This window comes from Paroedura picta, chromosome 3, assembly GCF_049243985.1.
Source record: "Paroedura picta isolate Pp20150507F chromosome 3, Ppicta_v3.0, whole genome shotgun sequence".
NCBI classification, from domain to species: Eukaryota; Metazoa; Chordata; class Lepidosauria; order Squamata; family Gekkonidae; genus Paroedura; species Paroedura picta.
In genome coordinates, this window is record NC_135371.1 from 175,459,536 (window position 1) to 175,734,984 (window position 275,449).

General features: G+C 54.5%; 10 protein-coding genes and 1 long non-coding RNA gene across 24 annotated transcripts in view; 6 read left to right on the forward strand and 5 right to left on the reverse strand.

Annotated features, from left to right (window-relative positions):
- The first annotated feature begins 49,667 nt into the window (after nt 1-49,667).
- On the forward strand, nt 49,668-75,629 carry NANOS3 (nanos C2HC-type zinc finger 3). 2 transcript variants are annotated; one of them, XR_013229687.1, is made up of 4 exons: nt 49,668-49,932; nt 67,526-72,924; nt 73,018-73,080; nt 75,424-75,629. XR_013229687.1 is itself a non-coding variant. In XM_077329807.1 (3 exons), the coding sequence occupies exons 2-3, from the start codon at nt 72,520-72,522 to the stop codon at nt 73,021-73,023; spliced, it is 411 nt and encodes a 136-aa protein (XP_077185922.1). In that variant the 5' UTR covers nt 49,668-49,932; nt 67,526-72,519; the 3' UTR covers nt 73,024-74,807. The 2 variants fall into 2 exon arrangements, 1 of the variants encoding a protein (XP_077185922.1); XM_077329807.1 differs by lacking the exon at nt 75,424-75,629 and having other exon boundaries at nt 73,018-74,807.
- A 133-nt stretch (nt 75,630-75,762) lies between these two features.
- Nucleotides 75,763-87,589, reverse strand: BRME1 (break repair meiotic recombinase recruitment factor 1). Its single transcript, XM_077329806.1, has 7 exons — nt 87,468-87,589; nt 85,762-85,860; nt 82,575-82,725; nt 81,110-81,855; nt 79,824-79,900; nt 78,303-78,395; nt 75,763-76,931 (listed from the first exon to the last, which is right to left on the reverse strand). Exons 3-7 carry the CDS (start codon nt 82,618-82,620, stop codon nt 76,607-76,609), a joined length of 1,287 nt encoding a protein of 428 aa, XP_077185921.1. The 5' UTR covers nt 82,621-82,725; nt 85,762-85,860; nt 87,468-87,589; the 3' UTR covers nt 75,763-76,606.
- Nucleotides 87,590-95,311: 7,722 nt separating this feature from the next.
- CC2D1A (coiled-coil and C2 domain containing 1A) lies at nt 95,312-133,623 on the forward strand. Of its 2 annotated transcripts, XM_077329808.1 has the most exons (30): nt 95,312-95,444; nt 97,541-97,605; nt 98,835-98,967; nt 100,212-100,321; nt 101,398-101,466; nt 102,681-102,818; nt 103,805-104,171; nt 105,112-105,236; nt 106,086-106,158; nt 106,557-106,664; nt 106,822-106,952; nt 107,062-107,134; nt 108,877-108,995; nt 110,737-110,875; nt 111,430-111,602; nt 113,175-113,297; nt 114,134-114,192; nt 115,838-115,954; nt 116,469-116,542; nt 117,657-117,715; nt 117,949-118,000; nt 118,547-118,646; nt 119,309-119,399; nt 120,834-120,965; nt 122,532-122,587; nt 127,324-127,390; nt 129,036-129,162; nt 129,687-129,763; nt 130,115-130,162; nt 131,341-133,623. In XM_077329808.1, exons 2-30 carry the CDS (start codon nt 97,552-97,554, stop codon nt 131,359-131,361), a joined length of 3,015 nt encoding a protein of 1,004 aa, XP_077185923.1. In that variant the 5' UTR covers nt 95,312-95,444; nt 97,541-97,551; the 3' UTR covers nt 131,362-133,623. The 2 variants fall into 2 exon arrangements, 1 of the variants encoding a protein (XP_077185923.1); XR_013229688.1 differs by lacking the exons at nt 129,036-129,162; nt 129,687-129,763; nt 130,115-130,162; nt 131,341-133,623 and adding an exon at nt 123,673-123,799 and having other exon boundaries at nt 95,317-95,444.
- On the reverse strand, nt 133,466-150,276 carry PODNL1 (podocan like 1). Of its 3 annotated transcripts, XM_077329811.1 has the most exons (13): nt 150,212-150,276; nt 149,393-149,538; nt 147,353-147,512; nt 142,093-142,341; nt 141,270-141,363; nt 140,515-140,579; nt 139,972-140,081; nt 139,125-139,281; nt 138,515-138,630; nt 137,296-137,953; nt 136,737-136,885; nt 135,623-135,791; nt 133,466-135,288 (listed from the first exon to the last, which is right to left on the reverse strand). In XM_077329811.1, the coding sequence occupies exons 4-12, from the start codon at nt 142,246-142,248 to the stop codon at nt 135,641-135,643; spliced, it is 1,656 nt and encodes a 551-aa protein (XP_077185926.1). In that variant the 5' UTR covers nt 142,249-142,341; nt 147,353-147,512; nt 149,393-149,538; nt 150,212-150,276; the 3' UTR covers nt 133,466-135,288; nt 135,623-135,640. The 3 variants fall into 3 exon arrangements, with proteins under 3 accessions (XP_077185926.1, XP_077185924.1, XP_077185925.1); XM_077329809.1 differs by lacking the exons at nt 147,353-147,512; nt 149,393-149,538; nt 150,212-150,276 and adding an exon at nt 145,921-146,224 and having other exon boundaries at nt 142,093-142,360; XM_077329810.1 differs by lacking the exons at nt 147,353-147,512; nt 149,393-149,538; nt 150,212-150,276 and adding an exon at nt 145,921-146,052.
- A 2,026-nt stretch (nt 150,277-152,302) lies between these two features.
- DCAF15 (DDB1 and CUL4 associated factor 15) lies at nt 152,303-177,165 on the forward strand. Its single transcript, XM_077329813.1, has 13 exons — nt 152,303-152,499; nt 160,531-160,628; nt 161,225-161,360; nt 163,295-163,401; nt 165,458-165,594; nt 166,595-166,765; nt 167,969-168,541; nt 171,666-171,757; nt 172,976-173,104; nt 174,373-174,458; nt 174,861-174,965; nt 175,398-175,513; nt 176,508-177,165. Exons 1-13 carry the CDS (start codon nt 152,377-152,379, stop codon nt 176,561-176,563), a joined length of 1,929 nt encoding a protein of 642 aa, XP_077185928.1. The 5' UTR covers nt 152,303-152,376; the 3' UTR covers nt 176,564-177,165.
- An 804-nt stretch (nt 177,166-177,969) lies between these two features.
- Nucleotides 177,970-226,129, reverse strand: RFX1 (regulatory factor X1). Of its 5 annotated transcripts, none has more exons than XM_077329816.1 (22): nt 225,904-226,129; nt 216,447-216,774; nt 206,613-206,722; nt 205,649-205,732; nt 204,512-204,604; nt 203,539-203,634; nt 202,367-202,462; nt 200,222-200,590; nt 196,169-196,263; nt 194,091-194,451; nt 192,499-192,680; nt 191,734-191,853; nt 191,422-191,537; nt 189,997-190,115; nt 189,022-189,131; nt 188,780-188,931; nt 187,475-187,572; nt 186,794-186,943; nt 185,844-186,052; nt 184,023-184,176; nt 181,739-181,784; nt 177,970-181,149 (listed from the first exon to the last, which is right to left on the reverse strand). In XM_077329816.1, the coding sequence occupies exons 2-22, from the start codon at nt 216,724-216,726 to the stop codon at nt 180,980-180,982; spliced, it is 3,210 nt and encodes a 1,069-aa protein (XP_077185931.1). In that variant the 5' UTR covers nt 216,727-216,774; nt 225,904-226,129; the 3' UTR covers nt 177,970-180,979. The 5 variants fall into 5 exon arrangements, with proteins under 5 accessions (XP_077185931.1, XP_077185929.1, XP_077185930.1 ...); XM_077329814.1 differs by lacking the exon at nt 225,904-226,129 and adding an exon at nt 225,364-225,645; XM_077329815.1 differs by lacking the exon at nt 225,904-226,129 and having other exon boundaries at nt 200,258-200,590.
- Nucleotides 226,130-238,443: 12,314 nt separating this feature from the next.
- On the forward strand, nt 238,444-241,913 carry RLN3 (relaxin 3). Its single transcript, XM_077329827.1, has 2 exons — nt 238,444-238,715; nt 241,666-241,913. Exons 1-2 carry the CDS (start codon nt 238,544-238,546, stop codon nt 241,911-241,913), a joined length of 420 nt encoding a protein of 139 aa, XP_077185942.1. The 5' UTR covers nt 238,444-238,543.
- Nucleotides 241,813-246,657, reverse strand: LOC143833709 (uncharacterized). 2 transcript variants are annotated; one of them, XR_013229690.1, is made up of 3 exons: nt 244,345-245,944; nt 243,440-243,878; nt 241,813-241,945 (listed from the first exon to the last, which is right to left on the reverse strand). It is a non-coding gene; the product is annotated as an uncharacterized LOC143833709 (long non-coding RNA). The 2 variants fall into 2 exon arrangements; XR_013229689.1 differs by lacking the exon at nt 241,813-241,945 and adding an exon at nt 246,586-246,657 and having other exon boundaries at nt 243,739-243,878; nt 244,345-246,136.
- Nucleotides 246,244-269,027, forward strand: IL27RA (interleukin 27 receptor subunit alpha). Of its 3 annotated transcripts, none has more exons than XM_077329823.1 (15): nt 246,244-246,384; nt 251,098-251,258; nt 255,128-255,251; nt 256,229-256,395; nt 256,937-257,091; nt 257,694-257,847; nt 259,144-259,223; nt 260,373-260,571; nt 261,497-261,715; nt 261,849-261,950; nt 263,249-263,413; nt 263,799-263,933; nt 264,905-264,995; nt 265,186-265,300; nt 267,268-269,027. In XM_077329823.1, the coding sequence occupies exons 2-15, from the start codon at nt 251,192-251,194 to the stop codon at nt 267,430-267,432; spliced, it is 1,938 nt and encodes a 645-aa protein (XP_077185938.1). In that variant the 5' UTR covers nt 246,244-246,384; nt 251,098-251,191; the 3' UTR covers nt 267,433-269,027. The 3 variants fall into 3 exon arrangements, with proteins under 3 accessions (XP_077185938.1, XP_077185937.1, XP_077185939.1); XM_077329822.1 differs by lacking the exon at nt 246,244-246,384 and adding an exon at nt 246,777-246,999; XM_077329824.1 differs by lacking the exon at nt 246,244-246,384 and adding an exon at nt 246,780-246,999 and having other exon boundaries at nt 261,524-261,715.
- Nucleotides 269,028-270,892: 1,865 nt separating this feature from the next.
- Nucleotides 270,893-275,449, reverse strand: part of PALM3 (paralemmin 3) — a 20,457-nt gene continuing 15,900 nt past the window's right edge. The window contains exons 8-9 of the mRNA XM_077324312.1: nt 275,253-275,336; nt 270,893-273,916 (exon numbers count right to left, since the gene is read on the reverse strand). Of these exons, the coding sequence (XP_077180427.1) occupies nt 272,106-273,916; nt 275,253-275,336 (1,895 nt within the window). The 3' untranslated portion in view covers nt 270,893-272,105. The remainder of the gene's footprint in view (nt 273,917-275,252; nt 275,337-275,449) is intronic.
- MISP3 (MISP family member 3) overlaps nt 274,737-275,449 on the forward strand; it is a 38,546-nt gene continuing 37,833 nt past the window's right edge. The window contains exon 1 of one of the 3 annotated variants that reach the window (XM_077329819.1): nt 274,737-274,888. The gene's annotated coding sequence lies outside the window, so the exon portion shown is untranslated. The remainder of the gene's footprint in view (nt 274,889-275,449) is intronic. The other 2 variants (XM_077329821.1, XM_077329820.1) reach the window with 2 other exon arrangements.

Genomic DNA, 275,449 nt, shown 5'->3' on the forward strand with positions numbered 1-275,449 from the left:
CCTCCCAAGTAGCCCTTTCCTCCAGGGGAACTGATCTCTGCAATCTGGAGAGGAGCTGGAATTCCAGGGGATCCCCAGGCCCCACCTGGAGGCTGGCATCCCTGACCCTCAGTGTGGTCTAAGGGCACAGAGTCCCCCCTCCCAAGCTGCCCTTTCCTCCAGGGGAACTGATCTCTGCAGTCTGGAGAGGAGCTGGAATTCCAGGGGATCCCCAGGCCCCACCTGGAGGCTGGCATCCCTGACCCCCGAGGGGTCCAAGGCCACAGACTCCCCCTCGGAGAATCCCTCTTTGAGCATCCCTGCTTGTGGCGCAAAACACACTTCTGTAATTTTACTCTGGATCTTGAAAGGCACCAACCGTTCTTCCTCCGGAGGGGGTGAGCCTGCCCCTCGTTTGTGGACCCTCCTCCTTGAAAAAGGACTTTCAGAGGCTTTTGAAGGCTGAAATGACCCTTGTTGCCTCCCGAAACACAAAGGGGGCAAAGAGACACCGAGGAAGGGCCTTCCCCGTCCCCCGCCCTGCCTCTTTACGGGGCCCCTCCTGTTTTATGGGCCGCAGCTTGGAGATGGCTCTCCGTCCCCTTCCTGAGAACGGGCCGCCCATAAAGGCCCTCCGGCTGCCCCCGAGACGGGCCGATTGTCCCCTTGTCCTCTCTTCCGGCTCGTGAACCACCTTTTCCCAGCCCCCGGGGGTCCCAGGGGCCTTGTTCCCACTTTACTAGCCACCCAGAAAAATGGTGTCCTTATTAAAGACCCAAATTACGAGCTTCTCAACAAAACAGACAAAGGCGGCTGCAGACGCCCGAGGGCCAGATGGCTCCGGTTTTAAGGGCCGCTCTGCTTTCTGGGCTCCTGAGCACCGTCAAACAGCGGTGGTCCGCCCCACCAGAACCCCCTCCCCTTTCTCTGAATCCCAAGCCTGTCTTTCTGTGACAGATCTCAACGGAGGTCCGGGTGGGCACCGGGACAGGGGCAGGGACCTGCATTCAGAAACAAGGGACCCTGGCAGAGGGGGCTGGCCGTGACCCTGGATCTCTTCCCCCCGGGCATTCTGGGCATTAGCAGAAGGTTGCCAACCTCCAGGGGGGGCCTGGAGACCTCACAGAATCACAGACGGACCATGGAAGATCTGTAGTGGGCATGACTGGAACTTCCTGATGTCCCCTTCAAATTGTCTCCTCCTGGGTCCTCATTGGCTCGTATGGAGACATCCTGCTCCCCTGAGCACACTTCCTCCCTGCTCACCTCCGGAACAGGCAGAACGAAGATGGAACAAAAGCTGGACAGTTGGGACTCTCTCACTTCTCTCTTATTTACAAAGATCATTTCTCTTTGTAATAAGATGACTTTATTCTTCTCAGCAGCCTGGTATTTCGCCCCTCTTTGCTTATTTAAACTCTGCCAATGCAGACTACGTCATTCATTCATTCATTCATTCATTCATTCATTCATTCATTCATTCATTCATTCATTCCACAGCTTTCTAAGCCTCATTCTCCCTAATGCTAATGTACAGGGTTGCCAACCTCCAGGTGGGTCCTGGAGATCTCTTGGGATTCCAGTTGCTCTCCAAAGAGATTAGTTCCCCTGGAGGACATGGCTCCTTTGGAGGGGGGGGGGCTCTGTGGCCTTGGACCCCACTGAGGTCGCTCCCCTCCCAGAGCCCTGCCCTCACAAGGCTCCCCCCCCCCAATTTCCCAAATCAGACCTGAAAACATTCAATGGTTTCCAAGCAAATTTCACTGCCTGCACAGGAGCTGGAAGGAGACGAGCTTTTGGGAATCACAGCTCACTTCTTTGGGTACCAAAGAGCCAGAGTCCAAAAAATTCATGGCAGAAGAAGAACTTCTGGGAGTCCCTTTTAAGAACACCGGGCAGGAGACAAAAAGCAAAGGGATCATTGTCCGTCCCCCCCCCCCCCGTTCCCTCAAGGGGGGAAGGATCCTGACCCCAAACAAGAGCCAAACTGCACCTCCTCCCCCAAACGTTTTCGTCTGCCTCGCTCACATGATAATCCTCAGCGCATAAAACGCCGCCCGATTCATAGTTCTGAATAATAGGCGGGTGCCAAATTTTAAAACGGCACGAGGGCACCCACCCAACTCTCCAAATCTTGCCGCCTTGCCACGCCCTCGGGTTTTCTGGCACTGGCTCGAGAGTTTTACGGTGTGCGGATGGAAAGTTTTGCCTGGCGTGAACTCCTCACGGATGAATCATGGACTTCCAGCGGGCGTGAGAGCATGGTGGGCGTGAGGAGCTCGGGCGGGGAGAGAAGTGGCCGCTGCTGATTGCTCTGCCCCCCCCCCCAGCCCCCTTCCCCACTCTGGTGCCCCCCAACCGTACACACAGAAAGCCTGATTGTGGGGAAAGTTGACAGGCCCAATAAGGCCTGTCAACTCTGCTCTATTGCTGCAAATTTGGGAACGAGGCACTGGGACGATTCTCACATCACTGTTCTAAACCGGGTGTCATTCGTTATCGGCTTGCTTTCGAGTAAAGGCAGACACGGATGGGGATTTCAGAGAGCGAGTTTCCTTCTGTTCATGGGCCTTCTCCGAATGGGCCTTCTCAGAATGAGACAGTGCTGTTTCCCTCCCACCGCCCTTTCTTGCCGAGTGGTCAACCTCAGAATTTGTTTCGGTTTTTGCTAGCGTTCTAAGTTGAGCGCTTTAGCGTTAAAGCAGCATAGCCTTTCAGCGCTATAGCAGCACCGCTGAGCGGTCAACCCCATCGAGCGCTCAACTTGAACATGAAAAAATAAAGACGGTCCGTGGAAGATCCAGCGGGGAAGAAAGGGGCAGGGGAATGCGGCATTGTGGGAATTGTTTTGGGCATTTTAACCAGCGATGCAGGAGAGCAACGAAAGGGGTAGAAAGCAGAAGGAAGCTGTTTTCCTCAAAAGCACTTTGCTCCCCCCCCCCCCCCCGGTGCGAGTGGGTTGGTAAGAAGGGGAAAATAAATTCCGCTAGCAGCCGATCAAGAAAACGAATCTGTCTGGAATTGCGGGAAAAACCCCTGAGCAAGCAGTTACTAAAACAACACAAAGGCGGTTTGAGAATGGCCACTGTCTTGGAAGGAGCTGAGGCACGGCCGCACGGTCCAGATGCGGTGCCCAAACCCAACCCCTGCAAGGGATTCTGGGGCACACCGCTTGGTTCCCAAGCCCCAACCGCCTGGTGTGGCAGAAATGCCGGAGGGTGGCATCCGCCACGCATTCCCTCTTGCGCCTCTCTTCCTGATGCTGCCCGAGCCAGAAACATTCCTTGTTGGCTTAACCAACGCCCTCCTGGATCCGTGTGGGAACATGGGGTGCTTTATGAATGTTCTGGATCCAAGATTTCATTCAGCGATTTTTTTTTTGTTTCCAATTCGGTTTTTGAAAGCAGCCGTTTGATTTCCAAGAACGTGCCTCGGTCTCCCACGCTGGCCGAACGCAGCGGGCGCGATCTCTGCCAAAGGCAGCCAGTCCCATAGCCCCGGGACGGGGGGGGGGGCGGGGGGGATAAACGCCATCGCTGGGCACAACTAGTTCAAGGGATCCTGCCATAATTGAGAGGTTTCTTAAACGCATGCATTGCTGCGCTTTAAGAGACACAAGAGGAGCACGGCTGGCTCAAGCCAAACATCTGTCCAGCGCAGTATCTGGTTTCCAACCATGCTGCCTACAGATCCTTCACCAGTTGTTCTTCCCTGAGTCCAAGGTACACTGCCCCTGAACCTGGAGGCTCCTTTTGGCAATCTTGGCTATTGACAGAGATTTCCTCCATAATTTGTCGTTTATTTTTGGTAGACTGATCCTCCTTGGATCTATCCAATCGCCCCTTAAAGCTCTATTCCTGTGGCCATCACTGCCTCCTCTGGCAGCAAATTCCATGTTTCCATCGCTTTCTGGTCACCCAGCAAGTTTCCACGGAAGAGTAGGGATTCGAATCTAGGCCTCCTAGATGCAGGTTCTATGAATTTAGGCAGATGGTGGGCAGGTGGGCAGAAGGTACTGTGTCCGAGCTTGACTTTGAGTTGGGGGCATCATCTGGGCATGGAATTGGGGTCACTGTGGGTGAGCAGGTAGTTGTATATTTCTTGCATTCTGCAGGGGGTTGGACTAGATGACCCTGCAGGCCCCGCCCAGCTCCAGGATTCTATGATTCTGTTCGGTGGTTCTTCTAGGATCGTCATCCGACACCTTAGCCATGACACAACACTGCCTCTCAGGAAACCCTGCGTTTCGGGTAACCCTGGAATTTGTCTTCTTCTCGAGGGTGGGGGGAGAGGAAAGGATTCACACGTCAGCATTGGCCTCCATTCTGCTCTCTCCAGGAAATCAAGTCTGCGGGAGGCTTGATATCTATGGGGAAAGCCCCCCTCCCACCCGACCAATGTCAACAGAAGTCTACGGGCTCAGGGCCGCCCCCTCCTTCCGTTAGCGGAAAATGTGACCGCCTTGCTTCGAGAAGCCGGATCGCAGCCAGCCAACTGCGGTGGAGGAATTTACCAGGAGCTGCAATAAATCAGGGCAGAACATTAAAACGGGAATTAAATGCGCCTTTCGGCCTCCCTGATTTACGATCCGAGACAGAGAGCCAAATAAGTACATCTGACAGATCCGCAAGGAAGACGGCGGGGAGCGGAGGGCGGGCGGGATCAGGGCGACGGATGCGGGAGACTGTTCCCGGCTGCTCACCCGAGGGCTTGCTAAGGTGCCCCTTTGGCATCCTGGCCGCAGGAGGGGAATGATGAGAATCCATCCTCCAAAGCAGGGGTCGTCAACCTGTGGTCCTCCAGATGTCCATGGACTACAATCCCCATGAGCCCCTGCCAGCGAACGCTGGCAGGGGCTCATGGGGATTGTAGCCCATGGACATCTGGAGGACCACAGGTTGACTACCCCTGCTGAAAAGCATCTCTTTTCTCCAGAGGAACTAATCTGTTTGGCGGCCGTTCAGGGCTTCTATTTGGGAATGGAGCCAGGAAGAATGTCTATCTGTGGGGTGGGGGGTGGAATGTGGGCTAACCAGGCCCCTCCCTGGCCACCAGCTGTGGTTGGTGGGGGGGGCTAGGAACCTCTGGGAGATTTGTGGCTGGGCTCTGGGGAGGACAGAAACCTCAGTGGAATCCAGCGTCCCTCCCCAAGGATTCCACTCCTCCCAGGGGAACTGATCTTTGTCATATGGAGAGGCTGGGATTCCGGGGGATCCCCAGGCCCCACCAGAGTCCCCCTCCCAAGCAGCCCAAGCACCCAGCAGGGCCCTCCTGAGGTCCTTATCAGGGGAAGGCTCAACGTCCGTGCCCTGTTGTTGGCCCTCCTCTGGTCGACCACTGCGTGAGACAGGATGCTGAACTAAACGCACCGTTGGCCTGATCCAACAGGACTCTTCCTCGGTTCTGTTCCTGGAGAGCTCAAAAGCTTGCACACAGATTTATGCTTTTCGACTGATCTCTCTTCATAAAACAGATCCCCCTGGCTTTTGTTTTGGGGTTCTGCTTTGACTACCGAGGCATCGGCCTCCAGCCTCTACTGCCTGATGAGTTTCTGGGTTGCCGCAAGGTCGTCTCAGTGGTTAGCGTGAAACGTCTTCTGCAGAGCTTGGTCTGCAGCGGAACGGCTTGAGTCACGCCCAGGTGCACCTCAGAGACCCACAGGATGCTTGGCGCAGGCACCTTTGAGAGTCAAATCTCATTTTGGTGGCTGATGAAGGGCACTTTGACTCCCCCCCCCCAAATCTTGATTCCACAAGAGCCAGCCAAGGAAGAGTGCCGAAACCATGTCACATCTGGCATGTATGCATCAGTAGACAATTTAGGCAAGGAAAGGGGAGGGCGCAGCTGCCTACTAGTTCTGGCCCAAAATGGTATTTGAGCTTCAAGTGCTACGAGGGTCCTGGACTCAAACTTGGCTGTTCTGCTGCAGACCGACCCGGCTTCCCTGTGATGCAGGGGTCCCCATGATGCTTGCCAGCACCTTCTCCAGTGCCCTCCCATTGTGGCTGTGCAAATTTCATAGAATCATAGAGTTGGAAGGGGCCATACAGGCCATCTAGTCCAACCCCTGCTCAACGCAGGATTAGCCCTAAGCATCCTAAAGCATCCAAGAAAAGTGTGTATCCAACCTTTGCTTGAAGACTGCCAGTGAGGCGGCGCTCACCACCTCCTTAGGCAGCCTATTCCACTGCTGAACTACTCTGACTGTGAAAAACGTTTTCCTGATCTCTAGCCTATATCGTTGTACTTGAAGTTTAAACCCATTACTGCGTGTCCTCTCCTCTGCAGCCAGCAGAAACAGCATCCTGCCCTCCTCCAAGTGACAACCTTTCAAATACTTAAAGAGGGCTATCATGTCCCCTCTCAACCTCCTTTTCTCCAGGCTGAACATTCCCAAGTCCCTCAACCTACCTTCATAGGGCTTGGTCCCTTGGCCCCAGATCATCTTCGTCGCTCTCCTCTGTACCCTTTCAATTTTAGCTACGTCCTTCTTGAAATTTTTTCACGTTGCTTTGACAGCAGTTTCCACCATCGCACAAGAGGTGGTTGGTGTGTTCACATCTGTGGAGTTACATACCTTCAGTCCACTTTCAGTGCAGATGGATTTGACTGCATGAAACGGCCAATCCCACTTACTACCAGCCTCGGAAGAGGATCGAAATGGCATTTATTTTATGCACGTGTGAAAGCGTCCTGTGTTACCGACGTTCGGCTGTTGTAGCCATTGTCTTGTGGCTGGCTCCGCCTCCTGTGGCAGCCATTTTGCAGCAGCCATTTTGTTGCAGTGGCAGAGTTTTAAATGTACCAGCAGGCTCAGGATAAAGGTGAGGACCCCTGCTCTGAAACTCGTCCCAGGACAAAGGATTTTCTTTTCAGAAGGTGCTTTTCAGAAGGAGTAGGAGGCCTGCTTAAAGCGCCCATCCAATTTTAAGAATTTGGCAGGCCGGGGAAACTCAGGGAGGCCAGCGCTATGCCCAGTGGCAAGGAAGGAAAGCAACTGGCCGTCTCTCCTGAAGCATCCATTTTGTGATTAGCTCCGCCTCCTGAAGCATCCATTTTGTGATTGGCTCCGCCTCCTGGGGCTGCCCTTTTGTGGCTGCATCCAACATCCTGCATCAGAATTCTGAAGGTGCTCACAGTCTCAAAATATTTGGGCATCCCCTAGTCTGCACACTAAAATTAAATCCTATTTATGTGTGTTACCCTCTTGGCCTCCTGGGAATTGTAGTTTGGAGAACTTCGCTCACTGTTTCTTTCAGACGCCCCTGGAGGGAGGGGCGGGGATGGAGAATGCTTTTTTCAAAGCATCACTTAAAATGTTTTCTGGGCAGACTCAATCCTCATCACCTTTATTTTTATAGCCTGCCCTTCCCGGTTGGCTCAGGGCGGGTGGCTCCATAATAAAACAAGATTCACGAGATTTACAACATCAGCGGCAAGAAGCCGAGAAACTAGACAGCTTGGAAGGAGAAGATACAGATTTGGAGAAGAGTGGGATGATTGAAAAAGAGGGCAGAATTGATGGGAATGTCCAAAAATCGTTAGTTTAATTGGAAATTAGCTGTAGCATTTGGAAACTAATAGAAAATCTTCTTTAAGCCTTCTGCTTGATTTGAATAAAAATGAAATGATGACCCACAGATTTGAGGAAGGAGGGAAAAATTGCAAGAATAGGAAAAAATGTGATTTTAAAGGTCTTATGTCTTAACATATTGTAATGAATATTTATTTGATTCATAACCGTGATCGATAAGCTCGGGAGTCCTTTTTAAAATTTCTGTCTTTTTTATGTATTATTATTTCTTTCTTCAATTTATTACCCGCCGTTCCCAAATGGCTCATGGTGGGTTACAGTCTGTATAAAGCCCCCAATAAAACTTCCCTTAAAACCGCAGACATAGTTCACAATCAAAAATAAAAAGGTGAAATAAAACATGGCGGAAAAAAACAAATTCTGTACTGACTCAAACCCCTTTCCCCCCAATATAACTTCCTAGATCCAGTTTGGTGTAGTGGTTAGGAGTGCGGACTTCTAATCTGGCATGCCAGGTTCGATTCTGCACTCCCCGACATGCAACCATCTGGGTGACCTTGGGCTTGCCACAGCACTGATAAAGCTGTTCTGACCGAGCAGGAATCTCAGGGCTCCCTCAGCCTCACCCACCTCACAGAGTGTCTGTTGTGGGGAGAGGAAAGGGAAGGTGACTTTAAGCCACTTTGAGACTTCTTAGAATCCTAGAATCATAGAGTTGGAAGGGGCCATACAGGCCATCCAGTCCAACCCCCTGCTCAACGCAGGATCAGCCCAAAGCATCCTAAAGCTTCTTCTAGTAGAGAAAAGCAGCATAGAAGAACCAACTCTTCTTCTTCTTCTTCTTCTTCTTCTTCTTCTAGAGGGAGGAGGGAACAGGGGGCAGGCGGAACCCATGGCCACCATACACATAGCTGTATCCTGAAGGGGGGCTATACAGATCTTCCTTAGCGCATCGGCCTCAACCATAGACCTGGCGGAAGAGCTCCATCCTGCAGGCCCCACGGACGCCGGAAGCGGTCCTTACCTTTTCTTTGATTGCACTTTAAAATTTTTTTGAGAAAAACCACTTTGTGAGAACCGCAAAGGTTCTGCTTGCCGCGGAGCAACGTCAAGCCCAGGGAGTGACACAGGCCCCGTGGCACATGTGGGATGGGGTGCCATCACCCCAAAAGGCCTGTTCCCACCCCTCTAGAAGCTGGGCAAAGCACCCGTCGCTGGCAGGAGTGGCTGCATCTCACTGGGACGTGCTGCTGCTGCTGCTGCAGGTTGCCAACGCTTGGGGATCTCGGGCGATGAAAGGAAATTGCGTCACTGCTGGGTTATTGCTGCCACTCTCCTCACCTGTGGGGATCAAAGGCCTCCTCTCCGCAGACGGTGCTTCAGAGCAGGATGTGCATCCTCCGTCCTCGGTTCGAGGCGAAGGCCAGTGGGCCTGGCGCTGTGAGAAGGATCCAGCAGCAGACACCTCGGGGGGAAAGGACCCCAAAGAACCCACCCTGTGGATTTGCCGCCCAAGGGCAGATCTGGGGGAGCCCGGTGCGTCCTGCCCTGGCATGTCGCTGCGTTTAAGAGGCAAGCGGGCTTTCGGCCAAGCGCGAAGCAGCCCTGTCAGTTTCCACCCTTTAATTACAGGCGGGTGAAAGATCGAAAGCTTGCCGTCTCTGGGACAGAATCCGACGGGTTTGTGCAGGCAGCGGGGAGGGGGGCACCGGGGGGCCTCTGTTGCCCAACTGAAAGAGAGAGCAGGTCAGGGAACGCGATGTTCCTGGGGGCCTCCTCCTATGCCAAGCCAAAAGGGCAACTAGGGACAAGGGATGGGGGGGGGGCTTCCTTGCAGGGTGGTGTCCTCAGGGGGAGATGGGGGAGTCAGCCTTCCTGGAAGCCGCCTCCTCTTCCGATGGATCCAGTGTCAGCAGGTGGCAACACACCTTGATGCAGGTGGCTGGGGAAGGACGTGGGAGCTCAAGTAGCTGCCTGGTACCGAATCTTACCGCTGCATCACACTGCCTGCTCATGTTTAGTTCACAATCCACAAGTACCCCAAGGTCTCGTTCACACACAGTGCTACCTAGAAGCGTATCCCCCATCCAGTAGGCATGCTTTTCATTTTTCTGACCCAGATGCAGAACTTTACACTTATCTTTATTAAATTGCATCTTGTTCTCATTTGCCCATTTTTCCACTGTGTTCAGATCTCGTTGAACTCTGTCTCTATCTTCCGGAGTATTTGCCAGTCCTCCCAATTTGGTGTCATCTGCAAACTTGATGAGTAGTCCCTCCACCCCCTCATCTAGATCATTAATAAATATGTTAAAAAGTACCGGGCCGAGCACCGAGCCCTGAAGTACCCCGCTACTCACCTCCCTCCAGTCTGATGAAACACCATTGACAACAACTCTTTGAGTGCGGTTCTCTAACCAATTCCCTATCCACCTGACTATCTGAAAATCCAGATTGCAGTCCATCAACTTATCCATCAGAACATCATGGGGAACCTTGTCAAAAGCTTTACTAAAATCAAGGGCAGTATGGTCTATTCAGATGGACAGCGGCTCTCTGGGGTCTCAGGCCAAGGCCTTTCCCATCCCCTCCTGCCTGGTCCTTCTAACTGGAGATGCCGGGGATTGAACCTGGGACCTCCTGCCTGCCAAGCAGAGGCTCTGCCACTGAGCCAGCGTCTCAGGCCAAGGTCTTTCCCATCCCCTCCTGCCTGGTCCTTCTAACTGGAGATGCCGGGGATTGAACCTGGGACCTCCTGCCTGCCAAGCAGAGGCTCTGCCCCTGAGCCAGGGTCTCAGGCCAAGGTCTTTCCCATCCCCTCCTGCCTGGTCCTTCTAACTGGAAATGCTGGGGATTGAACCTGGGACCTTCTGCCTGCCAAGCAGAGGCTCTGCCACTGAGCCAGGGTCTCAGGCCAAGGTCTTTCCCATCCCCTCCTGCCTGGTCCGGGCAGTGATATCAGGGCTCTCTCAGCCTCACCCACCCCACAGGGTGTCTGTTGTGGGGAGAGGAATGGGAAGGCGACTGTAAGCCGCTTTGAGCCTCCTTCGGGTAGGGAAAAGCGGCATATAAGAACCAACTCTTCTTCTTCTTCTTCTTCTTCTGCCTGCCAAGCAGAGGCTCTGCCACTGAGCCGGGGTCTCAGGCCATGGTCTTTCCCATCCCCTCCTGCCTGGTCCTTCTAACTGGAGATGCTGGGGATTGAACCTGGGACCTTCTGCCTGCCAAGCAGAGGCTCTGCCACTGAGCCAAGGTCTCAGGCCAAGGTCTTCCCCATCCCCTCCTGCCTGGTCCTTCTAGCTGGAGATGCCGGGGATTGAACCTGGGACCTTCTGCCTGCCAAGCAGAGGCTCTGCCACTGAGCCAGGGTCTCAGGCCAAGGTCTTTCCCATCCCCTCCTGCCTGGTCCTTCTAACTGGAGATGCCGGGGATTGAACTTGGGACCTTCTTCCTGCCAAGCAGAGGCTCTGCCACTGAGCCAGGGTCTCAGGCCAAGGTCTTTCCCATCCCCTCCTGCCTGGTCTTTCTAACTGGAGATGCCGGGGATTGAACCTTCTGCCTGCCAAGCACAGGCTCTGCCACTGAGCCAGACTGGAATCCCCACTCATGGGACGAGCTGCATGTCACACTGTCCCCCACGAGGGCTGTCAATCAAACATAATCCTGGGAGATTCCCGCCTTTTTATTGCTGCTGGCGCCTGAGCATCTGCTGGCAGATCCAGAAAGAGACGGGGTGGGCGGGCAGGCTGGCTATTCACAGTGCTGAGCCCCAGAGCCAGAGGACCTGGGTATCGAGGCTTCCCCCCCCCATTTATTTTATTATCCAAAACATTTCCCTGCTGCCTTTCCACCCAACGCAGTGTCTCTAAAGTGGCAGACGTGAAAACAGGAAAAGTTCAGACATTCTAACCACAGCCTTTACATACATGTTTGTGTGTGTGTGTGTGTGTGTATACAGGCACACACATGAGTAGTTAGCATGCGGAATTCACTGCTCCAAGAAGTGGGCAGCTACGAGCAGAGAGAGCACCAAGAGGGGGCTGGATCAACCCCTGGAGCAGAGGTCCACCTGTGGCTGTGAGCTACAAGGTATGGAGAAAACACTGTCTGGGTCAGGGAGTCTTCTGGGTGCTTGGGGGGCCTCAGTGGGAGGGCTTCTGGGGTTCTGGCTCGGCTGGGGGACCTCCTGATGGTCCCTGGGTTTTGGCCCCTGTGGGACACAGAGTGTTGGGCCTGATCCAACTTGGCTCCTCTTATGTTCTTAGTGACTCTTAGCCCCAAGGTATAGATGGAACACTCTGTCTGTGGCAGTGATGCTCTGTCTTCTGAGTGCCTGGGGGCCACAGTGGGAGGGCTTCTGGATTTCCCCCTGCAACCCCCCACCCCACCCCGATCTCCAGGAATTTTGCAGGACCAAGCTGGCAACTAGGAATAAGGCCAGACTCCAGGCAGCATCTGGAAATATCCTAGCATCACAACAGGGTCACCGACTCCCGGTCGAGGAATTCCTAGAGATATGGGGGAACGGAGCCTGGGGCAGGGTACCATCCCATGCCACCCACTTCCCGGGTCTTCCCTTTTCCTCCACCAGGCCTGATCTCTGCATCCCGTTGTGGTTTCCGGAGGTCTCCAGGTTTCCACCTGGAGGTTGGCAACCCGATCTCCAGACAGCAGGGCTGGGTCCTCCTGAAGAAAATGGCCCCTATAGCCTATACACACCCCCTTGAGGTCGATTCCCTTCCGCAAACCTCACCCTTCTGAGGTTCTAATTCTCTGTCTCCAGGAATTTCCCATCCCCTGCCAGATCTCGCCCTGGAGAGCAGAAGCCACCCTGACCACGGCTCTCAGGCCAAGGAATTAGCCCAGGGGTAGTCAAACGGTGGCCCTCCAGATGTCCATGGACTACAATTCCCATGAGCCCCCGCCAGCGAATGCTGGCGGGGGCTCATGGGAATTGTAGTCCATGGACATCTGGAGGGCCACCGTTTGACTGCTCCTGGATTAGCCTAATTCCGGCAGGCAGGCAGCCTTATACGGTCATAGGAGGTGCTAATGCATGGAGCCTGGAATGAGACCCCTCCCTTCCTCCAAGCAAGGGGGAGCCCCCCCTCCTGCCCCCTTCCTTGCTGGCTTCCTGGAAAGAGGAGCAGCCCCTCCCCTCCAACACCCCCACCCCCACCCCCCCAGCATGTGTTTGCAGTTGCCCAGCGACTGTCGTGTTTGCAAACCCTCCAGAAAGGGCTGCCGCGCGGGGGTGACTCACCATGGCCTGACTCACCCGAAAGGGAACCGTCTCGCCTGGCCGGCGGCCAAGGGCTGGGCCCGGGCCAGGCCCAAGGCTGCAGCCTTTCCCGCGCACGGCTCTCCGACAGCTGCAAAGGCGCGCGGGCGAGAACACTGTTCCAGGGCGCTCAGCGTACTTCCCCCTTCCCTGTCCAGGTGGTTTCTAATGCATACAACACTCCAGGTCCTTCGTGCCTGACCTAGAGCAGGAAGAATTATCTGAATTAGACACCTCCCCACCCCCCATTTATCTAGCAATTCCCAAAATATCAGTCAGCAGAGGAGTGTGCCCGTGGTGTCTCTGCATGAGTCACTGCTTGGTCCTTGCATTGCAGCGCATGGTGTCCCTTCATTTATGTATTTGTGGAGACCTTTCTCAGTATGCTTTAGTGGCCCTCCAGATGTCCATGGACTACAATTCCCAGCGATTGCTGGCAGGGGCTCATGGGAATTGTAGCCCATGGACATCTGGAGGGCCGTAGCTTGACTACCCCTGCCTTAGAGGGTCCTGTGTATTTGGGACCAAGGACGGAATTTGTACCCAGACACAAATAAACCGGTCTTTCTGTTACCGGTCCCTAATCCGTTGATGAGTTCTCATGGGCCATGGTTTGCCCTGGCTGCAAGGAAAACCGGAGCCCGACTTAGCCCATCAGAGAGTTAATATGTTGAATCTTTTAATGCTTCGTTTTTACAGGGATCAAAATTATTTCCACACTTTGGTATACACTTCTCAGACATTGATTTTGACTCTCTCTATTGCATATAGTAATTGCAATCGCCTTTGACTCTAAACAGCATGGCTGACATCTTCTTTCTCGCTTAACCAACCTGCGCGTCCGATATGAATTCCCTCACGGCCATCCGATGCGAGAGAAACGTTCCTACCGAGCGTCCTTTGCTAGCTAGAGACCAGATAAAGGTTCCCCTTTGTAGCTGTCGGAGGTGCTACTGAACTTGAATGGAGCCATCCTCCCGCAGGAGGAAAGACCCAGGGTCCAGGAGAACCTGAAAGATGAACCAAATTTGTGGCCGGCGAGGAGCTTTCGGGAGCCCCTGCACATTTCGTCAGGTACCGAAATAAGTATCTGGAGAAGGTACCTGAAGAAGAGAGCTGGAACTCCCGAAAGCTCCTCCCCGGCCCCATCTTTTGTGGGCCTTTCAGGTGCTCCTGGACGCTGGCTCTTTGGGACCTGGAGAAGGGAACCGTGACTCCTGGAAGCTCCTCCCCGGCCACAAATCGCGTGAATCTTTGAGGTCCTAGAATCATAGCGTGGGAAGGGGCCATGAAGGTCATCTAGTCCAACCCCCTGCTCAACGCAGGATTAGCCCTAAGCATCCTCAAGCACCCAAGAAAAGTGTGTATCCAACCTTTGCTTGAAGACTTCCAGTGAGGGGGAGCTTACCACCTCCTTAGGCAGCCTATTCCACTGCTGAACTACTCTGACTGTGAAAATTTTTTCCCCTGATATCTAGCCTATATCGTTGTACTTGAAGTTTAAACCCATTACTGCGTGTCCTCTCCTCTGCAGCCAGCAGAAACAGCATCCTGCCCTCCTCCAAGTGACAACCTTTCAAATACTTAAAGAGGGCTATCCTCTGGGACTCTGGCTCTTTTCTACTGCAAAAGACAGGCAGCTGCGCATCTTAGTTTTGCAAGAGAGACCCAAGTGGAAGAGCAGTAATTTTCTTCCTGCTTCCTTGACCAGATTCCGCCCCCCAATAATCCAACTCAATTTTGCATAATTTTGCCCTGCAATATACCATTATATTGGCACCAGGCCCAAATGTGTTCACACCTCTCCCTTATCTGCTAAACTAGTTACGACATCCCCATCGGATCCATGTTTATGGTTTGATTTATGTTCATTGTTTCTGGGGACAGTCTCTCTTCCTCGGAACTCCTGGAGGGGTCAAAGAGCAGGACGGGACTGGAATGTTCTGCCGAATAACCAGCAACATTCATTCATTCATTCATTCATTCATTCATTCATTCATTCATTCATTCATTCATTCATTCATTCATTCATTCATTCATTCATTTATTGTTTAGACTTATTGCCTGCCAGTCCCTTAACTGGCTCGTGGCGGGTTACAATTGTCTGTGTTAAAAGCCCCATTAAAACAATTCCGGACATCCATCCATATACAATAAGAGACTCCTAAAAGCGTCTTTAAGAACATGGTGATCTACAATCCACTAACAACCCCCCCCCTGCTCCCTCCCTCCCCCCCTCCCTCCCAGAGATCCACCCATGCGTTCTGCTCTGAACCTGTTTGCATCGTTATATTGTGTTACCTCTGTTATAATTTAATGTTCATGTTATTGATATTAGTGAATGTTATTGATGTTGTTATTGATCACTGTTATTGATCACTGGCCGTCTTCAAGCAAAGGTTGGATACACACATTTCTTGGATGCTTTAGGATGCTTTGGGCTGATCCTGCGTTGAGCAGGTGGTTGGACTAGATGGCCTGGATGGCCCCTTCCAACTCTATGGTTCTATGATTCTATGATTCTGTGATTCTGTGATTCTATGTTAGTGTAAATCTGAGTTCCATGTTCTGTTTTCTGCGCTTTTATGTAAACCCCCCTGAGCCTCAAGGGAGAACAGTAAACAAACAAACAAACTAATAAACAAACAAGAGCGGCGCTAACAAATCATTCTCCCAATGGCAAAAGGTTCTCTTCCACAGACTTTTCAAGGAAAGTGGGAGCTCTCCTCCACTGGACAACTGCATTCTCCATCCCTTGAAGACTGGCTTAGCGGAAGTGAGTTATAAGATTCTGCAAGGAAATCCGGGATTGCTACGCAGAGGCAGGTCACGGCAAGCCACCTCTCTTGGCCTTGGCTCTGACCCGGGTGGCCCAGGCTGTCCCGATCATACCACATTTCAGAAACTCAGTAAGGTCGGCCCTGGTTAGTCCTTGGACCAGAGACCACCGAGGAAGAACAGGGTTGCCACGAAGAGGCAGGCCATGGCGATCCACCTCTGTATGGTCCTTGCCTTGAACAGCCTTCAAGGTAGCTATGAGTGACACCAGCACCTCCCACCACCATGGAGCCCTGCAACTTGGCTGACCGGAGGAGGGGTCCACGCAGCATCTCACCAGCCTCTTCTGAGACGTCAGGATGGGACATCCCAGGAGATGTGGATGAAAAGCATGGGCAGGGCACATTTTAGGGAGCAAAAGGACCTCAGCGGGGTATAATGCCACTGAGGACACCCTCCGAAGCTGTTGTTTTCTCCAGGGAATTGCTCTCTGTCACCCACAACAGAACCCCTGTGAGGTGGGTGAGGCTGAGAGAGCCCTGAGATTACTGAAGAAGAAGAAGAAGAAGAAGAAGAAGAAGAAGAAGAAGAAGAAGAAGAAGAAGAAGAAGAAGAAGAAGAAGAAGAAGAAGAAGAAGAAGAAGAAGAAGAAGGAGAAGGAGAAGGAGAAGGAGAAGGAGAAGAAGAAGAAGAGTTGGTTCTTAGATGCCGCTTTTCTCTACTGGGACTAGATGGCCTCTTCAGCCCCTTCCCACTCTGGGATTCTAGGAGTCTAGTTCAGCAGTGGAAGGGGCTGCCTAAGGAAGTGGGGAGCTCCCCCTCACTGGCCGTCTTCAGGCAGCGGCTGGACAGATCCTTCTCCTGGATGCTTGAGGCTGATCCTGCACTGAGCAGGGGGTGGGACTGGATGGCCTGTAGAGGCCCTTCCAAATCCTTGGTTCTATGATTTTCCTCTCCCAAAACAGACACCCAGTGAGGCAGGTGGGGCTGAGAGAGCTCTGAGAGAATGGGGACTGGCCCAAGGTCTCCCAGCTGGCTGCATGTGGAGGAAGAGTGCAGAATCAAATCTAGTTCTCCAGACGAGAGGACCCTGATCGTCATACAATCCCATGCTGGCTTGCCCATCATGCAAGATTACGGCTGTTCTATTCTGCCCACTCAGTAGGGGGGGGGGGGTTCAGAGGGAACATTGGTGCCAGGCTTCTGCCTCTTCTGCCAGGGCATGCGTGCACATTCGATCCCCCATGCCCACACGGTCATCGCCACAGCCTGCTTGGGTTGCAGCAAGGGCTGGCGCTGGCTCCGCCTGAGAAGGCGCTGTGCAAGGGGGGTGGGCGGCAGAAGGATTGCCTGGCGATGAGTCAGACGCCAGCAATGTGCCCATGAGTCACTGCCCGGGAGGGTGGGGTCGGGGCGACAGGGTTCCCGCTCGGCGCGCACAAAAGCTCTTTGACAGAGCCTCCCTGCCGCTCCAGGGTCAGTCTGGCTTTGTCATGGGATCCCCTTTCCCGATTCTCGCTGGGGGAAGTTTCCAAGCAGACAGAATCCTGCTGGAAGAGGAAACATTAACTCCCCCCCCTTGCCTTGGGCCCAACTCTGCACACTGCACGGCACTGCATGCGTCGCATCCCGAAACTGCTCTGCAGCAACGGCCGACTCTTAGATACGGCCCCTCAGATTGGGTCCCAGGAAGCGGGGGGAACCCACAGTCCGTGCCCTCGAGTGGGTCCCTTGGCACGTGATGTTTGGAACGGTTGCTAGCAAATAAAAAGGGCAGGAGAGGATATCAGGAGCGACCTTTTCACAAGGGCTTGATTATTTTCGGGCAGCAGATTTGGACCAAAGGTTGTCAACGTCTGGGGAGTGGGGGGGGGGAAGGGGATGGGGAGGAGGGGGGGGAGGGAGGCTGCCTGCTCTTCAGTGCAGCTTCCTATTCAAGAATCTGCACCCAAAAATGTTCAGAGAAAGACGGGCATAATTCCCCACTAAGGGATGTCAACCTCTAGTTTCCGCCTGGAGATCGCCTACTTTTACAACCGACCGCTAGATCAGGGGTAGTCGACCTGTGGTCCTCCAGATGTTCATGGACTACAATTCCCATGAGCCCCTGCCAGCGTTTGCTGGCAGGGGTTCGTGGGAATTGTAGTCCATGAACATCTGGAGGACCACAGGTTGACTACCCCTGACCTAAATGACAACTGATTTTATTGGAGCAAATGGTTGCTTTTTGGGCGGGGGAGCTCCATGGCATTGCAGGGTCAGAAACCCACCAGACTATTCTTCAATCTCCAGGTCCTGTATGACTCTACCCCCCTCCTCTCTCCCAATTGACAGAGAGAGCTCAGCAAATTGAGTATTTTGCATTCTGTTTTAATGGTTGGAATTTATTTGACTTAAATACTTATTTTTGAGATCTTTTGAGACACAGAGTCCTATCTTAGACTATATCAATCAGTAAAATGAGAAGGAAAGGAATAACTTAGTTATAAAATGTGAATTGTAATACTCAGGGTCTTTTCTTCTCTCTCCTTTCTTCTTCAAAGCTGTCTGCCAGGAAAAGATTTCGTCCACCCCCCTTTGTCTTGTATCATAAACAGTCGCTTCATGTTTTTAAGAAATAGCAGTTCTGTAATATGCAGTGTATTACTTTTAAAGAAAAGTTACTTTTTAAAAATTCTTGTTTTTATATGCAGCCCATTCCATGGCTGAACCAGACTAACAGAATCCCAGAATGAGAAGGGGCCATGCAGGCCATCTAGTCCCACCCCCTACTCAGTGCAGGATCAGCCTCCAGCATCCAGGAGAAGGATCTGTCCAGCCGCTGCTTGAAGACCCCCAGTGAGGGGGAGCTCCCCACCTCCTTAGGCAGCCGATTCCACTATGACTGTGAAATAATCCCCCCCCCCTTATCTTCATACAATGTTCTCCACGTAGTTCAACCCATTACTGTGAGTCCTGTCATCTGCTGCCAACAGGAACCTTTCTGGAGATGAGTTCTAATTCTCAGAGATCCCCAGGCCCCACCTGGAAGTTGGCAACCCCAGCAGAAGACATGGGTGAGGGCAACCATGCTGCTGCAGATCATGCCCCTCAGTTTTCAATGGTCCTTGGGCCTCATTGTAATTAAGGGAGATATCCAGAGCCCACCTGGAGGTTGGCAACTCAGTCTCCTCCCCCTCTAATAACACTAGAGGGAAGGCTTTTCTGTCCCACACCTCTAGGGGTAGTCCTGGAGGGAAAGGGCCCCTGGGAAAGATGCGAGGTGCCGAGTTCTGGCCCCTAGTGGCGCAGAAGTCGCAGGATCCGGGCGCGGGATCGAATGCCGGTTCTCTTCCCCTGCTGCTCCCCCTGTTGGACAACCCTGGGAAAAATGAATGCTCAGAGGACTCTGCTTCAAGGGTTAATAACCAAAAAGGGAAACCAGCACCCAACCTGACCGGAGAAGTTAGGAACCTACAGAGGGAGCTGCTATTTTGCATAGTGAGGAAAAGAAGTTCCTGGACTTTTGCTCCTTTGAGCACACCAATCTCTGTCTCTCCCTACAACTCCCAGAGTCCCCTGGAGCAAGAAAAGACCTAATAATTAAGCCAGGGGTAGTCAAACTGCGGCCCTCCAGATGTCCATGGACTACAATTCCCAGGAGCCCCTGCCATGCTGTAGTCCATGGACATTGTAGTCCATGGACATCTGGAGGGCCGCAGTTTGACTACCCCTGAATTAAACTTTCCTGCAAGGAAGGCATGCCATAACTTAACATAAAAACAGAGTTGTAATTGAACGCTGTCTAGAAAATGTGCCTTGCTGCATATAATAGTTAGAGTTTTGGGCAAGAGGGCCAGGTTTGAATGCCCACTCCTCCGTTGGCTGCATGGCTCTGCACCTAGCCTACTCCACAGGGTTATCGCGAGGAGAAAATAGAGGTAGAATTAGAACTCAGTTCCAAGCAACACAGATCAGTTCACCTGGAGGCTGGCATCCTCGAGCCCCAGCGGGGTCCACGGCCATGCCGGTCGCACCTGGAGGTTGGCTTCCCCACGTCAGAGAGACAGTCTGGTTTTCTGTGCCGGCCTCCCCATGCCACAGGCCTTGCTTTCCAGCTGCTGCCCTCCCCTGCCTGGTGGCACAGCCTGGGCTCGGCGCTGGCGTTACCCCGCTGCCTCTTTGGCGCCCGGCTTCCCAGGCATAATTGGATTGCTGGAGCGGGAAAGCGCCCAGCCTTAGCTGGCAGGCCTGGGGAAGACAGAGGGCAGGAAACTCCCAGGGAAGGTGAGTCAGAAGGAAAGGACTCGTGTCCGACGGATGGAGGCTTGCAGAGGGAACAGCGGGAAGGCATGCCCAGACGCAGAAGGGAGCCCAAGGGACACTGCGGGCAAAGATGGAAAGGAGGCTTGCCGTCTTGGTGATGTCACGTCCCTGGAGATCCCCTGGGATGCCAACGGGTCCTTGTTTCTCCTGGAGAAGAGGTCTGCTTGGAGGCACCTTCCTTCCCCGATTAAAGGTCATTCTGGTGGGGTCATTTTCACAGGACACGCTCCCATCGAGTCCAGCTGACTGGTGCAAAGGAGAATTCAAGATGGCGGCACTTGGAACCAAGGAACAGACAGCAAGTTTATTTCTGCAACAGTTATAGAAATCTAAATAAATAAATAAATATCAATCCACTCCTGGACTACCATTACCATGAACCTCTGCCAGCACGTCCATGGACTACAATTACCACGGGCCCCTGCCAGCATGTCCATGGACTACGATTACCATGACCCCTGCCAGCATGTCCATGGACTGTATGGTGGCAGGGGCTCATGGTAATTGTAGTCCATGGATATCTGCTGAGCCACAGTTTGGCCACCCCTGCCTTAGAAGCTGTTTGGAAGCTTTTTAAAGCCACGCTACTTGAAGCCCAAATCAAACACATTCCACCGATTAGGAACAGCCCTGCCACATCTAAAAGAAGCCCTGTGCGGTTTAACAACACAAGTCAAGGAGGCTGTAAAAAGTAAAGAGGCTTCTTGTAAAAAGTGGAAGGTCCACCCCAATGAATTGAGCAAGAGGAAACACAGGCTTTAAGTCCATAATTAGGCATGCAAAAACAGATTCTGAGAAATCCATGCCTAAAAGCATGAAGACAAACAATAAACCTTAAAAAAAAATTTCCAGAGCAGGAAACCAGCAAAGAACTAGGGAGCCTATGGAGGACAAAGGAATGAAGGGATTGCTAAAGGAAGATGGGGAGATGGCAGAGAAGCCTTTTATGTTCACTGAGGGAAGTGTGGGGCGCGTTCCCATGCCACAGCCCCTGTTTTGAGAGAGGGAATCTAGAAAACTGAGCAAGATTGAGGTATCCAGAAGTTTTAGTAACTGCTAAGCCTCCAGCTCAGGTTCGCATGGCTTACACCCGAGAGTTCTTGGGAAACTCAAAAGTGAGATAGGTTACATACAGCTAACAAGGCCTGGTGAGATAGGACTGTACCATGCCGCCTTCCCACCAAAGCTAATTAGGAACTCCTTCCACCTCTCTCCCCCCCCCCCCCGCAATTAGCAATATGGGTTTTCTAATGACGACAGTGATTGTCAAAGGATCTTGTCATCGACACTTTGGAAAGGAAGATGTGTGGGGCGGGGGGGGTGAAAGAGGGGGGTCAGTCCATGGTGGTGAGTCATGAGAGGAAATCCTGCCAGCCATATCCTGCCGTCGCGCGTCAGAACTTCCATCAGAACCGCCAGGGTCCGGCAGGCTGGCTGAGGCTTCAGAGCACCCGGGGGAAGAGACAAACCGTTGCAAGGAAGGCTGGCAGAAGTGGGAGAAGCTCTCAGCCTCAGCCAAAAAGCCAGCATGGCGATTCAGCGCCTTCATTTCCTTTCCCCCGTGACGCATCACTTCCTCCCAACCACAGGAGAAAAGTCTGGTTTTAAAAAATGTGCTCAACTCAGAAGATGCCAGATTGTAGGCCTTGGAGTGTCTCAGGCGTGGATGTGAAGTGACGGGAAGAACTTCAGCCGCACGTATTAGTTGACAACATTTGGCTGGGGAATTCTTGGAGGTTTGGGGGCAGAGTCTGGGAGAGGCTAGCCGAGCTAAGTGGTGGCAAAGACATTTAGCCAATAAATAAAATAAGTTGAAACCCTATATACAGTTTAGCTTTCTAACTGGGACTCCAGGCGGATGACACAGACCAAGTCAAGACAACTGACCGAAGAAAGAATACGGCAGCCTCTAGAGCAACCCAGGTGTCTAAAGGCAGAACCAAAGCAAAAGTGTAAAAGCTCACACAACACATTAAATGATGGGGGATCCCCAGGCCCCCCCTGGAGGCTGGCATCCCTGACCCTCAGTGGGGTCCAAGGCCACAGAGTCCCCCCTCCCAAGCAGCCCTTTCTCCAGGGGAACTGATCTCTGCAGTCTGGAGAGGAGCTGGAATTCCGGGGGATCCCCAGGCCCCACCTGGAGGCTGGCATCCCTGACCCTCAGTGGGGTCCAGGGCCACAGAGTCCCCCCTCCCAAGCAGCCCGTTCCTCCAGGGGAACTGATCTCTGCAGTCTGGAGAGGAGCTGGAATTCCGGGGGGTCCCCAGGCCCCACCTGGAGGCTGGCATCCCTGACCCTCAGTGGGGCCCCAGAGTCCCCCTCCCAAACTCCCCTCTGGAGTTCTAGCCCCGCTGGTGCAGCCCCTGATAGCCTCTGTGTTTTGGCCACTGTGTGATACAGAGTGTTGGACTGGAGGGGTCAGCGACGAGGATGATCTGGGGCCAAGGGACCAAGCCCTGTGAAGACAGGTTGAGGGACTTGGGAATGTTCAGCCTGGAGAAAAGGAGGTTGAGTGGGGACATGATAGCCCTCTTTAAGTATTTGAAAGGTTGTCACTTGGAGGAGGGCAGGATGCTGTTCCCATTGGCTGCAGAGGAGAGGACATGCAGTAATGGGTTTAAACTTCAAGTACAACGATATAGGCTAGATATCAGGAAAAAAAATTTCACAGTCAGATTAGTTCAGCAGTGGAATAGGCTGCCTAAGGAGGTGGTGAGCTCCCCCTCACTGGCAGTCTTCAAGCAAAGGTTGGATACACACTTTTCTTGGATGCTTTAGGATGTTTTGGGCTGATCCTGCGTTGAGCAGGGGGTTGGACTAGATGGCCTCTATGGCCCCTTCCAACTCTACGATTCTGTGATGCTATGATTGGCCTGATCCAACAAGGCTTCTCTTATGATCTTATGTTTGGGGCTGTGATCCTCTCTCTCCTTGGTGCTTGGGGGGGGGCACACTAGGAGGTCTTCTGGAGTTCTGGCCTCACCGGTGGACCTCCTGGTGGCCCCTGGGCTTTGGCCACTGTGTGACACAGAGTGTTGGACTGGAGGGGCCATTGGCCTGATCCAGCAGGGCTTCCCTGGTGTTCTTAAATCCTCAAAGAGTAGACTGGCTCTGGGCCCAAGATGCTTCCCCCACAAACGCAAACACAAACACACGCAAAAGGTTAGTTTTGATGGGGTTTCTTTAATCTTTGGCGTTCTGTTGTTGTTGTTCTTTTGCGCCAGCAAATAATGGAATAATAAGAGGGCAGGACGGAGCGAATCTTTTCATCCCTGGCCTTGGAACACTTTGAAACCCAGAGAGTGCTGGTGGTGGGATTCATTAGCATCACAGGGGGAACACAGCCTTTGATCCTAATTAATCACATCAACAAAGACTTTTTAAACTGCAAAAGGGGGTGGGGGGGCGCTCTTAACTTTTTATAATGCCTGGAACTGAGAGAGGCATGCAGAGGTGGGGGGTAGAGGCTGGGGGTGGCAGAGTTTAAATTTGCAAAGAGGAGCCCAGCAGCAGACTGCACAAAAGGAATAAAATAGTCTTATTTGGAAGAGAGAAACATCTTTGTGTGGAAAGAGGTGGGAGAGAGGCCTAACTACCTGTTCTACCTGTTGTCTGCAGTCAATATTCTGTTCCGGAGGCAAGCAGGGAGGAAGCGGGCTCAAAGGAGAAGGAGGCAACTTGTGTTTATGGTGTGGATTTGTTGCTTGAAGTCTCAAAAAGTGGAATTCATGGTGTTTAACAAGGTAGACATTTCCGCTACAAGCCTTCCTCAGTATAAATACATTCACCAGACTCACCAAAATTCACTCTAAAGTTCACACAGGCTGCAAAGAACATAAGGCAGGAAAAATCAAATGTGAAGCAGACTTAGCTCCCCCAAATTCCAACAACAGGCAAATTACAATAGCAGGCCTGAATGGATGAGGTTCGATATGTCGAGGGGAAGTCAGCGTGAAGAAATCGGCATTGGTGATGAGACAGAAAACCGCCATCTGGATTCAGCCCAGGAGGATGCATCCTCTGGAGCTTCATTGCCAGTTGCCACTCAGCAGTCGCTCTTGCGAATCTCCCTTTGGAATTCCTTTGCAGCAGAATGTCCCAGAAGGTCAAAAATGTTCCCTCGTTGCTTTCTTAATTTTATGGTTTCTCAAGTCAGACATGTCCATTTATTCTTTGTCATAAGGACTGGCTTGCTGTTTTCATTCAGCATCTAAAATCATTCCACTCTCCACTCACTGCCCTGAGCGGGCCTCGCCTGGGAGGGCAGAATAAAATTAGAGTAAAGAAATAAAGACAGAAGGGCAGACGGACTCACATCCTAAGTGTCTCTGAAGAAGGGAGCCTCCCACCCATTTTGTAAGTGCTTCAGGTGCTTCTGGACTCTGGCTCTGGCTCTGGTAGAACCAACAAACAAGTCCGAAAGCAAACCCTGCGCATTAGCCCTCACATGTGCTAAATGAGGCTGTTTCAATCCACTTCAGAGACCTTTTGCAAGCAGAGTTTGCCATTTTACACAATAAAATCCAGATGCTAAGCACACTGAAAGGCGAAAACACGGTCAGAACGACCCAATATATGGTCCGAATTGCCGATTATGGGATCCTAGCTTCTGCAAGCGATAAACAGCAGTACAGAACAAAGTCCCGAATCACTGATTCCAGTAACTTGTGCACCATTTAATACACTGCAACGCCACTGCCTGTGCAAAAATGCCCTCTTGAAGCTTTCAGTGTTGATGAATACCTGAGGATGCGTGCTTATTCTTGAAAGATTCTACCCAGAACGAAATTCTGTTGGTCCTCAAGGTTGGTCTGCGACTTCAGACCAACAAGGCCACCCACCTGAATCTATTCTGAAGATGTGTGCATGGACGCATGAATCAGTTTTGCACAGTTGGTGTATCAATGTACCTTTTATAAATTAAGCTATCCTTTTTATGTTGGTTCTAAAGCTCTCTGCTTTACTCTGCTCTGGTTCGGCCTCACTTGGAGTCCTGTGTTCAGTTTTGGGCACCCCAGTTGAAGAGGGATGTAGACAAACTGGAGCGTGTCCAGAGGAGGGCAACAAAGAGGGTGAGGGTTTTTGAGACCAAGATGTATGAGGAAAGGTTGGGGGAGCTTGGTCTGTGTAGCCTGGAGAGGAGACGACTGAGAGGGGATCTGAGAACCATCTTCAAGTATTTCAAAGTAGAGGATAGAGCAGAGTTGTTCTCTCTTGCCCCGGAGGGACAGACCAGAATGAATGGGATGAAATTAATTCAAAATAAATTCCATCTAATCATCCGGAAGAAATTCCTGACAGTCAGAGCGGTTCCTCAGTGGAAGAGGCTTCCTCGGGAGGTGGTGGGTTCTCCATCTTTGGAGATTTTTAGACAGAGGCTGGAGAGCCATCTGACCGAGATACGGATTCTGTGGAGGTTCAAGGGGGTGGCAGGTGACAGTGGATGAGCGATAGGGTTGTGAGTGTCCTGCACAGTGCAGGGGGTTGGACTAGATGACCCAGGAGGTCCCTTCCATGAGTCTATGCTGCCTTGATCCTGCTGATTGTGCCAACTAGGCCTCACACCTGCCACATGCCTGGATCCGGCCTCCCACGACTATGCCACAAGGGAACATTTCCCAAGTGGTCCCTGCCCGCCCCTCCTCCTCCCCACCCCACCCATAGTAATCCCTCCTCGTAAATACCTAAATGAGGGCGGGGAGGCACCATGGACATCTTCATCACATTTCTAAGTGTGCTGACTACTTCTGGCTCGGCAGCAACAATGCCACGTTGTGCGCTGGAGCATGTACCCCTGACGACGGGATGCCTGCCTTGGGAACTGCCCGAGGCCGGGTCATAAAACTGCAGCCTGTCCCGCCCTCCATTGTCTTGTGGGGTAGAGAAGCTCGGCGGCCTGGCCTGTCACTGCTGCTGGTGCCTCTCCTTTGTGAAGCAGCAGATAATGCAAATTCTTCCCTCTCAGCCATCCACGGGGATCTAATAAAACTGGCTCTGGGCTATAAAGTGGGCCAGGACCAGGAAGGGGCAGCAGTGCTTCAGACCCGTCCCCTTGGGAGAGAGATGATTGCATAAATCCCTTTGGTTCCCCCTCGTATATGTTATTTATGGCCCACCTTTCCGAGGCAGGGGAGAGGAAATTGTTCCGCTGGATACGGAGGTTGCCTCCTGGCTCTGGGATTCAGAGGTTTAGTGCCTCTGAACATGGAGGTTCCTCTCAGCCACCAGGGTTAGTCGGTTTTGGGAACGGAGCCTGGGGAGAGTGGGGTTCCTAGATGGGGATACATTTTGAATCTCCTTGGACCCGCAAGTCCCCATTCAACAAAGAAATATATATTTTATGGGAGAAGGTAGCATAAAAGTGCTGAATTGGGTAGGACTCATCAAAAAAAATTATTTTCCTGGGCTCCAAGATCGCTGCAGCAAAGAAATTGAAAGACGCTTGCTCCTGGGGAGGAAAGCTATGGCAAATCTAGACAGCATCCTAAAAAGCAGAGACATCACCCTGCCAACAAAAGTGCGTCTAGTCAAGGCTATGGTCTTCCCAGTTGCATTGTATGGCTGTGAAAGTTGGACCCTAAGGAAGGCCGAGCGTCAAAGAATTGAGGCTTTCAAACGCTGGTGCTGGAGAAGACTCTTGGGAGTCCCTTGGACTGCAAGGCGAACAAACCAGTCAGTCCTAGAGGAGATCAGCCCTGACTGCTCTTTAGAAGGCCAGATCCTGAAGATGAAACTCAAATACTTTGGCCACCTCATGAGAAGGAAGGACTCCCTTGAGAACAGCCTAATGCTGGGAGCGATCGAGGGCAAAAGAAGAAGGGGACGACAGAGAATGAGGTGGCTGGATGGAGTCACTGAAGCAGTAGGTGCAAACTTAAATGGACTCCGGGGAATGGTAGAGGACAGGAAGGCCTGGAGGATCATTGTCCAGGGGGTTGCGATGGGTCGGACACGACTTCGCACCTAACAACATCAAAAAATTAAACACGGCACCCGGCTTCACCAGACATGAGGTGTTCCTTACTCATGACGAACTCTAATGGCTCTCCCACACCCACTTTTCGAAATCTGAGTTGGCAGATCCTGGCATGTTTTATAGGACTATAAACTTGTTCCCAAGTTCAGTTCATTTTCACTGATCCCCCCCCCCCACACTCTCTCTCTCTCTCTCTCTCTCTCTCTCTCTCTCTCTCTGCATTAATTTTTATTACAGATTTTTTTAAAAGACAAAGATAAAATCTAACAAAACCTAAGACAGAAAAACAGACAAAGCATAAAGAAGAAGTTTCTGTATTTCTCTATGGAAAATACCTGTGAAATTACAAACGTAACACTTTCTCGCAAAGTATACTTTCTACATTTTCTTCCGAGAATTTGTTTGATTTATTTAATTAATACAACACACATTCTCCCTGCGGAGTAGCCATCATCCGGGGGGGGGGGCAGGAATGTTTGGAATTGGGGATGCCAACATACAGGGGAGGCCTGGAGATCTCCTGGAAGTTCACCTGGGAGCATTTGATCTCCGGACTACAGAGGTCAGTTTCCATGGATAACATGGCTGCTTTGGAGGGTGGACTTCAAGGCATTGTACCCCTCTAAGGTCCTTTCCCTCCTGAAAGCCAACCCTAATTCCCCCAAATCCCCAGTAATTCTCCAGCCCAGAGTTGGCAACCCTACTTGGAACTGTTTATCATTTAGATTATCTAATGTACGCTTAAAAGACCCACCACCAACCTCTCTGTTTCAACCCCTCCCTTCCTTTGTCATCTTCCGTTTATATGGAATCTCAGGGTTTCTCCGGGTGTCAGCTGGAGATCTCCTGGGGTTTTCTCCAGAGATCAGTTCCCCTGGAGAAAATGGCCACTTCGGAAGGTGGACTCTGACATTATACCCCAAGGCCCTCCCCTCCCAAAACCCACCTTCCTCAGGCTCCACCCCAAAAACCTCCAGGTGTCTCCCAACCCGGCTTCGATGACCCTGTAGAATCCTCAATTTGATTTCCCCCCAGAGCTTCCCTCATAGAATCCTAGAATTGGAAGGGACCGCCAGGGTCATCTAGTCCAACCCCCTGCAGAATGCAGGAAACTCTCAACTACCTGCCCACTGAAAGTGACCCCCAATTCCAGATGATGTCCCCCCTCTAAAAAAAAAATAAAACCCAGTCTGGCTTGGAAGAAATTTGCCTCCCGATCCTGGTCTAGAGATCTGACTCACAAAAGCTCCTTTTGCAATAAACGCCTGTTGTCCTGGTACCAGCAGGCTGCCCTTTCATTTTCCAGGGACAGACTTTGTCATCCCGCTCCCTTGCGACCGGGGTTGCTCTTAGGGTCGCCAGCCTCCAGGTGGGACAAGAGAAATAGGACAGCTTCAAAGCGGATACAATCTCAGAAAAAGAAACCTTTCCAAAGGCAATCCAATAAACCCAATACTATCAAAAGCAAGAACAGTCTCTCCTTATATGTTCCTTCTGTTCTTATGTATATTTGTTTGGACTTCTACCCGAACGGCATCCTGGATTCTACCCGAACGGCATCCTGGTCACGTCCATTTTCAACGGGGAAACAACATTCCTCAGTGGGAAGTCCTCCAAATTAGTCAATTTTCAAACACAACGGATCTCTAGCCAATCACTTATTTTAAACCCGTAATAATATACAAAACGGCCACCGGCACTGAGAACCGTGGGGAGAAAAGAAAGAACATCTAAGGAGAGACTGTTCTTGTTTTTGATAGTATTCCACTTATTGTATTGCCTCTGGATAGGTTTCTTTCTCTGATATTATATAGGATAAGGCCCTTTCATTGTGCTTTGGCAGCTGGATTTCCCTGTGCAGAACAGAAATATCTACTTCCGAATTGCATTGAAAGTGCATTATCCGTTGTGTGCAGAATAGGGAGACTGGAAATCTTCCGTAAAGACCCCTCCCCTCCGCAAACCCTGCCTTTCACAGGCTCCCCCACAACATCTCCAGACATTTTCCCAGCCCAGAGCTGGCTGTCCTCTCCTTCACAAGTCCAGGACTGCCAACCTCCAGGTGGAAATCCTGCAACTCCTCTCCAGACTGCAGGGATCCGTCCCCCTTGCCTTGGCGAGTGGGGCTCGAGGGCAGTGCACCCCACTGAAGCCCACCCTTCACCAAGCCCTGCCTGCTCCCAAATCTCCAAAATTTCCCAACCTGGACATTCCTGGCTCATCTTGCCCGGGCATGCCGCAGCTGGGCACCGCATCCTGGCCACAAACATTTTACTTTTCGAGGCCTGGCAGCCTCTCCTTGCGGTTAGGCAGGGAGCAAAGCCGCCCTCCGGTATTGGGAACGGAACGCCGTCTGTGCCACAAAGCAGAGCCCCAATTCCGGCTCTCCTCTTCTTTCTCGGTACAGAGGGTCCTCTGCCCACCTGGGAGCAGCTTCCTTCGCCCCAGGGGACACCTGGCTTGAAATGCCTCCTCGTTTTGCAAGGGCCACCTCCCCCTTGGCAGCCGTTCTGTGGCGAGGCCTGCTGGGGGAATTTGCTGCCAGTGATGGCCACAGGCAAGGGGAGAGAGGAATAGAGAAGGGGGGTCTCGCTGGGTTCTAGCCGTGGCGATGCAAGAGAACCTCCACCTTCAGAGGCAGTCAACCTCGGAATCCCAGAGCCAGGAGGCAACATCAAGGGAAAGACTTGGATTCTGTGCTTTGCTGTTGGTCCCCCAGAGCAGGCTTTCTGGTCCAGGGTTTCTTGATGACCCTGGAAGGGTTTCTCGAATGGAAGCTGATGCATTCTTAATACATTTTTTAAAATTTATTTTTCCATTTGTGCACTGCTGCTCCTCCAATGGTCTCGCGGCGGTTCGCAAGAATAAAACATTGTTGCTGTATTCTTTGCTGCAGTCCCCATCTGCAGTGATCTTGGAGCCCAGGAAAATAAAATCTGTCACTACCTCCATTTCTTCCCCATCTATTTGCCAGGAATTGAGAGGGCCGGGTGCCATGATCTTTGTTTTCTTGATGTTGAGTTTCAAGCCAACTTTTGCACTCTCCTCCTTCACCCGCATCAACAGGCTCTTTAGTTCCTCTTCACTTTCTGCCATTAAACATTGAAAGGTTAAGGTAAAGGTATCCCCTGTGCAAGCACCGGGTTATGTCTGACCCTTGGGGTGATGCCCTCTAGCGTTTTCATGGCAGACTCAATACGGGGTGGTTTGCCAGTGCCTTCCCCAGTCATGACCGTTTACCCCCCAGCAAGCTGGGTACTCATTTAACCGACCTCGGAAGGATGGAAGGCTGAGTCAACCTTGAGCCGGCTGCTGGGATCGAACTCCCAGCCTCATGGACAGACACCTTGAGAGAGCATTTCTGCTGCCTTAACACTCTGCGCCACAAGAAGCTCTTGGTGCAAACATTAAAATACAATAAAACCCTATAAAATCCTCCCTTACAACTGGTTAAACATTTCTCAGGTGAGATGACCATATGTGGTCATGTTGACCCCCCTCCCCCTCCCAAGGTGGCCAATGAGGGGCCTGGAGGGGGTGGGAAGGGGAGGGGCCCCAGGTGGGCGTGTCCACAGCTCTGCTTCCCAACCCTGTTCTGCATCATTGCACCACTTTTGGGGTCTCTCAAAGATAGAAGAATGTTCCAGGGGTCTCTCAACAATAAAAAAAGTGGAGAAAGCCTTCTCTGGAGGAGCTGGATGGCCCTTGTGTGAGACAGGACACGCTGGTGTTTTCAATAACATACCAACCCCACAGCCGAATTTTCACTTCCAAGGCTGGGGGCGGGGACCATAAAGTATTCAAGTCTCAGAGATCGGTTTCTCAAGTTTAAGGGCTCACTTTCTTGTTATAAAGCAACTCCTCTTTCCTTTTCACGAGAAGGACATTTCCAGTAACTAGTTAGGTGGTTCTTTCCCTTCCAACGGAGGTGCAATTTTTGAGAATTATATTTATCGCTGGGGGAGGTCGGAGTGCCAGACCTTGAGGGCCCCATTTGGGCAGGAGGGGGGGGCCCAGGCGGGATTCATTAACCGCGCAATTGCTGATTCTGCTCTGACTGGAAAGATGAGGAAGAATTGGGTCTTTTGCAAACAGGCTCAACTGGGGTTGCCATCTTCCAGGGGGCACCTGGAGCTCTCTTGCTATTGCAATTGATTTCCAGGTGACGAAGATCAGTCCCCATGAAGAAAAGGCTGCTTGGGAGGGTGACCTCGATGGCATCACACACAGCAGCCTCCCACCCCAGGCCCCGCCCCCCAAACCCCCAGGGATTTCCCAACTTGGACCTGGCAGCTCTATAACTCAACAAAAAGAACACACCATCAAGGATTCAACAGCTAGGAAGGAAGGAAGGACCAAGCCCTATGAAGATAGGTTGAGGGACTTGGGAATGTTCAGCCTGGAGAAAGGGAGGTTGAGAGGGGACATGATAGCCCTCTTTAAGTATTTGAAAGGTTGTCACTTGGAGGAGGGCAGGATGCTGTTCCCGTTGGCTGCAGAGGAGAGGACATGCAGTAATGGGTTTAAACAACGATATAGGCTAGATATCAGGAAAACAATTTAGTTCAGCAGTGGAATAGGCTGCCTAAGGAGGTGGTGAGCTCCCCCTCACTGTCAGTCTTCAAGCAAAGGTTGGAGACACACTTTTCTTGGATGCTTTAGGATGCTTTGGGCTGATCCTGCGTTGAGCAGGGGGTTGGACTAGATGGCCTGCATGGCCCCTTCCAACTCTGTGATTCTAGGATTTGATGATTCGAAGGAAGGAAGGAAGGAAGGAAGGAAGGAAGGAAGGAAGGAAGGAAGGAAGGAAGGAAGGAAGGAAGGAAGGAAGGAAGGAAGGAAGGGAGCCAGGGCTTCGTACAGGCTGAGACCACAAAAATAAAATAAAATAAAATAGCTTTCAAAGAGCAAAGGATGTGAACAGAAAACGGAGGCTGCATTTTGACAGGGTCTGATCCCTGTACTGTCCTCAAGAACTCTGAAGCATGGTCCAATACACAGAATCCTAGAGTCAGAAGGGACCTCCAGGGTCATCCAGCCCAACCCCCTGCAGAATGCAGGAAACTCACAACAACCTGCCCACCCACAGTGGCCCCAATCCCATGCCCAGGTGGTGGCCCCAGATGATGGTTAGAGGTGATGCATTTGCTCACCTCTACCGATGCACCAAGAAGCTGGTGGAGACAGAGGATCAGTTCTGTGACTCAAGAAGTGGGCAAAGGCCGGGAGGGAGGGACTGGGGGCGTGTGGGGGGGGGGGAGGCACGCATTGCAGCCGGGGTCGAACGAGACGGAGCTATATATATATATCCCGGACTGCAGCCATGTTTCTCGTGGCCCATCTGGACGTCCTGGCTTCTATTCGAGGCCTGCTTGGCAGCGGGCAGTGGAAAACGGAGCAGCAGGCGGGTAACAAAGTCCTTTGCCTATCAAAGGCCCCCATTGTGCCCCGAGAAGGAGCCACCTCGTGGGGGCGGGGGCAGGGGGGGGGATGTGCGCTTTCCCAAGCAGACGACGCTCCTGCCAGTCCTTAATGGCTTTTGCAGCTTAATCCCCTCGGCCAGAGTAAAGTTCAAGGGAAGAAGCCAGCCAAGCACACACACAAACACACACAAACACACACCCCACGTATCTGGGAGGTTTCCCTTCTTGGGACTCCCCCCTCGACCCAAGAGACACGTTAGCCGGCCTTGCCTGCCGCCCCACGGGCATTTGTCCTTCGGGAAAAGCTCTGCAAGGTTTACGTCTGCCCCACGACTCCACACAAAAAGCGTAGCACAAAAGACGGGGAAGATTGAGGTGGGCCGAAGCTGCAGGACAGCGTTGGGGGCCAGCAGCACCCTGAGACCAGCCGGGTTTTCTTCACGGTCTGAGCTTCCGTGGGGAGGTGTTGTTCTTCCGATCCCTGGCATCGTGTCCTTGCCCACCAAAGCTTCGACCTTGAAGAAAACTCGGGTGCCATGGGACCCCAACTCTGTTCTGCAGAGCCAGGAGGTCAGGCTCGGCCCCCTCTTTCGAGAGCACCCCCAATCCACGGAGAGGGACCCACCCAAATCAACGGGGCCTTCGTGAGCGTGGGCATCTTTTCTGCGGTGGGGAGGAGCAATGGCCACGGCACGGACAGGGAGCGGCCGGCCGGTCGAGGTGGGCAATTATCAATTATCAATTATCAATTATCAATTATCAATTATCAATTATCGAGACTGAATTTCTCACCCACCATTCTCGGCAAGCTGGTTCGTGGCGGATTACAGCATAAGAACCCTACAACAAAATCCCATTAAAAACCCCATTAAAACAATATAAAACATTACAAAGAACCCCCTGGCAGAAAAACCCAGTCCTACACCATGCGGTACGCCTGCCATCGGGGCGGCCGGGGGCTACGTCAGTCAACCCACCTTCCCCCATGGTGTCCTAACAGGGGACGAAGCTTCCTAAGGGGGGCCCAACCAGATCTCCCTCCTGGCGGAAGAGCTCTGGCGTTCAGGCCCTGCAGAATGTGGACAGCTCCCGCAGGGCCCACAGCTCTCCAGGAGCTCATTCCAACAGGTGAGGGCTAAGACCGCTTTGGTTTCAGGCGGGGCCTCTGAATCGTAAAGCGTCTCAACTCTGAAAAGGAGGGGTAGAAGTGGTCTGATTCGAGGGCCCCCGATTACAGCTGCAGCCCCAAATCCTCCTCCGCAGCCCGTCCCTTCCCATCCGCACAGCACTTGCTGCCCTCTGTGCCGGCCAGGAGCACCTGGAAGACTCACAAAATCGGGGGCCAGGGAGGAGATTTCGGGAGTCCCAGCTCACTCCTTTGGGTCCCAAAGAGCCCTGGAGCCCCTTCAAGACACACAAATTTGGTGGCCAGGGTGGAGCTTTCGGACGTCCTGCTCACTCCTCCAGATTTGGTTAGTCTTTAAGGTTCTATTGAACTCTGGATTTTTTCTAGAGCTAAAACAGATTGAGGCAGCTTCCCACTTTGATCTCTCTCCGTCGGTGATGCAACCTCCGTGTAAATCTCTGTGGAAAACGCGCCTCTCTACTTCCCTGACGACGAATGACGCATGAATGTGGCCAACCTGAACAGCCCCCTGGCTTCCTCTCCTGGGCTTCCCCCACTCCCTTTTGTTTCCCTGAATTCATGGAGGCTCTTTGTGGACGGAGCCGCCTAGCCAACATACGCCCCACCCAACCAGGGAGGCAGCTTTGGGATGAATCCTGGAGCTCTCCCAGAAGTACCACAAATCTCCAGATCACACAGATCAGTCCCCTGGAGAAAATGGCTGCATGGGAGGTGGGCCCTAGGATGCCAACTTCCAGGTGGGACCTGGGGATCCCTCAGAATTACAGTGCATCTACAGAGATGGGTTCCCCTGGGGGAAAGGGACACTTTGGAAGGTGGACTCTGGGGCATTGTACCCCACTAAGGTACCGGTCTGCCCCGGGCTCATCCCCAGAAGTCCAGAAGCTTCCCAACCTGGAGATGGTAGCCCTCCCGACCCGCCTGCAGTGGCCACGGGTGACCCCCAAGGGTCCAAGGCCACAAAGTCCCTCCTCCAAAGCATCCATTTTCTCTGGGGAGACTGATTCCTGCACTCTGGAGAGGAGCTGTAGTGGCGGGAGAGCACCAGGTGCTACCTGGAGGTTGGCAAGTGTACCCTCCCTTGAGCTTGCCCGCCTTGTCCTTTCCCTCCTCCTGCCAGCCTTGCCCGATACTCTAATCCAGAGGTCTGAGTGAGGCTCCTCTTCTCCTTGGGGAACACGCCCTTCTCCTGCCTTTAGGAACGTTCCCAGTCCAATCTGAACGGAGCCCTTCCTGCACTTCTTCCATGAAGACTAGCTTGACGCTGTTCTCTCCTCCCAGGCAGGCAGAGCCTTGCATGGCCGCCCTCCGTCCGTTGGGGAAAACCCAGGGCTGAGTCACCACCTGAATCGCCATGTCCCGCCTGCTCCGCTTCCCCCAAGAGATCCGTCAGTGCAACAGACGTTTCCTGTTTCCTCGGGAAGAGAATTCGCAGGGGTGTAATGATGCCTTTCACAATATATTCAATAGGACTCTTTGGAACCTTGACACAAAATGGCTGCCGCAGGAGGCGGAGCCAGCCACAAAATGGCTGCAGCAGCTTATCGTCTGGCACACTGCAAAAATCCATTCTGCTGTGGGGGCAGCCCCTGCCCAAGGAATGCTGCCAATCAAAACCTCAATGGCCAATCAGAAGCATTGCTGGGCAAAAGTCCCCTCTGGCCCCACCTACTTTCTTAAAATGCCGGGCAGGTGCCAGGAAAGGGGTTGGCAGGAGCCCTGATGCCCGGGGCAGGAGGGTTGGACTGGGTGGCTTCTGGAGTTCTGGCCCCACTGCAGGACCTCCTGATGGCCTTTGGGCTTTGGCCACTGCATGACACAGAAAGTTGGACTGGCCTGATCCAACATGGCTTCTCTCCTGCTCTTATGTGTGGGGCAGGGATGCTCTGCATTCCTCATGCTTGGGGGAGGACAGTGGGAGGGCTTCTGGAGTTCTCACCTTCATGGTGGACCTCCTGGGCTTTGGCCACCGTGTGACACAGAAGGTTGCACTGGAGGGGCCTTTGGTAGCAATTGAGATCAGGAGCGATTTCCGGAGATTTCCAGGCCCCACCTGGAGACGGTCCCACTACTCTAGGGGTGTCAACTCCTGCTGGGGGGTTTCCTGGAGATTTGGGAGCTCAAACTTGCAGAGGGTGCGGTTTGGGGAGAGGACAGCCTCCCGCCCAGAGCAGCCGTCTCCTCCCGGGGAACTGATCTCTCTCCTCCGGAGGTTAGCAGTCATTTGGGGCCACCCCTGGCAAGCTGTGAAGTCTTTGGGAACGCCCATGCGCCCGAGCTGGGCCGCTCCCCCGCCATCCTTGTTTGCGGAGATCCGCGGCTTCCGCAGAAGCCAGGCCCCAAGAACACGAGCTGCAATGACTCACGGCACGATTGAATTAGAGGTCCCTGCAGCCGACAGCTAATTCAAACCATCCCGGTGCAGGGAGGGGCCTGTCGGCTTCCTTCAACCGCAGTGTGGGGGGGGGGAGAAGTCCGGAGTCTTCTTCCTTCTCCCTCTTCTCCTTTGACATTCATGGCTGTCCTCAAGGGCCCCGAGCCGCAAACAGCCCTCCTTGGGGGGCGGAAAGGGCCAGGGAGTAGCCACTGGTTTCCAGCAACTCCTCAGCGGTGCTGGTGACTCAGATTCTGAGCGCTCGTTGCCATAAACGCGGCCTCCTCGGGTGGCAAGTAAACCTCAGGGCCGTGGGGTTTTCCAGGCAAGAGATGTTCATTGCCCGCCTCATGGGGCTTTCGGTGTTCAGAGGTGGCCCGCCATGGCCTACCTCTGCATAGCCAGAGGGCTCTTGGGTCGGGACCCAGGGACAGAACAGACAGGTATGGGTGGGGCTTCCCCCGCAAATAAATGCCAAAATGCCAGCGGGTTTGTCTATCGGCGCAGGTGCCAGCGGGAGCCTGGCAGCGCCTGCAAAGCCAAAAAAGATTCCAGCAGAGGGTTTCAAGTGCATCTCGTGAAAGGCGATAAGGAAGTCACAAGATCCACGGCGGCTGGCGACAGGCCCGTGGCTGCTCTTGATTAAAACGCTTGTTTCTCCCCTTTCCTCCCTCTTCGAGGCGGGCGGTAAAAACATTTTCAGCGGGAACTGAGAAAATAAAACCACCAAGCCCTACCTCTCCCTCGCTGAAAGGACTTCTGGCATTCAAAGCCCCCCCGAAAGCCCTGGCAAACAAGCAGGCCTCGCAGCACCCCCTGAAGACCTCGGAGGACGCCCCCCTCCTCTTAAGGGAGCCCATTCCACGGATCCGGAGCCACAATGGAAAAGGCCCTGCCTTTGGGTGATGCCAGACGGGCCACCCGGACTGGTGGGAGAGCCAGCAGATGATCGCTGACAATCATAGTTGGCCCATACAGAAGAAGACGGTCTTTCAAATATTCCCCTCTTCACAACCTTGCTTAGTATCCCGTGATACGTATGGAGAGTTTCGGGGTGTTCTTCTCGCCTCTGTATCGAAATAGCTCTGCTTCAAGAGCCATTGGGGTGTAGCGGTGAAAGAACAGCGGATTCTATTCTGGACATCCAGGTTTGATTCCCTGCTCCTCCTCCACATATAGCCAGCTGAGCGACCTTGGGCCAGTCCCAGTTCTCCTACAACTGTTCTCACATAACAGTTCTCTTTGAGCTGCCTCAGCCTCACAGGGCGTCTGTTGTGCAGAGAGGAAGGGGAAGGTGTTTGTAAGCCACTTTGGAACATTCTTGGGTAGTGAAAAGCAGAGTCTAAAATAAAAAGCTTCTATCCCATGCCTATAAAACTCTTCCTTCTGTTGTTTTAGTCTTCCAAACTCTTGTTTTCGAGGGGGACAAATTGCTGTTCTCTGTCCAGCAGGCGGATTTCTGTGCCAGCAATTGGGGAAGGGGTGTCTCTTGAACCCCTTTGGTCCACATCGCCTTGGCTGTTTTCTGAACATTGCAGATGCACTGCGCCTCCCCCCTGCGCACTGCATTCGAGAGCAGCTACAGGGTCAGTCTATCATGTATGCTGTCAAATGTAATAGAGATCATGGGACTGTTGAACTGCAGCCGATAATGAAGCTCTCCAGGCAATGCATCCTCCTGGACTGAATCAAGACCTCGGTTTCCTGTCTCACTAACAATGCTGATTCCTGGGAACAGCACACCTAATCCAGCCACGCCTTTTAGTGTCATTCACCTGCTATTGTAATTCGGCATCTGAAAACCCCTCCACGTGCCAAGATTGGAAGACATTCAGACTTACAGCTTAGTCGTGTCTGTGCCAAGATTGGAAGACATTCGGACTTACAGCTTAGTCGTGTCTGAAGGAGTGAGCTGAGACTCCCGAAAGCTCCTTCCCTGCCACAGATTTTGGTAGTCTATGGCTGGGGAGGAGACTCTTTTGACATGTAATACAGTTACATGTCTAAATGGGATTTAAAGAACTTGAAACTGTAATTGCAAGGCACTCATAACCCGATTTGCCACAAGGCGGCAGCACGTGCTCAGGTAAAATCTTTCTATTAACTGGCTACGGGAAGCGATGTTCTGAAACCTTTGAAGGAAAAGTGCTCTCAGCGGCCTGTGACTGATGTGGAGACAGGAGTCTGGGTGTCCTTTGCCCGGATTCTACATGAACGGGTAGTGCCAAGAAGCAGAAAGCTCTTGGGGTCGTTTTGAGAGGCCCTGTTTTGTGCTTCGGCTCTTCACAAAGCAAAAAACCTGCAGGGATCCTGTTTTATTTATGCATTTATTTCTATCTGGGTCACCTACTGCCCACCTTTCTCACTCGGACATAAGGTAGATTTTGCAGAGCGGATCAATCCAGTCCATAGGGTGGCACAGGAAGGTTGTAGGACCAGCTAGGAATCTAAAAACCAAATGGTGCTAGAGAACCATCCTGACCTTTCGGGGTGTTTTTGGTTTCTTCCTCATGCAGAGCCTCTTTTAAAAGCAAGCCAGCCAGGCTTGTCTTCTCTCTTATCTCCACAATGCACTCTGTACATGCTCTGTGAAATTGTCCCATGTTATCAGCTTTTTGGAATTTTGTAGTAAATATATATTTTACATTTTACGGTGTGATTTCAGTTCCTTTCACCCCAACAAAGCTGCATGGAAAAATAGTAAAGGTAAAGGTATCCCCTGTGCAAGCACCAGGTCATGTCTGACCCTTGGGGTGACGCCCTCCAGCGTTTTCATAGCAGACTCAATACGGGGTAGTTTGCCAGTGCCTTCCCCAGTCATGACCGTTTACCCCCCAGCAAGCTGGGTACTCATTTTACCGACCTCGGAAGGATGGAAGGCTGAGTCAGCCTTGAGCCGGCTGCTGGGATTGAACTCCCAGCCTCATGGGCAGAGCTTCAGACAGCATGTCTGCTGCCTTACCTCTCTGCGCCACAAGGGGCTCATGCAAAAACAGTAAGGGTTGTTCAATTATTTAAGCAATCTTTTCCTTCTGTACCAGTAGTTCCTTCTTTGTGAAAACCAGGCATGGCCAACAAGGCTCTCTCTTCTGCTAGATTTCCCTGGCCCAACCCACAGTTCATGGTTTCTAGCTCATTCCCAAAAGATGCACACGGAAGAAAAAAAGAACAAAGACCCGTCAGCCGACAAAAACCACAGAGGAGAAGCAGACAAAATGGCTGGATGCAAACAGAGAATCTTCTTTATTAGAAACAAAAGCCAAAAGCCAATTGAGAAGTCTCTTCCTCAGTGGCTTGTATTTTACAATGTAGTCTTAATCGACTCCTACGGATATCCAGCTAAAGAATATCTAACAGACATTAGGTTCCAGTTAGGTTGCAGACCCCTTACTAAAAATAATTTGGTCTCTCTTTCAAGGACAAGCCCTGCTGAGCTTCCAACTGTTAGCAACCCCAGCAAGGGGCTCCCCAGGTCAGAGAGAATCAGAGGCAGGTTGGCCATTGCCTTCCTCTGCAGAGTCTTCCTTGGTGCTCTCTCTTTCAGCTACAAGCCCTGCTTAGCTTCCAACTTTTTGCAACTCCAGCAAGGGGCCTTCAAGGAAAGGGGGAAGCAGAGGTGGTCTGCCATTTCCTTCCCCTGCAGATCTGTCCTTGGAGGTCTTCCTTCCAACTTCTGGCTTTGTTTAGCTTCCAACTTCTGGTGACCCCAGTAAGGGACCTTCAAGGCAAGGGGGAAGCAGAGGTGGTCAGCCATTGCCTTCCTCTGCAGAGCCGTCCTTGGTGGTCTCCCATCTGAGTACCCTCCTGGGCTTCTGAGCTCTGTGAAGAGCACACCACCCTCTCCTGCCTTTCTTTAGAGACATCAAGAGAGAGAGATCAAGTGACTGGTGGCAAAATTCCAAAATGAACTCTGGACCACCTTCTTGGCATTTGGGGTCACGAGGTTAGCGGAAACGCACAGGAGGTGATCTTCTTAATCCAGATCGGAACCAGCTCCACTGACGCAATGGTTCCCTGCCATGACCCCCCGAACAACATCACTGCAAATCTCTGCTGAAACCCTCACAAATAATTGACATCTTCTGTTATCACAGTCACAGCAGTGTCGAAACCTATGGCTCCTATTGGTTGCACCAATCTCCCTCCCTGAAATATTCATGAACCCGCTATTGGCCTAAGGGTGGCTGTCGCTTGGAATGTCAATGACTTTTCCAGCAGTGTGAGTTGAAGTGAGAGGTCAGCTCTGGGGGGGGGGGATTCTCTCTGCAGAGAAGAGTAAGGAGACGGAGGATCAGACAGAGAAGTGAAGGGCAGTCCTAGGGGGCAGGGAAGTCCACGGGGAAGAGAGTCCAGAGGCAAGCTGTGAAGGATCAGGAAACAAGTATAAGCAAGTTTCAGGGGGTAGACAAGTAGGCTGTAGGATAACAGCTAGGGCCATTTCGCACGGCTTCAAAATAGCACAATGGTTGCTAATTGAAAACGCTACTAATTTGGAATAACGCACGACGTCGTAGACAATCTGTAACACTCCTGAAACCGACCCGCAAAAAGCGCTTCGTTGTAGCGCTTTCAGGGGAATCCCAAAAAGTGGATTCACCCTCCGGAAAGCGATACACTCCTGCAACCAATCTGCAACACTAGCGAAAAAGACCTGTGCGTTAACATTGTTGTGGTTTCTTCAAAGTCCCTCCTCCTGAGCCTGTCCTCCAAACTTCCGGCGAAGCGATCGCCATTTTTTTTTCTCCGAGCGAGCGGGGATAAACGCACCAGCGAGCCTCTTTCTGTTTAGAGGCTTCCCTGGCTTCAGTCCTTCACCTTTAGTCACTAAGCACAAACCACAGAAAAGCCCGTTTGCTGATGTATTTTCCCATTAATTTTTACACATTAATTCAGCCGAAAATCGGGCCCGTGAGAGGGGGGGGGGATTTTTTTTTTCACTCGGGGGGAGCGTGGCAACGATCATACGATCGAACAACAGCTCAAACACACCAGGCAGCTGTATGGGTCTCTCCGTTGCAACGAATCTACCCAGATTCGTTGCAATGGGTCTGTTTTTTTTTAAAAAAAGCTTTCTTAAAGGGAAAGGGGCTGTTTGGGAGCATGCTAACGGCTGCCCATTGGCTGCTTGACGGCCAGGGGCGGGACGAGCTTGGCAATAGCGCTTCCTTTCTAGCGATTTCTGCCGAGACCGGAAGCCTGTGGGAAACGCTAAAAAACGCAACTGATTCCACTACAAAGCCAGGTGTGCAAAACGACGAATTCCACTATTTTAAATGGCGATTTTTCATTCAGTGACCAATTTGCAATAAAGATCCCCGTGCAAAAAGGCCCCTAGATTCGAACTCACTGGCAGGGGCTGACAAAGTTTTGAGGGCATAAGCTGTCAAAGTGTCCCTTGTCCGAGCCAAATTTGAGCCCAGGAGCACCTCAGAAACCCACAAGATTAGGATGCATAAGCTTTGGAGAGGCAGAGGTGTATGACATGAAGAACCATGAAAGGAAATGATGGTGTATGGGCCTGAGGATTGGGGGAGGGGGATTTGAGCTTATCTGTTCCCATACCTGTCCATCTGTCAGCATGGCCACAGCCTGCCTTAAAAGAGGATCCCCCACCAGCGATATTGGAACCTGAGGTCCGCTGGATATTTTGTAGGGTTTGTATATCAGAATAGTCTGAAAAACCACTGGAACTTCAGACATAAAAGCCATAGAATCATAGAGCTGGAAGGAGCCTCCTGAGTCCTCTAGTCCAGGGGTAGTCAGCCTGTGGTCCTCCAGATGTCCATGGACTACAATTCCCATGAGCCCCTGCCAGCAAACGCTGGCAGGGGCTCATGGGAATTGTAGTCCATGGACAGCTGGAGGACCACAGGTTGACTACCCCTGCGTCTAGTCCAACCCCCTGCACCATGCAGGTCTCTCCCAACCCTCTCGCTCATCCACTCTAACGTGCCACCCCCTTGAGCCTTCACAGAATCGGCCACTGAGGAGAACTTTCTCCTTGAAAACCAGTTGAATGCCGGTTCTTCTCTTGGCATTCTTGTTTTTAAGGGCTCTCTGTTTGCACACAGTCGGTTCGTCAGCTTTCTTTGTCTACGATCTACTTGGGTTTTGAGGTCATCTTTTTGGGGGTCAAATTTGGTGGCAGTGACAATGACCCGGCCTTGAGAAGCCGCTGGGTCCTGCTTGTCCCAGGGCCATGCTAACAACTCCAGCCGCCCCTGTCCACAGCCTCAGGAATGGCCATTTGGGGATGCACCGCACCGTTGCACTGAGTTCGGAAATTGCTGGAGGCTTTTTTTGGGGAGGGGGAGATTTGGGGTAGGTTTGCCAGCTCTGGGGCAGGAAAGGGCTGGAGTTTTGGGGGGCTGGAATGTCAGAAGGGCAGAGTTTAAGTCCACCTTCCACACCAGCCATATCCTCCAGTTGATCTCTGTGACTTGGAGATCAGCCGAAATCCTGGGGGATCCCCAGGTTCCACCTGGAGGTCACGAAAAGCACAAAACGAATGGGGTACGCAGGAAATGGGAAACTCCAGAAGAAAGGGAGCTGTGTAACTGCAGCTGTAAAGATCAAATAATAATGCCTCCAAAATATACAAGGTATAGGGTCTGCCCTCTGCAAAAGGGGACTCTATGGCGTGATGCCCCAATGAAGTCCCCCTCCTTGCTCCAGGTTTTTCCCAGCCCAAAGGTGGCAAGGGGGGAGGGAGGCAGAATAACCTTGCCTGCTTCAGCGTCTGAGTGAGGCCTCTGTTCCTCAGGGACCGTGGCCTGCATGTGCCAGCTCCGCTCGTATACTTGGAGGGCTGCTTGTGCCCCACTTGCTCATTGGAGCATAAAATTCTGCTCTCAGCAGAAATATGTTGACAGCGTGGGATGGGGAGGGGAGGGGAGGCTGCGTCCTCCAGCGGCTGGGGAGGGGGGCAGAGTTGGCGCTCCAAATGGAGTCATTTCCGGCTGGCCATTCCTTGCTCTGGGGGACACACCTGGGATGCAGCCGTGGGGGCCGAAGGGGGCTCGGAAGCCACTTTGCCCAGGAAATTGTTGCTGGGGGGGGGGCAGTGGCTGAGCTTGCTGGGGGCATCTGAAGCCCTGCCCTTTCTCCTTCTGCAGAGCGGAAGGGCTGAGGACAAGATTTCCGCCCCGTGCTCAGGGCGTTGGCGTCGTGGTTCTGGCGTGCCCATATATGTGGTGCCCGTTCTTCATGCCTTCTGGTGGGCCAGGCCTGTCAGTCAACTCCCCAACTTCTCAAAAGGTAAGATGTCCCATTTTAGTCAACGTTTGGGGTTGTTGGGGAGAGGATGAGATAAGAAACATGGTGAAAAATCATGTTTCATTACTCAGCTTGCGTCCAGTGGCAGCTTTAAGGTCAAGGTACTAGGAGCAAAGCCCGTTGCAGCCAGGAATACAGCGGCCGGCCACTAGGACACACACCTGCACTGTGACCTTCCTCCCCCTGCTCCCCACCCAATCTTGAGACCCAGTGTGGTGAAGAGGTTAAAGAGTAACAGACTCAAGAGCTGCGTTTGATGCCTGACTCCACCTCATAGAATCATAGAATCACAGAATCATAGAGTTGGAAGGGGCCACACAGGCCATCTAGTCCAACCCCCTGCTCAACGCAGGATCAACCCAGAGCATCCTAAAGCATCCAAGAAAAGTGTGTATCCAACCTTTGCTTGAAGACTGCCAGTGAGGGGGAGCTCACCACCTCCTTAGGCAGCCTATTCATAGAATCACAGAATCATAGAGTTGGAAGGGGCCACACAGGCCATCTAGTCCAACCCCCTGCTCAACGCAGGATCAGCCCAATGCATCCTAAAGCATACCTCCATATGCAGCCATTCTGGTTTTGAAATGCTGATTACCTCTGCCCCCTATTGCAGTTTGTTTGTGCTTCCTTCCAGCAAAGAGCTGAAACCTGAGACCAAGAAAGGAGGCAGAAGGAGCAGCTGGCTTCCCTCCCTTGCCTGGGGGAGATGGAGGGTGGGAAGAGGCTGAGAATGGAGCAACTTACCAGCAGCAGGGCCTTTCAGAGAGGCCAGCACCTCTTCCACCCACAAGCAGCAGGAAGAGGAAGAAGAGGACAGATAAGCCCCACTGTTGGTCCTCATTGGCAGAGTGTTCTCTCCCTATTGGCTGCACACTCCCAGGTAGAGATTGAGTTGTCTGCATGCAATTTGATCTGATTGGCCCTCATTGAGTGCAATTTGCACTGATTGGCCGTAATTGGCAGAGTGCAATTTGAACTGATTAGCCTGCACTGGCAGAGTGTTCTCTCCCTACTGGCTGCACATTCCCATAGAAGGCCAATCAGGTAGGGATTGAATTGTATGCATGCAATTTGAACTGATTGGCCCTCACTGGCAGAGTGCAATTTGCACTGATTTGCCCTCATTGACAGAGTGCAATTTGAACTGATTAGCTCTAATTGGCAGAGTGCAATTTGCACTGATTTGCCCTCATTGACAGAGTGCAATTTGAACTGATTAGCTCTAATTGGCAGAGTGCAATTTGAACATACTGGCCCTCACTGGCAGTGTGGCATCTCCTATTGGCAGCACATTCCCAGGGAGATCTTATACCTTAGGGGGGGAACTTTGTTGGTCTTAAAGGTGCCCCTGGACTCAAACTTCATTCAAATATTTAAAAATGCAAAACATAATATGGAATAAAGTTTTAAGACTACAGTTTTGTTCAAAGTATATGCTTCATTGTGTATGCACGCTTTTCTTCAGATAGTGAGCTGGAATTCCCTCCACCATTACACATATGTAGGTAGACAGTGGGCCCTAAATTAACATACAGCAGAAGGAATCCTAGAACCATAGAGTTGGAAGGTACATCAGGGTCATCTAGTCCAACCCCTGCAGAATTCAGGAAATTCCCGACTATGAAGATGCTTAAGGGATACCAGGACCAAAGAGAAATGAAACAGATAAAAGAAGCTGAGTTGGTAAGGTGACCATTTGTTTGGGTTAAATTTGGGGAGGAGGAAATAGAGTGTCTAGATAGGAGTTTAATGGGGAGACCATCAGTTTCTGTAAAAAAAAAAACGGGGGGGGGGGGAGAAGCTACGTCAACTGGATGCCAAGATACAGCAAAAGTTCTTCCAGCAAGAATTATCTACAGATCTTTTATTGTTTTTAGAGACTGGCTGATATTTTTTTTGTAAATTTCACTAATTAAATATTTTGCCTGATTTTGCACCATTACTCCCTCGTGACCCTTTTCTTGTTATGAGGGAAGAGGATGGGAGAATCTTTGTGTCCTTTTCACACAGCAGAGTGCATAAAATGTCAGGCAAAGATCAGGGAGACCCACGTTTGAATCCCACCTCTGCCAGGGAAGCCTGGGCCAGTCATGTCCTGTTGGCCTGACCTACCCCACAGGGTTGTTGTGAGGATAAAATGGAAGGTGGATATTCTCATTTCATGTGGGGATTCACAGAATGAACGGCTCTCCTCCCCACTTCCATAAATGAGGGAGCATCAAACATTACATTTCATTTATTATTGGCTTTATATACCGTCTTTTCCCGTGGGCAATACCCCTTGATTAATTGCATTTTGCTTCCAAAGATATAAATTGCATCCTTCCAAAATCCTCAGTACAAGGTGGGCCTTTTGACCTACTAAAAGAAGAACCTTAATCAACAAGAGTTGCTCCTCACAGTTTGGAATACTCCCTTTGTTTCCTGTTCTGATAACTCCCTTCCCCAGTTGGCCTACAGAAACATGTTATAAATTTTCTTAGATTATATTTAATTTTATTCCATTTCAGCACACTGTCTTTTGGCAGCTGCACAATTCACCCTTCTGAGACCTCAGGAGATAAGCAGCAGCATCCTTGGCTTGCATGTGGAGACCACCAAGGAAGGAGACCACCAAGGAAGCCCAGGGTTGCTACGCAGAGGCAGGCAAGGGCCAACCGCCCCCGGATGTCTCTTGTGTTGACCTGGATGGCTCAGGCTAGCCTTGCTTCACCTGATCTCAGAAGCTAAGCAGGGTCATCCCTGGCTAATACTTGGACGGGAGACCACCAAGGAAGGGTAGGGTTGCTACGCAGAGGCAAGAAATGGGAAACCGCCTCTGAAAGACTCTTGCCTTGAATGCCCGAAGTTGGGTGCCAGTTGACCAAGGGGGAAATAAAACCAGCTCTTATTTCACAGCCCCCAGATAAAAATGAGTCTGCCCAAACTGATCAACTGGAGGACTAGTTGCTTAGTCTTCTGATTAATGCTTGTAGTCTTGATTTTAACAGGGTTTGCACAGACGTTGTCTTGGATTTGTGCATCTCTGGGCTGAGCACAGATCTCTTTCTCAATGACAATCCTGGTGTGGCCCCTCAGCCAGCACTCTGCTCTCGTTAGCAATAAATCCCACCAAGCAAGAAGCAGAGGGGGTCTGCCGTTGCCTTCCTCTGCAGAGCCTTCCTTGGTGGTCTCCCTTCCAAGTACTGACACCACTTATCTTCCAATTTATGCTGACCCCATCAGGGGCTCTTGAGGCAAGGGAGAAGCAGAGGGCGTCTATCATGCGAGACCATTGCCTTCCTCTGCAAAGCCATCCTTGGTGGACTCTCTTCCGAGTATTGATCCTGCTTAGCTTCCGATTTATGGCAACCCCAACAATCCCAGCAAGGGGCTTTCCAGGGAAGTGAGAAGCAGAGCTGATTTGCCACCATGTTCCTCTGCAGAGCCTTCCTTGGTGGTCCCCCATCCAAGTACCTGTTTAGCTTCCAACTTCTGGCGACCCCAGCAAGGGGCTTTCAAGGCAAGTTGGAAGTGGAGGTGGTTTGCCCTCACATTCCTCTGCGGAGCTGTCCTTGGTGGTCCCCCGTCCAAGTACTGACCCTGCTTAGCTTCCGAGATCTGATGATGCTACATCCCCTCCCTCCTTTGCCATTAAGGGGTCCAAAAAAAGCCCGTTTGCGTCTCTGAAAATATACCCCTGAACATGCCTGACAGCTGAGGCAAGCGGAATTTTATAATCGTATGTCCCACTGAAAAAGCAGGGGCCCCCTTTGGGATAACAACCCAGAGATAGGGTGTAATAATTATTTACCCTCCCTTTGCTAGCGCTGGAAAGGAATAATTAAGAAACCGCAAATGGAGGACCTGAACGGGAGGAAGAAACTGGAATGTGTTCAGACAGAGACATAAATATGAGGAGACTGAACAGGGTCAGGAGAGCAGGAATACCCAGGCCCCCTGCTTCAAGGCAGAACCTGCCAGCATAGGTTTAAGTAGAGGGATACAGAACATTAAATAGACGTCTGGGAACAAACAGGGCACCCACGGGTGCTGACAGTCACCAGGGCAGGGGTCCCCAACACGGTGCCCGTGAGCCCAGCAAGCCTTCTGAGTAACTATTGCAGATTTGGGTGGCTGTGCAGATTTTTGTCCATGTCGCTTTGGCAGCTGCTCCCCCCACAGCACAAAGATCTGCTGGCCAGCCGTGGCAGCCATTTTGTGGCTGGCTCCTCCCCCTGCCCAGCGCCTCACAGAACTGCCATGTGCTCCATGCACATGCTGGGCTCCACGGCTGGCACAGGGGGCAGTGGAGGACGCTGGCGGGCAGCGCTGTCTCGTGGCAGCGGTGGCAAACTGGGTGTGCTTGACTTCGTCCACCTCATCTGTGATGGTCACAAGGTCCTCATGCTGGGCGTCCTTGTGGTGTGCTGATGTGCCGTGCGGAGGGCTCTGGCCACCAGTGGTTCAGGAGTTGTCAGCGGTGGTCTTGGCGGCAGTGGCTTCATCAAGGGCTGTCTTGAATAATAATAATAATAATAATAATAATAATAATAATAATAATAATAATAATAATAATAATAATCGAATGTGAGGCCCTTCTTTGTGCAGAGACGGCATTGCATGTGCTCCTTGAGCCACACACCAGGCAGCTGCGCACCATCTCCTTGAGGCCGGGGAACTGGGCATGTTGCGCAGTGCATCCGCAAACATCGCAATGGATTCTCCACCTTCTTGCATGTGCTGGTAGAACATGTGGCGACTGGCGATCTCTCCCGGGTGGGGGTTGAAGTGTTCTTGCAGGCAGCAGAAGACCTCATGAAGGTCAGCTGCATCGACATCATCCGGCAGGAAGAGCTCCTGGGCGAGGTGATGACCATGACCTTGAGATAGCCAGAGCTGGTTAACCCATGGAGCAGGGATCCTCAACCTGTGGTCCTCCAGATGTTCATGGACTACAATTCCCATGAGCCCCTGCCAGCGTTTGCTGGCAGGGGCTCATGGGAATTGTAGTCCATGGACATCTGGAGGACCACAGGTTGAGGATCCCTGCCATGGAGCATGTGCTCCTGGCTCTGCTTCCATGGACCCCACACAATGCCTCCCCCCACCCACGGATCAGGACCCTAGTCTCTCTCCTCCCTCCTTTTCTCTCTTTAAGGACACTTTCCACTGGGGGGGGGGCGTCCCTCTGCCCCCAGTCTGGCTGCTCCTGCCGAAATGGTCCTCTGCTGCAGCCCCGCAATGGCTTCCATGGACTCTATCCTTAACGGGAGAGCTTCTCATAGGAGGCCCCTCTGGCCGGGCAGCCGGGGGTCGAGGGACTCTGTTTGGCCCACGGTGGCCGTGGCCGTTCCTGGGGGGGGGGTCGAGCATGGAAGGGAGGAAGGAGTTCCAGGTGGCGTCTCCCTCCGCTGCGCTCCTTTCGGCGATCACTAACCAGGGCGGCCTGCCGAGCACTGCGACCACATCCTCAGCCCCAGTTCTCGGTCTGTGTGGGAGACCGGCACACTGGCCATTCCTTTCAGCACCGTACTCTGACCCCAGCATGGTTGTAAAGGTAAAGGTATCCCCTGTGCCAGCACCGAGTCATGTCTGACCCTTGGGGTGATGTCCTCCAGCGTTTTCATGGCAGACTCAATACGGGGTGGTTTGCCAGTGCCTTCCCCAGTCATTACCGTTTACCCCCCAGCAAGCTGGGTACTCATTTTGCCAACCTCGGAAGGATGGAAGGCTGAGTCAACCTTGAGCCGGCTGCTGGGATCGAACTCCCAGCCTCATGGGCAGAGCTTTCAGACTGCGTGTCTGCTGCCTTACCACTCTGCGCCACAAGAGGCTCTTGTACAAGAGCGTGGTTGTACAAGACCCCAAACTGAGCCAAAGATCGTCCCACCAATGCGCACGGTTGGTGAGTTTCACTCCCAGCTGACCGGATCCGGCAGACGGGATCGAGCCATGCCTTGGCCAATGGCAGTGCAGGCTTCGGATCCTGCCTCAGACCCCAAGCGGGCCCCTCAGCAGATCGACCCTCCTCTCCAAGGGCCCCAATCCGGCACTGACAGGCTGACCCAATTCAAGTGAGGCTTTCCTCACCTCCAGGGCGGGCGAAGGGTGATGAGAAGAGAAAAGGAGCCCTGTTGGGTCAGGCCAGTGGCCCCTCCAGTCCGACGCTCTGGGTCTCGCAGGGGCCGAACCCCAGGGGACACCACGAGGTCCACCAGCGGAGCCAGAACTCCAGAAGCCCCCTCCCCTCCAGCGCCCAGCCCCAGGGCCCGGTCTCCGCCTTGTGGCTCCAGCCCCGTAGGGGCGTCTGATCCAGCTCCCTCTCGACCTGTCCCCGCTGCGGAGGGTCCCGACCGGCCAGCCCCTCGCCCCTCGCCCCGTCTGGGAGAGCCGCCGGCGCGCGAGGGGTTAACGTCTGCCTCCTCCTCCTCCTCCCCCCCCCCCGCTGGCCCTTTGAAGGCGAAGGAAGAAAGGGGAAGCCCGAGCCCTCCCCGGGGCCGGCGGCCAATCAGCGGCGCCCTGGGCGGGCGGGCGGCCAATGGGGCGGGCGGCTCTCCTCCTCCTCCCCCCCCCCGCCGCCTCGCGTGCCAAGCGCCGCATCTGGACGGGCGGCTGGAGCGCCCGGGATGGAGCGAGGCGGGCGCGGCGCCGCTGGGCCTGCGAGGCGGGGCGGCGGCGGGAGCCCCTTCCCACGGCGCGGGGGAGCCGGCCGGACACGCCGCAGCCCCCCAGGAGGATGAGGAGGAGGAGGAGGGGGAGGAAGGCAGGCAGAGACCCCCGAGGGGCGGCAGGGGTGGCGCCACGCCTTCCCCTCCCGAGGAGCCCGGGAGACTTTCTCCCGTCTCGCTCCGCTGCGGCCGGCACACAAAGGAGGCGCGGTGAGTGGGGCGGCCGGAGCGGGCTCCAGGAGGGGCCGCGGTCAGGATCCAGGGGGAGGGCGGGAGGGCAGCCAGACCCCCCCCCCATACTCACGCACACGCAGTCCCCCAGCGTGGCTGCTCTCCCGGCGGGAGCCTGGCGTCTCCGCGCGCGGGGTCCGCCGTGGCTAAGTTGGGGACGCCTGAGATCTGGAAAACTTTCCGGGCGTTAGTTTGAAGGCTCGGAGGGCCAACGCCCCCTCTCCGCGGGCAGCGCTGAGGCCGGATGACAGAGGGACCGCGGTGGGCAAGCAGGGGATCCTTGACAGCTTTGCTCCTGGGGCGGGGGAGATGGAGGGGGGCGCAAATGTCTCCGCCCCCATAGGTCCCTGCTTTGATAGCCTGCTTGGCTCCCCAGCTGGGACCCAAAGCGCCTCCAGCAGGTCATTTCCCCTTAACCGGCTCTCTTGCAACAACAACCCTGGGAGGTGGGCCAGGGGGAGAGTTTGTGAAGGTTCAGACTCACTCCAGGTAGAGCTGGGATTAGAACCTGAGTTTATTTATTTTTGTTTCGAGTTACATACCGCCACTTCTGCACACACGGCTCGGGTTCTAGTTGTGTCAGATCCTAGCCATTCCACGTGGAAGACCCCCGTTCCCTGTGGCCTGCTGTCAGATACGGGGGCATGGGGGCAAAGCTCCCCACTGCACTCCCCTTGGTGCTGGTCCGGGGTCTTCTCCAGCATTTGATGGTCTCCCTGCTGCTTCTAGGTTTGAAGTTGGCCAGCGGGTAACGGCTGCATCCCATTACTTGGCTCCCCGGCTTTTCCCCCTGAAGGCAGACACGGCTCTCTGGTTCTCCCTTTTTACCTGAACAACAACCCTGTGAGATAGAGCAGGCTGAGAGTTTGTGGCTGGCCCTGCTTTCTCTCCCAAATTACTAGAGCAGGGGTAGTCAAGCTGCGGCCCTCCAGATGTCCATTGACTACAATTCCCATGAGCCCCTGCCAGCGAATGCTGGCAGGGGCTCATGGGAATTGTAGTCCATGGACATCTGGAGGGCTGCAGTGTGACTACCCCTGTAAGAGGGATGAAGCTGAAGGGCAGTGGATTCTGGAGGAACAAAAGGAAACACGGGAAGGGTTAAATTCTGGTGTTTGCTGCTATGAGTTCTTGGGACGGCCACTGGCCCAGACAGCTTTAGAAAGGGAATAGACACACATGGAGGAGAGGTCTATCGGTGGCTACTGGCCAGTGTGATTGAAGGGAACCTCCATGTTCAGAGGCAGTCAGCCGCTGAGAGGCCACATCAGGGAAGGCCTCGGCTCTTCTTAGGTTTATGCAGCCATCTAGATGACCTTTGGCTAGTGACAGTTCTCTTATAACTGTTCTCAGAGTCTGGTTCTCTCAGAGTTCTCTCAGCCTCACTTATCACACAGGGTGCCTGTTCTGGGGAGAAGAAGGGAAGGAGATTGTAAGCCACTTTGAAGATCCTTTGGGTAATAAAAAAGTGGGGTATAAAAGCCAGCAGCTTCTTCTTTAATGTGTGGGACGGGAAGGTGGCTTCATGTGTCCATGTGTTTGAACATACTCAAACTGGACCTTCAAGTCTAAAAAAAACGTGTGGCAGATGAGCAGCTTTGGGGAGTCAATTATCTGAGGAAGTGGGCCATAACTCATGAAATCTCTTCATTTACAGCAAACCTTGTTAGTCTTTCAGGTGCTCCTGCCTTGCCCCAAATTCTCTTAGTCTTGAAGTGTGCTGTTCTCAGGTCTCAGCTGGAAAGAAGTACAGATGAGCTGACAGGAAAGAGGGCGAATCAGTATCCAAAGCAGAATGCCAAGGGGAAGGACAGAATGCAAGGTCAGGCAGTCCAGTGAGTCAAGGGTTCATTCAGGCAGGCCAAGGGCATCAGCAGAAGGTAAAGGTCACGGGTTAATATAGGCTTTCAGCAGCCTCTCTGTCCTCATTCTGTGATGACTCACAGGCTTTTGCAGTCAGCAACTCTCTTGCTACCATGGTGTGATGCCTTTTAGATCGGAGTGGTGGCTTAATTGGCTTGGGAGACCCAGGTGAGCTGACCAGACAGGGAGCTGCAGCTGGAGGGGGGCAGAGGAATGAGGAGCTTTTTTCAGCAAGTTGTTTCTCTGCAGCTCCCTCCCCTTCTGCTGGGCAGAGCTCTCCACCTGTTGAGCCTCTGGCTGGGCTAAGCCCTCCTCCAGCTTGGCTGAAGCTGGGATATCCCAGCAAAGCTCTTCCTACAAGGAGTCCTCACAAACAGGACCTGGGCTTAATGCACTAGCCCCTTAAGGAGCCACTAGATTTGTGGGCCATAAGCTTTCAAGAGTCACAGCTTTGATTCTGGAAACCTGCCGTCCCGAAAATCTTGTTGAACTCTGGAGTCGAATCTGGCTCTACTGCAGACCAAACATGGCCACCGTTGGAAACTCTTTTAAAGGGAATAAATTGTGTCCTTTTTATTGTGTGGAATACGTAGCATGTTTTTGGGATGCTCAGTGGTGGCTCCATGCTGTGTTCTGGATCAGCTGGCTCAGAGGCTTGGTGAGGGCAGCATGCCAGGCAGAGGGGCAGTGCTGATCCTTCATATTGGCTCCGTGCCCCCATTAAAGTGTCTTCAGCCCTTGACTCCAACTGCTGTGGGAGGAGAACTCTGCAGAGCTGCACTGATGGGCCTTGGCAGGTTTTGTGCACATCAGCTGACTTTTTAGGGTGGGACTTCCCAACTTCCCCTTTCTGCTGGACTCGAGTTTTGTTCCTGGGGGGTCAGCGAACACTTCGGGACAGACAGCATGGGGGGCAAACTTGTGTTCTGCAGTGGGGGAAGGGCAGTAAACTGTGAGTGAATTCTACCTAGCGTTAGGGATGCCAGCCTCCAGGGGGGGCCTGGGGATCCCCTGGATTTCCAGCTCCTCTCCAGACTGCAGAGATCAGTTCCCCTGGAGGAAAGGGCTGCTTGGGAGGGGGGACTCTGTGGCCTTGGACTCCACTGAGGGTCAGGGATGCCAGCCTCCAGGTGGGGCCTGGGGATCCCCTGGATTTCCAGCTCCTCTCCAGACTGCAGAGATCAGTTCCCCTGGATAAAGGGGCTGCTTGGGAGGGGGGAGTCTGTGGCCTTGGACCCCACTGAGGGTCAGGGATGCCAGCCTCCAGGTGGGGCCTGGGGATCCCCTGGAATTCCAGCTCCTCTCCAGACTGCAGAGATCAGTTCCCCTGGAGGAAAGGGCTGCTTGGAAGGGGGATTCTGTGGCATTGCCCCCCCCCAAGATCCCTGTCCTTCCCAGGCTGCATCCCCATGTCTCCAGGAGTTCCCCAACCTAGATCTGGCCATCCTAGGTGACCAGTGTAACTCCACTCCTAGATCATCAGTGGCTCCTTGCCATGTTCTTCCCATTGGGCCCTGTTCCGTCTCTGGGAGGTGTTTCCCTCTGGGAAGGATCTCCGCGTGGGAAGGAGGACCACGGAGAACAAAGAGGGCCCTTTCTCCAGAGGCAGCTGTTTCCGTCTTCCCCTCGTGGCGTGTGTCTGTCTGCTCTGATTTCCCAAGATGTAAGCAAGGAAGCGGCCGCAGTTCTGCATCTCAGGAAAGTACGGCTGGTCGGACATCTGAGAGCCAGATCTGGCAGAGCTCCAAGATACGCACTTGCTGTTTATGCGCCTCGGACGCATGCCCAGGATGTTGGAGGCAGACCTGGGGGGCTGCTTCCTAGAAAGGCCATTAAGCGCTCAGGCATAAGTCCACTGCAGCCACAAGAGCCGCCGTTGTGTCGTGGTTAGTGCGGCTGCATAGGACCTGGGGCAAGGCAGGTTCGAATCCCTCCTTCTCCCTGAAAACTTGCATGGTGGTCTTGGGCCAATCTTAGAATCTTGGCCTGGCCTACCTCAGAGGGATGTTGTGGTGGGGAAAATTGGAGGCGGGGAGAGTGATGCACCAGGCGTAGGGAGTGGATCTAGTGCTAACAGTCTAACGCCATTGTTCAGTCCCGTAATCATTCTGTCGGCTGGCTCAGCAGAGCCAGTTTGGTGTAGTGGTTAGGAGTGCGGACTTCTAATCTGGCGAGCCGGGTTCGATTCTGCACTCCTCCCCCACAGGCAACCAGCTGGGTGAACTTGGGCTCCCCACAGCACTGATAAAACTGTTCTGACTGAGTAGTGATATCAGGGCTCTCTCAGCCTCACCCACCTCACAGGGTGTCTGTTGTGGGGAGAGGAAAGGGAAGGCGAATGGAAGCCCCTTTGAGCCTCCTTCAGAGTAGGGAAAAGCGGCATATAAGAACCAACTCTTCTTCTTCTTCTTCTTCTTCTTCTTCAGCTGACAAGCAGGGAGGAAGTATGCTTGAAGGAGAAGAAAGTCTCCAATTAGGACAACGGAGAAGAGTATTCAAAAAAATTCCAGGAAGTTCTTATTCTAACGATGCTAAATACACGTACCCTCTGACGTCCCCTGCAGGACATTCCTTTTATGCTGTTAAATCATGCACACGACAGACCTTGCATATTCCGACAGATAAGCGTTGTGCAAAGCTCAGCTCCACCTGGGGTTGCTAAACCTGGGCTGGGATATAACTGGAGATTTAGGGGAGAAGTACACAGGAACCTCAGCAAGGGCATAACGCCACAGAGTCCACCCCCTAAAACAGCCATGATCTCTGGAGAATGGAGAGCAGATGTAATTCTGGGAAAGCACCAGCCCCCAACTGGAGGTCGACAATCCTCGAGCCTCCGTCTGGGCTCCCTTGGGAGGGATCAGGACACAGCGGAAGAGCCTCTGCTGGGCATGCAGAAGGGCCCAGGTGCAGCTCTGGACATCTCCAAAGCACCAAGCAATAGGTGACTGGACAGGCCTGTGCCAGAGGCCCCAGAGAGCTGCTGCCAGTCTGCATAGGTAGCACTGACCTGGATGGACCTAGAAGATAAGGCAGCTTTAAGTGTTGAGAAGACAAGAGAAGCCCTGTTGGATCAGGCCAGTGGCCCCTCCAGCGCAACCCTCTGTGTCCCACAATGGCCAAAATCCAGGGGACATCAGGAGGTCCACCAGCTGGGCCAGAACTCCAGAAACCCTCCTAATGTGGCCCCCCAAGCACTCAGAAGACAGAGCATCCCTGCCCCAGGCACAAGAACAGAAGAGAAGCCATGTTGGATGAGGCCAATGGCCCCTCCAGTCCAGCCTTGTGTCCCACAGTGGCCAAATCCCAGGGGCCATCAGGGGTTCACCAGCAGGGCCAGGACTCCAGGAGACCTCCCACTGTGGCCCCCCCAAGCCCCAAGGCAGAGTGGTCCCTCCTTCTCTTCCTTGGGGCTTACAGTCAACTTTCCTCCAGAGGCTTCTTCACGGCTTGCTTTGCTTGTGCTTTGGATCTTGAGGTGCCTGTCAGCATGTCAGCAAATCTCCCTTGCCAGCTTCCCTAATAATGCATTTGAGAAAGTCCTGACTTCCAAGAGTGCGTCAAGCCAGAGGGAAAGCTCTGCCTTCCCGGCATTCAGCACCCGCTTTCCCTGTTCTGCTCTGGGGCGTGGATCCAGCCGGGCAGGCTTGCATCTGGGTGGCCCGTGGTCCCTGGGTGTGAACCGCAGCAACAAGGCGGCGAGATTCGCCTCCGGGTTTTCCCCGGCATGAGAAGATCCCAACAAGCAAGGCTGCTGCTAGCGCCGTGGGGGTCCGCTTGCATCTGGGTGTGGGAAGGAGGGTCACCCCGGCGCTCGAAAGCACAGCTGCAATGCCCTGAGAAAGGAATGCAGCGCTGCATGCCCCACGAGAATGAATTTTAAAGAGAGAGAGAGAGAGAGAGAGAGCAGTGTGGGCTTACAGGAAACCTACCGCTGTTGTGCTGTCCTGTTGTCTTTTTCCTTTGGGCTGGAAAGTGCAGGTTTTTAGAGCATGAAAATGGACAAAGAAGAGGGACTTTTGTTTGTTTCTTAACTTTGTAGCCCGTTTCTCCCAAAGGGCAAACAGGATGGAGTCGGAGAACTGCCATCTAGATCAGGGGTAGTCAAACTGCGGCCCTCCAGATGTCCGTGGACTACAATTCCCAGGAGCCCCTGCCAGCGAATGCATCTGGAGGGCCGCAGTTTGACTACCCCTGATCTAGAGTAACGTGACTTCAAGGAGGTAAATGCCCTAGAACAGACCACGGGTGGAGTAACAGGATTTAAAATGAATATAAGTCAACAACAATTAAAATCATAACAGAATTCTAAATATGCCAGTACTGAGAACTGGAAGCCGAAAAAGAAACTGGAAGCAAAACAACAACCACAACAAAACAACCCAGGAGGCCAAAGAAGGAGGGAGGAATAGCCAGAGTGGGACAGAGCTTGTAGCTGATACGGCACCCGTATTGATTAACGTAATTTAAAACCAATATTTAAGAATGGCAAATAAAATCAGTATAGACTTCTAAAAAGGTCAATAGTCAAAACCAGAAGCCAGAACAAAACCGGAAGCTTTGCACTACCCAAAGCTGTCCCAAAATGGATCACAAATACTTTTCCCTTCCTCTCCCCACAACAGGCACCCTGTGAGGTAGGTGGGACTGAGAGAACTCAAAGAAAACTGCTGTGAGAGAACTGTGACTAGCCCAAGGTCACCCAGCTGGCTGCAGGTGGAGGAGGAGCAGGGGATCAAATCCAGTTCTCCAGATTAGAAGCCGCTGCTCTTTATCCGCTACACCACGCTGGCTCTCCTAGGGGAGAAATAACCAGAGCTGAAAAGAGTCTGATATAAACATAATCAGGCGAAAACCTGTGGGGAAAGTCCTGTTTTCCACCCCCAGTGGAATCCGGGACACGAGAAAGGGGGGAGGGTCCCAATTAATATCAGTAATCTCAGGGCTCTCTCAGCCTCCCCTCCTTCACAGGGTGTCTGTTGTGGGGAGAGGAAAGGGAAGGTGACTGGAAGCCGCTTTGAGACTCCTTTGGGTAGAGAAAAGCAGCATATTAGAACCAACTCTTCTTCTTCTCCTTCAGTAATCTCAGGGCTCTCTCAGCCTCCCCTCCCTCACAGGGTGTCTGTTGTGGGGAGAGGAAAGGGAAGGTGACTGTAAGCCACTTTGAGACTCCTTCGGGTAGAGAAAAGCGGCATCTAAGAACCAACTCTTCTTCTTCTCCTTCTTCTTCTTCTTCTTCTTCTTGGAACAATCTGTTCAGCTTGGACTGGAGCTGTGAAAAAGGTGGTGTGGTTTCTCATGGCTTGCAGCGTCCCAGTCGCTAGCCAGCAGGGACTTGTCATTTTGAGCACTTGGATGTACTTTTGCCACTGGGGAGAGGGAGAAGGGGGTATTATTTTGGGGAACAATGAAGCAGGCATGGTAGGGAACAGTTTATGCTTCATGGGGCAGGCTGCCTGGGTGGGCAAGGGGGCTTTTCCTCTTGCGTAGTCCCCCGTATGAAGACACGAAAGGACATTTGTTCCTCCCTTCGCTATTGGGAACGTAACTCCCGCAGTGGCACTGAATGTATTTGGCTTGCTTGTACTTGTCTGGCGTAGTCACGAACATCCCGTTCAAATATGAAACATGTTTTGGCAGCCCAGAGCTTAACTGGCGGGGGGGGGGTACTCAACTTCGAGGGGAAAACAGTAAAAACCTAGATCTTGAGGGTCCCCCAGTTTCCTGAACTTGTGTTCCAATGACATTTGGGGAGGCAAGTCGAGGGATCGTGAATCAGGGGTAGTCAAACTGCGGCCCTCCAGATGTCCATGGACTACAATTCCCATGAGCCCCTGCCAGCGAATGCTGGCAGGGGCTCATGGGAATTGTAGTCCATGGACATCTGGAGGGCCGCAGTTTGACTACCCCTGATCAAGATGCTGCACAGGCCTTTCCGTCCCGCGTTCCTCTGCCAGAGACTAGGCTGTGTTTTCTATCTCATGCTTTGTTCACTCAGGGCACCACGGGGAGCCTGCCTGCTCTGTGTGTGTGTCCATTTTGTGTTTGTGTGTGAGTCTGGGAACCATGGCTCTGTGCTCTCCCACACACGCCTTGCCGCGCGAAACACCTTCTGCTCTCCTTTCTCCTTGCATTTCTCCCTCTCCCCCATTATGCCCTCCTGTACCCCCACCCCATTATGCCAGCCTCCCCAGTCTCCTCCCCCTTTCCTCTGGGTTTTACCACCCCCTGGTGGCTGAGGCGTGCATTGCTGCCCTCCACACCCTTCTGAATTCTCACATGAACACAGGAATCCGCCCTATATGGGGTCAGAGACCATTCCCTGAATCCGTCATTGCCTGCTCAGACTGGCAGTGGCTCTCCAGGGTCTCAACAGGGGATCTGGACATGACACTTCTCTGCCTTTTTAGTGACCACCTGATGTTGCTGAGTGAAGTTCAGTGGATGATCTACTAAGACCACCAAGATCCTTTCACCCCACGAAATTAAGGAGCAGTAGGCTTAGGACGGATAAGAGAAAGTTCTTCACCCAAAGAGTCCTTCACACACGGAACTCTCTGCTGCAGGAATGGACAATGATCCTCCAGGCCTTCCTGTCCTCTCCCATTCCCCAGAGTCCATTTAAGTTTGCACCGACTGCTTCAGTGACTCCATCCAGCCACCTGATTCTCTGTCGGCCCCTTCTTCTTTTGCCCTCAATCGCTCCCAGCTTTAGGCTCTTCTCCAGGGAGTCCTTTCTTCTCATGAGGTGGCCAAAGTATTTGAGTTTCATCTTCAGGATCTGGCCTTCTAAGGAGCAGTCAGGGCTGATCTCCTCTAGGACTGACCCGTTTGTTCGCCTTGCAGTGCAAGGGACTCGCAAGAGTCTTCTCCAGCACCAGAGTTCAAAAGCCTCAATTCTTTGACGCTCGGCCTTCCTTATGGTCCAACTTTCGCAGCCATACATTGCAACTGGGAATACCATAGCCTTGACTAAACGCATTTTTGTTGGTAAGGTGATGTCTCTGCTTTTTAGGATGCTGTCTAGATTTGCCATAGCTTTCCTCCCCAGGAGCAAGCGTCTTTTAATTTCTTTGCTGCAGTCCCCATCTACAGTGATCTTGGAGCCCAGGAAAATAAAATCTGTCACTACCTCCATTTCTTCCCCATCTATTTGCCAGGAATCGAGAGGGCCGGATGCCATTGATTCATATATATTACTCATAATTCAGAAACCCTGCAGAGACAAAGTTAAAACTGTGATTGCAGAAGTTTTTGTTCAAGGACATCCTTAAGCCTGTTTATTTCCGGAAGCCCGTCATCTTTTTGGAGGGGGTGGGGATTAGGGGAGACAGTTCTCCTAGACAGTTTACAAAGGGCAATTAGCCCAGCAGTGAAGGATGAGGTCCAGAAGCACCTTCGTCTTCGGGTAGTCCTCCCTTGCAATTTGATCATTAAAGAAAAGGACGGGGATGTCTTGGAGGGCTCAAACAGCCGAGATAAAGATCACATCTATAAAATGCGCAGCTGCAGGTTGTGCAGCCTCGATTTGCCCCGGGGCTGTACGGAGGCCAGCAGAGGCGGCCTAATCCTTGAAGCTGGGCTTGTTTCTGCCATTTGAAACTGGCTCCCAGGAGAAAACGTCATTGGGAGAAAAGGCAGGTCCCTGTGACTTTTTCGTAATAAAGCCGGGAGCCCTCTGATGCCAAGCGACGGTGGAACTGTCAGGTCCTTCCGTCCTCTCTTGCATGTCCCCCCCCCCCCAGGGACATCGTCGCGGTGTGAATCTGTGTTCTATGGACAGCTGGAAATACATTTGGTTGCTTTGAACTGTGGCCGTCTCCTCCCGCTTCCCCCTTGAAGGTCCCCCTCCACAAACACCCCACACACACACACACACACCCTTTCTCCTCGGGGCTCTGCTCCCACAGGAGGGAGAGGCTCTAACAGGAACAGCAGACCTGGCTTTGATCCCGCCGTTCGCACGGCATCTCCACATGGTGGGTTCTCCCTCTTTGGAGATTTCCAAACAGAGGCTGGAGAGCCATCTGACGGAGAGGCTGATTCTGGGAAGGCTCAAGGGGGTGGCAGGTGACAGTGGAGGAGCAAGAGGGTTGTGGGTGTCCTGCACAGTGCAGGGGGTTGGACTAGATGACCCAGGAGGTCCCTTCCAACTCTAGGATTCCATGATGATTGAGGCCTGGAGATTTGTGAAGGAATCACAGCAGTGCCCTTGGCAAAGGGGTGGGCATGAAGACTGTACACACAGAAGGCCCTTGTGGGTGAAAAGAGCCCCTCAAGAGCCTCCCTGGACTTCCTGGGAGGGTCTCCGCTTTCCAAGTATTGACCAGGAACAAACCTGGAAGGGTGGGGATTTGAACCTGGTCTCCCAGACTCCAGCCACTACACTGTGCTGCCTGTGCCGTTTGGAAGTTCAACCCCCCCCCCTAATTTTAAGCACGTTCCTTGCTGGAATCCTAGTTCTCTATGGAGAAACCAACCGTTTTTAAGGGAGGCCGGACAAGCCAGCTTGGCAAACGCCTCTTGGAAGGACAGATCAGGTTTGACACTTCCCCAGGCACACTGCTCTCTTTCGGAACTGCTTACAGGGCCCAGCCAAAAGAGAACTTCATTCTCCAGTGCTAAAAATAGCCAAAAGTGAGGCTAGCGGGAAAGAAGCATCCCCCAGTTCCTCCTTTTAAAATGCAGAGAATAGTATGGTGATGGGCAACCATGTTGGTTTGTGTGTAGCAGTAGGGAAGAGCAAAATTCGTGGCAGGGGGGGAGCTTTCGGGAGTCCCGCTGGTTGCCGGACTGGTCAGGCCACACCTGGAGACCCGTGTGCAGTTCTAGAGGCCGCGCTTTGAAGAGGACGTGGGCGAAAGGGAGAGAGGGCAGAGGAGGACGGCAAGGATGATCCGGGGGTGCCTGGGGACCGAGCCCTACGAAGCAAGGCCGAGGGACCTGGGAATGTCCAGCCTGGAGAGGAGGAGGCTGAGAGGGGACAGGGGGGCTCTCCTGAAGTATCTGAAAGGTTGTCCCTTGGAGGAGGGCAGGGAAAGGTTCCTGCTGGCAGCAGAGGAGACGACCTGCAGGAACGGCTCTAAACTAAGTGGAGAATGATCTTGGCTGATCATGAGAAAATCTGTCATAGTCCAAGAAGTTCAGCGGTGGAATTGGCTGTCTGGGGGGGGGGGAGCTCACCACCACGGGTGGTCTTCAAGCAGCGGCTGGACAGATCCTTCTCCTGGATGCTGGAGGCTGATCCTGTGTTGAGCAGGGGGTGGGACTAGATGGCCTCCATGGCCCCTTCCCACTCTAGGATTCTAGGAGTCTAGTTCAGCAGTGGAAGGGGCTGCCTGAGGAGGTGGGGGGCTCCCCCTCACTGGCCGTCTTCAAACAGTGGCTGGACAGATCCTTCTCCTGGATGCATGAGGCTGGTCCTGCCCTGAGCAGGGGGTGGGACTAGGTGGCCTGCATGGCCCCTTCCCACTCTAGGATTCTAGGAGTCTAGTTCAGCAGTGGAAGGGGCTGCCTAAGGAGGTGGGGAGCTCCCCCTCACTGGCCGTCTTCAAGCAGTGGCTGGACAGATCCTTCTCCAGGATGCTTGAGGCTGATCCTGCCTTGAGCAGGGGGTGGGACTAGATGGCCTTCATGACCCCTTCCCACTCTAGGGTCTTATGAGCCACTGATCACTTCTTCAGTGGTGCTTTGCCATTGTCTACCTCTTCCTTGGTGGTCTCCCATCCCAGATCCTGACCCTTCTGGGCTTAGAACGTCTGGAGGCCCCAGAAATGATTTTCTGAGTGGCAGCGTTTGATCAGATAACATAAACTGGGCTGCTCGGTTTCAGCCCAGGTGGCTTCTTACCAGAGGGAAGGAAAGGAAAAGGTGTTTGGTGTATCACCACTTTCCTTGCTCATCTTGCGGGCTTCCCTGTCTCAGGCATTCACACAGGTTCAACGAGGGGTTGCATAAGGTGTTTTTTTTTAAAAAGTCCTTGACAGCTAATTAGAAACGTTCCAGAAAAATGAGATTTATTGCCCCTTAACAAAGATAAAAATCATAAATTGGGCCTTCTTGCCTTGTGCTCGAGTACAGCTCAAATGCCTTTTGGGGGTTCCTGTTGGATTAACTCCCCAAGACAGGGGTAATCAAACTGCGGCCCTCCAGATGTCCATGGACTACAATTCCCAGGAGCCCCTGCCAGCATTCGCTGGCAGGGGCTCCTGGGAACTGTAGTCCACGGACATCTGGAGGGCCGCAGTTAGACTACTCCTGCCCCAAGAGAAGAGTCCGCAATTGATAATCCCATGTTTAAATCGAAAGGAGCGTAGCTTAAGACGGCGCTGCTATTTTTCTATTTTAAAACGTGTCGACGTTGGTAAAATCTCTCCTTGCAGAGCTGCGGAAACTCCGATGGCCTCCCTGGCCGGGACACAGCCGGCCCCCGCCCCCAAGCCAGGGATTTGGGAGTGGTCTTGGATGCCTCACTTGGATGCACTGGTCAAGGATCTGCGAGGCACAGGTCAAGGAAGCAGCCTGCCAGGCATTTCTCCCTTTTCGCCAGGCATGGCTACTAGCACCCTGTCTGTCCCCCGAACATCTGGCCATGGTGATCAATGCAACAGACTAGACTTCTGTAACTCATTCTACGCGGGTCTGCCCTTGTCTCTGACCTGGAAATTGCAGCTGGGTAACATCAAGTTTAAAGCAGTCGCTACATGGCACATATAAAACTAGAACGTTAATCAAATTATGGGATTTAGATTTGAGTTTTAACCACTACACCAGGGGTAGTCAAACTGCGGCCCTCCAGATGTGCTTGGACTACAATTCCCATGAGCCCCTGCCAGCTGGCAGGGGCTCCTGGGAATTGTAGTCCATGGACATCTGGAGGGCCGCAGTTTGACTACCCCTGCACTACACCATGCTGGCTCACATCTGCCTGCCTGTCTGTCTATCTAATTTCTTATGTCCCCTCATGGCTCAGGGTGGTTTAGAGACCATAGAAATCATAAGATCAGTACAACAGCACCGGCAATAACCGTAATAACAATGACAAAATAATTCTGACTCTTGAAAGCACATCTCCTGACAATCTGCTGGGTCTCCTTGTTCTTACACAGGGTATCTGTTGGGGAGAAAGGCAGGGAAGGCGATTGTATGCTGTTTCGTGACTCCTTCGAGTATAAAAAGCAGCCCCTACTCTACTCTGAGGATCCTGGAGTCCAGGATTTCTAATCAAATCAGTTCTGTTCCATATATTTCCCCCACTGTTCTCCCCATAGGGATCCAAAGCAGCTTACGGCGGTCTCCTCTCCTCCGTTTTCCCTTCACAACAACCCTGCCAGGGAGGTCAGGCTGAAAGGGTGTGGCTGGCCAGAGGTTACCCAGCAAGCTTTGGTGGCAGAGAGGGGATTAGAAGAAGCCCTCCTCTTGGACTGCACGGTCTCTTTGTAAAGTGAAAATGCTGCTTGCCTCTAAATCGCCTTTTGGCTTTTCTTGTATCAGATTATTTCCGCCTTTCCAGGAATTTCCTTCTGGCTGTTTTGCAGCCCTTCCAAGGCGTGCTGGCGCCATCTGCTGGTCAGAAGGCGTCTTTGCACAATAATACGAAATCTGTTACAACAAACGAAAGCAGTAAATGGAAAACATCAGGGGGAACAGAGGGGGCCGTAGCATCGTGACTCTGAAACCTTGTTAAATAATGCTTCCAAAAGTGCAAAGTAGTCATTTATAAAGTGCCAACAAGATAATCATTAGTAATAACCAAACAATGCAACTTGTTGTTGTTGTTAGGTGTGAAGTCGTGTCCGACCCATCGCGACCCCCTGGACAATGATCCTCCAGGCCTTCCTGTCCTCTCCCATTCCCCGGAGTCCATTTAAGTTTGCACCGACTGCTTCAGTGACTCCATCCAGCCACCTCATTCTCTGAAACTGTAGCAGCTTTAAGACCAACAAAGATTTATTCAAGGCGTGAGCTTTCGAGTGCATGCACACTTTGTTGGTCTTAAAGCTGCAATTCGACACAAATTTTGTCATGCTACTTCCGACCAACACGGCGACCCACTTGAATCAACCAAACAATATGATAAATTTGAGTGCGCTAATCCAGTACAAAAAATAATTCAGGCAACAGTTCAACCGGCTAGTTCCAGCGGATGTCCAAACAAGGATCCAGTGGTCCCCCATTTCACAGGGGGGCTTCTACCGTGGACCCAACAGAAGGAATAATATTATCGAGTTCCTCGAGGGAATAAATAACAATTTGACTTAGAAGAATCCTCCGTAGAGGGAATTAATTTGTTATAGAATCATAGAGTTGGAAGGGGCCACACAGGCCATCTAGTCCAACCCCCTGCTAAACGCAGGATCAGCCCTAAGCATCCTAAAGCATCCAAGAAAAGTGTGTATCCAACCTTTGCTTGAAGACTGCCAGTGAGGGGGGGCTCACCACCTCCTTAGGCAGCCTATTCCACTGCTGAACTACTCTGACTGTGAAAATCTTTTTCCTGATATCTAACCTATAGTGTTGTACTTGAAGTTTAAACCCATTACTGCGTGTCCTCTCCTCTGCAGCCAGCAGAAACAGCATCCTGCCCTCCTCCAAGTGACAACCTTTCAAATACTTAAAGAGGGCTATCATGTCCCCTATCATGTTACATCTCAAGCTTCATAGTGTTAATTGTGAGCCTGCTCAATGATCCAGGGAAAGAAGAAATTACACTCCCAACTAACCAGCTGAACTGTTGCCTAAACTATTCCTTGTATTGTTGTATTATTGTACACAAATTTACAGTATTGTCTGGCTATTACTAACGGTTGTCTTGGTACTTTATAAATGACCCTTTTGCACTTTTGGAAGCATTCTTTACTACGGTTTTAAAGTCACAATTACACAAGACAGAGCTCTTCTGCCAGGTTGAGGCCAGCATGCTTATAGCTGGACCCCCCCCTCTTGGGTCACTCTTATGGCGAGTGAATGGTCAACGACCCCTTTTCTGCCCCCTTGGCTGTTAGTGGGTCAGGTTTAGGTTGTGTAGTTTCCACCGCTTATCTTGTGTGTTGGTTTTAGCTAACTGTATTGAGTAATTCTGATGTATGAAGGGTAGCTTTTTAATTGGGGGCTTTATATATGTTGTAACCAGCCACAAGCCTTTTGGGAGTGGTGGGCTAGAAATCAAATAATAGTGATGGTGATGGTGATGGTGATGGTGATGGTAATAATACACAGCCCCCTCTTTTCTCCTGGTACTTTCCGTTCACTTCCCTTTCGCAATTGCTGGCAAGTGGATTTCCCTGTGTGCCTTTGCAAAGGGCTCTGTTCCACTCGCGCTCTCCCGCTGATGAGGTGTGCATGCACATGAAAAGTTATGCCTTGGATAAAATCTTGCTGGTCCTTTGGCTCAAATTTTGTTCACCCGGATCTGTCCCCCTGCCTGGGAGGCTAGGGGCTGGGGGGTCCACCCCACCCTGAAATTCTGCATTGTTTCAGCCGGCACTGAACTGATTGCCCCCCTCCCCGAAAAAGTTCTGTCCCTTCACCCGTCATACATCTTAGCAGTTATTAGTCCGGCCCTCCTGACAGCTAGTCAATTTGTTTTAATAAGATTTATGGCTTGGGGGTGGGAGTCTTTATTCAAGCTCTCATGGTCAATCACTGGGACTCCCTTTTACGCTGAGTGGATGTATTGCTTTAGGGCAGGGGTAGTCAAACTGCGTCCTTCCAGATGTCCGTGGACTACAATTCCCATGAGCCCCTGCCAGCAAATGCTGGCAGGGGCTCATGGGAATTGTAGTCCACGGACATCTGGAGGGACGCAGTTTGACTACCCCTGCTTTTAGGGGAAGAGGCTTTGTTTTTGTGGCCTGTTTGTTTTTGTTTTTGAGACGTTTGCTCTCTCGGAACAAATTTTAGGGATTCAGGCTGCCAGGCAAAGAGTCGGACTTGCAAAATTTATGGCAGGATCTCCCCCACCCCTTCCCCCTCCTCTTCTCCAGCCTCCTTCCATTGCTAACTCAGGGGTTTTTGATTAGTTGTTGTTTCTCTGTGGGGAAAAAATGGTTTCTTCTTCTTCTTTGAGAGCCAGTGTGGTGAAGGAAGGACTCCCTGGAGAAGAGCCTGATGCTGGGAGCGATCGAGGGCAAAAGAAGAAGGGGACGACAGAGAATGAGGTGGCTGGATGGAGTCACTGAAGCAGTCGGTGCAAACTTAAATGGACTCCGGGGAATGGTAGGGGACAGGAAGGCCTGGAGGATCATTGTCCGTGGGGTCGCGATGGGTCGGACACAACTTCGCAATTAACAACAACGTGGTGAGAGGAGAAGAGAAGGGGGGTGAAGAACTGGCTGCCAATGAGGGTCTTGTGAACATGGTTGCCATCCTCCAGGCAGAGTCTGGAGGTCTCCAGGAATTCCAGCTGATCCCCATGGAGAAAAAGACAGGAGTCCAGGAGCACCTTAATGACTAACAACATTTGTGGCAGGGGAGGAGCTTTCCTGAGCTGCCTATAAGAGTTAGAGTTGGTTCTTAGATGCCGCTTTTCCCTACCCGAAGGAGGCTCAAAGCGGCTTCCAATCGCCTTCCCTTTCTTCTCCCCACAACAGACACCCTGTGAGATGGGTGAGGCTGAGAGAGCCCTGATATCGCTGCCCACCTGTTCTTCTGCTGCTCACCTGGTCAGGTATCTTAGGCCAGTTGTGTGACTCTAGAAAGTGCTCCTGGACTCTTGCTCTTTTCTGCCGCTCCAGACAGATAAACGCAGCTGCCCGTCTTGATCCCTGGCCCGTAGAAGAGAGCAGACGTGGCATTATGTCCCTCTGAGGCCCCTCCCCTCCCCCAATTCTCCAGGCACATTGTCACTGTTGGCAACCCTATTTTGTGGCCCTTTAAAGACAGGGAGGGTTCTCTGGCGGACATGACCTGCTGTGAGTTAATGAACTCCAGAAGGGCTTTTAAAGGAGGGCCTGAGCCCCCCCCCCCCAGAGGCTCAAGGCTGCAGGGTCAAAAGGACATGAATTGGGGGACTTGCTGAAGCTCTAATCACCCCAGGAGACAGAAGAGCCCACTGGCTCACTTGTAAATGGGTGTGAAAACCCTAATCCTGGACAATGGGGGGGGGGGAGTGCTAAGGAGAGATCTTTCCCCACTATAGGATCAGAAGGACACAGAGGTCACACCTGCACTGATTTGTTATCCAGAGGTCACACCTGCCTGTAGCTGGGTCAGTGAGTCATGGGGGGGGGCTTTGGGGATTTTCTGGGAATACTTTATTTGGGGGGGGGCATAAATAAGACCTAGTGAACTCCAACCCCACCAGACTTGGAGGTAAGGCAGAGGAGAGTCAGAGGGAGACCCACAGCAACTTTGGGGTCTCTAGCATGGGAAGGGGGCAATTCTACTGGGCCACAAACCTAATGGAACCACTTCATTGGGCAGCTCAGCATCCACGATGGCCCACGGTTTGTGATCCAGGCAGGCCACGAACCCCCAAACCGCATCAGTCCTGTTCGTGGCCATCCAGGTGCCAACAATGTGGCCATCCAGATACCAACAATGTCCAAACTCTGCTTAGCTCCTGAGTTCTGAGGAGGCCAGCCTGGGCCTGTCCTGCTTTTAAATCTTGGTTTCATAGAATCATAGAATTCATATGTTTTCATTCCACTTTAGGCTCTGTAGGGCAGCTGATAAAGAATTTAAATGGATAAACGTTTCTGTTTTGCAGATGGAGGCACCTCCAGCTTCAGCACCCCCCCCCCCGTGCCGTGGGTCCCCCCCCACCCCTTCAAAGGCCACGTGGAACATTCAACGCTGTCGGTGAGTTTTGTGATGTCCTCAAACCATCGGCTGTTGAGTGTACCCCGAGGCTGAGCCCGAGCGACCGGCAGTTCCTTGCCAAAGGGGGACCACCAAGATGGAGGAGCTGATTGGCGGCCCAGAATTCTGGACAGGGAGTCGGGCAGCAGTCTACGCGGATTCCCACCAAGAAGATGGAGCGCCTCCAGGACTTCCACGTCAGCCGAAAGGGCAGCTGTTTTCCAGGCTGGAGGTCCAGCCACAAGGAATGAACTTAGAACGAGGCTTGGGCCTCACCCGCCAAAATCAGAGCAGATAAAAATCAAGGTTCTTTTAAATCCAAATCAGATTCTAAATCGGATTTTGTTTGATCAAAGGCTTCCTAACCCAACATTGTTGTTGTTCGGTGGGAAGCCGTGTCCGACCCACCGCGACCCCCTGGACAATGATCCTCCAGGCCTTCCTGTCCTCTACCATTCCCCGGAGTCCATTTAAGTTTGCACCGACTGCTTCAGTGACTCCATCCAGCCACCTCATTCTCTGTCGTCCCCTTCTTCTTTTGCCCTCGATCGCTCCCAGCATTAGGCTCTTCTCCAGGGAGTCCTTCCTTCCTGCTCATGAGGTGGCCATGAGGTGGCCAAAGTATTTGGGTTTCATCTTCAGGATCTGGCCTTCTAAGGAGCAGTCAGGGCTGGTCTCCTCTAGGACTGACCGGTTTGTTCGCTTTGCAGTCCAAGGGACTCGCAAGAGTCTTCTCCAGCACCAGAGTTCAAAACCCAACATAGTTTCCTATTTAAGGTGAGTTCTAAGATACATTGTAGCCCCGAGGTTTTCTATCCTGCAATATGGATTAATTTTTCAATTTTGCAGTATGAGACTCTTTGCTCTTACCGTGCGTAAAGCATTCTATTCTCCCCCAAATCTCTGTACCCAAAATCTTACCGCAAGCGTTAATTCAATGAATAGGAGATAGCTTGCGGGGGGAAGAGATTTAGGGAATAAGGAGGCGATATTAAGGGCGAAGCATGAGGATGGAGAGTCAAGCGGTACAAATGAAAGAGGAACTTTGGGGACAGAATATCCCAGAAGTCTTGAGAGCTTTGTGAGAATTGCCCAGAATTAAACTTCACTGGCCTTAAAACTGCCCCCAGATTCAAATTTTGTTCTGTGCTATTTGATGTTTTGTTTGGGTCCCATAAAACCATTTGAGTGGTGGTTGTTATTGTTGATTATTTCCCTCCTTCCAATCAAGTACGGCGGAAAAAGTTAAACTAGATTTTAATATTTCAGACCCACACGGTGGGTCGCCGTGTGGGTCTGAAATAGTGCAACAGAAACAGAGCCCAAGAGCACCTTTATGGCCAACTAAGATTTATTCAAGGCGGGACCTTAGAGTGCAGGTGACGGTTTTTGTAAGGAGGATAATAACCAATGTTGCTTGTGAGTTTGTTGTGCAGATCAATTTAGACCAGAGGTAGTCAAACGGCGACCCTCCAGATGTCCATGGACTACAATTCCCATGAGCCCCTGCCAGCAAATGCTGGCAGGGGCTCATGGGAATTGTAGTCCATGGACATCTGGAGGGCCGCAGTTTGATTACCCCTGATTTAGACCTATGAAGGGGGGGGGAGAGAAGGGAAGAGGTCCGAAGCAGGCAGGGAGAGGATCCTGGAGTCCTACAGAGATGTTGAGCAGGGTTAGGGCTGCTGACCCTTCAAGAACAAGGGTCTATGTCTCAAACTTGGCACCCGGCTCCTGGGGTTGTTAGGGCAATTTCTCTTCATTAATTCCTGGCCATCTGTCTAACTGACAAGCCCCACCGTTTCTCTTGTAGCTCTTCTAGGATTCTTCTCCTTGACCCTTTAAAAAAAATGATTGAACTGAAGGCTAATGGATCGGGGGAGTAGGCTTCATTAGGATCTTGAGAATAATTAAGAGCTTTCAAGTCACAACAGAGTTATGGTGACCCTTCGAGGGGTCTTTCAGGGCAAGCGGTAAGAAGAGCCCTGCTGGATCAGACCTGTGAGGTCTGTCTAGTCCAGCATCCTGTCTCACACTGGGGCCAGCCAGTTCTTCTGCAGGGCCAGCCACAGGGCAGGGAGGCCGAGACACTCAGTCCTTTCCACTGGGGGTGATACTTCTGCCCCCAGTCTAGCTGCTCCCACCAAAATTGTACCCTACTAGGGCCCCACAGATTCCTCACCCCTCTTCCACATGCAGCCGGCTGGGTGATCTTGTGCTCATCACAGCCCTGATAGTGCCGTTCTCTCAGAGCAGTCATGTCAGCAGCTATCAGGGCTCACTCAGCCTCGCCTCCCTCACAGGGTGTCTGTTGTGGGGAGAGGAAGGGAAGGTGATTGTAAGTCGCCTTGAGACTATTTCAGGCAGTGAAAAGTGGGGTATAAAAGCTTAAACTTCTTCATCGTGCAATAAAGGGAATGACTGGATAAGAGCCATGGATGGGCCAGTTCCGACCCACAGGCTGTATGTTTGACACACACATTTTCCTGACAGGCCAGACTTTGGCTAAAATGGAGCATCTCAGCTTCTGAAAAGTTGGGGAGTTGACTGCAACTTGTCACACGGGGGGGGGGGGGGGCATGAAGAGCCAGGACCCCACCTGGGCTCTGGCTCCAATCCCATGAGCTCTGGGTGGAAATCCAAGGAGACTTGGAAATCTTGTCCTCGGTTCTTTCACCCTGTGGAAGAAGGAATGGGAGAGCGTCAGATGCTTACGGAAAAGTCAGCCGCTGCCCTACCTCACCACAACCCTGTGAGGTAGGTTAGGCTGAGAGAGAGAATGACCGGCACAAGGTCACCCACTGAACTTCCAGAATTAAAACTTGACTCTCCCAGATCCTAGCCCCAGGCTGTCACCACTTCATCAGGTGCAATTCAGCATGTTTGTGGCACACACGTGGTCTGGCAACTTTGTTTGCTGCTAAGAGTTTGGGAAGGCCCCAGTTTGCTTAGTGTGGACTTCTAATCATAGAATCATAGAGTTGGAAGGGGCCATGCAGGCCATCTAGTCCAACCCCCTGCTCAACGCAGGATCAGCCCAAAGCATCCTAAAGCATCCAAGAAAAGTGTGTCTCCAACCTTTTTTTCCCTGATATATAGCCTATATCGTTGTATTTGTAGTTTAAACCCATTACTGTGTGTCCTCTCCTCTGCAGCCAACGGAAACAGCATCCTGCCCTCCTCCAAGTGACAACCTTTCAAATACTTAAAGAGGGCTATCATGTCCCCTCTCAACCTCCTTTTCTCCAGGCTGAACATTCCCAAGTCCCTCAACCTATCTTCATAATCTGGCGAGCTGGGTTCGATTCTGCACTCCCCACATGCAGCCAGCTGGGTGACCTTGGGCTCGCACTAAAAACTGTTCCAACCGGGCAGGAATCTCGGGGCTCTCTCAGCCTCGCCTCTCTCACAGGGTGTCTGTTGTGGGGAGAGGAAAGTGAAGGTGACTGGAAGCTGCTTTGAGCCTCCTTTGGGAAGAGAAATGCGGCATTTAAGAACCAACTCCTTCAGTAATATCAGGGCTCTCTCAGCCTCCCCTCCCTCACAGGGTGTCTGTTGTGGGGAGAGGGAAGGGAAGGTGATTGGAAGCCCCTTGGAGACTCCTTCGGGTAGAGAAAAGCAGCATATAAGAACCAACTCTTCTTCTTCTCCTTCAGTAATCCCAGGGCTCTCTCAGCCTCTTCTCCCTCACAGGGTGTCTGTTGTGGGGAGAGGAAAGGGAAGGCTAATGGAAACCACTTTGAGACTCCTTCGGGTAGAGAAAAGCGGCATCTAAGAACCAACTCTTCTTCTTCTGCCACAGCTTTCCCCAAACTACACAAAAGTGAATTACTTGAGACAGCTTTTCCAAGCAGGCAATAGAGTTGCCCTGTACTAAGTGACTCACAAGAATTACTCGGGAAAATGTTTAAGGCCGCTGGTCTTTGCTACTGTGTTTCCTGAAACTAGGAACCTACAGCAGATCAAAGTGTGAGTCCGGTTCTATTCTGGCTTTTGTGTGGAGGCACGCTTGTTCCGATAGAGTGACACAGAATTTCCCTGTACCTGTTTCACTGTATCTGACGAATTGTGTGTGTGCAGGAAAGCTTGTGGCCAGAATCAGACTGTGTCGGTCTTTAAAGTGCCCCTGGGCTCAAACTTGGTTCTGCTGCTGCTAACCAGCAGGGGAATCCACCTGAGCCCACCTTTTTGGCATTCTTTGATGTGACACTTTGCTTCCCTTCTGGCGGTCCCTGCCCCCCTCATCCAGTGGCATTGCTTGTTTATTGTCCCATCTTGTCAACCGAATTGACACCCTAATCTGTGTAATCCCTCTTGACTCCCAGGGAGAAAGGTGGTTTAAGAAAGAATGTAAAGAAATATATTGGGGGGGGGGGATTGGACCAAAGTTTCTTATGTCAGGAAGAGTTAAAAAGATTATTTGGGGGGGTGTGGAAACCAAGCAGGGCAGAGCCTTGTGCGCCCCCCCCCCCATGCATTTGGGCTGCAAGTGGCTTTTCCAAAGTTTCAGGCGGTCCGAAGCAGCTCTGTACAAAGATCCGGTTCTTTCCAAAGCTGGGGACAATTCTCCGTTTTCTAGCTTTGTTGCATTAACATTTTGGAAGTGACACTTAGGGGCTTCAGGGGAGCATCGATAAAATTTGGCCCACGGTGGTCTTTTTTTTTTTTTTTTAAGTCCGGCTTTGGCTCTTCCTTCCTCCCTCCCCCGCCCTATCCCAAGGTTGGCTCAACCCTTGCTCTTTTGCAAAGTCTGCCTTCCAGGGGGCTGGGCGGGGGGGGGGGGAGGCGAGAGGAAGGCCCCGACTAGCGAGCCAGACTTTTTGGCTCCAGGCTGCCGCCGAGGGGGGAGGTCCGGGAAACAGAGCGCGCTGCTGGTGCGAGCGGGAGCCGGGAAGTCTGCACATGGCCAGAAACCCGCTGCCCGGCGCGGCGGAGCGCTGCTTCGAGGTGTGGCGGGACTACCTCCAGCTGGCCCGGGTGGTCGCCGAGCTGGCCAAGGCGGAGCCGGAGCCGGAGCCGCCGCCCGATCCCGCCGGGAGCCCCCCGGAGCGGCCCGTCCCGCCCGCGGAGCCCTTGTGCTCCTTCTGCAAGCACAACGGAGAATCGCGCACCGTCTACGCGTCGCACCGGCTCAAGGACGCCGAGGGGCGCGTCCAGTGCCCCGTCCTCCGCCAGTACACCTGCCCGCAGTGCGGGGCCCGCGGCGACGGCGCCCACACGCGCCGCTTCTGCCCGCTCACCAGGCACGGCTACACCTCCGTGTACGCGGGCGGCCACAGGAACTCCGCCGGCAGGAAGAGGAGGAAGGCGAGTGGGGGGGCGGCGGCGGGGGGGGGGGCGGGAGGGGGCGCGGGGACGGATCCGGCTCTCAACGCCTCTCTTTCGCCCTCCCCGACGCAGCTCTAGCCGCACCCAGGAGGAGGAGGAGAAGGAGACTCTTCAGCCGCTTCTGCCGCGCCACAGGTAGGGATGCGTCGAGCGCCTTTCTAGTCCGCCTTGGGCACAGCGCCTCCCGAGGCGGAGGGCGCAGGGAGCCGGTGCCGGGCAGAAACGGGAGGGGCCGGAGCAGGGACTCCCGAAAGCAACTCCCCTGCCTCAGGTGCTCCTGGACTCTGGCTCCTTGGGCCTGAAGAAGGGACCAGGGACTCAGGAGGGCTCCTCCCCTGCCCCAAATTTGGTCAGTCTTCCAGGTGCTCCTGGGCTCTGGCTCTCTGGGACCCAAAGGAGTGAGCCGGGACTCCCGGAATCTCCTCCCTGGCCCCCGATTTTGTCAGTCTTCCAGGTGCTCCTGGGCTCTGGCTCTCTGGGGCCCGAAGGAGTGAGCCGGGACTCCCAGAAGCTCCTCCTTGGCCCCGATTTTGTCAGTCTTCCAGGTGCTCCTGGGCTCTGGCTCTCTGGGACCCCAAGGAGTGAGCCGGGACTCCCGGAATCTCCTCCCTGGCCCCGATTTTGTCAGTCTTCCAGGTGCTCCTGGGCTCTGGCTCTCTGGGACCCAAAGGAGTGAGCCGGGACTCCCAAAAGCTCCTCCTTTGTCAGTCTTTCAGGTGCTCCTGGGCTCTGGCTCTTCCCAATGACTTAAGTGCCCTTCTTCTTTTAAGCTGAGATGGGGAGCTTCAGGCGGGGAGATCCCTAGAGATTTGAGGATGGGTCCTGGAAAGTTTGTTGGGGAAGAGAGTAACTTCCGCAGGATGCGATGCCAGAGCCCACCCTCGGAAGCGGCCGTTTTCTCCAGGGGAACGGGTATCTTTGGTCTGGAGAGAGTTTAATTTCAGGATAGCCCCCCTGGAGGTTGGCATCCCCACACTGCCTTGCCGGAGGGGGGTGCTTGGCGGCTTCCATGCAAAGAAAATGGACTGGGGCAGCTGATGCCAGCATGCCTGATCGGATTTAACTTGCTTTATTTGTTTTCTTGATTAGTCCGCCTTTTTGGCTGAGACTCGAGAGGAATTCCAGGATATGAAATAGAGCGATCAGATCAGAGACAGCCTAAAACTACCAATGAGGACCAGGCGGTATGGAGCGGGCTGCAGGGCTGGGAGCCAAGGAAGCAACAAGCTACAGGATGCTAGGCGTGCTGCAGGCCAGGGGGAGTCAACCTGTGGTCCTCCAGATGTTCATGGACTACAATTCCCATGAGCCCCTGCCTGCATTTGGACCACAGGTTGACTACCCCTGCTTCAGGCGACATGGAATTGGGATTATAGGGCAATGCAGGTGATGCATGCCAAGGAACTGTTCCCAGCAGAGGAAATCCAGGTCTTCTGCAAATTCTATTTTGGAAAAAGATTATAGCCCTTTTAAAAATTGCTCAGTCTAGTTTTGTGTACACAAACTCCTCCCCCTGTTCATCTCATGATTTCTGAATCATGGAATCATAGACTGCTCCTTAGAAGGCCAGATCCTGAAGATGAAGCTCAAATACTTTGGCCACCTCATGAGAAGGAAGGACTCCCTGGAGAAGAGCCTGATGCTGGGGGCGATTGAGGGCAAAAGAAGAAGGGGATGACAGAGAATGAGGTGGCTGGATGGAGTCAATGAAGCAGTCGTGGGCTCTTATATGCTGCTTTTCTCTCCTCGAAGGAGTCTCAAAGCAGCTTACATTCGCCTTCCCTTTCCTCTCCCCACAACAGACACCCTGTGAGGGAGGGGAGGCTGAGAGAGCCCCGATATTACTGAAGAAGAAGAAGAGTTGGTTCTTATATGCCGGTTTTCTCTACCCGAAGGAGTCTCAAAGCGGCTTACAGTCACCTTCCCTTTCCTCTCCCCACAACAGACACTCTGTGAGGGAGGGGAGGCTGAGAGAGCCCTGATTTTACTGATATTAATTGGGACCCTCCCCCCTTTCTTGTGTCCCAGATTCCACTGGGGGTATAAAACAGGACTTTCCCCTGCTTTATCAATGCTGACCCGGCTTACCAGATTAGAAGTCTGCACTCCTACCCACTACACCAAACTGGCTCATATAGTTGGAAGGGACCTCCTGGGTCATCTAGTCCAACCCCCTGCACTATGCAGGACACTCACATCCCAATTGCTCATCCACTGTCCCCTGCCACCCCCTTGAGCCTTCACAGAATCAGCCTCTCTCTCTTCTAGGTGCAAGGAATTTTAATCATTGTGCTCTCCCCCCCAATTTGTACTTGTTTGCATTCTAATGGGCCAAGCCAGCTAGGAATAATAATTTTTGAGAGCAAAACACAATATACCCAGAATTAAGCTTTGTTGAAGGTGCCACCAGACTCCGAGTTTGCTTCAGAACAACAGCTGAATCTAGTTTTAAAATAAATTTGTTTGCTCCCCTTTTAGGCACACACACTGAAGGGATGGAAAGGCTGGGATCGTAACAGCTCAGACCTAACGGGTGGTCTGCCAGAATTGACCCAAAGGCCCCAAAGTGATCCAGAGGAAACGGGGAGCAGAACTGTTCATGTTATTTCTTTGTTAAGCAAATACTAACAGGTTATTTATGGTTTAAGTCTAAACAAAATATGTGGGAGTTTTTTATTGGTGGAAAACATTTCCCAGCTGAATGAAACTGATTTTGAGCTGGGACACATTCACACACAAAAGGTAAACAAGAACTACAAGCTGAGACTTCAGTGCTGCCAAAGTTAAGCACTTTAGGTTTCAGTGGGAGAAATTTAAATATAAGGTAACTCTTATACCACATCAGCATCACAGGGACTCTGCTTGCATTGGGCTCATATAGTTTCCCCTCAAAATAAGTTAATTTTAAAGCAATAAAATAAAACAGACCTAAATCAGTAAATATTATCAGCATTTTGCAGGTATTTTCTAGATGTACAGGACCTTCCAGAATAACACTGGACATTCAATAGGATTTTGGCTTTGGCATTTACATTTCTATATTTTGGACTAATACAGGAAGAATTGCAAATAGTTGCACGACAGTTCTCCACTTTTGGCTGAGGAAATCTGACCATTAATATGGGTAAAGAATACAGAGAACTGTGCATGAAAAGAGAATGATTTTGTGCCAAGACGCTAGACCCAATAATCCATCTGTGAGGACCCTCTACATTGCTGTAGGCCCAACTACATAAATATGGCGAAGAGGCCCACAATAAGGAGAAGCTACAAAGAACAGAACCTGAATGCTAATTAATAGTCCCAACACCACTGCTTTGAAGATTAGGAAAGTGAGACTGAGCAGAGGGCATCTAAACCACACAGAAACAGACTGATCTTTTTCCCTCCAACAGAATTTACCGTAGTTGGGAGAAGGGGGCGGGGGGTAGTCAAACTGCGGCCATGGACATCTGGAGGGCCGCAGTTTGACTACCCCTGATCTAGACCAAGCAGTGTAGAAAATAATACTTGAGAACCCTTGACTTCTAGCACTGCTTCCAGTCGTCAAAAGCAGCCATGGAGTGGCAAGAGAGGGGGGGCAGGTTTAAAAAACCTGAACCGAACCTGTACGTTTACTGACAAATGTTTCCTCGCATGCCTAGTTTCACCTTGCAACAGTTCAAGGGTTCTTCGCGTCTGGGTAAGTCTCATTTTTAAGCGACTGACCTCTGCCATGATGATCTTGAGCATCAGCTACACTGTGTGTTGCGACGGCTTTGCTTGTCTCAGCTGACGAAACGTCACTAGAAGAGAGAAAAGCTTTGCATGTGTCAAAGGGGGCTCTGGCATTTCCAAGCAACACCCTTTTCTTCTTCTTCACTGCACCCCTCATGTTTGTCGTGGTGTTCATACGGTGAGGCAAATGCTGTCCCAGCTGCCTGTATCGCTGAAATTTCAGCCTCTTGAAGGAATCCAGATCCCTGTGGGTACTCATGACCAGCCGGCTAGAAAGAAAGAAAGAGCACGGCCCACCATGGTTACAGGCTGCTAAACTTCTCCCCCAATCCGCTGAAATAAAATTAGGCAGCAGCCGCTCCCTAATTTATTCGCAGGCAAACTTCAGCGTTAACTAAAGCTAGTTCCGAGGAGCAAGCAAAGCAAAGATAAGGAATTTCATTTAATAGGTGCAAGTAGGCAGGGAAAGATGAAAGGTTTCATTTAGCAAATGCTGCAGAGCCTTTAGATATGCAATTGGCCAACATGGTTATAGCTGATATTAGAAATTGTGGCTGAGATTCCAACAGGTTAATAAAACAGGGAGTAATCTTTACCAGGTTGCCTGTGTGTCTTGGGGAAGGAAAAACGTTGAAAGGAAGGGGACTGAAAACAAATCAGCCGGGATCATGATGCCCCTGTATAAAATCCATGGTACGGCCCCATTTGGAACATCGTGGACAGTCCAGGTCACTGCACCTTAAAAAAAGGTGTTCTAGCATTGGAAAAGGGCAACTAAAATAATTAAGGGGGTGGAACACCTTCCCTAGGAAGAAAGGTTTAAAAGGTTAGCCTGGAGAAACCACAGTCGAGGGGTGACATGGTCACAGAATTATAGAATCACAGAGTTGGAAGGGACCTCCTGGGTCATCTAGTCCAACCCCCTGCACTATGCAGGACACTCACAACCCTCTCGCTGATCCACTGTCACCTGCCACCACCTTGATAGAGGTCTACAAAATGATGCATCCTATTTTCACAATGCCAGAAGTCCTGGCATTCCATGAAAATGAGCAGTTGGTTTAGAACACGTAAAAGGAAGTCCTTCTTTACCCAGAAGTTGACATCTGGAATGCAAAGCCACAGGAAACAGTGGTGGTGACGAGAAAATACAGCTTCAAGAGGAGACTGGATAAACCTTTGGAGCAGGGCCCCATCAGTGGCTATTGGATACAAGGGTAGCTGGAAGACATTGTCTGGGGAAGTGGTTATTATTATTCCTATTTATTGAATTTCTATACTGCCCTGAAACCACCTCAGGGCCGTGGGATGCTCTGGTTGCCACATTATCAATTTGGGCTGTGACTCTCAAATGCTCATACTCTGGAAATCGTGTGGGTCTGTAAGATGCTGCAGAACTCACTGTTGGAGAGAGGCCACAGTGGGAGGGCTGAAAACACAGCTACTCCCGTCGTGTTTGTGCTTTCTCGAGCACTTGACAGGACTGTCTAGTGACACTTTGGTTGCGCAGAAGGCTGTGAAGTTGCCTTGGATGCCACGGAAATGGTTGTTACTGTCTCTATAACTATACATTCCCCATTTAGCTTAGGAGGCCACGTGTCGTATGAGGCACTGTAAATGGCATGAAAAGATGTCCTTACTTGAGATTAGACAACTCTTTAATCAGTCCACAAACGACATTTGTTGCATCTTCCTCCTTGGATGGATCACAAATTCTCACTGTCATCTCATCCCTGTTTTAAAAAAAATGAAAGAACTAGAACAGTGGTCCCCAACCTTTGTATCACCGGGGACCAGTCAACGCTTGACAATTTTACTGAGTCCTGGGGGGGGGGGGGAGTAGTCTTTTGCTGAGGGACATCACCGCTGCAGCCTGAGTCCCTGCTCCACTTGCTTTCCTGCCAGTGCGCCTGACTTCCCGCCACCCACTGGGGGGTGCTGCCAGCAGCAGCTGCGCAGTGCCATGCCAAGGGGGAGCCCCAGCCATGGCGACTGCTGGAGAGCACCAAAGGTGAGCTGGGAGCAGAGTGGCAGGGCAGCTCCTGAGGCAGCAGCTGGGGAGGAGGACAAGGAGGAGCCGCAGCCCGGAACCGACTGATCTACGGAACAGTACTGGTCTCCGGACCAGGGGTTGGACACTACTGAACTAGAGTACAGATTTAAAAAAAAAAACTCTTCATACCCCTAAGTGTAAAAAGAGGCCTAAAAATTATGTGTGTAACAGGAGACATTCTTTTTTAAAATCCGGTCCCAATGAAATACAGCAAGGGCAAATAAGGGGGTACTGTACCACCTTGCCATCCTTACAGTGAGCAGAGATACCCGATTCTCCCGCCTGTAGCTGGCGATACCTACTCAGGCAGGTGCAAACTGGAATTCATCTCCTTGGAAGAAACAAGACCTCATACACAAGACCTCTGATCCGAGGTTCACTATCCAACGTTTTCAACTGAAAGGCTCAGGTAATACTCTTGGGATAGCGTGCTTCGCCCGAAACGTAAGGGTACTGTTGCTAATCAGAATAGGCACTACTGGCACAGACGAAGCAATGGTCTGGCTGTGTGTGTTTATGTGTAACTGCCGTCAAGTCACTTCTGACTTTCATTGATCCTATGAATCAATGTTGCCTATGAATCCTATGAATCAGTGAATCAACCAAAATGTTACACTGTTCACAGCCTTCTCAGGTCTTGAAAACACAGGGCCGTGGCTTCCTGTATTCCCTGAGTCCATCCCGTATGGGTGTAAAAGCTGGGCAATAAAGGAAGCCGGCAGGAAGAAAGTTGATTTGTTTTAAATGTGGTGTTGGAAGAGAGTTTTATCAATACTGTGGTGTGCCTGAACTTTCCGTAGAGGTAAAGCTGAGGCTGTCAAAACGCTGGTCACATGAGATGACAAGAATCACAGGAAAGGACAAGAATGTCAGGAAAAGTTCAAGGCAGCAGAAAAAGAGGAGATGAGACCCTTAAATTTAAAAAGAGGCGTCTTATATGTGAAGCTCCCTACCAAGTACGCTTGTTAATGGTGCTCTCTGTTTTACATTTTATCCCTTCTGTTCCCTTCACAAAGGACAGTATCAAGATGAAAATATTAATTTGCTCTGTTCTAAGTACTTAGTTCTTGCACTGATGAAGCAAGATGTTGCCGGGAAAGCCCCTTACCCGGCGTTGTTTGGATGAGCTACATTAGCAACTGGTTTTGTTCCTCTTGAAGTGCAGGGAACATCCAGGGAGGAGGGCTAGAGAGAGAGAAAGAGAGAGAAATATACAAGTACCAGGAAGTGGTTAAAATATAGCAATGGAGCACTTTTTGTTTAGTAGAGTGTAGCTATAGCTGCAATAGGGAATTCCACACTGACGCATCACGCCTGCGTTAACAGAAATGCCAGCATACGAGCCATGATTAAGATACTGTTAGGTGCGAAGTCGTGTCCGACCCCTCACGACCCCATGATTAAGATAGGCAAGAGCAAATCCTCAAAATCTCAGTACTTCCTGTTCAATATTCTTCTCCTAACAACAGTGCAAAGTAACTGGAGGGATGTGATTGTTCAGGATCACCGCGTTGGCATGCAGCAAGAGTGACACCTTCCTAAACTAAATCACTTCAGTGGAATTAGATAGATGTAACTCAGTGATTGAAAGAGCCTTGTGGCGCAGGGTGGTAAGGCAGCCAACATGCGGTCTGAAACTCTGACAATGAGTCTGGGAGTTCGATCCCAGCAGCCGGCTCAAGGTCGATTCAGCCTTCCATCCTTCCGAGGTCGGTAAAATGAGTACCCAGCTTGCTGGGGGGTAAACGGTAATGACTGGGGAAGGCACTGGCAAACCACCCTGTATTGAGTCTGCCATGAAGACGCTGGAGGGCGTCACCCCAAGGGTCAGACATGACCTGGTGCTTGCACAGGGGATACCTTTACTCTGTGATTGAGGGCAAAAGAAGAAGGGGACGACAGAGAATGAGGTGGCTGGATGGAATCACTGAAGCAGTCGGTGCGAGCTTAAATGGACTCCGGGGAATGGTAGAGGACAGGAAGGCCTGGAGGACCATTGTCCATGGGGTCGCCATGGGTCGGACACGACTTCGCACCTAACAACAACAAGAACAACTCTGCTTAGGATGGAGTTGTTAGATAGTGACAACCTCAATTGTTCTGTGGGATAGGAAGCTAGATTTCTGGTGGGAACTGTTTATACGTACACCAGTGTAATGTTATGCGGGGGGCAGGGCATGGACTGAGTCATGCCCTCTCCAGCGCCACCCATTTCTGGCTTCCCTGGTGATATCCCTGTGCCAACATCAGGCTTACACTGATATGGTTTATTTCTGCTGGTTTCTCTCTGAAGTAAGACCAATATCGGCAAGTCCTGCTGGTGTAGAGTTTAGCTGCAGTCCTAAGCAGTTTAGAGGTTGAATCTAGGATTGTGCCCAAAGCCAACTGAATTACCTTGTGTGGTGAGCGGTCAAGGCTGTTGCTTTCAAAGATGTTTTGTAGCTGACTGTCCAGCAGAAAGTCTAGATTCACAGAAAGGAGATCTTTGACAGTAGAACACGTTGGGGTCGCAGTACCATGGCTGCCCAGTGGGCTGGTGCAGGATACCTTGCCCTCTGGAAGGAGAGACTCCTGGGCTTCTGATCCAGGGTTTTCTCTGCAAGATTCACTCCCTGCTACTGCTCCGTCCAGCTGCGAAATAATCTCTGCAGAGGAGATGCAGCCCTCCACACTGACAAAATTGCTTTCCTCACACAGCCCAGTTTTTTCTTTTCCATCCACCTGTTGGTCAACCTCCATCTGCTGGTCAGCACCGCTATTGGACAATGTTCCGCTTACCTCCTGGGGTCTTATGTCACAGGCGTCACATGCTGATTGTTTTATAATAGGTCCTAATTTCTCACATTTGTTGTTTGTCCCATGCTCAGTCGGCAGAGTTGGACCTTCTGGAGCGTCTTCATTTTGATTATTTTTAACGTGGTCAAGAGACTCTGCGGAGAGTTCTCTCTCTTCAAGACCATGGGCATCTTTGTGATCTGATGTACAAAGAAAAAAGGAAACCCGTTTTTTGCTTTTCGTCTTTTGCTTTTCGGGGATGTTTGCGGGCGTATCAGTTGGCTTCTGTGCTTCTTCTATCTGGGAGTCAGTGAATCCTGATATGGTATTACCATTATTCATGTCCTTGTTGTGAATTTTAACATCTAGAAGAAGAAGAGTTGGTTCTTATATGATGCTTTTCTCTACCCGAAGGAGTCTTAAAGCGGCTTAAAATTGCCTTCCCTTCCTCTCCCCACAACAGACACCCTGTGAGGTGGGTGAGGCTGAGAGAGCCCTGAGATTACTGAAGAAGAAGAGGGTTCTTAGATGCCACTTTTCTCTACCCGAAGGAGTCTCAAAGCGGCTTCCAATCACCTTCCCTTTCCTCTCCCCACAACAGACACCCTGTGAGGGAGGTGGGGCTAAGAGGGCCCTGATATTACTGAAGAAGAGTTGGTTCTTAGATGCCACTTTTCTCTACCCGAAGGAGTCTCAAAGCAGCTTACAGTCGCCTTCCCTTTCCTCTCCCCACAACAGACACCCTGTGAGGGAGGTGGGGCTAAGAGGGCCCTGATATTACTGAAGAAGAAGCGTTGTTTCTTTTACGCTACTTTTCTCTACCCAAAGGAGTCTCAAAGTGGCTTCCATTCACCTTCCCTTTCCTCTCCCCACAACAGACGCCCTGTGAGGTGGGTGAGGCTGAGAGAGCCCTGATATTCCTCCTCAGTCAGAACAGCTTTATCAGTGCTGTGGCGAGCCCAAGATCACCCAGCTGGCTGCACGTGGGGGAGTACGGAATCAAACCCGGCTCGCCAGATTAGAAGCTGGCACTCCTAACCGCTACACCAAGCTGGCTCTAGTGTTTTCTCGCAATGAAGAACACCTTGATCTCCAGCATCTTCCTTGTTTGTTGCTGATAAATCCATCATCTCTAGAGACTCTGAAGGAGCTGAAGCATTCTGAAAGGATTTCCCTGCCGTATCGCATGGTGTATTTCTAACCAACTGTTCTGTGTCAGAAGACTCCAACACATCCTGAAGCAAAAAAGGATCATGAATACAAAAGACAGTAGCAGGACAAATATTTAATGTTTTCTTTTTCCACTTAATACAGCAAAATTGCCCAGACCGTCCTGGCCCACTAAAAATATTAAACTGTGGAAGACACATTCAGGAATGCCTTAATTTGATGCAGCCTTTTTGAAAAAATTTGGACTAATGGGCATACATTTGGTCCAAAAGCCATGGCTACTTATCTATCTTTTTTTGCATGAAATGTGAAAATGGATCAAGAAAATCACACATGTTAACATTCTCTTTTGTTTTAAACAAAACTTTACTCAATAACAATTTAATAAAATAAACAGAGCTTGATCTGTTTAGCCTGGAGAGGAGACGACTGAGGGGGGATCTGATAACCATATTCAAGTATTTAAAAGGCTGCCATATTGAGAATGGAGCATAATTGTTCTCTCTTGCCCCAGAGGAAAGGACCAGAACCAATGGGATGAAATTAATTCAAAAGAAATTTTGTCTAAACCTCCAGAAGAAGTTCCTGACAGTCAGAGCAGTTCCTCAGTGGAACAGGCTTCCTCAGGAGGGGGTGGGTTCTCCATCTTTGGAGATTTCTAAACAGAGGCTGATTCTGTGAAGGCTCATGGAGGTGGCAGTTTACAGTGGATGAGCGATTGGGATGTGAGTGTCCTGCATAGTGTAGGGGGTTGGACTAGATTACCCAGGAGGTCCTTTCTAACTATATGATTCTATGAAATCATGAAGATAATAAAAATGTCTTAGGTCTGCAGAATCATCTCCTGACTGATTTGGGATCTAAAGAGCTGCTTTTGAATCTTACTTAGGGACTTGTGTTCTTTTTTCTTTGGAAACTGGGGTTCTCTACTTTATCACAAGCTGCTTTTGAACCCTGTTTCAAGCGCAGTCTACCATGCAGGGCTGCCACTCAAGCAGAACTCGGTCAAGTCACTTTATCTCAGCAGTTTCATAGTTTTTTGCAAGACTGTTGTGCCTCCCACAGTTGCAAAAAGTTCAACACCCAGCTATGCCTTTTTTCAGTTATGGGTAAGAAAAGGATGGATTTCTCCAAGATAAAGACACAAGAGTCCCGTCAAGCTGTAAGACTAAAAGGCCAGCTCCACTATAAGAACTGCTTCTGTTATGCCATGAATACAATCATACAGAATAATTTTGTTAGACATTATTAAGCTAATTGAAATGTATTTATTTATTGCATTTGTATACCGCCCTCCCCTAATTGTGAGCTCGGGAGGGTGCAACACTGCCTAGGAGATTCAGGTGGGTAGCCATGTTGATCTGAAGCAGCAGAACAAAAGTCTGAGTCCAAGGACACCTCTAAGATCAACAGAAGTACTAGCTACAAAGGCCATTCCTAAGAACAGGCCTTGAGAGGGTCCCTTGCCCTGGCCCCAGCCAGGCAGTGTAAGGTGGCTTTGAGCCGCAGCTCGCAGCCGTATCAAGTGAGGCAGGTGGGGGCTGGCCAGTTCATTAGCAGGCCCAGGACAGAGCTCCTTAGCAGGCAGTCAGCAGGCTGGGAGACCCTCATTAGCAGGCCCTCCACCATGACCCTTTGCCCAGGGCCCTCTCCCCTTACCTGTTGTTGGCTCCAAGCACTGAGGTGCATCTGAAAGCAAAGAGGCTAGAGTCCAGGGACAGAGGGCGGGAGCTGCAGGGGAAGGGCTAATCAACACCCTGATTGGCCCTATTCCATCTTGGACAGCTGGACACGTTCCACCCCCCCCCCAGGCTGTTTCACAAATATATAGAGGAACCATGGAATGGATGGATGGATAAGGATGAGCTTTCACGGGTAAGCACACTCCATGTATAATGGTCAGGAGGGAACTGTTGGCTATTCAAGGCCATTTTCCCAGAAGAAAAGGCTCTAGATTCTTAATGCTCATATTTTTGTACACACACCCCCAAACTCTAACGGCAAGTATTCCATATGAACATATTCATTGGCCCTTTTTAAAAGGTCATTCCGTGAATTTAAAAACCAAAACAAAATGGTGCTAAATTAAATACATGTCCTGAGTGACCATGCCTTAAGCAGCTCTGCAAAACTGCTAAAGAGCTTTGGTGACAGAAACTGGAATAGTTTCCCAGGAGAGTTAAGTGTTTACTCAGCCAATGAGGCATATAAGCACAGAAAAGAGAGCACTGAGCTTCATTATCTAAATGGCAAACAGCAACACAAATGTTTGTTTTTAATTGCTAGTACAACATAAAAATACCTTGTGAATTTTCATAGCTCAGAAAGTATTACTCCCATAGCACGCCTGGCCTCAACCTGAGCCAGGGCTTTTTCGGTCCTGGCCCCGACCTGGTGGAATGAGCTCCCGGAAGAGCCGTGGGCCCTGATGGAGCTCTCTCAGTTCTGCAGGGCCTGTAAAACAGAGCTCTTCCACCGGGTCAGGTTGAGGCCGGGGTTTCAAGGACAATCGGAGCCCCTCCTCCGGCCCACACTATACCACTCTGCCATCCTGTACCTGTGATGGTTTGACTGTAAATTGGGGAAGGATTGGGGGTTATGCCACTGTTTTATGGGGTTTTATGAGGCTTTTAAGAGCCTCTTGTGGCGCAGGGTGGTAAGGCAGCAGAAATGCTGTCTGAAGCTGTCTGCCCATGAGGCTGGGAGTTCAATCAGCCTTCCATCCTTCCGAGGTTGGTAAAATGAGTACCCAGCTTGCTGGGGGGTAAACGGTAATGACTGGGGAAGGCACTGGCAAACCACCCCGTATTGAGTCTGCCATGAAAACTTGGCGTCACCCCGAGGGTCAGACCTGACTCGGTGCTTGCACAGGGGATACCTTTACCTTTACCTTTATGAGGCTTTTATGGGTTTAATGGGGTTTTAATTTGCCTTTGTGTAAGCCATCATTAGTGTTCAGAGAGTGGCGGGATAACAAACTAAATAATAAATAAATAAATAAATAAATAAATAAATAAATAAATAAATAAAATCCAATCCTAAGGAGAGACATCTACATCCATCCACATTATATTATACCAACAAGCAAGTCTGTCTCTTACCTGTTTCACATGGATTTCTGGAGTGTCACCATTATTTTCTTCCCTTCTTTCACGAACTTTATCTTTTGTCTTTGCAAACACTGGTACCAACCTCCCTGCCTATAACCAACAATAAGAATTTGACGATCAAATATTTGATATTCTCCATCAACCACTTCCAATAATGAACAGGATTATTGATAAGGTGAATTTATCTGGCTCAATAACAACATTGATCTTCACCTGCTGCTCTAAACTCTGGAGGGTTTGGCCTAGAGATTGACTGAGGCAAATGTTGCTTTGAAAAACAGAACATATGAATACACCTGCTGGATCAAACTGGGGGTCCATCTAATCCAGCCTCCCATCTCACACAAGAGGCAAACCAGTTCCTCTGAAGGGCCAACAACAGAGCACAGAGGCCAAGACCTTCCCCTGAGTTGCCTCCTGGCCCTGGGATTGAGAGGATTAGTAGCTAGTAACCATTAACAAAGAGCCTCTTGTGGTGCAGAGTGGTAAGGCAGCAGACATGCAGTCTGAAGCTCTACCCATGAGGCTGGGAGTTCGATCCCAGCAGCCGGCTCAAGGTTGACTCAGCCTTCTATCCTTCCGAGGTCGGTAAAATGAGTACCCAGCTTGCTTGCTGGGGGGTAAACGGTAATGACTGGGGAAGGCACTGGCAAACCACCCCGTATTGAGTCTGCCATGAAAACGCTAGAGGGTGTCACCCCAAGGGTCAGACATGACCCAGTGCTTGCACAGGGGATACCATTACCTTTAACCATTGACAGACTTACCTTCGGGGAGTCTATCTCCCTTTTAAATCCGTTTTATTCTGGGGCCATCACTACATCCCCGGCAGTTCCACATTGAACAGACAGTTCGGGATTTCAGTGGACGAGCCAGTGCAGTTGGAGGGAGGCTATTTAGGGTGGAAAAACTTCCTCTAGTCGAAGGCCAGATTCAAGATGCCAGCCACTTAAGTCTCAAACAAGCTCAATATTTTACAGTAGACTGAATTTTACAGTCATACCGAATAAGGAAAAAATTCAACAAAACTGCATTAATAGAAGATATCAGCCATACAGATTTTAGCACAAAAGGACTTGCCTTCATAGAACCAAGTGAAAAAGCAGCTGCCTTACAGGAGAAAATCCCTAGTGGATCAGGACAATGAGGCAGGAGGGAGGGGTATTGGGTTGCCATCCTCCAGGTGGGGTCTGGAGAGCTTCTGTAATTGCAACTGTTCTCCAGACCAGAGAAATCAGTTCCCCTGGAGAAAATGGCCACTTTGTAGGAAATGTTTGACCTTATATCCTTCTGAGAGTGCTCCCCTCCCTAGGCTCCACCTGCAAATCTTCAGGAATTTCCCATTTCAGAGTTGGCAACCCCGAGAGCTACAGTCCCTTGGTGGGAATGAGAAGACAACACAGGGCTGCAAGTCACTTCTGTTTGATTTCAACACCACTTCTGCTCCAGCAGTGCAGAAGTAGTCAACCTGCGGTCCTCCAGATGTCCATGGACTACAATTCCCATGAGCCCTTGCCAGCAAATGCTGGAGGACCACAGGCCAACTACCCCTGTCAGGTTTTGAATTTGTTCAAGTGGTATATCCACATTAAAACAGGAAGCTTAACGACGCTCCGAACGATCATTGCCGCCTGTACCTGTCCACGACAAGCCAGGTTAATGTTAAAATTTCATATAAGAGTTTGGAATATGCTTACTGGAGGGGGAGGTGCAAAGCTCTTAGCCCGTCCTTTTCTTTCCGAGGAAACCTTTTTGTTTTCTTCGGCTAAACTGGTAAGAAAAAAAACAAACCAATAATTGTTTTAATCCTGTTCGGAAGCCACAGATTTGCAACTCTGATTCTAGGCTGCTGAGTAAGGATTCACGCCAAGCATTCTTACAGAAAATAAGATCCACCCAATGGAGTGAAGAAACAGTTTAACAAGTTTATTACTCAGAAGCAGCCTAACATATGACAAGACCAGAACAGAAAGCGAAAGAACTCCTTGACCTCATCTTGCTGCAACCTGTTAACAAACATCAACACTATTTCTTCACAGGCTTGTGTGGTAACCTGTATAGCCTCTTAGTCTTAAACTGCAATTCAGCAATAGTCGCTGGTGTTTTGAAAGTAGCATCAAGTCACAACTCATGTACGGTCACCCCTCAAGATTTTCAAGGCAAAAGAGGTTCAGAAGCGGTCTGCCATTGCCGACATCTGCATAGCAACACTGATTGACTTTAGAGTTGCCAGATTTGGGTTGGGAAAAACTTGGAGAATTTGGAGATGAAACCTGCAAAGGGTGGGGTTTGGGGAGGGGACGGGATTTCAGTGGGGTATAATGGCCTACAGTTCACCTTCTAAGCAGCCCTTTTCTCCAGGGGAACTGATTTCTGTTGCTTGAAGATGAACGTAATTCTGGAAGATCCCCAGGCCCCAACTGGAGGCTCACATCTTGCACAAATTGTTGTTAGAATCATAGAATCACAGAATCATAGAGTTGGAAGGGGCCATACAGGCCATCTAGTCCCACCCCCTGCTCAACGCAGGTTCAGCCCTAAGCATCCTAAAGCATCCAAGTTGTTGCTCAGAAAGGTGCCATTGGACACTAACGAGTATAGGGGCTGTTGCTATTATGGCAGCTAGAGGTCAGAGAATTCACACTTAACTGCTCATCCACAGGTGGCAGGCTTGTTGCTGTCACTATTGGTTGTTTACTCTCTTTTTCCCCACTGAAAAGCTCATGGGGATCCTGTGCATTTGGAGGCTGATTAGCAGATGTTGTTGAAAGCTGCTGTAGGCAGGGGGCTACTGACCACTCTTTAGTATTCTGAGACCAAACCACAGTGAAGGAAACAGGTCTTGTCAGGCAGGGGCATTCGGGGGACAAGAAATGTTGAGTTGAAAATTACTCTAGAGGTCAGCCTTTGCAGCAGTTATAGGAGCTGTCCTAGAATCATAGAATCAGAGTTGGAAGGTACCTCCTGGGTCATCTAGTCCAACCCCCTGCACTATGCAGGACACTCCCAACCCTCTCACTCCTCCACTGTCACCTGCCACCCCCTTGAACCTAATCTCTCAATTACCACTTAGAGTGTTTATTTGTTTCAAAATTTTGCCAGCTATAAATGTCAGGCTGATGGGTCGATAGTTCCCCGGATCCCCCTTTTCATCTTTCTTGAAGATGTTATCCAAGAAGTGATTAGAATGTGTAGATGTACACTAGTTACATTAAAACAGGTTTCCTTAAATGTTACATAAAGGTGTGTGTGTGTGTGTGTGTGTGTGTGTGTGTATGTGTGTGTGTGGTGGTGAGTTCCTAGAAGGGGCTAATTAGAGTCAAGATGTATAAGTAACTGAGCAATAAATACAGCTAAGATTGGAATAACACATAGAACATTCAGTATAACATGTAAATAGCAGAAATAGGTATACAGATAATATAGGAATTAACAACAGAGGTGAGAACAAAGTTTGAGTCCGGTGGCACATTTAAGACCAATAAAATTTAATTCTAAGTGAAAACGATGACTTAGCATATATAGTGAGATAAGAAGCCGATATCTCTGTTAAGCCCATGGGGTTCCATTGTCCAGACTGTTATAATAACTTGTCTTACTCCAAAATATTTCATTCACTTTAATACAATTGCTCATGGGTAATCAGAATGTGATTCCCACCCTCCTTCTAATATCAATTCATACTCTTTGACCATGTTTTCCTAATTTCTTATATACTTTGTTACCTTACATCCAGATTTGTAGGCAAGACGTCTGTCCCTGTGATGTCCAGGCTATGTTCTTTACACTCTTGAACTGCTTCAGCCACAGTTGCTTTTGAAATTGTTTTAATAGCGTCAAAAGCCTCTGCTGGTTTTTCTAGATCACAGTCTTTTGTTGCCTGACTCTTTCTCTTATGAGTTTTCTTTGCTTTGGAAATGATGAGCGCCTGGTTTTCTTCTTTTAAGAGGAAAAAATCGTGTATAAACCAATGAAACTAGAGAAGTATTATGTACTTTTTAAAAAATTAGATTTCTTAGACTTTGGGGTTGGAGCTGGGAGTGGGCAGGATTAGGGGTGGGGAGTATAATACTATGGAGTCCAGCCAGGGAAAGAAACTGATCTCTTTGGTCTGGAGATGAGTTACAATTCCAGGAGATCCTAAGGTCCCACCTGAGGACTGGCATCCCTAAGGGTGACCTCCAGGGCTGTGACACAGAGGCAGGCCACCTGTGAACGTCTGTTGTCTTGAAAACCCTATGGGGGGGGGGGGTCACCATAAGCCAGCCTTTCTCAACTGTTCACTATTGAGAAACCTTTGAAAACTTCTTCAGGCTTCAAGAAACCCCAGAAGTGGTGTGATCCTGCAGAATATGGTTGTGAGCATAGTTGTGTACATGCCCATCCGGAGGTCCCACTCTCGCACCCCCTCCAGACCCATCATTGGCTGGGGGGGGGGCGACATGATCATATACAGTCATCTCACCCAATTTAGCAAATTTTAAAGATATATTAAAAATTAATTAACTCCCACCCATTCAGGAAGCCCTTCCAGGGTTTCCGGAAAACCTGGTTGAGAAAGCCAACCGGTTGAGTCATCTTTGACTTAACTGCGCTTTTCACTAACCATAGATAGAATTCTTTTATCCTCAAGAAGAAATAGGCTTATAAGAACATAGTGCCTGCTGAATCAGACCAGTGGTCCACCCCGCAGTCCAGCTTCCTGTTTCAGTTGCCCTGGTGGGCCAAACAATCAGGCACATCGATGCTTAAGATTGGGCTCCCCTCAGGGCCATGGCCAGGACTAGACCAGCCTCGAATCTCCAAGATGATCTACCCCTGTGACACCGGCCCAACTATTCATCTGTCCATCTTGGACCACCCAGCGGGCTCGTGTGGGATGCATCTGTTTACCAAATCATATATCACCATCAATTGTGAATGAGTTTTAGATAGAATATTGTTTTAATTGGGGGTTTAATGCAGGGTGTTAATGTTTATTGTGTTATGGATTGGTATTGTGAAAATGTTAACTGCCACGAGCCAGTTCTCTGAGAGCGGCAGTCACACAATTCCAATTATAAATAAATAAAATAAATAAGTGCTGAGGCCTTCCCTTGGACCTTTTATGCACTGGAGGTTTCATGTTGGGCTGCAGGCTGGAGCTTTAGTCGTGGCAAGTTGCACTACATCTTCCTGCACCCACATGGGGGAGCATTTGGCTCAGTGTGCCTCATCCACCCCTGATTTGTGCTCCTGCATGGGAGCTGGGGCAGTGAAGTTCCCAGTGCATAAACGGTCCAACACTGATATTTAGAGATTTGCTGCCTTTGTATACCAAGGCTCCTCTCAATCACCTTGGCTAGTGTATGCTAACAGAATGAGAAACCTCTCTGAATAGATATAACAATCAGATCAACACAATGAAAACTCTAGAACTGATTGCTAGAGTCTAGTGATGAATCGCGATTCCAGGGGATCCCCAGGGCCGGCCTGGAGGCTGGCATTCTTCACTTTGGCCCAGACACTCCCATTTCCTTAACTGTGTATACTCATACATTCCAACCGGGTGCTGAATTAAATAATTCTGCACGGTAAATTTTAATAGATGAACTTATTCACAGGCATGTGGTGCACCTGATACTCGTGTCTTCTTCCTTTTACTCATATTAGAAGCTTGATAAATCCTAAAAGAAACAGCACTCAAGTTCAGTCGATGCACATACTGTATTAATAAATAAATCACTTTGATATCAGATATCCTAATTATCCGTCCGTCCGTCCATCCATCCATCCATCCATCTTTTATTTATATACCGCCCTCCCTGAAGGCTCAGGGTGGTTTGACAATACAGATAATTCAATATTTATAACAGTGATAATACAATAGTAACATAGTGGAACATAGTAACACAGTGGAACAGTAAACAATGATTAATAAACTTTAAGTCAACTAAAGCAGCGGTCCCCAACCTTTCTGGGGTCAGGGACCGCCTCCAGGGGTGAGGGGAGAGCCGACGGCCCGGGTGCTGCGCAAACGCGCACATGCAGTTGCCGCACATGCGTGTTTTCGCCACCAGGGGGCGCAAGCACACATTCACGGCAACTGTGCGCATGCGTGTTTGCATCGCCGGCATGCCGGCGGCCACACCTGCCTCTTCCCTTCCCTCTCGCAGCGAGAAGCTAGCCAGGCCTGGCAAGTTTCTCATCGTGGGGGGGAGGGGGGGAGGCAGGCGCGGCTGCTGGTGGACCGGTACCGTGGCCTTTGTGGCCCGGTACTGGGCCGCTGACCACGAGTTGATGACCCCCGAACTAAAGCCTACCAATGGCCCTGTGGGTTGGACGGATCGGCGGTGGTCACCATAGGAGGGAGGCTCAGGGGCCAGTGTGAAGTGGTTGGTTCAGGTCGACCTCAACCAGATGCCTTGGTGGAAGAGCTCCCTTTTGCAGGCCCTGCGGAACTGTTCAAGTTCTGTCCAGGCCCTGATCTCCTCTGGGAGCTCCTTCCACCAGGTGGGGGCCAGGATGGAGAAAGCTCTGGCCCTGGTTTTGGTCAAGTGAGCTTCCCATGGGTAGTCACCAGGTAGTTGGAGGTCGTGGAGTGCAGGACTCTTTGAGGAGTGTAGGCAGAGAGATATACCGAGCCCAGACCGCATATGGCCTTAAAGGTGATAACCAGAACCTTAAGCCTGATCCATAATTCAATCAGAAGCCAGTGCAGCTACTGGAAGATGGGACGAATGTGGGACCTCCGTGGTGTTGCTGTGAGGACCCTGGCAGCCGCGTTCTGGACTAGTTGCAGTTTCTGGATCAAGGTTAAGAGCTACGTAGAGCGAGTTGTAGAAGTCCAGCTTAGAGGTGACTGTCACATGGATCATTGTGGCTAGGTGTTCTGCCGAGTAGGGCGCTAGTAGCTTGGCCACTAGTGGGAGGTGGGGAGGGGAGGGCTGCCCAATCTAGGTTGGGGAACTCCTCGAAATTGGGGGATGAAGCCTGAGAAGGACAAAGACCTTAGTGGGACACCATGTCATTGAGTTCACCCTCCAAATCACCCAATTGTCCTGGGGGCACCCCACATTGGTCAGCTGGTACAAGAACCAGACTTTGGACTAGGAAACAGCACATGTCCTCTCGAAAGGGGGAGTCCACTGAATGTGGTGGTATATGACAAGAGGCGATCCAAACCTTATTTGGGGACTCAGAGCTCTTTTAAATATTGGTTGAATTATTTCCCAAATAAGACCAAATAAGGAACCCACTCAGTCTCCCAAAAAGATGACACATTTCCCAATGGACTACTTAAAACCAGTGATCACTATGATAATTCTCATTTGAAATACTCCTCTTATTTAAGCTGTGATAATTGCTACTAACTAGGAATATTTTTAACTGTCCTGCTCAAAAAGAAGAAATTTTAATAAGTTTTTTGAAAAGAGTCCAAAAGAGGACAGACACCCAAAAAAGAGATATGTCCTCTATGAAAGGCTGTCTGGTAACCTTAATATAGAAGGTGAGCTCCCCCTCACTGGAAGTCTTCAAGCAAAGGTTGGATACACACTTTTCTTGGATGCTTTAGGATGCTTTGGGCTGATCCTGCGTTGAGCAGGGGGTTGGACTAGATGCCTGTATGGCCCCTTCCCACTCTATGATTCTATGATTCTAAGGAGGTAGTGGAATCTACTACTATTACTACTACAGAGGGTGCCTACTGTACACTTCGGGCTACACACTGCTCTACAAACTCTAAAGAGATATCATGTCCTCTATAAAAGGGTATATGGTAACCTTAATATAGAAGGAGGTAGTGGAATCTTCTTCTTCTACTACTACTACTACTACTGCTGCTACTACTACTACAACTACAGAGGGTGCCAACTGTACACTTTGGGCTACACACTGTTCTACAATCTCTAAAGATCATGTCCTCTATAAAGGGTATCTGGTAACCTAATATAGGCGGTAGTGGAATCTACTACTACCACTACTACAGAGGGTGCCTACTGTACACTTTGGGCTACACACTGCCCTACAAACTCTTTGGGCTTTCACTGTAACCCCTTCAAAAATAATAATATGCCATGAGAAAATGTTGAAACAGAACTCAGCAAAACACTACCATGTTACCCTGGCTTAAGCAGAGACTTAGCATCTCAGATAACTGTCCTGGGCCTATATTATTTTTATCAGATTACACCCTGGTGCAAACCCCAGTTCATTTTCCTTTAGAACTAAGGGCTTCTCTTGTCTGCACCTCTGACCACCCTCAGCATCCAGAGTCACTCCTGATTGTGTTGATTGACCAGAGGGCTCCCACCTCACTCCCCTTTCTCCTTGAATGTTTATACAGGAAACGCTCATGGCGTAATTCACACCACGACCTCTCCCTTCTCCCCATAGGATCTCCCAGCATGGTTTCCCTTCAGATCTATCTGAAGAGGTGGCCTATTACTCAGAAAAGATCATCATACGAGAATAAATGTTATTGGCTTTTTAAGGCGCCCGGGGACTTTTGCTTTATTTTCACACGAACAAGCTGAGGTGATTCTGTCCACCTGTTTCGTGTACTAAGAGGAACAGCCTGAAGCGACAAAAGGCGACCGCTTCCCGCCAAACATTTTCTCGCCCATTCCTAGCCCCCCTAAGCCCGCCCTTTTATACAATCGCTTCACCCAATACGCTAGCGCCTTTTAGCCAATCAAACGCTCCCGCTCCTTTGTCACGCCCACCTCCCTCGCGCCAGTCGAAGCCCCGCCCACTCAGCGGCCGGAAGCCGCGCCCTGTCCCAACTAGCTTTACGCCCCTCCCTGTTCCAAGCCGCTCCTCAAGAACGTAGAGATAGGCAAAACACAAAACACTCCACATTTCCGGTATTCTTTATTTACTTCGTTACTAGGAGTTCTTCCTCGCCCGGGACTTCATGTGGGTACTGCCAGACGAATGCACACGCACACAAAAGCAATGCAAGAAATAAACATAAACACCCTTGATTACAAAATTACAGAATGCACTAGAAACTTGCATAACGATACGATAAAGTAAAATAGCAAATAATGCAACAAATCTGCATTATAGGGCTATTTTCCTGGCCTTTCTCATTTGGGACTCAAGGCGGATTTAGGAGCAGATGGTGAAAATGTTCGGTCGATTCGTAAGCTGCAGATTGCCAATTGGGATCAATGCAGGTGGGTTTGAAGATGCAGAATAAAGTCTGAGTGCGGGGCACCTTGAAGATCAACGAAGCATAGTTGGCCCTCAAGATGACTCTGGACGCAAACGCTGCTCAGTTACACGGAGTAAAACTTGGTCGGTCTGCAGGTGCTGCAACCCCGGGACTTGCAGGGGTGGCCAACCTGTGGCGCTCCAGATGGCCATGGACTACAATTCCCATGAGCCCTTGCCAGTTGCCCACCCCTGCGTCTATTGCATGCCCACCAAAGCTGATAACCGGAGCAACTCCCCCGGCACTCAGACTCTGTTCTGCGGCCGCCCGCTTGCTCAGCCCCTTTCCTTGCCGCCAAAAGAGAACCAGGAGTGTTGAGTTGCGGGCCAAAGAGCCCTCCCTCTCGCACCCCCTCCCGGCTCTCCTCTCCCTGCCGCAAAGCGAAGGCAAGATTTCGCGAGGTTTGCGACAGCGCCCGGCCTTCGGAGCCGTAAAGCAGCGCGGTTGTTGACGGCCGCCGGAGGAGAAGCAGGAAGTGAGTGGGGGAGGGAGGCCCCCCCTTTCCCCCCCTTGGGTTGCCTGGCCGGGTGGTTGGGGGCGGGGGTTAGACCGAGGATCCGAGAGTCCCGAGTTCGAATCCCGCACTCCGCCGTCGGAGCTGGCTGGGGGACCCTGGGCCAGCCACCCTCGCCCAGCCTGGCCTACCCCACAGGGGTGTTTGGATCCCCACTCTTCCAGGGATACGTGCTGGATGCCTTTGGCCATTCCCCTGCCCTTAGCCTGACCTACCTCGCAGGGGTGTTTGAGGAAGCAGAAGAACTGGGGGAAGGGGAGGTTGTATTCAAGGGGGTGCCAGGTTACACTTTCAGTGATAGAGCTGTGAGTGTCCTGAATGGTACAGGGGGTTGGAATAGATGACCCAGGAGGGCCCTTCCAATTCTATGATTCTGCCCCGCTTTTCAGCACCCAAAGGAGTCCCAGTGTGGCTTGCAAACTCCTTTCCCTTTTTCTCCCCTCAACAGACATCCTGTGAGGGAGGTGGGTCTGAGTGAGCTCAAAGAGAACTGCTCTGTGAGAAAAGCTCTAAGAGAACTGTTCTGCATGAAATGAAGATTCAAGTGGGTTGCCATGTTGGTCTGAAGAGGCACAACAAAAATAGAGTCCAAGAGCACCTTTAGGACCAACAAAGATTTATTCAAGGCGGGAGCTTTTGAGTGTAGGCACTCTTCCTCCTGCCTTGAATAATTCTTTGTTGGTCTTAAAGGTGCTCTTGGACTCTATCTTTGTTGTGCCCTAAGAGAGGTGGGACTAGCCCAAGGTCACTCAGCTGGCTGCATGTGGAGGAGGGGTGGGGAATCAAGCCCAGCTCTCCAGATGTGAGTCTGCTGTTCTTAGCCACCTGTATTCTGAAAAGTTGAATGCCACTCATACTATGGAAACAAGCTCTCTCCGCCAGATGTATTGCATAGGGTTAGGGGTGTTTGAATCCCCACTCTTCCAGGGATACCTGCTGCATGCTTTTGGCCAGTCCTCTAGTCTCAGCCTGGCCTACCTCGCAGGGGTGTTGGGAGGAGCGGATAATGATAAAATATGCAGTTGGTCCCCATTGTGGAGAAATGTGAATGGATTAATAACAAATTGATGAGTTTCCCTTCTCTGAGGCCCTCATCTGAATCGGGTCCCCACGTGTGTGAAAATCAAGTTATGTTTCAGAAGTCTTTGGGGCCTGAGAAAATAAGAATCCTGGAGCCTTGAACTGGGCAAACAAATGACCCACCCTCTGAGTACTGACCGGCTGTGCAGTTAGTCGCTGGAGCAGTGACCGGTCTCAGGGATTCTCTGGTTTGATTCCTGCTGTTCCACAGAAGCCTGCTGAGTGATCTTGAGCAACTCACACGCTCTTAGACCTAGCCTTCCTCGTAGGGTTGTTGTGAGGACAGAATGGAGGAAAGGCGAACAACGTGAGCTACTTTCGGTCCCCATTGGAGAGAAAGATGAGGTATAAGCGAACCAAAAGAGCCTCTTGTGGCGCAGAGTGGTAAGGCAGCAGACATGCAGTCTGAAAGCTCTGCCCATGAGGCTGGGAGTTCGATCCCAGCAGCCGGCTCAAGGTCGACTCAAGGTTGACTTCCATCCTTCCGAGGTTGGTAAAATGAGTACCCAGCTTGACTGGGGAAGGCCCTGGCAAACCACCCCGTATTGAGTCTGCCATGAAAACGCTAGAGGGCGTCACCCCAAGGGTCAGACATGACTCAGTGCTTGCACAGGGGATACCTTTACCTTAAGCAAACCAAGTACGTCCCTCTGATTCCAGTTGGGGCTACCCTCCCAAGGTTTGCTGTTACCAAAACTCCCTCATAGATGTGCGAAGGTGTGCAATTCCACGGCCTTAGCCTCTGAGGAAGCTTGTTCAGGACTCTGTGGCAGGGGCAGGAAGGGGGTGTCCAAGAACCTTAGCCCTGGCTTTCAGCTTGTTGGGCATTCACCGTTTTGTCTCCTCCCCTGGGCAAAGGCGAAGGGAGGATCAGGAGATAATGCCCATAACTGGGGCAAGCGCTGCCTGATCCCATTAAAGCGCCCAGCTCCATCTGGCCTGCTCCTCTAACCCTGTTTTGTGCTGTTTGGGAGCAGAGTGAAGCGCGATGAACAGGAACAGGAAGCCGCCGGGAGGCAGAGGCCTCGCCCCACCTCGGCAGGTGAGTCGCCCTCCTGCGTTCCTGCCCTCTGTCGTTCCTCTAAACAGACTTGTAGGTGTTGCATTGCGAAATGCGGCACTGGCTCCTCTGCCTTGTGTCCCTGTGCTGCATGGAACGGAGCCTCTTCCTTCTGGCTCAGCTGACACCTGCAGCTTGTGGAACCCTCTATCCCAGGGAGCTGGCCAGCACTTGTAACAAGAACTGGTATAATGAAGCTTAAGGTTTTGGTAACCACCTCTAAGGCCACACGCGGTTGGGGCCTGGTGTACTTGAGAGACCGCCTCCCTGCCTATACCCCCCAAAGAGACTTGTGCTCCACCACCTCCAACAGGCTGCGGATCCCTGGCCCCAAAGAAGCACGGCGGACCTCAACAAGAGCCTTCTTGGTCCTGGCCCCCACCTGGTGGATCGAGCTCCCTGAAGAGATCAGAGCCCTGCCCGAACTTCCACGGTTCCGCAGGGCCTGCAAAAGGGAGCTCTTCCACCAGGCATTCGCTCGAGGCCGACCGACTGAGAACATCTGCTGGGCCCCCCCCCTCAGACGCCCTTCCATGACTGAACAAATTTGATCTCCCCAATGTTGTTGTTATTTATGTTGTGTCATAAATTGCTACTTGGTTGTTATGATGTTGTATTGAAACTTGTATGTTATAGATTAAATTATTATAATATTCCACGTAAAATTTCATAGTGTTCCATTTAAACCGCCCAGAGCTGTAAGGAATGGGTGGTATAAAAATCCAAATAAACAAACAAACAATCCGAACTGCAGCTGAGCAAATGCTGATGTTCTCTTTACCTGGTTAAAGAATTCAGTTAGCTTTTGAGGTCTGCTATATTGTTTCTCGTTGTCCGTAAGAAGTCGGAGCCGGTATTCAGGTTCGCAGAGGACCAATACTTGGCTCGTGACAAGAATTAGCCAGTTTGCAATGAGTTCGGCATCACAGAGTATGACCTGGAAAGCAAGAATCGGCATCATGACCAGTGTGGCGGAGTGGTTGAGAGCATTGGACTCTTATCTGGGTTCGAATCCCAGCTCGTGTCAAGGAAGCTTGCTGGCCGACCTTGGGCTGGCCACGCCCTCCCAGCCTAACCTACCTCGCTGGGTTGTTGTGAGGATAAAGTGGGAGAAGGGAGAAGGATATCAGCTGCATCAGAGGTGGGGTGAAAATGACTGGAATAATTGGATGCTGCAGTACTTGATGGCGCTTATCTCTGACTTCCTGCAGACGGGCTTCCTGATGGATTTGTCTCCAGAAGGCCTAATGGCTGAGGACGGGGCAGATGATGCAGACCTGGAGGCCGAATTCCTGGCGATCGTCGGAGGCCAGCCGGATCCCAAGCAGAAATCGAATGGGAAAAGTAAGTTCTCGTGTAGCTCTCCGTGGTGGTTGTCATCGTGTAAGCCTTCGAGAGGTGGGCCGGCAGCGCTGAGTGCAGCTCAAAATTCCCGCTTTGGATTCTCCTTGGACCCTCCCCCCGGCCCAGTCAATTGTCTGCAGAAGGGAAGGAGATTGACAGTCACTTTTGCTCCCTCCCTTCCTCATCTCTACATTTCCTCCTTCTCTGAGAAAAGCCCAGGGGTATCATAGAATCATAGAATCATAGAATCATAGAGTTGGAAGGGGCCATACAGGCCATCTAGTCCAACCCCCTGCTCAACGCAGGATTAGCCCTAAGCATCCTAAAGCATCCAAGAAAAGTGTGTATCCAACCTTTGCTTGAAGACTTCCAGTGAGGGGGCACTCACCACCTCCTTAGGCAGCCTATTCCACTGCTGAACGACTCTGACTGAGAAAAACTTTTTCCTGATATCTAGCCTATATCGTTGTACTTGAAGTTTAAACCCATTACTGCGTGTCCTCTCCTCTGCAGCCAACAGAAACAGCATCCTGCCCTCCTCCAAGTGACAACCTTTCAAATACTTAAAGAGGGCTATCATGTCCCCTCTCAACCTCCTTTTCTCCAGGCTGAACAGTCCCAAGTCCCTCAACCTATCTTCATAGGGCTTGGTCCCTTGGCCCCAGATCATCTTCGTCGCTCTCCTCTGTACCCTTTCAATTTTATCGATGTCCTTCTTGAAGTGAGGCCTCCAGAACTGCACACAGTACTCCAGGTGTGGTCTGACCAGTGCCGTATACAATGGGACTATGACATCTTGTGATTTTGATGTGATGCCTCTGTTGATACAGCCCAAAATGGCATTTGCCTTTTTTACCGCTGCATCACACTGCCTGCTCATGTTTAGTTTACAATCCACAAGTACCCCAAGGTCTCGTTCACACACAGTGCTACCTAGAAGCGTATCCCCCTGTCAAACTGCGGCCCTCCAGAGGTCCATGGACTACAATTCCCATGAGCCCCTGCCAGCTGGGAGTCTCAACTCCCTTCTTCAGCGTCCCCCCAAAAGCTCCTCTCTGCCAATATTTTTGTTGGTCTTTCAGGTGCTCCTGGACTCTGCCTCTTTGGGACCTGAGGGAGGGAGCTCTTCCAGCTTGTGGTTTCTACTGCCAGTTTCTCTTCTTCAGTTGAATCACCCTTGGGACTGGTCTCGAGGCTGCATTTGTGCTGCCCAACAATGAACTCTTCCTTTCTTGCCCTCGTAGCTCCTTTGCCAATGGAGGCGATTGAAAGGATGGCCGCTCTGTGCATGAAGGACCTCGACGAAGAGGACGCGGGGGGAGAAGACGACCTGGAAGACGATGATGAGCTGCTGGTAAGCTCCGGGGGCAGTGCGGCCCTCGCTCTCCTCAGGGCCCGTGGTGTGTGCAGAGAACTCGAGGGATGCAGCCCCTCCCGGCCAGCAATGCATGCTCTTGGTGTTCTCCTGGGACCTGGAGCTGCGGAGGGCTGATGCTTGTGTGGGGGGCTGTGTGAGGGAGCATCCAATTAATGTGGCCGGGCTGGAGAGGCAGAGGCAGAGGAAGAGGAGCGAGGCAGGGAGACTGTAAGGAGGTGGGGAGCACCCCCTCACTGGCGGTCTTCAAGCAGCGGCTGGACAGATCCTTCTCCTGGATGCTGGAGGCTGATCCTGCACTGAGCAGGGGGTGGGACTAGATGGCCTTTGTGGCCCCTTCCCACTCTAGGATTCTAGGAGTCTAGTCCAGCAGGGGAATGGGCTGCCTCAGGAGGTGGGGAACTCCCCCTCACTGGTGGTCTTCAGGCAGCGGCTGAACAGAAACTTCTCCTGGATGCTGGAGGCTGATCCTGCATTGAGCAGGGGGTGGGACTAGATGGCCTGCATGGCCCCTTCCCACTCTGGGATTCTAGGAGTCTAGTTCAGCCGTGGGATGGGCTGCCTAAGAAGGTGGTGAGCTCCCCCTCACTGGCCGTCTTCAAGCAGTGGCTGGACAGGTCCTTCTCCTGGATGCTGGAGGCTGATCCTGCACTGAGCAGGGGGTGGGACTAGATGGCCTTTGTGGCCCCTTCCCACTCTAGGATTCTAGGATTCAGTTCCTGGCATGGTTGAAGGCCACTGTGGCGAGACTCGCATTAGGTCCCAGCCACCATCATCGCCACAGACAAGGAGTTAGGTAGCTGTGTTGTCTACGTGTGCACGGAATGCATTTTTATTGGGGGGATTTAAACCCCATCGTGTATTATTTAAAAGATGTCACATTTTTCTGTCAACGGGTCCCCCAAGTCTGTAGACGAATCTCCTTTGCCCCCATCTGCGGATTTACCTACCTGCAGATGGGGGCCACATATGGCTAATAGTATGTAGACATTCTGGGAGGTAACTCTCAATCTTGAACACTTTAAAAAGCTTCCCCCCCCCTCCCTCTTGCGTAGGCAGAACTCAGTGAAGTACTTGAAGAAGACAGTGACTCCCCGGAAGCTGTGACTCCTGCTGCTCCTAAGGTGCGAACATCTTTTCCGGCTTCCTTTCTGCCGTGTTCTTGGCAGCCGCTCTTTGTCTGAAACTGGAAAATGGGTCCTTTGGGGGGCCGCGGCAGGGCAAGCAGCTTGGTGGGGGAGGGATCTACACAACAGCCTTGCAGGGTAGACCTGTAAAATAGACAAATGGGTCAGGATTTTTCTTGGATGGCTTAGGATGCTTTAGGCAGCATTGAGCGGGGGGTTGGACTAGATGGCCTGTATGGCCCCTTCTAACTCTATTATTCTATGATTCTAGGATCGCAGAATAGCTTGTATGGTGCAGCAGTTGTGCATTTGGACAGTCCTTACCCAAATCCTGTCCCAGTCAAGAACCTATTAGATCTGGGGTGGCCGAACTGTGTCTCTCCAGATGTCTGTGGGCCCCTGCCTGATGGCAATTGTAGTCCACGGACACCTGGAGAGCCATCGTTTGGACAGCAGTCTTTAAGCCCCCTGCAATATGGGGATAATAATGTGACCCATAGAGCCTCTTGTGGCGCAGAGTGGTAAGGCAGCCGTCTGAAAGCTTTGCCCATGAGGCTGGGAGTTCAATCCCAGCAGCCGGCTCAAGGTTGACTCAGCCTTCCATCCTTCCGAGGTCGGTAAAATGAGTACCCAGCTTGCTGGGGGGTAAACGGTAATGACTGGGGAAGGCACTGGCAAACCACCCCGTATTGAGTCTGCCAAGAAAACGCTGGAGGGCGTCACCCCAAGGGTCAGATATGACTCGGTGCTTGCACAGGGGATACCTTTACCTTTACCTTTAATGTGACCCATATTGGGGTCAGCCTTGGTTAGAACTTTGCTGAGAGACCACCCAAAAAACTGGGGGCTGGTCCCCAGAGGCAGGCAATGGCAAGCCACCTCTGTTCGACTCCTTGCTTTCATCTGGACGGCCCTGGCTAGCCCAATTCTTGTGAGATTTCAGAAACCACCGATGGTCAATTTTGGTTAGTACTTGGATGGGCTTCTGCGCAGGGTTGCTGCGCAGAGGCAGGAAAGGGCAGGCTGCCTCTCTGGGCCTCTAGCCTTGAAAACCCTAACAACTCATTCGCTTATTGTTCAGTTAGAGCTGCCAAACGCCGCTGTAAATGAGTCGTAAATGAGTTCTGTAAATGAGTCGTATCGAAACAGGCGGGGAATTGTGTTTGATTGTTCCCCCTTTGAGAGGAAGGCTCTGTTTTGGGTTCTGCTAGACAAACGACTCCCCGGCTGATTCTGGTAGGACTGAAGCCCTTTTGCTGGAAAGACTGGACATGTACAAGGCGTCCGTCGCTAATGCAAAACAAACCGGGGAGAGCTCCAAGGTGCGCCGGTATGAGAGGGGCCTCAAGGTAAGACATGAAGCCTTCGCCAGAGTTTTGTAACTCGACGGCCGTGGCTTCTTCCACTGTTCAATTAACGGTGACTCAGAGTGGGATTTGGAAAAGGGGTTCTTTTGAAAAGGGCTACGAAAGGGCAGGTTTAATGGTTAGAGCAGGAGACCACAGCCCTTTTCAGTCTGTGGGCGCCTTGGGAATGCTGACAGAGGGGTGGAGTCAGCCACAAAATGGCCACTGCAGGAGGCGGAGTAAGCCACAAAATGGCCACCTCAGGAGGTGGAGTCAGCCACAAAATGGCCACTGCAGGAGGTGGAGTCAGCCACAAAATGGCCACTGCAGGAGGTGGAGTCAGCCACAAAATGGCCACCTCAGGAGGTGGAGTCAGCCACAAAATGGCCACCTCAGGAGGCGGAGTAAGCCACAAAATGGCCATTGCAGGAGGTGGAGTCAGCCACAAAATGGCCACTGCAGGAGGTGGAGTCAGCCACAAAATGGCCACCTCAGGAGGTGGAGTCAGCCACAAAATGGCCACTGCAGGAGGTGGAGTCAGTTTCAAAATGGCCACTGCAGGAGGTGGAGTCAGCCACAAAATGGCCACTGCAGGAGGTGGAGTCAGCCACAAAACGGCCACCGCAGGAGGTGGAGTCAGTTTCAAAATGGCCACCGCAGGAGGTGGAGTCAGCCACAAAATGGCCACCGCAGGAGGTGGAGCCAGCTTCAAAAGAGATCCTGCAGGAGATGAATAATTTAAAAAAAATATCTACATTGAGAAAGAGAATGAATAAAACCAACATGGTGGAGGTAGCTGTTGCTGAAATACCTGTACTTTAATCTGCATAGCCAACCAGAAGCCCTGCTGGGAAAGAACCCCACCTGGCTCCCCCTATTTTCTAAAAACCAGTCGGGGAGCACCAGAAAAGGTGCTAGCAGGCCCCATAGTGCTCTCAGGCGACAGAAACATGCTGCTGCCCTAGATCAACATTGTCTTTATTTCCCAGACCCTGGAAAACTTGCTGATCTCCGCTAGGAAGGGCAAAAAGATTGACGAGGACGAGATCCCTCCCCCGGTGGCCACGGGAAAGAGCCCCCCCTCCCAGCTGGCTTCCCCCTCGGAGCCAGTTCCGGCCTCCCTGCCCCCCACGCCGAGGGAGAGCGCTGCCTCGCCCAGCCACCGTCCTCCGGACTCTGCTCCAGCTGACCTTAAGCTGCCGTCTCCAAAAGCATCCCTGGTGTCCGATCCGCCCCCCCAGCTGCCGCCAGCCGTTCTTCCAAAGCCAAAGATTTCTCCAGCCCCTCCTGCGCCTCTGAGGTCCCCAGAGACACCCCCGGGAAGACCTGGCCCCTTGGCCCCCTCTCCAACTTCGGGTGAGTACTGGGCAAGAAATCGCCTGCATACGAAGGCCTGCACATGAGGACTGGGTGGTCCATAGAATAAAATGAAGCCCTACGTGGCTTGGGACTGAGAGGTCTTCTCCCATAGGTTCTGGCCATGGGAGTAAGATTGCAAGGAAAGGCCCTCCTGTCTGTCCTGTCAATCAAACTGTCAGAAGAGCCCTGCTGGGCCAGCCCAGGGAGGGTCCATCTAGTCTAGCCCCCTGTTCTTCTGGAGGGTCAACAACAGGGCATGGAGGCCGAGGCCTTCCCCTGTTGTTGCCTCTTGACTCTGGGATTCAGAGACTTCGTGCCTCTGAAAGTGGAGGTCCCCCTTAGACATCATGGAGAAGAAGAAGAAGAAGAGTTGGTCCTTATATGCCGCTTTTCTCTACCCGAAGGAGGCTCAAAGTGGCTTACAGTCGCCTTCCCTTTCCTCTCCCCACAACAGACACCCTGTGGGGTGGGTGAGGCTGAGGGAGCCCTGATATCACTGCTCAGTCAGAACAGTTTTATCAGTGCCGTGGCGAGCCCAAGGTCACCCAGCTGGCTGCATGTGGGGGAGCGCAGAATCGAACCCGGCATGCCAGATTAGAAGTCCGCACTCCTAACCACGACACCAAACTGGCTAGTAGTTACTGATGGACCTCTCCTCCGTTAATCTTATCTAGTTCCCCTTTAAAGCTGTTTATCCCTGTGGACCTCACAAAATCCTACAGCAGTGAATTCCACTTTTTCATCACTCTCTGCGTAAAGTGGTATTTCCCTTTGTCTCTCCTGAACCTCCTGCCCATCGGCTTCTCCGGATGCCTTCGATTTCTAGTCTTTTGGGGAGAGGGAGAAAAAGTTCTCTTGGTCCACCCTCTCCCCGCCAGGCATAATTTGACAAACCTCTTCCATCTCCCCCCTGAGTTGTCTCTGTGCTTGTCCTCAGGTTCTCAGGCCTCTCCTAACCAGGTGCTCCTGCAGGGCCGACAACGTGAGTACAAGCTGGCAGCCTTGCGCGCGAAACAGGAAGGCAGCATGGAACTGGCTACCAAGTATTTCCGCATAGCCAAGGTGAGTGGCCTGTGCAGCACGGCCGGCTACGACTCAGCTGCCACTCTTGGATCCCAAAGGGAGACGCTCTTTCCTGCCTGGCCCTTTAAACTGTCATGGAGCCTCACTCTGGAAACAGAAGCCAGCATTTTCACTGAGTTTCGACCGTCTTGGAGGTCCATCACCAGGTTCCCCGCATGAAACTGTTCTGTCACTATTAGAAAGGAGCCGAGGATCCAGTAGCATCTTAAAGTTAAAAAAAAAATGTGGCAGGGGCTGAGCTTCCGGGATTCACTGCTGGCTTCTTCGGATATTACAAACAAAAAAAAAAATAGAGTCCAAGAGCACCTTTAAGCCCAACAAAGATTTGTTCAAGGCGTGAGTTTTCGAGTACATGCTGTGCAAATCTAACCCTTTTGCCTCTTCTTTGGCATCTCCCAAGAGCCTCTTGTGGTGCAGAGTGGTAAGGCAGCCATCTGAAAGCTTTGCCCATGAGGCTGGGAGTTCAATCCCAGCAGCCGGCTCAAGGTTGACTCAGCCTTCCATCCTTCCGAGGTGGGTAAAATGAGGACCCAGCTTGCTGCTGGGGGGTAAACGGTAATGACTGGGGAAGGCACTGGCAAACCACCCCGTATTGAGTCTGCCACGGAAACGCTGGAGGGCGTCACCCCAAGGGTCAGACATGACTCGGTGCTTGCACAGGGGATACCTTTACCTTCACATTTGGCATCTCCCAGTCAAGGTGTCGGGATAGGTTTGCAGAGTTGTCTTTCTTTGCCCTCTGCAGTTGGTTTGTGAAGCTTCGCCAAAATCCCATTCCACCTTTTGGTGCCCAGAGCAACCCACTGACCTCCCCTAAACCTCTTTCAGAGCTTGGACCCGCTGCTGGAATCCTTGAGGAAAGGAGAGCCAGTGGATCTCAGCCGGCTGCCTCCCCCTCCAGGTGAGAGCCCTCCAGGTGTCGCGGCGTACCCAGGAGCTCTTTGAGGGCACTTTGCCAGCCGATGAGACGGCTCCTGAGCTCCACTCAAGAAGCCCTTGTGAGGGAACGTAGTGCGAAGGGCTGGTATCGTCCCGTATTTCACTGCCGAACTCCCCCATCACGGTACACCCGTCTGCTTTGTATCGTAGAGCAGGGAGAAATTTGTTGACTAATACGGAGTAACCAAAGAGCACAAATGTTGCTTTAATTCCTGCAAGCTAGGCATCTCAGAACGCTGGCATGGCTGGCATGGGGGTTGTTTCACCTGGCAGTGGGTAGAGGGGGTAGAGTGGGGGGCATTCGAGGGGCTTCCGAAAGAGCCTCTTGTCACATTTCAACCACCTGGCTGTCCTCCACAGATCAGCTGCCCAAAGAAGTGCTGATCTCAAGCGTGCCACGGTGCCCGGTCGCGACAACCACCCCCGTCACGCAGGCCGTGTCCCCTTCGGGACTCTCCGGAGCAGGAGGTACGAACCCCACCGAGCTCTCTGGCCTCCACTGCTCCATTCGGGCCCTTTGGAGTGGGCCCGGCCGCCTGCTAGCCGTGGCCCCCTGGCTTCCAGGTTCCCCCTTGCTCAGCGCGAGGCCTGAACGGCACAGAACAATTGGCCCCCTCGTTTCCAGATATGCCCCCGCCCCCTCGAGACATGCTGGAAGCTCTGCAGCAGAGGATGGAGAGGTACAAGACAGCCGCCGCCCAGGCCAAGGGCAAAGGGGACGACAGGAAGGCCAGGATGCACGAACGGATCGTGAAGGTGAGGCGAGTCGACCTGCTTAACATTCACTTGGAACTTTGTGCTTCGGTATCCCTGGGCCCCAGTTCCCGAGGAAAGCGTCCTCCGTTCACAGCCTTTTCTCTTTCAGCAATACCAAGAGGCCATCAAAGCTCACAAAGCGGGGAAAGCGGTGGAGTTCGCTGACTTACCTGTTCCGCCAGGTATTTCATTCCCAAGCCTGTTTTGCTGGGACGGGGAGGGGGGGGGGTTGAGGCTCCTCAACGTGCTTCCAGACCCCATCAGGAGAAGTGGGAGAGGCTGGCTACTTCTGCGTATAGGGGCTTCCCAACTGTAGCTCTCCAGATATCCATGGACTACAATTCTCATGAGCCCCTGCCGGCTGGCAGGGGCTCATGGGAATTGTAGTCCATGGGTATCTGGAGAGCTACGGTTGGGCCACCCCCCCCCAGTGCAGAGAACTGGGTCTAAAGCTGCTGTAGAACCTGAGACGACTTTGCACTGGAAAGGCCAGATGTGACAGAGGCCTAAAGGGCTGTCTCTAAACCAGACTAGAACTCGGGTTGCCAATCTCCAGGTGGGCACAAGCAGTGGGGGGAAAAACTGTGCAGCAAAATAAATCTTACAGTTGACAGATAAATTCCTATATTCCAACTAGGGAGGGACATTAAAAATTCAAACAGAGCAAAAGCTCTCATGGAAACAGAATATGACCTCTGCCCTTGTGCCTTGTTTGGACTTTTTTGGTCACCTGCCATGTTTAACACAAAAGCTGGAAGAAATTTTACAACGAAACCAGAGAGAACCTGAGAGAGAACCTTTAATATCATCACCAAAATAATGTTAAGAGACACCGAAGACAAGAACGTTGTGTTGAACATAGGAATTCTTCTGTTAACCATAGGTTTTATGGAGCTACACGGGTTTCCCCCCTCCCTGGTGCATTTCCACTTTGTTATCTCAACCTCTGGGTGGGACCTGGAGATATCCTAAAATGATACATGATCTTTTATTTTATTTATTTTATTTATTTTGAGATTTCTATACCGCCACTTTCAGGTGGACTCACGGCAGTTTACAGTAAAATGATAAAGACACAGTTAAACCCCTAAAAACACCCCTTAATACAATTAAGAATTAACAAGACGGCATTGATAGGAATTCCAAAATCCCACGCACCCACCCCTGATCAGCACATGGGTCAAAGCTCTTTCCCTGGGAGCGAGGCACGCACATTAAGTAACTCTGGAACTATACGCCTGGCCGAAGAACTCCATCTTGCAGGCCCTGCAGAAAGCTGACCACTGTGACAGGGCCCTCAGCTCTTCCAGGGGCTCATTCCACCAGGTTGGGCCCAGGGCCGAGAAAGCCCTGGTCCTGGTTGAGGCCAGGTGAGATGTCCCAGGGGCTTGGGACAACCAACAGATTCATACCTGCAGAGTGAAGAGTCCTGCGGGGGGCATAGACAGAGAATTGGTCCCGCAGATAAGCCGTGTAGAGCCTTAAAGCAGGGGCAGTCAACCTGGGGTCCTCCAGATGTCCATGGACTACAATTCCCACGAGCCCCTGCCAGCAAACGCTGGCAGGGGCTCGTGGGAATTGTAGTCCATGGACATCTGGAGGACCCCAGGTTGACTACCCCTGCCTTAAAGGTTAGAACCAATACCTCCAAAAAGATCAGTTCCCCAGAAGGAAACGGCTGCTTTGGAGGGGGGACTCTATGGGGTCACCCCCTGCTGATGCTGCTCCTCCCGCAAGGTCCAGCTTCCCCACCTTCCACCCTCCCAAATGTCCAGTCATCTCCCCACCTGGAGTTGGCAACTGTAACTCTAGCCCCGGTCTGCATTAGCCGCTCTAGGCCGGGCCAGGGGTCTCGGGGCCTTTGTGGCCAGTGCCGTCCTCTGAGGACGCCGTTCCCTTTTTCAGACTCCGCTTCCTTTGGCAGGTTTCCCTCCCATCCAAGGAATGGAAGCTGCGTCCGGAGACCAGAGCTTTGTGGGGATCCTCGAAACAGCCATGAAACTCGCCAGCGCAGAGGAGGAGGATGCCGAAGAGCCGGAAAAGGTGGGGCTCATGATGACGTGTGGAGTGTACAGGCTAGATTTCTCAAGGCTAGAGTAGTTCAGCTGTGGAAGGGGCTGCCTCAGGAGGTGGGGAGCTCCCCCTCACTGGCCGTCTTCAAGCAGCGGCTGGACAGATCCTTCTCCTGGATGCCTGAGGCTGATCCTGCACTGAGAAGGGGGTGGGACTAGATGGCCTCCATGATCCCTTCCCACTCTGGGATTCTAGGAGTCTAGTTCAGCAGGGGAAGGGGCTACCTGAGGAGGGGGGGAGCTCCCCCTCACTGGCCGTCTTCAAGCAGCGGCTGGACAGATCCTTCTCCTGGATGCTTGAGGCTGATCCTGCATTTATTGAGCAGGGGGTGGGACTAGATGGCCTGCATGGCCCCTTCCCACTCTAGGATTCTAGGAGTCTAGTTCAGCAGTGGGAGGGGCTGCCTAAGGAGGTGGGGAGCTCCCCCTCACTGGGGGTCTTCAAGCAGAGGCTGGACAGATCCTTCTCCTGGATGCCTGAGGCTGATCCTGCCCTGAGCAGGGGGTGGGACTAGATGGCCTTCATGGCCCCTTCCCACTCTAGGATTCTAGGAGTGTAGTTCAGCAGTGGAAGGGGCTGCCTGAGGAGGTGGGGAGCTCCCCCTCACTGGTGGTCTTCAATCAGTGGCTGGACAGATCCTTCTCCTGGATGCCTGAGGCTGACCCTGCACTGAGCAGGGGTGGGACTAGATGGCCTTCATGGACCCTTCCCACTCTAGGATTCTAGGAGTGTAGTTCAGCAGTGGAAGGGGCTGCCTGAGGAGGTGGGGAGCTCCCCCTCACTGGTGGTCTTCAGGCAGCAGCTGGACAGATCCTTCTCCTGGACGCTTGAGCGTGGGGTGGGGCTAGATGGCCTGCATGGTCTGGTCTGTGATTCTGTAGGATCCCACGGGTTCTGGGAGAAGCTTAAAATATAAACTGGAAGCAGCCAGGAACTGTGGATCCTCCTTCAGACTGATTAGGTCTCTTCCTTCTACTTGTGAGCAAGATTTAAGAAGGGTTTCTAATGCCAAAAATTAGGTATCTCAGTGGCTTGGGCTCTTGAAGCAGGTTTCAAACAATTTCTCGTTGCTCCTGGGGATAAAAACTGGAGTCATGCATGTTGGCCCGGATTACGTGCTGGTCGGGATTTGTGCTTGCCCCACTGAGCCCTCCTGGTAGGGTGGCAATTTCCTGGAGATTTTGGGGGTGGAGCTTGGAGGAGGGCGGGGTTTGTGGAGGGGAGGCATCCTGGTGGGTCATAATGCCGTGCAGTCCCCCTCTACTCCAAAGCTGCCAAGTTCTCCAGGGGAACCGATTTCTGTAGTTTTGAGGTCAGTTCTGTTTCCAGGAGTTTTCCAGGTCCCACCTGGAGGCTGGCAACCCTGTCTCCCAGAGCAGGCTCTGCTGGTTCTGCCGTTGTGGGTCCTGCAGAGGAGGGACCCGAACTAGGCCATGCGGTCGGGATCCCGTTTGGCCATTTGAAACTCCTCTGGCGCTGAGTGTTCCTCCCCCACAGGGCAGCCTACTTGTTTCCTGGCCCAGATTCTTGCCTCCTAGTTGGGATCTTTCCCCGCAGGGCCTTGTGTGCCTCCCTTAGCTTGTGCCCGGTGCCCTTGGGATCGCCAACAACAGGGCTTGGCTTTCTCCGTCCGTGACTGTTTTGTGCAGCGTGCTTTGCAGGGCTGGCGTCACAAGGCGTCTTTACAGGCCTTTCTCCTCTCTGTCGGCAGCCGGATAACAGCCCTGCGTTGCCCAAGTCGGTGGCCTCATCGCAGACGAAGCTGCCTGCCCAGCCGGGCTCACGGGCTCCAGCTGCAACACCAAAGGCAGCTGGATCGGCAAAAACGACCCCCAAGATGGTCCCAAAAGGTACTCCGACTTCGGTTTGGCGACTGCGATCACAGACGGGTTTTGTGCCTGTTTATCTGTACCCGGCTTTTTTCCCATCTGGGGACCCAAAGCAGCTTACATCGTCCTCTTCCCTCGAGAGCCGGCGGGGTGTCCTAGAATCAGAATCCTAGAGTGGGAAGGGTCCTCAAGGGTCATCTAGTCCAACCCCCTGCAGAATGCAGGAAACTCACAACTACCCACCCAGAATCCCTGGCCAGTCTGGCCTGTAAGAAACTTGCGATCTGCATTTCCCTGGCAGCTAAGGGCAGTGGCCTCTGATCTGGAGCATGAAGTCCATTTCCCCATTCCTCCTCCACAACCAGTCATCTGGGTGACCTTGGGCCAGTCACGGTCCTTTTAGAGCTGTTTATGAACAGCAGTTCTCCTAGAGCTCTCTCAGCCCCGCCTGCCTCCCAGGGTATCTGTTGTGGGGAGAGGAAGATGAAGGCGTTGTGAGCCGCTTTGGAACTCCTCTGGGGAGGGAAAAATGGGGCGTAAAAAACTAGCTTCTTCTCCTTCTCCCTTCCCCACAGCTCAGCAGCAGCTGGCCTTCCTGGAAAGCCGCAAGAAGCAACTGATGCAGGCAGCTCTCCGCTCCAAGCAGCAGAACGACATCGAGGGGGCCAAGGTGTTCCTGCGCCAGGCCAAGGGCCTGGACCCCATGATCGAGGCCTCACAGAACGGACTCCCGGTCGATATCACGAAGGTGAGCAATTGTCTTCCCAGCTCAGAAAAGTTTAGGCTCTCCAGTTTGGAAAAGAGGCAACTGGGGTTATATGACTGTATGTCTGTGGTGTTGTTATGGATTTCGTTCCAACTTCGGAGGAAAGCTTGTCCCCCTGGAACCCTTGGCTGTAGTGTAGAAGGTCTTTGCAGCTTTCATTTAGCACCGATGCTGGTTATCCTCTGGCAGTACTTGAAATAAGGCCAGTTCCTGCGTGCGGAAGACGGCTCTAGGCCCATTTGTAGGTCTGCCTGGGTCAGAGCGGAAGCACCGTCTGTGGGAAACACACTGGGAGAATGTTTTTCCACAATCTGAGGTTGTGACTTTCCGAAGTGCAGCACTGCCCTGGCTGGTGTCATAAAATCGTAGAATCATAGTTGAAGGCTCCTCGAGGCTCACCTGCTCTACCCTTCACAATGAAGAAGAAGAAGAAGAGTTGGTTCTTATATGCCGCTTTTCCCTACCCGAAGGAGGCTCAAAGCGGCTTACAGTCGCCTTCCCTTTCCTCTCCCCACAACAGACAACCTGTGGGGTAGGTGAGGCTGAGAGAGCCCTGATATCACTGCCCGGTCAGAACAGCTTTATCAGTGCCGTGGCGAGCCCAAGGTCACCCAGCTGGTTGCATGTGGGGGAGCGCAGAATTGAACCCGGCATGCCAGATTAGAAGTCCGCACTCCTAACCACTACACCAAACTGGCTCTCCAGACAATGACCAGACTCTGATGATAACGAGAGAAATAATTTTTGACCTACAAAAACAGAAGCACATTTTACACAACATATTCATGTAGAAGACTCTTGCGAGTCCCTTGGACTGCAAGGCGAACAAACCGGTCAGTCCTGGAGGAGATCAGCCCTGCCTGCTCCTTAGAAGGCCGGATCCTGAAGATGAAACTCAAATACTTTGGCCCCCTCATGAGAAGGAAGGAAGGACTCCCTGGAGAAGAGCCTGGTGCTGGGAGCGATTTAGGGCAAAAGAAGAAGGGGACGACAGAGAACGAGGTGGCTGGATGGAGTCACTGAAGCAGTCGGTGCAAACTTAAATGGACTCCGGGGAATGGGAGAGGACAGGAAGGCCTGGAGGATCATTGTCCAGGGGGTCGCGGTGGGTCAGACACGACTTCGCACCTAACAACAACAACAACAACAATTCATGTAGGTACATTGAACGTCTTGTGAACAGATTACCTTCAAAGAGGTTCTCTTTTTGTCGCTTCAAGCCCAGGAAAGGGAGAGCAGAAGAGAAGCCCTAAATAAGAAAGGCAATTCCTGGCCAAAGAGGCCCAACATCGAACTCCTGAGAGGGTGGGGCGAGGGAGAGCGTTCCCTTAAGCGTTTCCCTCCCGGTCCTTCTCACACATGGAGTCACACCATCCAGCGTTGTGCTAGAAATGAGTCTGCCGGGACATTAGAGACCACAAAGTTGCAGGAATACAATCTGTCGAGAACCAAACTTCCCTTGGTCAGCTTCCCTGAAATCCTTGTTGGTCTCTAAAGCGTGGCTGGATTCGAATCTACCACAGACCACGGTGGCTCGTTTCCTTCTTCCTCCAGGTGCCTCAGGCCCCCATGAACAAGGAGGACTTCACACTCGCACCGCGCCGCGGAGCCGGGATCTCTCCGGAGACGGCCGCCCAGTACACGGAGGTGGTGAAACTAATGAGACAGCAGTATGAGGTTAGCAGCGGGTTTTGGGTCAGCTTCGGAGGGGATGCTGGGCTCAGAGGGAGGGAGAGCTGGCATTCGGGAGCATGAAGATGCCTGGCCTGCTCTCACGGGAGGAGGCCGCCCCGTCGTGGCGGGGAGCAGGCACGGATCGCACCCGGCTGGCGGCGGAATCTCTGTTCTAGACAAAGCTTGGCCACTTCCTCCCCAGGGGGATTTTTCCGTCTCCCTCTGTCGGTGTCTTCCGCCAAAAAGTGAAAACTTAAAAAATGTCATTTGGCATCTTCTCAGTTATAGTTATCCTCCCACCTTCCTGATTCTGGCGCCCTTCATGCGTTTTTATTCATTCGTTCATATTAAGTGTCGTTTTAAAGAGTTCAAAAGTTTGTGACGCTTTTATGGGCGCTGCCTGAAGGGTGCTGTTTGTGTGGAAAGGGGGCTTTAAAAGGTTTTAAGCCAATAAATAAAGAACAGTTGGGGGGTCCGGCTAAGAGGCCCCGGTCCCTCTCATGCACAAAGCTCATTTGGACCATCTTGAGCGGGTTGCTGACTCTCAGCCTCGCCTTCCTCGCAGGGTTGTTGTGAGGTTAAAACTGAGCTTCTGGGAGGAAGGGCAATATCGAAACTGAGTAGCATGGGGTCCCTGCAGCTTTCAAGTAGATCTCTCAAGGCTTCCAGGCTCCATGAGAGACATGGCTCTGCGCATGGAAATGATGAGGCCAGCGCAACGCTGCAGTTCATTAGGGGGGAGGAATGTGAGTCTGGCCTGCAGGACTTCGGCTGGGAAGGCGCAAGGCCATGACTGTCTGCTGCCCACATGGCCTCTCTTCTCTTTTTTTAAATTCCAGATGTGCATGAATTACTCCAAGCAGTTCACCCACCTAGGGAACATCACGGAAACAACCAAGTAAGGCTGCACGTCCGTCATGTTACTAATACAGCTCCATTCCTGACTCTGCTCCCTTTTCCTTTTTATGTGTGCAGAATATGAAAGTGGACAAAACACTTCAAACCACTTCTTGCCTATCTGGAGGAGCTCTGGCTTAGTGGCAGAGCCTCTGCTTGGCAGGCAGAAGGTCCCAGGTTCAATCCCCAGCATCTCCAATTAGAAGGACCAGGCAGGAGGGGATGGGAAAGACCTTGGCCTGAGACCCTGGCTCAGTGGCAGAACCTCTGCTTGTCAGGCAGAAGGTCCCAGGTTCAATCCCCAGCATCTCCAGTTAGAAGGACCAGGCAGGAGGGGATGGGAAAGACCTTGGCCTGAGACCCTGGCTCAGTGGCAGAGCCTTGCTTGACAGGCAGGAGGTCCCAGGTTCAATCCCCGGCATCTCCAGTTAGAAGGCCCAGGCAGGAGGGGATGGGAAAGACCTTGGCCTGAGACCCTGGCTCAGTGGCAGAGCCTCTGCTTGGCAGGCAGAAGGTCCCAGGTTCAATCCCCGGCATCTCCAGTGAAAAGGACCAGGCAGGAGGGGATGGGAAAGACCTTGGCCTGAGACCCTGGCTCAGTTCCAGAGCCTCTGCTTGGCAGGCAGAAGGTCCCAGGTTCAATCCCCAGCATCTCCAGTGGAAAGGACCAGGCAGGAGGGGATGGGAAAGACCTTGGCCTGTGACCCTGGCTCAGTGGCAGAGCCTCTGCTTGGCAGGCAGAAGGTCCCAGGTTCAATCCCCAGTGGCATTTCCAGTTAGAAGGACCAGGCAGGAGGGGATGGGAAGGACCTTGGCCTGAGACCCTGGCTCAGTGGCAGAGCCTCTGCTTGGCAAGCAGAAGGCCCCAGGTTCAATCCCTGGCATCTCCAGCTGAAAGGACCAGGCAGGAGGGAAAGACCTTGGCCTGAGACCCTGGCTCAGGGGCAGAGCCTCTGCTTGGCAGGCAGGAGGTCCCAGGTTCAATCCCCGGCATCTCCAGTTGGAAGGACCAGGCAGGAGGGGATGGGGAAGACCTTGGCCTGAGACCCTGGCTCAGTGGCAGAGCCTCTGCTTGGCAGGCAGAAGGTCCCAGGTTCAATCCCCGGCATCTCCAGTTAGAAGGACCAGGCAGGAGGGGATGGGGAAGACCTTGGCCTGAGACCCTGGTTCAGGGGCAGAGCCTCTGCTTGGCAGGCAGAAGGTCCCAGGTTCAATCCCCGGCATCTCCAGTTAGAAGGACCAGGCAGGGGGGGATGGGAAAGGCCTTGACCTGAGACCCTGGCTCAGTGGCAGAGCCTCTGCTTAGCAGGCAGAAGGTCCCAGGTTCAATCCCCGGCATCTCCAGTTAGAAGGACCAGGCAGGAGGGGATGGGAAAGACCTTGGCCTGAGACCCTGGCTCAGTGGCAGAGCCTCTGCTTGGCAGGCAGAAGGTCCCAGGTTCAATCCCCGGCATCTCCAGTTAGAAGGACCAGGCAGGAGGGGATGGGGAAGACCTTGGCCTGAGACCCTGGCTCAGGGGCAGAGCCTCTGCTTGGCAGGCAGGAGGTCCCAGGTTCAATCCCCGGCATCTCTAGCTAGAAGGCCCAGGCAGAAGTCAACCACAGACTCCCTGACTAGGTTTCTGTTCTGGTCTCCTCGTCTTCAGGTTCGAGAAGATGGCCGAAGACTGCAAAAAGAATATGGAGATCCTGAAGCAGGCCCACGCCAAGGGATGGCCGCTGCCCAAGTATCGTTATGAACAGCGGACCTTCAGTGTGATCAAGTGCGTGAGCTGCGTTGACTCGGGCGGTTTCCTTTCTGCCGCTTATCGGAAGGTTCTTGTGTCTGTCCTCGGTGGGGCGGCTCACAGCAAAAAGCAGAAGGGGGCCCCACCAAGGTTGCATGAAGGATTCGGATGATTTCGGGCCTCAGCTTTTCCTCGGGGCAGTGGTTTGGGAACAAACAGACCCACCTGGGCGTGGGAAGGCTTTTTAAAAAGCAGCGTGGATGGGTGGATGTGCGCTCCCGAGCGGAGGTTTAGTGACACCCCTTGCTGGATCAGGACACTCAGATGCAGAGGATGGCCCCCAAGCCGGATCCAGCACCGCCTTAACCGTTCTTTGATCAAGTGGCTGTAAAAGAAAAAATTCTTTTGAGTGGGAAGGGACCTCCTGGGTCATCTAGTCCAACCCCCTGCACTATGCAGGACACTCACATCCATATCGCTCACCCACTGTCACCTGCCACCCCCTGGAGCCTTCCCAGAATCAGCCTCAGTTTTCGTCTCTTTCTTCTAGGATCTTCCCAGAGCTGAACAGCAACGACATGGTTCTGTCTGTCGTGAAAGCAATCAACCTGCCAGCTCCTCCCGGTAAAACAGCCTGTCCTTCCTGTTTCGGGGGAAGTGGGCAAAAGGGGTGGGCCCTCTTGTTGCCATGACAATGGAAGGGGGGAAAGGGGAGGCAGAGAATTGGGTGGTGGGTGGTCTCTTCTCCTGCTTGAGGCAGGGGGAGGTATCAGATTGGCACCGTTTGGAGTGAGATGCCTGGAGGAAATTAGGTCAAATAGCTCAAGACAGCTCATTCCAAAAATGGAAAATCCCCCCCTCCCCACCCCAAAAAAATGAAATGGAAAAATGTTGAAAGAAATGCCTGCACCAAACTGAATTCCTCTGCTTTTTCTGAGCACCAATTTGGTGTCGTGATTAGGAGTGCAGACTTGGCGAGCCCGGTTTGATTCCTTGCTCCCCCACATGCAGCCAGCTGGGTGACCTTGGGCTAGTCACAGCACTGATAAATCTGTTCTGACCGAGCAGGAATCTCAGGGCTCTCCCAGCCTCACCCACCTCACAGGGTGTCTGTTGTGGGGAGAGGAAAGGGAAGGCGACTGTAAGCCACTTTGAGACTCCTTTGGGCAGAGAAAAGCGGCATAGAAGAACCAACTCTTCTTCTTCTTCTTCTGTTCTGTGTTCTGTAGAATCCCACTTCTTTCTTGGGAAGCATGTGCTATATTCCACATACAGCTATCTGGGTGACCTTGGGCCAGTCACAGTTCTCTTGGAGCTGTTCTCATTGAGCAGTTCTCCTAGAGCTCTCTCAGCCCCACCTACCTCACAGGGGGCCTGTTGTGGGGAGAGTAAAGGGAAGGTGTCGGTAAGCTGCTTTGGGGCTTGTTCGGGTAGTGAAAAGTGGGGTATAAAAAAAAACAGCTCTCCTTAGAATCATAGAAGCATAGAGTCGGAAAGGGACCTCCAGGGTCATCTAGTCCAACCCCCTGCAGAATGCAGGAAATTCACAACTACCTGCCCACCCACAGTGACCCCAATTCCATGCCCAGATGATGCCGCCCTCCCCCGTGAGAATCCTCCTATTTATCTGTCTCGCTCTTCCTTTCCCTCCCTCGTATCACTTCCCTCGAGTAAATTCCGATATCTCCAATCCCAAAAACGTTGCGGGTTGCTTCCATATCTTATCCTTTTTCCCCAGGCATAGCGCCTAACGATCTGGATGCCTTTGTGCGGTTTGAATTCCCTTACCCCAACGCGGTGAGTTCGGGCAACTTCAAACACTGCTCTCCCCCCCACCCCCCCTTCTCTCTTCCCAGCAGCACGTTGGCCTCTCCCAGCTTTTGCGTATGGAGCGAAAGAGGCCTCTGTCATTGTCAGGCATGACGGGAGGCCCAGGAAAGTGTAACGTGGGCGGGTGGGGTGGGGGGCTGCTTTGAGACCGTCCGGGTAACAGCCGGGTCCTAATTCCCTCTTTGGCACTGGCCTCACAGGAGGAAGCACAGAAGGACAAGACCAACGTGATCAAAAATTCCAACTCCCCTGGTAAATACCCGTCAGCCACGTTAGGCACAAGAATGCCAGCTCGCTGTGTAGACCCTCCTTCCACGGAGCAGAAGCCCTACACTGGAAGAGCTGCCGTCCTTGCCACGGCTGTTCCAGGGGGCTCCAGGCCCCCCACTGACACCTCCTTGCCCGCCTGCTTGCCTGCTCCTCCCAAGTGGCTGAGCGTTCCCAGTGCTCACCCACTTTCCCAGGACAAGACGGGCGTGCAGCTAGGAGTGTGGGAAGTAGAGGGGGCAGCAGGGGAGGTGATGCAGCAGGCCCCGCCAGAAGACCTGAGCCATGACAGCTGCTGACTCCAGCCCTGACGGCGCATACACAATTACGAAGGGCGCTACAGCCGCCCCAGGGCAACATGGCTGGCCGTACAGCCGGTGCTGCAGCAAAGCATTTTAAGTGTAAAGCATTACGGGCGGTGAGGAAGCTCTCCTGACCCAAAAGCAAGGAGGGCCTTTCTCCATGAGCCACCGTAGGGGTTTGGCTCCGTTCCTCCGGCTAACCGTCTGGCTTGTGGTCTCCCTCCGGCAGAATTCCAAGAGCAGTTTAAGCTGTTTATTAATCGGGGGCACCGCGGCCTCAAGAGGGCCATCCAGACGAAAGGCATCAAGTTCGAGGTGGTCCATAAAGGGTGAGTGACAGGCCCCTCTGGGGCTGGGCGGGTTGGAACCAGTGTGGATCCACCCCATTTTGTGTCTGGGGCAAGCGGGTGGGCGGGGCTTGGTGAACCAGGGGGCTTGGTGAACCAGAGGGGCTTGCTGCAAGTCCCTTGGCTCATCCCCACCGTCAGGAGGGTGGAACGGGGGACTAGGGGCAATGTGGAGGCAGCCCATACTGAAGCCCATGCCAGAGAGAAAGCTGGGGGGGGGGTCACATTGGCCAGCTATCAGTCATTGCTCTGTCATTGCTCTGTTGGAACCAAGCAGCTGCCTCAGATCCCCTGCATGGGGGGGGGGGGGCAGGCTGGCTGCCCGTGGCTGGCATGTGAGCTGCCAAGCCATCCTCTGCCTGATGGGACGGTGTCACAGGGCATGAGCCGGTCGGGGTGTGCTGCTTCCACTGCCAGCAGGGGCTTGACCGGACACAGGTGCCCCCACAAAGGATGGCACCCAAAGAGCCCCAGTCGGCATACTTTAAACAGGCCATTGGTCGGAACATCCCAAACAGGAAGCCGGGGGAGGGGAGGCTTTTTCTCTCTGCCTTTTCCGGCAGGGAAGGGGACAAGCCGTCCCAAGCGGGTGCCGGAGACTCCGAATGGGGCCCCCGCAGTTGAATGTCCCCATGTCTCTCCAGAGGGCTGTTCAAGACTGACCGTGTCTTGGGGACGGCGCAGCTGAAGCTGGAGGCCCTGGAGACGGCTTGTGAGCTTCGGGAGTTTCTGGAGGTGAGCATGCGTCCTTTCCCCTCGCTTTCCGGCCCCGCATCGACGGTGGCAGGCAGCCAAATCGCAAGAGGCCATCGTCCTGCAGTTCCACTCCAGCGTACAAGAACGACCAGTCAGGAGTGGGGAGCAGCGGAAAAGCCAAAGAGGCTACGCTTGAATTCTCTGAACAAGGAGCCCCTTAACTCCACGTGTTTGCGACAGCAAATGAGTGAGAAGGAAATGAACAGCGGCCAGAAAGCAAACCGGTTATTGACACGTTTTCAAGTTCTCTCTTCTTCAGTGGCAAGAACTGAAGATATAAACAGAATTCATAAGAATAAATACGTATCATCATCCTATATAAAAGTGCCAAAAATTCGTACCGCCATAGAAGTGGCACTAGTGAAGTCTTCCTGCACCCTCTTGCACCTTCCCCTCTAGGTGAAGAAAATTTGGGGGCTTAGGTCCAGGAGGAGTTTTTTTGCCACAGCATCTTGGTTTTATAAGGTTGTTTGTATTAGGTAAAGGTAAAGGTATCCCCTGTGCAAGCACCGGGTCATGTCTGACCCTTGGGATGACGCCCTCCAGCGTTTTCATGGCAGACTCAATACGGGGTGGTTTGCCAGTGCCTTCCCCAGTCATTACCGTTTACCCCCCAGAAGCAAGCTGGGTACCCATTTGACCCACCTCGGAAGGATGGAAGGCTGAGTCAACCTTGAGCCGGCTGCTGGGATTGAACTCCCAGCCTCATGGGCACAGCTTTCAGACTGCATGTCTGCTGCCTTACCACTCTGCGCCACAAGAGGCTCATGTTTGTATTATATATATATACACTAGATTCAAAGCCCGTTCGTGAGAAAGGCCCGCCCCCACCCGTGTGCTTCTAGGCCCATCGTCTTCACGCATGGTGTCCTGCCGCTCCCCCGTGGCTTTCTGGCCTGTGCAGGTGAGGGCCTAGATTGTGACCTCACCCGATTGGCTAGAACTGCTGTCTGTCCTGCTGAGGGGCCAATTGGAAGGTGCTTTGCACCTTCCAATTGGCCCCTCACCCGGATTGGCCACGCCCACTCTCCGCCCACTTAGCCCTAAGCCAAATATGAATACAGCGAAAGCTGTATAAAGCTTGGTTTTTACACCTGTTTTAATGGGTTACATTGGGGGTTTTATCCGAATGTTATAACTCGCCTCGAGCATTTGGGGGAGGTGGGTAACAAATAAAATAATAATAGTAATAGTAATAATTATAAAAGTAAGAAACGGCTTACAATTTTTATATGTTATTATCAGCATGCATCATCATGGGAATTGTAGTTCATGGACATCAGGAGAGCCGCCATTTTACCACCCCTGGCTTATAGCTCAATGGTGCAGACTGATTTTTCCGGTTTGGTCTTGCTGTGTTTACAGAGTTGTTTTTCCCCCTTCCCGTCTCGTCCCCCCCCCCCCCCCACTCAGCTCCTGGACGGACGGCGGCCCACGGGAGGCAAGCTGGAAGTCATCGTCCGCCTGAGAGAACCGCTGAGCTCCCAGCAGCTGGAGATGACGACGGAGCGGTGGCTGGTCTTGGATCCCCTGACGATGCCCCCCGTGAGTGGCCTTTGTGCAGTCTGGGGACTTCTCCCTTGGAAGCAGAGAGGGCTGGGACGGGATCCAGGTGGTTAAGCCGTCTGCCAGTTGCCTCAGCGTGGCTTTCCTAGGGAGCATCAGCCTCCCCAGAGGCTTCGTGGTCTCTGGCCTGGCAAGAACGCTTCCCTTTTGAAATGGGCAGCCTTCTGGGAAGTTCCAGCCAGCCGCTGCATTTCTCAGGCTCTGCTGTCTCTGGGAACGGAATCCGAGCTGGGTTGGCTGAGATCAGGCCGAGACTGGGCTTCCTTCGCAAACTGATGTGGACAGAAAGCTCTGGCTGTGTGAACCTGGGACCTCCTGCCTGCCAAGTAGAGGCTCTGCCACTGAGCCAGGGTCTCAGGCCAAGGTCTTTCCCATCCCCTCCTGCCTGGTCCTTTTCGCTGGAGATGCTGCTGGGGATTGAACCTGGGACCTACTGCCTGCCAAGCAGATGCTCTGCCACTGAGCCAGGGTCTCAGGCCAAGGTCTTTTCCATCCCCTCCTGCCTGGTCCTTCTAACTGGAGATGCGGGGGATTGAACCGGGGACCTTCTGCCTGCCAAGCAGAGGCTCTGCCACTGAGCCAGGGTCTCAGGCCAAGGTCTTCCCCATCCCCTCCTACCTGCTCCTTCTAAGTGGAGATGCCGGGGATTGAACCGGGGACCTTCTGCCTGCCAAGCAGAGGCTCTGCCACTGAGCCAGGGTCTCAGGCCAAGGTCTTTCCCATCCCCTCCTGCCTGGTCCTTTTCGCTGGAGATGCTGCTGGGGATTGAACCTGGGACCTACTGCCTGCCAAGCAGATGCTCTGCCACTGAGCCAGGGTCTCAGGCCAAGGTCTTTTCCATCCCCTCCTGCCTGGTCCTTCTAACTGGAGATGCGGGGGATTGAACCGGGGACCTTCTGCCTGCCAAGCAGAGGCTCTGCCACTGAGCCAGGGTCTCAGGCCAAGGTCTTCCCCATCCCCTCCTACCTGCTCCTTCTAAGTGGAGATGCCGGGGATTGAACCGGGGACCTTCTGCCTGCCAAGCAGAGGCTCTGCCACTGAGCCAGGGTCTCAGGCCAAGGTCTTTCCCATCCCCTCCTGCCTGGGCCTTTTAACTGGAGATGCCGAGGATTGAACCTGGGACCTCCTGCCTGCCAAGCAGAGGCTCTGCCACTGAGCCAGGGTCGCAGGCCAAGGTCTTTCCCATCCCCTCCTGCCTGGTCCTTCTAACTGGAGATGCCGAGGATTGAACCTGGGAACTCCTGCCTGCCAAGCAGAGGCTCTGCCACTGAGCCAGGGTCTCAGGCCAAGGTCTTTCCCATCCCCTCCTGCCTGGTCCTTCTAACTGGAGATGCCGGGGATTGAACCTGGGAACTCCTGCCTGCCAAGCAGAGGCTCTGCCACTGAGCCAGGGCCCTTGCTTGCCTGCCAGCCTCTGTTCATTATCGTCTCACTTCCTGGAAGCTGGGCTGATGAGATTTTTCGGAGATCTCTGTGTGGGAGACTGGAAGCTGCTCTGCCAGAGGTCCTGGGACATAATTAACAGGCTCTGCTTTCCTCACGCAGGTTGCCCTTCCCAAAGCGAAGCCAGCGGCACCTCCAAGGACGGATTCGGGCAGCAGGTAAGTCTCCTCTGGGGATTGTGGGTAGGGGCTCTTCTGGCCTTGGGGGAACGAGGCAGCAGTAAAAAAATGGCACATTTGTCCTTCTGAGCCTCGCCTCTCTTCTTGATGCTCCCTTGCCTGCTTTCCATCCTCCCTCTTTGGATTATCATCGTGGAACAGAGATTGACAATTCCAGGCTTGGGACCTCTGCTAAAGAAACAGCCACGAGAATAAAGCTCTCGGTTGCCAACTCCAGCTTGAAGAAATTCCTGGAACTTTGGGAGAGCTCATCAGGGATGTGATGCCCTGGAGTCAGCTTTCTGAAGCATCCCGTTTTCTCCCTGGGAGAGTTCCAGGTGCCATCCAGAAGAAGAAGAGGAAGAAGAAGAGGAAGAGGAAGAAGAAGAGGAAGAAGGAAGAAGAGGAAGAGGAGGAAGAAGAGGAAGAGGAAGAAGAGGAAGAGGAAGAAGAAGAAGAAGAAGAAGAAGAAGAAGAAGAAGAAGAAGAAGAAGAAGAAGAAGAAGAAGAAGAAGAAGAAGAAGAAGAAGAAGAGATGGTTATTTATGGCCTGCTTTTCCCTGCCTGAAGGAGCCTGAAAATGGCTGACAAATAGCTATACCGTCCTCTCCCCACAACAGACGCCCTGTGAGGGAGGTGGGGCAGAGAGAGCTTCTGACGAGACCGCTCTGTGAGAACAGCATTATCAGGACTGTGACGAGCTCAAGGCTCAAGGCTCATGGAGAAGGAGCAGGGAATCCAACCCAGGCTCCCCAGATTAGAAGCCGCTGCTCTTAGCCAGAATGCCACGCTGGCTCTCTGCCGCACGTAGAACTGGAAGACAGAAATCTGTTCAGGGGCAGGGATGGTCTTTGGCAGACAACAGTTGGTTCTCCTGGCTTTGAGGATTTAGAAGTTGGAAGGAAGGAAGATGGAAGGCCAGGCTGTGTATAGTTTGGGCAGATGTCCATGCCATCCCTCCTCCTTCCCCCCCTCCCCAATAGAATCATAGAGTTGGAAGGGACCTCCTGGGTCATCTAGTTTTGTTGTGGTTTTTTGTTTTGCTCTGCGGTAGCTGCTGATGGTCTCTTCTGATTTCCTTCCAGAACGTCCATCTGCTCACTGCTGTAGGCAAGCCAGCTCTGGTTGGACTTCCTTCCTTCCTTCTCTCGGGCTCCGGACACTCTCTTGCGCGGCATGCTTTCCTTCTGCCGGCCCCGGACGAGAAAAAACGTAGGGAGACCAGGAGGGCAGGAGGGAGATCTGGACGGCTGTCTTGGAGCAAAGCTCTTAGTGGGAAAGCCCAGTTGCTTAAGGCCCACAACAAAAGGGAGGGTCTGTGACTCAGGGGCAGAGCCCCTGCTTGGCCTGCAGGAGGCCCCAGGTTCAATCCCTGGAATCTCCAGTTAAAAGGAGGAGGGGATGGGAAAGACCTTGGCCTGAGAAGGTCCCAGTTAGAAGGCAGAAGGTCCCAGTTAGAAGGACCAGCCAGGAGGGGATGGGAAAGACCTTGGCCTGAGACCCTGGGTCATTGGCAGAGCCTCTTCTTGGCAGGCAGAAGGTCCCAGGTTCAATCCCCAGCATCTCCAGTGAAAAGGACCAGGCAGGAGGGGATGGGAAAGACCTTGGCCTGAGACCCTGGCTCAGTGGCAGAGCCTCCGCTTGGCAGGCAGAAGGTCCCAGGTTCAATCCCCGGCATCTCCAGTTAGAAGGACCAGGCAGGAGGGGCTGGGAAAGACCTTGGCCTGAGACCCTGGCTCAGGGGCAGAGCCTCTGCTTGGCAGGCAGGAGGTCCCAGGTTCAATCCCCGGCATCTCCAGTTAGAAGGACCAGGCAGGAGGGGATGGGAAAGACCTTGGCCTGAGACCCTGGCTCAGTGGCAGAGCCTCTGCTTGGCAGGCAGGAGGTCCCAGGTTCAATCCCCGGCATCTCCAGTTAGAAGGACCAGGCAGGAGGGGATGGGAAAGACCTTGGCCTGAGACCCTGGCTCAGTGGCAGAGCCTCTGCTTGGCAGGCAGGAGGTCCCAGGTTCAATCCCCAGCATCTCCAGTGAAAAGGACCAGGCAGGAGGGGATGGGAAAGACCTTGGCCTGAGACCCTGGCTCAGGGGCAGAGCCTCTGCTTGGCAGGCAGAAGGTCCCAGGTTCAATCCCCGGCATCTCCAGTTAGAAGGACCAGGCAGGAGGGGATGGGAAAGACCTTGGCCTGAGACCCTGGCTCAGTGGCAGAGCCTCTGCTTGGCAGGCAGGGGGTCCCAGGTTCAATCCCTGGCGGCATCTCCAGTTAGAAGGACCAGGCAGGAGGGGATGGGAAAGACCTTGGCCTGAGACCCTGGCTCAGTGGCAGAGCCTCTGCTTGGCAGGCAGGGGGTCCCAGGTTCAATCCCTGGCGGCATCTCCAGTTAGAAGGACCAGGCAGGAGGGGATGGGGAAGACCTTGGCCTGAGACCCTGGCTCAGTGGCAGAGCCTCTGCTTGGCAGGCAGGAGGTCCCAGGTTCAATCCCTGGAATCTCCAGTTAAAAGGAGGAGGGGATGGGAAAGACCTTGGCCTGAGAAGGTCCCAGTTAGAAGGCAGAAGGTCCCAGTTAGAAGGACCAGCCAGGAGGGGATGGGAAAGACCTTGGCCTGAGACCCTGGGTCATTGGCAGAGCCTCTTCTTGGCAGGCAGAAGGTCCCAGGTTCAATCCCCGGCATCTCCAGTTAGAAGGACCAGGCAGGAGGGGATGGGAAAGACCTTGGCCTGAGACCCTGGCTCAGTGGCAGAGCCTCTGCTTGGCAGGCAGAAGGTCCCAGGTTCAATCCCCGGCATCTCCAGTTAAAAGGACCAGGCAGGAGGGGATGGGAAAGACCTTGGCCTGAGACCCTGGCTCAGTGGCAGAGCCTCTGCTTGGCAGGCAGGGGGTCCCAGGTTCAATCCCTGGCGGCATCTCCAGTTAGAAGGACCAGGCAGGAGGGGATGGGAAAGACCTTTCTCTGCCTGAGAGCCCTGGGGAGGGGCCAGAGCTCAGTGGCAGAGCCTCTGCTTAGCAGGCAGAAGGTCCCAGGTTCTCCTCATGAGGCTGTGGGCACCGACTGCCAGCCTGCGTAGACAAGACTTTCTGTAGAGGGAGGGGCCATGGCTTACCTGCAGGCTCCGTCTCCAGTGGAAAGGGCCAGGCAGGAGGGGATGGGGAAGACCTCTGCCTGGGACCCTGGAGAGGAGCTGCCAGCCTTAGACAATGTTGACCTTGGTGGACTGAGGGTCCGATTCACGTGTGTGTGTGACTTCTCCCCATCCTGTGGTGGGCTCCTCTTAAGCTGAACCTATTGGCTTCTGTGCAGGAGGTTCAGGAGAACAGCCGAGGGAGCCAAACTGCATCTCTCTTAGTCGGCTGTCTTGGAGGCAGCCGTTGTGCTTTCCTCTGGGGCGTTCCTTCCAGGGCGCCCTCCAAGCCGCGCGCTCCTTGACCCAGGAAGCCCTGCCCAGAGGCAGGCAGGGTCTTGCACAGCCTGTGGTCCATTGGAAGATGACAGCCCTTCCCTTCCGCTCAGGGGGGAAAGTTGAGAGAGGGCATCGCTGCCCTCCATTTGGCCTGTGGAACTGAGAGACGCAGTTGGTCGCAAGGGCCATGAGCGTAAGCCTGCTTTTCTAGGTAAGGCACCTCCTTACGGCCAGGTAGAGAGAGAGAAAGCGCAGCTCCAAGCTGCCCAGTGCCAGGAGAGGGTTAAACGGGCCAGGCAGGGCATTGTGCTCCCATTTTGACTATGCTGGGAGGTTCTCCGCAGCTGAGTTGGGGGGTTAAATGGGATGGCAGGTGACGTTTCCGTTCCAGGGCTGAGCTTGAGGCAGGGCTGGCGCATTTGCCGGCTGTGTTCATGCTTCCAGGGCCTCCTTCAGGGAAGAGTTCTGGCTGGCAGGCCAAGATGCCATGGCAGAAGTTACCTAGAGCCCAAGGAAAGCTGGCCAGAGTGGGGGGAGGAGGGGGGCGTTTCCTCTGAAAGGCCACAAGAACAGAGCTGAGGAGAGCGACATGAAACGTGATGGACTTCCAGTTCTCTGTCTTCGTTGCTGTCCTCCGGGGCTCCCCCCTTTTCTGAGCTGGTGGGCCCCTTGGGAATTCTGGCCCAGTGTGGTGGGCACAGCCACCAAGCAGAGGCCGCAAAATGGCTGCTGTGAGGGGCGGGGCCAGCCACAAATTGGCCCCCACAGCTTATCTTCAGTCGCGCGGCAAAGACTCTGGTGGTGTGGTGGCAGGCTGCTGCCAAGGCAGTTTTAAAAAATGTGTGTTCTGTATCTTCGATATATTTGTAACCACCGAGGAAGGTGGCAGAAGCCGAAACTTGTCAGGTTTTATGTGGTCCATAGGACGTAGCCTACCAGGAAGATTTCTAAATTGCAGAGGCTGACATGCAGACCACGAATGTGTTTAATTTTATATGTGCACACAATACAATAAGTTCTTTTGTGTCTTATTAGTTGTGTGAATTGACCTTTTTAACTCAAATTGGAAGATTTGGGATTGAGTTTCTTTCCCCTCTTTTGTTGGGCGCTCTTGCAAACAGGCCTTCTTTGGCCTCCTGAAGTTTCTCTATTCCTTTTTCTGGTTTATTCCTTTAAAATGTTAATTTTAAAAAAAGTTTACCTGGCTGGGGGCGTTCCCCTGCTCACGTCCTCCCAAGAGTTGCAGAGGGGCTTCCCTCTGCCCCCCTCCTTGCATAGAGTGCCTGAGGCCGACTTCTCTGGAAATCACCGCTGTTGTGTTTTTCTCCCCCTGCAGCAAGCCGGCCTACACTCTGCACAGCTTGAACGTTCTCGCCTTTGACAAGGAGAAGCTGGAGAAAAAGGTTGGTGATGCAGATTGAGGGTTGGTGGGGAGATAACCCTCGCACGGGCTGGCCTTGTACTGCACACTGGAGCCCTGGCCGGTTTTGACAGTGTGGGAGGTGACAAAGGAATAGCAGAAACAATGCTTCTGGGGAGACTTCCAGAGCAACTAGGTTTTGAGTGGCCTGATCAGAATCCAGTATGACCTTAGACCCCCACAAGGTTTTCGGGTATGTGTTCTCGAGGATTAAAGCGCCCTTCTTCGAATACCTTCATCAGCTATCTGACAAAGGGTAGTTTTGACTGTTGAGAGCCCATGTGCCAAAAATCTTGCTGCTCTCTGAGGTTCTTCTGGACTCTTCCACCGCGGACCAGAATGGCTACCTTCATGGGGGTTTGAACGGTTGTGGCTAGTCCTTGACCAGGGGGGGACGCAGTTGCAGGAGAACAGAGTCCAGGGGCACCTTCAAGACCAGCAAAGTTTTATTTGAGGTGTACGCTTTCGTCTGCACATGCATTCCTTGAAGCAGAAGTTACCAGGACATACATACAGATAGAGGGTGAGCAGCAAATTAGTATAGGGCAGGGGTAGTCAAACTGCGGCCCTCCAGATGTCCATGGACTACAATTCCCAGGAGCCCCTGCCAGCATTCGCTGGCAGGGGGCTCCTGGGAATTGTAGTCCATGGACATCTGGAGGGCCGCAGTTTGACTACCCCTGGTATAAAAAGGTAAAGGTAAAGGTATCCCCTGTGTAAGCACCGAGTCATGTCTGACCCTTGGGGTGACGCCCTCTAGCGTTTTCATGGCAGACTCAATATGGGGTGGTTTGCCAGTGCCTTCCCCAGTCATGACCGTTTACCCCCCAGCAGCAAGCTGGGTACTCATTTCACCGACCTCGGAAGGATGGGAGGCTGAGTCGACCTTGAGCCGGCTGCTGGGATTGAACTCCCAGCCTCATGGGCAAAGCTTTCAGACAGCTGCCTTACCACTCTGCGCCACAAGAGGCTCTTACCCCTGGTATAGGGTGTATCAAAGTTGTTTGACAGATCCAGAATAGCAAACTTAGTTTATACGGGCTCGGGGGAGGGAACATAGTGAAAGAAAGAAATACATCAAAATAGGGGGCTGATGGGCAGTTGTCACAGGTAGATGCTCAGAAGCCAAATAAGCATTCTGCGCACTTTGACCTGTAGCACAGAGACTCACAACACTGGCTTTGCTCTTGATCAGAGGCATTAACAAAATTCACAAGGCATGTCTGTGTTGCCGGACCAGAAACAGGCAGCGTTTTGGGTAGAAGACGCCAACTTGTAGTTCCGCTCCTGGTCCTGAGGGTTTGGCTAAGCTCTGCCGTGCCTGGGGTCCAGCCTCAGGGCCAGCCCGTGGACACTTAGCCCTCCTCTGCTCCGACCACTATGACGGGTTCTTAGATTTCTCCTCGGAAGCAACCCTGGAGCTCTCATGCTCGTTCTTTGGGGACTCCCGTGAGCCACAGAGCTCCTGGCCAGGGGCTCATCACAACTTCAGTCCGGCACAAGCGTTTCATCGCGTGCTGCAGGGCCCGCCTGGTGTATGCCCTGCAAGCGACTGTGCTCTCCTTGGGAGCCACGCACCCTCCTGCCTGGGCTTCAGGATCCTAACAATCCCCTGTTTTGGGTGGCAGATGATGGCCTGCAGGCAGCACGGCCAGCGACTTCCCAACGAGCTGGTGGACCAGCACCAGGACATCACCCGGATGATCCAGTGGCAGAAATCCCAGCTTCAGCACGGGGGCCCTGCAGTGAGAAAAGGTACGGACGGATAGAAACGCCAGTCCCTAAAGCCGCACGCTGGAGGAGGGCTGTTCCCCGTGACAGGGCAAATGGACACTTTCCCCTCCTGAGTTCACAAGAGGCTGTCCGTGGAGGATCCGGTGCCCTCTAAGGCAAAGGTCCCCAAACATTTTGACCCTGTGGGCACCTTTGGAATGTTGACACCACAGCAAGGCGGGTGCAGAAACAAAATGGCTGCTGCAGGAGGCGGAGCCAGACACAAGATGGCTGCCACAGCTTGCCTTCTGTCGCATGAGGACATTCCTTGTGCTGTGGGGGCGGCCCACGGTTTTTAAAAACTTTCACAGCCCTTCTGAATCCTCGCTGGGCAAAATCCCCGCCTGGCTCTGCCCACTTTCCAGAAGTGCTTGGCAGCCCGTGGGAAAGGTGTGAGCAGTTTCTGTGGTGCCCGTGGGCCCAGGTTGGGGATGCCTGCTGTCAGGGCTGGAGGCGGGAGCAGCTTGGCACGGCGGCTGTCCCCCAGCCGTGTCTCTTCTCCGCAGAGTACTTGGCCCAGTTGGAGCGGTACCAGCAGCTCTACACGGAGGCAGCACGTCGCCTCGGCACTGAAGGCAAACGGGTAGGATCCCTCCCTAATTTATAGGCGGCCCTTCCCCACGAGCAGGCTCCGGGCAGCTTTCAACATGCAATTTCAGCTGAAAACGTAATACGTTAGAACTAACCCAGTTCCGTTCTGCCGCAGTTCCACCAGCCATCCTGTTGCAAGGACCGTGGCAGGGGGTCTTCTAAAGAGTGGGAATGGCCAGCAATAACCAGGGAGGGGGCACAGGATGAGAAAGGAGGAGGGTGGCCTATATGTTGCCTGTATCCTGGGCTCAGCCATGGGCCAGACGGGAGGCTGGACTGGAGGGACCCTCCCTGGCCTGACCCAGCAGGGCTCTTCTGACGTTCTTGTGTTCTCATTTCGCAGGAGGCGGCCAAGGATGCTCTTTACAAAAGGAACCTGGTGGAGCGGGAGGTGAGTGTCTTCTCTAGAGCAGGGGGTGGCCGCTGTGCTGTTCCCAGCCCCCACCCCACCCCCATGAGGAATACAGAATGGCTCACCTGGACCCCTGTGGAAAGTCTGTTGGTTTTCTAGTGGGAAATAAAGCAGCAGCGCTAAAAATAATGCGCAAAATCGGGTCTTTCTGCCTCCCAGCATTTCCCCTTTTTCAAATGTCCCTCCTGTAAGGATAGCCTGGGGGGTGTAGAAACACAGAGAAACAGAGCTGGAAAGGGACCCCAAGGATCATCTATCCCAACCTCCTGCACAATGCAGGTCCTCTATCTCTGTGCCACTCTCAGTGACGCCTGCCTTATGCCCAGAGGGGAATTCCTCTCGCCTGGAGGAAGACTCCTTCCTGACCCCAAAGTGGCAGTCGGCATTACCCTGGGCAAGTCAGAAAGGGCCACGAGAGCCAGGCACCGCCCCCCCCCCCCCCCAGCACTAGGCTCCCCATCTGCTTCATGCACGGAACCAGCAGGCTGTCAAACGGCCATCTCGCCTCTGCTTCAAATCCTGCAAAATCCTGCCCAGCCCCACCCTGAGAAAGCGGGGAAAACTGACGGCACTTTCTGGAAGGGCTTCCTCATGTCCAGCCGAAAACTCTTTTCGATTCAATTTCGACCCATTGGTTCTGATCCAGCCTTCTGGGGAGACCGAAACCTCCTCCGCTCTGTCCTCTGCGTGACAGCCCTTCCGGTGGCTGCGTGTCTCTTGGAAATGGCTTGTTTCCTGGCTTCCCCCAGATAGAGATGCTAGGTGGGGAGCTTTATTGAACGGGCCTTCCTGTTTACCGTGTTCTGTCTCCGTCGCCCTGCCTGGAGAGACGCAGAGGCAGTGGCAGGGGTGGATCAGACAAGAGACCCACTGTGGAAAGTTCCATGGCCAAATGGCCTGGGGGGGGGGGTTCTACCCCGGCCCCAAACACGGACCGGCCTTCAGTCGGGGTGAGGTGGGGAATGGCCACCGTTGTTGCAAGCCAGCCGCTCCCGTCCCCTCCCAGATGGGCCCAGTGTTCTTCCCTGAGCTGCATGGGATGCAAATCCAGCCGGAGAGGCTGTTTCTCCCTCCCTCCCTCCCTCTGGGGGGTTGGTGGGGCAGGGCCCCAATCCCTTCCCGTCTACCCCTGACCGCCATGCACATCTGTCTTCCAGCTGCAGAAGTTCCACCAATGAAAAAAACCCGCTGAAGCTGCAAACGCCTGAAGATTCACCTGGTCAAGTCATCACGCTGTTGGTCAGACGTGGGCTTTCTTCCTGCCAGGACGGAGGGAGCGGCTTTGGGAGGGGGAGAGGCAGAGGGTGGTGGGGTTGCAAGAGGGGGACCCCCCCCCAGTTCACTGTGTTGTGGTGGTGGTCGGGGGGCCTTCTTGGCTTTCGGGCCCTCGTCCAATTGGCAAACGGGTAAGAGACTACGGGTATGGCAAGGCTTGGGACCCTCCCAGGCGAAGAGAGACAATCCCGGGGGCACTGACGCTGCTACCCAGCCCTCTGGGCATCAAGAGTCTTCACGAGGCCATGAGCCAGGCTGCCGTGGAGCCTCGGTCGCTGGACTCCAGCAGAAGAGGCGGCAAATTCTCCTCCGCATTCTCGGAGCGGAGTCCTTGCCGTTGCCGGAGCACGCGTCCCTGCTAGTAGCGAATACTTTTTGGGTATTCTAGCGGCTCCCCCTTCCGAAGCATTCTAGAAATTATCGCCTTGCGGGGGTGATGAGAATTCCCCCAACAGAGCTGCCACCCTCACGGTTCCTTGGGCCTCCAGCACCGCAGCAGCGAGATCTGCACTGAACTATTTTTAGGAGTCACGCTCTTCGTAATGTAAACACGCTCGCAGCACCCCTTGCCTTTCCAAGCCCCCGGAGGCGGAGGGAACCCTGCGGCTCCCAAGACGGACTGAGCTTTTGGCATTTAGGAATTCAGCAGCTTCCGAACCCCAAAGATGTGTTTGCCCTCGCACAGCTCTGTCGGCAGGTCCCCTTTGCAGCTCCCTCCTTGCACCTGACACTTTGCATGGCCCTTTTTGAGCCCGGTTTGAGAAGGCCTCCTCTTTTTCCAGCTGTCAAAACAAGCCAAGGGCTCCCTGCTTTAACTGCCTTGGTCCCTCGCTCCCCAAGCCACGCAGGATGCTGGCTCCAAGGCCTTGCTTGCCAGCTGCCCGCCTCCTCCCACCCCTCCCTCAGGCCCCGGAAAGGTGGGCCCAGACCCTTCTCTCTGCCCTTGCCCTTAGAACGGGCAGAACTTGCCTTGGTTACAACAATGCCTCTTTCTGTCAGCTTGTTGCAGAGCCGGCAAAGAAAGGGACCGGGGCACTTTGCGATTCCCACTTCTCCAAGAGAGAGAGAGAGAGAGACGCACATTCTGCTTCCCTACCTAGTGGGTGTCCCTCTAGCAGCAGGTTAGCATCTAGATGGGCCGAGCAGCCGCTGAGCATGGGAACACCCAACAGTTTGTGAAATACAATCAGTTGGCTGCAGAATGGTTCATAGCTCCATTTGGGCCGACGTACCCTTTGCCGGTTGCTGCAGGGTGGTGTCCTGGATAGGCTGTGCTCCTGCTCCTTTTAGCCCAGCTGGCCTCTGCATTGCTGGCAGCAAACCCCTTCCTGTCCTCTTGGGCCCCTCTCCTGCTGGAACCCCACCCACCCCTCACCCTTATTTTGGAGGGAAAGGGGGCTTTGCTCCCCCCCCCTCCAAGGGCCAGGGAGCCCACAGACTGAGAGGCCACGCCCCCTCCTGCCGTGTTTTAACCCTTCCGCTGCCCTCCTACCCGGCAGGCCTCCCTGTCCGTCAGCTGGGTGATGTCCGTCCACCACTCCAACCAACCATGCCCACCACTCCAACCAACCATCCAGGCAGCGGCCTGGCCCTCCAGGGGCTCAGGGCCGACCCTGCCCGAAGCGAGGGGAGATGGCCCACGATGGCTTGTTTCTTGGCTTGCCTGATGAAGAGGAGCACCAGTGTATCCTTGTGGGATCCAGGGGTTCTGCACGCATCGGAAATTAACTCAGGACTGTCGCTACCGCTGCTGTTTGGGGTACGCTAGGTGACGAGCCGTATTTCCCCTTGCCCCGCCTACGGAAACCAAAAACTCTCCCCCCATCCCCAGGCGGGTGAGCAAGGGTGCCGAACGTTCCCGGACGCCTTTCCTCTTTCCTCCCTCCCCTGACCTCATTCCTGCAAGCCTCTTTTTCGGAGGGAGGGGTCTGACTTCCCTAACAAGTGCCTGCCTCGGAGGTGGTCGCTCACCTTGAGGTGTCAGAAAAGCCAATGTCGGAGAGAAAGGGGCCGCAAAGTGGACTGTGTTTTTATTTTGTGCTTCAGAGTGACATAAATTATAAAGTTTTTAGGGGGGGGGAATGCAAATGGAAAATAATACGTGTAAGACCCCCCCCCCTCCCTAGAATCTTGCACCAACCATTAAAACCCTCGTGGAAACCTCAGCTTTTGCGTCTGTGTTGCGCTCAAAGGGCAGCTCCGGCGTGGAACGGCGTCACACTCAATCTCTGCAAATCTTTTCCTCGAATCCCCTTTCACTGAAACGTGCCCCCCCCTTCCAGCATCTGCAGAGGGATGCATTGGCTTCCCCAACACGGTGCCTGTTAGCTCCACAGCCCCGGTCAACAGCTTCCCCAAAAGGTTTTAGAAAATGGGCAGGGCTGGGGGAGGGGGAGGGGGAGGGGTCCCACTGGAGATTTGACTGGCTCTTAAAGATGTTGGCAGGAGCTGCCACCACAGCCCTGTGGGTTGGAAAAGTCAGCTGTGGCATCTGTTTCGGGGGTGGCTCCCCCTTCTGGGGCAGCCCACGTGCCCCCCATGTCAGAATTCCTGTGGCGATCCCATGCCCAGGACACAGCGAAAGGGGATGGGGAGGCCACGTGCAGCTGGCTGGATCGCTCAAAAGCATCTCCCTCTCGCCCAGAGATCCTTCACTCTTGGTGGGGGGTTTTTTTTTTGGGGGGGGGGTTATCCTCTTCATAGCTGGGGCCCCATGGGGCTGTAGGCAGGCTGAGCCCCTAAGAAGGAGAAAAAAACCCTGCAAGGTTTTGTAGGGAAGCAAGGGGCCGATATTTAGTCATTGCTCGATGGACCCCCCCCCCCCTTCTTCTCGCTATGGCTTGGGCCTTGGGGCATGACACCCATGTGGGGCACTTTGCAGCCATCCCCCCCCCCCCAGCAGGAAGCTGGGGTTTCGTGACAGCCCTGGAAAGATATCCTGAATGGGGGAATTAATTCAATGTTTAATATGTTTTTCAAATTCGTTAAACATTTCTCAGGTGATATGGCCATATGTGGTCATGTCGACCTGCCCTCCCCTCCCCAAATGGCCAATGCTGGGCCTGGAGGGGGTGGGCAGGGGAGGGGCCCTGGGTGGGGTTATGCACAGCTCTGCTTCCCAACCATATTCTGCCCCATTGCGCCATTTCTGGGTTCTCTCGAAGCCTGAAGAAGGTTTCTGGCAGGGCCGGAAAGATATGCAGCACAGAGATATGCAGCTGTCAGTCCACCGATCCTCTCCCTGTGCTGGCCGGACACGGGATGTCCCAAAGGTGCCTGGCTGAGGCGCTACGGTCAGCCTCCCGGACCCTGCTTGAGTCGTCTTCTCTCTTGGGGAAGGGGGGAGGGAGGGAGGGAGCTTTGCAGCGGTTCCAACAGGCGACCCTCAGCTTTGCTTACCAGAAGGGGACAGCCCCGTGGGTGGCCACCCGCTTTGGGCGGAACGAGGAATCTACTCCAAGGGAGGCAGAGATGCTCAGAGAAGGAAGCAGCCCGGAAGGATGCAGGGGCCTGCCGCTGAGCCCCCCTTCTGCCGGAGCCCCCTTTGCTGGCGGTTCTGGCTTCTTCACACAAAGGGCTGCCTGCCCTGGGGCCAGCAGAGACCCGCCAGGGGTCCAACCCCAGGGCCCTCTTCCGCCGCCTGCTCTTCCCTCCATCTCTTGGTTTCTCAGACGGAAGGGCAGCAGCCGAGCCACACTCCCTGCAGCTGGAGGAGCAAGCGAGGGGCCGGGCAGGGTCGGTCCTCCCTGAAGCAGAGCAGGCTGCTGAAGCCATCTTGGCGGAGAGGCCAAAGGAAGTGATGCGGCACCGAGGGAGCCCCGGATGGCCCACTGCAGGAGGAAGAGGGACGGTCAGCCGGGGGTTGCCCCTTGGCCAGGATCTGGCTCCACTCCGGCAGGGGGGGAGAGGCGGGGGTGGAGGGACAAGGGCTGACTGGAGGCCCCTGGGCTTGGGGCCCCTCCCCTCCCCTGTCCCCAGGGCCAAATCCCCAGTCAAAGATTTTGGGGCCCCCACAGGCCTGGTCTCTCTGGCAGGGTCCGGGAAGCCACCTGTGGGACTTCACTGCCTGGTGCAGGGCAAAGAGCAGCCCTCCAAGACCAGGATGATGCCTGTGAGGTGCAAACGTGCCCCTGCTTGGCCCCCTCGGCGGGCTCCTCGCCTCACCTGCGCTGGGATCCCCTCCTAGGTGCCCGCCTGGGGACGGACCCAGCGGCCGGCTTGCAGGAAAGGGATGCTGATGCTCTCTGGGTTCCCCGTCGTGTCCACCACCTCCAGCACTCTCAGGTCTGCAAAGGCCTCCGCAGACACGTTGGCTGCCAGCAAGCGATTGGATCTAGGAAAGAGAAGGAGACTTTGTCTGCAAAATGGGGCCAGCTTTTGTCTGCGAAGACACAAGGGAAGGAAGCCTCTCTCTCTCTCTCTCTCTTTTCTTCTTGCAGCTCCTGGAATTTGGATGGGAGGCCAGCTGGTGGATTTCATTCTAAAGCATCGGGAGGAGTTCCTCTCAGTGACATTGGATGTGCATTTCACTAGAGAGGCCTTTTCTGCCAGCAAGGCTGAACCCGCTAGAGCCTGAGTCGCCTCTCGTAAGGGCAGAAGCTGCGTTCCCTCTTGCCCTCGGCTTCCTGTGAAATCGCGTCTCCAAGCGGCCGATTTCTTAAATTCAGACCCAGCTTTGCCACTGGAAGAACTAGGAGGCCCTGCCCATGTGCCTTTTAAAGGGGAATGTTCCAACATGTGCAGGCACGTGCGCTTTTCACTTAGTGAGCAGCATGCCCAGATCTGGCTGAAGAAGAATTAGAAGAGTTGGTTCTTGTATGCAATTTTTCTCTACCCAAAGGAGTCTCAAAGGGGCTTCCAATCGCCTTCCCTTCCTCTCCCCACAACAGACACCCTGTAGGGTGGGTGAGGCTGAGAGAGCCCTGAGATTGCTGAAGAAGAAGAAGAGTTGGTTCTTAGATGCTGCTTTTCTCTACCCAAAGGAGTCTCAAAGGGGCTTCCAATCGCCTTCCCTTTCCTCTCCCCACAACAGACACCCTGTAGGGTGGGTGAGGCTGAGAGAGCCCTGAGATTGCTGAAGAAGAAGAAGAGTTGGTTCTTAGATGCTGCTTTTCTCTACCCGAAGGGGGCTCAAAGCGGCTTCCAATCGCCTTCCCTTCCTCTCCCCACAACAGACACCCTGTAGGGTGGGTGAGGCTGAGAGAGCCCTGAGATTACTGGAGAAGAAGAGGAAGAAGAAGAACCAAGAACTAAGAAGCACCACCACGATAGTTCTTACCGCAGAGCGATGACCCGGAGGTTGGGTGTCGTGAGGAAGGCCTCAGCTGTGAGGGCAGTGATCCTGTTGTGCTGCAGGAAGAGGGACTCGAGGGCTTCAGGCAGGTCCGGGGGGACGTAGGACAGCTCGTTGTAGCTCAGGTCCAGCAGCTGGGAAGGAACAACCAGGCAGGTGAGGGGGGCTTGGCTGACCGGCCCATTCGGGCCAGCGGAGTAGGAGGCAGATCTCCCGAAACCCACCAGAACCGGCCCCTGTGGCATTAATGAGAGCAGAAGAGACACGGGGGCTCCACAAAGGCAGAGCAGAGGACGCAGCTGGGGCAGAAGGAAAAGAATCTTTAATAATTGAGCTGCCCCGACTATTTTTGTGTGCAGCTTCGACATGGTAAATGTACTGAAATAAATTTTTTAAAATATATTTAAAGAGTTGAAAAATACAGGACATTTTTGAGGGGCATGTACAGAGTACAATTCTCAAAATATTAACTCCTGACTGGTCCAGAGCACACGCTGCCATGGTCTTGTGGTCTCAGGCAACATCCCTGCAGCCTCAGCCTCACCTTGAGCCCCTGCAGCTCCTGCCAGGTGCCCGGGGAAATGCCGCCAATCCGCAGGCGGTTGTGGGCCAGGTGCAGCTCCTTCAGCAGGGTGAGGTTGGCCAGCAGCTCGGGAGAGAGGGAGTTGATCTGGTTCTTCTGGAGGTGGAGGAGCTGGAGGCTGGCGGGCAGCCCGGCCGGCAGGAGGGTCAGCTGGTTGCCGGAGAGGTCGAGGGTCTCCAGGCGCCGCAGCTTCCGGAAGGCCAGGCGGTGGATGTGGGCACTGTACAGCCGGTTGTAGCTCAGGTTGAGCTCGGCCAGGGCGTACGTGGCGGCGAAGTCGTCCGGCCCGATGTGCGCGATGCGGTTGTGCAGCAGCATCAGGGAGCGGACGCGCCTCGGGAGCCCGGGCGGCACGCTTTCCAGGCGGTTGTTGTACAGGTGGAGCGTGTGCAGGGAGCGCAGGTGGGCGAAGGCCTCCGGGTGCACTGCCGAGGCGGTCAGCGCGTTGCTCTGCAGGAGGAGGTACTGCAGGCCGCGCACGCGGCTCAGGCGGTCAGGCGGGAGAGAGAGCAGGCGGTTGCGGCCCAGGTGCAGGATCACGATGTGGGGGGGCAGGCCGGAGGGCACCTCGGTCAGGTTGTTGTTGGACAGGTCCAGGTACTCCAGGCTCTTCAGCTTGCTGCGGAGAGGCGAGACCTGCACGGGGGCAGCTGGCAAAGCACCATCCCAGCCTCGGCAGCCTGGCCCTTCATGCGGGGGGCAAGGGGGGATTTTCCACCTCCCCCCCCCTGCCGGATCCCTGGGCCCTGGAAGCTGCCCCACCTCTCTGTAGGCGGCCAGCCCTGGCCTCCCCTCACCTGGAGACCATGCAGCAGCAGCAGAAGAAGAAGAAGAAAGGGAGGGGAGCCTCAAAAGCAGCTCACGTTTGCCTTACCCCCCTCTCCCCACAACAGGCCCCCACCCCTGTGAGGCAGGTGGGGCTGAGACAGCTCTGAGAGAACTGGGTCTGGCCCAAGGTCATTCAGCTGGATGCATGTGATGGGGAGTGGGTCAAACCCAGTTCTCCCAATTCGAGCTTGCCACTCTTCAGCACAATCTCTTGCCAGGTGAAAAGCTGTCTCTCCCCAGGCAGTGGCAGGCCAGCTCCCCCATCCCAGAGGGGGCCACGCAGTCACCCACCCCCTGGGACCCTGGCTCTCAGACCTGCTGCTGTGCCTCCAAAGCAGCCCCCTCTTCTTACCTGAAGGTGGAGGGGTCAAGGCCGTCGTTGGTCAGGTTGTTGTTCTGCAGGTAGAGCTCCCGGAGGCGCCAGTGCCTGCTCAAGGCCCCTTTGGGGACACGGGAGATGCGGTTGTTCTGGAAAGTAAAGCCTGGGGGTCAGGGAAGGATCCCCACGGATTCTCCCCCCGCCCCCCAAAAACAACAGATGAAGGAGGAGTTGTCCGTTTGTCCTCTGGATGCCTGGCTGTTGGGATTCAGAGCCAAACAGGGACATCCCCCCTGGAGGACCCACAGCAGGGCAGAGAGACCGAGGCCCTGGATCTCTGAGGCCTCATCCCCTGAGTGTCTTACGCACTCCAAAGGGCTCCTGAAATCCAGTCTAGCTTTTCTATTTAGACCAGCCCAGCTACCCTCTTCTCTGGGGCTATGAGCCGCTTTAGCTCCTCTCCGCCAAGAGCCTGCATTTGGTTGCAGACGCACTGAACCGGCACCATGGCTAGGGTTTGCGGAACTGGGCTGTTTGCTTTTGGGGTAAAGCCTCTGGTTCCAGCCTCCGGCCTTCCTGCTTTAATTCTCCTTCCCGGGACAAAAGCACGGCCCTCTCTGCTCCGAGGGAACCTGCTGCCAACCTGTAAATGCAGGCGGACGACCGCCAGGGGCAAATTCTGGGGCACGTAGGTGAGCAGGTTGCTGGAGAGGATGAGGGTGCTCACGGCGTCGGAGCCGTTGAAGGCGTCGAAGGGCAGGCCGGTGTTGCTCAGCTGGTTGTTGTGCAGATAGACGGACCTGCGGAGGGACCGGGAGAAGTCAGAGAAGATGAGGGGCTGGCAGGGAGACAACGGAGATGTCTGGCAAGGTTAGGGCTGTTGACCCTGCAAGAAGAGCACCCTTCTGTCTTAAAACAGGTGCAATTTGGCAAGTATAGAATCATAGAGGGGCTGTTCCTTCCCATCCCGTCCTGCCCGGTACTTTCAACTGGAGATGCCAAGGACTGAACCGGGAACCTTCTGCATGCCCGGCCACAGACCTTCTGCCTTAGGGGGTCTGCCTGCAAAGCAGATGCCGTACTGGCTGGTGAGGATCTCAGCTGATGGGTAGGCCTTAAACAGCAGCAGACCCCTATCTGGAGAACCAGGTTTGACTCCCCACTCCTCCTCCACATGCAGCCAGCTGGGTGACCTTGGGCCAACCACAGTTCTCACTGAGCTCTCTCCACCCCACCTACCTCACAGGGTATCTGTTGTGAGGAGAGCAAGGGAAAGGTGTTTGGGGAAAGGAAGGGAAACAGTTGGACTAGATGGCCTGTACGGCCCCTCCCAACTCTATGATTCTAAGCTGCTATGTGTAGTGAAAAGCGGGGTATAAAACAAGCCAGCTCTTCCCTTTTCCGGAGGACCTTCTGAGGCCTGGAGCCATTTGATACCTCAGGATGTTTCCCGCTACCTGTGGGCTGGGCCTGCTCCTTTGCAGCCTTACCTAAGGCCAGGCTTATGTCCAAAGGTGAGCTGGTACAGGCGTGTCAGGCGGTTGGCAGCCATGTCCACAATGCGCAAAGAGCTGGGGAGGAACTGGGGGGCATCAGAGAGCTGCAAAGGAGAGTCACGTAGAAGACCGTTGGAACGGCCCTGCGAAGATCCTTCGAAAAGACTCAACGGGGGGGGGGACAATCCCGGAGGGCCACGGGGTCCGGAGGAAGTTGAAGAAAGATGGACCTTCCCTAGTATGACCCAGCAGGGCTCTTTTGATGTTCTCAGGAAGGCCTCGGCCTCTCTGCCCTGTTTTGGCCCTCCAGAGAAACTGGTTGGCTTGAGATTGAATATTTGACTAGTGGGACTCTCCCTGGTCTGATCCAGCAGGGCTCTTCTGGTGTCCTCCGGCCAGCTTTCCCGTCTCCTGTGTGAACCCAGCTGGAGAGGATAACCCCTGCAGTTGTCACATCTCCTGGTGACAGATCGATGGCTGTCCTGGGCAGGCCCAGAAGAGCCAAGCAAGGAGGCGGCCTCACCTGAACCCACTCACCTGATTGTTGGCCAGGTAGATGTACTGCAGCGCCTGCAAGGACTCGAAGGCTTCATCCGGGAGACCTTTAAAACGGGACACACTAGAGAAAGGCAGCAGGTTGGTTCCTTGCCAAGCTGCTGAATTGGCCTCCTTTGCCTGCCCTGAGCAAAGCATCCATTCACTGCCAAGGGCAAACCCTGCTTCTGCCCCCTGGGACCGGGGCTGGCATCTGTATTCCCTGACTGGGGGGGCTGCCAGGGGCCTCTGTCACTGACCCTGACCCACGCTTGTGGGAGAGACATGGTTGGTGGGGCACCCTGGCAGGGGGGTGTGGACTATGCGGCATGGGCAGGGGGAAGGCTTGCAGGCAGGGAGCCAAAACCCAACATGAGAGGTAAGTGGGACACCCAAGAAGAAGAAGAAGAAGAAGAAGAAGAAGAAGAAGAAGAAGAAGAAGAAGAAGAAGAAGAAGAGTTGGTTCTTATATTCTGCTTTGCTCCTATTTTACAGACCCCTGCTAAGCCCCCCTCCCCATGTATTGGGTTCTGAGTTCTGGAGCTAATTTGCCATTTGGCACAACTATTGGAGCCAAACTGCACTAAAGGCCCCCAAATTGTCTCCAACGCTGAGATTTTATGAGTCCCATTCAAAAAGGGGACCAGGATTTGGGTTCTGTTTAGAGGTGCCGACCCTCCGGGGGGGGGGTGTCTCCTAAATTGCTGGCCAGACGGTGGCACGCCAGGGGAGGACATCTGCCCCGGATCGCGGCTCACCCTCTGAGGTGATGTAGTTGTTGTGAAGGTTGAGGGTCTTCAGGTGAGCCAACCTGGACAGCTCATCGTAGGGCACCTCCTGGAGCTGGTTGTTCTGTGGGAAGAAAAGCGACCGGAGGTCAATGGAGAAGCTCCTGAGTCTGTTGATGTAATTATTGCAGGGGTGGGCAAAGTGTGGCCCTCCAGAGGTCCATGGATACAATTCCCATGAGCCCCTGCCAGCATTTGCTGGCAGGGGCTCATGGGGATTGTAGTCCATGGACCTCTGGAGGGCCACAGTCTGCCTGCCCCCGATCTATTGCATGGCCTGTGTGCAAGCCTAGCCAGGGGATCTGAGGATGGTTACGGCGGCCGGGCAAGGGACGTTCGGAGGCGGCTTGCCATGGCCTGCCTCTGCGTCATGACCCTCCCCCCGGTGTTCCTTGGAGGAACTGCCAAAGTCTGACTCAAATGCAGAATTTCTTCCACTGCGATGGAGGAGGGGGTCGGCCTGCAGCCTTGGTATCCAGGGCTTGGACACAGCAATGTCTGGGATCAATCACAGACTCCCTTGGTGGTCTTCCGTCCAGACACCAACCAGGGGCGACCCTGCTTCGCTCCCCATCCAGGTCAGGGTGGGAACAACGGCAGAGGGGGCGATGCTCTCGTCCTGCACTCAAGTTCGAGCCCGTCTCCACCTTCCGGCGGGAGACCAGCCCCGCTGACCCCTGCTGCTCAAATGGCGCCCTGTGTGGGGCAGGGTCTGTGGGGCACAGCGGGAGGGGCTCAAGGAGGCGGTCACGTGACCTCTGACCCCCAAAGCCCTCGCTGGGCTTTGCCTCACCTGCAGGGACAGATGCTGGAGGCTCCGGGAGAGGTTTCTGGGGAAGACGTGCAGGTCGAGGCCCCCGCAGTCCGCCGTCTCCTCCGCCGGGCAGCTGCAGTTGGCTGGGCAGCCGGGCACATTCCGGGCAGGGGTGCCTGGCGAGGGCTGGGGCATGGCCGCCGCCGGCGGGTCATTGTTCTCCTGGCTCTCAAGCGAGGAGCCCTTTGGGACATTCAGGAGCAGCAGGAAAAGGCAGCCGCCACAAAGCTGCAGAAGGCAGAGAGCCCTGCGGGTGAGTCAGTCAATGGGGGCTCTATATGGCCCCTGCCAGGAGTCTTTCTCAATGCGTCCCCTGTCTGCTTGGCCGGCCCGGGCCGGAAGCCCCCTCCCCTCCGCTGCCCTCACCTCGCTCTCCTGGGAACACAGAGCCCCTTACGAGGCCTGCAGCGCCTCACTGGTTGATTGAAGGGCGTCTGAGGCACAAGAGGGGCGCTTGTGCCTTGCAGGGGGGCGAAGCAAATGGGGTATGTGGGGCGGACGGGGAGGTCAGGGAAACAACACTGCAGGGAGGGGGAGGACAGAGGGCTGCGTGCCTGGGCACGGGCGGTGCAGAGGTCTGCTGAGGCGGAAGGGGCTCAGAGCGGTCCACAGGAGGTGCCAGCAAGGAGCTGCATGATTGCTTCTAAGTCAGTACCCATCTTGAACACACGAAACAGCTCTGCAGGGGCTCAGGTGGAGGCCTTTCCCATCCCCTCCTGCCTGGTCCTTCTAACTGGAGATGCCGGGGATTGAACCTGGGACCTTCTGCCTGCCAAGCAGAGGCTCTGAGCCAGGGTCTCAGGCCAAGGTCTTTCCCATCCCCTCCTGCCTGGTCCTTCTAACTGGAGATGCCGGGGATTGAACCTGGGACCTTCTGCCTGCCAAGCAGAGGCTCTGAGCCAGGGTCTCAGGCCAAGGTCTTTCCCATCCCCTCCTGCCTGGTCCTTCTAACTGGAGATGCCGGGGATTGAACATGGGACCTTCTGCCTGCCAAGCAGAGGCTCTGCCACTGAGCCAGGGTCTCAGGCCAAGGTCTTTCCCATCCCCTCCTGCCTGGTCCTTCTAACTGGAGATGCCGGGGATTGAACCTGGGACCTTCTGCCTGCCAAGCAGAGGCTCTGCCACTGAGCCAGGGTCTCAGGCCAAGGTCTTTCCCATCCCCTCCTGCTTGGTCCTTTCAACTGGAGATGTCGGGGATTGAACCTGCGACCTTCTGCCTGCCAAGCAGAGTCTCTGCCACTGAGCCAGGGTCTCAGGCCAAGGCCTTTCCCATCCCCTCCTGCCTGGTCCTTTTCACTGGAGATGCTGTCAGGGATTGAACCTGCGACCTTCTGCCTGCCAAGCAGAGGCTCTGCCACTGAGCCAGGGTCTCAGGCCAAGGCCTTTGCCATCCCCTCCTGCCTGGTCCTTCTAACTGGAGATGCTGCCGGGGATTGAACCTGGGACCTTCTGCCTGCCAAACAGAGGCACTGCCACTGAGCCAGGGTCTCAGGCCAAGGTCTTTCCCATCCCCTCCTGCCTGGTCCTTCTAACTGGAGATGCTGGGGATAGAACCTGGGACCTTCTGCCTGCCAAACAGAGGCTCTGCCACTGAGCCAGGGTCTCAGGCCAAGGTCTTTCCCATCCCCTCCTGCTTGGTCCTTTTAACTGGAGATGCCGGGGATTGAAGCTGGGACCTTCTGCCTGCCAAGCAGAGGCTCTGCCACTGAGCCAGGGTCTCAGGCCAAGGTCTTTCCCATCCCCTCCTGCTTGGTCCTTTCAACTGGAGATGTCGGGGATTGAACCTGCGACCTTCTGCCTGCCAAGCAGAGGCTCTGCCACTGAGCCAGGGTCTCAGGCCAAGGCCTTTCCCATCCCCTCCTGCCTGGTCCTTGACACTGCCTGACACTGGGGCGTCAAGGACTGAACCGGGGTGCTTTATCGGGGAATCAGACCCCTGTTCCATCCACTAGTATTCTCTACTAGTTTATGGGAGAATGGGAATGCCTCGGCGATCACCAAAGCCCGAGGCAGCGCGTAGGAGGCCAGCGACATAGCATGGAGAGGTGTGCCTTGGCGCTGGCCTCCTATGCGCCACCTCAGGCTTCTGTGATCGCTGAGGCGAACATCCCTAACACGAGCTCTCCCTGATTTGCTCAGACTATGAAGAAAGGTTTGTTGCTAGAGTGCCTTTAAATAAGTTTGGTATTGCTGAGCAGGACAGATTAAAAATTGGGACTGAAAAACAGGAGGGGGTGGAAGAACATGAGAGGAAGAGAGCAGAACGAAGGAGGGGGAAAGTGCGGGGAAAGAATTAGGAAGATGTAGGCGCTCCCGCCAGTAACCGCTCAGCACTTCAGGTACCGAACGGCCAGAGCCCAGGAGCACCTGAAAGGCTGACAAGATTTGTGGCAGGGGAGGAGCTTTCGGGAGTCCCAGCACCCTTCTGCAAATCTGGGCAAAAGGAAGGAAAGAGGGACCTGCAGATGAGGGGGAGGCTGCAGCATCCTGGCCCTGAGGGGCTTGTCCTGGCTGGGCAGGCCCCACTCCTGGAGTACCCGGACAGGTGCAAAGGTTTCCTCTGCCTGGTGTTATTAAACTTTGCCATGAGGCTCTTGCCCACCCTGTGCCCCTTGTGGCTGCAGCCAGAACTGCACTGGGAATTATTTTTGTATGCCAACAGGGGCTTCAGGGACCCTCTGGCTGGCTGACTCCCCCCCCCCCCATCCCCTTCTCTCAGCAGCCCTGTCCAGGGGAGCTGATCTCTGTTGCAATTCCAGGAGGCGAAAGAGCTGAGGTCAAAAGCTGGCCAGGGGCAGGCCAGAGGGGACCCCCAAAAACCTCCACCCATCTCCGACTTCCCCGCCACAAGTGCCAGATCTGGTGGGGGTCGCCGGCCCCAGGATGGGAAACTCTGGGAGATTTGGGGATGGAGCCTGGGGAGGACAGGGGCTTTGGTGGGGGACAATGCACCTTGGGCCAGCCACGGTTTCTCACTGAGCCTACCTTGCAGGGGGGGCTGTAAGAGTAAAGGGAGGAGGGGAAATACTGCCTGTCACTTTGGGTCCCTGTTGGGGAGAAAGGCAGGTCACCAATGTAGTAATTTTTGATTGTTTATTATTCAACTTGTATCCTGCCACTCCCATAAACCGGCTCGTGGCGGCTAACAATGTATAAACCCCACATTAAAACCCTCATAAAACCATAAAACCCCTTACAGCAAAATCATAGAGCCATCGAGTTGGAAGGGATCTCCTGGGTCATCTAGTCCAACCCCCTGCACTAACAGGTGGCTTGAAGGACTGTGCTCTCAATATTGTATTATTTTATACTGTTTTTTTGGGGGGGGGGATTTCCTCTGCATACCGCTTTGAGCTTGCATGGGCAGAAGCAGCGGTCAACAAATCTAACAAATGTGGCCCAAGCACAATCAGTTGGAAGAGTTGCAGGGTGATCAATCTGCTCTAGGGCTGCCAACCTCCAGGTAGGGCCTGGAGACCTCCCAACATTACGGTCTATAGACAAGGCCTCCGGGTCCAGTTGCCATCTTGTGGGCGGGACCTGGAGATCATGACAGGAGTACAGGAGTCCTCCAATCAGAGTTGCCCTCCTCCAGGTAGGGCCGGGAGATCTCTCAGCCTCACAACGGACCGCCAGACGACAGAGACCGGTCCCCCTGGAGGAAAGGACGTTTCACCCCGCTGCAGACGCTCCCCGCCAAAAAACTCCACCCCGCATCTCCAGGCACGTCCTCCCCTGGAGTTGGCACCGGCCCCTCCCAGCCGCCTCCCGTCCCCGCTCCGCCCCCTGCAGGCGCCTCCGGCTCACCATCGCCGTGCTGGGGAGGCGGCGGCGGCGGCGGATCGGGGCCGCTGGTCTTCCCGCGGGCTCTTCGCCTCGGGCTCCGGAGCGCACCGGCGTCTCTGCCGCGCCGTCTTTGCAGCCCTGGAAGCCTCCGACGGCGGCAGCGGCAGCAGCAGGAGGAGGGGAGGCGGTTGCATAATGCGCCCTCCGCCGAGGGAGGCTGGGGAAGGCCGGCCAGGCACCGACGACTCCCCGGGGAGGATCCGCCGCGCCTCGCCGGCTGCGCTTGACTTTCCTCCGGCGGCGGGGAATTGCGCCCGCGCGGACCCCCAACAGGACGCCCCCGCCGCGCCCCGGGAGAGGAGCGCGACGCCCCCCACGCCCCCCAGCAGGACCCCAGCGGGACTGCATGCCAAAGAGCCCCGGCGAAAGAACCCCATTGCTCCTGAGCACAAGCAGAGTGCCTTTGCCGTTGCGCACCGGGAGGGACTTGAGGAGCTCATTTATTGTATTTATCGTGATGTGATTTATATCCTGCCGCCCCCATTCCAGCGGCTCACAAAGTCCTCAATAAAGCCCATTAAAAGGCCGTTCCAAATACAATAAACACGGTAAAAGAACAGCAAACAATTTGATGCATTCCGCTCTAAGGCTGGGTGGGTAGACAGCGATCACTGGGGCAACTAAAACTAGGGAGCCCTGGGTTCAAATCCATGTTCAAAGACAGGGAGGGCAACTTCCAGGTGGGGCCTGGAGATCTCCCGGATGGACCAGAGGAAGAGTCCAGTCCCATCCCAGGGGAGACAGTGGTCTCGTTGGCATTAAACTCACCAAGTGCCACCCCCCCCCCAATTTCCAGGTGTTTCCAGTTCTGGAGTTGGCAACCCCATGGAGACTGGAAGGTGACTTTGAGCATGTCCTCGGCTCAGCCTAGCCCACCCTGCAGGGGGGAATTCGACTCGTGTCCTTCCTCTTTGCAAAGGGGTGGTTCTTGATTGCCTAAAAAATGAGTCCTTGTTTTGACCCTCTGGGTAGGGGCTCGGCCCTCAGCTGGGGAAGGGGGTGCTTCGAGGAACTCTCCGGAACAGCAGCCAGTTGTGGGGGGCTAAAACCCTCCATCTGACTTCCCTCCACGCCTCGGTGCCTTTGCAGGAGGTAGTTGCCAATCAGGCTCGGCCCTCGTGCCTCTGGACTGCACATCTCTACGCTAGGCTGGTCTTGGGGGACTGCGCCAGACCTGCCATGTGCCAGGAGCATGGGAGGAGTTGTGTATTTAAGCCTAGATATGACAGGAACTTCCAGATGGTTTTCAGATTACTCCTCCAGGGCCCTGATTGGCTGAACAGGAGACTTCCTGCTTTTTGAGCGCACTTCCTTCCTGCTTGCCTCCAGGACAGCGGTTGGACAGAAGAACGACTGCAGACAGCCGTGAGAATAGTTAGGTCTCTTGTCTCACCTTTTTGTATGTAGTTGTTTCCTCTTCATGAATCAAAACTATTTGGTTTCTTCAGCAGCCCGGAGATTCGCCGTCGGCACATTCAGACGCTGCCAATCGGAGGGAGGAGCTGGGTGAGGCTCCCAGCTTTGGGAATTCTGCCCTTATCTCAGGAGACGGCCTGCAAACCAGAACAGGTGGTTCAAGTTTGATCTCATTACCAAGTGGATTTATGTGGCTCCGAAGGCCGCTGCCGGGAACGTTCCCGGCGCCTCTGGAATGGGTCACTGGCATCCGTCCAAGAGCGGCTGAGTTGCATAGATGGCAGCGGAATGCTAAGAAGCTACAGACGGGGACGGGGCTCTGCAGCCCCAAAAGGATCCAGGACTGGCCTGCGTGTGAGACTTAATGAGAACCAGGGCTCACATTCAGGTTGGGAATGCTTGGCTCTGCTCTCTCCTGCTGAAGAAGGAATCTCTTGAACTGGCTCAGGGGCAGAGCCTCTGCTTGGCCTGCAGAAGGTCCCAGGTTCAATCCCCGGCATCTCCAGTTAGAAGGACCAGGCAGGAGGGGATGGGAAAGACCTTGGCCTGAGAGCCTGGCTCAGTGGCAGAGCCCCTGCTTGGCAGGCAGAAGGTCCCAGGTTCAATCCCCGGCATCTCCAGTTGAAAGGACCAGGCAGGAGGGAATGGGGAAGACCTTGGCCTGAGACCCTGGCTCAGTGGCAGAGCCTCTGCTTGGCAGGCAGAAGGTCCCAGATTCAGTCCCCAGCATCAGCAGTGGAAAGGACCAGGGGGAGACCTGGATAAAGACCTGGAGAACTTCTGCCAGTCTAAGTAGCCAATATTTACCTTGATGGGCTGATTCCACGGAAGACCACTTCACGTGCAACACTCCCTGCTTAGTGGCTCCCTTTTAGATGGGTGCAGCAGGATCTGTGTTGGCACGAGAGGAGTTCAGCATTGCAACCCAGTCTGCATGAGGCACAGCTAATGCCCAGGCTGGTATTTTCCTGTGCCACTTTGTTCCAGCTCCTCTTGGGGGACTCGGTGCCCATCCCGCAAACCTCCAAGATCACCCAGTTCTTGGTGGGTCACGATATCTGCACAGAAGGCCGAGTTGGGCTCGGAGGCTCCCAAGGAAGGCAAACCCAGCCAGGGAGATCAAGACTTTGCATCCTGGGTTTTGCTACTGAAAGCTGCCGGGCAGTTAGATGAGGCAACTAAAGGGGGCAATTATTGGGATCTCTGGGGAATAAAGTCCAGTTCTGCTCAGTCGTAGAAGCAGGATACTAAGTGCAGGAAATGCATTCCCCAAGACGTCTACTGCAAAGGAAGCTCATCCACATATGGGTGACTTTGCAATCCGGGCCTCCTGATCTCTCCCAGTGGCTTCCTCTGCATTTGCTGACGGGCTCATGGGTATTGTAGTCCATGAACATCTGGAGGACCAAAGGTTGACTATCCCTGATCTGCATGAACCCAGTGCTGAAAGGAGGCCAAGGGAGACCCTCTGCTTCTGTTGCCAGCTCTGGGTTGGGAAGTGCCTGGCGATTGTGAGAAAGGCAGGATTTGGGGCGCAGCTTCAAAAGCAGCCGTTTTCTCCATGGGAGCTGATCTCTCCGGCCCAGAGATCCGTGTGATAGACGGCGATCTCCTGCTCCCACCTGGAGTTTGGCATCCCTAGCTCTGGTCCGTGGCCTTGCAGGCTGCCGAGAGAGGCAGCAGAATGGAAAGAACCCAGAAAAGTGACTGGGGGGGTTGGGGTGGGGGCCGCCTTGCTTGTGCAAGGGGCAGCTGGGCTGTTCCCACACTGCAGAACCCGGTTTGTGGTTTCCTCCCTTGGTTTGGCTCCAGCGGCGGAGATATAAACACTGTCTGCTCCGACTTGTGCCTCTCACCATTTCTCTGTCCCCTTTGGCAGCTCGTCATGCTGGTCGAGGTCACGAGGTGCCGTGGGAGCTCAGCCACACCTGACGTCCCCTCCCAAGTGAGCCAGAATTCCTTGCCTGGCGTCGCCGGCCCCAGAAACATCTGAAGAGCAGATGTTAACAGCACATACCTCACTGACTGAGTAACGAAATCCGCGAGCAGGTTTCAATGGCTACCCGTCTCCTGATAAACCTGGGGTCTGGTCTGCCCCCAAAGTGCAGAACAAAGCGAGATTCAGAAGCAGAAAAGACAGAAGAATCCTTGTGGGAATTCCCCCTGCAGGAACACAAAGCAGCCAAAATTGCAATGGTAACCAGGAAGATATGAGCAAGCGGGCTACACTATAGGATCAGGGCTGTGTTTTGAAAAAGTGGGTGTGGCCAGGTAGGGTTTTTGCCTGACAAAACTTCTGCTCAAACCCCTGGAAATTTAACTGGCCGTGCAGATCTTTAAAAACACTGCTTTGGCTGTGGGCAGCAAAGATCTTTCCTGTGTGCCCGAAGGCAAGCTGTGGCAGCCATTTTGTATCCGGCTCCACCTCCTGTGGCTGCCATTTTTATTCCCAAGGGACCCGAAGACTCCAAAAGGCTGGGGACTCCTGGCTGCACGCATCTTCCTCTCTCACTTCCTTTCACAACACTCCGATTGTGGAAAGGGGGAGCCAGGAGTGTGAGGCCAAACGCACATCACACCATACAACACAAATAGAGTTTTGTCTTCATGACCTGTAACAGGTTTTGAGGGAAGACAGGTGGATTCCCAGGAGCAGGCAGGAAAGTATCTGTAGTACCATCCATGCCTCAAGCTTTCTGCCTCCCCCTTGCAATGCACCTGGGCACCATCGTCCTTCCTGGAACAGGCACCTTCATACAGAGACTGTCTTCATGCCCAAGATAAAGGAGTAGAATAAATGAAGCCGGCTTATTTGGAAGTAATTGGAGATACTCACACGCTACTGCCCGGAGATCAGTGGCGATTCCAGGAAATCTGCAAGCTCCACCTGGAGGTTGGCAATGTGTTTAAAATATTTCTTCCTCCAGAGCTCAAGACAGCTCACAATGCATAAAATGCATAAAAGGTAAAGGTAAAGAAATCCCCTGTGCAAGTACTGAGTCATGCCTGACCCTTGGGGTGACGCCCTCCAGCGTTTTCTTGGCAGACTCAAGTGGTTTGCCAGTGCCTTCCCCAGTCATTACCCTTTACCCCCCCCAGCAGCAAGCTGGGTACTCATTTTACCCACCTCGGAAGGATGGAAGGCTGAGTTGAGCCAGCTGCTGGGATCGAACTCCCAGCCTCATGGGCAAAGCTTTCAGACGGCTGCCTTACCACTCTGCGCAACAAGAGGCTCATAAAAATGCATAAAATTATTTATAAAAAACATTTAGAATTGAATCAAAACTTTAAAAAGACATTTGAGGACCGCTTGAATCAAATGGAAATCTTGAACTGTTTTCAGCTGCCTCCTAAAGCTGGAAAGTGGTGGCCAAATGCACCCCCCCTCCCCAGGGGACCTGTTGCAGAACTGTGGGGGCTGCCACTGAAAAGACCCCCCTTCTTGTATCACCCTTAGGTGAGCTGCAGTTTCTGCTGCTAGGTGGTGAACTATCTTGGAATAGGTAACTTTTGAAAGGCCTGCAGACTTCTACAGGGGAAGCATTCTCCTTAAAAAGGGCTTTCCCCCAGGGGAAGGGACGTCCCTCTCTCCTTAAATCCAGCCGCCCCTGGCCTCCCCCCCCCCCAATATCCAGGAATAGCCCACCTCACGGCTGGCAGCCCTGCTTGGCCTTTGGTGCAAGGGGAGACGGGAGAGGTGAAGAGAGTCTGCAGAGAAACGAGGCCCAGCCAAATGCTGCGCACCATTGAAAGCCTGAGGAAAGCCCTGGGATGACGGCTTCCTGCCAGCGTTGTCTCTGTTGAGTCATGCCCGGCACAAATGTTTAGGCGAATGCGGCCGATCTTGGCTCCAGAGGCCGTTTGCTTGGACACCTTTGCATGATTCATCGCAGACGGGAACATTCAGATCCACTCCGCTTTGGATGCAAATCTGAAAACAGATCATGTGGCGGGAGGACCGCCAGAAGGGACCTCAGAGTGTGTGTGGAGGGGGCAAACTGTGGCTCTCTGTCCATGGACTACAATTACCATGAGACCCTGGCAGTAATTATAGTCCACGGTCCGCTGGAGAGCCGCAGTTTGCCCCCACCCCTTTTTCTTCAGCCCAACAGAATTGACCACTTCCCCTAAGCACATTTGTGTTTTGTCATGTCTCCTTGAGGACTTGGGGTTTGTGGGCTCCTTGGAGTCATCGCTTTCTGTTAATTTAGGACTGGCTTGGGCCATCCTCTCTTCAGCACAAGTTTGTCAGGTCTGGTTGACCTTTCTAAACTGCAGCAGCTGCAACTCATTAACTCACCTCAGCATCTCATTAGGTAATCCCTTGTCCTAAATGGCAGGTTTTTGCCGCCCAGAAGTTGGCAAGCCTACCCTGCAAGCAGAAAGTTAGCATAACAGGAAGGAAGGCTGTTCCCGTGAGGAGCTGGCTTGTTATTTGCAGGGAGCTTTCAAGCTCATGGTAGGGACCGGGCTACAAAGCGACCCGCCCCTTGTCCTCTCCCGCCAATCCTCCCGCCCGGGAGATGGCACTGGCGTATTCCCTGCGGTCCTCGAGTTAAGGTCCTCGGAGGCCCAAGCTCCGTTGCCCTAGCAACCGTCATGCCAACCTAGTGGGAGGGGCCAGGTACTTGGGGAGGCGGCATCCCACCGCGACGTCAAAGGAGTTCCTAAACAGAAGGCCGGCCTGTCCAATCGCAAGTCGCCGAGGGTTCTGACGCGCAGAGACACACCCAAGAGAGGCGGGACCTTCGCGTCAAGCCGCTTCGTTCTCCTCCCGCTTCTCAGGGACGGGCAGGCTTGATGGACAGACGGCGCGGACCAATGACGGACGACGAGAGCGCGGCCCTTGAGGACGAGAGCGAATGGGCGCCGCCTCACGTGGGAGGGCCGCCCAATGAGCGGGAAGCGGCGGGGCGGGGCCTGGCCGGGACGCTCGCGCAATTGAACGAAGGAGGGAAGCGGGCCGCGGCGGCGGCGGCGGCTGAGGGGGCCGGCGGGAAGATGGCGCCCAGCTCGAAGGGGGAGCGCGGCAGCGGCGGGGCCTCGGGCGGGAAGCGGGGCGCGGCGGACACCGGGCGCGGCGGGCGGAGGGAGCATGTGGTGCGGCAGCTGGAGCGCGTCAAGGTGAGCGGGGCCGGGAGGCGGCCGGGAGGAGGCCGGGAGGGGCGGACCCGCAGCCCCGCCCAGACTCCGCCCCTCGCCCAGACTCCGCCCAGCGCGGCAGGAACCCCGCCCAGCAGCAGGACACTGGGCGCCGCGGCTCGGAGGTAGACTGCGCCGGGACAGGGAGGCTCTCCTTGGCCCCCGAGGATGGAGGCCAATCTGGGTGGGCCCTCCAGGGAAATAAGAAGAGCCCTCCTGGGTCAGGCTGGGGAGGGTCCCTCCAGTCCAGCCTCCCGTCTCACCCAGGGGCCAGCCAGTTCCTCTGCAGGGCCAGCCACAGGGCAGAGAGGCCGAGGCCTTCCCCTGAGAAGACCCTCAGAAGATCCCTGCTGGGTCAGGCCAGGGAGGCTCCCTCCAGTCCAGCCTCCCGTCTCACCCAGGGGCCAGCCAGTTCCTCTGCAGGGCCAGCCACAGGGCAGAGAGGCCGAGGCCTTCCCCTGAGAAGACCCTCAGAAGAGCCCTGCTGGGTCAGACCAGGGAGGGTCCCTCCAGTCCAGCCTCCCGTCTCACCCAGGGGCCAGCCAGTTCCTCTGCAGGGCCAGCCACAGGGCAGGGAGGCCGAGGCCTTCCCCTGAGAAGACCCTCAGAAGAGCCCTGCTGGGTCAGGCCAGGGAGGGTCCCTCCAGTCCAGCCTCCCGTCTCACCCAGGGGCCAGCCAGTTCCTCTGCAGGGCCAGCCACAGGGCAGGGAGGCCGAGGCCTTCCCCTGAGAAGACCCTCAGAAGAGCCCTGCTGGGTCAGGCCAGGGAGGGTCCCTCCAGTCCAGCCTCCCGTCTCACCCAGGGGCCAGCCAGTTCCTCTGCAGGGCCAGCCACAGGGCAGGGAGGCCGAGGCCTTCCCCTGAGAAGACCCTCAGAAGAGCCCTGCTGGGTCAGGCCAGGGAGGGTCCCTCCAGTCCAGCCTCCCGTCTCACCCAGGGGCCAGCCAGTTCCTCTGCAGGGCCAGCCACAGGGCAGAGAGGCCGAGGCCTTCCCCTGAGAAGACCCTCAGAAGAGCCCTGCTGGGTCAGGCCAGGGAGGGTCCCTCCAGTCCAGCCTCCCGTCTCACCCAGGGGCCAGCCAGTTCCTCTGCAGGGCCAGCCACAGGGCAGAGAGGCCGAGGCCTTCCCCTGAGAAGACCCTCAGAAGGGCCATGCTGGGTCAGGTCAGGGAGGGTCCCTCCAGTCCAGCCTCCCGTCTCACCCAGGGGCCAGCCAGTTCCTCTGCAGGGCCAGCCACAGGGCAGAGAGGCCGAGGCCTTCCCCTGAGAAGACCTTCAGAAGAGCCCTGCTGGGTCAGGCCAGGGAGGGTCCCTCCAGTCCAGCCTCCCGTCTCACCCAGGGGCCAGCCAGTTCCTCTGCAGGGCCAGCCACAGGGCAGAGAGGCCGAGGCCTTCCCCTGAGAAGACCCTCAGAAGAGCCCTGCTGGGTCAGACCAGGGAGGGTCCCTCCAGTCCAGCCTCCCATCTCACCCAGGGGCCAGCCAGTTCCTCTGCAGGGCCAGCCACAGGGCAGAGAGGCCGAGGCCTTCCCCTGAGAAGACCCTCAGAAGAGCCCTGCTGGGTCAGGCCAGGGAGGGTCCCTCCAGTCCAGCTTCCCGTCTCACCCAGGGGCCAGCCAGTTCCTCTGCAGGTCCAGCCACAGGGCAGAGAGGCCGAGGCCTTCCCCTGAGAAGACCCTCAGAAGAGCCCTGCTGGGTCAGGCCAGGGAGGGTCCCTCCAGTCCAGCCTCCCGTCTCTCCCAGGGGCCAGCCAGTTCCTCTGCAGGGCCAGCCACAGGGCAGAGAGGCCGAGGCCTTCCCCTGAGAAGACCCTCAGAAGAGCCCTGCTGGGTCAGGCCGGGGAGGGTCCCTCCAGTCCAGCCTCCCGTCTCACCCAGGGGCCAGCCAGTTCCTCTGCAGGGCCAGCCACAGGGCAGAGAGGCCGAGGCCTTCCCCTGAGAAGACCCTCAGAAGAGCCCTGCTGGGTCAGCACAGGGAGGGTCCCTCCAGTCCAGCCTCCCGTCTCACCCAGGGGCCAGCCAGTTCCTCTGCAGGGCCAGCCACAGGGCAGAGAGGCCGAGGCCTTCCCCTGAGAAGACCCCCAGAAGAGCCCTGCTGGGTCAGGCCAGGGAGGGTCCCTCCAGTCCAGCCTCCCGTCTCACCCAGGAGCCAGCCAGTTCCCCTGCAGGGCCAGCCACAGGGCAGAGAGGCCGAGGCCTTCCCCTGAGAAGACCCTCAGAAGAGCCCTGCTGGGTCAGCACAGGGAGGGTCCCTCCAGTCCAGCCTCCCGTCTCACCCAGGGGCCAGCCAGTTCCTCTGCAGGGCCAGCCACAGGGCAGAGAGGCCGAGGCCTTCCCCTGAGAAGACCCTCAGAAGAGCCCTGCTGGGTCAGCAAAGGGAGGGTCCCTCCAGTCCAGCCTCCCGTCTCACCCAGGGGCCAGCCAGTCCCTCTGCAGGGCCAGCCACAGGGCAGAGAGGCCGAGGCCTTCCCCTGAGAAGACCCTCAGAAGAGCCCTGCTGGGTCAGCACAGGGAGGGTCCCTCCAGTCCAGCCTCCCGTCTCACCCAGGGGCCAGCCAGTTCCTCTGCAGGGCCAGCCACAGGGCAGGGAGGCCGAGGCCTTCCCCTGAGAAGACCCTCAGAAGAGCCCTGCTGGGTCAGGCCAGGGAGGGTCCCTCCAGTCCAGCCTCCCGTCTCACCCAGGGGCCAGCCAGTTCCTCTGCAGGGCCAGCCACAGGGCAGGGAGGCCGAGGCCTTCCCCTGAGAAGACCCTCAGAAGAGCCCTGCTGGGTCAGGCCAGGGAGGGTCCCTCCAGTCCAGCCTCCCGTCTCACCCAGGGGCCAGCCAGTTCCTCTGCAGGGCCAGCCACAGGGCAGGGAGGCCGAGGCCTTCCCCTGAGAAGACCCTCAGAAGAGCCCTGCTGGGTCAGGCCAGGGAGGGTCCCTCCAGTCCAGCCTCCCGTCTCACCCAGGGGCCAGCCAGTTCCTCTGCAGGGCCAGCCACAGGGCAGAGAGGCCGAGGCCTTCCCCTGAGAAGACCCTCAGAAGAGCCCTGCTGGGTCAGGCCAGGGAGGGTCCCTCCAGTCCAGCCTCCCGTCTCACCCAGGGGCCAGCCAGTTCCTCTGCAGGGCCAGCCACAGGGCAGAGAGGCCGAGGCCTTCCCCTGAGAAGACCCTCAGAAGGGCCATGCTGGGTCAGGTCAGGGAGGGTCCCTCCAGTCCAGCCTCCCGTGTCACCCAGGGGCCAGCCAGTTCCTCTGCAGGGCCAGCCACAGGGCAGAGAGGCCGAGGCCTTCCCCTGAGAAGACCTTCAGAAGAGCCCTGCTGGGTCAGGCCAGGGAGGGTCCCTCCAGTCCAGCCTCCCGTCTCACCCAGGGGCCAGCCAGTTCCTCTGCAGGGCCAGCCACAGGGCAGAGAGGCCGAGGCCTTCCCCTGAGAAGACCCTCAGAAGAGCCCTGCTGGGTCAGACCAGGGAGGGTCCCTCCAGTCCAGCCTCCCATCTCACCCAGGGGCCAGCCAGTTCCTCTGCAGGGCCAGCCACAGGGCAGAGAGGCCGAGGCCTTCCCCTGAGAAGACCCTCAGAAGAGCCCTGCTGGGTCAGGCCAGGGAGGGTCCCTCCAGTCCAGCTTCCCGTCTCACCCAGGGGCCAGCCAGTTCCTCTGCAGGTCCAGCCACAGGGCAGAGAGGCCGAGGCCTTCCCCTGAGAAGACCCTCAGAAGAGCCCTGCTGGGTCAGGCCAGGGAGGGTCCCTCCAGTCCAGCCTCCCGTCTCTCCCAGGGGCCAGCCAGTTCCTCTGCAGGGCCAGCCACAGGGCAGAGAGGCCGAGGCCTTCCCCTGAGAAGACCCTCAGAAGAGCCCTGCTGGGTCAGGCCGGGGAGGGTCCCTCCAGTCCAGCCTCCCGTCTCACCCAGGGGCCAGCCAGTTCCTCTGCAGGGCCAGCCACAGGGCAGAGAGGCCGAGGCCTTCCCCTGAGAAGACCCTCAGAAGAGCCCTGCTGGGTCAGCACAGGGAGGGTCCCTCCAGTCCAGCCTCCCGTCTCACCCAGGGGCCAGCCAGTTCCTCTGCAGGGCCAGCCACAGGGCAGAGAGGCCGAGGCCTTCCCCTGAGAAGACCCCCAGAAGAGCCCTGCTGGGTCAGGCCAGGGAGGGTCCCTCCAGTCCAGCCTCCCGTCTCACCCAGGAGCCAGCCAGTTCCCCTGCAGGGCCAGCCACAGGGCAGAGAGGCCGAGGCCTTCCCCTGAGAAGACCCTCAGAAGAGCCCTGCTGGGTCAGCACAGGGAGGGTCCCTCCAGTCCAGCCTCCCGTCTCACCCAGGGGCCAGCCAGTTCCTCTGCAGGGCCAGCCACAGGGCAGAGAGGCCGAGGCCTTCCCCTGAGAAGACCCTCAGAAGAGCCCTGCTGGGTCAGCAAAGGGAGGGTCCCTCCAGTCCAGCCTCCCGTCTCACCCAGGGGCCAGCCAGTCCCTCTGCAGGGCCAGCCACAGGGCAGAGAGGCCGAGGCCTTCCCCTGAGAAGACCCTCAGAAGAGCCCTGCTGGGTCAGCACAGGGAGGGTCCCTCCAGTCCAGCCTCCCGTCTCACCCAGGGGCCAGCCAGTTCCTCTGCAGGGCCACCCACAGGGCAGAGAGGCCGAGGCCTTCCCCTGAGAAGACCCTCAGAAGAGCCCTGCTGGGTCAGGCCAGGGAGGGTCCCTCCAGGCCAGCCTCCCGTCTCACCCAGGGGCCAGCCAGTCCCTCTGCAGGGCCAGCCACAGGGCAGAGAGGCCGAGGCCTTCCCCTGAGAAGACCCTCAGAAGAGCCCTGCTGGGTCAGGCCAGGGAGGGTCCCTCCAGTCCAGCCTCCCGTCTCACCCAGGGGCCAGCCAGTTCCTCTGCAGGGCCAGCCACAGGGCAGAGAGGCCGAGGCCTTCCCCTGAGAAGACCCTAAGAAGAGCCCTGCTGGGTCAGGCCAGGGAGGGTCCCTCCAGTCCAGCCTCCTGTCTCTCCCAGGGGCCAGCCAGTTCCTCTGCAGGGCCAGCCACAGGGCAGGGAGGCCGAGGCCTTCCCCTGAGAAGACCCTCAGAAGAGCCCTGCTGGGTCAGGCCAGGGAGGGTCCCTCCAGTCCAGCCTCCCGTCTCACCCAGGGGCCAGCCAGTTCCCCTGCAGGGCCAGCCACAGGGCAGAGAGGCCGAGGCCTTCCCCTGAGAAGACCCTCAGAAGAGCCCTGCTGGGTCAGGCCAGGGAGGGTCCCTCCAGTCCAGCCTCCCGTCTCACCCAGGGGCCAGCCAGCTCCCCTGCAGGGCCAGCCACAGGGCAGAGAGGCCGAGGCCTTCCCCTGAGAAGACCCTCAGAAGAGCCCTGCTGGGTCAGACCAGGGAGGGTCCCTCCAGTCCAGCCTCCCATCTCACCCAGGGGCCAGCCAGTTCCTCTGCAGGGCCAGCCACAGGGCAGAGAGGCCGAGGCCTTCCCCTGAGAAGACCCTCAGAAGAGCCCTGCTGGGTCAGGCCAGGGAGGGTCCCTCCAGTCCAGCTTCCCGTCTCACCCAGGGGCCAGCCAGTTCCTCTGCAGGTCCAGCCACAGGGCAGAGAGGCCGAGGCCTTCCCCTGAGAAGACCCTCAGAAGAGCCCTGCTGGGTCAGGCCAGGGAGGGTCCCTCCAGTCCAGCCTCCCGTCTCTCCCAGGGGCCAGCCAGTTCCTCTGCAGGGCCAGCCACAGGGCAGAGAGGCCGAGGCCTTCCCCTGAGAAGACCCTCAGAAGAGCCCTGCTGGGTCAGGCCAGGGAGGGTCCCTCCAGTCCAGCCTCCCGTCTCACCCAGGGGCCAGCCAGTTCCTCTGCAGGGCCAGCCACAGGGCAGAGAGGCCGAGGCCTTCCCCTGAGAAGACCCTCAGAAGAGCCCTGCTGGGTCAGCACAGGGAGGGTCCCTCCAGTCCAGCCTCCCGTCTCACCCAGGGGCCAGCCAGTTCCTCTGCAGGGCCAGCCACAGGGCAGAGAGGCCGAGGCCTTCCCCTGAGAAGACCCCCAGAAGAGCCCTGCTGGGTCAGGCCAGGGAGGGTCCCTCCAGTCCAGCCTCCCGTCTCACCCAGGAGCCAGCCAGTTCCCCTGCAGGGCCAGCCACAGGGCAGAGAGGCCGAGGCCTTCCCCTGAGAAGACCCTCAGAAGAGCCCTGCTGGGTCAGCACAGGGAGGGTCCCTCCAGTCCAGCCTCCCGTCTCACCCAGGGGCCAGCCAGTCCCTCTGCAGGGCCAGCCACAGGGCAGAGAGGCCGAGGCCTTCCCCTGAGAAGACCCTCAGAAGAGCCCTGCTGGGTCAGCACAGGGAGGGTCCCTCCAGTCCAGCCTCCCGTCTCACCCAGGGGCCAGCCAGTTCCTCTGCAGGGCCACCCACAGGGCAGAGAGGCCGAGGCCTTCCCCTGAGAAGACCCTCAGAAGAGCCCTGCTGGGTCAGGCCAGGGAGGGTCCCTCCAGGCCAGCCTCCCGTCTCACCCAGGGGCCAGCCAGTCCCTCTGCAGGGCCAGCCACAGGGCAGAGAGGCCGAGGCCTTCCCCTGAGAAGACCCTCAGAAGAGCCCTGCTGGGTCAGGCCAGGGAGGGTCCCTCCAGTCCAGCCTCCCGTCTCACCCAGGGGCCAGCCAGTTCCTCTGCAGGGCCAGCCACAGGGCAGAGAGGCCGAGGCCTTCCCCTGAGAAGACCCTCAGAAGAGCCCTGCTGGGTCAGGCCAGGGAGGGTCCCTCCAGTCCAGCCTCCCATCTCACCCAGGGGCCAGCCAGTTCCTCTGCAGGGCCAGCCACAGGGCAGAGAGGCCGAGGCCTTCCCCTGAGAAGACCCTCAGAAGAGCCCTGCTGGGTCAGGCCAGGGAGGGTCCCTCCAGTCCAGCCTCCCATCTCACCCAGGGGCCAGCCAGTTCCTCTGCAGGGCCAGCCACAGGGCAGAGAGGCCAAGGCCTTCCCCTGAGAAGACCCTCAGGAGAGCCCTGCTGGGTCAGGCCAGGGAGGGTCCCTCCAGTCCAGCCTCCCGTCTCACCCAGGGGCCAGCCAGTTCCTCTGCAGGGCCAGCTACAGGGCAGAGAGGCCGAGGCCTTCCCCTGAGAAGACCCTCAGAAGAGCCCTGCTGGGTCAGGCCAGGGAGGGTCCCTCCAGTCCAGCCTCCCGTCTCACCCAGGGGCCAGCCAGTTCCTCTGCAGGGCCAGCCACAGGGCAGAGAGGCCGAGATCTTCCCCTGAGAAGACCCTCAGAAGAGCCCTGCTGGGTCAGGCCAGGGAGGGTCCCTCCAGTCCAGCCTCCCGTCTCACCCAGGGGCCAGCCAGTTCCTCTGCAGGGCCAGCCACAGGGCAGGGAGGCCGAGGCCTTCCCCTGAGAAGACCCTCAGAAGAGCCCTGCTGGGTCAGGCCAGGGAGGGTCCCTCCAGTCCAGCCTCCCCTCATGAAACCCTGGCTCACAAAGCCTGCCCTCAGAGTTCCAAAAGTCAGTAGCAGCTTAAATCCCAAAAACCAAAACTCCCTTTGAACTGTACAATTCTGTATCCCTTGCTGCACATTGGATCCTGCTATGAATTTTGCACCGTTCAGTGTGTCGTGTTAACACTTAAGCTGTTAACACTTAATTCAGTTCTGCTTTCTTAGGTTTCTGGTTGGCTCTACAACCCAGATCCTAGTTCATTGTTTATTGAAGGTCCGTCCCATCCTGTCGAGCGTATTGACTTAATCTGTGTAATGAATCTTGGGGCCCAGGGAGAAAGGCGGATAACGAAGGATGTAAATAAATGAAATAAGAAAGGTGTTCAACCCCTTCTCCATCCCGGTTCCTTTCGTCTGTGCTTTTCCCAGCTCTGCAGTACATCCTTTTTGAGACACAGCTGCTAGAGCTGCAGACAGTCTTCCAAATGAGGCAACGCTGTGGCTCTGTCTGTGGACACTGTTTTATTCTCGGTCCCAAAGGCTGCACTTCCCACATGGGATTCTCACGATTCCTATTAATTGGCATGCGATGCATCCCCCTTCATCCCCCCCCCATGTTGTGGCCACTTGAGTTCCTGAAGAGAACCTCATTTTCTGTCTTTGATTTCCCCCCATAGATCAGCGGACAGCTCTCCCCTCGTCTTTTCCGCAAGCTTCCTCCCAGGGTTTGCGTCTCCCTGAAAAGCATCGTAGACGAACATTTCCTGTGTGCGGGGTAAGCCTATGATGTCCTGCCTATTGCTCTGTGCTGCTAGCTAGAGAAGACAGGACGGGGGCAGGGTTAGGTATAATAGGAAAGTGACTATTACGTGTATTGAAATAAAAATGGTTTTTGCCCTGGCTTCAACATTTCTGGGGATCTCAAATCTTTAGTTCTGAAGTACCAACCAGATGGAGATATTCTGGGTGTGAGCTTTCAAGGGTGAAAGCTCCCTTCATCAGATATGGATGCAGACCGAGGGCAGTTGCCCTCTGAAATTGTCTCTCAGGCTGGGGATTTTTGTACTCATAAAATGTATCTACAGGAGTCTTGAGAGCTAGCTGGGTGTTGTGGTTAATAGCAGTGGCCTCTAAGCTAGAGAGCTGGGTTTGATTCTCCACGCCGTCTCCACAGCTGAGGGCTAGTAACAGTTCTCTTAGAGTTGTTCTTGCAGAACAGTTCTCTTTGAGCTCTTTCAGCCCTACCTACTTTAGAGAGTGACTTGTGGAGAGAGAAAGGGAAGGCAAATGTAAGCTGCTTTGAGGCTCCTTCAGGTAGTGAAATGCGGGGTATGAAAACCAACTTTTCTCCATTTTGGTCCTGCCCTGCAGGCACGTTTTTCTGGGCTTCTCGAAGTGCGGGAGATTCGTCTTGTCCTACACCAGCACCAGCGGCGATGACGATTTCTCATTCTACATCTACCATCTCTACTGGTGGGAATTCAATGTCCACAGCAAGCTGAAAATGGTACGTTCAGTGCTGCACGGGACGGCGGTGGGGCGGTGGGAGGAGTCGCATTCGTAGCAGTACTCCCCCCGTAGCAGTAAGCAAGACTTGGCTTTTCGTAGGGTGGAGCTCTCAGCAGAGGTGGTCCTTTGCCTTCCAAGCAGGCAGCGTCATCCTCTCTTTTGCGCGTCGTGATTAATGGCGTTCCGTCAAGTAGAAGAAAACTGTCCGTGTTTGTGGTGCTAATTAATTTTGTGAACTGTAGTTCCTTCTGTACTTGTACCCCAGGCCAGGGGTAATCAACCTGTGGTCCTCCAGATGTTCACGGACTACAATTCCCATGAGCCCCTGCCAGCAAATGCTGGCAGGGGCTCATGGGAATTGTAGTCCATGAACATCTGGAGGACCACAGGTTGACTACCACTGCCCCAGGCAATCATTATAGCTGACCCTGAATACAAACTCGGCAGAATGCTGTATCTTAATCCTTGCCCTGATCTCTCTCTGAAAGGCTGGTTACTCCTTGCTATTCAAACATCCGACAGCTCCGGTTGGTCAACTTGGGTCTAATGAAGAAACTTTGAAGAGGCCTTACAGTTACACAAACAATTAATGCAGGGCTAGTGCAGGCTTTCTCAACCAGGGTTTCGTTGAGGTCAGTGAACCGATATTGTTTTTTTGGGCCCCCAGAATTCCCTCCCATTCAGGTATGCCTGTTCACTACAGTGTGGGGCAGACAAGATCTGCAAGAGACCTGCAGGGTTATGGTCAAAATGTTAACAGATAAACAGCTCTGTTGTTGTTGTTTTTGTTATTAATTTGGTGCAGTTACTGAACTGTGTTGTATCTGTTATTTGGTTTTCGTGCCCCCTGTGAACCACTCTGAGCTGCAAGGGAGGGGGGGCATATAAATGTAAGAAAGAAAGAAATACCCGCTCAGGATCCTCAGAACAAAGGAAGTGAGATTGGCCTCACCCAAGGCCCGTGCCTTGTCTGCGTTTCCCACGCCTGGGGAAACAAGTTTCCAAGGGAGAAGAGGGGCCTGTGGGGCCTGAATCAGTTCCACAGGGTCTCTAAGAGAGCTGATCCGCCGGGCTTATGGTTGGGGCCCAAAATAACAACCACCTCCCGTTTGGTGTAGTGGTTAGGAGTGCGGACTTCTAATCTGGCATGCCAGGTTCGATTCTGCGCTCCCCCACATGCAGCCAGCTGGGTGACCTTGGGCTCCCCACGGCACTGATAACTGAGTGAGCAGTGATATCAAGGCTCTCTGACCAAGCAGTGATATCAGGGCTCTCTCAGTCCCACCCACCTCACAGGGTGTCTGTTGTGGGGAGAGGAAAGGGAAAGCGACTGTAAGCCGCTTTGAGCCTCCTTCGGGTAGGGAAAAGCGGCATATAAGAAACAACTCTTCTTCTTCTTCACCAATAAATGCTGGTTTCACTGCTGGGAGAGATGAAAAGAGCAGCCCCCACCTGGAAATTTTAGTTGGGGGCATTTAGCGTAATACTGTTTTTATTTGTATGATGCTTTATAAGTGTTAAGCTCCCTGAGCAATAATGGAAGAGCAGTCTAAAAATAAAATATTATTGTTAAGAAGAGTGGGTTTTTATACTCTGCTTTTCACTACCCAAAGGAGTCTCAAATCGCCTTCCCTTCCTCTCCCCACAACAAATACCTGTGAGGTTAGTGGGGCTGAGAGAGCTCTGAGAGAACTGGGACTAATCCAAGGTCATCCAGCTGGCTGCCTGCGGAGGAAGGGTGGGGAATCGAACCCGATTCTCTGGATTAGAGGCTGCTGCTCCTAACCACGACACCAAACTGTCTCTTGGTTGGGGAAATAAATGTTAAAACACATCTTATGTTGGGTTTTTTTTTGGGGGGGGGGGTTGACATTTCTCGATTGTCAGTGTCTCTCCAGCCATGTTCCAGAAAGTCTGTTGCTGTTTCTTCAGGTTCGCCAGGTCCGGTTATTCCAAGATGAAGAAATCTACAGCGATCTATACCTGACTGTCTGCGAATGGCCCAGCGACTCCTCCAAGGTCATCGTCTTTGGCTTCAAGTACGTCTCTGTGAGCATAGGCTGGCTGCGGTGCCTGCCCCTGAACATCCCATGTTCCTCAGGAGAGCAAGAGATGTAGACGCTTGCCCCTGACACCCTGCCATCCCAGTCACATTAGAGATCAGGGGGGAGACCTGTGTCACATGATAACTTCGCAAAGTCTGAAGAAGGTGGCTTCACACCCTGACTTGAATTCTTGCCATTTTTGAACGATTGTGGGTCTAAAACAGTCACCTACCTTATGCCCAGCAAGATTGAAGGCTGACATTTTAGGCCGGCAGAATGAGGAGCCAGATCAGCGCATGGCTATTTCTGTGCCCAAGTTCAGATAAATGTATGATGGGAATGGTTATGGTATTTCAGGTCTGAGTGCTGCTTGTTGACTTTCGGCCAGCTCCTTCTCTCATTAATTTTAAGCCTGTCAAGAATGCTGCATTTATTGCAGAGAGATCAAGATAGGAAGCCGTGTTAGTCTGTCTGCAGCAGTAGAAAAAAGCAAGATTCTGGGAGCACCTTAAAGACTTAAAACGTTTGTGGAAGGGGAGGAGCTTTCACGAATCACGGCCACAAATTTTGTTAGTCTTTAAGGTGCTCCTGGACTCTTGCTTTCTTCTTCTGGCATTATTGTAGAGAGACATTCGTGCGTATAGGGTATGTCTAATCCCAGGGATAAGCTGTAACCTGGACCCATTCTCCATCCTCATTTGGGAAATGAAACTTAGTCAGCCTGTTGATATCCCTGTTGACAGCTTGCTGTGCCATCAGGGGTGTTTTCCTGAACCTACAGCTCGAGGCGGGTTCTGGCACCACCGTGCTCCGATGGGTACAGTTCTGTCCAGAGGGCTGGGGTGGACAGGCGGCCCTGGAGGAGAGCTGCTTGGGCCACGGGGGCCTTCAGGGTTCTACCATGAAGAAACTCCCGGGAGAGTCCTTCTGAGCATTTGGGAAAGGGTGTTGTCTGTATGGCAGTGACCTAGCTCTTTGCTCTTTCCCGCCGAGTCAGGAGAGACAGTAGATGCGTTTGACTCTGAAGACTGTCATAAGCAGGATGAGACCAACAAACCAGAATTCAGCCCAGAAAGGACAGTTGCTGTGGGTCAATGTTGCATATCAGGGCCTGAGGAGCAGCACTGGCCTGGCTGGGGCCGTCGCTTCCCCGAAAGGGCAGATGCAATTATGTCTCTGTCCACAGTTCTTATTGGCAGGATGCAGCTGTGGTTCTCTGTGCCCTGATCTCATCCAGGCTACCGTATTGGCATGAACCTTGCTTGGGGCAGCCTTTGAAGGCTGCTCAGGAACAGGGTGGCCTGCTCCCCTATGTGCTAATTACAGTCTTCAGCAAACACCCTGAGCTGTAGGACCGCATGTCTCTGGAGCTACGAGAGGCAGCCACTAGGGACAGGGCCTTTGTGGTGGTGATGCCTCGGAGTCTGAGGCTCCCTGCCCTCGGCGGATCGGCTGGCGTCTGGCTTACTTAGTGAAAAATTGAGTTTACTTTTGAGTGCGGCCTTTTTTCTTTGCTGCCCGATGATCTTATTCTGTCAGTTGTGGTTAACAAACAAGTTTACTCTGTTGTGCATTATGGGCTGTTGTCAATACTATTTTATGCTGCTCTTTGGAGGATGAATAGTTCACTGAATGCGTTAAAACCTGGAAGGTGCCACTGTAGCCATAGGGATGAGCATTTGTGGGTATAAATCTCTGAAAGAAAGCCTTGAGCTGTGTGTAAAATGGACTTGTCAAATACCCAAGTCCACGTTCGTACTCTCCGCTGTTGGGCTAGAATTTAGCTGATCTGCTGCAGGCCTCTGAGACTCACCTGAAGGAGGCATCTAGTCATGAGACCCTCTGAGATACCATTACATGCATCACAGGCTCTCCAGATGTCCATGGACTACAATTCCCACGAGCCTCTGCCAGTACATTGCTGGCCGGGGCTCGTGGTAATGCTAGTCATCTGGAGAGCCCCAGCTTGCCCCCCCCCCCTGAGCTAGAAGGCAGGAGGGCCTTTGCAGCCTCCTTTGAAACTGAACTGCTGCTTCCTCTTTCTTGGCAGCACCCGCTCATCTAACGGCCTGCTCATAAACATGATGATGAGCGACGAAAACCATCGGGATATCTACATTAGCACGGTTGCCATGCCTCCCCTCGTGCACTGCCCCAGCTGCAGGGACATGGCCATCGCACACCCAGGTGAGCACACCCTCCCTGTCACAAGGGCACCTCTTCCTTCTGCGGGGCATCTCTAATGGTGGAAAACGTCTCCCAGAGCTATGGACCCAGTCGACAGACTTGAGAAGCACAGGGGTCCCCAGCATGGTGCCTGTGGGTGCCACAGTGCCAGCCAGGGGTGTTCAGCAAGTGGGTGGGGCTGGCCTGGGTTTTCGCTCAGCAGGGCTGCCGATCCGTCACTGGGAATTTGACTGGATGTGCAGATTTTTGGAATGTCGGTTTGCCAGCAGCTGCCTCGCCCGCTCAAGGATCTCTACCGGGTGACTGAATTTCAAGGGCTGCCGGTGATTGGAGGACCCCCCCCTTCACAATAATCAAGCCAGTAATCAGTCAGAACAATAAACAAATCGGGACATTGGGATGCCAGTTTGGAATCACAAAAACTTCAATTTTCAACACAGGATCTTTAATACGAAGCATATAATGATTCCCAGAGGCAGTGAAAGTGTACACTAAATCAACCTTTGTCAGCCACAAAACATTGATTTAATTTTACAGCCCGCCTTGTCCTAAAGTTCAGGGCGTGTAGCATTCCCTGTCACTCATCTGGAATTATATCTAGGGATAGGCACAGACCAGCTCATGAATGAAAGTTCATGATGAATTTTGCCCATGTTCGTGGTTCACAAAGTGATAGTGAAGAGCAGCCATGAATTTCTATGAATGTTGTGGCAGTTCACGGTGAGCAGAAAGCAAGGAGTTTAAACCCCTTCTTTCTGCTCTTCACAAAGGGGAGCAGAAAGCAGGGGTCAAGCATTGATATGGACTGATTTGGTTCACAAACCTGCCTCCCAGCTAGTACTGGTTCATAGTTGGGTTGGTGCCCATCCCTCCTTCTATCTTCACTGGGAATCCTCGGGCAGAAGCCCCCAGCATTCTACCAAGCTTTTTGTGGGCCACGTCCTCTGTGTGGAGGTTGCCCTGGGTCCTTGCTGGTGCTGATGTGTGTGTGCTCCCTCAGGTGACCCCAACGCCAAATGCCTGCAGCACGGCTTCATGCTGCACACCAAGTACCAGGTGGTCTACCCGTTTCCCACATTCCAGCCAGCGTTCCAGCTGAAGAAGGACCAAGTGGTGCTCCTCAACACCAGCTATTCTCTCGTGGCCTGTGCAGTTTCTGTGCATTCTTCAGGTAAGAGCCTGGCGGGGGTGGGGCTGTAGTGACAAGGAGTCTTTTCCTCTTGGGAGGAGGAGGGTGCACTGGGCTTCCAGGTGGGGGCTCAGGTGAGTCTTCCTGCTGCGTGTGACAGCGTGAAGGGTTTTTCCTCCATTCTTTTGAGACAACATGGAACTCAGTTCTAAGTTCTCTCTGAGTACTAGATCTACCTAGTGGCCCTGGAGTTTATTCTAACATGATCCTCCTCCTCTCACGGCACATCCAGGCAGCACAAAACATTTGTCGCTGTTGCATGGATTGGAGACTGTGGAGGGGATGTGTCAAGAAGGCTTCCTTCATCCCGGAAAGCTCAAAACATTAGCAATTTTGCACCTCCCTGTCCAGATGCACTTTTTCGTTTGACTGGGTGTTGAAAGATGAATCCGCTCTGGAAATACAGATTCCAGTCTCCTCAGCCTGCTGGGATCACTGGACAATCTGGTCCCATTGCTTTCTGATGCCGTTGTAGCGGCCTAAACCTGGTGACTGTGCCATGGGAGCTTCTAATGTGGTCATTTCCCTCTCAGACTCCAAACTTGGGATGTGGACCGAATCTCTGGCAGCACACACTTCTGACGCGATCAGGCTAGCTTGGTCTCTCCAACTCAGGGCTCCTGTGGGAGAGATCCTTGGGGAAAACCACAGATGTTGCACCTGGGATGGGACCTGTTGCTGGGCCTGGGAGTGCGCTAGGTGGAGAAAAGGCAAATCCTGAATCCCAGTTGGGCTGTGGGAAGGGGGGAGCCAGACCTTGTGGTGGAGGCTCAAGGTAACATCCACCCCCAAATCCTGGCCTTGCCCCTGGGAGGAGATGGACAGCTGGGAGATCAGCTCCTGCCTGACACCCCCCCCCCCTTTCTGGGAGTTTTAGTTGCTGAGGGAAGGGGGTCTATGCTTCCCGATCATAAATTTCAACTTTGTATATTTTTGCGGTGGTTACCCACCCTGAGCAATGTGGAACGGTGGGATATAAACAACAAATTGTGATTGTTATATTATGGACTCCCAGAGTGGGGGTGAGACTCTGTGTCCCGTCAGCAGCATCTCAGTGTCTTCACTTCAGACCAAACTGCTTGCAGCGAGGCCTGGAGATCCTTGGCAGGCGTCTCCCCAGAAGTCACCTGGCCTGCCAGTCGCAGCCCGCCCTTTCTTATGCTTCCCTTTGGTGTTCCCTTTCAGGTGACAGCAGCTTCTGCCAAATCCTTTACGACAGGAGTCGTCACCCCCGGTCCCCCGCTGGCGGAGTGTGCCGAGCGGCCGTCCCCCCGCAGTGCCCCGCCAGTTCAAGCGAGGGGCTGGGAAGAGACAAGGGCCCTTGCCACAGTGCAGCTGCCTCACGGCCGCCGGTCCCGGCCCCTCTGCAGGAGGCCGACAATCACGTCTCGCCCGCCGTGGCTCTGGCCAAGGAGTTTGTTGCAGACATCTTCCGGAGGGCTAAAGAAGCCAAAGGCCCTTCCCCGGCAGGAGAGGAGGCGGCGGGTGCCGGGCTGGAGCATCTCCTTGACTTGGGGGCCACGGGCCAGGGGTCGTTGGGCCCTTGGGATCTGGGGAAGAGTTCGGGCTCTTGCCTGCCCACTGGTGGCATTCCCAGCTCTGCCTCTTCTGGGACTGGAAGTCCTTCTGATGCAGGAGGGTCGCCCAAAGGGTCACCCAGCCCCGAGCTGGAAAGCCAGCCCGCCGAGCCAGGCTACGTGAACTATACCAAACTGCGCTACGTCCTGGAGCCCAGCGACCTCTCGGAGGCCGAGGATGGTGAGTCCCTTTTTCAGATTGTCTCCAGGGAAGGGGCGGGCAGCCAGGAAGTTTGAGAGCAAACCCATGAGAGTGCTCCCATCACTGGCAGTCTTCAAGCAAAGGTTGGATACCCACTTTTCTTGGGTGCTTTAGGATGCTCTGGGCTGATCCTGCGTTGAGCAGGGGGTTGGACTAGATGGCCTGGATGGCCCCTTCCAACTCTATGATTCTGTGATTCTATGAACCTCGGCCACTGGCCTTTGCCCTGGGAGGATGACGACACTGAAAGCTTTTCTCATCCTCCATGCTTTGATAGGTTCTGTGTCACGGGCCCCCTGCCAGCGATTCTGCCTTCCCTGCGCGCCCCCCAACCCTGCGGCTGTTCTCTCCTTCTCAGGCACGTCTGGTAGTGGGCTGGGAGATTTCGGTGTAGCTACCCCAGAGGCATTTGTAGCTGTGGCTGGGAAGTACTCTTGGCAAAAGCACTGGGAAGTTGGCTCTGTTTTCTGTTGGTGCTTCTCTGTTAAGGACTTGGTCTCTCTTTCAGCCAGCGGGGATCCAAAGTGGGTAGATTAAAAGCCAAAGAGATCACAGACCATTTGAAACGTCAGACCACTGAAACAGAGAGCAGTCTTTAACATGACGTGGGTAAGATACTGATGCCCCTTAGAGCCAGCAGGCTGTGGAAGCCATGTAGGCTGTGATGCAGAGTTTCGTCTTTGAGCCTTGATGAAAAGGACAAGAGAAGTAAATTCTTTGTGGTTGCTTCTGGAAGGTCTGACGGACCGACCTGCCTTTGAGCAGGCAGCAGTAGAACATGCCTTTTCTGCTGCTGAGACAATTTACATCCTTCCTGTATCTGCCCCTCTTGTCCCCGATGGGGACTCAAAGAAGCTGACACATTCTACCCTTCTCCATCTCGATCCCCGCAAACCCCTCTGCGAGTCCAGTGGTACCTTTAAGCAGGCACAACAAAAGCCCATCCCCCAAATTAAATGTTGTTGATCTTAAAGGTGCTCCTGGACTCAAACCTTGTTCTGCTGCTTCAGACCAACATGGCCACCCACCTGAATCTAACAGCCCTGAGAGGTGGGTAAGACTGAAAGTTTCTGACTGGCCCAAGGTGACCCAGTGAGCTTCCACGGCAGAGAGGAGATTTGAACCCAGGACTCCGAGATCCGAGTCTGATATTCTAACCACTACACCGCCCTGGCCGTCCGTGTCAGTGATGCTTCTGTTCCTGGATAACCCAACAGGAGTCGCCGTGCTGGGCAGTGAGTCTGTGCAGCAACCAGGCGGAGCCGATTTCCGCACACAGCTGTGATTCTCACTCTGCTCTGGGGAGAAATAAAGAATGGGTTGCCCGTCTGTTCTTTAAACTGGTCCCGAGGGCAAGGGCTCCGGAAGAAGTTGACCTTGTGGGCGAGAGTAATACACGTTTCTCAGTTTGGATGCTTTGCTGGCCCTTCTTCCGTGTCGGGCAGCCAACTTGCAAATGAACAAGGGCAGGAACCTGTGAAGTCTGCGGCGAAACTTGAACTCTGAGCCAAAGAGAGCTGGATTTCAGGATCTGAGCAAACCATGCGAATGTATTGGAACAGTTAGGTCACACACTGGAAAAGCTAGCAGAAAGATGTGGAAAATGCATGGTGCCCTGGGGCAGGGTGGGGAATGTAGATTGTGGCCATATACAACACGTCCCAAAAGTCTTTAGTTTAAATCTGAGTGTGCCAATGACACATAATTTGTTTTATGATGTGCAAGTGGGGCCTGCGAGAAGCTCACAGGAATAGAATCCCTTCCTTGGTCTGCCAAGTCTACCGCTAACAACTGCCCCCCCCCCAAAAAAAAGCTGGTAGGGGGAGGGGAGCTGAAGGAGGTTTGCTGGAAAGACGGAAAGGGCCAACGTGGCTCAGTGTAAACGGCTCTCCTGGGAGGGTGGAAGGCTTACAGCAACTGTTTCCACTCCTCCAGCCGGCAAGTGAACTTACAGAAGCATGTTAGAATGATAGAATCCCAGAGTGGGAAGGGGCCATAAAGGCCATCTAGTCCCACCCCCTGCTCAGTGCAGGATCAGCCTCAAGCATCCAGGAGAAGGATCTGTCTGGCCGCTGCTTGAATCCTAGAGTGGGAAGGGGCCATCCAGGCCATCTAGTCCCACCCCCTGCTCAGTGCAGGATCACCACTCAGGAGAATTCTCTGTCTAGCTGCTGCTTGAAGACCACCAGTGTGGCGGAGCTCCCCACCCCCTTAGGCAGTCGATGGTTGTGTGCACCAGTCAGACAAATTTGCTCTAGGGACAGATTTTTACTTTTCAGGCTTTTCTCTAAGTTTGTGGCATCCCCCAAGTTTGTAGGAAAATCTTCTTGTTGTGTTAATAGCCTTAATCCGTGGATTTAAGCATCCTCAGACAGAGGCTTGTAAGGTATTTGATGAGCGTTCAGTGCCTTCAATGTTAGAAAGTTTAGCTTAATGTCTAAACATGCTGGTAGCCCTACTCTGGGAATTTCTTTCCAAATCATACATTTTCTTTTGTTCACCAAAGAATTTTTCTCCCCTTCAACGTTTATTTTTTGCCTACTTTTCCCATGCCAGAAGTAGAAGCTACACGTACTGCGTAGCATAGAGTCCCGCAGTTTGCGCGACTGTCTCAGATCTTGGGTGTATTTGCACTTTGATAAAGAAGACAAAGACTTCTGTACTTTTAAATTCCATACATTCGACATAGAGCAGGGGTGGCCAAACTATGGCTCTTCAGACAGCCATGGACTACAATCACTATGAGCCCATGCTGGCAGGGCCTCATGGGAGTTGTAGTCCATGGCTATCTGGAGAGCCACAGTTTGGCAGCTTTGCCATAGTGTATAATTTTATCAGCTAACTAAATTATAAATGGAGTATTTATTGTACATCAATTAGTTAAAAGGTTTAGGATTGATAGGGGAGTAAGTATTGCATACATTTTGATTTTTCCCAACAGTTTGATTTTTTTCCCCTCTGGGAAAATCCTCCTCCCAGGGCATCAACATTTCCAAGAAATTTTGCACCTCCATCCCTCTGAACTTCCTCCCACAAGTTCGGTCCTGGCGATTTCTCCGTGCAGCTCTCCTCTTCTCGGCCTCTCACTTGTTTCTCCTTCCAGAATATGAGGATGACAAGATCTCTCTGCCCTTCGTCGTGACGGACCTGCGAGGCCGGAACTTGAAGCCCCTGAAAGAGACGGCCGTCTGTCAGGTGAGGCTGGCCTTTGGGGAGCCCTCTGTGGCCGCCAGGGGAAACGCTGCTCCGGCTGGGCCAGAATGCCTGACCTTCGGGGTAGGAGCTTTTCAGAGTCAAATTTGAGGACGGCCACTCTGACTCTCCAAAGCTTCGCCTGGGAATCGCGTTGGTCCCTAAGGTGCTTCTGGGCTGAAATCCAGCTGGCCCAGCTCCGGAAGCTGACTCCACTTTGGGTAAACCTTTGTTGGTCTTAAAGGTGCCTGGCAGGGCTCAAACTGCGGCCAGCTACAGCCATGCTTCCTGGTTAACGATGTGTGAAATGGTTAGCAGGTTTGGAGGCTAGCAGGTTTGGGTTATGCTCCTGGGAAGGTTCGCTCTGTTACTGCAAATAGGTGAGGTCAGTTTCCAGAGAGCAGGCCTGGAGCATTCAAAATATCTGTGAAGACATTTCTGTTCAAACAACCCCCCCCCCATTATTTTTGGGGGGTTTTCCGGTAATATTTATCCATCTGCTGCCTTGGTTGACACTGAACACACACAGAATTCACCCATCTTCGTCCTGAGGCATCTTGTCCGGCTTTGCCCCCCCCCCTTTCGTTTTGTTCCCTTTCTGCCGCTTTCAACTTGGCATTTTGTCTGCCGTTTTTGTTTTTGAGACGCTTCTTCCCTTTATCTTGTTTTATTGACAGCGGTTTGTCTTCCGAGCTGCTGCGGCAGGGATTCACGAGGGCCATAAATAACGCTCTGAAGGAAATCTAATTGGCTTCGGGCACCGAAGCAGATGTTGCGAATCGTCCAAAGCAGAGGTAGTCAACCTGTGGTCCTCCAGATGTCCATGGACTACGATTCCCATGAGCCCCTGCCAGCGTTTGCTGGCAGGGGCTCATGGGAATCGTAGTCCATGGACATCTGGAGGACCACAGGTTGACTACCCCTGGTTCAAAGGGCCGGGAGGCAGGGCCCGGGGATCCCTCTGGGCTACACACCCAGCAGCTGGCTTGATGGTCGGTCGGCAGGGTTTGGGGCCACTGTTCATGTCATGACCTTGTTAGGATTGTGAAAGGGCCTCAGCAGCCGGAACACCACTGACTAGGGGGGCAGGGGGGGGGGAGAGTTGGCAGCTCTCTGGAGCTGGAGTGTAGGAAGTCAGAGCGCGTCATGCTGGCCTCTGCCTGAAGATCCGGCCCTGCTGCGTGCCTGGGAGGGAAGCCACCTCTGCGGTCCTCTTTCCAGGGCCAGTACTTGACGGTGGAGCAGCTCACTCTGGATTTTGAGTACGTCATTAACGAGGTCATCCGGAACGACGCCTGCTGGTCCAAGCAGTTCTGCTCCTTCAGCGACTACGACATAGTCATCTTGGAGGTAGGGGCCTCCTGGGCACCGCTGCAGGTGGCCGGTTCCTTTATTTTTTTAAAGGCTGCCTTGGCTCCCTCCCAGGTCGTCAACTCTCCGTCGTTGTCGGCCTGAGATTGGAGGAAGGGGAGTGGCCAGGAAGTGTTGTCATCTGCGCAGGGAAAGAGCTGGGACTGTGCAGGAGCCTTTCCTGTAGGGTCCTTGTGACTCAGCCATTCAAGTGGGAGGGGTCCCGTGGCGCCTCTGAGCTCTGGAGCTTGTAACAGGCTGATGCAGCACGGCAGCAAGGCTTGTCTGGAGCAGCCCCGTGTGGAGCAGGATGCTGGCTTAGAGAGGCCCCTGGCCGGCCGATCCAGCCCTGCCCTTCTGAGGCTACTTGCCCCTGGTTTTGCAGCCGGGTAAACCGGCCTTTAAGGCCGCCTGGCGCTTGAGAGAGTTCATCCAGGGTGGGAGGAACGGTGTTGTTTCGGTTAAGCGAATAACGGAGAGGGGAAAGACCCCTTTTCCTGTCCTTTTTTAAAAAGCAGGGAGGGGCACTGGCATGGCAAGTCTGCCGCTGCTCTTTCTGGGAAGGGGCTGACCCAGACACAGCTCGGGAGAGATGCTCAGGAAGTCCAGGAGGGAGACGGGCGTCGAGACGTCTCCCGGGTCACACGGGGAGCGGGTTCCTGCCAAATGCTGGAGCTGGTGGGTCTGTGCTCTTGCAGCCCCCCCCCCCCCCCCGTGTGCCTGGAGGTGAGGTGGAGAAACAACAGGCTCATTTGGGAATCATCCCCTAACAGCATTATGGCCTGTTCTGGGCTTCCCCAGCGTGGTGCCTGCCAGCACTTTCCTTGGTGCCCAGCCAGATTCCAGGAAGTGGAGAGGGGCCGCTGCAAGGCAGGGCTTGCTGTTAGTTACCAATGAGAGGCTTCTTCCTCACCAGTGAGAGGCGTCTTCGTGGCTGCCGTCACAGGGTCGGGAGGGCTTCCAAGCACCCCGGCTTTCCTCAGACATCAGAGGGTTCCTGTCGCCCCTTCCGTCCTATCAGGAAGTGGGAGGGGGGACTTATTCCTTGTGCAGCGGCCATTTGGGGCATGGCTCCGCCTCCTGCAGCAGCCATTATGATGCCTGCCACCTCCAGAAGGTCGGGGACCCACCCCCAATTTGCTAAAGTGTTAGTGGCTTCAGTGCTCTCTGTGTGGGGGAGGGTCCTGCTGATGACTGGCCAGATGTCGCCGAGGGCAGGTTGAGTCCCAAGTAGCCCCATCTGCCCCTTGCTGTGTTCCTCTTTCCAGGTGTGTCCAGAAACCAACCAAGTGGTCATCAATATTGGACTTTTACTGCTAGCCTTTCCTTCCCCCGATGAAGAGGGACAGCTCAGGTGAGTCTGTCCTGCCGCCGGGTTCCTCTGCTGATGCTCTCCCCCCACACCGAAAAGCCGTTTATTGGGATTCAGAAGAGCTGCTCCAAGAAGGCCTCTAGGAGTCTTCTTGTGGGGCAGAGCAAAGGGACAGACACGGGCTCTGCATAGCCAGCCACCTTCCAGTTTGAAGGGAGGCCAAGATGAATTTGCCCCTGGACTAAGCAGCCGTCACCTAAGGAGATCTGAGGTTCTGGAGCAGCGCTGGGGAGTATCTGGGGGGTGGCTGTGAGGGGGTTGGGGGCGGATTGCCAGGACATCGCAGGCTTCCGTACTATTGCCCGGTAGGGGCAGCGGGTGCCTCCAGGAATGTACTGAGTTTTACTCCTCAATGGTTTCCTCTGCCCCCAAACGCCCTTGCAGGCCAAAGACCTACCACACCAGCCTGAAGGTCGCGTGGGATCTGAACACGGGCGTCTTTGTCACAGTCAGCGTGGGGGATCTGACCGAAGTCAAAGGGCAGACCAGGTAGGTTCCCGTTCCCTCGCTCACACGCCTTGGCTGGCGGCCCAGAACGACCCCAGACTGACCCAAGCAAGTCCTCCAACCCACTTTTGCTTTATTTTTATTTATTTTTTTGCTTTCTTTGGCCAAAAGGCTCTTCTGTTTCGGGGTAGATTGAGACTGCGGGTGGTCGAGGGGCCCTGCAGAAACCAGCCAGCGGCTCCTGCTGCTCAGGCGTCGTTCTGAGAGGTGCTAGACCCCGATGCGCCTGGGGTGCCCCCCAAGTAGGGTTGGTTCGGCCACCTCTGCGATCATCGAAGCCTGAGGCAGCCAGTGGAGGGGAGGGGAGGGGAGGGTCTTTGGTGAGCCCCGAGGTGGCCGGACCGAGCACCGTAGCCCCGAGGGAGAGGAGAGCGTCCCCCGCTTGCTGATGCCCCTCCTGCCTCTCGCCCTTAGCGGCAGTGTGTGGAGCTCCTACCGGAAGAGCTGCGTGGACATGGTGATGAAGTGGCTGGTCCCCGAGAGCAGCGGCCGCTACGTCAACCGGATGACCAACGAGGCCCTTCACAAAGGTGACCCGCCGGCTGCCCCCCGCTCAGCCGCCGACTCCAGGCCAAGACATCCAGAACGAGGGCTGGCTGCTTCTGCACCCCCTCCTCCCTCCTGCAGTGGAGAAGGCCCAGCAGGGTGTCGTGGACAAGAGCAGCAGACGCTAATCGGGAGAACTGGGCTTGATTCCCCCCTCCCCCTCCTGGTGCAGCCTGCTGGGTGGCCTGGGGCAGTCCCAGTTCCCTGAGAGCTCTCTCACAGAGCAGTGCCCCCACAGTTTCTTCAGACTCCCCTCCCTCCCAGGGTTCCTGTCGTGGGGAGAAGAAGGGAAGGGGGTTTGTAAGCCGCTTGGCGTAGAGAGAGCCAGCTTGGTGTTGTGGTTAAGAGCAGCGGCTTCTAATCTGGCAAACTGGGTTTTTCCCTGCTCCTCCACCTGCAGCCCACGGGGTGACTTTGGGTCAGTCACAGTCCTGATAGTGCTGTTCTCACACAGCAGTAATATCAGGGCTGTCTTCACCCCACCTTCGTCATAAGGTGCCTGTTGAGGGGAAAGGGATGAGAAATGCAGCTTTGAGACTCCTTCAGGTAGAGAAAAGCGGGGTATAAAAACCAACTCTTTTCCTTTAAGTAGGAAAAAGCAGGTTATAGCAGCCCAGCTCTTGTTGCTCTTTCACCTCTTGTCAAGAAGACGCATCCTCCAAGTAGCCCTTGCTGTCTAGTTCCCCGCACTCGACCATCCCAGAGGGCGATCAGCAGCGCCTCCCTCTTTGGGCCATTAGGGGCTTCCTCCATCCTGGTGGAGCTCCGCCCTTTGGCCCCGGGGGAAGGGGCTTACTGGGTGGGACTGCGACTCACCTCAGAGTGTCACGGTCCCGGGTGTCCCACTCCTGGCTCGGGGTGCTGTGCGACCGGGTAGGCTCTCAGGAGACCTGCGATGCAGCGGGTGGGAGGGAGGGGGGAGGGGATTCTGCCCTGCGGGGGCTCCCGGCTGACTTTGCCGCCCTCCTCTCCCTGCAGGCTGTTCCTTGAAATTCCTCGCGGACAACGAGCGCTACACGTGGATCGTCTTGTGAGGCTGCGGTGGTCGTTCGTTCCCTGCCGTCACTGTGTCCGATTCAGCTACCTCCATGTTGGAAAGTCCTTCTCTTTTTTTAAAAGAATCCCCCCCTCCCTCGGCCAGGTGGCCTCGTTGGCCTCGGTTGTGAGTTGGGTGGAGCCACTCCCGGGGCACAGCCGCCTCCGTCTGTGGGGCGGGAGTCGTGCAGCACGGCTGGAAAGGCCCCTCCGCTCCTGCCGGGCGAGTCCGGCTTGCCAAACGGCTCGCGCGACGCTGCTGGAGGCCTCCCGGAAGGCAGACGGTTCTGTGGGGCAAGCAGCTCTGCGCGTCCGTCCTGAGCGAGGCTGCCGGGAGCTTCTGCAGGGCTCGCCCTCCCCCAGCGCGACATTGGGACGCCAAAGCCGGACGGACTCTGCGCCGGAGACCAGGCACGGCACCTCGGCTGGAGCCTCGCCCAAGCTCTCGCTGGGAAAGCGATCTCTCCCCCTCCCTCCCTCCCTCCAGGTCTAGATGCCATCTCTCCCTCTCCCCGGGACGGGCCACAAATGTGCATCCCCCCCCCCTTTTAGTTGATCTCAAGCAGGTTTTCCGTCACCTGCAATAAATGTTTCAATTTCAGCCGGACTGTCTCTGGGCTGTTTCTTGTGCTCTCAACGGGGGCTTCTGGCAGAGTTACGGAGTGTTTGCTCTCAGACCACCAACCCTTCCAGGAGGGTGTGAGATTTCTCTGACGTATGAAGGGAGCCCTGACTCCCCAAAGCCTTCCCCCCCCACACAAATAAAAACAGTCTTCTTGGTCTCCAAGGCGCCCCTTGGGCTTGACTCTTCTACTGCAACTCCAGCAGCAGACGAGAATCATAGAGTTTGAAGGGGCCATACAGGCTATCTAATCCCACACCCTGCAGGAGCTTTTGGCATTCACAGAATCATAGAGTTGGAAGGGGCCATGCAGGCCATCTAGTCCAACCCCCTGCCCAACGCAGGATCAGCCCAAAGCATCCAAGAAAAGTGTGTATCCAGCCTTTGCTTGAGGACGGCCAGTGAGGGGGAGCTCCCCACCTCCTTAGGCAGCCCATTCCACCGCTGAACTAGAATAATAGAATCCTAGAGTTGGAAGGGGCCATACAGGCCATCTAGTCCAACCCCCTGCTCAACGCAGGATCAGCCCAGAGCATCCTAAAGCATCCAAGAAAAGTGTGTATCCAACCTTTGCTTGAAGACGGCCAGTGAGGGGGAGCTCACCACCTCCTTAGGCAGCCTACTACCAAAGCCCCGGGAACCCTGTGCCCAGCCTCCCCTCCCCTTACAGCAGCTGGTGCTGCTGCTTCGGACCCTCTGCTCTGTGCCCAGAGTTCAAGACACGCAGCCAGCCCCGGTGGCAGAGGTTCATAGCGGCGCAAGTGAGCGGAAGGGCACCCTAGGCAAAGAACACGGCTGAATTTATTTCTTTTTAAGAAAGAACTACAAAAGGTAGAAAACAGCGTTTGCACTCTAGACTACGCACACGCACGCACGCCAGCTGGACAACAGGCACTGCCCACCGCATGGGCCCAGGACACCGACACTGCTCTTCACACGCCACGGGAGGTCTGTCGCGCGGCAGCCCCAGCGTCACTGCCGCTGCCGCCGCACAAAGATTGACACAAAATATATATTTTTATACAATATGTAGATTTTTGCAATAAACATCTATCTCACAGGTTTAAAACACTGGAAAAATCGGAACAAATAAGGCCATGATGGTTGAAAAACCCCAAAATATCAAGTAATTTATCTTCACCAATCTCACAATATTTAAGGTGGTTTATAGAACAAGAATTAGTAATTAATTACATAGAAAAGCACAGATTTTTTGTTTGTTTGCTTGTTTAAAACTAGAATATCTAATATTCAGTTACAAACCAGAAGGTGGGTTACTCGGCTCTGCGGGTGGGAAGTAACCAAGTCCGTTTTGTCTGCTTGCTTGCCGGTGCGGAAGGGGTGGGGGTGCGGATCGGGGCCAGATTCTTTACAACGAGGCCCGAGCCCTCCGCAAGTGTTCCTGCAAAGGAGGGGGGGGGGCAAGCAGGCTGAACTATTTTGTGTGTCGTTCCGTCTCTCCCCCCCCCCCTCTAGCTGGGTGGGCGAAGAGAGAATCTCGGTTTGCAGGGGACAGGTGTGTCATTGGGTAAGGCAGCAACTGAATTTGGAGAATACAAAAGAAGGTAAGCTCGTTCATGTTGTTGAGTCCTGCGCGGCCAGCCGGGCCGCCCTTCGGCACGCTGCACGGATGGAGCGACTGGCCAGCAGAAGCCGCGGCGGAGCAAACGGCAAGATCCGTTCACGGCGCTAGGAGGAGGACTTTCCTAAAGCTAAGAGAGGTGCTGGAGAAGCAGGGGCCGCCGGAGCCCTGGGGGACAGCTCTGGCCCTTCCACCTCTCCTGCTGCCCGTCCCTTAAGAGATCATTGGTTTGGAGCAGGAAATGGGCCCGTGCCACGCCCACCGGACCCTCGGCTGCCCTCTTGGAGAAGGCAACATTCATGACCGCTCTACACGGACCGCCAGGAACAGCGTGCTGTGAAATGGGGCGCAGGGCTGGGGGTGGGGCTGGACTGAGTGGAAACTGCAGAGACGTGCTGCGTTAAGAAGGTGCTTCTCTGAAAGGCTGGGCCAGTTCTGCGTAGGTTGCGGGAATTAGCTGTGAGCCCCAGAATGGGGCCTGGGGGTGGGGGGGGTGGGGAGTAGGCCTTGGGCTAGCCGGACCCTGGAGGTTGCTTTATGTGCCCTAAACACTCCCTTCAAGGCTGCATTCTGGTTTGGTGCCTCTCTTGTTCCCCGATCAGAAACGGTGAGAACCGTGCTGGCTCCCTGGCAGGAAGAAGCAGGCTGGCTGGGAGGGCACCAATGCCATGCTCAACAACTGCCTTGCAGAGTGGAACAGAGGCGCAGCTCACTCATTTGGACAACGCGTGGAGAGCCAAGGGGGTGGGGGAGGGGTACGTGGACTGTCCAGTGGGGCCAGCCAAGCCAGCGGACGGCAGAATACCTGGGGGGGGGGCACTGAATCTGCCAGTATCACCTCCGGGGTGGGGGCGGGGGGGATAAAGGACGCAGCAGCTTGGAGACCCTCTCCCAGAGCAGAGCTGGGGATTGTTGCTTTGCACAGAGCCTGCCCATCATGCCTGGTTCCATCCAGGGACCGGCACATGAAAGAGCGTCTGGGGCTGGTTACACCGCCCAATCTCCCCCCACCTTCCCTCCCCCCCCCCCCCCCGGTGCAGCCAAAGCCTCTTTGCTTCTGGGAGAATCCCGTCAGCCTGCAGAGGAGGGCCCAGGAGGGCTGCAGGGAAAGCTGGGGGTGGGGAGGGGGTAGGGCTGCCGCTCCTGTAGCCCATGCCAGGCGGGCACCGGCCTCCCTCTTTTCCTGCCGATGCCATTCAGCAGGAGAGGAGCAGCCCCGTGCCCAGGTCCCTCGGGCAGAGCCCTGAGGGGGAGTGCCCCGCCCGAACCCGGAGTGGCCTCAGAAACAGAAGGCTTCTGGAGCAACCCAGAGTGGGGGCACGGTGGCAAGTCTGGGCACAGCGGCACAGGGGCAGGGCCTCCCCAGGCCTTTTGGGAAACCTGCACGTGGAACTGGAAGGTGGAAGTAACTCCGGCAGCCCCCCGACTGGGCCTGGCCTTTAGCCCCCTCCTCCATGCTGGGCTCAGCGGGCAGAGAAAGTAGTAAAGGAGCGGCCCACGACCAACCTGGCCTGTGCTGCAGAAAGCGGGAGTCCAACACAAAACCTGCGCCTGAGCTCCTTGAAGCCGGAGAATGCCAAATTCCCAAACTAAGGCGGGTGCTTAGACTGGAGAGAACCCGTGGGCAGGCTCTGGGAAGATTCCCTGCTGGCCAAGCCAGATTCCAGGAGCACCCCTGCCCTGCCCTGCCCTGCCCCGCCTCGTCCCATGGGCTGAGGGTGCCCTCCCCTCACCAACTGGCAGCCTCAGCAGCTCCTCTGGGTGCCTGCTAGGGGTGGCCCCAGCGGCCGGGGGCTGGCGTAGCCAAGAGGCCGGGTGGGGCAGGGCCAGACTTGGAGCCTGGTCCTCCTCCACGCCTGGCGGGGTCAGTAGAGTCTTTGGAGAGGGGTAGGGGCAAGGCAAGGGCAAATAGACTGGGCAAGGAGGAGCCGCGGGACACAAGGTGCAGCCCAGCCTCTAACCTCCGGTGGGAATCAGGCACCTGGGAAGAGGCCGAAACCAGCCCCCGTGGCCAAAGGGGTGAGCCCCCCACACTACCTTTGGGGCGAGTGGTCCTATTCAGGGCCTCCGGGAGGGAGGGAGGCGAGGAAAGAAAGAGCGTTGCATACCACTCGGAGACAGGGAACAGCTCATGTTTTATCACAGGGCAGCGCAAGGTGCATCCCGGCCTCCAGCCGGCCGCGGGTTCAGTCCGTCCCCTCCCCGGCTGCTCTAGCTGGAGGGCAGGGCCTGCACAAAGATGCCCCGCGAGTCCGTCCGGGCCAGCTTCGGGGGCGGCTCCCTGGGCTCGGCCGTCAAGCTGCTGGACTCGGCGGAGCTGAGCGAGAGCTCCTGGGGCATCTCTTCGTCGCTCTCTTCCTCCTCCTCCTCCTCCTCCTCCTCTGCAATTGAGAGAGAGAGAGAGAGAACGGCCGGTCACAGCGTGGCAGAGGCAAGGCCAGCGGGCCGAGCAGAGCAGGAGGAGCCTGGGGAAGGCCCTGGCCGCCTGGGCCAGCTTCCTTGTGAAGGACGGGCCTGGGACTGCAGCCCAATTACAGCGATGCTGCGGGGTTGTCAGGGCCAGAGATGAGCAGAGGAGGTTGGTCATGGCCTGCCTCTGCATGGCAAACCAGGACAGGGTGCTGGGCTGGACGAGCCTCCCTGGCCTGACCCAGCAGGGCTCTTCTGAGGGTCTTCGGCCTCTCTGCCCTCTCCCAAGCAGCACCTGAATTCAGCGCTTTCTGTGCTCCGGTTGTAGCACTGCCTCCCATCGGAATGCATGGCCGAGCCACCTCTGCAGGGGCCTTCAAGTGCTCCCTGTGTTGTGAACCCCATGATGTCTTTCCCGTCCCAGTTCAGCCCCAGATGCAGGGTGTGGCCTATGGGCCATTTCTCTTTGGCCCCAGGGCCAGGCCAGGGCCGTGACCCCAGAGGCCTCCCTGCCAACCACTGCCCAACCGCGAGAGAGACGTCCGTGTGGCTCGACGGTACCTTTGTCGGGGTCCAAGGGGTTCAAGGAGCTCGCCAGGTTCGCAAACTGAAACGAGAAGAGAATCAAGCCAGGATGAGCCCCACTGCTCTCACGGCCCTGCCCAGGAGGGAAAAGGCGGTAACTGGACGGGGGGAGGAAGAGGAGAGGCCTTCTGCTTCCCAGAATTAGGCGGTTCCCTCTCTTCGCCCTGCTGGCTTCTTGGCCGCCCTATAAGCTGTCCCAGATAGGTCAGCGACAGAAGAAGATGAAGAAGGGTCGGTTTTTACATCCTGTTTTTCTCTGCCTTCAGGAGTCTCCTTCCTTTCCTCTCCCCAAATAGCACCTGTGGCAGGTGGACTGAGAGAGCTCAAAGAGAACTGTGCCTGGCTCAAGGTCACCCAGTAGGTTGCATGTGGAAGAGGAGTGGGGACTCCAACCCGGTTCCCCAGGGGAGAGTCTGCTGCTCTCAACCATTAAAGCACACTGGCGCAGCCCTCATGTGTTGTTGAACTGTAGGGCCAGAAAGAGCTACAGGACACATGCCAACGGGGGGACGCGGCCCCTGAAGGGTGGCACTCTGTGGACGGGTCCAGTCTCGGGCTTCTCCAGGGCAAAGGTCCTTGGGCTGTGTTTGGGACTCTGCCTGCTGCCACGGTTCCCCTGGGCAGCCAGCTGAAATAACAGAAGGAGAATTCATCTGTTTGAAAGCCCACTTCTGACACCCTGCTGGCCGAATCAGAGGGGGGGCCGTGTTGGTCTGAAGCCGCAGGACAAAGGCTGAGTCCAGGGGCACCCTGAAGAACAACACGGTTTTATTCCAGGCATCAGCTTTTGTGTGCACGCACACTTCCTCAGATCAAGCTTATGCAGGGAATAAAACTCTGTAGGCCGTAAAGCCGGCTTGGTGTAGTGGTTAGGAGCGCAGACTTCTAAACTGGCGAAATAGGTTTGATTTCCCACTTCTCCTCCACATGCAGCCAGCTGGGTGACCTTCAGCAAGACACAGTCCTAATAAAAATGTCCTGACCGAGCAGTAACATCAAGGCTCCCTCAGCCTCACCCACCTCACAGGCTGTCTGTTGTGGGGAGAGGAAAGGGAAGGCGAATGGAAGCCACTTTGAGACTCCTTTGGGTAGAGAAAAGCGGCATCTAAGAACCAACTCTTCTTATTCTTCTTCTTCAGTAATCTCAGGGCTCTCTCAGCCTCCCCTCCCTCACAGGGTGTCTGTTGTGGGGAGAGGAACGGAAGGTTGGAAGCCGCTTTGAGACTCCTTCCGGTAAAGTGGCATATAAAAAAAACAACTCTTCTCCTTCAAAGGTGCCACTGGACATGAATTCTGACGAACTGCAGAATCTTGGCTGGTGGGCGCACAGGGCCTTTTGGGTGGCAGCTCCACAATTAGGGAACAACATCCCCAGAAAGTTGTGCTTGGCCCCCTTGCTTTTAATCAGGAGGCGGTGGAAGACAGATTTATTTAGGACCGCATTTGGTTAATCTCGTTTTTTATTTGTGGACAATCCCAAGATTGACATTTTCATAGAATCATAGAGTTGGAAGGGGCCATACAGGCCATCTAGTCCAACCCCCTGCTCAACGCAGGATCAGCCCAAAGCATCCTAAAGCATCTAAGAAAAGTGTGTATCCAACCTTTGCTAGAAGACTTCCAGTGAGGGGGAGCTCACCACCTCCTTAGGCAGCCTATTCCACTGCTGAACTACTCTGACTGTGAAAATTCTTTTCCTGATATCTAGCCTATATCGTTGTACTTGAAGTTTAAACCCATTACTGCGTGTCCTCTCCTCTGCAGCCAATGGGAACAACATCCTGCCCTCCTCCAAGTGACAACCTTTCAAATACTTAAAGAGGGCTATCATGTCCCCTCTCAACCTCCTTTTCTCCAGGCTGAACATTCCCAAGTCCCTCAACCTATCTTCATAGGGCTTGGTCCCTTGGCTCCAGATCATCCTCGTCGCTCTCCTCTGTACCCTTTCAATTTTATCTACGTCCTTCTTGAAGTGAGGCCTCCAGAACTGCACACAGTACTCCAGGTGTGGTCTGACCAGTGCCGTATACAATGGGACTATTGTATTTTAAATCATGACCTTTGATGTCTTCTTAATGAGGGTTTTATTTACATTGCAAGCCATCTAGGCTCCTGCGATGCAGAAAGGTGGTTCTTAAATGTTTTAAAGCAACAAAGTGCTTCCCCAGCCAAAGAGGCGCTCAGCAGCTTGGATCCCGCTCCGCAAGGTGGGCGTCTCACAGGCCCTTCCCCAGAAGCATCCACAGGCCCCCTGACCTACCTCTCCCATGACTGCTATCGGGGTCTCGCCCTTGGCCTGAGCCACACGATGCTCGATCAGGTAGTACATGTACTCATCGTAGAGAAGGCGGATGAGATGGAAAGAGCCGAAACTGGCAGCGCTCCGCAGAGTCAGGTCCCGAATGACCATGGAGCTGGAGGGGGGGGGGGGGGTTGAAGAAAGAGAAAGAGCTCAATGCAGCCCTTGCAGACCCAGCAGGGGAACAAGGATGCCTTGGGCCCAGTGTGCCTGAGAGACCGTCTCTCTGCCTGTACCCCCAAAAGAGCATTACGTTCCACCTCTGCCAACTGGCTGGTGATCCCTGGCCCCAAACAAGCACGTCGGTCCTCAGCGAGAGCCAGAGCTTTTTCCATCCTGGCCCCACCTGGTGGATCGAGCTCCCTGAAGAGATCAGGGCCCTGCCTGGACTCCCAAAATTCCACAGGGCCTGCAAAAGGGAGCTCCTCCACCAGGCATTTGCCTGAGACCGACCACCAAACCCCCCCACCTCGGACATCACCTCCATGGCCTGAAGCAGCCTGACCTCTCTAGGGAGTTTAGCTTGTTATGTTGCTATTGTTGGGACCAGTGAAGTTGTTGTTTAGAACCTCTGTTGGGTTGTTATTGTTGTATCTTGACTATGTTGTCTGTTGACTCATTTCATGTATCCCCTATGATGTTGTGTGTAAACCGCCCTGAGCCATATGGGAGGGCGGTATAGAAATCATCAAATCAAATCAAATCAAATCAAATCAAATCATGGGGAACCTCAGAAGAGCCCTGCTGGATCAGAGTAGTGGAGGTCCCTCCAGTCCAGCCTCCCGTCTCACCCAGGGGCCAGCCAGTTCCTCTGCAGGGCCAGCCACAGGGCAGAGAGGCCGAGGCCTTCCCCTGAGAAGACCCTCAGAAGAGCCCTGCTGGGTCAGGCCAGGGAGGGTCCTTCCAGTCCAGCCTCCCGTCTCACCCAGGGGCCAGCCAGTTCCTCTGCAGGGCCAGCCACAGGGCAGAGAGGCCGAGGCCTTCCCCTGAGAAGACCCTCAGAAGAGCCCTGCTGGGTCAGGCCAGGGAGGGTCCCTCCAGTCCAGCCTCCCGTCTCACCCAGGGCCAGCCAGTTCCTCTACAGGGCCAGCCACAGGGCAGAGAGGCCGAGGCCTTCCCCTGAGAAGACCCTCAGAAGAGCCCTGCAGGGCAGAGAGGCCGAGGCCTTCCCCTGAGAAGACCCTCAGAAGAGCCCTGCTGGGTCAGGCCAGGGAGGGTCCCTCCAGCCCAGCCTCCCGCCTCACCCAGGGGCCATCGGTTCCTCTGCAGGGCCAAGAACAGGGCAGAGAGGCCGAGGCCTTCGCCTGAGATGACCCTCAGAAGAGCCCTGCTGGGTCAGACCAGGGAGGGTCCCTCCAGTCCAGCCTCCCTTCTCACCCAGGGGCCAGCCAGTTCCTCTGCAGGGCCAGCCACAGGGCAGAGAGGCCGAGGCCTTCGCTTGAGAAGACCCTCAGAAGAGCCCTGCTGGGTCAGGCCAGGGAGGGTCCCTCCAGTCCAGCCTCCCGTCTCACCCAGGGGCCAGCCAGTTCCTCTGCAGGGCCAGCCACAGGGCAGAGAGGCCGAGGCCTTCCCCTGAGAAGGCCAGCCAGTTCCCCTGGAGGGCTTCCAACGGGGCAGAGCGGCCAAGGAAGAACACCAGAAGCCCCCAGGCCAGGCCAAGAGAAGGCGGTCTGCCTTCGGCTGCCTCTGTGCCCACCAGGTGGTCTCCCACCCGAGTGCCTGCATATGCCGACCCCACTTGGCTCCTTTGCTCGGACGAGGGTGGCCTCAGCAGCTCCTGACCTGTAGAAGGACCACTTGAGGAGGAAGAGCTTGGCGGCTTTGGGGAAGCTGGGGCTGCCGTGGTAGGGCTTCAGGACCTGGCTGACCACGCCGTCCAGCCACGCAGCCCACTGCTCCAAGGAGTTCTGCTGCTGCAGAGTCATCTTGAAGTCCTGCTCGAGGCGCTGCACCACCCGATCCTCACACCGGCACACCCACGAGGCCTGCTCCTGCGGGAGAGGAAAGCCCAGTGAGTGGCTGAGACCTACCGGGAGACGTTTAGGGCTTGTCTCAAAAGAGCAGCTCAGGATCCATCGGAACGGCCTGGTCTGAAAGGCCAACAAATGCATATTGTCAACGGCCAGAAGGTTGAACTCTGCTGTCCTTTGGAGCAGCCTGAGAAAAGTATCGGGATAGCTCAGAGGACCCTGAGGGGGGCAGGACCAACGGGAAGACTGAAAGAAACAAAGGGCGCAGGGGGAAATGGGGCCATGCGGTGGGAGCCGCACCCCTCTAGGCCAGCATGGGGCACCCCGCTTCTCTTCCAGCTTCCCTCGCTGCTTCAGTTCCCCTTACCTCAGCCAATCCCCCCCTACCTGTCTGCTTAAATGCCTACCTAACCTTGACAGATCTCAGTTCCCATTTTTTCAAGCTAACATGTGTCCACAGGGATACCCCTGCACACACAAGCCGTCCCCCAATATTTGGTTCTTTCTGCAAACCGGGGGATTTCCATGCGTTTGCACAAACCCTATCTATAGGTGCCCTCGTTACATGGATTATTTGATCCACACTGTGGGGCCATGTTCAGATTTAGATACATCCATCTGACCTGACCTTGAAAATACAAGAAGGATCTGGATTTAATGGGGGCCACTGGGCACAGATTGTTCCAGGCGGGAGAGAGGAGAGCAAACGCTGGCCGGCCAGGAGGCTGAGCCTGGGGCTGTGTTCAGCGGTTCCTGACCTACCTGGACGTTGGCAAAATCTACCCGGTTGAGATCGCTCAACATCTGGCTGATCTGGGCTGTGTTCTGCAAGACGGCTCGGGCGGCCTGAGCCAGGTGGTTCAGGGAGGTGTAACGCCTCAGCGTCTGGGCAAAGGCACTTGCTGCCGCCACCTGGAAGACAAAAGGAGGGTCACGCGGCTTGCCCATGCCCAGGCGAGAGCTGTGAGCAGGAGGAACTAGACCGCCAGCAGGGACACGCCAAAGGGGGAGGAGGGGGGATCGAGGCTCTGTGGAAACGACGAGGCCCTCGGTGTCCCCTGGCCCAGGGAGCCTGACTGAGCGTGGTTGGGAAGCCAGGTGCCAGCCTGCTTTGGCCCAGGCCAAAGGCTCCAGGGAGCAGGATCTCCTTACCGCCTGCAACACCCAGGAAAGGGCAAGGAAAGAGCAGAGGCTCTCCCCACCCCAATGATCCCCAGAGCTCCCCTTTGTTCTAACCAAGCTGATCCCAAGCAGCAGGATCACTCTGGATCTTTTGCACCATGCCTCCCACTAGCTGAAAGGAAAGGACTCAGGGATCTCCATTTCAAGTCAGGCCTGGGGAAAGGAGCTCTGATGCTCCAAAGCACCGTGAAAGCTTTCCTGGCCCCCAAGGCACACCTGGCCACAAGCCCAAGCATCCCTCCCTCCCTGCCCCGGGCTCACCTTCACGCGGACCATCTCTTCGGGAATATTCATCATGGCATTCGTCAGCCAGCTCTCCAAACTTTTTGCAAAATTTCGGATTGCTTGCGTCAAGGCACCTGGGGCAGAATGCAACGGCTGGAGTTACCCCGGGGGGATCGGGCTCAAACAAGGCACGTGTGGCAAAAGGAATTGCTGACGGAAGCTAACTGAGGTAGCACCTGGCTCTGCCCTTTGATGGCACCTAGTTGCTTTATGGCCCAAGCAACGTTCCTTTGGGGGGGAAGAGGAGGCAGAAACACCCTGTCAGTTGTTCTCTGTGCTGAAAGGAGGAGTTCTGCACCTGTCCCTCCAGCCCCACCTATGGCCAGGGGCACCTTGCAACCCTAGGCCTGGCAGTTCTCAGAGAGGGCCTCCCGCACGATGTTCTCACCGTGTCTCTGGAATACAGCAGGAATGATGTGTGCGTGTATGGGGCGGGAGGGGGCGGGCTGCTTTTCAATATTCTGATCCCACCTCTCCAAAATGCCTGGCTGGCCACCACAAGAGGGAGCTGCCTCGTCCTGGATGGTGGGAGGGAAATCAGAAAGCCTGGGCCCACCTCCCTCCCAGGGTGTCTGTTGTGGGGAGAGGAAAGAGAAGGAGATTGGAAGCCGCTTTGAGACTCCTTCGGGTAGAGAAAAGCGGCATCTAAGAACCAATTCTTCTTCTTCTTCAGTAATCTCAGGGCTCTCTCAGCCTCACCCACCTCACAGGGTGCCTGTTGTGGGGAGAGGAAAGGAATGGAAGCCACTTTGAGGCTCCTTCAAGTAGAGAAAGGTGCCATATAAGAACCAACTAATCTTCTTCGTCTTCTTCTTTAGTAGTATCAGGGCTCTCTCAGCCTCCCCTCCCTCACAGGGTGTCTGTTGTGGGGAGAGGAAAGGGAAGGCGAATGGAAGCTGCTTTGAGACTCCTTCGGATAGAGAAAAGCGGCATCTAAGAACCAACTCTTCTTCTTCTTCAAAGGCAAAATCCCCATCTGGCCCCACCCACTGCCTAAAACCTCTAGGAGGGCATCAGGGAAGGCGCTGGTGGGCACAACAGCGACCACGGGCACCACGCTGGGGACATCCAGTCCATGGAGGAGGGGGCAGCTGTGACATCGCAGCCCCGGCCAAGGGCATGCCCCCCCTTGTGACCCCAAGCCTGCTGCGAGGAGGGCCAAGCGGAGCCCAATGAGCTGCTCCAGCCTCCCCTCTTGGCCCCCAGTGCCTCGGGGCTTGTGAATGCCCCATCCTCAGCCTTCAGGGGCCCAAAATCAGGAGCTGGGTGGGGTGGGCTTACTCGGAATGGGCCGGAGCACATCAGGGATCAGGACCTCGACCAGCCCCTGGTACAGCAAGTTGTCACAGTCCTTCGTCCACTTGAGCACCGGCTCGTACTTGGACAGGGTCACCAGGCAGCTCTTGGGGAGGCGCTTCTCCGCTTCGTCGTGGCTAGAGGCAAAGGCAGGCGCTGGGTTAGAGAGCCCCCTTGCAGACCCACCCGCCCCACGCTTCTGTCAGCTGCCCCCGGGCCGCACTCACACGACGATGGCGGTGGCTTCGCTCGGCTGGTTCAGGTTGTACCTCCAGAAAGTCTTCCAGAGGGTCTCCACCAGTGTGAACTGAAGGTTGATCATCACGTCCACAATCGCCTGCAAGGGACAAGGAGGGAGAGACACGGTCCTAACAGACACACCTGCAAGCGTTCCATACGTTTGGGGGAAGGAGGACGGGAGTTGGATCGACATCTGTCCACAAATATGTGGCCAAAAAGAAGAAGTGTTAGGTTTTATACCCCGCCTTTTTCTATCAGAAGGAGTCTCAAAGGGGCTTCCAATCGCCTTCCCTTTCCTCTCCCCACAACAGACACCCTGTGAGGGAGGGGAGGCTGAGAGAGCCCTGAGATTACTGAAGAAGCAGAAGAAGAGTTGGTTCTTATATTCCGCTTTTCTCTACCCAAAGGAGTCTCAAAGCGGCTTCCAATCGCCTTCCCTTTCCTCTCCCCACAACAGACACCCTGTGAGGGAGGGGAGGCTGAGAGAGCCCTGAGATTACTGAAAAAGAAGAATAAGAGTTGGTTCTTATATTCCGCTTTTCTCTACCCAAAGGAGTCTCAAAGCGGCTTCCAATCGCCTTCCCTTTCCTCTCCCCACAACAGACATCCTGTGGTGAGATTGAAAAAGCCTTGACAGGTCTGCTATATGAGAACAGCTCTAACAGGACTGTGACTAGCCCAAGGTCACTCAGCTGGCTGAATGAGGAGGAGCGGGGAATCAACCCTGGCTTGTCAGCTTAGAAGACGCCCCTCTTAACCACGACACCGCCTGCGATCTCGGCACTGCTTAGAATGAGGCTGAGTCCCTTTCCCGGAACAACTATCGGTGGGCTATACTGCCATAAATGGAAATGTTTTACAAAGAGATGGGAGATGGGAAGTTACTTCTGCACCCCCTTTCAGCATATGATGGCCAGTTGTGGTACAGCCCCCCCCCTCCCCACACACACACACACACGCACCTCGCAATGCTCCCGGTAGAGCAGCTGGAAAGCTTTCACATCCTCAGCCCCGATGCCCTCGGGGAGGGCCTTCCCCTGCAAGTCCAATTCCGCAAAGTCGGGCAGGCTGCGAGAGGGATCTGCAACAAGGAGGGGAGCTTCAGAGATCCCTCCTGGCTTCTAGTTAAGAAGCCCCGTCTCTTCTGCGCAAACAAGGGAATCGTGTCTTCATGATCATGGGCGCATCACAGAAGCCCTGTCGGATCAGGCCAGGGGCCCCTCCAGGGCAACCCTCAGTGTCACGCAGTGGCCAGAGCCTAGAGGCCACCAGGAGGTCCACCAGCAGGGCCAGAACGCCAGAAGCCCTCCCTTGGTGGGTCCTCAAAAACCAGAAAGACGGAGCACCACTGCCTCGGACAGAATGTCCCATCTATGCTTTGTGGCTCACCACCACTGTCGGACCTGTTTCTCTGACCCCCTCTTGGAGCTGTCTGTGCTTGTAGCGGCCACCACTTCCTGCCCCAGGGTCTTAATTACTCTTTGGCTGAAGAAGGACTTCCTCCTTCCCCAGCCACTAGCAAGAGGGACAAAACGAAACTGCAGCCAGTGGTGGTGGATGCTAGAAACTCCTGCCATCAGCTTTTCATGTCAGAGGGGCCCTACATTTTCCGAGCCTGTGGCCCCCCTTTTGAATTTGGAGACGGTGTGATGGGCACAGCCAGGAAACGGGCACATGGGAGGCAGAGCCAGCCACACGGAGAGGCCAAGCCCAAATGCCAGGGGTTGAGAGAAGTGAAATGTCAAAGATACCCCAGGAAAGAGGCTCCAGAGAAAGAATCAAACCAACCCTGTAGTCGCCGGAATGCTCTTTGAATCTGCACAGGCCGTCAGATCTCAAATGGGCCACCACTTGCCCCCACCCCCCTTCTAAAAAGACTTGGTGGGCTCCGGGAACAGTGTTGGCAGGTGCCACGGTGCTCCCGGGCATCATGGGGGATCCCCAGTCCCATTTGGAGGAGCCCAACCAGGCAAAACCTTCTAGGCCAGCTCTGCCACCCTGTGTTAGGCAGGCACTCCATACGACTGGGGCCTGTCTGCCTCCTGGCCCTCTGCAAAGCCCCTGACAACACCCACTTTAGGGCTGGCCATCCGGCTTTCCCCTTCATCTGCCCTCAAAGCAGCGTGGACCATGAGCCAGGCAGCCACAGCCTCTGGCCACCGGCCGCCACTGGTTGCCGCGTCTCCCTCTAGAGCAGGGGTAGTCAACTGCGGCACTCCAGATGTCCATGGACTACAATTCCCAGAAGCCCCTGCTAGCATTCAATGGGAATTGTGGGGCTTCTGGGAATTGTGGCCCATGGACATCTGGAGGGCCGCAGTGACTACCCCTGCTCTAGAGCCATCTCAGAAGCTAGATGGGTGGGAGCCTCCCCTCCCTCCCCTTACCCAGGAACTGCTGGTACTGCTGCACTTGGGCACTGATGTCGGAGAGCCCCGAGGCCTGCTGCTGCCCCACAGCCACGCCGTTGGTCATGCCCTCCATCTTCTGAATGGGCTTCAGCCTGCAAGGCAGAGGAATGCGGGGTCAGGGCCCGGCACGGGGAAAGGGAGGCCTGCCAGGCCGCGTGCCGAAAGAGGGGCACGGCTCCAGCCTCCTGAACATGGCTGCTGGGAGAAAGCAGGCCCCTCAGGGGTCACATGCAGCACAGGACAAGTGTCCCGGGTCATGGGAAAGGTCACCCCGGTGCCGCCCCCTACCTTTGCTTCTGAGAAAAAGGCTGCTGCCTCATGGCCAGGTGCTGCTGGTCCTCCATGAGCCGGAGGAGGGGGGAGTTGGCTTTGATGCGCAGCCCGTAGTAGTGGTATTTGGAGTTGCCTCTGAAAGACAAGCGGGGAGAGAGTGTAAGCCTGCTGGCCGTGTCCTCTTCCCTTGGTGCACGAGAGGGGCGGGGGCTCCATGGCAGAGCCTCTGCTGGGCAGCCAGAACGTCCCTGGTTCAATCCCCGGTATCTCCAGGTGAAAGGACCAGGCAGGAGGGGATGGGAAAGACCTTGGCCTGAGACCCTGGCTCAGTGGCAGAGCCTCTGCTTGGCAGGCAGAAGGTCCCAGGTTCAATCCCCAGCATCTCCAGTTAGAAGGACCAGGCAGGAGGGGATGGGAAAGACCTTGGCTTGAGACCCTGGCTCAGTGGCAGAGCCTCTGCTTGGCAGGCAGAATGTCCCAGGTTCAATCCCCGGCATCTCCAGTTAGAAGGACCAGGCAGGAGGGGAGGGAAAAGACCTTGGCCTGAGACCCTGGCTCAGTGGCAGAGCCTCTGCTTGGCAGGCAGAAGGTCCCAGGTTCAATCCCCGGCATCTCCAGTTAGAAGGACCAGGCAGGAGGGGATGGAAAGACTTTGGCCTGAGACCCTGGCTCAGTGGCAGAGCCTCTGCTTGGCAGCCAGAACGTCCCTGGTTCAATCCCCGGCAGCATCTCCAGTTCGAAGGACCAGGCAGGAGGGAAACTTCTTGGGGGCCGGCGTACCTGGTTCCCAGCCGACGGGTGCGGAGGCCCATGAAGACCGAGCGGATCAGCTTGCCGAAGGAGGCGGCGTTGACCGGCTCCAGCTTCTGCTCCTGGCAGTGCAGCAGGTAGTGGCAGTACAAGGTGCTCCGCGGGAGGCTCACCCCTTCCGCAGTCTCGTAGTTGTCCAGGAGCCACTGGACCTGCCAAGGAAAGGGGCTGCGCGTCACACGGCTTCAGACCCCCCCTTTGGAGCCTTCCTTGGTTTGCCACCATTCACGGTCCAGCGGGGGGGGGGGGGGGGGGCTCATTTGCCTTGCACCAGACAGGACAAAACCCTCCAGACCGACACTTGCAAGGCAATGCCTGCCGGCAGCCCTCAGGGACATCTGGGGCGGGGGAGTGCTGAGAATGTTGGACCAGAGATTGGGACAGGAGAGAAGAGCCAGAGCCCAGGAGATTTCGTTGTAGGGGAGGAGCTTTCGGGAGTCCCGCCTCTCTTCTGCAGGGACTTCTTTGAGTCTCCCAGCGACTCCCAAAAGCTCCTCCCCTGCCGCAAATTCTGTTTGTCTTTAAGGTGCTGCTGCCACCACCAGAACAGGCACACATCAGAGGACCAGAACCAATGGGATGAAATTCCATCTAAACATCCGGAAGAAGTTCCTGACAGTCAGAGCGGTTCCTCAGTGGAACAGGCTTCCTCGGGAGGTGGCGGGTTCTCCATCTTTGGAGATTTTTAAGCAGAGGCTGGAGAGCCATCTGACGGAGAGGCTGATTCTGTGAAAGCTCAAGGGGGTGGCAGGTGACAGTGGATGAGCGAAAGGGTTAGAATCCTAGAGTTGGAAGGGACATCCTGGGTCATCTAGTCCAACCCTCTGCAGTACGCAGGACACTTGTGTGCAGGGGGTTGGACTAGATGACCCAGGAGTTCCCTTCCAAACTTAAGGATTCTAAATCTCTAACTCTTTCTACCCCAGGGAACCCGTTCAGCACTGGTGCAGCATGCTGAGGAACAGGTTTTGGTTTGCAAGGCTGATCCCCTGGCTTTTCAAGGCTTAATGGTGCTCCGTGTCAGCTGAGGAGGTTTCTCCAGCCTTTTTGAGCTCACAGGCACCTCTCGGATCCTCAAGAGGCAGAGCCAGTTACAGGCACTGAGGTCAACGAGGACTCTTTAATAGTTCGGGCAGCCGCTCTGTCCCCAGGATGCCCCTTCAAAGGAACATATTGTTTTAAAATGTTTTCTTACACGCACAGTGAAGGTCCGGGGCCGTGACGGCCACCTTTGCTGGAGCGGCTTTGAAAGCGCCTGCGTGGCCGATGGGATCTCCAGGGTCCAGGCAGGAGCCCTGCCGGGCGAAAACCCCACCCACCTTTAGGAATCTAGGGAGGGGGCCAGGAAAGGTGCTGAGCACCACGTTGGAGACCCCTATTCTGGAGGCTCCCCAAGACTCTTTCGCCAGGGCAAGGAGAATAATACCAGCTTGCTAAGGGTCACTCGCTAGGCCACTGGGGGATTCCACTGGGAGGGGACCCCAGAGAGGCACCGAAACTTCCAGCGAGCCTCCTCACCCTGCGGGCGGAGGGCGAGGGAGCCTGGTGGACGACGGACTCACCGTGGCTGGAGAGGCACGGGTGGTGTGTGAGTAGGACTGGCTGGAACTGCCCAGCATGTAGCTCCCTTGGATCACGAAGGTCCCCGTGCCGCCACCGCTGCTGCTCCCCCCGCTGCTGCCGCTGCCGCCGCCACCTCCTCCTGCCCCTCCTGCTCCGCTGGCTGCGGCCGTCCCGCTGCTGCTGGGGTTGGCGATGATCTGCCCTCCGGAGACGTACATGGGCACCGACCCGCTGCTGGCCACGGCCTGGGAGGTGGGCGGGGTGGGCACCTGCGTCGGGGTGGCCTGAGACTCGTAGTAGCCGGCTCCCGCGTTCTGCGTGTAGAGCGGGGTCTCCGTGTACGGGTACGTGTTGGAGCGGCTGGAGGGAAGAAAGGTGGTCAGGGGCTGGCGCCATCTGCTTGCCCCTCCCCATGGGGAGCAGAGCCATGCCTAGCCCACTGGGATGCACATGTCAAGGGAAGCCTCAGGGAGGCCCTGTCTCCCCCCCCCCCACACAGGCACACCCACCCACCCTGCTTCCCTGTTGGCCAAACCAGATGCTTTTGTTTGTTCATCTACCTCTGGGACAGGCAGGATCACTCCCGTCATCTCTGGAGGCCCTGCTTCAGTAGCCATCTGAGGCTAGAGGGGTGGTGTCCCAAGAGAGGGACTTCCTGGCCGTGGCACTACGACTTCCCCAGGGAGAGTCGTCTGGCTCCCTCTATCAGGCGGTAAGAGCCAGAGTCCAGCAATGCAGATGTGCTTTCGTGAGTCACTTACTCAAAAGTTACCCAAAGAAGTGAGCAGCGACTTATGAAAGCTCCTCCCCGGCCACAAATTTTGTTAGATGCTACTGGATTCTCGCTCTTCTTCTACTGCTGCAGACAGACTAGCATGGCTACCCATCTCTGTCCCTCTGATTGTGTCTTCTGCCAGCGGATGAAAACCTTTCTGGTTCACAGGCGTGAGAACCGTGACTGGCCCCCCTCCCTGGTTCTGGTGATATTTGTATGCCGTGGGGTGGAGTGGGGAGGGCTCTCCAACGACAGGTGTCCTTTCCCCTTGCCTAGTTTGGTCTTGAGAGGCTGACTAAAACGGACTCTTTTCACACTTAATTTCTTATATCAAGAATGAATCCTGTAGTGGGTGGAAAACTTGATTATGACACTTGAAGATCCTCAGTTAATTCCGGAAAGGAAGCCACGGCAGAGTGCTGGCCATAAGACGCCTTAAAATGGAGCCTATTCGTTGAGGAATAATGCATTTCCCTATCCTCAAGGTGTTGCATTTTTGGTTGTGGTTTTGCATTTACTGTTTATAACACAAAGATGTTTTCTCTTTAAAAAAACATCCAGATGTGCTTGCGGTCACAATTATCAGAAAGAAGTCATCGTTTTAACGATGTGAGGGACATTATTTTAATTATTTAACTCTCTCTGAATTTTAGAATGCAACATTCTAAGAACCGTAAATGAAACCTTTTGGGCTTGAGAGCCACGATAAAAACTCAATGCTAGACATTTCGCTCATCTTTGCTGTCTGCATCTTCAGCAAATGCTGGCAGGGGCTCATGGGAATTGTAGTCCATGGACACCTGGAGGGCCACAGTTTGCCCACCCCTGGTCTAGAAATGTCCATTGTCTGGAAAACAGTGACTGCTGATGGCAGATCGTTCCAGAGGGTAGCCATGTTGGTCTGCAGTGGGAGAGTCCAGCTCAATTTGAGACCAGGGGTTCATACCCTGAAGCTCTTGTTGGTCTGGAATCTCACTTTTCAGAGGCTGGGTGAGAGGTCTGCCTCAGGGGGGTCGCCTTTCCAGGAGTCGTCCGGTTGATCTGCAGGAGACCAGCTCGATTCGATGGTCTCCCAGAGACCAGCAAGATTTTCAGAGTAGAAGCTTTTGAGAGTCAAAGCTCCCTCCATCAGATACAGGACAAAACATCTGATAAAGGGAACGCTGACTTTTGAAAGGTCATGCCCTAAAAACCTTGTAGGTCTCCAGGATGCCTCTGAACTCAAACCGAGCTCCGCTCGCAGTGAAGAAAGAGCTTCCCTTTGCAGCTAGAGCCAGGCTTTTACGCGCAAGGGACACTCACATGGTACTGGCCGTGTAGCTGGCATCTCCTCCTTCCACATACTGCACTTGGTTGGGATAGACGTGCTGCACCGGGACCTGCTGGAGCTGCTGGACCTGGGGAGGAAGGAAGCAGCAAGGAGAGGAAAGACAAAGAGCGGTGAGGCAGGGAGGGAATGGTCTCTGACTTGGCTGAGAGGGCCACCGCTCTGCCCCCCCCGCTGCCCCTCTCCCCCCACCCCCATAAAGCCGCTCTGTCTCTGCCTTGGTCAAGAGGCAGTCTTCAAGCAAAGGTTGGATACACACTTTTCTTGGATGCTTTAGGATGCTTTGGGCTGATCCTGCGTAGAGCAGGGGGTTGGACTAGATGGCCTCTATGGCCCCTTCCCACTCTAGGATTCTATGATTCTATGATTCTAACCGGCTCACGGCTGACGTCTTGTCTTTGTTCTTTGCCCGACTCAGAGCCGTCACGGATTTGATAATAACCACGACAATAGCCGTAAGAGAGTTTCAGAAAAGATGTTTGCGGAAGTAGCTTTCACGAGTCAAAGCTCCCTGGGTCAGAGACAAGCTGGAATGGAGATCCCTGCATCCTAAGATCCCGGGAGGGGGTGGCCAAGAAAGGAGTCGGGACGAAGTGGTGCAGTGCAAAAGGGTAAAAATGAACAAAAAGGGGAGTGGGGAGGAAAATGTCAACCCCAAACCAGCTAACCCCGGGGGCCGAAAAAGAAAACCCGTGCCTGTGGGAATATAAAGGCCAGTTCCCAAAATGCTAAGATTATACAGTGTCATAGATTTAAATTGTAAATATCAAAAACTGTTCATGGGGAGATCCCTGCATGAATAAGTGTAATTTTACAATGAAGTTATTTGTGTATGTCTGTGTGTGTGTGTGTGGGGGTTATATTAGGGGAAGGGACCTATATATGTAACTGAAGTTGATGGCTTTTTATGCACAGCTTTTAATATTAACAACTAAATTAAAGATCCTGTGATTCTGTTTAATTTTAGCTCTGGGGGAACTGGCCTTGATCCTTCTACAGACAAGGGCCTCCCACCCCCCCGCCCCGCCCAGCATTTTGGTTACCTCCAATACACAATGAATCATACTCCCAGAGCCTAGTTGGGTTCTGTGGTGCTACTGCATTCCAATAGAATAGCCACAAAAATGACGCACAGGGAGAAAGATTTCTTCTAAGAATTCCCCTGCATGGGTGTAAGAAGCACCAGGTAACCGGATCATGAAGAAGAGGAAATCTGGCTTTTCACTACCCAAAGGAGTCCTGAAGCGGCTTACAATTACCCTTTCTCTCCCTGTAACAGACACCCAGTGAGAGAGGAGGGGCTGAGGGAGCTCGGAGGGAGTTGGGCCTGGTCGAAGGTCACCCAGTGAGGTGGGGAGGAGAAGTGGGGAATCGAACCCTGGTTCCCCAGATTAGAGGTTGCCGCTCTGCAACCACAACACCGCCCTGGCTCTCTCTCCTGTTCCCTCTCGTGGTCCCTGATCAGACTCTCCGTTTGGACTCCTAAGAAACCGAACTGCCCACAGTTTCAGCATTCTTAGGGCCAGGATACATTTGGAGGTGGAGTCCTCCGTGTCACAGGTATGCACGGGAGGAGCAGTGGCCCAGTGCTGGAGTGGCTGGGTGAGGCCAGGGAGGGTCCCTCCAGTCCAGCCTCCCGTCTCACCCAGGGGCCAGCCAGTTCCTCTGCAGGGCCAGCCACAGGGCAGAGAGGCCGAGGCCTTCCCCTGAGAAGACCCTCAGGAGAGCCCTGCTGGGTCAGGCCAGAGAGGGTCCCTCCAGTCCAGCCTCCCGTCTCACCCAGGGGCCAGCCAGTTCCTCTGCAGGGCCAGCCACAGGGCAGAGAGGCCCCTCAGGAGAGCCCTGCTGGGTCAGGCCAGGGAGGGTCCCTCCAGTCCAGCCTCCCGTCTCACCCAGGGGCCAGCCAGTTCCTCTGCAGGGCCAGCCACAGGGCAGAGAGGCCGAGGCCTTCCCCTGAGAAGACCCTCAGAAGAGCCCTGCTGGGTCAGGCCAGGGAGGGTCCCTCCAGTCCAGCCTCCCGTCTCACCCAGGAGCCAGCCAGTTCCTCTGCAGGGCCAGCCACAGGGCAGAGAGGCCGAGGCCCTCCCCTGAGAAGACCCTCAGAAGAGCCCTGCTGGGTCAGGCCAGGGAGGGTCCCTCCAGTCCAGCCTCCCGTCTCACCCAGGGGCCAGCCAGTTCCTCTGCAGGGCCAGCCACAGGGCAGAGAGGCCGAGGCCTTCCCCTGAGAAGACCCTCAGAAGAGCCCTGCTGGGTCAGGCCAGGGAGGGTCCCTCCAGTCCAGCCTCCCGTCTCACCCAGGGGCCAGCCAGTTCCTCTGCAGGGCCAGCCACAGGGCAGAGAGGCCGAGGCCTTCCCCTGAGAAGACCCTCAGAAGAGCCCTGCTGGGTCAGGCCAGGGAGGGTCCCTCCAGTCCAGCCTCCCGTCTCACCCAGGGGCCAGCCAGTTCCTCTGCAGGGCCAGCCACAGGGCAGAGAGGCCGAGGCCGTCCCCTGAGAAGACCCTCAGAAGAGCCCTGCTGGGTCAGGCCAGGGAGGGTCCATCTAGTCCAGCCTCCCGTCTCACCCAGGGGCCAGCCAGTTCCTCTGCAGGGCCAGCCACAGGGCAGAGAGGCCGAGGCCGTCCCCTGAGAAGACCCTCAGAAGAGCCCTGCTGGGTCAGGCCAGGGAGGGTCCCTCCAGTCCAGCCTCCCGTCTCACCCAGGGGCCAGCCAGTTCCTCTGCAGGGCCAGCCACAGGGCAGAGAGGCCGAGGCCTTCCCCTGAGAAGACCCTCAGAAGAGCCCTGCTGGGTCAGGCCAGGGAGGGTCCCTCCAGTCCAGCCTCCCGTCTCACCCAGGGGCCAGCCAGTTCCTCTGCAGGGCCAGCCACAGGGCAGAGAGGCCGAGGCCTTCCCCTGAGAAGACCCTCAGAAGAGCTCTGCTGGGTCAGGCCAGGGAGGGTCCATCTAGTCCAGCCTCCCGTCTCACCCAGGGGCCAGCCACTTCCTCTGCAGGGCCAGCCACAGGGCAGAGAGGCCGAGGCCGTCCCCTGAGAAGACCCTCAGAAGAGCCCTGCTGGGTCAGGCCAGGGAGGGTCCATCTAGTCCAGCCTCCCGTCTCACCCAGGGGCCAGCCAGTTCCTCTGCAGGGCCAGCCACAGGGCAGAGAGGCCGAGGCCGTCCCCTGAGAAGACCCTCAGAAGAGCCCTGCTGGGTCAGGCCAGGGAGGGTCCCTCCAGCCCAGCCTCCCGTCTCAGACAGGAGCTAACCAGTTCCTCTGCAGGGCCAGCCACTGGGCATAGACACTGAGGCCTTCTCCTGATGTTGCCTACCCCTACATAGCCCTTGAAAGCCTCTCTCTAATCCCCTTCGACAGCTGTTTATTCCTGTGGCCCTCCCATATAGGTATCACGTAGGGACACTTGTTAAGGAACTGTGATTGGTTGCCATTCCCTGGGGCACGCACACACACTGGCAAGCCTGGGCCTCCCTTTGCACAAAGTGTGCGCTGGCCCTTGCACAAGGACGGCACAGGACGGCTTCCGAGACTGGCTTAACGGCACAGCCCTGACGGGACAGAAGCCCTGCTGATAGCCAGGAGTCCTGTGCTTCCCTTCTTGGTGCTCCACTTCATGATCTGAAGAAACTCAGTGCAGCAGATCTGCAGCTGGAGGGCGTTCCTGGACCCAGGCCTCCTACTGGGTCAACAGGCGGCAGCTTTGGCCAAGGGTGCCTTTCCCCAGCTCTGGCTGTTCCGGGGCAAAAAAAGATCTTGGTGGTGGCCTCAGAACAGGAGAGAAGAGGGGTAGTTTTTTAAAATCGCACCAGGGAAACAGGAGCCAAACTCCAGCCGACTCAAGGCCACGAGACCCCAATCAAAGCGGAAGCCCCCCCCCCACTCCTGTGGCCGGCTGGTTCACTCCCCCCTGGGATCCACCGGAGAAGGGGGCATGGGGCGGGGGGCCTCCCTGGCTAGCTCCCCTGCCTGCCTCTTGGGGAAGCAAAGGGAGCCGGCTGCTCTCGGCCCCCAGAGGCGCCCTGGGCAAGACCTACTTTCAGTGCTGTCGCGGCCGTTCCGAACACTAGCACCTGCGGGACTCTCTGAATCTTGACTCTCTGGTCTGGGCTGGCGTGGTGAGCGGAGAGGAAGGGGAGCTGCTCGATCACCACCTTCTGCTGCGGCAGGAGGAGGGGCTGCGGGAGCATGCGGACCAGCTCCACCCACTGCTCCGAGGCGCAGTCTAGGGAAGGCACGTAGTGGAGCCTGCCCTCCGGGCCGGACAAGCAGCACCCGGCCAGCTGGGGGGCCCTGCCGCCTCCACTGCTGCCACACTCTAGGGAGAGGCCCTGCTGCACTGCGCGCTGCTGCTCCTGCTCCGGCGACTGCTGCTGACTGCTCTGAGGAGGGCCACTGTCTGCGCTCTAGACAACAAACAGAAAGACTGAAGGCGTCAGGGCGAGGGGAGGGGCCTGCGGGGAAAGGCCTACGGGGAGCCCAGGGGCCCGGGCCGAAGGGGGCGTCTCCCGGCTCTTCTGCGTTTGAGTCAAGGGGGACACAACAATGCCAGGAAAGGACCCAGTGGACCTCCCTGCCTATACCCCCCGAAGAGCTCTACGCTCCGCCACCTCCAATAGGCTGTGGATCCCCGGCCTGAGAGAACCACGGCGGACCTCAACCAGGGCCGGGGCCTTCTCTGTCCTGGGCCCCACCTGGTGGAATGAGCTCCCTGAGGAGATCAGAGCCCTGCCCGAACTTCCACGGTTCCGCAGGGCCTGCAAAAGGAAGCTCCTCCACCAGGCATTTGCTTGAGGACGACTGACCCCAAACATCTGCTGGTTTCCCCCCCTCAGACGCCCCTCCATGACTGACCAGCCCAGGGAATGTCGTTGTTATTGTTCTGTTAATAATATTGTTCTGGCTGTCATGTTGTGTTATGATTGTTAGTTACTGCATTGTTATAATATTCTATGTAAGCATTCCCCATGGTTTAATGTAAAGCACCCAGATCCGTAGGGAAGGGCAGTATAGAAATATAAATAAATAAATATATTCTCTTTCTTTTGCTATAAATTTGCGGCTGACCCACTGCGACCCTGTAGGGTTCTCAAGACCAGAGGTGGCTTGGCCTTGCCTTCCTCTGCGTAGCAACCCTGGACTTGCCTGGTGGTCCCCCACCCAAGGAATGACCAGCAGTGGCCCTGCTTAGCTTCCAAGACCTGCCAAAATGGGGCTGGCTTGGGCCAGCCAGGTCAGGGCTTTAAAAAGGGTGGTGGAAAGTCCCATCAAGTCCCAGGTGACGGGGATACCCAATAAGGTTTTCAAAACAAGGGACGAACAGAGGCACTTGGCATGGCCTGCCTCTGGGTAGCGACCCTGGACTTCCCTTCCAAGTACAAACTGGGGCCGACCCTGCTTAGCTTCCAAGATCAGATGAGATCAGGCTAGCCTGGGCCCTCCGGGTCAAGGCAGGAGTTAGATAGGGGTGGTTTGCCCTTGGCTGCCTCTGCAGAGCCACCCTGGACTGCCTTGGTGGTCTCCCCTCCAAGGACTAACTGGAGATGACCTTGCTTAGCTTCTGAAACCTGATGAGATTGGACGAGCTTGGTCCATTTGGGTCAGGACCAGAGACGGTTCACCTTTGCCTGCCTCTGCGCAGCAACTCCCTCATTGGTCTCTCCTCCAAGTGCTAACTATGTCCTGCCTAGTGCAGGGGTTGGACTAGATGACCCAGGAGTCCCTTCCAACTCTATGATTCTGTGATTCTAGACTGACCCTGCTGAGCTCCTGAGTCTAAATCAGGCTTCCCTGGGTCATCCAGGTCAGGACCCACGTAGAAAAAGGCAACCCACAGGCAGAAGATCACTGCTCTTTCATTCTCTGGCAGCCACAGAGAACATTAAAGGGGTGACGGGGAAGACAGTTGTGAGTCACTGCTAATTGTATCCTCAGGCAGGCCAGGGGAGGGGAGGGTCTGGAGCTCCGTTCCTGGACGGGGAAGGTGACGGTTGCTTCAGAAGGAGGCTTCTGGGCCGGAGAAGGGCTTTGGCACCTCATTTGGAATTTAAGACAAGGACAGGGGCAAAGGGATTGGTGGTGACCTCTGTGTTGGCTAGCCATCTCCGGAAACATCCAGCCTAGCTGAATTCCTGACACGATCCACCCAGCTGCAAGTGAGCGGCATCCCACAGAACACGCACCTCTTGAGTAACGTGAACCTGCTGAAGTCCTTGAACCGCGAGCTGTTGCACCGTGCCAGCCTTGGGGGTCGGGGGGGTCGTCTGCACGACAGATCTCTGTGGGGCGGAACAGATCAGATTCCGTTAGTGGGGTTTGGAGAAGGAAGTAGGCACTATATGCTGGGGAGGCCCAACGGCCCTTGACCCCGAGGACGCTGCAGGTCTGGTGTGAAAGAAGGACAAGGGAGCACAGGGCCACACAATCTCCCGCTGGCTAATAGCTCTCCATGGAGGCCAGAGCCGATGCATCCTGGTGCTCCGAGGTGCCTATCAACACGTTTGCATCACGTGTTTTTAGAAAATGGGCGGGACAAGGTTTCTGATTGGTTGGGTGGATTTTGTCAAATGTCATCTCCACAGAACAAGGATTGTCACTGTGTGATTGAAGGTCAGCTGCAGCAGCCATTCTGTGGCTGGCTCCGCCTCCTGCGGCAGCCATTCTGTGGCTGGCTCCGCCTCCTGCGAGCTCCGCCTCCTGCGGCAGCCATTCTGTGGCTGGCTCCGCCTCCTGCAGCAGCCATTCTGTGGCTGGCTCCGCCTCCTGCGGGCTCCACCTCCTGCGGCAGCCATTCTGTGGCTGGCTCCGCCTCCTGCGGCAGCCATTTTGTGGCTGGCTCCGCCTCCTGCGGCAGCCATTCTATGGCTGGCTCCGCCTCCTGCGGCAGCCATTCTGAGGCTGTGCCCACCACACCGTGTCAGAATCCCAGAGGTGCCCACAGGCTCAAAAGGGCTGGGGGACGAATATCACAAGGAGTTCAGTCAAAAAGTGTGGCCATGTCGGCCTGTCTGTGCCAGGAGAAAAGAGCCAGAGTCCAGGAGCACCTTAACCACTAAAATTTGTGGTGGCAGGGGAGGAGCTTTCGGGAATTCGGAAGGAGTGAGCCGAGACTCCCAAAACCTCCTCTCCGGCCACCAATTTTGTTCCTGTTTCAGGTGCTCCTGGACTCTGGCTGTTCCCTGCAAGGAGTTTAAAAACACAACGGAATGCAGTAAAGTGATCTTGGAACCCCTGAGCAAAGAACAGGCAGCGAGTCTGCCTTGACAAACTCCAGCTCTTGCTACCCTAAAACCCAACTGGATCCCTGGAGCCGGGCAGGGAACCACAAACTCTCCCGGAAGTAAATATAGGGCACCTCTTGAGCCACAGGCACTTGCTGGACCCCGTGGACCTGGAGCTGCTGCACGGGAACTGGCTTGGCCGAAGAGCTGCTGTTCTGCACAGGAGAGCGCTGGAAGGCAAACACGGAGAAGTTATAGAGGAGTGAGATGAGAGGGGCGGCGGCCTCGCAGATCCCTGCTCCCTCCCTCTGGGGCAGTCGCCAGGGTCCAGGGCTTCTGGCAGGGCCCACCGTTACCATAACATGCTCTTCTCCCTTTCCCATCATTGGGGAACTCATGACATTTATGAGCAGTAAGCGTAGAAGAGATAAGGAAGTCCTTCCTCACCCAAGGAGGAACGAACATGCGGAATCCCCTGCTGCAGGAAGGGGTGAAGCATACATGGCTTCAAGAAGGGACTGGATAAACCTCTGGAGTAGAAGTCCATCAGTGGCTCTTAGCCAAAAGATGTAGAGGGAACGTTCTGTCCGGGGCAGGACCGCCCTGCCTTCTTGGCGCTTGGGGGGGGGGCAGGGTCACAGTGGGAGTCCTTCTGGACTTCTGGCTCTGCTGTGGACCTCCTGATGTTTATGGGCTTTTATTGTGTTTTACTGGCTTTTATTATGTGAACCGCTGCAAGTCCCTGTGAAAAGCAGCGGTGTATAAATTTAAAAAATAAATAAAAATAAATGGCCCCTGAGCTTTGGCCACTGTGGGACACAGAGTGAGCCACTGGCCTAATCCAACATGGCTTCTCTTATACTACAATTGTCTCTGTATTCTTGGTGCTTGGAAGTAAGAGTATTGGGGGGGGGCTTCTGAAATTCTGGCCCTGCTGGGGGACCTCCTGATGGCCCCTGTGTGGCAAAGAGTGCTAGCCTGGAGGGGCCACAGGCCTCATCCTGCAGGGCTTCTCTTATGTCCTCTTGCTGCCCGCTCACTTGCGACTTGTGCCCACGGATGCCTGCTTTCCTCCAAGCTGTTGCACCTGGACTTCCGGCCACCCACCTCAGGTGAAGAGTGGACCTGCTGCACGCCGTGGACGGCCAGGGTGACTGATCCTGCTTTACTAGCTTGAGAAGTGCTCTGCACCACCAGGCGCTAGAAGAGGGCGAGACAAGGGAAGCGGAGGGGTTAATCATGGCACCTCTTGCAGAAGTGGGCCCAGACGGACCGGTCCTGATGAAACCGAAGCTGGCCAGCGGATTCCAGAAGGCCGCTCCCAAGCTGCACACTGTCACTCTTCATTAGCCCCCCACTATGGCAACATCCCTGCCTGCCCCAATGGTGCGAGATGCCGTGAGAGTTTAAGCCATTTCGCTGGACTGTTTTGTTAATCACTTGGGCAACTGTGTCGAACCACTGAGAAATCTGGCAAGCAAGCACTCAAGGAACTAAAGCGGACATTCTGCAAGATTTTCAAGAGTCGGTGCTCTCTTTGTCAGAAAAGCGCATGCCCTGAAAATCTTGTTGCTGTCTTAAGACGCTGCTAGAACAGGGGTGGATAAATGGTGGTTTTCCAGATGCCCATGGACTACAAGTACCATGAGCCCCTGCTAGAACTTAGCACTTCAGAGGAAGTTCCCACAAGCTCGCCCTGTCTAACGCATCCTCTTCAACGGCCAACTGTCAGGAATATTTTAAGAATCAGCAGGCTGTGCTTGCAGCGGAGATGCACCCTGATTTTTATCACAGTAAGGCCAATGCTGTATTTTTAGGGCAGCACACAAAGGGGCACAAAAGTGGTCGGTGGGGTGAGGACAAGTCACTGGGGAAGCCATTTGGAACCTGCACCGACCCCTTCACGATTTATTAAAATTTATACCTCTCACTTTTCCTCCTGGTTACAAGAAGTCAAAAGCATGTTCAGTGAACATCAGAAAGAAATGAGCCAAACCCAGCTCTCTGTCCCCTTCAAAGATTCTGGGCTCTTGCAGCCCCTCCTGCTGATCTCCAAGGAGGGGGCCCCCACCCTCTTCAGGGAGCTCCTTCCACAGAGCTGGAGCCACAAGGGAAGAGGCCCACAGTCTGGGTGAGGCCAAACGGGCCACTCTGGGAGGGGGGAATAGCCAAGGGATGGCTGACAACCACAGCAGGGCCTATGGAAAGAGATTAAGGCAGCATGCAGAGACAGATCAGACTCACCTGCTGAGGGACTTGGACACCTGTGAGCTGCAGAGGGGAGATTGTTCCTGCCTTGGTCTGCACACTGGCTTGGACGAGGAGCCTCTGCCAAAACACAAGAGCTCGGGATGAGGGCCAATGGTGATCCACTCCACCCCCAAGGACGATTCCAGGCCCCCCACTCTGGTTAAAGGTCTATGTGCCTCTCCCACAGGCAGAAAGACGCTTGGTCATTCTTATGGTTTTGCCTTATTTTAAAAATTATCTGACTTCACATATAGGGACCCAAAGCAGTGTATGCCATCCTCCTCTCTGCCATTTTGTCCTCACAAAAATGATTCCAGGCAGGTGAGGTGGAGATTGTGCGAACCTGTCCCCAGCAAGCCTCACTGGCTAGAGTGTGTAGCCTAACATTGGTCTCCCAGAGGCTAGTCCAACGCTCCAAAGGCTACGGCAACAAGGGCCAGGCAACTCCAGGCCTGATCCATCAACACTGGCTCCCCATTTGCTTCCAGACCCTATTCATGGTGTCGGTATTGACCTCTACAGCCCAGGAAGGCTGGGGGGCCCCAACCTTTTTTGAGCCCCCAGGCATCTCTGGAATTCTGTTGCACAGGGTGGTAGGTGCAACCACAAAATGGCTGCCACAAGAGGTGGAGACAGCCACAAAATGGCTGCCACGAGAGGCGGAGCTAGCAACACTATGTCAGGGGGCGAGGTTATGCATAACCATAACTCCTCAATGGATTTCCAGTGGCCAATCAGATGCCCCACCTGGCCCTGCCCACTTTCTAAAAACACTTGATGGGTGCCAGGAACAGAGTTGCCAGTCACCGTGGTGCCCAGGGGCACCATGTTGGGGACTCTGACTGTCAACCCTAAAACCAATCCAGATGTTTCTCCATCAGCTCCGTATTGAAAGAGGCGTCCCAGCCGCAGCATTACATCTACGTTGGGTCACAACAAACTCGATTAGATTCCATACCTGCTGCGTCGCTTGGACTTGCTGGACCACCTGCGTTGGCACCCCTGACTGCGTCGCTGTGGAGCCCGGGCTGGACTCCGACACCGTGTCGCTGGGCCGCATGGAGCCTTCTGTGGAGACGCAGAAGAGGAAGGTTTACGCCACGACCCGGGAAGGCCATCAAAGCTAGCCCTGTTCTCCAGCCTTCGAAAGAAAGGGGAAGGCAAAGACGAGCGAACGGAACACAACACGGGACTCCGGGCCCCTAGAAGGGAAGGGACGTCCAACACAGGGTCCCCAGCACAGTGCCTACCGATGACCTCCTGGTGCCCACAAAGGGCCTTCTGCCCAGAACGGCTTCTTGATTGGCCAATGGAAATACGATGAGCTGTGAAGACTCAAAGGAGGTTGTTGTTCACTCTTTTCCCTCCAGTGCATTTTTTAAAAATTACTCCTCTTGTCCCGTGTTTTGGGTTGCTGTATGCGAGCATGGCTCCCTTTCCCATTTTGGGGTTGCTGAGAGCAAGTTTGGTGTAGTGGCTAGGAGTGCGGACTTCTAATCTGGCATGCTGGGTTCGATTCTGCGCTCCCCCACATGCAACCATCTGGGTGACCTTGGGCTAGTCACAGCACTGATAAAGCTGTTCTGACCGGGCAGGAATCTCAGGGCTCTCTCAGCCTCACCCACCCCACAGGGTGTCTGTTGTGGGGAGAGGAAAGGGAAGGCGACTGTAAGCCGCTTTGAGCCTCCTTCGGGTAGGGAAAAGCGGCATATAAGAACCAACTCTTCTTCTTCTTCAGTGATATCAGGGCTCTCTCAGCCTCACCTCCCTCACAAGGTGTCTGTTGTGGGGAGAGGAAAGGGAAGGCGACTGTAAGCCCCTTTGAGACTCGTTTGGGTAGAGAAAAATGACATCTAAGAACCAACTCTTCTTCTTCAGTGATATCAGGGCTCTCTCAGCCTCACCCACCCCACAGAGTGCCTGTTGTGGGGAGAGGAAAGGGAAGGCGACTGTAAGCCGCTTTGAGCCTCCTTCGGGTAGAGAAAAATGACATCTAAGAACCAACTCTTCTTCTTCTTCAGTGATATCAGGGCTCTCTCAGCCTCACCTCCCTCACAAGGTGTCTGTTGTGGGGAGAGGAAAGGGAAGGCGACTGTAAGCCCCTTTGAGACTCGTTTGGGTAGAGAAAAATGACATCTAAGAACCAACTCTTCTTCTTCAGTGATATCAGGGCTCTCTCAGCCTCACCCACCCCACAGGGTGTCTGTTGTGGGGAGAGGAATGGGAAGGCGACTGTAAGCCGCTTTGAGCCACCTTCGGGTAGGGAAAAACGGCATATAAGAACCAACCTTCTTCTTCTTCTGCTTCTGCCCACCACCCGGGGTCAGAGTTCCAGGGGGGCTCAGAAGGGCTGGGGACCCCTGATCCAACCGCTCAGGCATCAGGGATTAGGTTTCTGTCATTGAGATTTCTAACTGAAGGCCAAGCCACGACTCCTGCGTCCCACTGCTGGTTCTGGGAGGACTGGCGCATTATGCCTGGCCACCCCATAGAAACGTCTTCAGCATCGTTGTGGGGAATCCTGACCCACACTTCTCAGACTGCCTGCCTGCCTGGTTCTTGCTCCTATAAAGGCTGTTGCTCCTATGTTCCCGCAGCTTGCAGGGGCTCATGGGAATCGTAGTCCATGGACATCTGGAGAACCACAGTTTGGCCACTCCTGGCTTAGAGGGAATACAGCCAGCAACCTGTCCAGAGTTTCTGGGCCCAGGCAAATCTACACGAATAAATGCCTAGTTCCTAGCCTTGGATCTGAAAAAAGAGAATGATGCACAGCATATCAACATACCAGGGACATGTTTTCCCAAAGCAAGAACAGATGTGTCTCTGAGGGAAGGAGGAGAAAAAGGAGAACTGGTTATCTGTACCCCAGTTTCTACTGTCCAAAGGAGTCTCCAAGTGGCTTACAATCATCTACCCTTCCTCTCCTCACAGACACCCTGTGAGGCTGGTGGGGCCGAGAGATCTCCGAGAGAACTGGGACAGGCCCAAGGTCATCCAGCTGGCTGCACGTGGAAGAGGAGTGGGAAATCAAATCTGTTTCTCCAGATGAGGGGCCACCACCCTTAACCACCACACCGCACCGGCTCTCAAGGGAAACACGAGGCAAAGCTCTCCAACAATCCCATGGATTCTCAGGGTGTTTCACACTAAATTTATTTGGTGCCATCGATGATACTCACTTATTGCAAATGGATCCATACATATCCCCCCCCCCCCACCCGGGAGTGTTTGTTCTTTTCGCTTTTTTTGAAGGAACGCCACCTTTTCACAGCCCCTTGCCTGTGGGATTTTGCCACTAGGAAAATGCGACTCCTCCTCACCCCTGCAGTTGGTTAGGGGATGCCCAACGTTCTCCTCTCCTCTGTTTTATCCTCACAACACCCCAGAGACTGAGGTAGGCCAAACTGAGAGAACACGACTAGCCCGGCGGCACCCGGGGAGTGTCCACGGCAGAGTTGAGCCTGTGTCGCCCAGACCCTCTTCTGACACTCAAAATGCTGCCGTCTTGTTTGTTTGTTGTGCATCATTGTGCATCATTATCCCTTATTTTACAGCTTTAGCAATCGGACTTAATCTTGCTGCACCGCCTGGCCCTTCTGATAACAGCCACACACACAAAAAAAGACTAAACATTTGCAACGTTTCCTTCAACAGTCATTTCCTACCATGTTCTAAACCTGCTTCTAAAAACCTATTTGATGTATTTACAAAATTCTTTGTGCCCTGGGCCCACCGCGGCAGCTAAAGGATTAAATACACGCGTAATAAAAACACACCTGAAAAACCATTAAACCAAGTAAAGGCATTGCTGAAACATTAAAACCAAGCTAAAATACACACATAAGAACAACAATAAAAAAGGCCAAGCGGGAGGGGAGGGATCGCTGAGGGGGATGCCGGCTGAAGCAAGGGAATCTCCACCATTGGCGGAAGACGGCCACAGCCACAGGAGAGAGTGAGAGAGCTTTAGTGCCACAACCGAGAAGGGGGGCCACCGGTCCAATCTCAAAATACGGGAGGGGGGGCACCTGAAACAGGGCCTGGGGAGCCGAATGCAGAGGTCGGGTTGGTTGGTAAGATGATCTGGATCCCGAGGGGAATTCACGGAGCAAGCTTAAGAGTGAAAGAAGTGGGGGTCTTCTTTACTGGAAAGAATCGCTGCTTCACAAACCCCTCCTGGGCAGCAGACACATCACTGACCCGAAAGCAAGAATGGACAACGGGAACCATGCGGCCGTGGGGGCAACCGAGACGGTTTGGGCAGCACAATTGGACTCACAACACCCAGGGAGCTCAGAAGCTTCTTGCCCGCCTGGGTGGGTTGCCATTTCAAGAGAGGGAAAATCCTGGAGGTTTGCGAGTACATCCTGAAGAACACGGAATTGGGGAAGGGGAGAGACCTCAGCAAGGTATAATTCTGTGGAGGAAACTGATCTCTGGAGATCGGTTATAATTTGGGGAGATCTCCAGGGACTACCTGGAGGTTCGCAACCTTTCCATCCTGCGGCTTCCACGGGCCACGGCAGATGTACAAGGAAGTGCTACCTCCGTAGCGTGGCAGATCCGGAGCGGGACGCTCTCCACGGGTACTTACGGTCAAAAGGGACTGCATACAGGCAGTCATAATACATGGTGAGTCTGCCCGAGGGGCTTTCAGCCGCAGCCGTGCCTTTCCTTGAAAACAAAGCAGGCGAGGCTTTTATAACCTGGAACCTTGGCCAGCTAATCCCTGCGAGTTTCTACCAAAGCTCCAGGCTGGTCGGTTTTAAATAAACATTCGCATCGCGTGGGGCCAGAAGCCAACCGCTGCCCTCCGCTCTCCTGCTCGGGATGGCGGGGGGTGGGGGGTGGATGCTCATCTGATGGTAATCGGCAATGCAGGAGTTCACGTTTCACAAGGGGTCTCATTTGACATGCTGCGGGGTGGGGGGGGGGGGAGGAAAGGCCCAGGAAGTCATTTTGGGCTACCTGCACGAGGAACACGGCTTGGTTTCCTTTCTTATGGTTTCTACGTTTTCGGGACGGCTTCCTTAAAAAGCGGACACTTCTGCCACATGAAAGCCAATGGGCACCACAGGGCGATACCGTTGTGCGCAGGGTGGAACTGAACGCCCGTAAACACACGCAGAGCTGCCTGACGCTGAATCCGGAGGATCAACAAACACAAGAAGTATCCCTCCTGCAGTCGCTCAGTTAAGAAGCGGGACACAAAGCCCCTGGGAGGGATGAAGCAGGCTGAGTTTGTACCTGAATCTTATTCCTTTGGCTTCTAACAGGACTCATAATTCTTGATTTACAATTTAGGCTCTCCAAAGTCTCAGGCCAAGGTCTTTCCCATCCCCTCTTGCCTGGTCCTTTCCACTGGAGATGCTGGGGATTGAACCTGGGACCTCCTGCCTGCCAAGCAGAGGCTCTGCCACTGAGCCAGGGTCTCAGGCCAAGGTCTTTCCCATCCCCTCTTGCCTGGTCCTTTCCACTGGAGATGCTGGGGATTGAACCTGGGACCTTCTGCCTGCCAAGCAGAGGCTCTGCCACTGAGCCAGGGTCTCAGGCCAAGGCCTTTCCCATCCCCTCCTGCCTGGTCCTTTCAACTGGAGATGCCGGGGACTGAACCTGGGACCTTCTGCCTGCCAAGCAGAGGCTCTGCCACTGAGCCAGGGTCTCAGGTCAAGGTCTTTCCCATCCCCTCCTGCCTGGTCCTTCTAACTGGAGATGCCGGGGATTGAACCGGGGACCTCCTGCCTGCCGAGCAGAGGCTCTGCCACTGAGCCAGGGTCTCAGGCCAAGGTCTTCCCCATCCCCTCCTGCCTGGTCCTTCTAACTGGAGATGCCGAGGATTGAACCTGGGACCTTCTGCCTGCCAAGCAGAGGCTCTGCCACTGAGCCAGGATCTCAGGCCGAGGTCTTCCCCATCCCCTCCTGCCTGGTCCTTCTAACTGGAGATGCCGGGGATTGAACCTGGGACCTTCTGCCTGCCAAGCAGAGGCTCTGCCCCTGAGCCAGGGTCTCAGGTCACACACACTTAGAAGAGGGGGGGGGGATCTACAAGCTGTTTTGGAGATCCATTTTGCTCCCTAAAAGGGCTCATAGCCATTTTAGCCTCACTGTGGGGTGCCAAAATTTCTGCCAGCCATTTTAAGCTTCAATTTTGCTTCCCTCTGTTGTGGCGGGTGGAACAGAGGCTTTAAAAGGCTGGCAGACATTCAAACCTCACAGCTTACCTGTGGACTTGTCAAGTTGAGAGCTTTAAATGGTTGGAAGCCATCTAAACCCTCCATTTCATTTCCCTCTGTTTGAAGGGGGGAAGTGAAACAGAGCGTTTATGTAGCCTGAATCCAACTGGACAAAAGATCTGGGAAATGTTCACGGAAGGCGTCTCCTCCAAACCTGGGTTCGAGGGAGCACGAACTAAGCAAATCTGTAACAGATTTAAGGTCGTGAAACAAATTATGCCTGTCCCTACCCATAAGCCAAATGAGAATGCTTCCCCAGTTTCTTTCCACTGCGGGACCAATCTGTGCTCCACATTGAAACTCCCAACCACAACACAAATCAAAGAGCTTCCCTGGACAGCTCAGGTGCTGCCAGATTAGGATCAGAGACAGAGCAGCCTTCTTTGGATAATGTTTCAGGCCAGGCACAGCTCTGAATTACACGGCCCGAAAGGAGCAGGAATTCTATCTCGCTGTTTGCCTTACCATCTGCAAGCAACAGAGGCGACTCTGCCGTCGAGAAAAGGGAAAACTGCCAAATTCAGGACAACTCAAAGGCAGAGAGTAGATAAGGGCCTTCCAGGTGGGGCCTGGGGATCCCCCAGAATTACAGCTCATCTCCCGACAACACAGGCCCATTCGCCTGGAGAAAATGGATGCTTCGGAGGGGGAGACCCTGTGGCACTGCATCCCCACTGAGGTCCCTGCCCTTCCACAGCATCTGCCAAGATCTTCCCAATTCTACCCCCCTTCTCCAGCCAGGGGCCAAGCAGGGTTCTTCTGATGTCCTCAATGTTTTAAGTCTTTAGAAGGTAGGGTTGGATACGGGACCATGGTCATATGTCTGCTATTTCTAAGTGTACAGGACAGCCCTGTCTTTTGTTCGCTGTAGAATTGGGGCCAGCAGGAAGGGAACCGGTCACTGCTGGGAGAAGGTGGGGTGAGCAGAACCCCAACCCTAAGTGCTTGCAGCATCAAGTAGCCACGGTCAGTTGGTCAGCCAGGCTGAGTTGGCCGGCCCCATCAGCTCTCCGACAGCAGGGGAGGAAGCAGGGTCTGGGTGGGGCCTGGAGATCTCCTGGAATCACCACTGGTCTCCAGGCAACAGAGAGGAGTTCCCCCGGAGAAAACAGCTGCGCAGGAGGGTGGACTCTATGGTATTCCACCTGGCTGAGATCTCGCCTGTCCCAGCTCCCACCCTTCCCGGGTGCCACCCCCCGAACCTCCAAGTATTTCCTGACCCAGAGGTGGCAATCTGATCATCTCCTCCTTCCCTCATTTTCCAGGGGAAGGAGAAACTATCCCTCCCCTGCCCAATGTCAAATTACATCTCTGGGCCAGGCATATCAGGCGAATTAACAAGCCCTTCCCCCTTCCTCCTTTGAAGAAGCTGCTCCAAGACTAAGTTTGGAGCCCGCAGACAGGCAGGGCCCACTCCTGACTGCCTTTCCCTTCAGTCCAGCTGCCTCTGGAGCATCACAGTCATGTTCAGGGGTCCTAAACTGATTCCTCGCACCACGGGTCAAAATGGGGCAGTGAAAACAGAAGCTCGTGTTTCTCAGCCTTGGCTGATCGCCGTGCAGCATCCGTGGAGGGAATAAGGTAAAGAGAACCAGTTTGGTGTAGTAATCTGGCATGCCGGGTTCGATTCCCCGCTCCCCCACATGCAGCCAGCTGGGTGACCTTGGGCTCGCCACAGCACTGATAAAACTGTTCTGACCCAGCAGGGATCTCAGGGCTCTCTCAGCCTCACCCACCCCACAGGGTGTCTGTTGTGGGGAGAGGAAAGGGAAGGGGATTGGAAGCCGCTTTGAGCCTCCTTTGGGTAGAGAAAAGCGGCATATAAGACCCAACTCTTCTTCTTCTTCAGTCATATCAGGGCTCTCTCAGCCTCCCCTCCCTCACAGGGTGTCTGTTGTGGGGAGAGGAAAGGGGAGGCGAATGTAAGCCACTTTGAGACTCCTTCGGGTAGAGAAAAGCGGCATATAAGAACCAACTCTTCTTCTTCTTCTTCTTCTTCTTCTACAGCAGGAATCAACCAAACCTCATTTCACCACCTGTCCAGGAATCCACACCACCTGTGCAAAGGGCAGAATGTAAGCACGTGCTTTGAGTCTCTCGGGCCGGAGGCAAAGGGGCTTTTCAAAGGCCCTCGGGCTGGGGTCTCACCCTCAGTCGTCAGCAGTGCTCCGACGCAGGGTTCATTTCAGGTGTCCAGAAAGAGAGACCGGCTATGGGCTTGAGCCTCGAGAATGGCGATACAGATGGACGGATCAAATTTGCGAACTACGGCAAGCTCGGATTAGTGACGGGGAAAGTCCTCTTGGGGGAGATTGCGCTCGATTCTCTTGGAATCCCCTCCCCGTGTTCCAAATGCAAATCTCCATTGTTGATGCGGGACCCAGAAGGAACTCGGGGGGGGGGGCGGCTTCCGACTCGCAAAAGCTCGGGCCGCAGTGAGCGCCGTTCGGAGCCACGGGAGTTTCGTGGGTGGCGCTGCCCACAGTGGCTCGACATGCAGGACCCCCCCCCCCCTGGTTCGCACAGTTCTCTTCAGAAACTCTGGCACGGCGGCATCTCCATGATCTCGTCCCGGTGGCCTGACGTAAGGCTATTGCTGGGGTTTTAGCGTCGTCAGCCAGGCGTGCCCAATGCAGCTCTATTCCGGTTCATGAACTGATTCTAAGAATTCAGGCCCACCTGCTGAAAGCCAACAGTTGAGCCACCTGCAGAAGTGGTATTAGGTCAGTCAGCAATGGATGGAGACCTGCTTGACCGTTTGTGGCAGACAGGCCAGCCGAAGTGACTTCTTTAAGGGCAGGTGCCAGAACCGGTGCCAGCCAAGAACCTCGACCTCTGGTACAAATTCGGTCCATTAGATTCCATAGAGCAGGGGTCTCCAATCTGGTGCCCATGGCCCCATGGCGCCCACTGATGCTCTCCTTGGTGGATGCCAAGGGGGTGGAGCCAGTTGGGGCTCTTGCTCAGCACAGCTTCTGATAGGTCACTAGAGACAGGAGTGGCTGTGCAGAGGGACATAACATTGCTGTAGGGGCAACTGCTGTGGCAATTTGTTCCCACGCCTCTTTCCCGGGGTCTTTTGCAAGCTGCACTTGGACTTTCCCTGGACTTGTCTATGAGTATTTGGGTAGCAAAGTTTAGAAACGGCAAAAGATTATTCAGGACAGTATAAACCCAAGGTGAGGACAAACAGACCCCAGAAGAATTTCTCTGGGATAGTTGGGTGAGGAACAAAAATGACAAACAAGATGGTACCACTGTACTCTGCTCTGGTTCAGCCTCACTTGGAGTATTGTGTTCAGTTTTGGTCACCCCAATTGAAGAGGGATGTTGACAAATTATAAAGGGTCCAGAGGAGGGCAACAAAGATGGCGAGGGGTTTGGAGACCAAGACATGTGAGGAAAGGTTGGGGGAGCTTGGTCTGTTTAGCCTGGAGAGGAGGTGACTGAGAGGGGATCTGAGAACCATCTTCAAATATTTAAAGGGTGCCATATGGAGGATGGAGCATCATTGTTCTCTCTTGCCCCGGAGGGACGGACCAGAACCAATGGGATGAAATTAATTCAAAGGAAATTCCGTCTAAACCTCTGGAAGAAATTCCTGACAGTCAGAGCGGTTTCTCAGTGGAACAGGCTTCCTCAGGAGCAACGAAAATAAAGACAATTTCCCGTCAGGAATTATAAACAAAGAGGATGAAAATAAAACAGCCCTTCTGAGAATGCCTGTATATAAATACATGGAGAGGTTGTGTTTGTATCTCTGTGCCGTTTTAGCCACCCCCAACTCCCACCCATTTGGGAAACCCTTCCGGTGCTGCCAAGAAACGCCAGGGGTTCACGAGGCCCTGGTGGAGGAGAAAGCCTGCCCTATCGGCTCTCTACCATCCTCCCAGACTCACCTCTAGCCGTCCTTCTGGTGGCGGTTCCTGGAATCGGTGAGGAACCCTCCCTTTGGCACAAGTGCCCAAATGCCATGGGCCCCACCCCTTTAGATCTTCTGACTCCTTCTCAGGGTCGCCAACCTCCAGGTGGGGCCTGGAGACGTCCCGGAATTCCAACTCAGCCCCAGAACATAAGAGATCAATTATCCTGGAGAATACAACCGCTAGAGTAGGGGTAGTCAAACTGCGGCCCTCCAGATGTCCATGGACTACAATTCCCAGGAGCCCCTGCCAGCATTCGCTGGCAGGGGCTCCTGGGATTTGTAGTCCATGGACATCTGGAGGGCCGCAGTTTGACTACCCCTGCGCTGGAGCATTTGGCCCTGAGGCCTGTCCTCTTAAGGCTCTGCCCCTAAACCTCCAGGAACTCCCCAAAAGCCAGAATTAGCAGCACTATTGATTAAGGTTGCCAACTTCCAGGGAGTGGCTGGAGATACCCTAGGATCTCAAATGGTGACAGGGATCATTTGCCCTGGGGAAAACGGCCACTTGGGAAGGTGGACTCTACACCCCTGAAGCCCCTCCTGTCCTCAAACCCCATCCTCCCCCCCAAACCTCCAGGTGCTCCCCTCCTGGAGTTGGCAACCCCACCCATCCTTCTCGGAAGGCGCTTACCAGAGACGGTCACTACGATGTACTGCTGCGGGGCGGGCACCGGTGCTTGCTGTCCCGTGGGCGGGGCCTGCGCCTGGGGAGGCGGGATTTCCGAGACATATTGTTTCGGACCAGCCGGCTGCTGCTGCGCGCTCTGCAGTTCGGCCACATACTGTTGCTGAGCCGCCGCCGCCGCCGCCGCCACAGGGGCCGCTGTAGCCGCCGTTGCTGCCGGCTGTTGCTGCGACTGTGACTGTTGCGGGGCTGCCTGTAATTCCGTAATGTACGCCTGTGTTGCCATGCCAACAGTGGGGAAAATGATAATAAATAAGGCTTTTTTTTTTGCTTCCTTTCGTTGAAGAAAAAAACAAAAACAAAACAAAACAAAAAAAGAGGAAAGGAAAACAACAAATAGAACAAAAAAGAAAGAAAGAAAACGATTAATCAATTACGAAAGCATTCCGCAGGCAGAAAAGAGCTCCCTACGGTTCTATTCAGTGGAGCGCTAACTTAATAATGTGCCGTGCTTTAATACCCAATTGCAGACAATTAGAGGAGAGAATGGCAGGAGGTAATGGGGATTGTGCCGTGTGGAAGTCAAGCATGGGAACCTGGCAGTCGCCGTCTGGCGTGCACACCTCCAGCGCCACCTTTTTTCCCAGTGACTCACAGGTCGACCCAGCTCCCAGGTCAGGTCCTGGGACTCATGGGCCGATGTGGCGCCATGCTGCCCAAAGGACCGCGGGAACGAAATGACCCAAGCTTGCAAAACGAAGGACAGTGTTACCCTTTCTTTTCGTCAACACCTCTTCTGGTAAGGCATGAAACGGGGGACTTCTGGTAAGGGATGAAGCGGAAGTGCCCTGTGGAGACACAGCCTCGCCCTCCGCTGAGAGCCCTGATGGAATTTTGCAAGTCTGTCTGCAAAAGGCAAGGGGGTCACTTCCAACGGGGTCTTCAAGTGAACAGGCGGAAAGCCAGCACAAAAACATTTTGCATAATAAAACAATTCAGAAAGCTCCCAAACTGCGGTCTGAACAAACGGGACTCACTGGGGCTAAATTCCAGGAGGCATCTGATTAGTAGTTTATTACTTACCTGTTCACTTGTGGTAATCAAGAGTGGCCACCACGTGATCCAGGCATGCCCTCCCCTGATGGCTCAGCCTATAGCTCCATCTCATCAGATCTCAGAAGCTAAGCACAGCCGACCCCGGTCAGCAACTGGGCGGGAGACCCCCAAAGAAGCTCAGGGTTGCTACGCACAGGCAGTCGAGGGCAAAGACCCTCCGTTCATCCCTTGCCTTGACTTGGAGGCTAGGCTCACCGCTTCTGATCTTGGAAACTAATTAGGGCCCACCCTGGTAGTGCGATGCACAGGCAGGGAACTGCAAACCGCTTTTGTCCATCTCTCGCCTTGACCAGGATGGCCCAGCCAGCCCCACCTCATCTGATCTCAGAAGCTAAGCAGGGTCGGCCCCCCAAGGAAATCCAGAGTCACTGCGCAGCGGCAGGCATCGCAAAACCCACCTCCGAACGTGTCTTGCCTAGAGACCCCCTCAGGGTGACCATAAATCCACAAAGGGCAAAAAAACAAAAGGAGGCCCAGTCAACACCAGACTAGGCTACAGGGGTTGTCAGGTGCGGCTCTGTCCCCAGTGCTGATCCTGATCCAGTGGGAGGATGGGAGAGTGCCGCCCCATGGAGAAGAAGAAGTAGAAGAGGTTTTCTTATCCCCTGCTGTTCCCTGCCCGAAGGAGTCTCAGAGCGGCTGACTATCGCCTTCCCTTCCTCTCCCCATGACAGGCATCCTGTGAGGGAGGTGGGGCTGAGGGAGCTCTGAGGGAATCTGCTCTGTGAGCGCTTAACAGGACTGTGACTGGCCCAAGGTCACCCAGCTGGGGAGAGGGGAACCCAACCTGGCTCGCCAGATTAGAAGCCGCTGCTCTTAACCTGCTGGCTAAAAGACTCCACGCTGGCTCTCTGTAACTGTGAATGTCAGCAGCGGGTCCAGCATCTGAGCTGAGGCCAGATGGAGCTTGAATGGTACAGACGAAACAGCCAACCTGCAGATGGGCGAAACCAGCCTCTTCCCACAGTAACAACCATGATTTCTGGGGTGGTCTTCCATCCAGGAACTGACCCCGGGCGATCCTGTGTAGCTTCTGAGATCGGATGAATCCTAGTCCAGCATACCAAAACTTGTCTGCATGGAACCCCTGCAGGGATCGCTGGAGCTTGACAAGGACCTTAAATGTCGAGCATTATGGAGACACGTTAAGCCGCCTTCTACTGAATCAGACCAACTGTCCAGGAAGGTCGGCATCGTCCTCCCAGACCGGCAGCCGCTCTCCAGAGTCACACAGAGGTCTTTCTCGGCGCCCATAACCTGATCCCGTTAACTGGAGAGGCCGGGGATCAAACCTTGAACTTTCTGAATGCCAAGCAGAGGGCCTGTTGGTGTCACCTTGTTATTGTTTTGGGCTTTGTCTTTCCTGGCTTTATGCCGGTAGAGCACAGCGTGGCAACTAGTACTTCTTAGGAACGTAGAGGTCTGGCAGGATCTACCGTAGTTTCAGTCAGAAAGAGGGGAAAAGCCTTCTGGAATATACTGCAATGGTGTGGGTTGCCTCTGCCAGGGCAAAGAACCTGACTGCAAGAGCGGTTCCTCGGTGGAACAGGCTTCCTCGGGAGGTGACGAGTTCTCCTCCTTTGAAAGTTTTTAAGCAGAGGCTGGAGAGCCATTGGACAGAAATGCTGATTCTGTGAACTTAGGCAGACTGGGAGGGAGTGGGCAGGAGCTTGGCTCTTGTGTCTGAGCTTGGCTCTTGTGGCCCTTCCTTGCACGCCACCTTGGGGCAGGGTGGTGAATTTCCTCCAGGCCAGAGATTCTGCTTTTTTTTTGGGGGGGGGGGCATCATCTGGGCATGGAACTAGGGTCATTGTGGATGGGAAGTTAGTTGTGAGTTTCCTGTATTCTGCAGGGGTGGACTAGATGACCCTGGAGGTCCCTTCCAGCGCGATGATTCTAGGATTCTAACCCTTTCTTGGTTATAGATGCACAACATTTCCTTATCCTTATTTATAGTCCAGCCTTTCTCACAGGTACCCAGGGAGGATTACCTATACTGAGTGGGTACAATCCACACAATGGGGCATTCGATAATAACCAGTGCTCTTTAGAAGTCTGGAACCATCAGGAAAAGAACCGAGGCACTGCGTAAGCCTCTGTGGGGAGGCTAAATAACAGCCCACTTCCCAGCCCACAGACCACTTAGCCAGAGAGAGGTCTCTCCCAGGCCTGCACAGGGCCCTCTATTGATGGGTCACGCCCCAAAAAATGTCCAAGTGGCCATCTGAAGAGTGCCCAGAGAACTGGTGCTGCTATACTTTAAAACCACGATGGTGGCCTCTGAAAATCTGACTGGTTGTTTCGGGCCCTAGTTCTGCCCAACGATCTCCTCCGATGGCTTCTCCTTCCTTGGAAAATGTACTTCCAGCTGTGTGCTTCTCCCTGGCTCTTTAGAAACCCCAGGAGGAGCCTGAGTCACAGCAAAGAGCGACTGGGCCAGACCTTGGCTGCGCTGCCTTTGCAGTTCTCAAGGTCGACACCGCCGGTCCCTTCGTTTATTGAAAGTTACTGGCTTCAGAAGCTGTACTAACTATTACTGCTCCCCTTGAACTGGGGCTCTGTCCACCCAGGTACCTCCACAGACATGGGGGAAGAGGGAGGGGAGAAGCCTTCCCCGGCCTTCAACTGACGGCACAATGTTCAAAGAGGAACAAAAGCCACTGACCGCCCTCCACGGAATACAACTGGACAAAGCACAAAACGACCTGCCTTGACCTGGATGACTGGGGTTTGCCCAGTCTTGTCAGACCACTGGACAGAAAAGCTGATTCTGGCAAATTAGCGGGGTTGGCCCTGGTTAGTGCAAGGATGGGCGACCACCACGGAAGCCCGGGGCTGCTCTGCAGAGACGGGGAATGGCAAACCGCCTCCATTCATCTCTCAGCTGGATGGGCCAGGCCAGACCAACCTCAGCAGATCTCAGGAGCTAAGCAGGGTCGGCCCTGGTCGGTTCTTGGATGGGAGACCCCCACAAAAGTCTGGGGTCTCTAGGCAAACCACAGGCCCCATCCGTTCACCTTGAGAAAACCTACAGGCCTGCCAGAAGTCAGCCGCAACATGAATCTGGCCACACGTGGATTCTGCCCTTGAAATGCAGCCGTCTCGGGCCAGGAACACCAGATGTTAATGCCGTTGGCATCCCCGCTTGCTTAGGCCAAGGGCTTAAGCAGAAATCCACAGACAACGTGAACGGTGGAGGAGCAGAAGCCCACCAGAAGACGGCCATTAACACCCCGAGTTTTGCAATTAGGCTGAATCTTTCTCAAGGTCGCTTGGCTCTGCTTTACGTGAAACGGAACCCATTTAAAAAAAAGAAACCCTGTTTGCAAGCATTTCTTCCTACAACAGGGGGAAGACGGGGCTCTAAACAGAGTGCTTCCAGAGATGCTTAAGGAAACAATTCACTGGAAATGATTCTCAGGCAGCTGTCTGAAATGAGCAGGTGCAGCACAAGCACGGAGAGGCGGTTGGCCGTAGGCCCTGCAGCCCCTGAAAGGGAAGACCTAGCCAGGGTCTACGAAGGAAGACCTTCGGGTACCCAAAGGGCAGTCATATAGAGAGGACGGAGAGGAGCTCTTTTCTGTTGCCCCAGAAGGCTGGACCAGAACCAACACGGAGCAGGCTTACAGTCGCCTTCCCTTTCCTCTCCCCACAACAGACACCCTGTGAGGTAGGTGAGGCTGAGGGAGCCCTGATATTCCTGCTCGGTCAGATCAGTTTTATCAGTGCCGTGGCGAGCTCAAGGTCACCAAGCTGGCTGCAGGTGGGGGAGCGCAGAATCGAACCTGGCATGCCAGATTAGAATCTGCACTCCTAACCACACTACCAAGCTGCTGGCAGGGGCTCATGGGAACTGTAGTCCACAGGCATCTGGAGAGCCACTGTTTGGCCACCCCAGCACCATGCAGCCGTTACCAACTCATCTTGCTTTCCAGAAACAGAATGTGCATTACAGCTTTGCTTTCCTTTACAGAGATGTTCAAAAATCCCTACCCAGGAATTTAAACAGAGGTCGTTCACTGGCCAACAGTGAACACAAAACGCAGACACAATTCCCTGGAACAAGTAAACACAAAGGGGAAATCCACCTCTAGAGCAGACGCTTCCTGAGCATAGTTGGCCCCTATCCTAACTTGCCAGTTTTGTTGTCAGCATTCAGTTCTCTGGAAATGTTTCTAAACCGCAGACCTGTTTGGACGAACGCATGAAGCCGCCTTATACTGAATCAGATAACCAGTCCTTCAAAATCAGAATTGTCTACTCAGACTGGCAGCAGCTCTCCAAGGCCCCCTTCACATCACCGTCCAAGACCTTTCAACTGGAGATGCCAGGAATCAAACCAGGGGCCTGCTGTATACCAAGCAGATGCTCTGCCCTTGAACGACAGCCCTGCCCCTGTTCTTAGGGCTGCAGCACGACTTTCCATCACTGCAACATTCGAATTCAGCCGTACTTTAGTCCGGTACAGAAAACCACACAAGGCACAGGGATTCCAACAGACCAGAATGCCATCAGTGCGGGGAAAGAGCGACTGCAGCATGTCGCCTCTCCCCACCTGAAAGGTGCCATAAACAACAGAGGTGTGGAAGGAATCCAGCCATGCTGAAGCCAAGGCCATTCTGGAAGTCTCACCTGTAGCTTCACCTGCAACTTATGCAACTTCATTACAGCAATAGAAGTTTTTGGCAGAAACCCAACCCATGGCATAAAGCCATTACTCCCCTCATGTGGGCAGAGCCAAAGCCAAGGAGACTTATATAATATATATATATATATATAAGGTATATACTTCTGTAACTTGCTCTACATGGACCAACCCTTGTCCCTGACCCGGAAACTGCAACTGGCACCAAATGCAGCTGCTAGGACACCCTGGAGAGTCCACATCCGGCCGGTGCTGAGGCAGCTGCACTGGTTACCAGTTGAATTCTGGATCCGGTTCAAATTATTGGTTTTAACCATTAAGGCCATTCACAGTCTGGGTTCAACGTATCTGAGGGACTGCCTATCTGCCTATGTGCCTTGGAGAGCACTCGAATACCAACAGGTTGGTTATCCCCGGCCCAAGGGAAGTCCACCTGGCCACAATCAGGGCCAGGGCCTTTTCAGTCCTGGCCCCAACCTGATGGAATGAGCTCTCAGAAGAGCCGTGGGCCCTGACAGAGGTGGCTCAGTTCCACAGGGCCTGCAAGATGGAGCTCTCTCGCCAGACGTTTGATTGAGGCCAGGCCAAAGACATTAACATCATCCGGGCCCCTTTGCCGGCTGGGAGTAAAACTCAATGAGCCAGTAGTCAAGCACGTTTATCATTGATATGATCACTATAATGATGCTGCTATCAGGATATACGGTATCAGGTTATTTAACTTTTAGGATGGTTTTAATATTTCTATTGGACTTCAAATAACTCGACTTCTTGTAAGCTGCCACGAGCCGGCCTGGCCGGGAGTGGCGGGGTAAAAGTCGAAAAATAAATAAAAATAATAATTAGCGGGCGTCCGCTGGCAGGGGCTCATGGGAATTGTAGTCCATGGACATCTGGAGGGCCGCAGTTTGACTACCCCTGTACTAGATTATCGAGATAACTACCCGGTCTAACACCAGCTTGTTTTACTGGTATCTGAGCAGCTTGAATAGAGCTGACTAGTCTGGTCTTGTTAGAACTTGGAATCTAGCTCAGGGTTGGCTGCATTTAGTACTTGGGAAACTATCACAGAAAACTGGGGTTGTGATGCAGAGCCCTGACCTGGATAATCCAGGCAAGTCTGCTCTCAGGGCTGACCCTGCCTAGTATCTGGATGGGAGAGCTCCAGGGAACTCTGGGGTCATGCAGCAGAGGCAGGAAATGGCAAATGTCTCTTGCCTGGCTGCCAGACAGTCCAAGCAGCTCCTGGCTGTACTACACACATGCTGCACAATAAATATGCAGAGGCAGGCAATGGCAAACCACATCTGCTCACCTCTTGCCTTCAAAGCCCCATGAGGGCTCACCGTGGATTGGCTTGACCGACTCGAATGTAATTATCCAAACTTGGAATAGGGCAGCTGCTTTTTAAAATTTGGACAGGTATCCTTGAAATCCCCCAGTAAAGCAGGGGGAAAGACAGCTTCTCTTCTTTGCTTTCCCCTCAGTCCTGTTGGCCACCTTCTGTCACACCTGCAGGGCAGAATTCCTGCCTATTGCAATAAGTGGGAGGACAACAGGGCTACGGAACAGGCCGATGACAGAAGGCACCGGAGCTGTCCTGTCACTCAGTAGGACAGAAGAATTAAAGCATCTGGGCTGCAGAAGGCACAAACAAGCCTGCTTCTGAACAATGATTTCAAACAATGACAATTTAGTTCAACTTCTCAGCCTTGTATTTACAGGTTGTCCTGATCTGGGTAGCCCAGGCAGGCCTGATCTAATCAGATCTCAGTAGCTAAGCAGGTTTGGGTGTGACGCCTGGTGAGTACTTGGATGGGGGATTAACAAGTGTTGCCAAGGGTTGCTACACAGAGGCAGGCAATGGCAAACATCGCTCTTGCCTTGAAAACTCCATGAGGTAGGCAATGGCAAACCACTTCTGTTTGTTTCTTGCCCTGACCTAGAGCTCATCCGATCTCAGAAGCTAAGCAGAGTCAGCCTTGGTTGGTATTTGGATGGGAGACCACTGAGGGAGTGCAGGGTCACTATGCAGAGGAAGGCAATGGCAAGCCACCTCTCTTCTCCTCTTGCCTTGAAAACCCCAAGGAGTCTCTATAAGCCAGCCATGAGTTGACAGTAAAAAAATTAATTTTCCTGTTTTGTTGGGAAATATACTTTAAAATCACAAGCAGCACAATACATTTCAGGCAGAATTGCATAAATTCAATCTCCAGACTTCTTAAAGAAATGGAACTTTAACTCCTTTTATTGCCAAATAAATGTCAGGAAAACAAGTGAAGAGTCACATGTGCATGACTTTGATTACACAGAGAGGAATATTCTCTGAATCCTGGTCCTTCTGTTGCACAAGTTTTATTATTACCTAGAAAATATGGTCCCTCGATGGAATGGCATCCTTATTGCACAGTGTTCCAATACCAAAGCACCATTCAGGTGCCCCCTCCTCTCTACAATCTCAGGATTGCTACGACCTTCAACACAACTCCCTTGCACACTACCACACAACCTTACTGGCCGAAGAAATATGTTTGTTTTTAATCCATCAATCCCTTCAGAGTTCCCCAACAAAGTTGCAGAACCCGTGGTCAACAGCTGGCACACACAAGGAGCCTTGACATGACATAATCTCAGTAAACCCCGTGTGTTACTTTGTTCACCCGGCCCCAAACCCCGATAAAACTGGCTCATATTGTTGGGTTCCTCTTTCCGGGTACTGCGGGGAACAGCTCTCAAATGTTATTCCCCTTTGTTCTCCACCACCCTTCACCCTTGATACCAGGAAGTCAAGAACATGCGTGCATTCTGGCAGTGCAATATCCCTACAGTCGGCAACTCCAGGCTGGGAAATGCATGGAGATTTGGAGGTGGATTTGGAGATTTGGGGAGAGGGCTGTGCCTTAGTGGTAGAGCCTCTGCTTGGCACACAGCGGTTCCCAAACTCAGGGCCTGGCATCTCCCGGCCCTGAACAAACAGCAGCCCAGCAGCAGGAACCAGGCGGGAGGTGCCCAAAAAGACCCTGGTGAGCCGCTGCCGGTCTGAGCAGGCAATACTGACGTGGAGGGGCGTGGTCGCAGGGGGGCTCAGGGCCCTTCCCCCCATGGGGGTCTCGTGCCCGGAACTGACCTTGGCAGCCCTTGAGGGCGCCCCTGGGACACTACCTTTGCCCTGGGAAGGAATTCTCCCGCTTCCCCCGGGAGAGTGGCAGCCACTGCCATCCAACTGGGCCTAGGCGCGGCCGTATGACGTCACCAGCCCCAGCGCGCTTATGACATCACCCCCAAAGGACCACCGGGCTTGACGTCACCCACTCCCCCCAGCCACGCCCTGCGCGGGCCTCGCGACGTCACGGCGGCTCGAAAACAGGAAACGCGTCGCGGCACGTGACGTCACCGCCGCGCCGTGACGCGCTCCCCGGGAGCCACGCCCGCCCCTCGCCCGCTCTCATTGGCCCGCCGCGTCCCCTCGGGCGGCTCCCATTGGCCCGCCCGCCCACCAATCACCGGGGAGCGTGGAGGCCCCGCCCCGCTGGGCCTGGGCCCTTTCCCGATAAACGCCGTCCGGAGTGGCGGCCGCGGCAGGCGCGGAGGGCGGCGGGGAGGAAGCGGCCTCCGGCGGGGCCCGGCCTGTCCCTCTTGGCGCGCCCTGTGGCGGCCGGCCGGGCCCTGCGGGGAAGGGGAGCGGAGCGGAGTCGGACCCACCTGGACCGCCCCGGCCCCGCGAGGCCGCGAGCCCTCAGGGGAGGGGGCGGGGACGGAGTCGCGGCGCTGGAGGCCTCTCCCGATTTTGGCGGGAAGCGCTGAGGCGGCGGGGGAGGGTGGGCGGTGGTTGTTGTTGTTGCCGGGTTTCCTGGTCGCCACGACTACGGTGGCTATGGCGCCCTCCGTGTTCCCTCACCGGGGCAACTGTTGCTACCCACTTCGGCGCGGGGAGGGGGAGGGGGCGGCGCCCGCCGCTGATTGGACGGGGCGGGAATGCCATTGGGTGCCACGCCTGTCCGTAATCGGCGAGCGTTTCCTCCTCCCTGTCGGTTCGGGGCGAGGCCTTTTGCCCGGATGCTTGGCGCTCCCATTGGCTGTCCTCCGGTCTCCGGCAGGCTGATTGGGCCGCAGTCCTGTCTGTCTCGTGGAAAGGGCAAGCCGTAAAGGCGGAACGGGAGTTGGCAGTTTGTTATAGGCGGGTGGGCTTGCCAGTTATGTAGTAGGCGGGCGGGAGGGGGCCTGCCCCGGGCGCTGTGTGGCTTGCTGGGAATTGTAGTTCGTGTGCGGCAGGAAGTATTGCCCAACTGCCGCGGAAGTTGCTAAGGGGCGCCAGGCACGCAAAAATAGGAACTTCACGGACTATTTCAGAATTTTTAAAATTCCTCTGCAATAATTTTCAATATATGATTATTTATTGAAATTATAATTATATATTGAAAATTATTACAAAAGGAATAAAATACAGTATTGGGCTTGAAATAGCCTGTGAAATTCTTATTTTTGCATTGTTCATTAGGACCTCTTCCATTAGTTCATTAGGACCTCTTCCAAAGCAGCCAGTTCCTCCAAAATAAATGGAATACCTTTTTAATTAAATAAATTCCTCTGGCTGGGAAATCAGCTGTGATTCTGTGCGATATCCAGCCCTCACCTGGAGGTTGGCATGCCTAGTATGGGCATGTGCTGTTTGGGTGTATCCAAAGACCATTGCCTAGTCGAGGGGTGTACAAACTTTGGCTGTCCAGAAGTCCATGGACTACAATTCCCATGAACCCCTGCTAACTGGTGCTGGGTTTCAAGGGAGGAGAGGAGAATGGAGTGATCTGTTACAGGTCTCAATGGGGGGTGGGATGGGGAAGGTGAGATAGAAAGAGAGCTAGTCAGTAAATTCTGCCGCTTGGGTAGGCAAGACCTTTTCTGGAGGAAACTTAAAATAAATGTGACAACGTTCCTTTCAGTCTACTGGGGGAAGTCACCCCAAAATGTACCCCAGACAGGTGTGTTCTGTGACTACCAGCCTTCTTTCCTGAGGCTGTGGTTCTTAGACAGTGGTCCCCAACCTTCTTATCACTGGGAACGCTTGACAATTTTACTGAAGCCCGGGGGGGGGGTAGTTTACTAGAGGACCCGTCATTGGATGGCACCGGAGGGGCAGGCTTAGCTGGCGGCTGCTACACCTCCTCTGATTGGGCAAACGGACAAGAAGGATGGGAGAGCAAGCTAGCGGGCAGGAACCTCGTTGCCGTGGAGTTGTGTGAGCTGCCCTGGGAATAAGGCGTTCGTGGATGTGAGATGAGCAGGAATGGAAAAGGGGAGCTTTGTGACCTGGACTTCTGCAAAGATGGGTCAACGTTGGTGGGCTGAAGCACCTAGAATCGTAGAATCATAGAGCTGGAAGGGGCTCCTGGGTCATCTAGTCCAACCCCCTGCACTATGCAGGACACTCACAACCCTCTTGCTCATCCACTGTCACCTGCCACCCCCTGGAGCCTTCACCTACTTAGACAGAGCAACGGCGTGGTACTGACTGATCTACAGACCGGTACTGGTCTTTGAACCGGGGGTTGGGGGTCACTGCTTTAAGAGATTGGGATGCTCAAAGAAGCCTACAGGGGGCAAAGTATCCCCTTCAACACAAAGTAATTTAATCAAGGAGTAAAAAGAATCCACAGTAGGAACAAAGAGCTGTTTCTCCTGCCCAGGGGTAGTCAAACTGCGGCCCTCCAGATGTCCATGGACTACAATTCCCAGAAGCCCCTGCCAGCATTCAGCTCCTGCCCTTTAGCGACTGAGGACTTCCTGCAGCAAGAGCCACGCCCTCCCACCCCAGTCTCCAGAGCAGCCAGAGTTGGACTTTGTCCACTTCCTTTTTAGAGCCTTCAGTCTACTGGGTGATGCCTCGGGGGAGCAGCAGGGCTTGGCAACCATTCTGAGTTATTGGCTTGGTAATCACCTGTGCCTGGACCTCCCTGTGGGCAAGGCTGAACAAGTAGGAAGAAATAACCCTGTAGCCACTTTGGTTCTGCTTCCCAGGGTCCCTGAGACCGGGATAAGGTCACCTGGTGCATCTCCAGCCTTCTTTAGTGATAGCCACTGCATGGGGCAGGGGTCGTCAAGCTGTGGCCCTCCAGATGTCCATGGACTACAATTCCCATGAGCCCCTGCCAGCAAACGCTTGTACTCCATGGACATCTGGAGGGCCGCAGTTTGACTACCCCTTGTTATGGGTCAAGCGTGCTTGCCTTGCTTCCATGCCATCTTCATTTCCTTCGCCGTGCTCTGCTGTCTGAATGGGGTTGCCAACACCAGGTAGGGAAATTCCTGGGGATTAGGAGGCAAAACTGAGAGGAAAAGGTTTGGGGGTGAGAATTCAGCTGGGCTGTAATACCAGAAAGTCCAGCCTCCTGGGGAAACTGACCTCTGCAGCCTGCAGGTATCCTAGTGCCAGGAGTTCTCCAGGCTTAACCTGGAATATGGCAACCCTACCTCTGAAGCACCTTTCCTCTAGCTGGGCTTGTTGCAATGTGCCTGTCCAGGAGGGAAATGCTGAAGAAGGCGTTTTCCTCAACAGTTGTCTAAGCATGTAAGAGCAGGGGCAGGAAGCAGTGTTCCAGTCTGAGGATTAAAAAAACAAACAAAACAGCTGTAACTTCTGGCTCAGCGGCATGCACACCACCACATCTCGTCCCTGCTGCTTCCGCAATCCCTGTGCAAAGAACTGCTGCTTCCCCGTGCATTCAAAGGCGGCTCTTTTGCAGGCAGGCTGGCTTGGATGTCTCTCAAGGGAACCAAAGAAGCTGAAAGGCACAATGGAGAGGGCCGGTTCTCTTGGAAAGCACAGGGGCTTCCTAGGAACCTCGATGCTGCAGGCAAAGAGGAGCGTTTCTTTTATAGACCGATTAAGGGCATCCATTAGGGTAGGGGTAGTCAAACTGCGGCCCTCCAGATGTCCATGGACTACAATGCCCATGAGCCCCTGACAGCGAATGCTGGCAGGGGCTCATGGGCGTTGTAGTCCATGGACATCTGGAGGGCCGCAGTTTGACTACCCCTGCATTAGGGGCAGGGGCTTTAATGTATTTATTTAGATTTTTATACTGCCTTTCCTTACGGCTCTGGGCGGTTTACGTAAAACATCGTAGAACACTTACATAGAACTTAATGGGAATCGCCACACCATTGTCGTGTAGCCATTGCAAAAGGTTCATCAGCACCAGGTTTTACAAAACCATTTCTGGTGGGCGCTGCCATCTGTTCCTAAACCCCCAAGAAGAGCTCATCTGGCACTCCCCCCCCCCCCTGCGTCAAATAAGTGCCTCAGAGGAGAAGCAGAGCAGTAGGTTTCTATACCCCACTTTCTTCTACCCGAAGGAATCTCCAAGTGGCTGCAATCACCTCCCCTTTCTCTTAGGGATGCCAGCCTCCAGGTATACCACAGGCATGCCAGCCTCCAGGTGGGGCCTGGGGATCCCCCGGAATTCCAGCTCCTCTCCAGACTGCAGAGATCAGTTCCCCTGGAGAAAAGGGCTGCTTGGGAGCGGGTACTCTGTGGCCTTGGACCCCACTGAGGGTCAGGGATGCCAGCCTCCAGGTGGGGCCTGGGGATCCCCTGGAATTCCAGCTCCTCTCCAGACTGCAGAGATCAGTTCCCCTGGAGAAAAGGGCTGCTTGGGAGGGGGGAACTCTGTGGCCTTGGACCCCACTGAGGGTCACGGATGCCAGCCTCCAGGTGGGGCCTGGGGATCCCCTGGAATTCCAGCTCCTCTCCAGACTGCAGAGCTCAGTTCCCCTGGAGGAACTCTGTGGCCTTGGACCCCACTGAGGGTCACGGATGCCAGCCTCCAGGTGGGGCCTGGAGATCCCCTGGAATTGCAGCTCCTCTCCAGACTGCAGAGATCTGTTCCCCTGGAGGAAAGGGCTGCTTGGGAGAGGGAACTCTGGCCTTGGACCCCACTGAGGGTCAGGGATGCCAGCCTCCAGGTGGGGCCTGGGGATCCCCTGGAATTCCAGCTCCTCTCCAGACTGCAGAGCTCAGTTCCCCTGGAAGAAAGGGCTGCTTGGGAGGGGGACTCTGTGGCCTTGGACCCCACTGAGGGTCAGGGATGCCAGCCTCCAGGTGGGGCCTGGGGATCCCCTGGAATTCCAGCTCCTCTCCAGACTGCAGAGATCAGTTCCCCTGGAGGAAAGGGCTGCTTGGGAGGGGGCACTCTGTGGCCTTGGACCCCACTGAGGGTCAGGGATGCCAGCCTCCAGGTGGGGCCTGGGGATCCCCCGGAATTCCAGCTCCTCTCCAGACTGCAGAGCTCAGTTCCCCTGGAGAAAAGGGCTGCTTGGGAGGGGGGAACTCTGTGGCCTTGGACCCCACTGAGGGTCAGGGATGCCAGCCTCCAGGTGGGGCCTGGAGATCCCCTGGAATTGCAGCTCCTCTCCAGACTGCAGAGATCTGTTCCCCTGGAGGAAAGGGCTGCTTGGGAGGGGGAACTCTGGCCTTGGACCCCACTGAGGGTCAGGGATGCCAGCCTCCAGGTGGGGCCTGGAGATCCCCTGGAATTGCAGCTCCTCTCCAGACTGCAGAGATCAGTTCCCCTGGAGAAAAGGGCTGCTTGGGAGGGGGGAACTCTGTGGCCTTGGACCCCACTGAGGGTCACGGATGCCAGCCTCCAGGTGGGGCCTGGGGATCCCCTGGAATTCCAGCTCCTCTCCAGACTGCAGAGCTCAGTTCCCCTGGAGGAACTCTGTGGCCTTGGACCCCACTGAGGGTCACGGATGCCAGCCTCCAGGTGGGGCCTGGAGATCCCCTGGAATTGCAGCTCCTCTCCAGACTGCAGAGATCTGTTCCCCTGGAGGAAAGGGCTGCTTGGGAGAGGGAACTCTGGCCTTGGACCCCACTGAGGGTCAGGGATGCCAGCCTCCAGGTGGGGCCTGGGGATCCCCTGGAATTCCAGCTCCTCTCCAGACTGCAGAGCTCAGTTCCCCTGGAAGAAAGGGCTGCTTGGGAGGGGGACTCTGTGGCCTTGGACCCCACTGAGGGTCAGGGATGCCAGCCTCCAGGTGGGGCCTGGGGATCCCCTGGAATTCCAGCTCCTCTCCAGACTGCAGAGATCAGTTCCCCTGGAGGAAAGGGCTGCTTGGGAGGGGGCACTCTGTGGCCTTGGACCCCACTGAGGGTCAGGGATGCCAGCCTCCAGGTGGGGCCTGGGGATCCCCCGGAATTCCAGCTCCTCTCCAGACTGCAGAGCTCAGTTCCCCTGGAGAAAAGGGCTGCTTGGGAGGGGGGAACTCTGTGGCCTTGGACCCCACTGAGGGTCAGGGATGCCAGCCTCCAGGTGGGGCCTGGAGATCCCCTGGAATTCCAGCTCCTCTCCAGACTGCAGAGATCTGTTCCCCTGGAGGAAAGGGCTGCTTGGGAGGGGGAACTCTGGCCTTGGACCCCACTGAGGGTCAGGGATGCCAGCCTCCAGGTGGGGCCTGGAGATCCCCTGGAATTGCAGCTCCTCTCCAGACTGCAGAGATCTGTTCCCCTGGAGGAAAGGGCTGCTTGGGAGGGGGAACTCTGGCCTTGGACCCCACTGAGGGTCAGGGATGCCAGCCTCCAGGTGGGGCCTGGGGATCCCCTGGAATTCCAGCTCCTCTCCAGACTGCAGAGCTCAGTTCCCCTGGAGAAAAGGGCTGCTTGGGAGGGGGGAACTCTGTGGCCTTGGACCCCACTGAGGGTCAGGGATGCCAGCCTCCAGGTGGGGCCTGGAGATCCCCTGGAATTGCAGCTCCTCTCCAGACTGCAGAGATCAGTTCCCCTGGAGGAAAGGGCTGCTTGGGAGGGGGCACTCTGTGGCCTTGGACCCCACTGAGGGTCAGGGATGCCAGCCTCCAGGTGGGGCCTGGGGATCCCCCGGAATTCCAGCTCCTCTCCAGACTGCAGAGCTCAGTTCCCCTGGAGAAAAGGGCTGCTTGGGAGGGGGGAACTCTGTGGCCTTGGACCCCACTGAGGGTCAGGGATGCCAGCCTCCAGGTGGGGCCTGGAGATCCCCTGGAATTGCAGCTCCTCTCCAGACTGCAGAGATCAGTTCCCCTGGAGGAAAGGGCTGCTTGGGAGGGGGGAACTCTGTGGCCTTGGACCCCACTGAGGGTCAGGGATGCCAGCCTCCAGGTGGGGCCTGGAGATCCCCTGGAATTGCAGCTCCTCTCCAGACTGCAGAGATCTGTTCCCCTGGAGGAAAGGGCTGCTTGGGAGGGGGAACTCTGGCCTTGGACCCCACTGAGGGTCAGGGATGCCAGCCTCCAGGTGGGGCCTGGAGATCCCCTGGAATTGCAGCTCCTCTCCAGACTGCAGAGATCTGTTCCCCTGGAGGAAAGGGCTGCTTGGGAGGGGGAACTCTGGCCTTGGACCCCACTGAGGGTCAGGGATGCCAGCCTCCAGGTGGGGCCTGGGGATCCCCTGGAATTCCAGCTCCTCTCCAGACTGCAGAGCTCAGTTCCCCTGGAGAAAAGGGCTGCTTGGGAGGGGGAACTCTGGCCTTGGACCCCACTGAGGGTCAGGGATGCCAGCCTCCAAGTGAATCATAGAATCCTAGAGTGGGAAGGGGCCAATGGGGCCATGTCATCCCACCCCTTGCTCAGTGCAGGACCAGCCTCAAGTATAGAATCATAGAGTGGGAAGGGGCCATGCAGGCCATCTAGTCCAACCCCCTGCTCAACAGAGGATCAGCCCAAAGAATCCTAAAGCATCCAAAAAAAGAACCTTTGCTTGAAGACTGCCAGGACGAGCTTACCAACCAGTTTCTTTGAAGGACCAACAACGGGGCAGAGAGGCCAAGACCATGCCCTAATGTTGCCTCCTGACTCTGGGATTCCCAGGTTGACTGCCTCTCAATGTGGAAGTTCCCCTGAAATCATCTTGGCTAGTAGCCATTGACAGAATTATCCTCCAACTGCAACAGACAGGCCCTCCTTGGTATTTCTAAGAGCAAAAGCAGAGCGCCTAATGAAGCCGAAGCGCCGAAGCAGCTCAAGAGAACTGTGCAGGGAGGGAAGAATAGGACTCCTGTGCCACAGTCCCGGCCCAGATTGGGCTCCTGGTGGTTCTAGAAACCGCAATCCCTGGTGTTGCTGTATGATTGTGGGGAAAAAAGAGGGAAATCTCTCTCTCGCTTGAACCCGAGCCCTCAGGCTTCTTGTTCCTGCCTGACGTTGAGTAACATGAAAAGCCTCACATCCTCTTTACCTGCCAAGCAGGATATTGGGCGGTGTGGGGGGGGGGCAGTGCCTCGGTTGCTGGTGAGTCTGCCATGGGGGCGAGGGAGTCTTTTGTTTGAAATGTTGCCCTCACCGTGCAGACGGGCGCTGAGCCTCCCGGCACGTGGGCCAGGGTTTATCTCTGCCGCAGCAGACCTGCCGGAGGGTGGCATTTGCTCCAAGTTGGAAGGACGGACGTTGCCATTCTTATCGCGAGGCAGGGAAGAAGCACAGCTCCTTATCTCTTGCAGACTGAAAGGGCAGAACACAGAGCGATAAGCAAAGTTCATGGGTGTTTCTCCTGCCGGCAACGCCTGGAAGACATTTCACATGGCGGCGGCGGGGGGGGGGGGGTCCAGTGACAGGCATCCTCGGGTGATGGATTAGAAGTGGCAGGGAGACCGATCTGGCAGGGACAGGAGATCACGAGAGCAGCCATGTTGGATCAGGCCAGGGGCCCATCCAGTCCACCAACACAGTAGGCAAAGCCCAGGGGCCATTGGGGGGCCCATCAGCAGAGCAAGAAGGTCTCCCATGGTTCCCAGCCCCAGGCACCAAGAGGACAGAGCATCCCTGCCCCAGGCAGAAGGGAAGCCATTTTGGATCAGGCCAATGGCCCATCCAGTCCAACCCTCTGCGTCACAGTGGCTGAAACCCAGGGGCCATCAGGAGGTCCACCAGCAGGGGCAGAACTGAAGACCTCCCACTCTTGCTCCAAAAACCTCAAGAAGACAGAACGTGGCTGCTCCAGACAGAAGAACTGAAGCAAAGCCATGCTGGATCAGGCCAGTGGCTCTGCCGGTCTCTCCTGTGGATGCAATGCCCTTATGCGCCCGCACACAAGATGCCGGAGAAGCTGGCCCCTTGGGAGGACAGGGAAAGTACCCCTTAGATTAGGCTTCTCTTTCTCTCACTTAGAATCATAGAATAATAAGAGTTGGAAGGGACTTCGTGGGTCATCTAGTCCAAATTAAAAATTTCCAAAGATGGAGAACCCACCACTTCCCAAGGAAGCCTGTTCCACTGAGAAACTGCTCTGACTGTCAGGAACTTCTTACGGAGGTGTAGATGGAATTTAGAATCCTAGAATTATAGAGTTGGACCTCCTGGGTAGAATCATAGAGTTGGAAGGGGCCATACAGGCCATCTAGTCCAACCCCCTGCTCAACGCAGGATCAGCCCTAAGCATCCTAAAGCATCCAAGAAAAGTGTGTATCCAACCTTTGCTTGAAGACTGCCAGTGAGGGGGAGCTCACCACCTCCTTAGGCAGCCTATTCCACTGCTGGACTGCTCTAACTATGAATTTCCCCCCCCTGATATCTAGCCTATATTGTTGTCCTTGTAGTTTAAACCCATTACTGCGTGTCCTTTCCTCTGCAGGTCATCTAGCCCAACCCCCTGCACTATGCAGGACACTCACATCCCTCTCGCTCCTCCACTGTCACCTGCCACCCCTTTGAGCCTTCACAGAATCAGCCTCTCCGTCAGATGGCTCTCCAGCCTCTGCTTAAACATCTCCAAGGTTGGAGAACACACCACCTCCCGAGGAAGCCTGTTCCACTGAGAAACTGCTCTGACTGTCAGGAACTTCTTCCGAATGTTGAGATGGAATTTCTTTTGAATTAATTTCTTCCCATTTGTTCTGGTCTGTCCCTCCGGGGCAAGAGAAATCATGGCACTCTTTTAAATATTGAAGATCGTTATCAGATCCCCTCTCAGTCGCTTCCTCTCCAGGCTAAACAGACCAAGCTCCCCCAACCTTTCTTCATACGTCTTGATCTCCAAACCCCTCACCCTCTTTGTTGCCCTCCTCTGGACACGCTCCAGTTTGTCTACATCCCTCTTCAACTGGGGGGGGGGGGGGAACTGAACACAGGACTCCAAGTGAGGCCGAACCAGAGCAGAGTAAAGCGGTACCATCACCTCCCGTGATCTGGACACGATACTCTGTTACAGCCAAAGTCCCATTTGCCTTCTTAGCCACTGAGTCACACTGCTGACTCATGTTCAATGTATGGTCTGATAAGACTCCTAGATCCTTTTTGCACATGCTGCTGCCAAGACAAGTCTCCCCCAACGTCTGCCCATGAGGCTGGGAGTTCGATCCCAGCAGCCGGCTCAAGGTTGACTCAGCCTTCCATCCTTCCGAGGTCGGTCAAATGAGTCCCCAGCTTGCTGCTGGGGGGGTAAACGGTCATGACTGGGGAAGGCACTGGCAAACCACCCCGTATTGAGTCTGCCCTGAAAACGCTGGAGGGCGTCACCCCAAGGGTCAGACATGACTCGGTGCTTGCACAGGGGATACCTTTACCTTTTACTGCCAAGACGTCTCCCCCATCTTCATCCCCTCCTCCCTCTCTGCTCATGGCCATCCATGTCCCTGCAGGTCTCTCCTGTGGGTGCAGTGTCCTTATGCGCCCGCACACCAGATGCCAAACAAGCTGGCCGTTTGTGATAAGGGAAGTACTTTTTAGATTCAGCTTCTCTCTCTTGACTGCAACCTGAATGTGAATTCTGGATCTCCTTAAATCAATGAAGGTTGATCTTTGTTGCAATATACTTCCTGGGGGATGTGGGATGTAATCTACTGCACTCAAGATCACGTTTCTATCGGACAAACTCTCTTATATCAACCAAAGATTAGGTAAAGGTAAAGGTATCCCCTGTGCAAGCACCGGGTCATGTCTGACCCTTGGGGTGACGCCCTCCAGCGTTTTCATAGCAGACTCAATACGGGGTGGTTTGCCAGTGCCTTCCCCAGTCATTACCGTCTACCCCCCCAGCAAGCTGGGTACTCATTTTACCGACCTCGGAAGGATGGAAGGCTGAGTCAACCTTGAGCCGGCTGCTGGGATCGAACTCCCAGCCTCATGGGCAGAGCTTTCAGACAGCATGTCGGCTGCCTTACCACTCTGCGCCACAAGAGGCTCTTATAACATGGATATTAAAAACGATAAAACATTAAACAAATCACAGAAATAAATACAAATATATACATAAATAAATAAAATAAACAGTGTTAAAATCTTATTGATTATCATATATTCTGCCATCGCCACCCATGTCCGAACGGCATTCTTCTCTGTCTTGAAATCGGAATTTGGCCGATGAGGTGTTGGTCGTGTTTGGTGGAGGAAATCCGTCTCTTGGGTTGCTAAAGGTCTTCTTTGTAGGCAGAAGTGCTACAGCCCCTGAGCCGAAGGCGCCTTGAGTCCCTCCCCCTCAACACAGAGCCTGCTAGTGATGCAAAGGCCTGACTTCCGTTTAATCTTTTTGTTCTTGGCCTAAAAGCCGACATTGTTGAGGGGGAAGCTCAACAGCTTCCCTTCACAGAGGGTTGAGAGGCAGAAGAAAGGACTCTGCGGGCACATCCTTTGCTAAGCAGGGCAAGAGGGAGTCCCCGAAACAGGTCCTGGGGCCCAGCAGGCTCTTTTTAAGTGGTCAGAGTAATTCATCGAAGCAGTCCTGGTGGGCTGAGTTGCCGCTGATTCACGAGGGCCCTGCAGGAGAGACGGACAGAGGTGGTTTGCCTTTGTAGCAGCCCTGGCCTTCCTCGGGGGCCCCTATCCAAGAACTCCTGTCCAAGAGAGCCCCCTTGGTGTCGTCGCTAAGAGGGGTGACTTAATGTGATGTTTGTGGGCAATTGGACACAGGCGCAAATGAGGGTTCTTTGCTAGCCAAGGAACAAACCAATCAAGGAACCTGATCACTCAGGTTCAAGGAAACTGATCACTATGATGTTAAGATCACTCTTAACATGAAGACCCGGGTTTGATTACCCACTCTTTCTCCACTTGCAGCCTGCTGGGGGACCTTGGGCTAGTCAAAGTCTTGTTCTCATGGAGCAGTCCTGTCAGAGCTCTCTCAGCCTCACCCACCTCACAGGGTGTCTGTTGTGGGGAGAGGAAAGGGAAGGTGAATGTAAGCTGCTTTGAGACTCCTTCGGGTAGGGAAAAGCGGCATATAAGAACCAACTCTTCTTCTTCTTCAGTGATATCAGGGCTCTCTCAGCCTCCCCTCCCTCACAGGGTGTCTGTTGTGGGGAGAGGAAGGGAAGGCGACTGTAAGCTGCTTTGAGACTCCTTCAGGCAGGGAAAAGCAGCATATAAGAACCAACTCTTCTTCTTCTTCAGTAATCTCAGGGCTCTCTCAGCCTCATCTCCCTCACAGGGTGTCTGTTGTGGGGACAGGAAGGGAAAGGTGATTGTAAGTTTGTGAAAAGCGGGGTATAAAAACCAAGTCTTCTGCACCAGCTGATCTTAGCGTATCCATTGACCTTCTGAGATCCGATGAGACTGTTAGCCTTGCCCGTCTAGATACAGGTAAGAGACATTAACTGCCCAAAGCACCTCACATGAACCGATCTCGTTACCTGCCTCCCAGGTATTTTATGCTGTAATCGTATTCCCACAGACTTGCAACCCTGAAATATTGCAATGCTCCCCATTCACATCTGAATGCCTCATTCCTCCCTTGGGTCAGCTAAAGCAGGGGTAGTCAACCTGTGGTCCTCCAAATGTTCATGGACTACAATTCCCATGAGCCCCTGCCAGCAAATGCTGGCAGGGGCTCATGGGAATTGTAGTCCGTGAACGTCTGGAGGACCACAGGTTGACTACCCCTGAGCTAGAGCACAAAGCCGGACCCCATGCAGGAGGAGTTCCCTGCGGCTTTGAGCCCTTGGACAATTTGGGGAATTTGAGAACTGCGACTGAGTAGTGGAGAAAAAAAGGGTCCAAATTGGAGGCAGGGACTGCAGTGTGTGGGGCAGGACTGGGGAGCCTGTGCTGAAGAGGAGGCAGGCCTTGGTAGGGAGTCATTTCTCTCCACCCCTCCTCCCGCTCTCAAGTCTCACCTAGCATGCTAATGCGCACCTGGAAAGGACAGGTAAGCTATGGGTGCCACCTGTTACCTTTGCTATGCTGATAGGGAGGGAAAGGTTATCTCTGAGACGCCTCTGCGTAGATGGCAAGCCTCCCTGCCAATGTCCAGAAAGGTCTCCATCCGACGCTCAACGATAATTGGGCAGATAGCGTGGAAGGTCTCCCTATAAAGGGGAGAGGCGCACTGTGAGGAGCAAGCAGGTGGAGCTGAACTGTGGCCGGTGCTTGCGCTCCCGTCCTGCCTATGCGCCCAGCCATGCACAAACTCCTCCTGGCGCTGGTCCTTGGGCTGCTGTGGTCTGAGATGAGGCCGGGGAGCGAAGCCAGGACACCTCCCTACGGGGTGAAGCTGTGCGGCCGGGAGTTCATCCGGGCGGTCATTTTCACCTGTGGAGGATCCCGGTGGAGACGCGCAGGTAAGCAGTGGAACCTGGAAGGGAGGAAGGGATGGGGGTCACCTGGTTCTGAGGGCAGTGGCAGCAGGGTGTAGCGGTTAGCACAGGGGTAGTCAAACTGTGGTCCTCCAGATGTCCATGGACTTGGATGTTGACTTGGATCTGGTCTGGGGCAAGTTGGAATTCTCCACTCTGCCGTGGAATTTTGCTGGGTGACCTGCCGGCCTAGCCTACCTCACAGGGTTGTTGGGAGGAGCCGTTGAAGGAGCGGGAAATGACCTGAGCCAGTTTGGGTCCCCAGTGAGGACAGAGGCGTGGCACCAATCAATGCCGTAAAAAAATCAGGGCAGATCATTGTGAGAAGCGAACCATAAGTGAGGTTCTCGTACATGTAGCCTATATTGACGAACCCACGGAGTCATTGAGATGGATCGGGTTAGCAGCCGTCAACAAACAGATGTGGGGAAAGAGAACCTGCCGTGAGTGAATCTGGTCAGGGCATTTCCTGAAGTGAGTGGACCCATTTGGGAGACCGTGGGCTGCTTTTCAATGGCTGTTACTGTGACTCAGGATGTTCATCGGCTCTCTTCTCAGTCCTATTCGATCTGTTTATGCGCCATCTCTCCCAGTTGGAACGGAGGTCCAGCCTGGGATGCCATCAATATGCCAATGACCCTCAGCTCTTCCTCCTGATAGATGGCCACCCTGATTCACCAATATTCGGTTAAAAACTAGACAGATCTAGCTGCACATGAACAGACCAAATGTGTTTGGACCATACCTGGGTCTTCCTCAGTGGTCAATAATATTAAATCATGCACTCTTCTCTAGAACCAATTATGAAGGATCGCTGGGTGGTCGAGGGACGTCCAACAAATACTGGTAGAGTGTTTCTTTTTGGGGCCCCACCTTCCAAGAGACGTAATATCTAGGAACCCTGCTCTCAGCTACTGTATCATTCTGCACAGAGAGTGCATGTCGTGTGTGTCAGGAGACACACATGAGATGCACTCTCTATGCACAGTAAAACAATAGCTGAGAGTGGGGATGTTACCTGGCCACAGAACACCTAGCCACAGTGATCCAGGCGACGGTCACCTCTAGGCTGGGCTTCTGCAACTCGCTCTACGTGGGCCTACCCTTATCCCTGACCTGGAAACGACAACTGGTCCAGAACGCAGCAGCCAGGGGTTTCACAGGGGCACCGTGGACGGCCCACATCTGGCCTGTGCACCAGCAGCTGCACTGGATGAATGCCAGATCAGACTTAAGGTTCTGGTAATTACCTTTAAGGCCATACATGATCTGGACCCTGAGTACCCGTGGGAACATCTCTCCCCCTATGCTCCCATCCTCCCCAGAGACCACTACGCCCTATAAACACCCACAAGCCGGTGCTCCCTGGCCCCAGGGAAGCTCGTCTGTCATCGACCGGAGCTGGGGCTTTCTCTGTCCCGGCCCCCACTTGGTGGAAGGAGCTCCCAGGAGAGATCAGAGTGAAAAATTCTGCAGGGCCTGCTGCGCACTGGAGCTCTCCCACCAATCCTTCGGTCGAACCAACTCCCCCAACCAGAGCCCAGAGGCCCCTCCCACCACCGACTGCGCCCTGCAGATAAGGAGCCGAGCCCATAAGGACAGTTGTTGAGTTGAAAAATATTCTCCTGTTCTCACAATGTTCTCCTGTGAAATGTTAAAGGCCCCATTGTCACAAGTTATATGTTCACCGTCATGATGTTTTCCTGGTGTCACAAATTTCCATGCAAACTGACCTGAGTTGCAAGGGAGAGTGGAAGCATAAATAAATAATAAAATCTGTGCCAAGTAGGAGATTCTCCCGTTATTGTTAACTTTCCACCGCAATCTTTTTGTTTTTGGGTTGCATATTCCTGTTACTGTATGTCCAGTTTGTCTTCACTGTAAGTAAATCCGAGGGACCACCTTCCTGTCTTTTCTGCCAGAAGAGCATTTCACTCCAAGGAAATACCTCTGATCTCAACCAGGGCCAGGACGTTCTCTGTCCTGGACTCTACCTGGTGGAAGGAGCTTCTAAAGGAAGCTTGCACAGTTCCACGTGGCCTGTAAGACGGAGCTTCCCCACCAGGCTTATGGCTGGGGCGAACAGGGGTAGTCAACCTGTGGTCCTCCAGATGTTCATGAACTACCATTCCCATGAGCCCCTGCCAGCGTTTGCTGGCAGGGGCTCATGGGAATGGTAGTCCATGAACATCTGGAGGACCACAGGTTGACTACCCCCGAAGAGAACATCTACTGCCCACCCCTCCAGCAAATGATCCCCCCTGACCCTATTCTGGCTCCGGTAGATCTGGTGACGTCCGAACCTGGGACACCCAAAGCTGGTGCTGTTGCAGCCACTAACTGAAATGGTCGCTTCAATTTAATTTTACATTTAATAATTTTTTAGTAATTTTAATTAGTTGTTACATATCTTATCTGGTTGCTGTGGTGTTTTCAAATGACGTATACCCCCCTTGAGCCGGCTTGCCGGGTGGGCGGTATAGAGATGTAACAAATAACTGATGAGAGGAAAGGTGCCAGGTATGTTTTTGCCCAAATTCTTTGCTATGCGCTGGCACTAAAAGGAGCAGGCCCCACAACACAGCCGCTGGGATGCCCGCAGCTTAGCTTCCCCCTTTTGTGATGCCGGTCTTCCTCCAGGACGAGGCCACAGTCCAACCACGCTTGCCTGCCATGTGGACGGGAAGGTGGTTTGCTACCTCTGCGCAGCAACTGTGCACTTTCTTGGTGGCCTCCTTTCCAAGGACTCTCCAAGGCCAGCCCTGCTGTGCTACCAAAATCCAGCGAGGTGAGGCAGGTCAGGGCAGAGACAAACGGAGGTGGTTTGCCATTGATTGCCTCTGCGTAGCAACCCAGACCGGAGGCCCACCAGCTGCTCCACTTTGCCGGGCCACAAATGTCTCTCTCACGCCTGCGTGTCGGTGTCTCGTTGCAGGAGAACTCAGCAGCCTCCCCGGAGGCGATTCCACGGAAGCCTTCGTCGCCACCTCCTCCTCCAGCGAGTGGGACTCGCTCCGCGTCCCCCCAAAGGACCCGTCCGATTATTTTGGGAGCTGGAGGAGCCGCAGCGCCTCGGATGAGCCCTGGGCCCTGGACCGCGGCGCTCGTGACGTCATGGCCGGGCTCAGCAGCGCCTGCTGCAAGTGGGGCTGCAGCAAGAGCGACATCAGCTCCCTGTGCTAGGCAGCTGCGTGCGTGTTCGGCTGCGTCTGCGTCTGTGTCCGTGACAAAAAGGGAGGGATGTTGGAAAGGGGGTTATTATTGCATTTCTCTTTGCCCTTATTTCCCTTTCTCTTTGACCGGGGGCCCCCAACGTGGCCCCCACCGACACCTTCCCTAGCACCCACCCAAGTGTTCTTAAAAAGTGGGTGTGGCCAGGCCAGGCACTCAATTGTCCACTGGGGATCCGTTTGGCCAAACAGATTAAAAGGACTGTGTTTCCGTGGCAGCGGCCCCTGTGGCTTTATTTTGAGTCCCTCTCATTTTTCTTTCCTGGTTTATTTTTTCAAAATGGTCTACACTTCTTCCCTACGTTATGGCCTTCCTCTGTGAGTGTAGCCCCGCCTCCTGCAGCAGCCATTTTGTGGCTGGCTCCGCCTCCTCAGAATTTCCCAAGTTCCCACAGGCTCTTAGTGTCAGAATCCAGGGTTTCTGCCTTGTGGTTTGTAATTGATTTCTGTGATGGATGTCTGAGGCCGTCTGCACCAAGGCCGAATAACTTGTGTTTTATGGCTTGACCTTCCCACAACATAGCTGTGCTACCGATCCTCTTTGCCTCCCTGTGCCTGGCACCTAGATTACAGAAATGTTTAGCCTCCCTTTGAAACCCGAGTCGTCATCTTCCCATGATAGGAGGGAGAGAAGGGGATGAGCCTGTGCTTTATATATGTGAACCCTTGCTTTCCAAAACAGAAGTTTTCTTGCCCACAAGTCTAGAACTCTGATACTTAGACTGCCTGCATCGTGGGTCGTGAACCTAATGATGAAACATCCACCAGAGTTACAGGAAGAGATTCCCAGGATTCCCAGCAACCTGTTGGCTGCCAAAGACATGGAGGGGTCTTGTCCCCCATCCCCGTGCACCCGTGTTTCCACTGTACAGCAGTCCTTTCTAAACCCTGAAACTGGGGAAGCGTCCAGAGGTTAACACCCAGTGAATCCATGCAAGCTCCAATAAAACATTTAATAAGAGAATTTCCTAATAGAAGCGTGTCAATTTCCAAGGGAATAACAAACAAGACCTGGTGAATTACCCTTGTTTCAGTATACTTCCTCACTGTATAATGTAACAATCTATGGACAAAATGAGCTACAATAGCAAATGCTCTGTGTTCTCTCTGTCTCCAGGAACGTCTGTGGCAATTGTTTTGAATGGCATGAGCAATGGTCACTGCATCTAGAGACTGAGAAGACATTTGACATTGTATCTCATTTCATCCATGGATTGTTACATTATACCCTGAGGAAATTTGCTGAAACAAGGGTAATTGACTGATACATTACGCACTGAGGAAGTATACCAAAACAAGGGTAATTCACCAGGACTTGTAAATTATTCTGTTTTGAAATCCTAACTCCTGTTAGGAGGTTCCTTCATTAAACGGTTTATTGAGCCTGCACGGATTCATTTGGTGTTTACTTGCTACTTTCCGTATAGTCCATCTGCTGGCTACTCTTTATAAGGTTACCAGCTCTAGGTTGGGAAATACCTGGAAATTTGGGCAGGGTAGAGCCTGAGGACTCCGAGGAATGGTAGAGGACAGGAAGGCCTGGAGGATCATTGTCCATGGGGTCGCAATGGGTCGGACACGACTTCACAACAACAGCCTGAGGAGGGAGGGGCTTCAGGAGGGGAGGATCCTCAGATGGTCCAAGCCCCCCCCCCCATCTAAAGCAGCCATTTCCCCTGGGAGAACTATCTCCGTCGCCTAGAGATCTGTTGTAACAGTGGGAGATCTCCAGGCCCCACCTGGAGGCTGGCAATCCTACCTCCTTGGCTGGCACAGAGGGGATTCTACCAGGGGGTGTGTGTATGTGTTTCTCACTGGTTATTTCACGCATAGATGTCTCTGGGCTTTGCTGTGGCCTCGCCCGTGATAGTCCTTCCGTTGCTGCCAATTTGTTCTTTTTATGGAAATATGTCAAAAGCTGAAATAAAAAAAATATGGACAGAAACCGTCAGCTGTAGCGTGTTAAATCTGAGCTCTCTGGGGATTCTGCCAGGACCGGCTACGAGGCCACCTGCTTCTATAGCCCATCGGCCTTTCTCAACTTCTTCGCCACGGAGAAACCCCTGAAACATTCTTCAAGCTTTGAGAAACCCCAGAAGTGGCAAGATGCAGAGCTGTGGACAGGCCCACCCGTATGCGACATCCTGGTTGAGAAAGCCGGAGGTAGGCCACCCCCTCCCCCTGCCCGGGAATAGGCACAGTTGCAGGGTGATGCTCCCATGCAGGCAATGCTTTCTGGGAGGATGGACAAGGCTTTGACCAAAATATTCCAGGCCCAGGCAGGCAAACCCCAAACCCCATGCCCACAGGCCACAGCACAGAAAAAGGAGGGCAGGATTAAATCTAATTAGAGGGGGCTGTACCAGGCTGAGTGGATTCCTTACCAAGTGCTGATGATGCGGATGCAGTTGCCAATTCAGGCTGGAGACATTGCTGGATATTTGGGGACGGGGCCCGTGGAGGGGGTGGCTGGAGGAGGGAGGGACTTTAGCGGAGTCTAATTCTACGGAGTCCTTCCTCCCAAGCAGCCCTTTTCTCCAGGGGAACTGATCTCTGTAGTCCAGAGATCAGGTCAGCAACTCTGCGTCGGGAAGCAAGAAATGCCAGAACAGAACCTCCTGCAGTGAACCTGGGGGGCCATCTGAGGACTTGTCAGGGGAGCCACAGAGGAGAAGAGCTAGTTTTAATGCTGTGCTTTTCTTTGCCTGAAAGAGTCTCAAAATGGTTTACAGTCGCCTTCCCTTCCTCTCCCTGCAACAGACACCCTGGGAGGTAGGTGGGGCTGAGAGAGCTCAGAGAGAACTGGGGATGGCCCAAGGTCACCCTGCTGGCTGTAGGTGAAGGAGGGGGGAGGAATCAAACCCGGTTCTCCAGATTAGAAACCGCCACTCTGAACAACTACACCGCACTGGCTGTCTCCGGATGGTTTTGCATTTTTACCTACACTGAGGGGAAAATATCTGTAAGCTTGTCCCAGTAGAGGTGACAGCTTTTTCCCGAGAAAAACCTGCAGGAGAGGAAAAGGGTATCATTTGCCATCTCCCTCTGTCAGTGATGCCGGAATTCGCAAGAGTTGTGATGTGCATAACTGAACAGAATATAAAGGTTGCCCTGCAGGGGGCATCAGAGGAGATGCATATTTAGCATAGATAGGCTAGGAACTGCCTGGTGATTTTCAAGTTATCCCCTCCAGGGTTGAGATCATCTGAGCGGGAGACTTCCTGTTTCGTGAGCACTTCCTTCCTGCTTGTCTCCACAACAGCAGCGGAACAGAAGACGGACTGCAGAGAACAGTCAGAATAGTTAGTTAGGTCTCTCTCTCTCTTTCGGTACATGGTTCTTTCTCTTCCTGAATAAAAACTATTTTATTCTTTAAGCAGCCTGGTGCTGCGCTCTCTCCCCATTTTCAAACTCTGCCAGCAAGTGATTCTTCGCTAGGCTGCCTGGGGCTCTTCTGCAGGTGGAAACGGCAGCAGTGGTGAGGTGGGGGAATGAGTGGGCCAAGAGTAACACCCCTCGGCCCCCTGGTATTTTCCAGGCTAGCCCCTTCCTTCCTGCTCTTCTGGGTAGGCAGCAAAGTGGAACGTCACTCATACACGAGGCTTCATCACACACACTGCTGCTTCTGTGGAAATGCCAGGAATTGCTTCAGGGTTTGTGCACTGAACACAGGAGGTGTTGTGTACCGAAAAGCTGAGCTTTCCCATAGAAGCAGGAAACAGCAGAGTCCAGAAGCACCTCTGAGACCAGCACAATCCATGGCCGGGGAGGAGCTTTTGGGAGTCCCTGCTCCCTTCTTCAGGTCCCAAAGAGCCAGAGCCCAGGAGCACCTGGAAGACTCACAAAATTGGGGCCAGGGAGGAGATTTCGGGAGTCCCGGCTCACTCCTTGGGGTCCCAGAGAGCCAGAGTCCAGGAGGACCTTCAAGACTAACACAATTTATCAGCTGCCAGGAGGAGCTTTTGAGTCCCTGCTCACTTCCTCAGGTCTCAAAGAGCCAGAGCACCTGGAAGACTCACAACATCGGGGGCCGGGGAGGAGCTTTAGGGAGTCCCTGCTCACTCCTTGGGGTCCCAGAGAGCCAGAGCCCAGGAGCACCCGGAAGACTCACACAATTTGGGGCAGGGAAGTCCCGGCTCCCTTCTTCAGGTCCCAAGAGCCGGAGTCCAGGAGCACCTGAAAGACCCACAAAATTCATGGCCGGGGAGGAGCTTCCGGGAGTCCCCGCCCCCTTCTTCAGGTCCCAAAGAGCCCTAGAGGTCCTTTTGTGGCAGCGGGTTTCAACTGCCCCAGAATCCAGACCTCTTGCGCTGTTTGGCCCGGGCTTGGCGCTAGGATCCGGCAGACCCCGACTCGAATCCCCAGGCCGCTCTGGCCACTCACGGGGGCGGGCATTCACACGCTCTCCGCCTACCTTGTTTCAGGTGCGGCTGCGGGGAGGGCGAACGGGGGCGGGGAGGAGGGGGACGGAAGCAGCCCGGGGAGAAAGCTGGGGGGCTAAAAGCACTGGAATGACTTGAAATAAGTGGGGGGACCCCTCCCCTCCCCTCCCCTCCCCTCCCCTCCCCTCCCCTCCCCTCCCCTCCCCTCCGCCCTTCTGCAGAGCCCTCCTGGCATCCTCTTACGACTGCCAACTCCTGGCGGGGAAATTCCCGGGGATTTGGGAGGATGAGTCGTGGGGCGGCGGGGGGGGGGACTGGGGAGGGGCCAGCCGGGTATGACGCCATGGAGTCTTCCCCCCCCCGCCCAGCGCAGCCTCCTCCCCCAGCAGAGGAGGAGGGAGCTGCGATTCCGGGAGGTCTCCAGGCCCCGCCCGCGGTTGGCAACGCCGCGCCCGGATGCAGGACGCGTGTCGGCAAGCCCGCGAGAGGCGCTGGGAGCGCCCCGCTTCTTGCTCGGCCGCCCCGGAGCCGCTTCCCGGCACAGCTCCCCGGTTGGGCCCTCCCCGCCTCCCGCCTCCCTCGGCCGAGCCCCGAGCGCCGCCCCGCAGACGCCCGCAAGCCCCGCTGACAGCGGCCGCAGCACTCCGGAGCGCCCGGGTGAGTGGGCGAGCGAGCGAGCGGCAAGGACGGCTGCAACGGCGGGTAGAGGCTGGGGGACGCCGTTTCCAACCCCCCGCTCTGCCGGGAGAGGGGTGGCTAGGGGGTGCCAGCCTCCAGGTGGGGCCTGGGGACCCCCGGAATTCCAGCTCTTCTCCGGACTGCAGAGCTCAGTTCCCCTGGAGAAAAGGGCTGCTTGGGAGGGGGGACTCTGTGGCCTTGGACCCCACTGAGGGTCAGGGATGCCAGCCTCCAGGTGGGGCCTGGGGATCCCCTGGAATTCCAGCTCCTCTCCAGACTGCAGAGATCAGTTCCCCTGGAGAAAAGGGCTGCTTGGGAGGGGGGACTCTGTGGCCTTGGACCCCACTGAGGGTCAGGGATGCCAGCCTCCAGGTGGGGCCTGGGGATCCCCTGGAACTCCAGCTCCTCTCCAGACTGCAGAGATCAGTTCCCCTGCAGGAAAGGGCTGCTTGGGAGGGGGGACTCTGTGGCCTTGGACCCCACTGAGGGTCAGGGATGCCAGCCTCCAGGTGGGGCCTGGGGATCCCCTGGAATTCCAGCTCCTCTCCAGACTGCAGAGCTCAGTTCCCCTGGAGGAAAGGGCTGCTTGGGAGGGGGGACTCTGTGGCCTTGGACCCCACTGAGGGTCAGGGATGCCAGCCTCCAGGGGGGGCCTGGGGATCCCCTGGAATTCCAGCTCCTCTCCAGACTGCAGAGATCAGTTCCCCTGGAGAAAAGGGCTGCTTGGGAGGGGGGACTCTGTGGCCTTGGACCCCACTGAGGGTCGGGGATGCCAGCCTCCAGGTGGGGCCTGGGGATCCCCTGGAATTCCAGCTCCTCTCCAGACTGCAGAGATCAGTTCCCCTGGAGGAAAGGGCTGCTTGGGAGGGGTGACTCTGTGGCCTTGGGCCCCACTGAGGGTCAGGGATGCCAGCCTCCAGGTGGGGCCTGGGGATCCCCTGGAATTCCAGCTCCTCTCCAGACTGCAGAGATCATTTCCCCTGGAGGAAAGGGCTGCTTGGGAGGGGGGACTCTGTGGCCTTGGACCCCACTGAGGGTCAGGGATGCCAGCCTCCAGGTGGGGCCTGGGGATCCCCTGGAATTCCAGCTCCTCTCCAGACTGCAGAGATCATTTCCCCCGGAGGAAAGGGCTGCTTGGGAGGGGGGACTCTGTGGCCTTGGACCCCACGGAGGGTCAGGGATGCCAGCCTCCAGGTGGGGCCTGGGGATCCCCTGGAATTCCAGCTCCTCTCCAGACTGCAGAGATCATTTCCCCCGGAGGAAAGGGCTGCTTGGGAGGGGGGACTCTGTGGCCTTGGACACCCCTGAGGTTTGGGGATGCTGGTTAATTGGGTTACTTATTTAATTTTAATTATTACTTTTACAATTAAAAAATGTTAAGCTTCCCCCCAATAATACTTGACCCTGGGGTCGTCCACTGAAGCTGAGGGCTGGAGATCCAAGGTGTGCATAAGGAAGTATTTCTTCATGCAGCACATGGTTAAACCGTGGAACTCACTGCCACTGGATTTGCAACGGCCGCCAACTTAGAAGGCCTCACAATGCCCAGGTTCCCAGCCATTCAATAGGTGTGCACAGGTAGCAAAGCCAGTGTTGGGGACTTGCGACAGAAATGGAAATGTTCTCAACAAGTCTTGGAAAATGCTGTCTCTCCTCACTGGGATGCATAAGACTGTAAGAACCTATTGATTGGCTGTTGTCTGGGACATCATCCCACACATCTCCCAAGAGTTGCAAGTCTCTATTGGCTGGTGCCTGAGACATCATGTTGCATATTTTTTCAAGGGTCAAGCTCCTATTGGCTAGTGCAGAGGACAGCAGACTGCAAATTTTCCAAAGGTTGAAGTCTGCTATTGGTTGGTGCCTGGACATCATCAGTAACCAGCAACACCATGTCCCTCCCCCTCCAAGCCACCAATGAACACTTCTGTCGTTTGTGACATCAATTTGTTGTGATGGGTCTGAGCACTATATGACTTGTAACGCTCTCAGAACGTAAGAACAGCCCTGCCTAATCAGTCTGGAGTCCCCTGGAGTCTAGCATGCCTTTCCCATAATGCCTGACTCACTGCTTCTACGGCAGGGGTAGTCAACCTGTGGTCCTCCAGATGTCCATGGACTACAATTCCCATGAGCCCCTGCCAGCAAACGCTGGCAGGGGCTCATGGGAATTGTAGTCCATGAACATCTGGAGGACCACAGGTTGACTACCCCTGCTCTACAGCACCTTTCCCCCTGCTGGATTCCCCAACGGCTGCTACAAAGAGATGTACTTCCCCTGATACTAGATCGTCACCCGTGGCCATTGCTAGCCCCTTCGTCCCTTAATGTATCCTCTCCCCTTTCAAACCCTTCTAAATTGGTGTCCGTCGCCACATCCACGGTTTGCTATGTGCTTCATAAAGAAATACTTCCTTATGCCTTCCTTATGCCTCCCCCATACTCACCCTCTTTGTAAGCTAAAAAGCTCTAAGCATTTCGACGGACTTTCCTAGGGAGGCTGCTCTGGTCCCCTAGAAGCATTTAGAGATTTAGAGTAATGAATGAAGAAACAGTGAGATTTGAATCCAGAGCCACAGAGGAAGTTGTTTCCAATCTCCCTGCAGCCAGGCCCCGCAGTTCTCTGGTCTCTTTTCTTGTTCTTTCATCTGCAGTCCACATCCTGTGTTTACTCTCCGAGACATTCCACCGAGTTCATTGACCTTTATTGACCAATCAATGCCCGTTAGGGAAGAAGGGGGTCAATATATTGCTTCATTGATCGGGGAACTCTAGGATTCTTACGCCACAATTGAAGAGGACGGGAGAATCATGTAAAGTCATCTTGCGGGGAAAGGTGGAGGCGTAAAAGAATTAAACAAATATTGGTTCTTATGTTGATGGGTGGCTGTTTATGTCTGTGCCACAGACATTACTCACGATGAACAAGCAGTTTCAACCCCTTCTCTCCCTCCCTGGCCCGCATTCTTCAGCTTTCATGGGGCGTTTTATTAGAAAGAAGTACTGAAATGAAAGAGGGAAGAGATCTGAGACCTGTTGGCTCCGTTAAGACCGACACAGTTTAATGCTGGTTATAAATTCTTGGGTGTGTTCGTACCTTTAAGACCATCACAGTTTGATTCGGGGTATAAATTCTTGTGTGTTCACACTTTTAAGTTTAATGCTGGGTATAAATTCTTGTGTGTGTTCACACCTTTAAGCCCGGCACAGTTTAATTCGGGGTATAAATTTAAGGCTGACACAGTTTAATTCGGGGTATAAATTTAAGACCAACACAGTTTAATTCTGGGTATAAATTCGTGGGTGTGTTCATACCTTGAAGACGACCCAAGTTTAATTTGGGGTATTCGTTTTCCTGCTCAAGCATATGAAAGCTTCTGCCTTGGGGAAAACTTTCCAGGGTCTTCCAGGTGCTCCTAGGTGTAAACTGCACGGAGCTTTTATTCCAATCCCAGGTCGATTCAGTCCCTGCCGTCTACAAAGAATGCGATTTCCGTTTTGATTTGGGGCGATTTAAATTTTCCTTCTGCAATAAGCAGGATTGATCCGGAGTGACCCTATCTTTATTGTGCAATGTCTTAGAGTGCTTTTAATGCTCAATATTTGAAGAATCTGATTGAGAAAGCAGGCTGTTTTGAATCTGGGCTCTGCTCTGTGGTAGAGAACCCCTGATTAGCCAAAGCTGCTCATGTGACAAGCTTGCTTTAAAGGAGAAGCCCCTAATTTCTCTCAACTTCTGTCAGTATTGGATTTTTTTCTCCCTCCTCTGCCTTCCTCAATCCTCTCCACCCCCTCCAAGAAAAGAAAGAGGCTGTGCTTGGCTCCCTCTCCCCCTTCTGAACTACTGTGTGCAGAACACTTTCCTGTTTCAATAGGGGGAGGGGGAGAGGAAGACCAGAGTTCAAATCGATCTGAATTTAACAGGATTGACAATGGAATAAACAAAGTAAGTGCAGACTCTGCCCTAGACTCAGAATTTGTTCTGCAGCTTCAGACCAACCCAGCAACCCCCCTGAATCTCTCCTCATAAATTGTTCCAATGTGATCATTAATACTTCTAAAATCTTCGTCTTTTAGAGCGGGCCACCCCCAATGTGGATGCTGCTGTCCAGCCCTCCGATGATCCCCCTTCCCCTCCGGCTGGTTCTTGATTCAGGAGGCATCTGAGACCATGGAAGGCCAAGGGAAGGCATTTTGGCTGCTGGCTCTGGCCTTTAAGGCTCTTGGGCTGGAAGAGGGTAAGGTTCTTTTTGAAGTCCCCGTCTTCTGCCTGCAAACATCCAAAATTTAGCTCTGGGTTATGGCTCCACAATTCTGTGTACACACATTGTGCCCTTATGCCAAATGGGTGTTCTGTGTTTGTGTGTGTATTTCAAGCACAGGGAGGGATAGATTGATTGTTCTGTTTGCGTGATTTCCATTCTGCTTTCCTCTCAGGGACTCAAAGCAGAGTTAGTTGGTCCAATCCACAGAATGGGACCTCTTGTGGTGAGAGGTGACCCCACAAATAAGAGGGACCACAGTGGTTGGCTGAGCAGAGGAACTGGTGTGATGCAGGTCTCTTCTGAGGGTCTTCTCAGGGTGAGGCCTCGGCCTCTCCTGGCCTGACCCTGACTCTTCTGAGGGTCTTCTCAGGGGAAGGCCTCAGCCTCTCTGCCCTGTGGTTGGCCCTGCAGAGGAACTGGCTGGCCCCCGGGTGAGACGGGAGGCTGGACTGGAGGGACCCTCCCTGGCCTGACCCAGCAGGGCTCTTCTGAGGGTCTTCTCAGGGGAAGGCCTCGGCCTCTCTGCCCTGTGGCTGGCCCTGCAGAGGGACTGGCTGGCCCCTGGGTGAGACGGGAGGCTGGACTGGAGGGACCCTCCCTGGCCTGATCCAGCAGGGCTCTTCTGAGGGTCTTCTCAGGGGAAGGCCTCGGCCTCTCTGCCCTGTGGCTGGCCCTGCAGAGGGACTGGCTGGCCCCTGGGTGAGACGGGAGGCTGGACTGGAGGGACCCTCCCTGGCCTGACCCAGCAGGGCTCTTCTGAGGGTCTTCTCAGGGGAAGGCCTCGGCCTCTCTGCCCTGTGGCTGGCCCTGCAGAGGGACTGGCTGGCCCCTGGGTGAGACGGGAGGCTGGACTGGAGGGACCCTCCCTGGCCTGATCCAGCAGGGCTCTTCTGAGGGTCTTCTCAGGGGAAGGCCTCGGCCTCTCTGCCCTGTGGCTGGCCCTGCAGAGGGACTGGCTGGCCCCTGGGTGAGACGGGAGGCTGGACTGGAGGGACCCTCCCTGGCCTGACCCAGCAGGGCTCTTCTGAGGGTCTTCTCAGGGGAAGGCCTCGGCCTCTCTGCCCTGTGGCTGGCCCTGCAGAGGGACTGGCTGGCCCCTGGGTGAGACGGGAGGCTGGACTGGAGGGACCCTCCCTGGCCTGACCCAGCAGGGCTCTTCTGAGGGTCTTCTCAGGGGAAGGCTTCGGCCTCTCTGCCCTGTGGCTGGCCCTGCAGAGGAACTGGCTGGCCCCTGGGTGAGACGGGAGGCTGGACTGGAGGGACCCTCCCTGGCCTGACCCAGCAGGGCTCTTCTGAGGGTCTTCTCAGGGGAAGGCCTCGGCCTCTCTGCCCTGTGGCTGGCCCTGCAGAGGAACTGGCTGGCCCCTGGGTGAGATGGGAGGCTGGACTGGAGGGACCCTCCCTGGCCTGACCCAGCAGGGCTCTTCTGAGGGTCTTCTCAGGGGAAGGCCTCGGCCTCTCTGCCCTGTGGCTGGCCCTGCAGAGGAACTGGCTGGCCCCTGGGTGAGATGGGAGGCTGGACTGGAGGGACCCTCGCTGGCCTGACCCAGCAGGGCTCTTCTGAGGGTCTTCTCAGGGGAAGGCCTCGGCCTCTCTGCCCTGTGGCTGGCCCTGCAGAGGAACTGGCTGGCCCCTGGGTGAGACGGGAGGCTGGACTGGAGGGACCCTCCCTGGCCTGACCCAGCAGGGCTCTTCTGAGGGTCTTCTCAGGGGAAGGCCTCGGCCTCTCTGCCCTGTGGCTGGCCCTGCAGAGGAACTGGCTGGCCCCTGGGTGAGACGGGAGGCTGGACTGGAGGGACCCTCCGTGGCCTGACCCATCAGGGCTCTTCTGAGGGTCTTCTCAGGGGAAGGCCTCGGCCTCTCTGCCCTGTGGCTGGCCCTGCAGAGGAACTGGCTGGCCCCTGGGTGAGACGGGAGGCTGGAGTGGAGGGACCCTCCCTGGCCTGACCCAGCAGGGCTCTTCTGAGGGTCTTCTCAGGGGACGGCCTCGGCCTCTCTGCCCTGTGGCTGGCCCTGCAGAGGAACTGGCTGGCCCCTGGGTGAGACGGGAGGCTGGACTGGATGGGCCCTCCCTGGCCTGACCCAGCAGGGCCCTTCTGGTGATGCTTACTCTCAGGACATACCTCTGGTGCTGGTGTCTGTGGTATACCTGGCTTAGGAAGAAATGAACATGCAGAGCTTTGTGTAGCTCTTGCTGAGATCAGCAGCTGGGGGGGGAAGGAAGGGGGTGGGCAGGATGTGCCGTGTGGCCCAGAGGCCGGAAGAAGAGATTGACTTTTGTTTTATTTTTATCACCTCACATCAAAAAGGACATGGACAAAATTGAGAGGGTTCAGAGGAGAGTGACCAGGATGATCCAGGGCATTTCTCAAGGCCAGAGTAGTTCAGCCGTGGAAGGGGCTGCCTCAGGAGGTGGGGAGTTCCCACTCACTGACCATCTTCAAGCAGAGGCTGGACAGATCCTTCTCCTGGATGCTGGAGGCCGATCCTGCACTGAGCAGGGGGTGGACTAGATGGCCTGCATGGCCCCTTCCCACTCTAGGATTCTAGGAGTCTAGTTCAGCAGTGGAAGGGGCTGCCTCAGGAGGTGGGGAGTTCCCACTCACTGACCATCTTCAAGCAGAGGCTGGACAGATCCTTCTCCTGGATGCTTGAGGCTGACCCTGCCTTGAGCGGGGGGTGTGACTAGATGGCCTCCATGGCCCCTTCCCACTCTGGGATCCTGTGAGTTTATAATGTCCAGGAGAGGGAGGGCAAGGGGAGTGTGGCTGCTGCTACTTCTGTTTTCTTGCCTGTGGCAGCCGGGTCTAAAAAAGCAAAGAGGGCAACAAGAAAGGGGAAGACCAGTTTCCAAGGCTTTATTTAGAATTTGCTCACCCTGCTTTTTATGATAAAAAAAAACAACACATTGCCCTGCAGAGATTCTTTCTGCTGGAAGTGGATCTTTGGAACCCTTTTTGGATCCTTCAGGGTGGTCCTTGGAAGATGCCGTATCCTAGCCTGGGCAGAGACGCTGGAAGGTCTTGTGGCTGGTTGGGATTGGGGTCAGTCAGGGAACCTGCCAATTGGGTCCAGATGACCCTCCCTATGTCCAGCGGCTAGGGGGCAGGCCAGGGGTCCCCCACTGTTTTGTGTCTGCAGGCTCCCTGGGAATTCTGGCACAAAAATGGCTGCTGCAGGAGGTGGGGCCCACGGCAAAATGCCGGCTGCAGCTGACCTTCAAGCACAGAGAGGGTCTTGTCTTCTGGTGGCATCTGCTACCAAAGCAACATTAAAAAAAAATCTGCACAGCCAGTCAAATCTCCAGTAGCCAAGCAGAAGCCTTGCTGGGCGAGAGCCCCTCCTGGCCCCCCTCCCATGGCTTTGGCCAGGAAAGGTATGTGCAGATTTCCCGGTGCCCCTGGGCACCGTGTTGGGGACCCCTGGAGTTGTTCGTGAGTACCCCTTCTGGTGCTCCCCACTGTAGCTGTCTGTCCGATGTAGGTAGAAGCTCTGCAGGGAGGGTCCTGCTTGGGACTTGGGTGGGAGACCTCCGAGGGGGTTCTGTGTTGCTTATCCAGAGACGGGCCACAGGAAACATTCTCGGCCCGTCTTTCTCCTTGATAACCCCACAAGCGTGTCGAAGGAAGTCAGTCCCCACTTCCCATGCAAGCGTGACATCCTCCTTGCAGGGTTGTTGTGACAGCAGAGCCCTGTGGTGATTTTCTGTGGCCGCCGTCGTCCCATTTGAGCTTTTGTCTTGCCACCCAGACCTTCTCTTCCCGTGTGTGCATTTTCACCCTGCGAGGACTGGGATTGCACCGCTTGGGAAGCCTGTTTGGAAACGTCTCTCTCCTTCGCAGGCGCCTCCGTGGCCTCCGTGGGCCTGCAGTGCTTTTGTGGCTTTCCCAGCCATGATATGACGTGCAGCTGGTCTGCTCCGGAGGCCAACGCCACCTTCGTCCTCGCCTTCCGGAACCTGAAATAGTAAGCAAAGCATTTGCCATGAGCCTAGAGGTCTGGGTGGGCTTTGACTCAAAGGATGCCCCAAACCTCTGCGGGGAGTTTTCTGGGGATGCAAGCACGCCTCTGATCCGTGGCTGCATGGATCTCCAGTATGGCTGCCAACATCCAGGGGGTGGCTGGAGATCTCCTGGGATTACAGCTGATCTCCAGACGACAGAGATCAGTTCCCCCAGGGCAGTGGTCCCCAACCTGCAGGCCGTGCCCGTGCATTGCGCATGCGTAAATGCACCATGCGCTGCTGAAATCGCGCATGCGCGGCACTTTTGCAAGCATGCGGCCCTGGAAGACTCTTACTGCGGGAGGGCGGGGAGAGGAAATCAGGGCCGCGTCCGCGTATCGCGCATGCGTGGGCTGTGCCCGCGCATCGCGCAAACGTGAATGCGCCATGCGCAACCAAAATCGCGCATGCACGGCACTTTTGCGCATGCACGGAAGTGCCGCGCATGCACAATTTCGACCGCGCATGACGCATTCGCGCATGCGCGGGCCAGCAAGCGCAGCCCGCTGCCCTGCCGGTCCCCAGCATCAGAAAGGTTGGGGACCACTGCCCCAGGGGACAATGGCTGCTGGGGAAGGCGGAGTCCGTGGCTTTATGCCTCACAGAAGTCCTTCCCCCTGTTGGAATACGCCAGAGCTGCAGTGTGCATGCTTCAAAAGCATATGAAGACTATCCTCTAGGGGGCATCGGAAAAGATGCATGTTGAGCATCGTTCCACTAGGAACTTCCTGGTGTTTTTTCAAATATTCTCCTCCTATGTCCTGATTGGCTTGTGGGAATTGTAGTGGGTTGGACATCTGCAGAGCCACAGTTTGGCCAGCCCTGCTGTGAAGCAAATAACAAAATAATACGAATACACAATTTGGTGCAAGCTTGCTCTTCTGCTAAGCTGTTGCTGGTGACGGCTTCAGTTTACGTCTCGTTTTGCTGTCCTGGCCAGCGCACCTAGTGAGATCCACAAAGCCCAGGCGCGAGAGGGAGACCGCTGGCTGACCGTTGCCAGGAGCCGGCTGAAGCGGGGGGAAGTCTACAGCGTGTGGCTGGAAATTCACCGGGCAGCTGGGGTGGACGTGTCCGAAACGTTAAACGTCAGCCTGGAGGAAATAGGTGAGTGGCCTAGAAGACAGGCGGGTGGCTTCCCTGTAACTACTACTATTATTCCTTTTGCAATTTCTAAAATAAATAATAATATTATTTAAAAAATGAAACAAAAAAAGGCCTGTGGAGGGGTCTCCAGGCAGCCCTGCAGAAAAGGGGCACCAGAGCTAGTGCCCGGCCTGGCTGCCCACCTGCACGTGGATCACCAGGTGCCTGAAATGTGGATGGGAGGTGCAGGATCAACATCTGGAGCAGATGTCCACCAGTGGCTCTGAGACAGGCAGTGAAGGGGGAGCACTCTGTATGGGGCGGAGATGCTCTGTCTTCTTGGGGCTTGGGGGGGGGCACAGTCCTGGCCCTGCTGGGGGACCTCCTGATGGCCCCTGGTTTTTCTCCAGTGTGTGACCCAGAGTGTGGGTTCTCTTTCGTTGCCAGTTTGGTGTAGTGGTTAGGAGTGCGGACTTCTAATCTGACATGCCTGGTTCGATTCTGCGCTGATTTGCAGAGGGCTAAGTTTCTTCCCCCCCCCCCCCTGTTTTACTTCTTTCAGTGAAACCCCCTGCCCCCGAGCTGGTCCTTGTAGAGGTGAGTTCCTCTGGTGCTGTGGTGAGACGGGACAACTCAAACTGGGCGGAACACATCATGGATCAGCGCCTGCTCTGGGAAATTCGGTACAAGGCATCCACAGATGCTGCATGGATCTGGGTGAGTCGGTGGTCTCTGCCGCTCTTTCGGTTCCTCCGGTGGGTGTTTTCGGGACTAGCCTGTGGCCCACCAGAGGGGCCAGGACTCCCCCTGAGCACCAGGAATACAGAGCATCACCGCCCGAGATAATTGTTGTGGGTCCCTGAAGCTTCTGCTGAAATAAAACCTGGGCAGTTTTTTTAGGTACTCAAAGGTCTCTCTCTTTTTGCTGCCGTCGATGAGCACCGCGGCTGCCTTCCCCCAGACCTGAGTTTCCTTCCTTGCTGTAGCAGTTGCAGGGGCTTCTAGTCTGGAGAACTGGGTTTGAGTCCCCATGCCTGCTACCCATGCAGCCACGTGGGTGACCTTGGGCCTGCCACAGTTCTCTCAGTGCCTCAAAGGTGTCTGTTGCGGGGAGAGGAAGGGTAGGCCATTGTAAGCTGCTTTGGGACTCCTTCGGGCAGAGAAAAGCAGTGTATGAAAGACAACTCTTCCTTCCTCTTCTCCCTCTTCCTCCTGCTAGAGCAGAAAGGATCCTTGCGGCCTCCCCACTGTGGCATCGCGGCCCCTTCCTCTCTCCCCAGCCCTGTCGTGACCCAGTGTTGTTCTGTTTTTGTTCCCAGCTGAGCTTGGAGCAAAGCTCCCAAGAGGATCAGGAGCTTGTAGACTTGGTTCCCTTCACTTTGTACGAGGTGCAAGCACGTTGCATCCAGGAAAACAGACAAGGTTTTTGGAGCGAATGGAGCCCACCTCAAATCTTCAGAACCATGGAGGCTGGTGAGGAAGCGGAAACACAGGAAGCGGAAACACCCCCCCCCCCACCAATTCTCACTAGAAAGGGGGGTGGTAGGATCGGAGCCGATGCACCAGGCTGGCAACATGCATTGCAGGCTGTGAGATTGATTAGAATGTTTTGTATGCTGCTTTTCCATTTAAAACCATCCTGGTTTTCTGCCTTGAGTCTGGGACCTGCCGGGTTATGAGCCCCTAGAGCAGGGGTAGTTAAACTGCGGCCCTCCAGAAGTCCATGGACTACAATTCCCAGAAGCCCCTGCCAGCGAATGCTGGCAGGGGCTTCTGGGAATTGTAGTTCATGGACATCTGGAGGGCCTCAGTTTGACTACCCCTGCCCTAGAGTCAGGGGTCTGCTTTTCCTGGTGCCCTCCAAGGATTTTGAGAAAGCGGGAGGGGTCCTAGCCTGGCCAGTGGGTCTTGTGATTGGCAAGTCAGAAGCCCTGCTGTGCAGAATCCCCACCTGTGCACGCTTACTTCCTGAAAGCACCTGGCCGCTGCCAGAAAAGTGGCCAATCAGAGTACTCTGGCAGAACAGTTACAATAAATTTAATAGATTCAAATGAGTAGCACAATAAAACCAGAGTCCAGGAGCACCTTTAAGACCAACAAAGATTTATTCAAGGCGTGAGCTTTCGAGTGCAAGCCCTCTTCGTCAGGCTACCTGCCTGCACTCCAAAGCTCACGCCTTGAATAAATCTTTGTTGGTCTTAAAGGTGCTCCTGGACTCTGGTTTTATGGGAATACATTTCATAAGCACAGTTCTCCTTTCTCTAAAGTGCCGTAAACAGACCTAGTTCATTTTCTCACTGCCCACTGAAAGCTAGTGACTTCCACAAAGCTTAACTTCCGCTTTTGCAACATGGGCAAATAACAAAGGACACAGATTTCTTTTGCACTCCACAGTGCCTTGTTCTTTCCTCTCTTCCACGCATGCCGAGCACACCTCCCCCCAAGCAAACCCCCTTCCGTCTCTTCTGGCCTCCTCCTTCTTACGGCAGAGGTCAGCATTTTAAATCCCAGCCACACGCATATAAAATCCTGCGTTAAATCCCAGAAATAAAACATCCAGAATATTTTTGCAGCGAAACATGCCAGTCCTGTCAGCCAGCCATACCCTCTCGACCTGACCTACCCCGCAGGGTTGTTGGGAGGGTAAAATGGAGGCGAGGAGAACGCCGTGAGTCACTTCGGGTCCCCACTGGGGAGAAAGGCAGGGCTCGAAAGGTTTAAAGACATCCATGAATAAATAGTCGCCTGGTTTGGTTCTGTCGTCCGCAGCTCCGTTGGGCCCAGTTGACGTGTGGCGAGAAATTCGCCTTTTGGAGAACTTGGAACCGGCAGTCCGTCTTCTGTGGAAGGTAAGGGGGCACTGGAGGCCATCCTTTAACATGATGGTCCAGCTGGACCGGTTTCTCCCAGATTGGGTCCGAATGTTGATGGAGGGGGGTTCAGAGATGAGCTGAATGGTCCCTACCATGAGTGAGCGGAGGGGTTAGAGCAGGGGTAGTCAACCTGTGGTCCTCCAGATGTCCATGGACTACAATTCCCATGAGCCCCTGCCAGCATTCGCTCATGGGAATTGTCGTCCATGGACATCTGGAGGACCACAGGTTGACTACCCCTGCGTTAGAGTGTTGCGCTAGGATCAAGGAGGCCCGGGTTTGAATCCCCAATCATGAAAGCTTGCTGGGTGACTTTGGGCCAGTCCCAGTTCTCTCAGAGCTCTCTCAGCCTCACCTACCTCGCAGGAGTGTTGTCATGAGGATTGAATTTAGGAGAGGTGAGCTACTTTGAGTCCCTGCTGGAGAAAAAGGCAAAGTATAAAAGAAGTAAATGAATAAGAAGGGTAGCTCTACAGGGTGAGGTTGCCAGCTCCAGGTTGGGAGATACCTGCAGGTTTTGGGGGTGGAGCCTGATGAGGGCGGGGTTTGGGGAGGGGCGGGACTTCAGTGGTATAAAGTCCTAGAGTTCACCTTCCCAAGTGGCCATTCTCTCCTGCAGCAACCTTTTTGTGGCTGGCTCCGCCTCCTGCAGCATCCATTTTGCGGCTGCACCCACCACGCGGTGCTGGAATTCCAAAATGGTTACTGCAGGGGGTGGAGCCAGGCACCCGTTGGAATTCCGGCACAGGAAGCAAAGGCCTTTAAGTTAAAAAAAAAACACGTTTTACTGTTGGGCAGAGCTCAGTTCAATATTTTAATCTGACGGCGTGATCTTAAACACCTCAGCATGAAGCCTGATTTGTGGGAAAGATGAAATGAATCCTCCTCTCATTTGATTGTAGAGCTGGCATTCAATTAATGCGCCTTCTGATGTTTCAAGACTTGCATCCTTAGAGAGACACAATTGCTCGTGAAGAGGTCCTTTTTAAAATAAGCCTTCCCCGAAAGCAGATGGAAGCATTTTACAGCGAATAGCATAAATGTTCTGCTTTGTTCAGGGAGGATGTTTTGAGAGTCCTGTCCCTGACCAAGGTCTTCTGACCCCCCGCACCCTTCCTATGCCAGGCGCTCGATCCAGAAGCAGCCCGAGGGGTCATCCTGAACTACACCGTGGACTTCCGGGACCGCCACGGGACCTCCGTGGGCAGCTTGGCGTGTCTGTGCTACAGCGCCCCTGTCCCCGCCGCTGCCAGCTACGCCCAGGTCTCTGCGTGGAATTCCGCTGGCGGGATGCAGCCCACCCCCCTCAGCTTGGAGCAGGCAGGTGAGAGAAAAGGGCACAGCGCCAGCAAGGGGAGTTCCACGCCCACCTGCTCTGGCTCAGCCCGTTTCCTCCCGCATGACAGGAAAACTGAGTCATCTCCCCGCTACGGGGAAAGAGGTCAGGCCCCCTTGCTGCTCACCGGCCCACATCCTGCCCGCCTCGGAGTCCCTTTAGTGAGGCTTGGTTTTGTAGGTCAGGGGTAGTCAACCTGTGGTCCTCCAGATGTCCATGGACTACAATTCCCATGAGCCCCTGCCAGCATTCGCTACATTACTAATTTTAAGGACATGAAACCCAGGTTTTAAACCAGGGGTAGTCAACCTGTGGTCCTCCAGAAGTCCATGGACTACAATTCCCATGAGCCCCTGCCAGCATTCGCTACATTACTAATTTTAAGGACATGAAACCCAGGTTTTAGACCAGGGGTAGTCAAACTGTGGTCCTCCAGATGTCCATGGACTACAATTCCCATGAGCCCCTGCCAGCGTTCGCTACATTACTAATTTTAAGGACATGAAACCCAGGTTTTAGACCAGGGGTAGTCAACCTGTGGTCCTCCAGATGTCCATGGACTACAATTCCCATGAGCCCCTGCTAGCGTTCGCTACATTACTAATTTTAAGGACATGAAACCCAGGTTTTAGACCAGGGGTAGTCAACCTGTGGTCCTCCAGATGTCCATGGACTACAATTCCCATGAGCCCCTGCCAGCATTCGCTACATTACTAATTTTAAGGACATGAAACCCAGGTTTTAGACCAGGGGTAGTCAACCTGTGGTCCTCCAGATGTCCATGGACTACAATTCCCATGAGCCCCTGCCAGCGAATGCTGGCAGGGGCTCATGGGAATTGTAGTCCATGGACACCTGGAGGACCACAGGTTGACTTACCCCTGTTGTAGATTTTTTAGGAGCCTCAGAGTAGGGTCAACCCCGTTTTCCTTTTCTCCAGATCTCCCGGCCCCTCAGGAGGTGCGGGTGCAGACTGCACAGGGCCAGGGTCTCCGTGTGACTTGGACTCCCGGCCCCAGCTCTGAGCAGGTCCAGCCTGAAGAGTACGTGGCAGAGTGGAAAGAAGAGATTTCCGGGGAGTTGCTGGGCTGGATCCGCCAGCCAGCGGGCAGCAGGAGTGCCCTCCTAAAAGGTGAGCTTCCAAATTGGGGGTGGGAGCAGGGTGGCTGGCTGGGTGACGAGATGCCGGCTGGTGGTGTCTTTTTGGGTCACTGTCCGCACGTCCTCCGCCTGCTCACCCCTGCCTCTCCCTTCCCACTTCCCAGGGAACCTGATGCCCGAGGAGCCGTACCTGGTGTCTGTTTCTGCGCTCTATGCTCACGGCAGCAGCTCTTCGGCTCCGGTTCGAATGTACACTCAGGAAGGAGGTAATTCTGCGACCGGCAGGGGTGGGCTGGTTGTAATAAGGGGAAATCTCAAGATGGGTGTCGTGTCCCGCTGCCTGCGCTGAAAGAACTGGCCCACAGCTGGAGCAATCTCATCAGCTCTGGGGAGCTAAGCAGGGTCGGCCGTGCTTGGCACTTGGATGGGAGACCCCCAAGGAAGCTGAGAGTCATAGATACGGAGGCAGGCCATGGCAAACCAGCTCTGTTCCTCTCTTGCCTTGACCCGGCTGGCCCAGGCTCACCCAGCCTCATCAGATCTTGGCTGCTCAGCAGAGTTGGCTCTGCTTAGTACTTGGATGGGAGACCCCCAAGGAAGCTGAGAGTCATGCTGCCATGGCAAACCAGCACTGTTCCTCTCTTGCAAGGTCTCAGAAGCTAAGCAGGGGATAGGAGACCCCCAAAGAAGTCCAGGGTTGCCATGGTCAACCTCCTCTGCTCAGTTCTTGTATTGACCTGGATGGCTCAAGATAGCTTGTTTTTGTCAGATCTCAGCAAGCTAAGCAGGGTCGGCCCTGGTTAGTCCTTGGGTGGGAAGTCCGGGGTCTCTGCACAGAGGCGGGCAAGGGCTAACCACCTCTGTTCCTTGACCCAGATGGGCCAGCCTAGCCTAGCCCCTGGACATTGTAGTTTATGGTCTAGCACAGGGGTAGTCAAACTGTGGCCCTCCAGATGTCCATGGACTACAATTCCCAGGAGCCCCTGAGAGGGGATCTGATCGCCATCTTCAAGTATTTAAAAGGCTGCCATGTAGAGGATGGAGCAGAGTTGTTCTCTCTTGCCCTAGAGGGAGAGACCAGAACGAATGGGATGAAATTAATTCAAAAGAAATTCCGTCTCAACATCCGGAAGAAGTACCTGACAGTCAGAGCAGTTCCTCGGTGGAACAGGCTTCCTCAGGAGGTGGTGGGTTCTCCATCTTTGGAGATTTGGAGATAGCCAACTGACGGAGAGGCTGATTCTGTGAAGGCTCAAGGGGGTGGCAGGTGACAGTGGAGGAGCAAGAGGGTTGTGAGTGTCCTGCACAGTGCAGTGGGTTGGACTAGATGACCCAGGAGGTCCCTTCCAACTCTATGATTCTATGAAAACCCCTTGGCCAGATTTTGAGGGCATTGCCTCTTGAAAGCTCCCACCCCCAAAATCTTGAGTCTAGATGTCCTCCTGCAGACTGATGGGGTGACCTTCTGAAATTGTGGAGGTGGGTACCCAGTTCTTCAAATAGTGTTGACTCCTTGATGCGATTTTGTGCCAGAGGTTCTTGCTGATCGGCTCCGTCTTTGCAGTGCCGTCGGCTGGACCTCCGCATGTGAAAGACCAAAGTGTTTCCTCGACGGTCTCCCTCATCTCCTGGGGGGAGATCCCCTTGGCACACCGGCACGGACGCCTCACCCACCACACCATCTACCTGCAGCCGTCTGCCCCCGGGAACCGCCAAGCATACAAGCCCAGTGAGTATGACCTGAGCTCTTGCCTGCAGTGGGGACAGGGAGCTAAGCGGGTTCAAAGTCCTCCTTCAGGCCCCTGCCTCCATTTGCATCGCGTGGCTCTCCACCGGGGACAGCTAAGTAGCTTCTCTCTGGGGAATCCGCAGCAGTAGAAGCTGAATCTGCAGCAGAAGAGCGTCCGAAAAGTCCATCTAGTCCAGCGGCTCTCAACCTGGGGGTCGGGGCCCCTTTGGGCTGGGCCCCTCTCAACCAGCCCCCCCCCCTGCCCAAGACACATCAGAGGACTGAAGGGTGGGGCAAGAGGGCTGGTGGGGGAGAACGCCCTGGGAAGCCTATTTTGTCTGAAACGTGTGCCAGTCTCTCTCTCTCTCTCTTTCCCCCTTCCCAGTTGTCATTGGGGCCCCCAGAAGGAGCCATGCCCTCAAGGGCCTGAAGCCCAGCTCTACCTACCACCTCTGGATCACGGCCTCCACCTCTGCCGGGGAAGGCCCCCCCAGCCTGGTGCATGAATTCCACACTCCCGGTATGGAGGGCGGGTGGTAAAGCTTCCCCCCCAAAACAAACCCTGGCCTGGTTGGGGCTGGAAGACCCTGAGGGGGTGCGGGGGAATCTCCTGCCCAGGAAGAAGCTCTCATCCCGTGGCAGCAGCCATGGATCGGCCCCCAGAGCTGGGTGGGAAAGGGTGGGCTTCTGTAGGGGGTGGAGCCATTCACAAAACTGCTGCCACGGGAGGCCCAGCCAGCCACAAAATGGCTTCCCTAGGGGGTGGAGCCAGTCACAAAAAGGCTGCCACAGGAGGCAGAGCCAGCCACAAAATGGCTACTGTAAGGGGTGGAGCCAGTCACAAAATGGCTTCCGTAGGGGGTGGAGCCAGCCACAAAATGGCTTCCGTAGGGGGTGGAGCCAGTCACAAGACAGCTGCTTCGGCTTAATGCCAGCCACACGGTAAAGGTCTTTTCAGAAATCTGCACAACTAATCAAATCTCCGGTGGCTGAATGGAAGCTTTGCCGGGCAGGAGCCTTACCTGGCCCCACCGACTTCCTAAAATGCTTGGCGAGTGCTGAGGAAGGTTCTGGAGGTGGCACAGTGCCCCTGGGCATCGCAATTGGGGACCCCTTCTCTGGATCCTTAGGGGGCAGCTAAGACTCAAAGCAGTCTTAAACTGGAATGTTTAAAAAGGACACAGGGGGGCCTCTCAGAGACCGTGCCGGGCTGTAGTCCCACCTGGCCCCGCCCACTTTCTAAAACATCACGGTGGGTCCGACAAAAGGCAGGCGGCCGTGGGCACCCACCCGTTGGGGACCCCTGTCCTCATGCCCGTTCCTGATCAAAACGCCTTCTCCAGTCTCGATAGGCAGATTTGGGTTTTTTTCTCATGTAGAGCTCTTGGGAGCTGCCTCGTAGGGGCCAATCTGGGGTGAGGTGTGGGGAGAATGGGCAGCCGTCAGTGGCTGGCGAGGGGGACCTCATGCCACGCCTGGGCTCTCCTGCAGGGCCCCACTGGCAGGTCTACACGGCTGTGCTCTTGAGCGTGGGATTCCTTCTGCTTCTCGCCCTCGTGGTGCTGCTCCTGAAGCGTAGATGGTACGTGCCACATCCCAGAGGGGGGCTGGGGAGGGAGTGCCTTGGGTGGTGGGCATGGATCTGTCCCATGATGCCTTGGTCACATCTGGGCCTGGCCAAGCGACACCACGGGCCCCAATCCCTGCTTCTCCTCCTACCCCAGCGAGCGTCCGCGTGCAGCCCCGGGCTCAAACTTCTCTCTGCTCTGCAGGTTCCTGAACTTTCTGCACAAAGTCCTGCCCTTGTGGTGCTGGCAGCGGGTTCCAGATCCGGGCCACAGTCTGGCGATCATCAAGATGGGTTCGCAGGCTACGGCACCCGCCAAGGTAGGGGCCAGAGGGGGCCAGAGCGTTGGCCCCAGGGTCTGGGAGAAGACTCCACATCGAATCTCCCGCTCTGCCGTAGAAGCTCACTCTGTGAACCGTTTAGGCCAGCTGCATGCTCTGACCTACCTCACAGGGCTGTGGTGAAGAGAATGATGTGAGCCAGCGGTGGGGGGGGGGCGTATTGTGTGTATTTAAGTAGCAGGGAGGGGCCGTGGCTTAGTGGCTGAGCCTCTGCTTGGCCTGCAGAAGGATTCGTTTGTTGCATCTGCAGTAACAAGGACCATAGGCAGGAGGGGATGGGAAAGATCTTCAAACCTTGGCTCAGGGGCAGAGCCTCTGCTTGGCAGGCAGAAGGTCCCAGGTTCAATCCCTGGCATCTCCAGTTAGAAGGACCAGGCAGGAGGGGATGGGGAAGACCTTGGCCTGAGACCCTGGCTCAGTGGCAGAGCCTCTGCTTGGCCTGCAGAAGGTCCCAGGTTCAATCCCTGGCATCTCCAGTTAGAAGGACCAGGCAGGAGGGGATGGGAAAGGCCTTGGCCTGAGACCCTGGCTCAGTGGCAGAGCCTCTGCTTGGCAGGCAGGAGGTCCCAGGTTCAATCCCCAGCATCTCTAGTGAGAAGGACCAGGCAGGAGGGGATGGGAAAGACCTTGGCCTGAGACCCTGGCTCAGTGGCAGAGCCTCTGCTTGGCAGGCAGAAGGTCCCAGGTTCAATCCCCAGCATCTCTAGTGAGAAGGACCAGGCAGGAGGGGATGGGAAAGACCTTGGCCTGAGACCCTGGCTCAGTGGCAGAGCCTCTGCTTGGCAGGCAGAAGGTCCCAGGTTCAATCCCTGGCATCTCCAGTTAGAAGGACCAGGCAGGAGGGGAGGGGAAAGACCTTGGCCTGAGACCCTGGCTCAGTGGCAGAGCCTCTGCTTGGCACGCAGAAGGTCCCAGGTTCAATCCCCAGCATCTCTAGTGAGAAGGACCAGGCAGGAGGGGATGGGAAAGACCTTGGCCTGAGACCCTGGCTCAGTGGCAGAGCCTCTGCTTGGCAGGCAGGAGGTCCCAGGTTCAATCCCCGGCATGTCCAGTGAAAAGGACCAGGCAGGAGGGGATGGGAAAGACCTTGGCCTGAGACCCTGGCTCAGTGGCAGAGCCTCTGCTTGGCAGGCAGGAGGTCCCAGGTTCAATCCCTGGCATCTCCAGTTAGAAGGACCAGGCAGGAGGGGATGGGAAAGACCTTGGCCTGAGACCCTGGCTCAGTGGCAGAGCCTCTGCTTGGCAGGCAGAAGGTCCCAGGTTCAATCCCTGGCATCTCCAGTTAGAAGGACCAGGCAGGAGGGGAGGGGAAAGACCTTGGCCTGAGACCCTGGCTCAGTGGCAGAGCCTCTGCTTGGCAGGCAGGAGGTCCCAGGTTCAATCCCCGGCATGTCCAGTGAAAAGGACCAGGCAGGAGGGGATGGGAAAGACCTTGGCCTGAGACCCTGGCTCAGTGGCAGAGCCTCTGCTTGGCAGGCAGGAGGTCCCAGGTTCAATCCCCAGCATCTCTAGTGAGAAGGACCAGGCAGGAGGGGATGGGAAAGACCTTGGCCTGAGACCCTGGCTCAGTGGCAGAGCCTCTGCTTGGCAGGCAGGAGGTCCCAGGTTCAATCCCTAGCATCTCCAGTTGAAAGGACCAGGCAGGAGGGGGTGGGAAAGACCTTGGCCTGAGACCCTGGCTCAGTGGCAGAGCCTCTGCTTGGCAGGCAGGAGGTCCCGGGTTCAATCCCCAGCATCTCCACTTGAAAGGACCAGGTGGGAAAAAACCTCTTCTTGCGACCCTGGAGAGCCGCTGCCAGTCCAAGTAAACAATTTTGACCCCAACGGGATAAGGGCCTGATTCAATCTTGGGCCATTCTGGGTCTGTTGCTGTGTGTTCCTGGTGGGAGGGCCCCGTTTCTGGAAACCTCTCAGGCTTCTGTGACGCCATGGTCTGTCTCTTGCAGGAGGCCCCTCCCGCACCCTCCCCAGCTGAGCACGCAGAGGAGCCAGAAATCCTGAACATCACAGAGCCAGCCCCACCCCCGGCCATCAGCCCTGCCCGTCTGGCGTTTTCTGGCTACGAGAAGCGTGTCCTGCCCAGCTTGGAGGAGTTGGAAAGACTCACTTGAAGACGGGCCAGAGAAGACCCATGTGCTTCCCTGCCTCCATCCCGTCCCAGGACCGAGCGGCTCTCGTGTTGCTCAAGAAATCGACGTCTCAGGAAAAACACGCTGCCGGACTATTTTCCAGCTGGCAACCTCATCTGTGCCTCGGGCGCAAGGGGCAGGGCTCCGTTGCAGCCCCAAAGGAACCGCTGGGTCTTCGTGGCATGGCCGCCTGGCCAAGCATGGGGACTCCCTCAGGGATGGCCTGCTAGCCTCCTCTTCCACTCCTTCCGCACCTCAGTGCCATCGGCCTGCAGGCAGGAGCGCAACAGGTGCAGAGCTCACAGCAGGTACCAAAGAAGGCCATAGAAGGACTTGCTGGACGACAGCCGTGTTTTCGCCTCGGTGCTTTTCAGGACATTTCTGTAGCTTCGTGTTTTCATTCGATCCTTTGCTTTGACGTGAGAGTACGGGTTACTTAGGACCTTTCTGTTAGGTTTTTAAAAGGTTTTTAGGACTGGTTTTAAATGTTTTGTTTAGCATTTTGTGTGAATCGAGTGACCTGAGCTGCTTGGCCTGATCCCGTCAGATCTCAGAAGCTAAGCTGGGTCGGCCCTGGTTAATACTTGGAGGGGACACCACCAAGGAAGTCCAGGGTCGCTACACATGGTAGTAAATGACAACCCACCTCAGGACATCTCTTGCCTTAAAAACTGCTCCCATAATTTAATTAGTAAAAAAACACCTCCTAATGAACATAGGACTAATTAGCCTGGAGAGAAGATGACCAAGAGGTGATCTGATAACCATCTTCAGATACTTGAAGGGCTGTCATAGAGAAGATGGAGCAGAGTTGTTCTCTCTTGCCCCAGAGGGTCGGACCAGAACCAGTGGGTTGAAATTAATTCAAAAGAAATTCCATCTAAACCTCCGGAAGAAGTTCCTGACAGCCAGAGCGGTTCCTCAGTGGAACAGGCTTCCTCGGGAGGTGGTGGGTTCCCCATCTGTGGACATTTTTAAACAGAGGCTGGAGAGCCACCTCACAGAAATGCAAGCCTAGGCAAATGCCAATCGCCAATTTGGGATCAGAAGATGAATTTCCTCCAGGCTAAACTGGTCAGGGATTCTGTTTTTTTTGGGGGGAGGCATCATCTGGACATGGGATTGGGGTCACTGTGGGTGGGTAGGTAGTTGTCAATTTCCTGCATAGTACAGGGGGTTGGACTGGATGACCCTGGAGGTCCCTTCCAGCTCTGCTTCTATGAATTGCTAATGAAATCTACCTGGAGACAGGAAAATGTGATGTGTCCCTCCCCTCCCCCCTGAGAAGTAAATATAATGCCCAGCAACTGTCCACATGCTCACCCTTCGGCATGGAGAGATTCCCCTCTTGCTGTGTCCTCCCTCTGAAGATGCCAGCCTCCGTTAGTTAGTGGTGAAATGCCAGGGCTGGCATACCCGCAGCAGCCAGCAGATGCAAAAATATACTGCCCAAAAATCCACTTCCCCCCACTAGGGGGCGTCACAGCACAGGATTCTAAATCTGGAGTCTGGATTCTAGCCCGCCCTGCAGGTTTTATTGCAGCAGAAGTAAAGATGTTTTTCCCCAGGCTTACCAATCCCTGCTTCTTTCTTGTTTCCTCTTGTTTTCCATAATGACCTCCTTTCCATGCTATATGTGAAGATGCATCCATTTAGAACATGCAATAGACCTGCCGTTATGGGGGGGGGGGGGCTCCAGATTGGGAAATTTCGGTAGATTTGTGTATGTGGGAGATTGGAAGGGCAAGAACTTTGTGGAGTCCCCCCTCCAAAAGCAGCCATTTCGTTCACAGGAGCTGATCTCTGTTCCGAAGAGCGGTCGTCATTCTTAGAGATATCCATGCCACATCTGGAGTCTTGTGGCCTAGCCTTAATCCCCTACAACTGGGCCACAAAGCACCGCACTTGCACCTTGCGTGCTTTCTGCAGACCCATTGTTAGCCGCAGAAATGCCCACCTTGACTCCCCGCCCCCAGCAAATGTCTTTCTCTGATGGGAATCAACATGTTCTAGAAAAAATGGAAGAGGATTCGAACTCAGAACTCTGGGCTCTCAGCCCACCCAGCATCAAACAGCTGAGGGTATCCTGTCCTCAGTGGCTCAGCCAGCCCTTGCAAGGCTAGGACTGCAACATGGGGGTCTTTTAATTTGGAGGCGGGGGGAGCTGGTCTTATCCTGGCCTCACCAGCTGTATGGGACATGGAGGCTCAGAGATCTCTGCTTGTTGCTACTTGTGTGAGGCCAGATAGCCCAGGGCTTGCCAGAGTGGTGCAATGCCCTTTCCGGCCCTGGCCAAGCGTTTTTAGGAAGAGGGTGGGTCCAGGTAGCGATTCTGCCCAGCGAGGTTTCTCTTTGGACGGTGGAAGTTTGACTGGCTGTACAGTTTTTTTTTAAGGTGTCGCTTTGGTAGTGGCCACCACCGCAGCACAAGGGATCTGAAGCGAAGCTGCGGCCGTCATTTTCTGGCTGGCTTGGCCTCCTTGGGCTGCCATTTTGTGGTCATCCCCCCTCCTCCTCCTCCATCAAGTTAGAATTCTAGAAAGGTGTTTGGCTTGCTCAAAAAGGCTGGGGGTCCCAGGTATAACCCCTTGAGTGCAAGTTGTACGCAATCACCATGACCCTTATTCTAGTGCAGGGGTGTCCAAACTGTGGCTCTCCGGATGTCCATGGACTACAATTCCCATGAGCCCTTGCAGTGGTGGCCAAACTGTGGCTCTCCAGATGTCCATGGACTACAAATCCCATGAGCCCTTGCAGTGGTGGCCAAACTTTGGCTCTTCAGATGTCCATGGACTACAATTCCCATGAGCCCTGGCAGGGATGGACAAACTGGCTCTCCAGATGTCCATGGACTACAATTCCTATGAGCCCTGGCAGGGATGGACAAACTGGCTCTCCAGATGTCCATGGACTACAATTCCCATGAGCCCTGGCAGGGATGGACAAACTGGCTCTCCAGATGTCCATGGACTACAATTCCTATGAGCCCTGGCAGGAATGGACAAACTGGCTCTCCAGATGTCCATGGACTACAATTCCCATGAGCCCTGGCAGGAATGGACAAACTGGCTCTCCAGATGTCCATGGACTACAATTCCTATGAGCCTCAACAGGGTCTCGGGCAGAAAAAGGTCTTTCCCATCATCTCTGGCCTTTTGACTGGAGGTGTCGGGGATTGCACCTGGGACCGAGCAGAGGGTCTTCCGGGCTGGTCCTTCCCCGTTGACCTACCCTGCAAGACTGTTTTACTCCAAAGCGCCATGCCAAATACTAGCGTTCTCCACGGTGGAGACGTGGTCCCCGAGGAGGAGCCCTCCTGGCCCTTCTGCCAGCCTGCAGGCAGCACCAGCTGATGCTTTCTTTGCCAGACTAAGCAACACCCCCCTCCCCACCCCACCCCACCCCGGCTGGGAGCTTCTGCTTGCCCCAAGGATGGCTCTGCTTGTGGTTCCATTTGACTTTAATGAAGAATCTGTACAAACTAACGTTTAAAAGGACTGAACTAGCCAAGAGAGGGGATACAAGAAGAACAAAAAAGAAGAGCATAGAATAAGTCAGGGGTAGTCAAACTGCGGCCCTCCAGATGTCCATGGGCTACAATTCCCATGAGCCCCTGCCAGCGTTGGCTGGAATAAGTGGTCAGTGCATGGAGGGGGGGACTATCGGGGGGGGAGTCTTTGGGGCAAGGCTGAGCACAGGCCGGGTGGTTGCTGGAGGGGTGGGGGGGGGCACAGTTGAGGAGAGCTCTTGCAGTCCTTCCATCAGGGTGAGAAAAGCACCACCACGAGAGATCTTTCCTGGACGGGCACCTTCCTGGAAGGGCTATCAAAGACCTCTTTTGCCCAGAGAGTCACAGCGCTGAGATATTTCAGGCTGCCAGATATTTCCTTGATTCGTAGGGTCATCCTAAATCACAAGTGACTTGATGGAACATTACGACACAAACCTGCACATGGACACACCTTCTAATGGGCATGAGCATTCGGCCTGCGCCATGCCCAAGGGGGTGAACTCCACACTTGTGAAAGGCCTGAAGGAATGTGCTTGGGGGCACCCGTGGGAACAGCAGGCCACCCCCACCCCCGGTACGCGGAGGATTGTGGTTGCTCGTGTATCACTCCAGTCCAAATGCTGGCGCATCAGTGTGAACACACAGGACCCGCTGCGGCAGCTGAAGTGTGGCTCAGTTCATCTCCTTCCCTTCCACCCCCAGGAGGGAAGCTGAGTCCGAGGAGAAGCTAACCTCCCCCTTGAAACGTGAGTCGTTTAGGGTTGCCAGGTCCAGCTTGGGAAAGACCTGGAGATTCCTGGGGTGGGGCCCGAGGGGGTGGGTTTAGGGGAGGGGCTTCAACGAGGTATAAAGCCACGGAGTCCGGCTTCCAAAGTGGCCCTTTTTCTCCAGGGAAACTGTTCTTTGGAGATTCGTCGTCATCCCAGGAGATCTCCAGCTGCCACCTGGAGCCCGGCATCCCAAGCCCTCCAGGCCTCACCCCCCCATGACCAGCGCCGCTTCCCACCAGGAAGCCAAAGAGTGTTTTGTGGTTCCTCCCCTGGACTGCTGGTGGGCCATTTGGGAGCCCCCCAAACACGGGGCGCTGGAGCAGAAGTTGTTCTCGAGGGGGGGGATTTCCGCCAGTGGGCAGTTCCGCCGAGTCTCACATGAGTGTGCAGCACTGGCAGGATTTGGGCTTCCGCCGGCTGTGCTCCGGATCCTGGTCTTCCCCAGGGAGGGGCAGATCCACCTGTGGCGGGGACGAGGCGGGGTTGGCAGAAGTCCGGTTGCTGTCGCTCAGGACTTGCTGGCCCGTGGCCGCCGGGGACTTTAACACCCCCGCCTGGAGTGGCGGGTCTCGGGCGGAAAGGCCCAGAGGGGCTCCTGACGCCGTGGTCCCCTTCAGCAGGGGCTGCCGCTCAGAGCTGCGATTCTCCAGGGTTTCCGACGTCTCCCCTGCTCCTGCGGAGCCCAGGCTGGGACCTCTGCCTTCTTCTGCATCTCCGATTCCTTCTGCCTCTGTTGTGTCCAGCAGCGGCTGGAGGGTCTCTTGGCCGGACGAGGGTGGGGCGCTGGAGCAAAGGGACGCATCCTGCAAGGTGGGACTCTGGGCTTTGTCGCAGGCCGGGGCTGGTCCTGCCAAAGGAGACTTTTCTTCGGGGAGATCTGAGGCGCTCCGTCCTTCCATAAGAGGCTTGGGCGCCTCCTGGAAAGAGGGCGTTGGTGGTTCTTTGGAGGAGAGCAAGCCCTGATCCAGATGAGATCCTTCCTCGTTGGGGAGATTCGGGGAGGCCTGGCCTGGCAGGAGTGTCTGAGTTTCGTCTGGAAGAGCTCCGTCAGCCTCTTGGAGAGAAGGAGTCGGGTTCTCCTCACCGGCTGGAAAGAACTTCTCTGTGTCCTGCAGAACGGGGGGGATCAGGACGTGGAGAGCCATGGGGCTCCCCCCTGGGTCATCCGCAGAGGGTGGGGTCGGGTCTGGAAGGAAGACATCGGAATCTGGCCGAGAAGGGACCTGGGCTCCTGGAGACTTTGGCTTTGGGCCATCTGGGGCTGCCGGAGTCTCTTCCAAGGCTGAGATGGCAGCACCCTGGAGGGGAACCACGTGATCCAGCACCGGAGAAGGGGAGGTGTCTGGTGGGGCTCCTCCCGCCTCCTGCCTGGCCAGCTCTTCTCCCTGCCGACTCGTTTCCTTCGTTGTGTGCCAAGAGGAAGGTTCCAGTGCTGATTTTCCCGCTTCTGGAGGAGGCAAAGGGACCTCTTCTCCCGGGGGTTGTGTCTGGACTGGGCTCCGGTGCGGAGATTCTGCCCGTCCTCGCCCTTCCACTGGCACCTGGGTTGGGTGTTCCTGATGCCCTGTTCCAAGAGCATCACCCGTGGCCAGGGCTACAGCGGGTATCTCCTGGGCACCCCCTTCTGGCACCTCTTCCTGCCCTACCTCCATCCCCCCCGCTTCCGTAGCCGGAGACCCCATTTCCAGCGGCCCACCTTCTTGCTCCTTGGGAGAGCTGTTCTTCCTCTGCAGAAGGCTGGAGGGACTGGGGGGATCCTGGTGAGCGGAAAGCAGACCGACCGGCCCCTCGAAGCTGCCAAGCTGATTGTCCAGCGGACCGTCTCCAAGGGCTCCCCTTTGATCCAAGACCACGTCCCCAGGCCCAGCCTGGCTCCATCTGTCCCACCTGTCCTCCAGATTGGCGTGGTCCTCCTTTTCCTTCTCAAGGGGGCTCAGGCCTTGTCCAACAGTGTCCATGCAGCCGACCTCTTGCCCCAGGTGGTCTCTGATGACCATCTTCTCCATGGCCCACTTCCTCGGGTGGCTGGCAGGGGCTTGGCTGGGATCTACGCTCTGCCCGGCTGGGTTGGCAGGAGAGGCGGCCTCAGAACTGCCCTGAGGCTTCCGATGGTCCCCCTTCTCCTTAGGCACAGCGATCGACTCGGCTTTTGCCCCTTCAGGACCACCCCCGTCGCCAAAGAGATCTAGGAGACAAAGAGAACAGGGTGTCAGCCGCTCGGTTCCTCTGATAGGTCCCCTGCATTTGAGTTTTCCCGGTAATAAAAGGGAGCAAACCGAGAGGGAGCTGGCCTGTGGAAGGAGCTGCATGAAATAGATTTATTTCATTTATATGCTGCCCTATTCTGGGAACTGTCTCAGGGCGGGGTACATTATGTCAAGCAACACCGGCCGGTAAAATGGTTAATTGAAATCAATTAGAAATCTGGAAAGATGAGTTTAAAATTTAAAACAGCCTCAATATCGAAACCAGAGTAGAAGTAGCTACAGTCTCTGTTGGTTTCCGATTTCTCCATTCCCTTTCTCACTGCTGCCGTTTGCCTTTGCTTCTGCCATGCCTGCACCCTCCAGTCCGGCACCAGAGGGCTCTCCAGAGGCAGAGGATGTCCTGGGGGCGCCAGGAGATCCGGTTGCCACAGACCAGGAGCTGCCTGCTCTCCCAGAACCACCCAGGCTGAGCCCCAACCCTACTTTGTGAAACCCCCAAGACAAGACGTCCACCAGCCCTGAGGACTTGCCAGAGGAGCTGCCCTGGCAGCCCCAGGCCAAGACCCGGGCAAGCCCTGGATGGCAGCATTGCTGAAGGAGATCTACCTTGACACCTGTCAGAAGGTCAGCACACCTGTCAGCTTGCTGTCAAGGTAGATGGGGCCCGGCTGCACCTCCTTCCTCTGACGGGGCTAGATCCAGGTGCACGCCCTCTGCCCGAGGGATGCTCCACCCAGCTTCTGGCTATATCAGAAGGGCCTTGCCTTTCTGGGTACGACACATGTATGACCCTGCTTGTCTGTTGTTTTGCTTTTAGGTGTGTTCTGGTGAAGCTCCACCTCACTGACTCCCAGTTCCTGACTCTGGATTATGCTCCTGGCTCCAGACCCTTGGCCTTGGCTCCCAGCTACACTCCCAGCTCTAGACCTACGGCTTGGCTTCTGACCACGGTTTGGCTTTGACGGTTTATTTGGTTCTTGACCCCAGCTGGGCTTGACTCTGCTCCCTACCCCACTTGCTGGGTGAAAACTGGGTTATAAAAACCAATTCTTCTTCTAAAAGTGGAACTCCAAAACCCTGGCTAATGCTGTCTCCCCCAAATCCTTGACAGTTCTCTCTCCCCCCCCCCCGAATTACCACTGATTGATTGACTACAGAGATCAGTTCCTCTGGATAAAATGCCTGCTTTGGAAGATATATAAGGCTGTGTAACCCAATGACCCCCCCCCCCAAATCTCCAGGAATTTCTCAACTGGGAGTTGGCAACCTGATCTCTTGTGCAGCCACAGTGGACGGTGCTCACAAAATGCTCACCTCCATCCTGCATCCCTCCGTTCTGCAGATTCTCCTTGGTCTCCGCAGGAGCAGACGCAAGGGTGGATTGGGCCCTACTCCTTCCTGCGAGAAATTGAGGAGATGGAGCTGGTTAGCCGCCTTCTCCGTAAAATGAGCTCAGAGATGGCTGTTTAAGGTCAAGGAGGGCTGCTCGTTCTCATGCCAAACAGACCCTG

Coding starts and splice junctions, on each gene's coding strand:
- NANOS3 (XM_077329807.1), top strand. CDS start 72,520: ATGGCCAGAAACCCGCTGCCCGGCGCGGCGGAGCGCTGCTTCGAGGTG.
- BRME1 (XM_077329806.1), bottom strand. CDS start 82,620: ATGATGGATTTATCAGCAACAAACAAGGAAGATGCTGGAGATCAAG. Junction 81,856..82,574: donor GGAAGATGCTGGAGATCAAG/GTGTTCTTCATT, acceptor TTCTTCTTCTAG/ATGTTAAAATTCACAACAAG. Junction 76,932..78,302: donor AAAGAGTTGTCTAATCTCAA/GTAAGGACATCT, acceptor CTTTCTTTCTAG/CCGGCTGGTCATGAGTACCC.
- CC2D1A (XM_077329808.1), top strand. CDS start 97,552: ATGAACAGGAACAGGAAGCCGCCGGGAGGCAGAGGCCTCGCCCCACCT. Junction 104,172..105,111: donor GGCCCCCTCTCCAACTTCGG/GTGAGTACTGGG, acceptor GCTTGTCCTCAG/GTTCTCAGGCCTCTCCTAAC. Junction 117,716..117,948: donor AATTCCCTTACCCCAACGCG/GTGAGTTCGGGC, acceptor CTGGCCTCACAG/GAGGAAGCACAGAAGGACAA.
- PODNL1 (XM_077329809.1), bottom strand. CDS start 146,093: ATGCAACCGCCTCCCCTCCTCCTGCTGCTGCCGCTGCCGCCGTCGGAG. Junction 141,364..142,092: donor TCCAGCATCTGTCCCTGCAG/GTGAGGCAAAGC, acceptor TTCTTCCCACAG/AACAACCAGCTCCAGGAGGT. Junction 140,580..141,269: donor CAACTACATCACCTCAGAGG/GTGAGCCGCGAT, acceptor CCCGTTTTAAAG/GTCTCCCGGATGAAGCCTTC.
- DCAF15 (XM_077329813.1), top strand. CDS start 152,377: ATGGCGCCCAGCTCGAAGGGGGAGCGCGGCAGCGGCGGGGCCTCGGGC. Junction 161,361..163,294: donor TCCACAGCAAGCTGAAAATG/GTACGTTCAGTG, acceptor CTGTTTCTTCAG/GTTCGCCAGGTCCGGTTATT. Junction 171,758..172,975: donor AAGAGACGGCCGTCTGTCAG/GTGAGGCTGGCC, acceptor TCCTCTTTCCAG/GGCCAGTACTTGACGGTGGA.
- RFX1 (XM_077329814.1), bottom strand. CDS start 225,420: ATGGCAGTGGCTGCCACTCTCCCGGGGGAAGCGGGAGAATTCCTTCCC. Junction 202,463..203,538: donor AAGTGCCTGTGGCTCAAGAG/GTGCCCTATATT, acceptor TCCGCCCCACAG/AGATCTGTCGTGCAGACGAC. Junction 186,053..186,793: donor TAGATTTTGCCAACGTCCAG/GTAGGTCAGGAA, acceptor CCTCTCCCGCAG/GAGCAGGCCTCGTGGGTGTG.
- RLN3 (XM_077329827.1), top strand. CDS start 238,544: ATGCGCCCAGCCATGCACAAACTCCTCCTGGCGCTGGTCCTTGGGCTG. Junction 238,716..241,665: donor ATCCCGGTGGAGACGCGCAG/GTAAGCAGTGGA, acceptor GTCTCGTTGCAG/GAGAACTCAGCAGCCTCCCC.
- IL27RA (XM_077329823.1), top strand. CDS start 251,192: ATGGAAGGCCAAGGGAAGGCATTTTGGCTGCTGGCTCTGGCCTTTAAG. Junction 256,396..256,936: donor CGTCAGCCTGGAGGAAATAG/GTGAGTGGCCTA, acceptor TACTTCTTTCAG/TGAAACCCCCTGCCCCCGAG. Junction 261,951..263,248: donor AATGTACACTCAGGAAGGAG/GTAATTCTGCGA, acceptor CCGTCTTTGCAG/TGCCGTCGGCTGGACCTCCG.